General features: G+C 39.7%; 2 protein-coding genes across 7 annotated transcripts; one reads left to right on the top strand and one right to left on the bottom strand.

The window, feature by feature from the left end:
• The first annotated feature begins 7,442 nt into the window (after nucleotides 1-7,442).
• On the top strand, nucleotides 7,443-20,457 carry GPR143 (G protein-coupled receptor 143). Its single transcript, XM_050914191.1, has 8 exons — nucleotides 7,443-7,686; nucleotides 9,358-9,467; nucleotides 12,446-12,540; nucleotides 13,889-13,981; nucleotides 14,477-14,586; nucleotides 15,938-16,046; nucleotides 18,476-18,593; nucleotides 20,090-20,457. The coding sequence occupies exons 1-8, from the start codon at nucleotides 7,443-7,445 to the stop codon at nucleotides 20,387-20,389; spliced, it is 1,179 nt and encodes a 392-aa protein (XP_050770148.1). The 3' UTR covers nucleotides 20,390-20,457.
• A 14,747-nt stretch (nucleotides 20,458-35,204) lies between these two features.
• TBL1X (transducin beta like 1 X-linked) lies at nucleotides 35,205-237,519 on the bottom strand. 6 transcript variants are annotated; one of them, XM_050915578.1, is made up of 17 exons: nucleotides 237,208-237,519; nucleotides 179,263-179,335; nucleotides 128,895-129,002; nucleotides 92,606-92,713; nucleotides 74,988-75,133; nucleotides 71,965-72,214; nucleotides 65,054-65,186; nucleotides 56,255-56,396; nucleotides 53,327-53,390; nucleotides 53,126-53,223; nucleotides 51,508-51,568; nucleotides 47,147-47,268; nucleotides 45,597-45,671; nucleotides 43,035-43,162; nucleotides 41,679-41,844; nucleotides 40,788-40,889; nucleotides 35,205-39,652 (listed from the first exon to the last, which is right to left on the bottom strand). In XM_050915578.1, the coding sequence occupies exons 4-17, from the start codon at nucleotides 92,661-92,663 to the stop codon at nucleotides 39,626-39,628; spliced, it is 1,572 nt and encodes a 523-aa protein (XP_050771535.1). In that variant the 5' UTR covers nucleotides 92,664-92,713; nucleotides 128,895-129,002; nucleotides 179,263-179,335; nucleotides 237,208-237,519; the 3' UTR covers nucleotides 35,205-39,625. The 6 variants fall into 6 exon arrangements, with proteins under 6 accessions (XP_050771535.1, XP_050771546.1, XP_050771554.1 ...); XM_050915589.1 differs by having other exon boundaries at nucleotides 237,213-237,519; XM_050915597.1 differs by lacking the exon at nucleotides 237,208-237,519 and adding an exon at nucleotides 187,542-187,570.
• Nucleotides 237,520-248,989: the final 11,470 nt, after the last annotated feature.

Below are 248,989 nucleotides of genomic sequence, written 5' to 3'. Positions count from 1 at the left end.
TTTCAGTGAAGCATCATTTGTAATATTTACTCTTGCTGCTGCATTTCTGATCGTGGTACATTAGGGAGTGTTTTTCATTGTCCATCTTCTTTGATAACTCATGTTATGTGATAACATTCTCTATACAAACTGTGCTGTGCCACTTGCCCTTAAGTGCCAAAAAACAGGCACTGGCCCATTTTAGTTATATGAGGGACATAGCCTCAGAGGCTAACAAGCAGTCTTTAATGCATTTAAACTCTAATATCACAACATGTTACATCTAAATTCTGTACTTGATGAAGATGATCACTGGAGCAGGGATGATCAGGGAAAATACCAAAGGGAGGATTTCAAATGCTCTTTTTGCAGAGAATGCTGTGAAGGCTTTTAAAAGGGTAGATAAATAGCAAGAGGCCAGAGTATGCATGAGAGCAGACAAAAGCCTTGTAATCTGGTATTTTTCTCTTGGACTTTGTCTTCATTTGCTAGCTAACCCCAAACAGACCTTCCTTTTTCTGCCTATCAGGAATGTGTAAATAAATCTCTCAGTGCATTCTATAAATAGACACAATTCCTTCATTACAGATGACCTTTCTACTCTCAGCTTGGTTACACAGAACATGAACCATGTCCAGGTGGAGGTCACAGGATGTACCATCTTGTGAGAGTCCATCTAAGCATGCATGCAGCACGAAGTAAATCCTTTTTTTGCAGTGCTATAGCAGTTTGCCCTAAAGCATCAGGTATGCACAAGAGGCTATGGTCCAGCGGTGCCAGACCTGTGATATTACGTGAATTTGGTGATATTAGGGCTAATATAAGGCTGGTTTGAGCATGCCCAGGAGTCCAGGGGGGCAGAAGTTCTTTCTGTGCATGCCACCTCCCTGTAGACTGCTATGCCCCTTTATGCTAAAGGTATAGATGTGGTCTCTTCTCTCAGGAGACCAAGGCAGAACAGTTAGCAGTTGATGGGACGTTTGAGGGAATCCTAGCGAGTTATACAAATGAGAAAAAGTGCCAACATTCAGATTGTCTTTTCTTGGCTTGTGTTGGACTTAGAAAGGGTAAGGCTGTTGGAGGTACTGCTTCGTTAGCCTGAATTTTGTGTAAAGTGTACTCATGTCAGTGGGGCATTGTTAGTAACATCCTGAGGAAACAGCTTGGGGGGGGGAGGGGGGTTTATTGCCCATCTTCTGTGATAAAATAGATCCTATTACAACCCCAAAGGTTAATTTCTTTTGAAAGTCTGAATTATGGAGTATTAAAGGTACACAGAGGATTTCTTTCAGAACACTGCATTTTTCTGAAGCAGTTTTAGGACCAACCAATTTCTTGGAGTCGTGCTCCCAGGAAGTTGACTAGTAAGAGTAGCTGAGGTAGCCAAGCTATAATACAAAGGTATAGTGTAGCCGTATTGCTTGCCTGAAGGGTATATCCTGTAAACTACTTTGAATACTGAGGGGTTAGTCTCATTACTTTGTCCACCCTGGACTGCAAAGTCCACCTCTGACAATGAAGTCATGATCTTCAGTCCTGAAGAATGGAGAAGTCAAAAGAGTGAATCTTAAGTGCTTCCTGCACTATAACATTTCTGCTGTTATTACTGCATTTCCTCTTGATTCCCTGAGCCAGCTAAGCCATGCTTTTGAGCTTTCTGCTCATTTCAGAAACTACTAGACAACAATTTGTGGAGCAGAAAGTTGCAACTTTCCTTCACCCAGTCCCAAGATGCTGCAGGGCTGACTGCTGGCCATGCAGCCACTGGAGAGGAAAGAAACCCAGTGATGCTCATGGGATTTCAAAAGGGAGCATTGGCTGGTCTCTGTGGTCTGGACCTGCACTGCACACCTTGTCCGAATTCCCTTCGATACGTGGTTACAGCATTCAACAAGACCATCTAACTGGCCATGGTACACTGACATTTCTAGCAATTTAATTAACAGAGCCTTGGAGAGTTCTTGCATTGTAAGAGCTGTGAAAGTAGTGCTGTAATATATTTTGATTTGGTTACGTAGACTGGCCTGGGAATAGAGGTTTTATGAGATATTTTTCTAGTGCTAATGGGCTTTGAAAATATAACTTCTTGGTGCTGGGAGATATAATCTAACAAGATCCCACAGTCTAACAATTGTAACAAGGATATAAGAGTATCCCACCTAATTTCTCCTGGGGGAACCAACTAATGTAACCTCTAAAAGAGAATGCAGAAGTAGTGGGGCCTAGGATACCTTTGGAAGATACTGAGGACAGGATAGACGTTCAACATCTTGTAGACCAGGGTACCCTCTACATGCTTACAAACATTAGGATCCAATTTTCAATATCACTGTGTGTGAAGAGGATAATATTCTTTCTTTTCACAGTCTTTTTCATCAATCATTTCCTATGCAAACTGTGTCTCATGTAGTCTGCGTAGGTGTGGGACAAGGTCTCTTTATTACATGTATGCTGAAAGGGAGGTATCTTTTTGTTCTGTGAACTAATATAACGATGACAATGATTAATGGTGGAATTTGTCCAGAAATGTGGCCACAAAATCTGTCTTAATGCAGGTTCAAAGACTGTAATGTTCTTGGCATTGGCATAGAGAATCGGGGATTTTGTTCTTCCAATGCCTAAGCAAAAATTGTTTTCTCCAGTTTATGGATGCGTTTTTCTACTCAGTTATTTTGTACTTCATCCATATAAACCTTGTTTACTAATTTAAATGCATAATAGGCACAGTTTCAATAATTAATTTGTGTACATTTCTTCACAAAAGTCAGGTAGCGTAACATTTCCCTGGAGAAGGTATATAAGAAGTCAATAAAATATGTGTAACACAATTGCATCAGTCAAATACACCCAATTATTGAGCTGTTCAAACGCACTCTCATTTCATGTATTTATGATTTCATTCTTAAAGAAAACAAAAAGAACTCAAACATTATTATTTTTATGCAAAGGAGATACATTCATTCACATCCTTTTAAATTAATGTTCACCATCCTTAAATGTAAATTAATAATTTACAACTCTATAATTATATTCAAATCATTGAGGAAAGGGAAGCGATACCTCTGTTTTTCTTCCAGTTCTTTTTAATGGTGTCTGTAGCTGTTATAATCATGACAGATGTTACACTTTGAGTATCACTATTGTTCCAATATCCCTGCCTAAATTTACAGAAAACTTGAAATAGAAATAATGGGGCGTGAATTTCCCCATTCATTTCAGTTATGCATTAAGTGAAGTGCCAGTTTAAAATTAGCTTTAAAAATTAGTACTGATAATTAAGGGAAGGACATATCTTATAGTTTCTTCCAAAGTAAATCTAATTGCAGGAGGTCTGTGTGGATAAAATGAAGAACGATGCTAAGCATATAGAAGATTTGTATGTTAAGGCCTTTAAGAACATATTGCAGGATCTGTTGGGGAGATCATAACTGGTTTTATTGCATCCATTTAGCTTGAAGACAGACCCAGCTTTCATCAGTTTGGGAAATGTTATGTCAGGTAGTGTGTAAAAGACTATCAGATCATGAACCATTGACAAAATATAGTTTTTACATTTGTAAGGTAGCTAAGATCTTCATTGGGAGCTGTAAATTCAGGCAGTGATGGATTGAACTGTACACATAAACAAAAATATATTCTCCTCTGTCTCTATAGCTGTAAATTTCCTTCTCCTTTATAAACTCGTGCTGTAGTCCCAGATTTAACTAAAACAGTGATTAAAGTATCTGTAGTTGCACACTCAAGCATAAGCTATAGCACAGTCCTTAACAGCAGAAATGCATGCCTGTCATATTTTTGTAAACCTGTTGCTTTGCCTTAGAAGCAGGCAAGCCAGTGTTTCATCTTAATGATGAACATGGACTGGACTGAAACATTATGTCCCGGGTCCAAGGAGAGCATGAGGAGGTATTTCTAAAAGCTGCGCGTATGGAGTACGTGCCTGTTCTCCTTGCAAGTAGTACTTGCAAGTATTTTTCTCATTCTTGAGCACGCTGTTGCCAATGTACAAAACCAGGACTGGAATTTTCAGTGTTGTGCAATGTTGTACTTACGCTGTGAGTTTGATTGATTCGTATTTGTAATGCCAGGGGTTTTTTTTAATGTTTCTTGTATGTGTGCTAGTGGTTGTCTCCAAGCTACACCATTTGCTTAACTGAGATCCTGCCTTGGTGCAGAAATGAGACGTACCGTATTTGTGGGTCTGTTTCGTACCACTGGTGGCAGTGGGAACTGTGTCAATAATTTCAGAGGGAAGGGAATTAGGACCTGTAGAGCAATGTAAGTTTTATTGAATACTAAATAATGTTCCTTAACAAGGCAAAATAACTCTTCTCTCACTTTCTTTCATTACTTTTCTGTTTCCTTTGCCTTTGTCCCCAGCTTTTATCTTCTTATTTTCATAATCATGAGAAGCCAAATTAATCTCAGGTATAAGACTGCCAAACCAGCTTTGAATTTCTTTGACTGTTCTGACTCTTTGTACTTCGAGCCCAGCAACAAGGGCCAGAGACTAGCTAGATCTTACCAGCTGAGATATTGGGTGGCTCATTTGTTTGGCAGATCCTTCTCCCGTTCAGCATCAGATGTCCACATGTAAAGACACATCTACTTGTATCATGGCAGGTATCCATTCACTCATGAGTCACTTTATTTTCTTTTTGTATTTGGTAAGCTACAGGTCTTATGGTTTGCTTCCAATAAAAATCACTTACTCCCTCTGTAAGTGACTGTGTAATCAAATCCTGAGAGAGTAGGAGGGAAGGGACCCAGAGGAAGAGGTTGAAAAGCAATCCTCCACTCAGAGAAGTAAAGCAATAAAAATAGGGTGCACAGCTGGCAAAACTGTGGAGAGAAAAGGAGAGAAAGATAAAAAAATTAATCTCCAGAGTATAAGACTACAATTGAGGAATGAATGTAGTTTCAAAGTGGCTGAACAAAAGGGAGAGAGAAGTTAAAATTATGAAATGGTAAATCCACATGGGCAAACTAGAAGATCACAGTCAGGATCAACGAAAACAGATGATAAACAGAAAAAGCAAAACACACAAAACATTCCTATCTGTAAGCCAGAAAAAACGATCAGGATAACAACTTGACATGCTTTTCAATTTTTTGAAGGAAGGAAAATGGCAACAGAAATAGTGAGGGGAACAATTTTAGAAACTGATAGTGGAAATGAAAGGATTCAACAGTTTCTGTCTAATAACCTAAAATTTTTGCTGTTGTAAGTATAAACCAGGCAATATAAATTTACCTTCAAATGTCAGCAAACATCATTTATTTTAATTTATATGTATTTGCATTGTATATGTGGTATATGATGGCTTTATTTTAAATAATAATCTGTCTCTATGGAATTGCTGTAATTTTTGTTCTTTACTAGCCAGGTAGATTGCAATGCAGTATCTTGACAGAGAGGTGGCAACTCTGTGCACTGCTGCTCTAGTGGAGGTGGAATAAAGTCTGAGGAGTCCCAACCTTGTACTGACAACAGACCATTGTATTGACAACAAAGCATAGGTATTCTCCTTTACCTCAACAAGAGTTTGTTTTTTCTGGAGCAGGGCAATCTGGTTTGCAACCTTGCTGTCCCCAGTATATTTTTGTATACATGGTAGTAACAAAACATAGGATTGCAACATCCAGGTCACTCACCTGTCCTCATCCATGGAGCAGGAAAATCTCTTTATGCTGGAAAGCAGCAAAAACATCCAGTAAAAACATTCAGCTTCAAACTCAGCTGCCTGGATTTCAGAGTCTTTGATGTTGTGTGTGCCTAAGTTCCCATTACAGTCACTGGAGCCTACTCAGCTCACCATGTGCATTTATTTTAGGAAGAGCTGACTAGCTCTCTAGACTAAGTCTAGACTCTACACTTAGCTGCCTAAGATCTCGATTGACTATAACGGGAGTTGAGACACCTTGCTGATGTATGGACACCTGCATGTAGGAGTCTGAATCTGCAAGCTAACATCCTGCTCTTTGGGTGACGTAGCCCAGGCAGAGCACTGGGGAGTCCCCTGGGAGCAGGCTGGGTGGGCGCACGACATGCCTGGCAGCTTGGGCTCCAGCTGCCACCCAAGCCCTGCCGCCGCCATCCTGCACCGGGAGGCTGCACGGCCCCTGCCAGAGGTCAGCAGGCTGATGAGCTTGGTGGGGTTCATTCTTGTGCTGGGATCAAGTGTATAGGGTATCTTGCGTAATGAAGAACTCAGCAGGTACCATTTTACTCAGGACTGGCGGCTATTTTCTCTACTGAGGGCAAACATACCGGCTGAAGCCTCTGTTTTATAACCCCTGCATGCAAAACATCCCACTGTCATTCATCAGGCGTTCATAATTTCCGCTAAAAAAATAAGCCGGGCCACTGGAAAAAAAGAAATAAAAGGCTAGGTCATTTGTTCTTATAAGGACTATAAAATTATAAAATCCATGACTCTGTTATTTAACATCCAGTTCACTTTAAGTTTGTTGGCAATGCTCCCTCCTGTATTTCCTGAACGTGTTCCTACAAACAGGTTTTCTGGAGGGGTGAGGGCTGATGCAGGGCATTTGAAACTCAGCTGAGAGGGGAGAGTTACTTTTTGGTTTTGTGATTGTGAGTATTTGCTGCTGTGTCTAATAGGACCCCTGACTTAAAAGATATTGTCTAGTTTATAAAGTAAAAACAAACATTACAGGTCAAATTCATGTTTTCATATTAAACCCTTAACAAATTTAAAAAAAAAGAAAAATATTCTTGAGAAATCAAAAGTCCTGGAATTTTCCATGTCAAGCTGATTCGACGCAGACAGTACAGACTAAAGAGAACACTTTTTGTGCTTGCGGTTTAAATAGGATGAGGTTAATATTGTCTTCCTAAATGTAATCTCTTTCTACAGTGATAGGATATCGTGTTTCTAATTTTAATTACAGAGGTGGGTGGCTTGGATCACTAAAATTGAGATTTGCATTAGGGTGTGGATTTATAGCCCTGCTCCTCCCTGTAAAGGCCGGGACTGCTTGTGTCTGGACTCATCTTTTCAATTAATTTGCAGTAATTAGAGGGTGCTGTGTGGGAAAGAGAAACACAATTAAAATGTAATGCTTCTCCTTTGGTATCTGCATCCTTATTTATTTTAAACCATCTTCAATGCTCTGGTGAGTTTAAGTCTTCCTGTATCCCATACTGTGCAAGCAGAAATATGTGAGTGAACTGTTGCCAATGGCTCTGAGCAAGCATGGGGCATGTTTCAGATTACACTGTGTTTTCTTGTTTGGATCTGATCTCCTTGCTAGGAGAGGCTGAGAAAGGCAGCTCTAGGGGATTTACTTCTAGCAGCAGCAGCAGCACATGATCCATCAATCGCGTGATTCTCACCACCGAGGACTAATGGGGAGGGTGAAGAAAAAGTGAACGCTGCCTTGGGGAAGCAACAGCATTTTCTTCTGCTCGTGGGGCCCCTCCACCAGCTGGACGCTTTATGGCTTCTCCCAGGTTAGAAACCTACTGCTGCCCGAACCGGGATGCAGCTACACAGCTAGTAATGAACTTCCAGCCTGAAGTCTTCTGCGGAGTTTGCATTGGCAGCGCCTCCGTCGGTCTGCTACTGACCATCCTGCAGCTCCTGCCGAAGAAGGGACAGAGCCCGCGGAAGATGCCCAAAGCCTCCTCCTCTTCCACCATCCTTCTCCTTATCTCCATTTGTGACATCCTTGGTGGCTTAGGTAAGCGCCAGCTTGATGTCCCTCATCCTTGCCGTAGCAGGCTCTTGTTGCTCTGAGGTACCATAGCTGAATGAAGCTGGTGAGTGGACAACAGAGATTTCTGAGGGAAACATGCTGTATGTATTCACAGGAAGATTTGGGCTAAGTGAGATCAGAAAATGATGGGCCTTTGGGGGAGAAAGGTCTTGTTTAGTAGTTATGTTTTAGAAGTAAAAGCTCTTGGCAAATCTACACCAAAATCTCTGGTTTAAAACAAATTAAAATCCAGAGCAGTGGCTGGTTCTCAGAGTAAGGCATAAAAGTGGAGGTGAGGCAGCACATTTAAAACTAAAGCTGACATCAAACACTTAGCCGATCCTTAGGACTACATTTGAAAAACACTTCCTATATGTCTTTAAATCCTCTCAGACCAAGTTTGCTGTCTTGTTCGTGTGCCAGCCACTTCTCTGGGTACACCACATCGGCAGCAAACAAGTTTGAATTGCAGCTGTACACAGATCATGCTGGACACAGGCTTTTGAAATGCGAGCAAAGCTCCTTTATCAAGGACAACCTGCTGCCCGGCCCCTGGCTGATAGGCTGGAGGAATAAAACAACAGAGGATAAAACAAAACTCATCAGTCAAAATTAAACTAACGTGTCTAAACCTGTCCTGTCAGTCTGTGGCATTTACTGCCAACTTAGGTATAAATTACCATGGCACATGCTATGAAAATACAGGATGAGTTTGTTTCTACAATAACATTTTTTCCCTCACATTAGATAACAGAGGTAGTGCTGTTTTGTAAGTCTCTCTTGCTTCCTGGGGAGGGAGTGGGATTTCAGGTCTTTTCCCCTTTCATACCTAGCCAGGTTCTCTCACGGTACGTAAGAAGTACCAATATTAAAACAAACAATAGAGGGGGAAATAAAGAAAGAGAGATATGGAAAAAACATGTGTGCATTCACCTGGAAAAGGTCCTTTCAGTCAGATGAGGCCAGCAATAGACAAAGTTCTTTTTCTCCCTTTCTCTTTCACTGGCAAACTCAAAAGTATTTATCTGTCATTGTCTTTGAATTAGACTCACTTTGGTGGGTGGGAAACTGGTAGTTTTTGTTCTGCTGTATGTTGGTGCTTTAATGTCTAAGCAAACCCAGAAAATCTCAGTAACAAACTGTAAATTCATTTAAAAAAATGGGTATTGTTCTCACCTAATTCTGAAGCCTTGCTTTGTTCAGTCCTGTGACAGAGAGGAAAAGAGCTGCTTGTAAAAATGAAGACAGCGAAAAGTGGGAAATAACTTCTTTCTGCAATGAGGGATTATAGAGAAATTAATATTAGCATATGAATATATGCCGGTAAAATTGTAAATAGTTACTGTTTTATGTCAATCTGTTAAATGCTACCCAATTTATTTTAGGGAAGTGTGTGACAGTATCTGTAAGTAAGTGAGATTTTAATCTACATAACATTTCAAGTCCCAGCAGCTTCAGACTCTTGGGGCTACTTTCCCTGAGTGATTACACCGATGTTTAAATAGCGCAGTTGTTCCTACTGTGCTCCTCTGCAGCCATAGTCTTCCTGTGGATGCACAAAATCTGGCCTGCGATGTGAAATATGTGGCCGGGGAGAAGCATGTGACTCAAATCACGTCAGCAGATTCAAAGCATTAATACATTTTTTTTCTTTAGGTATGATCTTCAGGTCAAGTGTATGGCTAGGCTTCCCACGCTTCATAGCTAACATTTCTGTGGTGAACGGGACTGACGTGTGGCCTTCTGCTTTCTGCGTGGGCAGTGCGGTAGGTGCAGAGATCGTCTCCCCTTCCTCCTGCTCCCAGTTGACAGTCCTTCCACATGGGGAGGCTGAAAGGCAAACCACTGTGTCCAAAAGGAAATTTGGCTATGAGTCAGAGCCTGGATGTGGTGGTTTCAGCCTCTGACACACCCCTGCAAGTGCGTTCGTGCCTCCCTCCAAAAGCCTGGATCAGGGCGGGCAGGGTGCTAGATGCCACACGGTGCGCGTGAGAACGCAGGGCAGCGCGGGTCGGACTGGTCCCAAGCGTTTTGTAGTACTTGCTCGTCGCAGGAGCACTGGGATGGTGGAGGGCACACCTGTACCGAAGTCAGGGATACGGAGGCATAAAGGTATAGACATTCCCCGAATGGGCTGTGAAACCACCGTTTTGATTTGTGCTGGCACAGCATCGCTAATGCCCCGGCGGCTCCGTCGCACCCGTAGCATGAGGGTATCTGCTCACCTTCTCCAGCAGGAATTACAGCCTGCGCGGTGGCAGTGGGGACCGACTGAAACCAGCAACTCGGGTAGCTCAAATTAGCTTTTGCGGCGTTAAGAGTGTGTGTTTTAGACACAGAGGGACTGCAGGATAAATACACCCAAAGACACAAAGCTGCTGGCAGAAGGTCTGTCCCTGCCATGTAGGACTGCAGCTCAGATATTGCTGCTTATATGGGCGTTCAATGACTGCATCTGGCCAAATCTAATTAAGTATTGTCTGGATTAAAACGCAAGAATAAGAAAATATAAGTGCATTCCAAAAGTGCAGATTATAACTCAGTTTCAAATTTTACAATCACAGTACTGTCTGAGACATATAATTTGAGTTTACTGTACGAGAAAAAAGACCATGTTTTTTACCAAAACATGGAGAATAACAAATAAGACAGATCATCACTTTTTACCCAAATTCAATAGGAACGTAGGGTGCCCAATGAATTACTGCATGAGCAATAACAGTATTAGCTTTACAACTCAAAGTTTACAATATAGAAGAGGATATGCTGCATGTAAACAAAATTATTCAGCTCCAGTAGTTTTTAAATAAAACAATATGTGCCAAATTGAACTCACTGTGCCTTATATGCCTATATAATGACAATTTCAGACATGATAGTGTTGTGCCATAGAAGCAAGTATCAGTTGTACACATCTATCGATTCTCAATTCCATCATACATGTTTAAGTTTTGCTTATTAGATGCAAATGTTGATTTTTTTTTCTTTGAGGAAGAGGAAACCAGCAACATCAATATCTTGTAGCAAGAGCGTCCTATTCAAAACCCATGTTTCCCTATGTCTTACATTTCACTTTCTGGCCCTTAACACAAAAAATAGTATTTTTAAACAGTGACGAAGATACTGTATGCAGACTGTTTTTTATTTGGATCTCAGGTTAGATGGTGAGCAGCATAGTGGTCTACCACAATTTTTATTTTCCCTTTCTTGGGCTCCAGCAAAATGCTGTAATTTGAGTCACTTGCTAAATTTAGATTTAATTATATTGGAATGAAAAATAACCCTCCTTCCACTCACTTCCCCTGACATATTCTCATGTGAGTTAATGTTTCTGATTCTATTTTGTTTTTCTTTTAGTACTATTGTTTTATTTCACTTAACCACAAGCCAATACAAACTCCAAATAGTGAGGCCTTTAGGCATCTCCTTTGAATAACATCCTCTGGTTTGCAGAGGGGTACCCTCTCAGGCACCGTAGCAAGATGTGTCATTTTGCTAAAAAGTGAGATAGCATATGAAGATTTTGGTTTTAAGTGCATCTGATTTATATTATTTTTGGAGACAGTCTTGTCTATGTTGGATTTTCTGGGTGGAAAGACCCTGCAGTTTATTTTTGTATGTGTCTGTGTATGTATAGTAAATACTGCATTTTTCAACTGCAGCAAATATGTACAAGTGCAGATGAAGTGACATGCTGAGTGCTATGGGTAAAGTCCATTAGAAGGAAGACTGGAATTTTATTTTCTGGCTCCTGTGCACTAGGAAAATGTCATGGTGTTTGAACTGAATACTGAATAATTCATGCCACAGATGACTAGAGGTAGGGTCAACACCGCAGTGAAAGGAAATATTTCCCAGCTTGATTTGCCTTTTGGAGGAAGGAATGGTAGAACTCTCTTCACTGATGTTTGGCTCAGTAACAAGTATGTTGGTTTCCAGCTGTAAAAGGATGCTATTATGGAGCCGTGATAAAGGATATTCAGGTAAGACTGAAAGAGGGCTTGGAGGGAAGGTAATCTAATATTAAAATAGTTCCAGACTATTACAAAGAGCCAGCTCCTATGGGGAAGAAATTTGGAATTTATAAACAGCGGCAAAGACAGGTCACTTGTATAGGCTCCTGGGAAAAATGCGTAGGGTCATGAACGCTGTAGAATTTGACTTGACTTGAACCTGTTTCCTTTGGATTTTTATTGAAGAAATCGGCCAGGGAGTTCAGTATGGATAATTTTTCCAGAAGATGAGTGATATTTTTGTTAATGACCTTTTGTTCTTAATAACCGTTTCCTGAATCGGGTTCTTGTGCATGGAGAAAACGCCCGTCACATGCAGAACCGCCGATGCATAGGCACACTGTGGTGATGACTGACCTCTGTTATATTTGCATGCCTCAGCTACTGAGAAACTACTAAAATTTTAACCTGAGATTAAAACATCCTCACTATAAATTTCTTTGGGCTTCACACACGACATTGAGGGTTAGGACCGGAGAGGTAAATAACAGATTTTCTGAACAACAGAATAAGCTATGAAAGCAAATGCTGTTCAGTTTACCTACGACTTGACCCATTGGCTACAGCAATGCTGTTCCTGTGATTTTGAGTAAGATTTCATACTTCATAAGCTCAGCTGGAAAATGCACACATTTAAAGAACAAATCACCTGGCTAAAGGTTTGAGTCCCTCCCCTGTCCCCAGTGGTACTTGAGAAGCAGCTGTGACATTTGTTTTTTTTTTCCCTGCAGATGTGGATCCAGCTGTTATATAGCGCTGGCTTCTGGTGGTTGTTTTGCTATGCCGTTGATTCTTACTTGGTGGTAAGAAGATCAGCTGGACTGAGGTACCAGAGTTAAAGCTCTGAATTTGTTATTTTCCTTCCAACACTGTATGTTCATGTTTGTCTGCAGCTATCTAAGTGTGTAAGTGAAGCTTGTACAACCATCTGATGTTCATACAGTTGCCAGGTAATGATACGGATAAGTGGTGTGCTAAGTGCTTAAATTGCCAGGGCAATGCTCAGATATTGATTTGTTTATGTCCAACTGGAATTTAAATGTAACAGGATTCATTTAACCTTTGGAAAAATAGGGAGCAGATCGGGCTCTATAAACTTTATTGCAGTGAGATGACTATTTTTGTCCCTACTCCGTACCTGAAATTGATTCTTGAGGCAAAAAAAGTGTTATCCTGAAAATAAAAAAGTGGGAGGGGAAAGTGCTGGATTTCATGTAGTTCATTCTCCAGGTTTTTTTCTCAGATTTTCTATTTTATCCACTTCTCAATGTTGTCATTATTATGCTTCTGATCACATTTGTGAAGTTTTTAAGAAGAACGATATGTATTTACTATACATTTTTCTGCAATGCCTGTAACAGAAGAACCTAAACCCTTTGGAAAGTACCATGCCAGACAGAAAATACAAGGTGTTTCTAAATTGGTTGTTAGAAGGGCAAAATGACCTTCAGTTGCTACTGCTAAACATGGAATTATGTGACTCTGTTCCCAGATGATACTGAGCAATCAGGAACTGGAGACATGGTTCATGTGGCAGATGTTATCAAAATGGGGATTTTTTAGTTAACTTCAGCCTGTGGAGGATAAACATGATTTTGTGAAGTCCCATAGTTCTACTCTGAAACGACTGGGACCTACCTCCTTTCCCCCTCCTCGTTAACCAAAAAAATCATGTGTATTTGGGCTTGATTCTAAGATCAGAGTAAACAACGTAAGACTGTCTATACACACAGATCTGAATCTCCCTAAGATGGGAGCAGTATCCAACTCTGAAAGTTAAACATAATTATCTGCGAATTACAGAGGGGTGGTTTATTTGACTGTTCGTCTCCGTTCTTAAGTTTTAATCCCCTAATTTGCTCTCTGCAGGAGAAATGAAGGATGCAGGGGTTCCTTCTGGAGATTTGGAGATAAGGGAAAGACTTTCCACCCCACAGGTTGGAGGACACAGGACTTCTGTGTGCAAGCCTGAACAGCCGCGTTGGCTCATGCTTTTTCTGAAGGGGCCCCCATGCCCCACCTGCTTTCCTTGGTTTGATGTACTGCCAGTGTTGTTCTGCACCATTTCATATCTGTAAAGCTCTGTTTCAGTGAGGGTCCTATTTTTGTGTTGCAATGTGGAAAGTGTAAGGTTTGGTATCTTTAATTACGCTTGTCCTGTTTGATGCCCACAGTACGATTGTGCTGTACCACATGATGACGTGGGGCCTTGCGGTGATGCTCTGCGTGGAGGGAATTGCACTGCTTTACTACCCTTCTCTCTCCAGGTAAGCAGGACTCTGGGAACAGACTGTGAAATCATAGCACTCTCTGGTCATTTGAATATCTTTTGGTCAGCTTTAGAGACAGACGTCCTAATGTTGGCCTTTTTTGATGTTTGACAAGCGTGTCCCACTGAGTCAGTGAGTATTCTAGAAATACCTGCCTGGGTTTCAGCGGGCCCTGAAGAAATATGCCAGGCAATACAGTCACTTGAGCATGCTGCAGGGCTGTGATACAGCTTCTGCTATGAGCCACTGTTCTCCCACTCCCGGTTTTAGCTTTGTATTTATTCCTTTAAATTTGAGAAAAATGCACAGACAGTGCTGTTAAAAATGAACTTTGTGTCCCATGTGAACTGGTGGTGAAGGGCTGTCAATTAAAAGTTTAGCATCTGTTTGCTTTATTCCTTTTATTTTTTTAAGTTAAAAGTGACATAGAATAGCCAGAACTGTCAGCTGTGGCAAAAAAAAATGCATAAGCTGTTAATGATTTCTTCTCAGCTGTGAAAATGGCTTGGAGCATGCAATCCCACATTACATCACAACCTATGCCCCACTCCTGCTAGTGCTGGTGGTCAACCCAATCCTGTTTAGGAGAACAGTATCAGCAGGTATGTTCCTAATGGCCAGCATCAATCAGTATGTGTTACTTAGCAACATAACAATACTGTAAAAAGTCATGCCTGTGTATTCAGTGATGTGGGGTAGCTCCTCATTAAATCATAAAGATACAGCAAAGGATGGGAGGGAGTTGCCTATTGAAATGAAGATACCATCTTGATGGGAAATTTTCCCTAGAGAGACACTCTGATGATGTACTCAGGCTATGCTGTTACAAACCTCTACTGCAGATTGGCAAAGGTGTTTCTATGTTACTAAATTAGTCTTGCTTTAAAGTATTTGAGGCAGTGTATAGTGGATGCTTAACTCTACTGTAGTATTGGTACCAACCCGGACTTTGGAATGTAATTTATTCTGGTTTAAAGATAATGTTGGTGAGATCTGATAGTTGATTTCACTTCTTGGCAGCCCTGGAGCTAAAAAAATAATAAAATATGATCAGAATTTTGTCACTTCTGATTCTGAGATTATGAAACAAATGGGAATTGTACACAATTTAATTACTCCCATGTAATTTATTATCCAGTGCTTTGAAAAAATGAGAGTAAAAAAAAGCCACAGATTCAATGCATTCTTTGCATGTAATATGACCAGTGCTAGATGTTGGCAGTACCTGAATTCATACTTGTCATCTACACATTGAATATATAAAAACAGCAACAGAAGACCTTGTATTCTCAGTTCAGTCTTCATCCCATCTACCCTGCATCCCTCAGTAATACTCATTTTCAAAGGAACAGTTGTCCCTTTAAAAAGTTGTTCCTATAAAAAGTTGCTCTTTTTATGGGAAAATACACACCGAGTATATTTGTGTTTGTGCATATGTATATTCCTTGTGATATCTGAACAGCATGTGGCATAACTGTCTATTTTTGCTGACATTACACCTTTAAGTTTTAGAGGTGTAGCCAGTGCTGTATCAATTACACAATGAAATATAATGTGTATAATAGGATAGAATATATTCTATTTTAGTCTAAATATCACGTAATAAATATGTCATTATATCACACTTATAGAAGTTGTAAGCACTACCTGTTGTTATAAAAGAAAAGTATATTGACCATACTATTTTCTGTTTTCAGTGGGATTGAGAGAAGAAAAACCAGCTAGTGGGATATCAGTGATTTTAGGAATCCATCATGGGTATACTTCTTTTCCTTTAGTATTAGGCTATATGTGAGATTCCTTGATGATGGTCCTTCCAGCTTCTGAACTGCTGCTGGAGACAAATGCATCCACTCCTTTGTTCCCTCTTTACAGACATCTATCTTCTGGATCCTTGTGCCTATAACTAACAAGATATACGTACATTAATGAATATAATTGTATACTTTCCAGTTGCCTCCTTACTGAAAGGGAGACAAGGGATTTACACGGAGAATGAAAGACGTCTGGGGACAGAGATCCAGATCCGCTTCTTCAAAATTATGCTGGTATTCGTTATTTGGTAAGAGGTGCATTATTTTGTTTTAAACTGCCTTTTTCCCAGCTGGAGAGGGTTGGGGACAAGAATAGAGTCTGATGGGTTACTTCATTTGTTTGTCTTTATGCATGGAAGGGAAGGTGTCTAAGGAAGAAGTAGTTCTAAACTAGCTCACAAAGTAGCTGAATCACTCATGTAGCATCACAAGGCTGCGAGGAAATGATAAAAATGTTTAACCAACAGGAAGACAATAGCCCCAAGAAACAATAGCAAAAAAAAAAAAAAAGGGTTGGGCATAGACTAAAGCTGTCTGGGACAGCAGCTCCCCAGCACTGTGGGCTGATAGACGGCTTTCTGTACTCAAGATTTCTCAGAGCCTCTTGTCACCAAATACATCACTGAAAACCTACAATAAATATGCTTCTAAGACTGGCTTCATGGCCCTGACTATGATTATATAATGCAGCCACCTCTGTGGTCTGCAGATCCCAAGTGTGTGAAAAAAGCATGTGTATCAACTGGAAATACAGGGTTATATGCCAGAAAAGAAATCTCCATATGATTGTGTGTGAAATTTCTGATCATTTGCACACCTCATCCCCAAATCCCTGTGCCTCTGCTCCAGTGGCACTATCCGGTGTGAACGATTCTGGAGTGGTAACTGAAACTGGAGGTACTGGATGCATACAGCAGAACTGAGCTGAAATAGGGCCTGCTTTTGGAGGGAATGGTTTTTACTGCAGTCTCACAATCATCACACAGCAATAAAGGCACCAGAAGGAGCGGTGATGCACTCTACAAGGGTCTGTGCAGTGACCTAGCAAGAAGCAGTCACTGCTGTGAAGTGTTTACTGCCGACGTGGGTAACATAAGCAACAGGGGGAGGAAGGAGGTGGTCCTGGAGTAGTGAAATGACTTGGCCAAACTTAACAGTCTCTACAAGTACTTAACTTTTTTATACACAGGTACATTAATGCGTGTTACATTGCTTTAAAAGGCTGAGCAGGGAGAAAGACTGCCTTTTCATCTTCTCCTGGCTGCTGTATACTGGAGTGCTGTGGAGGGAAATGATTGTCTTTTCTTGGGGAGTAACAGAGACTGCTTGGCTTGGGAGAGAGGTTTCTAGTGCAAAGGGTGGGGTAGCCAGCAGGGGAGGGGGTGAGAGACAGCAGCAAAGGATCCTGCAGCATGGCTTCCTGGAAATTGCAGAAATAATGAGGAGCAGAGATTTAGCCAGGCTTCCAGGGCTGTGGAAAGAGCCCAGAGGCACCACAGAAGTGTGTTGCAACCTAAGGAATGGTGGCCAGCTTCTGGTCTGGGAGCAACCATGAAAGAAAGGACCAATTCCCCAAGGACACAGTGGGGACATTTGTTTATTTCCATTCTGTCTCATTCTGGGTTTTCCTATTTAAAAAAATAATCACAGCTTTAGTTTTGGATTTTGTTCTCCTAATAAAACATGAGCTTTAGAGTGTAAAAACTCTCTCAAAGGTTACTGTAGGGAAAGTCTGAGGCAGTCCCATCTCAGAAGCTTAGGGAAGATTCCCTTCCATCCCAGAAGTCAAATATGAGATGAGTTAGCCAAAGACAGCAGGTTGGGGCAACATGGGGTAGAAGAGATGCCTGCAGATTAGGGAGGGGAGAGCAGGAGGTTTTACACTGTGATAAAAATATAATTGCAAGAAGGACATGTATAAACCCCTTTAGAAAGTATGACATGGATGCTGATGGTTTCCTTTCTGAAGCTGCAGTAGAACTATAAAGAAACGCTGGTCTGACTGTTTAGAAGTCATAAGAAGCTCCAGCCATTTGCTATAATGTTTATTTAGTGTAGAATATCCTCAGTTTCTTTCACAGGATGAGGCTTGATTATGCTCATCCTTCTTTGGAAACAGAAAGTACCTTTATTCCAAAAATTTGATGGCATTTTGAAGGGTTTTAAAGTCAACTTCTGTTTTGTTTTGTAGTTTTTTTAAGGACATTTTGAAAGTCTGCTGTAATCTAACCCTGAAATTCTAACTCCAGCTGGAGTTTCTGCAGCCTTTTACAACATGTATGCATATATTTGGTTTCCTTATCTGTGAGCACTGTCCTTTTAAGACACAAGCGAAAGAAGTCAGTGTGCATGATGTTCCCATTATGGATCACAGTTGTTTATCATCTCAATTTTATCCTGCAATTGTTCTGCAGCAAGCCTAAATGATCAGGTTCATTTTTTTTTGTTATATTGATTTCCTTATCTAGACCTGGGCTAGTAGGTATCTGGTTTTTGATCATGATCTCAGAGATGTACTGGTCCCTTCAGATTGAGACTTAACATTAAAAAAAATCTCACTCTCCTTATTAGTGATCCTTATTTCTATAATTTGAAGGTAAAGCATATTTTACATATACATACATACATATATATATATATATATATATAACTGTCGTCTTCTTTACTCCTGCAATAGCTGGTCATCCAATATCATCAACGAGAGCCTTTTGTTTTATCTTGAAATGCAGCCAGATATCAATGAAATGCCCCTGAAAAACATCAGAAGTGCTGCACTGATCACATGGATTATAATGGTAGGTCAGCCATGATATTGCTTAGTCTTAGAAATCACTTTTATAAGACTAGTGGAACAGCACCAGTGTAGTGGGTGGTTTATGATTTTTGGGAATATGAACACTCTGAAAATCAAGGAAGAAGAGCAGAAAGTAAGAGAGAGGAAGGAGCAGTCACTGGGAGCGCTTTTCACATATAAACTTTGCCAAAAATGTACCAAAGGCCAACTTTTTCTCCCATTTACTGGAGTATGCATTCTCTCTGTGAGTGATTGCTACCCATTTTAAGATCCAGAACAGACCGCTACAATGATTTCTAGTCTAACCTTGCTGTTAATGCAAGGTTAATGCAATGTAAAGTCTAACCTGCCATAATGCAAGCTACAAAGTTTTAGCTCACGATTCCTGAAGTGTCCCCAGTAAAATGGGCATTTTCTGGTAATGCTCTGTTTGTAACTAGGGTTTTCTTTATTATAAAGAATAATTGCATCTTATGTCATGACATTTGGATAATTATTTGGGGACAAATACATGAAAAATCTTGAAAGCAATGCACCAAAAAATAGCTGTAAGATGCTGGCCTCTTACTGTACCCTACCCTCTTTTCTCCTATTGGAGTATTTGACAAGGGATTTTTCAGAGGTGATATTGCAGGTTCCTTTTCCAAGAGAGTTTATTCTGGAGCTGCTAAATACCTGTAAGGCCTGAGCATGCTTTGTGCAGTTAAGCCCTTGAGCAGTTTTGTATTGAAGGGTTAAGCGATGCAACTGATTTGATACAACCTCCTCCTCTGACAAGGAGTGAACACGTTCATGTGACAGGGACCTTGCTCTTACTCACTTGGAGAGCAAGAGGTCAGGTTTAGGCACTGAGCTATTTTTTAAATTGGCTGTAAAAATAATTTGCTCTTTTCTCATGAGAAAAATGGAAACAGCTAAAGCCATTTACTCGCCAAGCATCCCATGGCATTGGGAACAGTGACAATTTTTTTGGAAATCACTTAGGATTTTCTTTTTCAGTGTCTCTCCCCATTTTTCCATCCCACTTTGATGGACATTTTCACTGGCTCAGGAATCTGCAGCAGTTCCAGACAAATCAGTTCCTGCTATTTTAAAAAACTTGACTGTGTGTGCTAGTGTCTACTTTTCTATATTTGACTTGGCTTCTAGTGAAAAATATAATATTTGCTTTTGTGAATAAAAAGGTCTAGAGCTTGTGGGGAAAGTTAAAAACACTCCAGGGGATTGACCAGCTAAAATTCATGCTAGAAAACCATTTGGTGCTTACTGTTCACTGGGATGGCCTCAGCATACTGGAACAACAGGTCATGGTATTTCACTCTGATTTGTTTGTGTCTGCAATGGGAACAACGTACATTTTTATTTGCATGCAAATAGCATATTTTAGAGACAGCAATTGTTCAGTGAAAGGGAAGTTGTTAATGCATGCAAAGCGTTTTGCTGGAGTTGAAAATGGAGCCTTGCTGGTGTAACTCCCGTTGCACTTCTCTTTCCTAGGGGGTTCTTAATCCGATGCAAGGCTTCCTCTTCACATTAGCTTTCTATGGCTGGACGGGATGGAGAGTGGACCTGAAATGGCGAAAAAGAGAAATACCCTGGGAATCAATGTCCTCATCAACTGTGGATGAAAATGTCTATCCTTCACCAGTGAACTACCAAAGCAACATCCATGATTCAAAGAAGATATCGACAACTGACAGCCAGCAGACCGATGAGGCTATAAGTATGTTGTCTGAAGGTAACACTAGCGGTGATGACAGGTTAACCAGGAGCTCTCCCATCTACCAGGGCTGGTAGTTTATAGGTGCAGAGCTGGATCCCACTTCTCACGTTGTCAATAAAACCACATCACTGGGTGAACCGTTGCATACTCTGGAATTAGGTTTGTGCCCAATGGCTTGATGTCATTTCCTATAACTTGTGTGTGTGTGTGAGAAAGAGTGTGTGAGACGGAGAGATACTATGGTTTATGTCTTCATTTGCCTTATAGGAGATGTGTTAACAGGTATAAAGGCCTGATCCTTTTTCAGCAGGTGTATATCTCTGCAAGGATCTATGTTACTTATGATTAATTTTCATCCATTTTGTTTTAATCTCTCGTGTAACCTCCATATGGTAGAACAGTCTTTTGTTTAAATAAATGCGCTATTAATATGTTGGGTTTTTAAATGTGTTGCCTTGCTTGCCTTGCTCAGCATAAAATTCCTCACCCAGAATTACAGCTCTAGGATTTCTGAGACATCATTTCCAGCCTTGACACTCTGGTAAAACATTAGTGACAGCAAACTTTGACATAAGCACAAGTATTTCCTGTTTGTGTAGAATCTCATTGACATAGTCTTCTTTTAGCTTGTTTATGTGAATTTTCAGTTTGGTTTTATCTAGGGAGCTGAAAGGCTTTTTAAAAAAAAATCAAGCCCAGCCGAGGCTCCATAAACACTTCAGAACAATGGTTCCAGTTCACTCCTGGTTCAAGCAAAAATAACCCTTCAAACTATTTTTTAGTATGGATTCAGTTTGATCCTTATATGTACTTATATAAAACAGGATTATGACTGTTAGGGGCAGGTGCATTAAGAGGTAACATTTGCGAAAGCACCTAGATGCTCATCAAAAACCAGAACAAGTAGAATCAGTAGTCCTTTCTCTGAGGTGTGCTCTATTTTGTGTCTTCATCTGCTGAACGAAGAGATATTAAATCCATTCTCCTTATCTTCTCAGATACATACCTCTTTTGGTGCAGTGCCCTAAGTACCTATATCCAAACAGTTCCCCGATTGGTTGAAAGTTAAGAAAGAATGATGACCGTGTCTACCCTAGGCTTTTAACTTCATATCAAAAGTAGAAGTAGTATGATTTAAGTCTGGTTGTGCTGGAAGCTGTTTACAATACAGTTTGACCGATGGCATGGTGGAAGCCCCTTGAGCCCGGGTAACCTCCCTCCCTTCCTTCAGCATGTGGCCAGGGCCGGGCACAAAACAAAACCTATTTTTTAAACCCTGTTCACATCCACTTTGGCTGAACTTCACTGGCTGTCCAAACCTTTCTTTTCCAACCCGGTTCATATAAAAAAAATAAATATGTAGCTGGAAGGGCCGTGCAAAAATAACATGAAGCTTAAGCTGCTGTGTTACTTAGGGGAGTCCCAGGATGGTTAGACACACAGGATCAGCAGAAACCATACAGAAAAATATTGATTTGCTATTTTAAATAAATCACCTTCTTGAACTAATTGTTTGATACAAAGGTGTTAAACAATGATTGGATAATTATTTAGGCAGATGATTACAGAGCTGTGGTTGGTTTGTAGCAAATCTTTGTGGGTTTATGGCTTTATATTGCTGTTCTAGTTATCAGAAATACTGGCAGATCACCAGATCCTTTCTTTTCATCACAGTCATTTGTTTCCTAGCTAAGTATGAAGAGAAAGCACAGGGACTTGGGAGCAGATTATATTGATCCTTTTGAAACAGAGACCACATTTTTGGTGCAATACTCATCATGATTGGGTTCAAAAGAGCAGGGAAGAGGCGGAGGTGGAACTGTTGGTAAACCTTTTCAGATGCTAGGGTGTGGGCCAAGCTGCAAAACCCTAAAACCAAACAAACAGGCTCTGGCTTCACAGGAATAATCATGTGGCAGGAAAGCACTTGGGAGGTGACAGGCCATAGCAAGAGGCCCTGCGAGAGGACTGAACAACTAATCCCTCCTTCCTTTGGCTGCTCCAGGGCACACATGGGACAGGGACAGACATAGTGCCCCAGCCCCGGCCCCCCGAGGCCGTGAGCAGCCCCTGAGCAGTGCTGGGTGGCTGCTAGTGCTGGAGCACCCCTGCGCTGGGGCAGCCTCCTGCAAGGGCTGTGCTTTGCTCCCCTCCTTGTCTTGTTCTTTCAAAGCTGTCTTTGGGATGCGTGTGGTCTGTCTGTGTATTAGTAATCTATTGGGATGTCATCAGGAAAAATTAGGACTCATCTGAGAGCTTAAGAAAGACAACTAACCTAATTCTGACGCACTGAGAAAGTGATATGGGGCATTGCAGAGCAAACCGACAGTGATTTTTAAATTATAAAAGAAGTAGGTGTGAGGAGAGTTTCCTTACCTGCTGTTCCCAGCCTCTGTTGGATGCATGAGGCACTCCTCCACAGCTTAAAACGGGGTGATAATTGGTTCTGCTCATGTGTACCCATGAACACATTTGATTTCACCCCACACAGACCTTGTTCTTGCCTCACCGTTCAACAATTCAGGCAAAGCATTGCCTTCTCCAGGTGTTGCAGGGGGTGCCCATCTCTTCCCATCAGGACCGTGCTTTTGCGATGCATCTCCCGATTGCCCCCGCTGCCTGTGCTTGCTGCATGCACGTCACGCGGCAGCCTTGGGCTGCCACTGCCGGCTTCATTTTGGGGGAAACTAAGTGTGTGCTCCGAGGGTCAGTGAGGGCACGCTATAGACACCATGTCCTGGACACTATAGCTGTAACACCAGCCTGAACACTGCCTTCTTAAGTGTGCCATCCACTCTTCGCTGAGAGGAACCTTGTGCTTATCAGCACATAGGAAAACATCCTAGTTTTCATTTCAATGACGATTTGTATCTGCATGGTCATCATCAATAACGATTTGTATCTGCATGGTCAGCCGAGTGTATTAATTCCGGCATCTGGATTTCCAGCCTATGATCACTTCAAATACGCTTATTTTTAGGAGCGTGCTGGCAGGCTGCTCTGGTGAATGTGGGAAGTGCTTGTCTCTGGCCCGAATATTTGTTTTCTAAGGTGTGTTTCAAACATGGCTTGGGTTAACAGGGGAGAGATCTTGTCAATACTGAAGTCCATAGGTGGGGTCAGAGTCTATGGTCTTCATCTTACGCTGTCTGTGGGAGGGGCTCTCTTCCACAGTCACACAGCTCTTCAGTTTATGAGCAGGAATGCAGCTGTTTCTCTGGAACAGCAAGGTGTGACTCAGAGGAGAAGTAAATAGGGAATGAGATCAGATATTGTCTAATAAAATATATGTAGCTGTTTTGAGAGTACAGCAATTGTCAATTTTAGCTTCTTGTATTTTGGGCATATTAGAGCACAATAAAGCCTTTCTGAATTTATTGACGGGAGAAAAATGTAAATTTAAAAAAGTGGTTGAATCCATGAACTGAAATAATATTGCTGTAGTGCAATCTCATAAAAAGGATATGTATGCATACAGGGCAGTGCAGCAGAATTGCCTCTATTTAACACCCTCCTCGCGTCCCAGCCAGCTTATCAAATCCAACCATACACAGTAAGTGTTCTCTGTATTCACCAAAACTTATTTTTAAGCCCTCAAAGATAAAATGAAAACTTCCAGGCAAAGTGTCTTCTCATATCCCGTAATACTTCCTTAAATACTCCTAGCTGTTCTCTGTTGGTGGAAGAGGACGTATGGAACTGTATTTGACTTGCCAGTCTCATACATTTTATTACTACTTTATTTGGCCAGATGTTCAGGCTAATTGCAAAGCTGAAATATGAGCACTAGTAAAATAATAAACTACTTGAACAGGCAGACTTCTTGCATACCAAAGCTCTGCATTTATGAGGTCCACCATATGTCTGAATACCAAAATCCTAACTACGCTTCTCATTACGCCCTTCCTCTGGTCTTGTAGACCAAATACATGGAGAAAGCTAGAAAGTGAAATGCTACATGTGATTCCCCCCCCATCCCCTGTATAACAGGACTTGACTTGTAATTCAGAAGTTGTCCTTGTGTATCCATGATGAGAAGTTATCTGATCTTCTAAAATTTTCTTAATTTTCACAGATTCCTCAAGTTTGCAGTAATCCCAGATGGAAATCACTAAACCACATGGTAGCTAAGGTAATTTTAAGACAGGTCAGATGATGTCTGGGTCACTCATCCTTTAAGGAGCAGGCATGCATCTGTGTGGACATTGAAGTTGGCAGCTGAAGAAGATGCAGTCTTACTGAGAGAAAAATAGGGAGCACAGAAAAATCCAGGGATGCATTTGAATCTGTTTTTCCAGGTGGTTTGTATTCCCTAGGATACACTGTGAGCTGTATGGAAAGTTGGTTCTCCCACTGCACCTCTCTAAGCAAACTCTTAAACATTGAAAGATAAACTCATTAGGGGATTTGTAGGTAAAGTTTTCAAAAGGCTGAGAAAATTCACTGAGTGGTGGTAGCATTTGAGTTTACACCCAAAACAAAACCCCAAAGTGAACTAAAGCACTTTCTTCCACGCAGCTAACAAGCACAAGTGTCTTTCTAGCTCTCTCCAGCTTCTGTGTGCTCACAGTATACAAGATTGAGTCCTAGAAAAGAAATCAGACCATCATACCTAGAAAGAGAACCACTGTAGCCATCCCTAGACCTTTGCCAGCCCCATGGTTTAGAGTGCGTTCCCAGCTAGCCTACCCTTGCCCCTGCTCGGGACGTTTAAATGTGTGGTACGTGTGGTACAGCGAGGACCTGCTGGGCTGTGAACTTGCACGGCTCAATCTACAGAACGGACCAGCAGGCGCGGATATGTTTTTGTGTGTGCTGTGTAACTGGAAGCCCTGAGAGGACGTTTTGCTGTTGATGGTATCATTAGAGCGAGGGTTGAAAGGCCGAAGGGATGGGTGACCTCGCCGGAGCCCACCGCAGCCAACAGGGCTGTGTGAATTGGGTCAAACGCAATACAACGGAAATGTCGGTGAGACCCGAAGGTGGCATCCACATGTAGAAAAGCCCGTGTTTCTAATTAATATAGAAACGCTTATATCTCAGAGGTAGAAAGCTCAGCTCTAAATCTCAATTTGAATGTCTTCAGGATTGGGAAGTTTTTAGTGCCCTGGAAATTAGTTCAGGCATCTCTGCGTTTTGCAGGAGTGATTATTTTGTGAAGCGGTTAGCTGATAACAAAAAATAAATTTGATGGGCTCCTTCAATGCCTCATACATCATGTGTGTTTTAACAAGTTAGTATGGGATAAGGCAGGTTCAGGCCAATTGTATTTATTGGAGCATTAGTTATCGTGATCACTTATAATGACATAGGCTTGACTCTAGTACGTTGTTAGCTGTATTTGCTTCTACAGGACTGTGTGGCTGAGCCTACATTTATCTCATTTTTTTCTTTCGAGTACATTTTACAAACAGAATGAGAGGTGAAAATGCAATACTGTGTTAAAGAACTACTAGAAAAAGGTATCTGTGAGTTATCTATATTACAGTAGGTTCCTTTTATGCCCAAATGACTATCAAGCCCTCAGTTTTAGAAAAAACTGTAGTGTATCTGGGAAGTTGAACTAATACAAAACCAATCCATGGAGTCAGAGCTGGAGTTTGGCTGTGTACAAGCCAGAAACTGCATGGTGCAGTGAAAGTAACATAAATGTGTAGGACATGGGAATGCCAGCTTGTGTGGGTGTTCACATCGAGCATGCTAATTGATGATACTATGGACTGAGGATAACGAGGGAGAATTCCCAGCAGGGATTTACCTGTGTAGGGTGAGGAAACAAATACTTCAGAGTGGAAGTGTCCGAACTTTCCCTTTCCTCACTCCAAAAAGAATTAGCTTCTGATGAAGGTGAAATGAGCAATCCCGCTGAAATAAAAATATCCTGTGATGTTGAGTGAGGGATGTATTCTGGGCAACTTCCAGATAAGATTAGGATTTTGCAGACAGAAAGTCGTAGCCACAAGAAGCTGCGAGAGTCCCTTTAGTCAGAATGATCGCCAAAATTTATTTCAGTCCCTGTGAAGCATTATGTGATCTGCTTCTTGAGCGTTTGGCTGACTATATAGTATTTTGCAGTTACTTAGCAGAGATATAGAGAATTAGTCTAAGTGATTGCTTTTCTCCCCAGCAGACACTAGCTCTCCACCCAGCTTGGAGTTTCTCCTACTACTTTTTTATGGAAAACCTTCTGTGAGAAGAGTGCAGCTTTTACACAGGAAGCTGTACAGGGCTGGTTTAAGTTCACATTTCCATTTTGTTTGGTTAAACAGGTTAAAAACCTGATGGCTAGACCAGGGGAAGGCTCTGTTTTAAAAGGCAATGGAGGGTTAAGAAGAGCTTCAGTTTTCACAGCGCTGGTGTGAATCCAGTTCTACCTTAGTGGGGGACTGAAACCCGCTGTCATCCGGTGACACTGTGGTGGCTTCTCTGAAAACAGTTTGTGGTCTTAATTCGGCTCCCAAAACGCAGGCCTCCGTTTTGCGGGAGCTGCCCCAGGGTGCAAGCACTGGAAGCGCCTGGGCCTGATGTCTATTTCCCGTGTCACGGTCCTGGGCAGCCGGCTCCAGGTGGCCCTGCCGGAGCAGGGGGTTGGACCGGGTCACCTCCAGAGGTCCCTTCCCAACCTCAACCAGTCTGTGATTCAAAGCCTCCTGTGATCTGGGCTCTCACCCTCACCCCGTGAGGTCTTTTGGTCAGGTGTTGGGCACAGGCTAGCGGATGTTAAAGAAAGAAGCTCGTGTTATTGTTTCTGAGCTGGGAGCACGCGCCGAGCATTTTCTAGTCCGAGCCTTCTGAGGGATCTGGAGACTGAATTCAGTCAGGGAAACGAGGGAGCAGGTGGGTTTGCTGTGCGTCACACGATGGCTGTCGTCTCTGGAAAGGAAGGGAATTCCAGCTGGAGGTGTTAGTCTGCTGTGGTTAGAAACTTATTTCTAACAGCCGGGCATGTTAGTGTGTCTCTCTATAAGGCCTCTGAATGAAAATCATCCTGTCATTTATATTTACAAATATGAGTATGGTATGATCTCAATCTGAATAAAAACTTACAACAGGTAAATTTGCCCTGTGAAGCTCGAATAGAAGAAATTGGGTATTCTTTGCTTGCCCAAAGGTAAAAATAGTATAAAAAATTGTATAAAAATAACAGGGTCAATTTAAGAAATAATACCGGTCAGTTGAAACAAAAAGTCAGTATGCCAAAAAAGCCCACCGAGTAATTTGTGTTGCCTGAATGCAATAGCAAGACAGCTGTGAAATCCACCTAAGCATCCGTTGGAAAAGACAGACGATGTATAAAAGGACTCTTTATCATTCATTTATAAATGAGAAGATCTACAGTTAAAACAAGCCTGAGACAGCTTTCAAGACCCCACTTCTCTTTGTAACATCAGAAGGGGGGGTCTTATTGCACTTTTTTCATCAGGCCTCGTTACTTCGCCAGCGTTTAGGAGCAGCAGTACTGCATTCCCATCCCTGGCAGTAGGGAGGAGTGGGGAGCGAGCACGCTGACATCATGGAGACCATCCAGTGATGAAAGTGATGGGAAGACTTTGTGCTGCTCCTTCATCTCTTGGTCGCTGGGGCTCATCGCATTTTGGGGTGGCAAGAAGGCTTTTAAGCTTTCAGGCTTCTCCACAGGGGACATTTCTCTCTTTTTAAAGCCAGCGCCTTGAGCTGGGGAGGCTGGCGAGGTGGCAGCTTGCTATCACCTGTGGCTCTGTCCTGTCGTGAGTGGCAGCACCCGAGGGGACCGTGGGTCTCTTTTCGTGCCCCGGTGTTGTATTGGGATGAGATTCAGGCAGCCTCTGCCTTCACTTCTGTGGGAAGGAAACTGGGTCTTAAGGGGTGGAGAAGAGCCATGATGGATTGAGATGGGTTCCTCCCTCTGGAGAGCGGGACGACGGCGTGTCTGTTAATAGAGACAAGCTTTGTCGATGAAGCTTTGTCCTACACTAGTTTTTCACCAGCTTTCTTCTGCCTCCCGTGACCTACTGAACGCTTTCACACAGCATAGCCGAGAGGGACGCAGAGGGTAAACGGAGACCTTGGATCCTTGCTGTCCACCTGCCTCCACAGAGGTACCCACCCACTTAGGCATCTGTGAGCCTCCTGAAACGTCTTGAAAATGTGTAAAACGAAACGTGACCTCTTTTATCATGCTTATTAAAAAAGGTACTTTTTAAAGACGTGGGTTTAAAACAACGCAGTGGGGTTTTTTGCGCAATGTAAGGAACCAGCTGTGTTGGCTGGGTTGTCCTTGCAGCGTCCTCCTCCCTCAGGGGGCACCAAGGCTCAGGACAGCACGCAAACGCTGGCAGCCATTCATCGCAGCTGTAGCCACATGATAGCATCTGCTCCTGTTTTGCCTGCTACGGCAGATCTTGAGCGAATTTCCTTGAGGAAAAGAAAAAAAGAAAGCAAAAAAAAAAAGCAACACCACAACTCTCCTTCGGCTAAAGCACTGGTCCGAGCGCCGCATTTTATGTGGCTGTCCTCCCACCCTGCCCCTCGTCATGCGCCTCCATGTGACAGGGAGCACAGCATTCTTCTCACCAGCCCTTTCCTCAAGGCACCAGACACGGCTTGCCAAGGATCAGAGGCATTCCCCCAGCCATGCTAAGTGCTCTGGGTAACAACCCAACTCTGGTAACGCCCCGTGTCAGGCAGTCAGCCATCCCCTAGGAATGCAATTACGCCCAGAACAATACGGCGGAGGCTAGATAAGGAGGCTTTTTCCTCAGTTCCCAGGGATTTTGTAGCCTGAAAGCTGGTATACCCAGATTCCTTCAATATAATGTTTGAATTTAAAATGAAAAAAAATCACATCTACATTAACAAAATACTTTTGCTAAAGACGAAAGACTTTTTAACACATACCTTTAAATGTACTAGAGGCCTTTCTCCTTTCTTTGCTGGGCTCTGACGCCAGTGAACTCCATGACTTAAGTGGTAATGAGGCTGATGTTGAGTAACTGGGAACCCGTGAGAGGCACAAGCGGGTGAGCTGAAGACACAAAGGCAGCCACAGGGGTCTGAGAATTGTTCTTCTCTTCTAGATGCATTTATCCTCCCACAGGGAGCGGGGCGGTGGGACACGCAAGTGCCCCTGCTGCTGCTGCCGCCCCTGCCGCCACACCAGTCCTGCTCCTGCCTCTTGGAGCCCCTCCACCATGCTCATGAAATTAAGTCTTCACTGGGCCAAAAGGAGGGGAGAAACACAAGCGATGCTGACCTTCCAGCCCGGTGGTACGAGACCCCTTGCTCCAGTTTGGCAGTGTTTATTTTTACAGGGGGAGCCCAGGGAGCCGTGGCCCCGTACTCAGGGCTCCCGCCGGGGCTGCAAGGGATGGTGCGGGTGCTGCCTGCCCCCGGCATCGGCATCAGTCACCTGAGCTGCCTGAGCACCAGCCTGTTGGCTACGGGGCTGTAAAACCTTAAAAAAATCTTTTTTCTTTCATGGCACCAGTTTCAGGTATTAGTTTTATTGGTACATTACTGGGAGACAAAATTGGTATGTATTGTTTTAGTTTATTTTATGAAGATATCACACTGCAGATACCCAGTTAATGGATTCATTTTATGCCAAGTGAGATTCCGATCATACCTCTGAAACTGTGGGGTTGCCTCTTGTCCTGCTCCCGTAGACATTTGTGAAAGAAACTGGTAAATATTCAGGCACAATTACACAAACAGCCCATATGTCAGTGCACACGTACCTAGGAACACACACACACGTATAAGTACTCCTTAGGTTTTAGCATTATAACTTCATAGTTTCTGAGGATGGGTAAACCAGAAATTAATTTTTTTTGTTTTAGAACTTTTTTGGTGGTTCTCCCCCAAATTTTAATGCCTTTTATTAAAAACCAACAACACAAGCTCCCCAGAAGATACTACTGAAATGATAAACAAATACTCTGTTTACCAAAACTTAGATTTTCATTGAAATAAAATTTCAACATGCAATTCACTACTGCCCCCAAATATCCTTCAAAAACACCATCAAAGATTCCAGCAATATTTTCTCATTAAATTGCCATTGCTTTGTCTTCTCAGCAGGTTTTTTTTCAGGGCCATTTTCCAACGACAGTTGGGGTGTTTGGTTGGTTTTGTTTTATTTCAGCCAACTCAAGCAATAATCTGTTACATGGGCCTCCGAGAGGCTACTGTAGGATATTGGCTTGGGAGAAGCAAGTCCATAGAGGAAGTCCGTCTTAGAAAAAAGTCCAGATACACAGCTCTTGCTGGGCAAGAATATCTTCCCCAGCCCAAGACATCCAGGGCATAGCAAGGAGAAAGACAGTGTTAATGAATTAGGTGAAAATAGTAGAGCAGAAAGCAAGATGTTCTTCATTCTCTTAAATTAATTTCATTTTGGGAGCTGATCAGCTCGTCTTTCCACTGAAGGAGGAATGCGCACCAACCCTTTTGTGGTTCAGAAGGTGGAAAGGAGTGACCAAGTGGCAATATGTAATAAAATGAAATTTTTTCTTTTCTGCTAGAGGTGCTGCTGCGAGTTCAGTTCCTACTGGAACAGATTTGGCTCAAGAAATGGGTCAGGGTGTCGATGGGTTTTTTTAAAGTAAATTTTATGTAAGGTTCGGCGAGGAAAGCTGTGGGACACGTTCTCAGCTTAGAGCTGCGCATAGACTAGTCCCTCTCTCCCCACCTGAGCGCTGATAATTTCTCCTTGCTTCTCTGCACACTGCAGAGACGAGAAACACGGGCAGAAATGTGCTGGTTTGTATTGATAGGAATGGGCTTTTTTGTTGGTAAGGGGTCTTCAATAATGTATGCAGTTAATCTTCTGTTAGCTTCCCCAGTCTCAGGAGGGCTGGTGGAACTTCCGCAGTGATGAGAAATGCTGCTTTTTCCTATACCAACACCTTCAGTTTCCAAATTTGCATCTGGAGAAATACACCTGGATCCATTGATCTTTTGCAGACTCTGGCACAGAGTCCAGAGCATCTTTTTTGTACCAACACTTTTTTTTAACCACTCTATCTAGGAGATCTAGGATTTTCTGTTAAAAGCTGATGTTTCTTGTCTGTGAAAAGATTTTTATAGATCTTACTCCAGTCTTCAGTAATGTCTCTGTACTGAAGCAGGCCCAAGTAGGAATGCCATTCTAAAAGTCGGTAGATTAGAAAGGTTTGATGTTTTTTTAATTGCTTTGATCTGTATTCCTTGATCAAGTCATGAGACCTGGACCTTCAATGTGGATACGAAACAAATGAATGGGTGTCTGTGTGGGCTGACTGAACCACAGGCTCTCTGCCTGTGTCATCCTCCGCGGAGGAAGGTGAGTGGGTGGATGAATAGACATGGCCGTCTCATTGCGCTGGAATTTCCCACAATTGTGCCCAAACTAGCCTCTGGGAAAGAAACCGACAAGCAGCCGTTGTCCAGGACTTAAAAGATGGCAACACCACGCTGCGGACTTTTCCCGTCAGATTTCTGTTATTCTCAGGAGTCTGTGATCCCGTCGACCCTGAGTGTCCTCACTGACGGTCCTCTCTGCAGGTACTCGACATCTCTTTCAGTCCAGCTGGCAGGACACCGTGGCTGTAAGGATTGCAGAAAGTCTCAAAAACCCTTCTAAGGGTTTGACCTTTCTGCCTTTCCCTCGAAGAAAATGCTCGGAGTTTTTCAGGAACTGCAACACAGGGTGTAGGGACGTGATGCTCACTTGACACCGCTGATTTTGAGAAGCCTAGAGAGAGAATTCTCAGTTTTGGAACTGCAGAATGGCAGTGCTTCGCAACTAAATCCATTCTCGTTTGTTGTGCATTTCTTACGGTGCTGAATTACTCCAGCGAAGGACGAGGATGCCAACTTTGTCCCAGTATTTAATGGGAAGGATTTGGAAAGAGATGAGCAGAACCTTTTCTTGATCTTTTGTATTGAGATAGATGCTAATGATTTACACAGTGAAGCCAAGGCTTCTTCTGTGAAGGTAGAAGACATTAGACCTTGCAGCAGGAAAAGAGGATATAGCTGCTTTCCTGTGGTTGTTAGGTTTTGTATTCTTTTGGTTTTGTGAATATATTCAAAAGGAAATAGAAAAAAACTATCTCTAAGGAAGCAAAGATCTTCCTTCCTGTTGGGAAAGGAGTCAGCAAGGATGATAAATTCCTTGCCAAGTGAGTCATTTCTTCACTTAAGAGGCTTCAAAGCTTTAAAAATTACTTTTTGTGCCATGGAGCTTAGATATGAAATTGCATGCGCTCTTAATGGACGAAGCTGATCTGTCCCTTGACGGGAAATGATATATGGAAAGATGGCAGGGAAATAAGTGGTTTTGAGTGAGACGCTGCAATATTATATCTTCCCAGAATAGCTCTAACAAATACCCTTTTATTGTATTGCACGCTGACAGAAGCAAGAAGCAAGTGTTTAGGGCTGCTCAATGCTTCCAGTGTTAGTTGTCAAATAGTTTACAGGCTAAGTAAATATTTATAGGATAAATAAAGGAAAACTAAACTACAATTTTAGTTTGACAGTCACACATTTTCTTGAAACATGCCTGGAAATGCCGTGACTAAAAATAGGACCATCACATAGCGTTTATTTAAGAAGCAGGTAAAGTGAGAGCTTTTATAGAGCACGACCTATTAAAGCGCTAGCCCCACTGTGGCTGCCTCCTTAGCTCTCATGGTCTTTATTTGGAGAAACTGTTTAAGAAGACTGCTGGTGGTTCCTGGTCTTGTGAGAGCTGAACAAATGTATTTGGCCTACTGCTTTCAACTCATATGGTTACAGGGAATTAATTGTACATTAATGCTGCGCAAATGTCAGAGCACGAACTGAGACAAGTGGTGTGAAAGGCATTACTTTCTCTTTTTTCAGTATTTGATAATGTGGTAAGGTGCTCATCCTCAGCATACCAGTTTTTCTAGCACTTGAGTCTTCCCAAATGTTGTATATCAATCCTAACTTAATGCTCTAGGTCCTTAAACACCTAAAAACTAGATGATGTGACACATACGACTGTGTTTGATCTGAGCGCTAATTCCTTTCGAAGGCTTTTGACAATCTTTCAGCCTTAGCTTAGGTGAATGGTCAGCGTGTTACATGGTCATAAAGCAAAAATCCCACGTTTCATGTTGAATCCCCCACTAAGTACCGCGGGTACTGTTTTGTGGAATAAAACCCAGCTAAAAACCACACAACATTCAGCCTGCTAAAGCTAAAATACCCGCACCGTGCCCTTCGAGGTGTCAGTGCCACGAGCCCCAAGCAGAGAGAGGAGCTATGAGATGGTGCCCATGGGAGCTCCTGCCAGAGGGGACGACTGCGACCCCATCGCATGAGCTGGAATACTCTGGAGGTCTTCAAAAACCTCCAATTGCTCAAGCAAGGTTCAATTTAAGCCTTGCGAGCTTCAAGAAAAATTAACAATTCACTTTGATCAGAACTAGAGTCCAATTTATTTTATTCGGAGAAACTTCCTTTTGAGGGAACTTTTTTAAGGAAACTTTTTAAAAAGTACTTCAACCCCATCTCACTCAAATTGGTTCCTTACCAGCGGTATAGATTTCCAATAAACGCATCACGGGGGGGGAATAAAACTGAACAATAAACACGTGATGTGAGCATGTCACATAAAGGTGACCTGGTTAAAAGGGGAAAAGTACTGAGCAGAAGATGTCTGATGAAATACTGAGAGAGAAATTGTGTGCCAGCCTGGGAGCTGTGAGCCTGGGAACCAGAAGCATCCTTGAGCAGCACAGCCAGCATCTTTGAAGTGCAGCTGGGTACCTTCGAAACCGGAGACATGCCGAGATACCCTCAATAAGCACAAAATCAAGGAACTGTAATGGTAACTTTTCATCCGAAAAGCTGAAAAATAGTCTGGAAAAAGGGGAAAACATCCTGAGAAAGCAAGAATTGGTAACTGCCATTGGCTGTTCTAACTGCGAGAACAGAAAAAGTCCCGAAAAATAAAAATTGGTCTGAGAGAATAGCAATCATCATCTGTTGGCTGTCCCAGGTGAAAACCAGAAATCTACAGCGTCTATCGGCTGCTCGAAGTGGTGGTGTCCTACACCCGCTTATGTCTCTAGGATATAAAAATGACTTTCCAGCCAAAATGGAGCTTCCCTCTCTCTTCCCGTGCTGCACACACTTGTCCCTTTCCTAAGCAGGTCTGTGTGAACTTTCTACAAGACCCTGGACCTTTGCTGGGGACGCCTGGCCGACTCCAAACCCCGTGACGTGGATCATCTTTGAAGCGAGACTCTGCCTGTTGTTTTACTGTTCCCCCACGGAGCCCACGCCTGGGGCGGGCCCGGTTTGTCCTCCCACCTCTGGGACGGCTGGGCCCCTTCCGAGATCTGTCTCATGTGCTTGGTGCCACATATGTACGTGTAAGTAACCTATCGTATCTGCTGTTACATTATTGATAAGTTTGCTTCACTAGTAATAACTTCGTTGTAACCTGTATTTTATATATATATTTTATATATATATGTATACTTCATCGCTGCTATTATTGGGTGCTGCTATAATTGATTGTTGCTATAAGTAATTGCTGCTATTATTATTGATTGTTGCTATACTATTGCTTGCGGATAATACTTTGTAATAGCTTGATATACATATATATATTTGCTTTCTTAATCATAGGTATACTTGCTAATGGTGATTTGTGTGGTATTTGTGGTAATCCGTAATAAAGTAAAAAAAATTAGAGGATAAAGCCTCCATGCCCTTGTGTATTACAAAATCCTACGAACCCACGGTCACGATCTTTATACACCCGCGGGCCGGGTAACCCTTTAGGTCGTGACACTATATTACAACGTAAGTCACCCAACCCCAGCTCTTAAGTGCAGGAGGCAAAATAGCCAGAAAAGAATAAGGAACAACACGCACAGAATTCTCTAATATCAAAATATAGCAATTTATTCAAGACACTGAATATGATCTGTTGATTCTCTCCTTAAAACAAATGAGCTACAATACACAAGGTGAATTTGAAGAAGGTGTGGGTGGGGGAGAAACAAAATAAGGGTTGATGTTGTTTCAACAGAACCTGGGAAATGCTGAAATGAGAACCAAGTCTGGCTGCAAGTCTGACACAGACAATAAAAACTGCAGAAGCCAGAATTCAGGATTTCAGTGAGTGGCTGAAAGAACATTTCTGCAATTGACAAAGAACCACATCTTTTAAAAAGGCAAAAGGAGGAAAAAAAGGAGGAAAAATTAAAAAGGGAAAAAAGAAAAAGAAACCCAAAAACAAAGCAGACCCTTACATTTGACAAAGTGCACTTCACTTGGCTCTAAAATTAGCTATTTTTTTCTTTTTTTTTTTAAACAAATTAAAAGGAAATTTCTAAGATGTAGCATGGGGTTAATGTGTGTATAACCCTGTAAGTCAGGCCCTTTAGTGCCCCATAAGGGACCCAGTGTTTTCTACATAAAAGATTCAGTATCCTTCTAAGCCAGAGTCGAGTGGTTTTTCAGAAACTGGGTTTTTTCACTTCAAGGCCAGTTCCAGACAGCCAGCAATGATAAAAATCCAGTCAGTCTCTCCATGGTTTGACAATCCGGTTTGGTCACGTAGGTTTTTCAATTTCTCTTCCGTTACAAAGAACTATAAACAAAAATATCAAAAAATACCGTATGAAAAAAATGAAGCCCACCGGCCTGTTGCTTCATGCCGTTCTGTTGCAGGGGAGCGGCAGAAAGGCACCGCCAGCCGGGGGATGCCGCCACGGCACTGGAGGAAAGCGAGAGCTCCCACGAGGGCAGTTCTGCAGGTCTGGACTTAAGACGTCCACGTGGAACTGCAGCCTGGAAAAGCCCCTCTCTCCCCGTTGCTCACCTCCTAAAGAAGCCAGCTCCTTAGGCTAGGATTAACCTTCGCAACTACATCTTCTGCCTTCCTTAATAGCTGCCCTCATTTTAGCTGAAAACTATCTCCTACAGTATCTCTGAGGATTTTCCAGTCTTTAGGGTCTCGGGGAGGGGAAGAAAGGTGAATTTTCTTAGCTTCTCACATACGCTGCTTTCAAATCTGATGGTCTGTATAGAAAACTCTCTGGACCAGCAGCCTCTCTCACACGTAGGCTTTGCAAACCAACTGATTTTCAAATTCTGTTTCTCTTGGCTTCTTACCTCCATGGTAGGCGGGCAGAGGAAAGGTGGTGTTCCGACAATTTAAAAAAAGGAAAAAGGAAAAAGAAACAGGCATCACGGACCCTGCCGAGTTATCTACAGTAGCTGTCCCGGGAACAACCACGAAACACGGGCTACGTAGCCAGCCAGCCACGCGGCGTCACTGAACTCGGACTGAGCAACCTCATCTCTTTGAATCCTGAGGTCTGGCCTATTCAGGCACCACTCAAGGGACAGAGGCAAGGCCAGGGCCCCATCCGCGCTGCCTCCGCTGCCTGCAGAGCGGGAGCTTCTGCATGTTATTCTCAGAAACGCCACCCAAAAGCAGCTTAGGAAGTTAACCGTGTACATGCAATGATTGTAATCAAATCATCGACCCAACCGTGCTTTATAAAACCACATTAAACCTTTGTATTCAAATTCAAGTCTCTCTTCGAACAAGTACTCTTTTTTTTTTTTTTGAAGTAGTGACTTTAAATAAGTAGGTACACGTGGTTATTATAAAACAGTGCAAAAATGCCACGTGATCATCTACAGCCCATGCTCTTGGAGCAGAAAACTAAAACCAACACAGAAATGCATTTAACACTGAAAATAATCCTTGATACCTTCCGGTGTCCAGTTCTTTGATATAAATTACAAACAAGCCTAACTGTCATTAATAACCAAAATCCCACATAACTGTTTTCACCTCAGGACTGAGTAACCCTTTTAGCAGTTATTTCTTTTCTTTCTTTTCTCCTTTCCAAATGTGTATCTTTAAGGAACGCAGCTGAAGCTGGCAGTGGCTAGTTCCACTGGAAGAACTAAGATACTGTACAGAGGCAAGCATAAAGAGAGGAAAACACAGGAGAAAAAATGACGTACAGATTCCACGATGCTGCCATGACGCTTGGCAGGTCTTACACTACCAGTTCAGCACTAGGGCTCTGGTTTTGGTTTTGCTCAGGTCAAATCACCACTTCAGCAGCTGTGGTCAAATGAAAGGGAAGATCCTGTGTTGCAGAAATAGCAACTTTGGGCGGGAAGGTACTACGTGATGTTCTCTGCTTGTTTGTTTTTCTCTCCTACAAATCCTAGCCTAGCCTGCAGCTAGTCAAAACCTGTTTGACTCAGCCAGTTCTGAGGATTTGTCTGAATAACGGCTGCCACCACCCCAAGGTTGCCTTACAGTTTACAGCACTTCCAGTAAACGCTGCCTATGCATCCTTCTTCGCATCCATCATTTGCTCTTAGTGTAATGGAGTCTTCAGTAGGCATCCCTGCAGATGTCCTAGCTTGCAGTAAGGAAATCTTGTCCAAAGTGGATAGGTGGTGCTTTGGAAGTCTTTATTGTCATTCCGATCATTTCACCCACTATAACTTTATAGTGGTATATATGTTGCGATATAATTTATATATCCTTTATCATGTCCTCACCTAATGGAGAGTTCTGCGTAGTCTTCTGAGCACCGCACTGAGGACATCCTCAAGGCTAAACCTGTCTGGGCAGACAGGGAGCCTCCAAGTGCAGACCCAGAGCCTTCCTTGTAGCACGCAGCACACACACGGCTGAGGGTGACAGCAGCACCACGTACTGCCAGATGCAATGGAAGAGCCTGCTTCTAGGTGTGTGCTGACCATGGATGGACAGGAGCTTGGCAAGAGTCCGTTCCTCAACGTTGATAGGTGCAGTCCATGTATCTTGGTTCAACTGGTCTCATTAAGTCAGCGGTAAAATCCCACTGACTTACTGGAATAGAAACAGCTGAGTGGGATGAAGAGTGGAGGACAGCACCGCTCAGCAAGGCCACGGGCAGCCAAACCCATGCTCTGTATGAAATTTGAACTATCTCTAGAGGAAAGAAGATACACAAGTGTTTTTCCCTGGTTACCGAGGATAAACGAAAATATGGACTCAAGAAAATGAATGCTCTATTTATAGTCTCAAACTTATGAATCCCTTTTAATAAGTGTACATCATCAAACAGCCACAAAAATGAAATGAGACTATATAAATGGCTGGCTGCTGGAAGAGGACTCTTAGTAAATGACTAGCATTTATTGTATCAAATGGCATTTTTTCTTACAGCACTTTCTGAGAGAGAAGAGAAAAAGGATACTGCACCTTTCATGTTCCTTGGACTCTGTGTCATTCTTTTTGCTTGAATTACACAACCGGTCTACATTTGGTGGCCATTTTAGGCTTTTAAAACTGTTTAACATAAAAAATATTTTTTTTCCAAAAATACACTGGGTTCTTTCTGTTAAAAGTCATCTTTCTCCTGTAAAAATCTTCCCCAGCACTGCATTCTTATATAAAGCACTTATTACACAATTTGCTGAAAGTGCCCTTGAGACGCTAAGATCTGAAGCATGGAGGATTTTTTTTTCTTTTAAACGGAGAGAAAGAAAGGAAAAGGAAGAGAGAGAAGAGAGGAGAAGCAGTCTGTCAAAAATTTTCATTGTCATGTCCACCTGGCTGCATCTACTATGGGCATACAGGGAAAAAAGAAAAAAAAAAGGGCAAGAAGAAAGAGGAGGAAAAAAAGGAAGGAGAAGTTGGGAGTGGAAGGGAGAAATAAAAGGAAAACAAAAGTTTCATCCTAAGCCTGGCATCCTCCAGGCTGTAATATTCCAGCTGATAGAAAAACCACTGAACAAAAAAAGTAGTCTAGAAAATAGAAAGTGTTGTGATTACAAAGTTGAGCATTTCATCAGTACAAACTGGTCTTTGAACGTCCTTTGGGAGAGCAACTGTAGTGTCCAAATTGGAAGGAAAAAATACAACACCGCATGGAGGAGGATTTTTTTTCCCTTTTGGTTTATCACAGCATTTTTCTTTTTTTTTTTTTTTTATTAATTTTTTTTGGCACAGCTTTTTTTTCCCAGCCATCAGAGCAAGTTCTCAGATGCAAACCAAACAGTGCAATGCCTAGCTGGTGGCTTCATGCTTCCAAGGCTGAATGTTCCAGGTGGAAACCATTCCCTCCCCCTCTGAAGTGACTGCGTTTTTACTCCTTGATGAAGGTTACGGACAAAATACATCTGTGGCCACATCTGTGGCCAGGGAGAGTTGGTTTCACGGTACACTCTAACTTTGTTCAAGTTCGTACAGTTCTGGAGCTGTTAAGAATAGTTTTGAAGAGTGCTTCTCCCCACACATTCACTGCTGGTCCATTTGAAATTTCTTCTAAAACGTTTCACTTTTACTTCCGCAGATCTAGAACACAAACCTGGAGAGAAAAGACTCAGCATTAAGAACCATTCCTGAAGGTGACGTGGAAGTCCTATTTATATACAGCACCGTAGACAGGCTGATCAGCCAGCTCTGTGTTACACTCCCCAGCTTCAAATCAGCCTGTCTCAAGTCCCGGTTTACATGCACACAAGGGAACAAACCGACATGGGGAAAACCCAGGTGAAAACCATACATTTAACATTTAGCTGGGCTTTCATTGGCTTACAAACAAACAATTTGGTGGCCCATAATAAGCCCAGGTAAGACTATGGGGTCTACTTAGTTGCCTAAATACAGTGTCCACTTCCATTCCTGAAATATGTCCAAAATAGATGCAGGCCTGGCAGGCATGACACAGGACCTAGAGCAGACACGTGCCCATTTGGAGCAGCTGTTGGAAGCCAGGCATGGCACCATCTCCAATGGCACAACTAAGCTGAAGCAACTGAATCATGTCGTGGGTGTCCTGAAAAGTACTGCTCTAAAGTAGTTATGCCAGGCAGCCATGTAGAAGAATAATTTTAAAAAGCTGTAGAGTGTGTTAAAACATCTGTGCGTCCTTCACAAGCTGATCATGCTACAACTGAAATTTTTTAAAAGTAACATTAACAGCAAAAATAGTAATGAATAATCAGTGTCTCTATGGCAATATTTCTCCTTTACCACGCGATGAAATCTTTGGGCATCATGCTGAAAAATTCCTCGTTTAGGTACTATTCAAGGGTAAACTTCTGTGGGATAAAACTCAGAAAGCCCCAGGACAACTGTTTATTAGAGAGTTGACTGCGGTGATCTGACCTTCATTAAAAATTGACAGATGAGATAAATAACGATAGAAACAACAATATTGTTCTTATCAAATACGTATTGAAAAGTCATTCCCATCTTCAGCAATATTCACCTATTCCACAAGCATTCTTCATTTCCAATAGGAACACCACCTCCTAGTATTCAAAACCTTTCAAAGCAGGAGCATTTTTAATGTACTACACAGAGCTACTTATTTATGTCTTGAGCTGCCTACACCTTCAGCTCTGTCCACAGGAGGCGATACGGCATGTATGTTTTTTGTTGACACTCTCCAGAAGAGTAATCTCCACCCAACATTTACAACGTGTAAAGCTCCTTACCGATCCGTCTGATGCGCTTGCTCCCACTTTGTCTCCTCTAGCATTCCAGCAGACTTCAAAGATGCCCCCGGTGCCTCGGTAGCTATGTACTAGAGTTCCACTCTACAAAGCAAAACAGCATGCAAACATTTGATACAGAAGCTCCCCTTCTTTTTCTCTGTCGCGTGGCACTACATTAAAAAGAAGAGAGTGGTGGCGAGGGGGAACTATTCACATCACCCAGCTATGGTCATCTCCGTAAGGTGCTGAAGTTAGGAAACCAGTCTTTGATAATAAAGAGAAACAGGTTCCTCCAGAAAGCAATTTACAGTAGGACTCTTAGACATCTGTTTTTGTCAACTCTTTAACAGTAAAGGCCTGGGGAGTTAGGCTGAAGTGGTCTTCTCTAAAGTTTGTCATTAATTCAGGCTGTGAGGGATCAGTATCCAGAATTAAATCTGTGGAACTACGATGTCCCACTTTTCTCCAGAATATCCCCAGTCCCCAGCCTGTACACCCTTTGTATCTATCATCCCCTCATCACAAAGTATAAGCCAGGTGCATCCAACTCACAACTGAACTCAGCTTGTTACTAAATAAAAGTATCCCTTATTTCTAAGAATCAATCCACACCTTTGCTTCACAAAGCTGATGGCACAACGTAACGTACCTATTTCCATGTATGCTAGGTGTTTTAGCGTACAAAGAAGCCTGAGCAGAAATGTTCTGGACAGTCACCTCACTCCACCTGAGTGACTCAACTGTTATGCTGGGATTTGTATCAGCTAATACAATCAGGTTCACCTTGGCTGGCAGGTCATACGCTACAGAGGTACATATATTTTCCATTTAAGCTTTTGCTATTAATGTGTCATCTAAACCAGATGTGCTTCACATGAAGCAAAACAGTACCTGAGTATTCCATATATGGACACATTTGTCAAAGGACCCACTGGCTAGATATTTTCCATCAGGACTAAAAGCTACACTGTAGACAGGCTCTTGATGTTTTGTTAACGTATGGATGCAGACTCCTCGGTCAACGTCCCACAGCCGAACAGTGGAATCAAACGAAGCACTGCAAGAAGCATTCAAACACAAGCATGTCTTAATTCGGGTGTTAATCAATTTGTAGTTTGATACGGTAAACGCTTTTTTCCCTTGTTTTTTTTTTTTCCTTCCATAGGTTTTTTTCCTTGGCTAAGCAAGAAATAATGTTTCAAACAGAAAAGCTAATATGCACTACAGCCTTTACGTTTTTTATGACAAGAACTGTATCTACAGAACTGAATTCTTGTATAAGGACCCTTTGAGTTTATCTAGGTGTGCTGTATGTAGGATCAGACCGCTAGCCCTAAGAGGACCAAGCTCCCTCCTTTTGAGATTCTACCTGCTATTATTCAGGAAGGTCAAATATATCTTGTCATTAATAGGATAAATGGTTCCAGAAAGGTCGTATTCCTAATGGATTTGTATTATTTAATGAATTAGCATTCTGTAATTCTCTAGAACTGTGGTTCTTTTCACTTTGTTTCAGTGCTGTTTTTTGCTACACTCCATCTAAATCCCAAACTGTGGACTTAGACAAAGGCAAAGGAAATAATTGGTATTAAAAATAATATTAAAAGAACAACTCCAAGAAAGTGAAGTTCTTCCCTGTCCACTCCCAGACTAAGGAGTAAAATAAATAAAACCGCTTCAATACAACTCCTCCCCAAACTGAATACACCATGAACTGATTTGATAATCCCATGGTATTACCACCAATTGGCATTCTACAAGTAAACATACTTCCTAAACTCAAAGAAGAATTTTGAACAGATTTTCAAGTGGAATTTTAAAGATTATCCAAGCTTTTCTCTGTTTTAGTTAACAAGGCTATAAAAATTGTCAATATCTGCCCAGGTGAGCTGCATGACCCCAGTTAGAACACATTCCAACTGGCTGAATGGGCTGCCATCTGCCTCATTAAGTACTGCCATTCATAACAACCGGATGCCGGATGTGAAGGTGCAATGCCAAATTTACGATCCTATTATCAAGGCAGCTGAAAAGTTAAATATCACATGACTCAATTTTCCTTCTTTTTCTTCTTCCTTTTTCAAATATGATTCCTTTCCCTTTGCATCCATCCCCCCAATTTATGAACACAGGCACTTTTTACTGGAATTGTCTGCATGAAGACTGACGGCAAGGTGACAGTAGAGTTACATATCAGAAAGACGATCCTTCTTCTTTACAGGCAACAGAAAGAGGTATGTTTTTTACCTTGCTAACATGATGTTGGAGTTTGGGTTGCTGGTGCCTGGTCCTGTAGGACTCCATTTGATAGTATAAATCTCTTTGCTGTGAGCCTGAAGATCATGTACGCAGGTATCTTGCTTCATACTCCAAATCTAAGTCAGAGTAATTATGAAGGGGAAAAATGGCAACATTACTAACCTCTTCTCAGCTGAATTATTTCAGTTCTGTGTTACTCTTACCATTTGTTCATTTAAATCTTGACAGACACCCATACACATAAACATAATTTATTAATGCAGCAGTTTGGCACACACGTTAGTATAACCCTGTTAGGGGAAAGAGCTACACATTTAATAGTATTTATTCAATAGATAAGAAGAACTAAGTAGTTGCTGTACTGCCCACAGCCTGTAATTGTATTTTCATACAGAAACTTAAGTTACTCTATTTAGAGAAGTTCAACTTGAAGTTTAAGTCACACATTGCAACAGCAGTCATTTTAAAGAATGAAAAGAAGGTTTCAATAACTGCTTAGAACCTAGTAATTTTCTCTTATGCCAGTAGTAAAATTTTCCTTTTCCTCCTGAACTCCATTTGTTTTCCTCATGTTTTTAACAGCACAGATGGAAGATGATCAGCTATTTACGCAGTGTTACATGGCCAAATACTTCAGCGTGAGATGATAAAGAATATGCTCAACAGAGATGACAGGTAATTTAGTACATCTTTTCTTCAGCTAACTGAGAAAATAAGATGAAGCTAATTCACAGCAGGGAAATTAACTCAAATTTAGTCAGTCAGTTTCAGAGAGATACCAAAAAATGTAGTAGTGATTTAACTCACTTGTTGTAAGTCTGCACTATGAGGGAAATGTTGAGCTCTTATTCTGAATTTTCATCAGCATACCTGAGTCTGCTTTTGGAAATGTTACACAAAGCTTAGCCATGTTCTATGGCTAACAAGCAACATGTTCCATGTAGGAAAATACCAAGAACTCCAAAAATAAAGAAGAAGAAGCCAGAGAGGACTGATTTCCAAATGAAAAGGAAGAATAATAATAATTGCCTGAAGAGGATTTGCAGTCTCCATCACTGAAGGTTTTTCAAAACAGGCGAGGCCGGGGATAGCAAACCATTAGCTCTTGTGCCAAATTCAGTGGTCAGAAATTTGAACTGGTACCAACAAGACTGAGCCACAGTGGTTTTTAAAACACAGCACGCAACTGGGCACCAAAAAAATGTGCTACCACTGGGCCAGGATGTTTAAGAAGAGCAAGAATAGTTACTACAATACTGCTTTGTGGTAGCATAACAGACAGGGTGCTCTCTTTCAGTCTCTTCTAGCCCTATTTTCTGTAAATTTCCAGTTCTGTGAGTAGTCCGCAATAATACCTCTAGAATCCAGAGTGATGAAAACCCCAGTGGCTACATGGCAAAGACAGAGTAGAATTGAGCATGAGTCAGGCTACCTATGAAGAGGAACATTCATAACACTGACATTCACTTAGCTCTCATCTACAAGTTCTGCTGCTCTCTCAGTTTCAGTTCTTATACACAGGCTGTGTGCATGCTAGAAACGTCTCTTGCTTCAGCGGTGTCAATCGGGAGTGGAAAGAAGTATGAGCCTTAATTAACACAACTGTACTATGAGGAAACTGTATTACTGGTACGATTCTATCCACAAAACCAAATCTTCCCTAAGATGTTTGCTTTGCTCAAGGAACCAGCATAAATCAAGTCCAGCAGGAGGGCTTTGCTGTTACAACATACAGCTATTCCTACATAGACACAGCCTTCATTCAATGCGACTGGGAAAGGAGAACAAGAGCGAGAGGAGTTCGGGCTGGAAAAGCTCTATTGTGAAAAGTATTTCTCCAAGCCCAGACTCCCCCTGCATTAGCAATGCTGTGCTGGTACAGTGCAATGGCCCAGGTGTGCCGGTAAAGCAGCCTATGCAGCCTGCGAGCCAGGATCCAGATTCTTTCCACCTAACTTCAGGCACCTAACAGAGGCATGTACATCGGCAGCGTAGCTGCCTTAGGCTTCCCATACAGTGAATGGATAAACACAGGCATCTTCAGAGAGCAATTCAGATTTTTGGCGGGCTCTGAATGTTTGTGTCATGTCCCATTGCTTAGTCCAAGGCTATTTAAAAAAAAAACAATCAAACGGCTCCAATGGAATTATTTTCAGAAAAAAGACCCCGAAGGGAAAGAATATTCTTTATTTTCATATTCTTTTCAAGGTGTGACCAATAGACTGCTTCTTAGCATAGGGACTGTGCTTCTGTTGACAGGCAAGCAGGTGTATATATATATGTATAACTGTGTATATTTAAACTATGACTATTCTGTGAGAGTGACATATCAGTCATGTAACACTTATTTGGACAGGATGTCTCAGTTTTCCCAGTGGCTGCTTCTCTGTGTTCAGTCTTTCAGATTGGCTTTAAGAAATACGGGACAAAATGAAACGACTGTTCATGCAGAGTTCTACGTGATACAGTACCATCATTCTGGAGAAGATTAAAAAATAGACATAATTTTTGTCTGTATTTTTTGAACAGCAGGAATGGAAATTATATTACCTTTAATGTCATATCATCGGAGCAAGATGCTAGTAGCATGCCAGACGGGTCCCATTTGATTGCATTAACCTCGTTCTGAAATAAAGAGTGATTTTATTAAGTAAATATTCCAGTTACCTGCATTGTACTGGGCACCCAGCAGAGGGCACTCAAGGTTTATGCATGCAACAAGTTCAACCACAAATTACAGCCCTGGTTGCTTTATGGGTGAACAAAAGCAGTGCTGCTTCCGTAACACACTATTTAAGTGTCGTTTAGGAATGGTAACCATTTTGTGTTTGTGAACGATACACACAATCAGTCTTCTGATATGTGTTCTGGCACAAAGTCTCTCATACCCTTTCTTCATATGCTAGGATTTAAATAAACCCTCAAACCAGGCAGATTGATGATATAGCATTAACTTCTTTTTAAAATTGAGATACTTCTTTGGTTAATATTCTGTAGAACTCAGAGATAAAAATTTTCAACAGAAAATACTGATGGGGTGTAAAGTTTTCTACAGTTTACAATTCTCAGTATTGCAGCTCTACAACAATGCTGGTCTCTCTAAAGAGAGGTATATGTCTAAATGAAATCCAAGATGGAATATTGAATAGTTTACGATGCTTTCTCTATCAATCTTTCTAGCACTTTGTAATTAACTATGCCTAGTGTAGCCCCTTGGTAATCAATAAGTTCTCTGCGCTTTTTTGAGGGTCATACACATGGAGGAAAAAAGCATTTCATAAAAAGGGAAAGATTGTTTTTTAAAAACATAAATTGGCTCAGGGTCTCAGTGAAAATAATCCTGGAAAATATCTAAATTTTGCTTTATACATTTTACATGTTTCAGTCATAATTAAAAGGAACTGTACAGATATTTGAATTAAAAATTTGGATCATGTGTAAAATGGTGCATTTCATATAATCATAAAAAGCACCGGTCTGTTGGTAGGAATGTACAACCTGTCATGAAATATCAGTTTAATATCAGTGTAACCATAGACTAGACAAAGGTCTCCAAATGCACAATTTTTCCTCAGTGAGGAGATAGCAAGTTCTGGAAGTTAATATCTAAATTACAGGTCAGTATACGATAGCATTTTTCTCATGAATGAAAGCTAGAAAAACTAGCCTTTGATGGTCATTAAATACCACCAGGAAAAGAGGGGTGAAATACCTCTTAAATACATCTTATTAGATTAAATTGATTCTAAAACTGAACAATGGCTGGAGGTAAATTGTTCTCTCCTTATTCAGAGTTCTCATTTACTAAAGGAAATTAAGCCAGCGGAAAACAAAATCTTATTTATTAATGTGCCCTTAGTCTGCAGCTCATGCTACATATTAATAGTCTGTTTAAGCTGCAGGTTTTGCCTCTTATGGTGATTTAGAACAGTTTATCCCTTCTCACAGGCAGTGAATCACTCCCAAGGAATATGGTTTTAGGGAAGCAATGGGATGTAACACCTTTGGTGCTAGAACACACCCTGCAAACACATCATCTGCCATCATCGTAACATGCTGCTGTGACTTTATCACTAACATTTTGGACTTCTTAAACTTACTGTGTGTCCTTGAAAGGTTTTAACGGGACGATCACAGCCAAGTCTGCATACATGAATGCACATGTCAGTGCTGCAGGAGGCAAAAGTAGTGTTGTTCTGCCAGTCTACATCCAGAGCAGGAGCTACGAAGTACAAACAACAGAAGGAACATCAGGGAACACAGCAAAGAAACAGCTATCCCAAATCATTTTCCTCCTGTCACCTATCTGGATCAAACGGACTAAAAGCTTGTTCTTGGCCTGTCACCTACTACCAGTTACAGGGATGACAGGGACTGTCTGAAGGGCACAAATTATTTTTTCTCTTGCAGTGGATAATCTGGATGCTTTGCATGCCGTCTGTTTATGAGAAGCTTTTGGGTTAAGTTACATAAGAGGGGGCAAAATAATCTACCTCCACCCTCCCCGCTCCCAGCTACACACATCTCTTGGGCCATCTCTATCATTCATTCTTCTGTAAGCCGGTTCAGTGGAGAACCTGGAAGAAAACTAATCCAGAAAAAATGTGGATTTCAGCTGGGTTAGAAAAAATGTTCCTGTGAATGCCAGACACAATACATGGGAGGGAGAAGAAGCAGGTGGCCATCTTCCTTTGCACTAGCTTTATGCAACCACCGATACAAACCCATCGTTCTGCGCAGACACGTGGATTAATAATACCCATGTTCAGTTTAAGTTTGTTGGGGATTGATTTAAGATAGGTACATTGATCAAGCTGATCTGAAATGAGACAAAGAGTTTCTGTAGAGGGTTTAGCATTAACTAGGACTGAACTAATGAAACGTACACAGATAGCACGTGAACATGTAACTAGTGCCAGTGTGCAACACACACACTTCGCAAAAAGTGTGGAAAACCCAAACAAACGAAAAAACTTTTACAGCATGTCACTGCAGACTAAAAGCGTGCAGGAGTAGGAGGGAACTCCTGACATACAGCTTGCTTGTGTTTCTACAACTGCTGCTTGGTTTTTTGCTCAGGAAAGAGTTTAGCTGCCCTCCAGAGGATGACATAAGACTTGCTAAAATATAGGAATCTTCATTCTCAGCACACTCCTGTGAGAAGCAAGCGTGTCAGAACGAGACCAGCATATAGGAATCAAAGTTGAATCTCTTTCTGGCAACAATACAATGCAAGTTTATCATTAAAATGAAACCATGCCTTATTCAAATATGTTCAGAAAAATACTCTGGTAATACAGAGGTGAAAAGATCTCTCTTCTGCCAAGCCTATTGTATTTAAATATGTTTTTTCCTGTTATAATTTTTATGAACTGCAAAATGAGATTGATCCACGTCACCTTCCAAATCATCAGGTAGCTCTCTAAATGAGAATGGAGGGCTGAAATTGTTTCATATACAAGTATTTTTTAGAATATTAATGAAAAAGCTCAATAATTCTGTGTGACATTGTAGAAATATAAAGGAAATTTGTGTGAGGAAGGCAGGTTACTTCTGAGTTTTCCAATGAACATGAATGAGGATCAGGAAACAGTAAAGGATTTTGTTTCTTTAACTGCCTGTTTGTCTTTCTTTTTATGCTGCAAGCTTTGTATTACTGTTTCAGAGCAAACAAAAATCTATCTTCATTAATAGCAATATGCCTTCAGGGCTAATATCTAGTATGATATGTATGAGTTGAAAAGTAATTTTCTGAGAGCTATTGGCACCTAAAGCAATGGATTTGCATCGCAGCATAATTTGAATCATAGAGTGCTGATAATTAATACTGATTCATTTATTGGTGTATTTAATCATATGTTTACTGGATAAGTAACTACATAAAATGGTCTGGAAAAAACAATCAAACGTGGGTTTTGATGCAAGTAATCGAATCACCAAAGTGCCTCCAAAACCACAGGATACTAGCCAATTGCATAAAACCAATTAGAATGTCATCTAATAAAAGCAGCAACAAATCCTTAAGAAATGCAGCTAAAATAAATCCCAACAATAAAAGTGTTACAATAATTATCAGTTAATTTAAGCTTTTTCTGAACAAATTTAGGTGTGATTCAGAATTAGAAGCTTAGAAGAGGATAGAGTTAAGTGTCTGCAGGGATTGATTCAGAGCACTTAGGTGTCTAAAACTGGGTCATACAAATACCTCTTATGGTATCACTTAACCAATTTGTTCCTGCATGCATAGACATCAGTCCACATCTATCAGCAGATGTGAAAATTGGATTATTTCACTCCATTTTAAAGAAATAAGCTTTGTGAATACATATTTTGATCAAATGCCATATGATGACTCATAGTTTTGCAAAGAATAATGAAACCCTAGAAGCTACTTATCCACATACTTACATATTTTGACCATAAAACCTTAAAGTTACATGGGAACATCAATGATACAAAAGCCTTCAAGACCTAGACAAAGGAGTCTTCCTTATGTATTTGAAGATGACAGTTTTGTCCATATGGTTGTAAACTAAACAAGCTGTTGTAAAGCAGCCGACAGTAAAAAATTTATGTTACTCCCAGGCCAACCATCTCCAGACTTCAAAGAAGTATGCAAAGAAGTACGCCACACAAGTATGTGTTAAAGGAACTGTACTCTGTCTAGACTAGACTTTTAGTTGTTAAAATGCCACCTTTAATCCTTCTGTAGACAAGGTTTTCAGATTCCAGATATGGAAAGGAATTTGCTGTTAGTTTGTTCTGGTGAATAAGTGATGCAAAGAGGACAAGGTGAAGTCTTTGTGGCTTTAGACTTATATGAGGACAAAGACTCCAGCTGATTTTAAGGGGCTTTTTGTAGAAGATATGCTTTCGGCCTATCAACAATTTCCTTAATAACTAACTGCTTTACTTCCCTATGAAAACATATTTGAAATAATGAAAAAAAAAAAAAAAATTAGCCTCTCCACATTTCCACTTCAGTTGTGTCTTATGGTCCAAAGACAAACAGCATGTGTAATAAGAATTTTTTAAAAAATCTATTAATGCAGATGGACATCGGCCTATTGCGTTGGAAGATGTAGTTAAGTTTTCAACTTGCTAAAAGGGGAATGGAGTGATATGTCCTTGATGCACATCACTGCAAAGACAGCTACATGTCAATGAACATGATTCTGAAGGGGCAACCAAGTTCTGAATCTGCAGCTACTTAGATCAATAGTTAGGGATCAGAAGGCTTAAGAGTCTCACTAACTACATCACTATACAGTGCAAAGTTTGCTTTTATGGAACAGTTATGATAGATAAATAAATGCCACAGTGAGAAAATCTGTCAGCAGACACTGACTCCTCCAAACTGACAGTTGTATTAATAAGCGAGAACATGAGTGACAAAAATGCAAGAACCTGAGTGACAAAACTGCAGAGTATGGATCTGCTGTGTGCATGGACATACTTTTTGTCTTCTGTTGAACAACCATTTCAATTGTTACTGCATATTAATAACATCTGTGAAAATGTGAGAATGAGAACTAGAAATTGAGTTAAAAAACATGCGCAAATTAATGTTTTAAAATTAGTAGTAAAATATGTGTTTTTAAACACCATTAAGCACCTTGTGAAAGTCTGCTGTATTTAAAAATGGATTAGTTACAGTGAACACACAGGATGATGAACATTGCTAGCATCAGAATCTGGAATGTTTTGGTGGTTTTAAACTCAGTTCGACTATGCCCCTTAAAAAGTCTTCACTATGACAACTTATCCAGTTTGAAACATGAATTCAGTCATCATCGTACAATTCTGGTCTCAGGTGAATTTAAGATTACATCAATGATTGCCTGTTGCTCAAGATTACTTATTATCTGTGACATCTCCTGTCTTCTTGAAGCAGACCAGATCTACAAACGACCATCCAAGTAAGGTTTTGGTGCAGCAAGGTTTTGAAACTCAAGGTTGGCAATTGACTTCTGATAATCAGAGAAAGCAAATATTGAAGAACTTCAAGTCAAAATTAAAAGCTAAGAAATTCCTGAGGACCTTCATGCTTGCAGTGGTGAATGCAAGCTGCATGACAGATCCGCCTGCTTCTGTCTCAAGTCAGCTTCATTGCAACAAGACCAGAAAGAGATCCCAGACACCTCCACCAAAAAGTCTCTTCATAAATCACCACTTGGTACTATTCAAGCACGTAGATAATGACAGAATCATTCAGCTAGGTAGACTTGGCTGGTGTATAAATCCTCTCCTAGAATCAGTTTGACTTTCAAAGCTGATTCTCACAGAACCCCATCTTTCTGAATAAAGAACAAACCCACAAGCCATGATACTCAGGATAGTTAAAGCACAAAAAACTTGGTTCAAACTTCTCTTTCGCAGATAGGTTTTTACAGAAGGATAAATTACATTGACAAAATTAAAAACTGCGTTTCATTTTACTAACGAGTTATGCAGAAATTACCTGAATGGAAAGGAAACTGCTGTTTAGCTTCTCCTGTGTGAGCATCCCAAATTATTGTTGTCTGCATCCGAAGAAAGGGGGAAAAAAAAAGATTAGTGACTGTTCAGCTCAGAGAAAACAAACAGACAGCACCCTCACTGAGGAGCAATTCTGAAAGATGGACTGATAAAATTATTGACTGCAGAGAGCCTTGTGTGCTGAACAGCTGAAAAAACAGAAACCACTTCCAAATATTACAGAACAATAATCTAAGTGTAGATAAAGAAGTATCATGCCTACAGAGGAAGTAATATAGCTCCTAAGAATGGGCATATTCTCTCTGAATAATCCTAGAAGACAACACTACACATTTTTAATAAGCATTTTGTTACAGCTGTTTCACTTATCTTCTTCAAAGATGACTTCTTCTCCTTTTCAAAGATGCAAGTTGAATTCTATTCCAAAACTACGTGATACTACCTTTCTAACAATTAAACCACCAAGTGAAATGTTTATCTAGCAGCAGAGTACATATCACTTCTTGCCACTGTGGTGGGACAGACTAAAGTGTAATTTGCTTACTACAGGTTTAATCCATACTCACAGCACACGTAAGCAACTCCCCTGTAGAGCTCAGTACCACCTTCTGAGTGAACTGTTAATTTATTGGTTTCAGATGCTTCCAGAAAATAAACTAAGGATGCCTCATCTTGCTGATAATGGATCATCTAAAGAATCCCTGCTGTTATTGGGAACATAAGTTGGCCAGAATAATGGAACCACCATTGGGAGACAAGTGTAGCTGAATATAAGCCAGTATTAAAAGGAATGAAACTAAGTTTCCATTTTCACAAGTATGTGAAAAGATAGGGATTCATCTAGCCTACAAATCAGATGTACAAGCCTGAGCTAGTTTCCCTAGACTCCCTCTGTCATTTGCTGGAGAGAAGCACTGTCAGTGCATCTCCCTGTAACACAGGCCATGCAACCCATCACTTGGAAGTGCCATTTTTGTCTCCCGATTTTATAAAGGAAGCCAAGGATGATGTACACACCTAATTTTTAGACACTGAAAGTTAGGCAAGATGAATGCTGTGTACTTCCCAGTTTCAGTTTTAATGGATTTGTGCTCATCATCATCAGTCATCTGTTCATTTTAATCTCTAAGATGCACTCAGCTGTAACTACGTTTTGCTTGATTTTGAGTTCAGAACTACGATTTTTTTTGCATATTTGCATAGGAAGCCATATATATTTTATTCAAATAAAAGTGTTTCAATAATTAGATGAGCTAAAAGGTGCAGTATCTTTAAGATCACTTCCTTCTTGGAAATAGTTAGTTGATAAAGTACAAACGTAAGTACTGGAGGCAGTTCTTTCCTTAACTGAGACACATTTAAGATGCAATTTTACACAGGGGGCAAATGGAGTTGTTTTTTTTAAGTAAAATCTTTTACATAAAAATAGTACACATTTATGCAGTCTGAAAAATGTAATCAACACACACTAGAATATACTAAGGAAAAGTAAACTCTCCAGGATGCCTGGAGGAGAAGAAAATAATCTTATGGAATTCAGCAGCACAAGCTCACTGAGTCAGCACATTTATATGTTAGAATAATGTATTTTTGAAACTCACTTTATCAACACCAGCACTTAAAATATAATTCCCCTTTTTGTTCCATTTCAGGGCGAATATTGGACCTTTATGTTGACCTAAGGTGCTTGCAAGGTTACCTGGAATAAAGAAAAGGTTAATATTACAATTTGTTTACAAATTAGCCAAATTACAGTTCACTGCTGTTCGATGCTTAAGAACAATAAATGTTGTCTGACTTACCATCTTCTGTCCATATTCTTGCAAAACCATCATACGAGCCTGTAGCCAATAGTGTTCCATCACTCTGTTGGGATATATAAAAATGGCAAAGGTCGATACTAGATGAGATCTGTTTCAACCAACCTTTTTCTTTTCTTTCTTTTTTAAGGTTTGTGCATTGTGATTTATGGTAAATCTGAGTCCACACATTGAGACAGATTATACTATGATTTAAACTAAAGGTTATTACTGCAGACAGTAAAGAGGAAATAAAACCCTCTAACATACTGTGAAATACTGGGCTACGCTATCAGATAAGAGTCATTTAATCAAAAGGACTAGAAAAAGAAAACAAGATAGAACAAATTCTACGGGATTCTTCCAGATAACAAACGGATACTACTTCTTAGACATAAAGAGCCTACAAAACATCAACAGATCATCTAAATCCTGACTAAATCCCAGTTCAGTGAAATTCAGGCATCTATACTTGAAAGAAGGACCTAAACACCTAAGCCACCTACACTCACGGTTAACACCTCAAATGCTATCTATCTACCACCAAGAAGTTGCTTCCTATTTGTCTGAACACAGACTCCCACACGTGCTCAGAGGCACAGTACCATGATGGATACCCTGAGAAAAGCTGGATTCACGGGTCCCAATTAGGAGAAAAAAAGCCCAGGAATTATAATCAGCAAATTACATGTATTCTGCTGGAGGGAGCCCTTCACTGAAGGGTATCTCCTGTGCAGCCAATGACGCTAGAGTTATTGGGCCAGAACGAGAACGACTAAAAAGGAACTTGACTCTGCAGTCTGGTGAGACGGGTATTGTCGGAGCTGGGTGTTTAGTCTTCAAACATTTCAGCACCCAGATTAGGAGTGAGATTCACCTCATTTATCTCCAGACATCCAGAAGTTAGGAGTTAGTTTAAGAGAGTAACTTAGTCTCCCTCTATAACTAACAGCATCACCCACCTCTGGAGTGTAATTCATGATCCCGTTTGCTTTAGACTCTGCCCAGACCAGCACGAAGCCACATGTTTCTGTTTCTGCTGACTTAGAGGGAGTCTAGATGACTAGTTTAGATGATTAAATCTAAGGGAGATGAATCCTACCCTTGGTACCGAAGGACATGATCTGAATATGGCCTCTAGAAAGAACCTTTCTTATTATAACATAAAGCACATAAACCAGAGAAGAACCGATTTAGTATCACCACTGTGAAAATTTCACAGTGAAATACGATTAATATTGTGGTTCTAAATAAACAATAAAGGCAGATGGCATTTCTAGCATCATGAATAGAAAATTAGGAAAAAGCATAAAATAATCCTTTAAAACATATGCCCACTCCAACTCTCCAAAAACAGTGAGTCAGAGCAGTTGTAGATTTAACTCAAATGTATAATGATGTAGGGGGAAAAATATCAAAATCTAAGCTAACTCCACTGTGATACACACTGACCCGGACCACTGATGAGAACAAAGGTGATAAGAGCAAGAAGAGAAAAGGGAAGGAAAGCTCAGGGACTAGATGTACAGTTTATCCAAATTTGTTGGTGGTAATTCACATTCTTTGGAAAACTCAAAATAAGTTGGAAGCACTTCCAAGTGTTTAAATTAGGAAAATTTCCTTACATTAAGTACTAGCACAATGCAAGTGAAGCATCATTGATCAATGAAGTCTGGAAAGGTAAGGAACTACTACAGGAAATGGCAGAGGATGCCCCATATGTTTTGGACAACTTTTCTCATAACTGTTCTGCACCTTTGCATGTTTTCCTCTTTCAATTACTCTTTTCCTACTCAATTCAGTTTTTCCCAACTATTTTTCTTTACCGTGATATCCAAAGGAAACAAGTAATGAACATTCTTGGGTTTTATCTTTATTTCCTTTGTTAACCTGCCCCTGCTTTCTATACTATTCACCAACTTCTTTCATTGTGTCAAATATAAAACACATAGGGGAAGCTGATTTGTGCAGTGGCCTTATCTTTTGTGAAGCACTTAGCTCACCTGAAGGACAATAATATTGCCGTAAAGATTAATCGAATTTGGTCTCTGGCCAGCAACTGAGACTGTATGTAACTGCTGAGAATCCTTTCTGGTACTTAATTTTTAATCTGTTTTCCTATGAAAACAAGACTAATGCAATCACTCTGTCTGTACTAATATCAGCAAAACAGACAGAATGCAAGTGATCTCAAAATTAATTAAGGTTCCTGCAAGGTCTTGGAAGTTCTTTTTACAAGGCTTGATGGCAGAAAGGAGACATGAAGCAGCCTTAAAGCAGCCCAAAGACACTGAGGATTCTTAACAATACCTGTCCTCTCTGCTCACTTCAGTCTTCTCTGTGGAGGATCATATTATCTAAGATAGAAGGTTTTGCAGGATGAAAGTAAAAAGGGATCAGGCAAGACAGTTCCACACAGAAGGTGGGTAGGTAAAGAGAGAATGACTGCACATGCTCCTACCAAGATAAAGACAGTAATGTGAACATGTTTTGCTATGCACAGCATAATTCAATTGAGAGAAGGTCTTGATAGTCCAGCCTCAGAAAAAGCTGCGCTGGTGCTTATGTCTCCTTACATGCCAAAATAAAGTAACTATGAGATGCAAATACATTACTAATCAGGCTTCATTGCTACACAGATTGCTTGTTTAATCTTCATTCTTAAAGTTAGCTAAGTCTATTTTTACCCATGCTCCTAAAATAGAGATATAAATGCATCATTATTAAGCTTGAAGATGGCAAGAGTCCTGGAAAATTATAGCATATAGGGGAAAGTTCAGCCTATTATGAGTATTTGAAACAAGAGGTCAGTAGGTTAGGACAGAGCTTCTGGTCACCTCAGATATAAAAGATACGGAGTAGCAGCTGTAATTGCCTCTGAATTAAATTTAGGCAGTTAAAAACCATGCACAGTCTTAGAAGTTAGCTTACATTCCAGTCCAATGAAGTCACATCCTTATTGCTGGGGACATCGTGTCCTCCTTCTCTTATGCAGTGCCTCAAAACTAGTTGAGTGGAACCGCTGTTGCTGTTTTCATTGAGATTCCATATTCTGGCCGTTGAGTCTCCGGATCTATAAAAGCAATTGTGCAGAGATGAAAACTCCTCTTGGTGTCGACCCAGCAAACAATGTAAAAATCTCTATTTCTGTTTTCATTGAGAGAACATCACAGCCTTTAAAAAGTAATCTTTCTTTCCAACCCTTCCTGCACTCCGTATACTTTTTTAAAAATGCTAACACACATTTAAATTATACATATCATCTGCATCCACATCATCATTTGCTTTATTCAGAAAAGCTTTACCTGAACCACATTTGCTTGCTCTCTACATTTTGCACGTCATACCTAAAGCTGATATCACCATAACTGAGACAGTCTGGGGGAACTCAACATTACAAACATAACACTGTGGAGATCCCAATAAAGACAGGAACACAGAGGCTGTGCCCACGTGCCTCCCATAAAAAGTGCGCCCAGTCCCATCAGCTCCCAGTGGCTCGCCGAGTCCCTGGTGTTCCCCCGGAGCTGCAGTAGGCTCTGAACACAGCACGACAGGACCTGCAGGGTCACCGCCTGCAGAGGTGCAGAGTGTCACCTTGGCAGCAGCCTCGGGGAAGAGGACCTCTAGCAGTGTGACAAAGGTGCTGCGGTGCTGGCTCCCGGGTCCTGCCTGGGTTCCTCTGGCAGCTGCTGCAGGAGCACGAGGTGAACTTAAGGCTGTCTTTAATTTGGCCATGGCCCTTTCGTATGGTACTTCTGTTCAGGACAGACCAGAACATAGCCTCTAACAGAAGCTGTTTGCAAAACAGCCTCTCAGGATTAAATCAAGCTACAGAACCTAAAGATTAGGAAAGTAGAAAGGTAATTTAAATTAATTTTTAAAATTCATCTTAATTTCATTTTTTAAATTCATGTCTACAGGGTCCTTTGCTGTCTATAGATTGGCTGCTTAGCTCACGTTGTCCGAAGACGTGGCAAAATAAGTACTGACATAATAGAGCAAGACAGAGACAGCATCAGGATTTTAATCTATTTTATAGACTGAATATTTTCTAGGGAGATGTTTTTATTGCAGGCTGAAACCCTGATTTTGTCTAGAAAAAGTTGTGAGGAGGAAGTGAAGAGTTTATCATAATCTGCTCGTAAATAATATAGTTATTTTCACTTTGCATTAATCTTTCTTCTAATGAAAAACGTCTCTAAGGTCAGAAATCAATTTGCAACGGGGTGGAAGATATTACACTTTCTAGTTTATTGGGATTTGTCTCTCCCCCCCCCCGCCCTTTTTTAAACAATCAATAACAACAACAACCAAAACAATCAAAGTACCCTGGATTGCTTGTTTTGTCCAGAGGATAATTTTCATTTACATGCAGTAAGTAGAATCTTGAAGCAGAATTAGGATCTCTCTTATATTTCCAAGAATTCATACAGTCTAGATGAAATTTCATTGTTGATATACCTGATGTGTTAGCTTTTTCTTTTTTTTAAGTAATGACTAAAACTTCCTTTCCTATACACTAACAAGGAGAAAAAATCTTTATTCGAAGACTAAAAACCTGAGATCCATTTTTGCTTTGATAAGCCATGTTTTACTGAAAAGGAAATCCATTGCAAGAGAATATTAAATTTTCTTCTGGTCTACTAATAAAACATTTTAATTATTTATACTAAAAGTACCGGGTAAATTTTAAACACTTGACATGTCTTCGAGTGCAAATATTGACCAATCAAGTATCGAACTTGATTGATCTTTTTGTATTATTTTACCAATAATTTAGCCAAATTTTACATGAACAACAGTTCAACTGTAAAAGCAAAAACCTCTCTGCCTGTATCAGTGGCTCTGAGCTCTGCTGGGTCCTGGCACGCCTGGGGAATGTGCCCCCATTCCCTCTGAACCCTTTGTGTCAAGATGAGATGTGACAGCTGGCCAGGGCTTTGCCAGCCTAACCACAAGCTACTCCTGTACAGCCATTCTTTAATTTTTGGCACATATCTTTCATGTTAGTGATTAAGAAATAATTCGAATCAGGATAATTTCTGCCACCATACGGAGCTGTGACTGTAATATAACTCCTTATTTCTTCAGAGATCTGGAAAACCAAACAACAATTTTGCACATGTTGGCTAGAAAATTAACAAAAAGTTAATCATGAGGCTCAGAAGTTAAGGAACATTTTTAGTTGTGATAATTTACAATAATGGAACATAAGTCTTTCATAGGCTTGGGTTATTGGTTAACATGCTATGTAGGAAATTCCTTCAGCGCTAGCTTCTCTGCTATATAAAACTCCAGGCCAGTCCTGCCCTTATTGTAATAATCCAGTTTGTTATTGGACCCTGTGAATAAAGTACTCAGCCACTTGGCTATCAAACACAATATCCTATTTGCTAGTTCTAAAAGGGTTATGTTTTGTTTTTCAACAGTTTTATTTAGTCAGTTTTCTGGCAATGCTTGGGCAATCTTATTTTCCAGTATTTTCATTTTGTTTTTCCATTTTCTTCTTCCTAAGGCTACATAAGCTATTATGTGTCCCTGCAGAGAGGCTTTATAAGCCTACCAGTGTGTGGCAGGGGTATTTGTGTGTCTTCCCTTTTGTTGCTGGGGAAAAAAAAAAGAGTATTCTCTGCTCTGGAAAGTATTCTGATTTCTGTTGAATGATTCAGTGAACCCTGCCTTATTAGAGGACCATAGTTCAAGCACAATTCAGAAAGATATTTAATCTCCTTAGCCCACAGAAGCATTTCTATCTGCATGATAAAGCAGCTCATTCCAACATGCAAGTCATGAACACTTGAGTAATAGGTATACTGTTCTGCACTATGGTAGAGTACTGCCAAATTTTAGGAAGGCTAGCTCTGAAAGAATTTTATTTCATGCTCTCCAGCCCCGGTATAATCATGAACCAAGGTGGACAAATGTTTGCAGAATTTTATTTGTGACATATAAAATCTCCATTCCGTAACTGTCAGCACAGAGGTTAAAACAGCTGCAGTTGGGTAAAGAAATTTGCAAGACAGTTGTTGAACCTTGGTATTTCTAATCCTCAGCTGCAAGTCCTATAATCACTGTTATTTTGATATGCAATATTGCTAATGTCTATTTAATACTTCTGGCTCAAACAGGTTAGACTTTTTATTATTTTATTTTAAAAGAGATTATTAAAAGCATAAAGGGAAGGAAACTCCTCCTCATAATTTACACACCTAACTTTTCCTTAATAAAGCAAGTCTCTTAAAGTAAGCGCTTATGCCTCCTTGGCAGTCAGTAGAGGGGAAGTGCCTCGCAGGTATCCAGAGGGAGATCTCTGTCCCACTGATTCTACAACATTGCTCCCTGCAACAGGTTATTCAAGTAGACCTTACCTAATAGCTGACCACTTTGCATTAATGGATTTGATGCAATGAGGAAACTGGCCCCAATAAAGTCACCTGCTAATGCATAGGCACTTACAGTTAGCAGAATTAACACCTGGCAATGACTAGGGGGGTGGTGTGTGAAATCCACCCCCTCAACCTGGTAATTCAAAAGGATTATTCAGAAAGGTAATTCACAGTGGATCCTAAACCCCTGATAAGAGGAATGCAGTAACTCAAAGTATTATATAAAACCCAGAGATGATGACAGGAGATGGCTTAGAAACATCCTTTCTTGCTTCTGAGAGACACAGCCATAACTGAAATATCTTAGACAACAGCTTTTATGGCTAATTATCTTGCTGACTAGGGAGAGCGAAGGTGAACGGAGCACTCTGCAAGAGACAAAGTTCCCCTGTGTGAAAGAGGCTGGGATAGATCAGCAAAGATAAGCAAAGAAACCTACTGGTGGGTTTTGGGAATGAGGCCAGGTCCCTCTGCTTCACAGCTACGAGAATTACTTGAAGAGCATGGCTGGATGTAACAGAACAGAGCACGCTCTTGGAAGGAGCAGTTGAACATGCTGGCAGAAACATCCTAAATTCAACTGGAAAAGCTTTTGGAGTTCAAGGCTCTAGCAGCCTTGACATTCACAGTCCATCCACTTCCATACTGGGAAATTCAAGCACGTTCAGGAACACTCTAGGTAACTGGACCACGATGACCTATGCTAGCAAACTTGATAGGTTATGCCCTGGCCAGATTTTGGCCTGTTTTAATTAGCACTCTTGCTTGGGGCCCTGACGTTCTCTCTGAATAACTCCTGGGCATGGCTTGGTTGTTGCAATGTCCAGAGACAATTCCCAACGTGCAGTTTGTTTGGCAGCCAGGACAGTTTGTTAGCACAGACACCGGCCGTTCTGTGCCAGTTGGCCTCAGAGCCTAGAAATATTCCCAGGCATGGTTAGTTTACTAATGTGGATGTAGCTATAATGGGTTTCTGCACTACCCAGGGAACATAACCATCTGTAACAATTTACATGTGTCATAAAATTAAAACTTAGATATTGAAAGATATCTCATGGAAGCAATCAGTCTTTCAAGAGGAGGACAATTGGCTTTTAAGAGCAAAATTGGAATTATGGCTGGGAATGGCCAAATCTTGAGATTTAGCCCAGCACCTACTTTTTTTTTTACCTGTCCAAAACACTATATGCAATTATTTGTTTTGGAATGCTGATTTCCTTCATAAAGGGTAATTAATCCTCTTACATGGCTGTATGTATGCACTTTACTATACTATTATAATGCTTCCATTCATAACATCTAAGCATTCTTCTCATAGGGATCTGGTGACAGTCATGCCTTTGATAGCCTTTACTGGTATCTGTAGTCTCCTCCATCCTCCACTTCAAGGGTTATGGGTGTGGTGGAGGACGAAGAGCAGCTGCAGAATGTATTTTTTCTGGCTATTTGATCAGAGAAATTCCTGTCTCCACTGGTTTTTTTTCATAATAGCCCTTTGCAAAGTCCTGAGAGTATATATTCCTGTGCTAACTTTCACACCCTAAAAAATCATAGCAATTGAGTAGATGGGACATCAAATATCAAAATCCCTTTCTATCAGTGGGATACTCACTAAATCTGGAAACCAATGCTCTAGTTTTGGGTAATTCATTCTACAAACAAATCCCCTTACACAGCTTGCTTCAGATTAGGTTGTGAACCTGCATTATTCTTTTAGTGCTTTGAAGATTACATCAGGTTGCTGTCTAAACTGCTACTAACTGTTAGAAAAATTTACTGCTTGTATAACAAGGCTTGAAGAAAATACTTTGCCACGAATTGAGATTCGATTATGCTGGGCACTTTATAAACAGAACAAATGTGTTATTTCCTTTATTTAATAGTCAGGTTTTTATACGTATTTTTTAAGAAGACAACAGATGGGTACAATCAGGCAGATGGGAAACCAGAAGAAAACTACGGACTGGGCAGCACAATATGGCTATTCTAGAATCTAACAATTCGGTGTTCATGCATCAGACTAACTGTGGTTTTCTTTTTTGAAGCATTACGTCGCAAAGGACAAACAGAACTGCAGCATACTGTAGATCTTGGGGAGCTTCTTGCCCTCGTTTAATTGGTGCCGTAACATATAGTTTACCTGTAGATGATAGCTTGCACTATTATTATACCAGACATCTCAAATGCTTCTTTGTGCAGTGGCATAATCAGTCACTCGGCTCTCTTCCTTTGGTTTCATTTTCTTCTGTGTATTCTATGCCGTATTAGTCATGTAAGCTTCATCAGGCACTCACTGCTGCATTACCTGAAGGCTATCTGCATCACATACTTTGTTTCTTATGAGCAGGCTAAAATCTGATCAAGATGCACATGGATCTAAATTATTTGCATTTTCATTGCATTGCCATTAGTCTGCATGAGACAGAGCACTTGACTGTACTTTCTAACCATGCATGTACTTATGTGCGTCCAAAATCAGTAGCAAAGCTTATTAAGAAAGACCTATTACACTGAAGGATAAAGCTTAATTGAAGGGATAGTGAGAAGGTATTCCTCTATCTTAGACATCTGACTAATGGTTCTTGATTATCATCCTCCAGGTTTACCTGAAGCTGTGTAAGATATCACTGTCCTAGGGATCCATCGACCAATGCTTAGCACCCTGCAGCAAAGTTAAACACCCACTGGTTCCTCAGTCACTGCAGCACATACTCTGGTTTATTAAATGGTCCACCGTTTAAACTATGCACACTAGGACTGTGAACCACAGGTCCTAGGGAAGCAGTCCAGTATGGCAAGCACCGGCAGAGAAGTGAGTCAGATACTGGGAAGTAGTTACCAATGCTACAGCCAACAGATGAGGTCTGAGCACCTATACTTAGGAGTCTTAACTCCCTATGTAATGAGTTGAGAGATGTAGGTACCTGCAGAGGGACAGAGCGCTTGAGTAGATGCCTAATTTCAGCTGTGCAGATATTCTCCAGAATAAAGCAGCATCTTCACTTCATCTCAGGCGCCACCAGGTGTCCCTAAAGAATAATTCTGTATGGTATCTTTTCTCCCCACCAATTTTCCTTTAGATAATAATGTGGGTGTGCTAACTGATCACCTGCAGACTGTTCTCCATAGAATTCAAATAAATACCATAATGGATAAGTTTACTATTAGAAAGTATATTGTTTAGGATGACAGGGCTAAAGGAGATCTATTGTATCAACAATACAGTCCCTTCATTTGAATGATCCTAAATATGAGAGCTATTGATCTCAAGACAGCCCATGAAATTCTAATTAAGTTTGTCCCCACTACGGGAAAGCTCTTTCAGATTTTATGAAACCTTCTCTGGATTTTCATCTTTAATAAGAAACGACCATGAAAACAATTTAATGAGGTTAACTAAATTCTTCCTAGTTTTCGAGGTTTTCTTCACTATTAGACCATGATTTAACATCTATGGGTAGTGAAAGCATTTAGGCATACATTGAAAAGTTAGAGGAGCAGTACGGGAACATGTTCATTCAGGATCATTTGATGTTGAGTTACAAATCATTATGTAGGCAGTAACATTTCCTGTACATCACAGATTCTTTGCCTTCCCTTGATTCACTTATTTTTCCTTGAAAACATCCTCTCAGATTTGGGCCAGGATGATTAAGGAATATCATATGCTACACTTCTTCCATACTTGCTAATGCTAATTTTTATTTATTTATACATTAAATAAATCTCTTTTTATGGCTCACTCAACTGTATGCTGGGAAGAGGACAATCTGCGTGAAATAACTGTTTTATACTTGCCTATTTTAACTGGAGACTGACCTTAATGATCAGGACTTCCCTTCTTAATAATAATCATTTGCTAGGGATAAGTAATACTGCCAAGCAATATTGCCTGAGACACTAGAAAACTGAGTGGGCAGAGGAATACAGTTAGCAGAAAATACAGCAAATACATGGCATAGGAGCGTGGCTGCTATTACCGCTCTTGTCTGTATCATGGCATCACCCAGGGACCCTATCACAAACCAGAAGACCCACTGAGCCTATGAAAAAAAAGAGCTGAAAACCAAAGTTTTTCATCCAAAAACCCTACACAGTTTTTGCAAATTCTACCACTATACCCATTTTAAATTAATAAATGAAGATTCTTAGTGCTACAGATGCCAAAAGTACTATCAGGCCTGGACATTCCAGAAACGAAGCATATTCAGCAGGATTCTGTATTTCAAAAATCCAGTTTGTTGTCTGAAATTATTCTTTGGAAACTTCTGTCTTCAGTCTCTTAGAGATCTTGTGCTGTTTACCCAACCTGGTATTTATTTTTCCTATTTATTCTTTCCCATTTGCACTCTTAATTCCTTGTTTTCATGTATTAAGTCAACAGAGACAAGAAGATGATTCTGATGATCTTGCAAAAAGTTGGAAATAAAATAAGGACTCTCTTCTTCCTTGTAAGAAATGTGTTCTGATACTGCTAAGCAACTTTAAGTGAAGACCCATTTATCTCCTCTAACTTATATCAGCTCTCCTCCACATTCCCAGCTAGACTTTTTATAATTTAGCCTTCATTTTAAGGTTTAACTTTAAGCATGAACAAACACAGATTCTAACAGTGTCTGTATATAGCTCTCGGGGTATGTTTACATTAGCATTTTTGTTTGGATCAAAAGTGCTTTTTGTAAGTCAATCTCCTGATTGTCCCACTTACCATGCTTTCGTTGTCATTGCTGAGCAGTCCTGCAGAACACAAACTAGACTCCTTTCCAATGACACTAAAGCAAAATATGCCCTAAAACCACTCCTTAATGTTCAGCTCATTGGAAAAAACTAGGTCCAGCCTGAAGCCCCCCCATCCCATACAAACAGTGGTGACATAAGGTCCTCACACAATAGTTTTGCTCTACAGATCTACTCCTGTTTGTGCACCACGCTAATGCAGACATAGCCAAAGAGAACTCTGGTTTAGAGTCTCTATACTTTTAAAAAGAAAACACGGATGCCAAAGACTTTCTGAGACCCCAATGTGAACCATTAACTAAGAACAGTAGATTACATGAACTTCAAATACTCTGAGAATTATCCATAATTATTTTAAAAACCTTTAAAAAATTTATGTGTATTCAGGGCCACAGAGTGCACATCTTAAATGTGCAAATGCTTCACATTCTGCGTCACCTTATAATTACTTAACTGCTACACAGGTACAGTACTGCTGAAAAAATCAGTTGCAGGCTGAAAAAACAGTGAAGAGAATACTCATTCACCTCTAGTACACACTTGCAAGTTCTTGCATCTCTAAATACACTCTAATTGCAGCAGCTGGTTTCAGTCATGGTCTTACCCAGATGCTAGCAGGTCACTGACAGGGTTCCAGGCACAGATGAACACCTCTGATTCATGGCCTCGAAGGACTGTTGCTTTGTTAGGAGGAATTTCAACATCCCCGTCAATTTCCATTGGCTTTGAATGATTATCTGTAAGGAGATATATCAGAATAAGTAGTTTGCAAGATGCTGTTAGGTCTGCTTTAAAAACAAGCTGGCTACCCATGGCCTAAAGCTTACAGCAATGTATACACTATAAATAATATTCTGTGTTGTGTCACTGACCATATTACTCTATATTCTTCCCTATGATGATTTAAATTTATGATATTTCCTCAAAATGTAGCGCTTTCAAAAATATTTTGTATAAATGCACATAGCTTTTCTTCCAAAAAATAGTTAGCATTTATTTCAGTATAGTTTTTTTTTAAGCTGGCTTCATTAAAAATGACTCACGGATTTATTAAAATAGCAGATTGCCACATTTGAGAAAAGCTTTATGCTGTTCTTTTAAAAAAGTAACATACAGAACATACATTTTCTTACACAGTGTCCTGTAAGTAATACGTGTGCTACTCACAGATGAAGAATATACCGAGTAAGGGCCCCGTTCCCTGAGCATGGCAGGGAAATGGTGAGTGATCACCTTCTCAAGGATATCATAATATATGCAAAGGTACCAGCAGAGGCATAGATATACTTAACCTGCATGCTGTAATTCTGGGGTTCTTTAGACTGCAGTCTAAGTAACTTGGTTTTTATAAAGCTCTTTTATTTCCTTACAGAAAAAAAAGTGAATTTAAAATGATGAATTTCTCTTAGTGGCAGCAATTCATTCCTATTTGCATCATGAACAATGTTTCCACTCCAGATTTTCATTGCTTCAGTATAGATCTTCCTCATTCAGCTCAAACTACACTTCTTGGCAGCAACGCAAGATTATTATCCTCTGTGAACAAGACACCAACCAAGGACAGGTAACACACTGAAACAGCAGACAGCAGATGTTACACACAGAAGTGTGGCCCATTTCGCAGAAAGCACGTCCAAGGGCGGATAGCCGGCAGGCTGGGGGAAAGGCAGCCTTGTGTTATCTAATCAATGCCTTGGCCAGCTGATCTGCTCTGATTGATCAAAATGCAAGTTCTCTTTCTGGGTTAAGTCTTTTAGTTAGTCATTCTTTAATCACATATGGAGATCCATAGGTTTGCAAGAGGAATAATTATGCTCCTTTATTGCCACATGTTTATGGCATTTAAAATCAGCCATCTGTCCTGATATTCAAGCTCTGCTGAGCTATTTGCCCGTCGACTGGCAAAACAGACTGTGACGTTGCACAACTGCCATCGGAAGGAAGATCTTCAGATTTCTACCCTTACCCAGGCTTTCAAATACCCTGTTTTGCTCTGCCTAATTTATGCTGAGTCACACAAGTAGCACTTCTCATTGCATATTTGGTTAGGTACCCTATTAACTATGTCTGTGCCATATCTATGCCATAGATGGAATGGAACGGAATTCACGTGTAATTCAGTGAGTATCAGCGCATAGCACTGAGTATCAAAATAAATTAATAATAATAGAATAAAAATAGAAAACAACTAACAACAGTTTCACAGCTCACATTTCTAATTCAAAATATCTGTATTTTTAACTACACTTATTACCTATGGACTTGTTGCATAGAACTAAACATATTACAAATGCCTATTTGTAAAATCTACACCTATGCTGAGTCCCTATGTTAAGCATTGTCCTTGTTAATTCCCTATGTGTATAACTACTAAAATTAATACTGTCAAGATATACTAGTACTCGAGATTTAGCCTGACACTAGCAGCTGGGAACTCTGATATGATAGTCTGAGCAATCAGGGCAATGAAAAGCAAAGCACTATTAAACCCCCCCAGAAGACACACGAGTCTAGAACTCGCAATCCTCTATTTCTCAGCACAGCACAGAATCACCAGGTTTAAAGCATATTTTCATGAGAAAAGCAGCAGTGTGGTAATGGCTATGCATTCATCTGTGTCCTGTTCACAGTGTGAGTTGGAAGCTGGGGGTAAATCAAGATCTTTCAAGTGTTTTAATTTGAAAAATTTAAATGAGATGCTACTCTTACCACATACAATCCTACTGTTACGTGCCTGGCTCTGAAGGCAGAGCCACTTTTCACTCTCAAATAAAACCAAATGACAGCTTGGAAGCAGTATTACTCCAAGGTGCTATCAGAGCAAGGCCATCTGATACTCAGAAATATTTTTCATTTGTACATGGCCAGATGGAGGAACCTAGATACACACTCTGAATGTTATTAACTTCTGTGAAAAAAACCACAAATAGTCATGCTGTGAAAAAGAAACCTCGATCGGCTGATACCTGCATTAGTACATGCAACACTGACTGGCCTCTGGGAGCAATTAAATACCTGCAGGATTATTTTCTATTGTCTTCCAGTAATCATTTTGACACTATAGCTTTGGTGGTTCAGGAGAAAAGGGAGGGAAAGATGAGGAGTCTTTCAGAAATCATTCACAAATGTTCACATTGTATGTGTTTTCTTCCTTTTTTCATCAGTTGTCAGGAACATTCGTATTTAGAGTATTACTGTTAAGCATAAAACTTAAAATGCCCCATTGAACAAACAGGACAGTTCATGCTTCTGCGATACTGCTTCAGGCTCTTCTCAGATTCAGACAGACACTAGCAATATAAAATGGATACGATTATGATAACAACAAAAACTGCAGAACCCCCTGAGCACAAGACGGCACCCTCGTAAGAGTGCTGAGTTCCTTACACAGCACGAGCTCTTGTGAGCCCTGATCTCATCTGAAAATTTGGCTTTCCTATGGATGCAGCTAAAATGTGTGCATGGGGAACGAGAATAAATAGATAAGTAAGATGCAGTAACCATCAAGGATAGCCTTCTTTTTTTTAAAGTATCTTCAGAGCAGAAAGCTCTCGGTTAAGACCTCATTTGCACAAAGAATGCCTCTGAGGGGGTCTCTGAAAGAGAGAGCAGTTCTACCACGTGCAACAGACCCTCATAGGTGAAAAACTGAAGTCTGCAGGTCACGTAGTGGAGGACTCTGCCAAAATGTTAACACAAACCATCTTCTAAAGGCCAGAGGATCTTTGGTTAAGTCTACGCTATATTCTTCTAATTTTTTCCTGAAACGTATTAAACATCCCAAATCACTGGAAATTAAGAGTCATATTCCCCCAAACTATTATGATTAAGTTTTAAAAAAAAATATAATTCTAACATACCGGTGAGTAATATTAACTCTCTATCTCCTCCAAATTAAAAGAGATATATTTTTAAGATCTTACCAGTGCTAACCCTGTCTTTTCTCAGGAAATGTGTTTTTTTACTTAAATCTTTGACAGCCCTTTCACTGAAGTTGTTCTTTACAGCTGTAGTTATAATAAAGGCACTGGGCTCAGTCTTTTTTCCAGAGCTTTATTTTTCTTAAACCCAAGCCAATCCTTGCAAATATAATGAAATAAACGACACTAAAAATATTTGAGTTGGAAAACAATCCAACGTTTGGCTCCATTTCTACATGCCAATTTTTATTTTTTCTACTAATTTTTAAAGTGACTCAAAGCTGAAAACATTACTCAGGAAGCAGCAAGAGAAGGCAGCAATTTTATTTATTTAGTATTTGAATCTGCACTTAAAAGTTTTGTTATTGTTAGATTTTTCCCTGTCTCTTCCCTTTCTTAAATCAAATTACCCTGTCATATTATACTGATAACACCACATAAAAAAAAAATCATATTATATTAAATATATTAACACTTTTTTGGGAAGACTTATAGTGTCAGGGAGAACTCCATGTCAGAATAAATGCAAATTAGGTAACTTCCCAAAGACACCTCTTTCACCCGCTCCCCCTATCCTACTTTTTTATGACAGATTGATATACGGGTGACTTCCAGGTTATGACTAAGGACTAGCACACTATCCAAACCCATCCCAGTATATGCCAGTTCTGTGGAATTCAACAACAGTGAAAATGAAGGTTTGGGAAGTTTCTCACACCTTTTGTATCAGCAGTCTTTTCTAGCCAGTAGGTCTCCCAGCTTTCACCTTACCCATCTTACATCCTATCCTAAACTTTTGTCCTATCCACCCTAAACCTTTTGTCCTTATCTAACCCATTTTACATCCTATCCTAAACTTTTGTCCAATCCTACCCTAAACCTTTTGTCCTAAGCTAAGCTCTTGCCAGATCTTTCGTCTTAGTCTATCCTAGACTAAACAGACTCTCTGAACGTGGTGATAAGGGAAAAGGTAAGGCTGGATATACAGTTTGCCCTGCATAAGCAATGAAAAGGAAGAGTATGACCCTTTTGTTATTTTGTTAACATAACTATATTTTTCTAACTTTACCACAAGAGATAGAAATACAATTCTAAGAGTGTTAATCAGACCCATGCAGTACATTGCCAGCTAGATTTGTTAGTCTTTATTTCTAGTGGTTTCTGATAATTACAGAGGCAGATCTCTTCGAGTTTATTTAAACAGGTCTGTTCAAGGGTGAGAATGCCAGTTTTGCAGTTCTGTGTGCATCTCCCATGCATAATCCTCATCTGCAGCTGTGCTACACCACCTTGCTGATATCCTCTGAATGCCTGAGACAGAAAGGTCATAGTCCTCCCAAGGTGAGGGAGGCACACAGATCAGAGAGTGGGCTGTCCCTGGATTTCTCAGCAGCTTCTCTCCAAAGCCTCCTTCTCCTTAAATTGCCGAGCTCACCTCTTCACCCAGGATGACCAACTGGCGCAAGAGCAGCTGCCAACAACATATGCCAGCTGGCCAGCTACTCCTCGAGGACTTCCTGTCTTCCCATTGCCACTGCTCAGTTACCTTGTCTGCCTGGTAGGCTGCTCAGCCACAGTAATGCTTTGAAATTTGCTGTCTGGTAGAGTATCTCATTGGTTGACACATATCCTACCTCTGTGAAATTTTACTGGACAACACGGTGTCATGTTCTTGCATCCTGCTCCAGATAGAGCTATTGGATGATATTAGACTTCTCCTCAACACTCCAGGAAAGCTCTCCAACTGTTCGTGAAAATCCTTCTATTAAAAATTGCTGTGAGAATTATTATTTTTTAATAATAAAACGGCAGATCTGAGAAATCAAGGCTTAGAGTGTGGTCATACATCCGAACTGATCTGCAAGACTTTCCTTTTATTAATACAATAGTATGTGTGTTTCTTCAGATCAGAAGGAAGTAAGTCTGAATTGTTCTGTATTAGTGATGAACCCATAAGCAGTTTTCTACCTTAAGAATTTAGGGGTTTTGGTCCTGAGACAGGAAGACATTCCCCCAAAATTCTCACAAATGAGGTGAAGGAAAGTGTCAACAGACAGAATGTCAGTTTTTGATACATTTAAAAGTGCTTTCATTTCTGTTTGCACCCCTTCACATATGAACTAAGTTCAATTTCAAAACAAAGGGTCAGCTGGAAGTAAAACATAAGCAATCCATAGTCTAAAAACACATTAAGATTTTCAAAATTTTCAGAACTTTTCTACAATTGCTTTCTCAAATGAAGAATGTAATTTAAATCATTGCAGTTTTATTGGGGGAAACTATTCCGTCTAACTGGAATTCTCTGAAGAAAAACCTGGTTTGAAAGCATTTTTCTCACTGACCCACAGAGGAATCTATTCAGATCAAAGAGAAGATGGAGACTGATAAAGGTATCTACACCGCAGAACAAATAACATCTGTTACATGACTACAGTCCTGACTTGTTACTTGTCTAAGCCAAAGAGCTGTTGGGGCTTCCTACAAAACCTGCCACGCACGTTCCTCTAGAATTTCCTCGGAAGGCAGTCAGGCATTAAGGCCTCATTTCAGAAGTTAGCCAGTGCCCTAATATGGCTTGCACACAGAAACCAGAACCATTAATCATATCTGCCCTATAATGTTAGCACAGTCATCAAGATCTAGTTACACAAGCAGGTATGTCCACTGCTTGTTTTATATGTCTGACTTTAGATGTCTAAAATATGAGCGCAGTCTCCCACCGTCACCAATACACAAAGGTGAACTCAGAGCTCCTGAGAACTGACTGTTCCCACAGACTATGGAAATCTCAGGAAGGTAGGACCTTCAATTAGATATCTGCAGTGGACTGTATGACTAAGCATGTGCTATTAAATAAAAACTAGGAGGAACTCTCCTCTGTGCCTTCAAGACAGGTTGGCTGCATCCAAGCTGTCTGCTGAGAACGGTCCTTGGCACATGCGACTCCCTATCCCGTGCTTGGCAACGCTGTTCAAGAATGGATAGCTGGTATAGTCCAAACTGGGCCAAGGACCGTGCCAATAAGGCTATGGATGATCCTGTGCTTGGCCATGCTGTACAAGAATGGATAGCTGGTATAGGCCAAACTGTGCTAAGGACCATGCCAAGGCTATGGATGATCGTAGGATAGTTAGTGCTCAAGGCTGTGCTCTGGCCATGCTTCATTTACACAGATATGGCTTGTAGGTCCCAGCCTCTCAGCCCATCTCCCTCCTAGCCTGGCCAAAATGACCAACTGTGGCTACAGTCTGTCCCAACTTTTATCAAATACCTAAAAGCACCTATAAAGCTGATAATACTAATGAAGTCTGGGTAGCCTGCTCCAAGGAGAGAGCATACAGCTCCACTTCTTGATACCGTCTTCAACTTGCAATTCTGAAGATATCTGAAGTTTTTGGATTCCGAAAGGACACCAGTAAAACACAGCACTGTGACATGAAACATGACTTTTACTCAGCAGCCTTTCTAGAAATACCCCGCCCTCCTGAAATGATCCCCCTGGGTTCTACCGCCTCGCAGACACCAACTAAATACAAGAATATTATTGAAACTCAAATTGCCCAGTAGTGGCAAGCAGCTGCATGGGTTGGCTTACTTATTGCATGTGCCCCATTCTCCTCTCCATTCACAGTGGCTTCTCCGTTCTTTGGTGTGTTCTGCTGGGAAACAGCAGTCGTCGTTGCTCCCGCTGTTGCTGCCGTTGCCGCTGCTGCCGCCGCTGCGCTGGCTTGTTGCTGAGCTAGTTTCTCTCTGAATGCTTGCTGCCGGGTCTGAACAACATCAGGCATCACCGCGTCTATCAGAGACAGTGATTCTATTGGCCTGCCGTCAAATACTGTACCATCCTGCAGGGAAAACGAGCAGAAGTGAAACTGCAAGTTTAGGATCTTCACCATGGAGGTTGGCAAAGAGGTAATGATATAAAGAAACAAAACTAGGTTGTGTGAAGGTACTGCACTTTGACTTAACCAACAGTGCCACATTACTACGGACTGTCTCTCTCTCAGATCCGTGATGGTGGTACTCAAGTTCCACTTAGAAATCGGTTTGGTGAATAAGTCATTTACTGGAATTTTATAGAAAATTCAGGCATATAAACTCTTTACAGATGCAAAAAAATTATGCTGTGGAAAAAAAAAGTCTGACTGATGGCAGGAAGTTTCTCTTTCTTTTGTATTTGGAAAAAAGAGTCATGGCTAAAGCCATGATGAAGGCAAATAGACTTTGGTTGAATTGTTTGTCTTCCTGCACTTGCAGGGGCATAGGAATGGAAGCAGCTGATGAATAATGACCTTCAGCCAAAACAAGATGTATGCACAAATTCAGTGGTTTCTTACACAGCATTCATCAACCCAGCACCACCAGTTGTAGCTGATTGTACAGGACTGCTTTACCATTATTTTTGCTTTATTCCGCTAGTTTTATTCATAATAGTTATGGCTTTCATTTTGATTTCTGTAAATTAGGCTTCAGGTTTAACAACCAATTGAGTTAACCTTTAAGGGCTATTTTTTAAGACTTAACACAGACTAAGGTCAATAACTGCTATATCTACTTAGCGTTGCTTCACTTTCACTTTCCTATTATCTTAAATATAGGAAAAAGGTTTTAGTAGCCTCCGTAAAGTGCCGTTTTACTGATCTTCTGCAAACTCCCTTTAATTCTCTGAAATAATCAAGACCCAGCAGTGAAAGAATTGTGTTTGAGGAATAGCAGATAAGATTAGGATATGGATAGATGAAGTAGCTGGAAAACAATATAATTTTCAATATATAACAATAACTAATAAAGAAAAATAGCTGTTTGGCTGACTAGTATGCTTCTGTTGGACTAGTCATTGAATTACCTCTTACAATTACAATATTAAGATAATACATATTTGTTTCCTCATGGGGAAGAAAAAGGAGGAAAGAGTCATTAGAGAAGAAAAATATAAGCTCTCTTTCTCCTCAACATTTTTTATGTAAATGTCTCTACCGACATTTATTTGAATCCTGGCTCAAATCCTTGCTACACAATGAAAAAGATGTTTGCCAAGGGATCTTGGCATCTTACATTTTTAACTGTAAAACTGCTCACTGGACTATTTCCATGACTGCCCTTTAACAGATCACAAACAATACTTAAATTTTATACACATTAGTTCACAGACTCACTGATTACTCGCTGCTTTTAAGTAATATACATAGAGAAGTAACACATAGAGAAGCATATATGTAGCCCTTATTGGTGTTCAGACGTAGTAAGAATGGCCTTTGCTTTCCTGTAATGTACTTAACAGTACATATTTGAATAGAATCAAACCACGATGAGAGCACCATAAATCTTAATGGTGACGACACGCGTATTTTTAGATTATTCTCTCAGCTGAGGCCAATTCTGAAGCTGGATGCACAGGAGCAGACCCCTACAGCTGTCATATGACCTGAACCGATAGGTGCTGTTCATGGCTGAAAGTTTCTAACTGTGTAGCTCCAATTTCAGGCACAGGGCAAAATGTTAAGTGGCAGCAAATTGGGACAGATTCCTAACACTCGTTTGTTATTACAACTGCATCAAAGTGCAGCTTGGCATGAATGTCAAATGTCATTGCCCCAATTAAAAAATAACACATGCACAACTCTTAAACACGGTATTGAGTCATAAAAAGAAAAATGCACAGAATGTTAGTGATAAAAACAAATGAGTTTCCAAACTACACATTGCAAACAACACAACCTTTTATCTATTTTATATTCCTTTGTTCTCACCCATGCTGTTCACATGCTACATTCAGCTATAGAGGAAAAAGCAATAGCTTTTTATGTATTAATATTTATTACAGATCTCTGTCAATTATGAATATCTATGGTAAATATTTTGTAATGCAGTACTTGCTTATCTGTCTTGCTTCACTCCCTCTCGAAGCATCATGCCTTTAAGGTTGGCAGGGCAAAAATGCTGGCTTTTCCCACATCCCCTCTTTGTTCCCCCTGGCAGTTCAAGGAGAACACAGACACTTTGCGGCTGCTCATACAATCCCCACAGACATCCAGTGCCCCAGCTAGGGTCAGAATTTACACACAACCGTTTTGCCTTGTACATGAGAGGACGATGCCTGGTCTTGTATGATCTGAGCCAAAGCCACTGGAACCTGGCAGAATGTCTCCAGTGACCTCCATGGATTTTTGATCAGGCTTCTCATGGCTTGCAAGCAGTGCTGCCTGCTAGCAGGTGTCAGGGAGTGGAGTTTTAACCTACACTGCAGGCTCTTCCCGCCAAATTCTGCTGTGACCTCGAAAACGCAAGACTGTAAACACAGACGCATTTTCTTGTATGCTGCAAGAATCTGCACACCCCGGATTTGTTGACTGGGGTAGTGGAAACACCACAAAATCCACCTAAGCAGTGCAAAGAAGGCCTCAATGCCACAGCTAAAAATTGAAATACGTATCTATCTCAGAGCTTCTCAGCTCCGTGCTGGGGATGGGGCAAAGTATGAGGGGCAAAATTAAACCAGATCAAGAGAAACCGCGGAGCGATGGCTTGCATCTCTGGGCTGTTGGGATGTGTTGCTTCGTGAGCCCTGGCGTGCTGGCCAGCGGCGCAAATGGTGCCGGCGGTGGCGGGGGTACTTACTTCGTTGATGCTGATCTCAGCCTCCACATACTGGAGCCCCTTCTGGAGGATGGAGATGAGTGCGGCAGGTGGCACTAGTGTTCCGTTGATGTTGGACTGGCTGATGTGGCTCTCGATACCGAAGGTGAAGGCCGAGTGGGAGAAACCTGAGAGCAGGAAAAGGAAGCCATGACATGAAATCTAAATGCACCAGCCAGATACACCTTCACGGTCTAAAAATAATTCTGCTCCGAGATCTGAGAGATGCTGCCGCGTAAGCAGAAGGACACGGGCTGGCTGCATGCAGCCAGGGAGGTTAACCAGAGCCATCCTGACCACCCTGCCACTGCCACCGCCCATCCCCCTCCCCTGCACGCTGCACATATAGGGGAAGCCGTATAGAAATGGAAATGCACGCAGAGAAAAACAACCAGAGAACTGCACTAACTGAAAATAAAAACAAACACATAAAAAATAGGAATCGCCACAAGGGCAAGTCCGGCTAAAAAAAGTGTCTCAAATCTTCATTTCCTGTGCTGCATTTCACTGTTGGTGTTTGCTGAAGCTAAATACTTAAATCCCTATCAGGGCAGGAGTTGTATAAAATCAAGGCATAGATGCAGCTCACACAGGGGAGCCATTCCCTTATACCCGGGAAGAGATTTCAAATCCTCTGCTCATTTATTGCTGAGTACGATATGACGTGCAGAGCATTGCCATTAAAAGGTCAAACAACAGAAAGGCCACTCCTGTAAACCTATTTTCTAAAAGTGAACAGTAATAGCAGAAGTAATTAATTGGGATCTGCCAAGCAGCAGATGACAAGCCAGTGTGGCATCCCATCCTTTAACCAGAAGTCTTTCTCTTCCCTGTTTCATTTTTGTCGTTGTCTGAGAAATAAGGGGTAATGAAGGTGACGGCATTGAAAATTAAAGAATTTTGGTGGACAGATTTTAAAGAGCGGTGCCTTAAATGCTGGCTGAAGCTGCTCAAAACTGTTGCTGGGTATGAAGGCGAGCGCTGCAGAGCAACTGTACGTAGGGGCAGACGCGGGAGGGGGAAGGGGGAACAGGATGTAGATATAACTGTAGGAACCCATTTATCACCACACTGTCTCCAGAGCATTAATCTAACATTAAAAGCCTTGGGGAAACCACCCATGCACTGTCTCGAACAGGAAGAGCCCTCACAGTCTCTACCGACTAGACAAGAAAGGAAAAAAAAAAAAAAAGAGAAGAAAAAAAAGAAGAAAAAGAAAGCAGCTCTCAAATGAAAATACTTCCGTTAAATATAGCTGCGCCTCTTCCCCTTGTCAACAGTAGTTTCATTTATAGTTTTGTCCGTTACGGGATTTCCCCCATATCACTGCAATGTCCAATTGTGTGTGGGCTGGAGGACGGGATTTTGGGCTCGCTCCACAGTAATGCTTTCTCTCTCTCACTCAAATTGTTTTCAAGATCCTTTTTGCAGCTAGCTCAATTACGATCATAGATAGATAGCAAAACCAAACTGACAAACAGAATGCCTCCCACATTTGAAACCAAGGTATGTATTCCTCTGTGATTCTCTCCCCCTACACATTTTATTTTGCCACTGTTTTTCTCCTCTTCCTGGTAACAGCCTCTATCCTCTCCCTTCCCGACCCTGCCTTCCCTTCCTGGCACTCCCTCAGTTTTCAGGGATGCTTGGGATGCTTTGGACACTTTTTAGGAAGTGGTAGGTCCACCTATGAGCAGAATTACATAGGATTACAAGGCATAAAAATAAAGCACCGGAAAAAACACCTGAAAAACTGCAGTACCATTTATCTAATCTCTGGTCCAATTCTTACCCTGTATTGCTCTTTATGTCCTGGTCTAGTTTATGAGCTGCTGGACCTCCTGCTGCATCCAAAATAGACTGCAAGGTCTGCAGAACAGTGTTTTTCCCTTGTTATTAGTTTTGTAGGACATCTAAGCACATTACTGGGCACCACAATGAGGATAAAATCAAGCAGTGAGCATACACAGCCTGCGTCTGAGAGATCTAGGGCTTGATCACGGAACACTGAAATCTCTATGTGTATATAAATACATGGCATGCAACTAATCAGAATTAGAGAATCAGATCCCACTTAATTTATTATTTATGTGTATTTAAATTAATCAACAACAACAGTAACAAAACCTTCTTCAAAAGGAATGGACTTTAAAATGCATGATGGATAAATCAGCAAATCTACTTAAGAATGAAGAAGAACGGGAAAATTAAGCTGTTGTCCCGCAGCACTGAAGCTGACTGCTAAAAAAGCCAGCAGCTAGTTTGTGAGTCGGCAGCTCAGAAAATTGTAACATGGTCTCTGATTCAATTGAAAGGCAGATGGCATAAAAATGGCAACCAACAAACATCGACAGAAAATGTAAAAACGCAGAAAATCATTACTATAGATCTACAGTAGACTTAATTTTAACTATGACTTTGTCCCTCTCATTATTGCATTTGGTATCTTGCAGACTTTTTAGTTGGCTGCTGGCATATATCAAGCCCCATATTTGCCAGCAGACAGATGACTGTGGCACTCAGCTAACCTCTTTGTCCAGTACTGAGTTGCCACATCCCCAAAGAGCAACACATCTCATCTCACTGCACGTGAGAGAAGGAACTTCTCAGCACAAAGCCCAGTTGTGTTATTGCCATGAATCTTGTTATTCTACTGTTTCTCTCGATGCTAAGAAACTATTGCCAAAGCACCTGTTAGATGAGGAAACTCAAAACTCCTGGCTACACTGTCACTGAAAAGCAATCTCACTCGCACATCTTCAGCAGTTGTGACAAACTTTCCGAAAATCTTATCTGATAAGGTCCAGATACTGACAATCAACGGAGCAAAACTCCTTAAGTGGGTGCTGCTGGACACTGTGTTCCTCACCCCTCTTGGAAAAATCCTCCCATACAATTGTAATTAAAAGAAAAACACAACAGAAACAAGTCAGCCCACCGACCGACAGCTAATTACCTCCTAACTCCTTGTGCTACCGTAGCATTTATATAAGGCTCATATGAAAGTAGACTGGTTTTAAAAGTAAAACACACAGCTAACAAAATCCTGAATGAAGCTGTACCCACGTCAGGTTTCTGATAACGCTGAAGAATCACTTGAGCTTTGCTTTTATAGTTACCAGATGTCATCAGTTCTCTTCGGGGCTCTGTGTGTGAGTACACTGAATTATACAGCAATGGTGCAGCTCTATAGTTCAGTCTTACAAAACGGTGATTTCTTTTAAACAAAGGCAAGTTTTTTTAAATGTTAGCGTGTGTTACAAATGTTAACTTGGCCCTCCTTCTGAGTTCATGAAACAACACTGGGGAATGAAAAGCCAAGAGATGAGCCCCGCCCCCCCCTCCAGTGACTGTGCAGGCTGTCAAGGCAGTCGGGGAGCTAGAGCAGAGGCAGAAGGTGCTCTGCAAGTGGGGATCTGAAGAAAGGATGTGGTAGGGATGACATGAAATTACAATAGACCCAAACTCGAAATGCTGTAGTAGCAGTGAAATGAATGAAAGTTGCAAATCTGTGTCCGTATGCATTATTTCTCATAAATTCTGTCATTTCGGTGACTGTAATAATCACTCTATAAAACAAGAATTTCTATTCAAATAGCACTAATAAATGAATCTTAATGTAGTAAACCCTTCGAGGACACATGCAATGAGACTATGAGCTTTTAAGGTTAAAGACATGAACACAAAGGGTCGAAGGGGAGAGAGAATGGCCACACACTGAACCGGTTTTGTACCAGTGAACCAGACAGTCACTTGTGCCATGACATGACCAGAGCCCTAAACAGCATCTTGAGATGCTTCAGCAGACTTGAGAGAATGGCTTACAGGTTTTTTCTACCACAAAAAAGATGGGAAAACATACACCATCAAACTATGTATAATCTGTAGATACATTACCATGCATGAAAAAAAATATCCAAATGAATAGTGCAGACCTTGGTATGATCACCTTAAAGGGAGGCGACTTACCAACTGTGGAACAGTTGGTCTTGAAAGATTTTACAGAGCATAAAAGCACAGAGGAAATAACAAATGCAGAAAAAATTACTTAAATGCCCCCTCCCTCCCCGCACCCGGCCCAAAAATCATTATGCAAGTGTTTTTGACTTGAGAACTGAGTGAAACTCCTCATTGAGAGATCCCCTCACTTTTTTTGTACCGACAGTGGTAACAGGTCCTGGTTCTGTGCTCCCACACCGAGGTGTCTGTATATACTCTCAGTGGTACATACACAGCCATTTGGGAATTCTTGCCCTAGGCAGTGCCAAAAAATGCATATGCAGGGCTGTGTTTTGCAAAATTTCACTGATAGATTTTGCTGTAACTGCATAAACGGAGATGATCGAGATTTTTTTCCCTTGGCTGCTCCTTTTTCAGTTAAAAATGGCCTCCCCTTAAAACAAGACTTGTCATCGATCATAAAATGACTAGGTTTTATTTAATGAACATAATGCTGCTCTTTGTGGCTTGTTTGATCTGCAGGCTACGTAGTTTTAATTGTTTGTAATATGCCTGGCTCACAGCAGAAATGCCTGTCAAACGTAGGCGTAGGAAAGGGCATTGGGCAGCCACGCAGCCCGGGGAATGCCTTGTCTTCTCCAGAGATGTGTCTCGCCTCTCCTGGGAGTGAAGGATTCTTCCTTTTAGGCACGCAACTGGGGTGCTGCCGAGTACTCCCTGTGCTAGCTCATCTGGCAATCACAGATCCAGCTAACTGACATTCACTAAGTGCTCCTTTCATTTTCCGATCCCTTTAGCACTGTAAAAAGCAGCCTTGTTTAAATTGCAATCTTAAATTGTAACAGCTACAGCACCTACTGCTGCGTTTGTACAGGTGAGGGGAATGACAAAGAGGGGTCTGTGGAAGCAACGACTTCTGAAGTGTTTCAGTCTTCGACGGTTACTCAGGAGTTACCTCAGGGACGCCCTGATTAGCAATAGTTAAGCTATCTGTTGAATACTGCGAAAGTTTTCTGTTTGTGAACTAACTGGACTTAGTTTTCTCTGGTAAATCTAACTAGTATACTGTTCAAATAATTTTTAAAAAAACAGATGTGTCTAAGTTATTTGCAAATTACTCAGTTTAATTATTCATACTATAAGATTCTTCACTGAAGCATTTGTTACTGTAGAATGAAACAGAGAATAAAGAATTATGAACATCAAATTGCCTTTCACACACATCTCACGCATCTTTATGATGAACACTATTCCAACACTGAGTACAAGTAACAACCCATTCCTACAAATCTTTGTATAACTAACGCCCAGTGTGGCCCTCCGTCCTGGAAAACATTGAGATTTCATATGGAGGTCTGTGTCATTTCCTTTAATAAATTTTCCTATTTCTTTAACTTAAGCAGTTCAGATTGATGTTTTCAAATCCAGGGATCTTAGGTTCAATTTCCAGAAATCACTAAATTAGTGATGTAATTACCTCAATAGAAAGAGAGGAAAAAAAAAAAAAAATGAGGAGGCATAAACTATCTGACAACCCCTTCTTTTTCTGTAACAATTTAACCATCTCCAGGTGGAAATAATCAACACTTCTTATGTCACTGAGTTCTCTGACATTGTGTTGTCTTTCTTTTTGGAAATTCCCAATACCAGCTCTTCCAATCCTCATCTCTGAAGTAACACGCTGTTCTCTTCGAAAGTATTTGGCAGGTACAGGATACAAAAATGACCAAGGTTTTATAAATGATTAAAACTTCTGGCTCAGTAGAACCAACCTGCAACTGCTATAATGGGATCCATCGGCAATCTCAAGTTTTCTGGCTGTATGAGTGCCTGTTTTCTTAAGGTAGTCTTGGACCTGGCACTACTGCTAAGACTTCAACCGATGTAAAATTCATGCAAGAACGGAAGGCACGTAAGAGCTGGCTACAGCTGTACAGGCTGCAGGGAAAAAAAGATGGTTGTGAGGGGTAAGGGAAAGTCATCTTCATGACCATAAATGGGTATATGGGCAAAAATCCTGGGAGATTTAGACACATCAAGTAGAAACATTCCACAGCGTAATGAGTCAAAAGAAAATCACACGCAGGAGGAAAAGATGTCCTCACACAGTCCCATCAGCTGCTTTACCATGTTACCAAACCCAGGTAACTCCAAAGCTGCCCGCACAACTGCTTGCCAAAGAAACCAGATGCAACCAGTGGAAAAACATCTTCCCAAGTTTGACGTCTGGGTCTTGGGAGTGCCATCTAAGCAGGAAAACAAGAACGGAAGAGTGGTGCAATGTGGTGTTCTGAAATAAATTAGAGCCCCACCACTGCAGTTTAAAAAAATTCCACTAAAGAAGAGTGAAATACAACCATTAACAAAATCATTTGCTCCAAATACTAATGATGTACAAACAGCACAGTTAACACTAAATTAAGACTTCCGTAGGTCTAGATTTACCAGTGTAGAGAAGCAAGGGACACGCAGCACTAAAGGCATATTTGAATGGAATTTCTGGCTGCAAAACCAGAAGCAAACAGCTTAACTTAGTGCAACTGTATTTTTTTAATCCTGGGCCTAACACACGCTAATCTAGTTCCTGAGGTAAATGACATAATTTCTTGCCCATTGTCCAAGAGAATACAATGATGTTCTTCACTGTACTTGACTGCAGCTGCCATTTTAGAGTCTAGTATTTCCCCTTCTATATGATGCACTGAGTGAGAACTGAGAATGTAACATGGATCCCTATCCTTGCTTCTCCTTAGATTTCTGTCTAAATGTAATTATGTATCAATAAAAATAGGGTCATAAAACCCTAGTGTACATATGCAGAGGCTTCACAAAAAGGACATCAGTTTCTCCAAAACACGTTCGGTTGCAGTTAATATGTGTCTGGTGCCTCAAGCCACTGATAAGATTCTACAAACAGTTAAAAAAAAAAAGGTGGGCAAAAATCCTACACCACATCTTGTTTATTATTCACAGCAGACTGAGATTCTTCTCCTAGCTGAGCTTTTTCTTTCTCGGTAATACATCCTGGAGTGCCTCTCTGGTTTTGGCAGTGTCTGCTTATTTTTGAAGACTTACCTTCGCAATTACATAAAGGGCTTAACAAGGACACACATTAGCAATTTAAAATAGAGAACTGCAGTTGAAATATATTTTTAGAAAAATCAGCTGAACAATAGGGCTTGTACACTAGTTTCAAGATTAGGATTGCTGAACGATTAAAATTATTTCCAGAACCCTGGGAAATGTGTCCTGTATTACAAGCTCTTTCACAGTCCCTGGGAAATATAAAGAAAGGATCCCTAGCTGTAGCTTGTGTCAGTTGCCAAAATTATAGTATGTCTGGTTACCCAAAGTTTTGTAGAAGCGATTATTCACTAATATTAAACGTTACACCCTTTTTTCTTGGATATCTGACCTGTTCACCTTCTGCCAAGAATTCAGAGTAAATGTCTGCTACCCAAAATTATTTTATTGTGTGCCAAAGAATGTTTTTGGCAGGTTTTTTTTCTTTTTCATGCGGGAAAATATGTTGGAAAAGATTAATACAACTTGGAAATGATCTTTTGATGAGCAGTACTTGGCACTCACTGTTTAAGCCTTTCTGAGGGCTGCAAATTAACAAAAAGAGAAATACGATACAGACAGAAAACAGAACATGAGCAATGGAAAGAGGAACTAAAAAAAAATCTTTTGAAAACAAGGTCTGAAATAATCCCCTTTTTCACGAACTGTGTAAATTAGACTGACAATCGCGAATAAATGTCAACACAGATCTAGCAACTACAGGCAAGGTTTGAAATAACTTACAAAGGCCACAGCAAGGGAAAAAAAAAAATCTTTTCCTTCTAAATTATATGGGATGCTGTTACCTTTTAGCCCTGTTTGTGCAGCCAAACATCCAAAGAGACGTGCATTGTTTTAAGGATCACATTTAGAGAAGAGACTTTCACAGTCGTATATACTTCACAATTTATTTCCGTAAGCTATGTCCTTCTATCAGTTCTAATATGCACCTATAAGGGGTGGCAAGTAGGTCACCACAGCTGAAACTCAGTGGGCATTCAGGAACTTCAACACCAGGATGGCTTCTGCTGATGGTGACTACAAACGGAGTCCTAATACAGCTACGCTGGTTAGGTGTGAGGAGGGCTGATTTGTAACTGCCATAGCTGTGCAGGCAGAAAGTCCCCAGCGTGCAGGTTATCAGCAAAACTTGCAAAGCTGCAAGATACAGCTTCTTTCACTGGGCCTGGAGAATCGTAAGGAAAAGCAGTAAATTGACAAATGTGTAGCACTTCACTGGTTTTACCACCAAAGCCCTCTTGACCTAAAGATATCTGCCTTCCACCCAACATCCTATTTCCTTAATACCCCTATAATACTGCATTTATGCAAGCTTTAAAAAACAGGACATGAAGTGGTCAGAACCAAAATCCGTGCTATGGAATAAATTTGCAAAGGTGTAATTGTTTATGTTTGTGTAACTTAAAAATCACCATGTTTGCTCAATGCCTGAGATCCAACACTGTATGGCAACTTTCAGGCCAAAGAAAAATTAAAATAGCCAAGTCTAGAAAACTGTGAAAAGACCTAGAAGGAAATACAAAGTAAGCAAGGTTTTGCAAATGGCAAAAGAACAAGATACTCAGTGTATTTTTTCCCTTCACAGGAACTTAAAAAATTCTGCACCAAGTATTGCTTTTCTTACATGGCATTTATATTGCTGTTGTTATGCAACAGGGGTAAAAGACACAGAGAAAGAAGTTTTCAAAAGGACCGCTTGAACTGCACCACAAAACATTTGAAACTATCATTTATACGTATGTATATAAAGTAGATATCTGGTCACAAAACTCACACAAAAAGTCTGTGCCTATAAATGCACATAAAAATGGCTCTCATACAGCTTATTACATTCTTTTGAAAATATAACCAGAACAAAGTATGACAAACCCAATAACTTCTTTAGCTGTAAAAATATTTTTTCCTCTCTGTTGTGGAATTTGGATTTTGGGAAGCCGACCATCAAATACTGCTAGTACATATTCACTGCTCTACAAAAAAAGTACACAATGTGGTTTTGACTCACACAGGTGCTGTCAGCTTAGAAACCAATTTGCTTATCTTTAAAGGAAGCCGGGAAAAGTATTTACCTTTAACCTATCAGCTTAATCCTTCCCAAGATCTATAGCTTTGATAAGTTAAAAAAAAAATGTTTTTGGAACTGCAGCCCAATAAAGCTTGTTGTCTTCTAAAGCTGACCCTGATTTTCTTAAAATGTACTTATTATTTGCAAAGAGAATAAATGATTACTAGCAGAGACAGAAACATAATAATACTGTTCTTATTTGAGAAATGGATTTGTCTTTTCAGCAGTCATCCATTCTCTAACTATGAAGTATAATTTCAAATTCAGAGCCAGTCTCACTGTTTCTGGAATCATACAGTCACTTCCTCCCTAGTTTAGAAAAAATACAGAAAATAGGGGAGAGATTAAAAAAAAAAGGAGCAGCAGTTTATTAAACCCCCTTATATACCCTTTTGATAGTACACTATTTTTACTACATACATATCATGCTGGGGGGGATTATATATATTATGTTACATTATATGCAATATATACAGTTGCAGATGGTTTCTCATTAGATAGGAATGTTCATTCTGGGGTGACTTTTAGGAAACACTTTTATTTAAACCAAAACCGTTTTTTTGTCAAATTTCTCAAGTGTTCTTACCCAAGACTCATTTAACACATATTCCACTCCTAGAACAACATCTTGGCTTTATTTATCTCAAATAATTCATGAAAGGTCACAAATGTTGGTTCTATATCCAACTTCCAGCATATCAGAGATCTGGATCATAAGCTTAAGTAATTTTATTTTAATTGAGTAGGCTGGCCCTAAAGAGGATAACACATCATATAAATAGGGCTGCATGCCCACAAATCAGGTCTGTGCTAAACCATGAGAATTAAAAATGGAGTTTGTATTGCTCCAAAGCCTCGCCATTGTACAGCTGAAAAGGTGAAAGAATCCCTGCCTTCAGTCTTAACACCAGTTCTTGAATAATATAGTTAGCATCTTGTTCATACTGCATTTAGAGATATATATTCACCTATAAATTCATAAACAGTACTTTGAAATAACAGAAAAAGAATGTTAAATATTGTCCCAGCACACCTGTAATAGTCTTTCCTCAGAGGATTTCAATACATTTCAGGACTATAACCTTTTAACATCTGCTGTGAGGTACTGTACATAGTATTAACTTTGCTTTGAAACAGGAAAATTAAGGCACAAAAACTTTAAGGCCAGCTTTAAACACCCAGTTTTTATATATTTCCTTAAAAAATACATTATTTTATTTACTCAGTAATACCTGTTCAGCACCCAGTTACACTAGCACAAAAGTACCTGTGCAAAGAGAAGTCAAGCAAATACACAAGCGTCTTTATATCAGTGCAGCTGAGTTAGGTCTATGAACTACAGTTACTCTACTGCAGGCAGAATACATGCGGCCCAAGAGCCAGTGATAACATGCATGTAGACACAAATAATGCAGCCATAGATTGTTACTGAAACAACACTAAAATGTGTGTTTTACCTTTGGCTGGCAGGATGTCATTTCAAGGATGTATTTTTCCCTCAGCAAACAAAAGGTCTCCATCCTTACTATTAGAGCATAGCTATGTACAGAACTTCAAAAGCATTCCAGTGACCATTGTGTTTAACAGCACCTTTATGTATAGGTTCTTTAAAAGATCTTTGAGGCTCCCCCGCGTTGAGCAGGAGGCTGGACTAGCTGAACCTGAGCCAGCAATGTGCCCTTGCAGCAAGGAAAGCTAACAGCATCCTGAGCTGCACTACGAAAGGCACTGCCAGCAGGTCAATGGAGGGGATCCTTGCCCTCTACTCAGCCCTGGTGAGACATGCCTGGAATACTGTGTCCAGTTCTGGGCTCCCCAGCACAAGAGAGACAGGGACACACTGGAGAGAGTCCAGTGAAAAGACCATGAAGATGATCACTGGACTCGAGCATCTGGCATACAAGGAGAGGCTGGGAGAGTTGGGACTCCTCAGCCTGGAGAAGAGAAGGCTCACGGGAGACCTTATCCATGTGCATAAATACCTGAGTGGGGTGCAAAGAGGATGGAGCCAGGCTCTTGTCAGTGGCGCCCAGTGACAGGACAAGAGGCAATGGGCACAAACTGAAACACACATGAAATTCCATCGAACAAAATAAAACACTTTTTTACTGCGAGGGTGAGCGAGTATTGGAACAGTCTGCCCAGGGAGGTTGAGGACTCTCCGTCCTTGGAGATACTCAAAACCCAACTGGACACAGCCATGAGCAACCTGCTGCAGCTGACCCTGCTGTGAGCAGGAGAGTTGGACTAGATGATCTCCAAAGGTCCCTGCCAACCTGAACTATTCTCTGATTCTGTCATCTCCTGAGATACCATCCAGCCTGAGCTCTCCTATGATCCTAATGAGCCAAACTGGAAGAAAACATAAAAAAGGCAAAAGAAAAATCTTTATCCACTGACTCTACCATCAGTGCACACTATTGTTTTTACTGTCACACTGGGCAAGTGCCTTTATTGACCAAGTGATTCATTCTTCTAAGGAATTATTCTTCAAGGTGTAGATTTTAATAATTTAAGCAAAACCCATGCACTGTACACTCCCCTTCTACCTAGCAGCAGCCTTCCTACACAAAGGAAGCAGTTAGCTTTGAAGCAAATTTAGCTGACCTATATATGCCAGTATTTTATGCTATGCTTAATTTGAATTATTTTCAACATGCACTTCTGTCATCTGTGACTCAGGAACTCTGTGCCATACACAGTTGTTCAAAATCCTCTAAATGTACCTCACATGCAGAAAAAGTATGGACTTCAGAGAAAAATTACATAGGCTTATGTAAGTAAAGACTGTTGCATAAGGCACAAATTCAAAAGAACAGAATATTGATCTTCAGTCATTCCCTACTGCCTGAGAACTTACCCAAGCAAATTGCGATATTTACATTTTGTATAAAATTTCTTTGTTAAAACAAGAGAATGAGTCATAAAGAAGGTATTTTCCTTCAAATTTTGTTGCTTCCTTTTCAAAAAATTGTAAATGGCATTGGAAAAATTTTAATTTAGTACTATTCCAACTACCAGTATCTAGTTGGACAACATCACAATGATGAAATCCCAGAAGCTTCAGAATATCCCTATTTTGGATTCTCTCATAATTTCCAGAGGCAGAATGAGAGTAAGATGCCCTGGATGTGATTAACAGAAGAGGCCCATGTTTGCACATGCCTAACTCTACAAAGGATTTTGTGCTTTGATTCACAGAAACACTTTGTGCTCTATGTGCCCTTGAGCCTATGCTTAAAACCTGAGAGAAAATCTTATCTTTTAGGAAAACAAAGAAAATCTGTCAACCATGAACCAAACAGACCAACACGCTGCTACCATCCTGAATCTTCGGAAGGAAAACAACTATGTTATTAGCTGCCTTAATTTTTATGGTTGGGAAGAAAACAAATGACAATTCTCAAGTATAATGGTAAATTGTCCCAAGTCAGCAGCTAAAAATTTCATTGACATCTTTTCAGCAAAAGCATCCAGCTAGTGTTTTTATTGTCTTGGACATGGTACAGATTGTACACTGAGGAATAGTTTATCAAGTGTATGTCATAAAACATGGAAAAATTCAAATCGAACAGTAAAAGTATGACTGAAAATGGAAACTGTTATACAACCTTAACTCTAACAAGTCATTGCCAGACATCCACTACAATAAATGCCCTACTGGAGAGCAGTATAAGCCGCAGACAGCTGGGGAGCTGATTTTCAGATAAGGATTCTATACTGCAACATGCATGTAAGTGCTAGAAAAGGATTAAATTAAATCGCTCAATTAAATCGATTAAATTAAATTGATAAATTAAATAGATCAATTAAATCGATTAATGAATAAAAAATACCAAATTTGAAAAAGCTTTAATAACGGAATTGCCATGTTGGGCTGGGTAGGGAAGGTAATTTATTGTACCATTTGGACCTATGACAGGATTTGTCACTCACAACAGATGGCAGCACATTTTAGATTAAAAGGTATGTGAGAGATTTGATTTCCCTTGGTTTTGCCATCCCCCCCCCCCCCTTCAATTTTCCTCGGAATCCTTATTACTCCCATTGCATTGTACTGCTCTGACTTTCATCCCAAAAGACAAATAATTATCTGTTTCTCTTTTGGGCAGACAAAGCAGAACAGGAAAACTCTACATTCTGAATTCTATATGTTTTTTTAGAAACACAGCTCTTCACTCTGAAGAAAAAGAATAAAAGGACTATGTCAGCTGTGAAGGTGGCTGCTAGCAAAAATACGCTTCCCAGGAGTTTGAAGAGGTGCAAAGCTGAATCAACATAATTTGGATGCCAGAACTGTGGCTGCTTTGGTGTAGCTTGTTTTACTTTTGTCAATGCACCTGCTTTGTTGGTATAACTACATCCACCACAGGAGTATTTTGTGTGCTCCTATCTCCACACTGGTAGTACACTCATAGTGTAGACATAACCTAAGCCTGATTTTAGTAACTGAGGCCAATATTTTCACTTAAAGGTAGTCTTTGAATCAAGACACCTACAAATAAATATGACCTGACTTTTAAAAGTTTGACTCCTGAGATAAACAATGCTTGGAAGTACTCAGCACTTTTAAGAATTGAGCCACTTCAAATTGTGCACCAAAAAGCTCATATTCAAAAAGGAGCAACTGAACATTGCAGGACTTGACTTTTGGATAGGAAGTAACAATCTTAAACTGAAATTAAACACTCGACTTCTTTATACCTAAAAAGGGGGGCATTCATGGTCCTACAGTGGAAGTGACAACATCTAGCCACCTTAGTGGTGGAATTCCTATGCCATCAACCCATGGAGCCTAAATGGAAATTATGCCTGACTGCTTTGTTTTTCTGGGCATAGATAGCCCTGAGACAGCCACCTATGTGAAGAGGCAATTATTTACTTACTTATTTTAATACAGCTAAGCAATTAGACCCTTAACTTGTCCAAGTCCTGTCTTGTACTGGAGGGATTTGACTGCACTGCCCCTGGACCAGGCATCTTCTCCAGCCTGCTTCTCCAGCAGCAGGCAACTCAAAGCAGTCTCCCTGGCTGTATTTTTTTCTGTTAAACCACATGATCAGTCAGTATAACTCATCAAGTGCCACAACTTACCATTTCATTCCATCTGCAAATGTATTCGAGAATCATTTTACATTTCCTTCCAGGTAACCGATAAAGCTATTGAGCAGTATTACGCCAAGAACAGATTCCTGTGAGTTCCCACTAGAAGCAACCTTTGAGATGAATATTCCCCAACTCTAATCACTTTTCAAGACGTTTCTGTTAGCCCATTTTTAATCCATTTGGTAACCCTGGATTACACTGATTTTACACACTGTTATTTCATTTTGTTTTTAACCACAGTGTCAACAAGACTAAGTACATGTCATAAAGTAGTCTAAGTGTATTATTGTCAGCACAGCTATCTCTGTCAACTTCATTTGTGATCTTGGAAAAAGCAGTATCAAGTTTGTTTGACAAGATCTATTATCCATAAAAACTTGCTGGCTGGCATTAGGCATGATGTCATCTCTTCATTTTTTGTTGGAGGTATCTAGTTTCAACCTTCCAATGATTTTGCTTGACCTATAGTTACCTGGATCATCTTGTTTAACCTTTAAAAATTCTGGCACAACATTTTCTTTTTCCAGTTCACTGGAACTCCCGTTGGTATGCCAAGATTTGTTAAAAAGCAACAATAATGGTTTAGACAGTTCAACTCTATTAATACTCTCCTGTGCAAGTTTTCTAGTCTGACAGAGAATTAAGGAGGAAATATAATTACTGAATTTCACTTCTAACTTCAATTTTAGAAGAGCTGAACTTCTACTAGAATGACCTGCCAGCGTTTTCATAATGAAGTGTAAAGCACCCATCAGTATCTTTGCTATAATGTTTCAAATAATCTCAAGTGCTTCTGTGCCTTCCAGCCGCAAAATACTTGAAATATTATAGGGACAGTTTGCTTTTTATATAGTTGTTCTTCCATATGTATTTCCTTTTGTCGTTTCTCTCTTCCTCCCTCCATTTGCCTACATTTTATGGGAAAGCCTGGAAGTTTTACAAGATAAGATTAAAGAACAGATACCTGAAAAAAAAATTGAACTTCTGTACGGTCTTGAAAGCAACCTTTATGGCTGTGTGTGATATAATTCTTAGAAGCGTTGGGTTCAGCTAATGTTAATAAATAATCAACGTAATAACTTTGTTTTCAGCAAACTCCTTAAAATATAGGGGTTTGAACTTAAACTGTATCTAAACACTAGCCCTCTAAATTTGGCATGCATTATTTCTGAAGCTATTGATTAAACATCTTTCATCTGCTGTCACATCTTATGGCATTTATACAAGCAGGTGGAAAGGCAAGATGCTGTATAACAATTTCTGTCTTATTACCCTACTTTATCTGAAAATACAGATATAAAAATTTCTTTGGAAAAAACAATGACAGTATGAAAGAAGATTCAAACTAAATGTAAGAAGCTTTTAAAATGGATTAGTGGAGTCATTAGTTATAGCTCTTATTTGCTGAATGGAATTACTAGCAAACTGTCAGGTATATCTACTAAATCAATACTTAGCATCTAGACTTCAATATGCTCAGTTTGAGGCATATTTGAATATTTCTTCAAATATTTAACCTCAACTTCTACTCTCTTATATGGGTAAAATACAACAGAACAGTGGAAATACAATGTTTTTGTGAATGCCTTTAGTACGTGTGGATTAAGTAAGAAAAACATTTGACCCTTTACATAAGAAGATAAGAGCAGTATGACTTGCAATTGATGTGAAAATTTGTACGTGAAGTTCTCCCTAAAATGCCAAAAGTGATTGCTTGCTTGTGGGAGACGGGTTACCTAGAACTGTTTCCTGACATTTGGCTGATACCACCATTCTTGATTGACTTTTTAAAGCCTCCTTCTGAATCACTACACAACACTGACCCATCTAATGATCTATCAAGAGGAATAAAAAAGGCTGGTTTTCTTTTTTCACATCAGGAAAAGTTACCGGATTAATACACTGTTATGTAGAATCTCCTACAATACAAATATAACAACATAAAACAATTTCAGGATTCTTTAGGCTTCGATTATGTCCATCTGCGCACTGCTCTAATGTTCAAAAGCCCTTTCGAGTGTGGTACCCAATAGCTTATTTTTAAAAATAAACTTTGTCTGGAAGAAATTTTAGTTTTGTTAGTTCCTATCTTTCTTTCATGTGATTGCATGCCAGAACTAGACTATTTTTTTATAAGCTCTGTTATTAGAGAGAAGAATACAATGTGAGAAAACGGCTACTAACACAGGCCACAACTAGACTTTCAAGAACTGTTTTAAAAGACCAAATCCTGAAAAAGTATTACAAATCTTCTTCTCAATTTCAGTGGAGATTCCTTGCGTAGGGATTTGGGTTCCTGGGACTGAAACAGCCTTGGAAGTAGAAGAAACAAATCAAAACAACCTATCAAATGAATGCTAGTTATAATGATCAACAGAAGCAGGCTAACCCAGTATCTTCTACCTGCTGGGATTTTGGTCCCCTGTCCAAGACATCTCTCAAGTCTGGAGGGCTTATTCTAAAACTGGCTTCAAGTCTTCTGACAGGAAGACATTTATTTTTCACAGAAATATTTTTTTTTTGTTTCAGCATATGAAACATCAAATATTTTTAGTCAATTCTACTTTTACCAACCCAGAACATAGGGCCAGTACCAAGTAAACTGGGATCCTGGCTATAAATCCTTTGTCAATGTTTCTCACCTTCCCTATCATCTCTGCACTAACAGAACATTTTCCATTAGTGAAGAGAACTTCTACTTCTTGCAGCCAAAGAGTGGACTCAAGACTCTGAAAACAAAATGGACCCTAAATTTAAGTTTCAATTTCAATTTTGTTTTTTTTGAAGGAAAGATGAAGCTTTCCTTCTAAAAGGAAAAGCCCTGTAAAGACATTATTTTCCGGTATGAAAACAGACAGAGGTGGAAGTGATACTAAGACAGAGCCACGCTGACACTTGCGCAGCTCAGCTGACATACATAATTACCCTAATGAAATTCTAAAACATCAGGCGCTCGCACCCAAATTTCCATTTACAGCCAATATAAAAACAGTTTAGACAATCCCTCTTTGCTTAATAAGTATCTGACAGAACTATTTCAAGTAGCTAAGAAAAAAGATACAAAATCCATGTGCTTTGTGCCTGTGCTGCCAAAAATGACTTTGGCTGAGATGATACAACTCCACAAAAACATTTGTTAACATAATGTTATTTATTTCCTTGTTTTGCCTAACTGCAATGTTTACTTTGTACCTGCGTATGTTTGCACTTTTATTATGTTCAAGACCATGACTTCAAAGAAACATGGGTTTGTGCAAGAAATATTTAGTCTGAGTTTATCGGTCTGAAACACTCAATGCAACATTCCTAAAGCAACACCATGCAAAAAGCCAATTTTCCCATTTCATCTATGACCTGAAGTTGTGAGGAAATACAGGAAATTTACCCGATTCCTGGAGATAGCGATACACCAAGAAATTCACTTCGTCACTGGTTATGCTCATCTTAGCCCAACCTCAATATGATGAGGTTTACGAGAAGTGTGATCCACGCTCTGTTCAAAGGGAAAGAAAAGAACAGGTTTTGTTTTATCTTTATTATGAAATTTGTTACCAAAATACAGGTGTTTTGTTGGAGGACATTGTTAAGGTATTTAAAGATCTCATATAGTTATTAGAGGTGTTACGTCCCAATGTGAGGCACCCATTAAATACTGTGAATCAAGTACTCAAGCTGTACTGTACCTTTTATTATAATTAAAGAGCAGTATTTAACATGAGAGTCTCAGAGGGAGCATTTTAAATCTTGGAAGCCTTTGCAAATGTCAACTCTCTTACTTCTGTGGCTTTACTACAGGTTCTTCGGACACTCCTTTTTACTGTGTGAGCATTTTCTTTTCAGAACTGCTGGCAATGACAGTGTCATGATTTTGGAAATTAACTCTATCCCAGCCAAAACCAGGACATACAAATCATAACCTTTTTGCAGCCCCAAATTTGTAATCTAGTTTTCTGTCCAGTAGTTCATACACTGAAAAGACAGATTCTTTCCTTACAAAACCATGTTACGCAGTGAACTTAAAGTTCCCATAAAATGGAAACAAATGTAAATTTAAGATGAGATTACAAATTTTATTACGGGGAGGGAAGAGAGAGAGAAAAAAAAAAAGAGAGAGAACGCCATATACCTTGTGTCAATAACGAATACAAATATCCTAGCATTATATAAAGTTATAATGTTATAATGTCTCTGATTAATGGTGAGCAAGAATTAAACTTCAATTATTCACTTAAGTAATCGTAACCTTTAGGATGACAGTTTTGCATTACTATTTTGGGCATATACTCTGATAATAAAAACATTGGTTTTAGATGATAAATTTGTTTTGAACATTTTCCGTTAAATCTTGATGATTCATTTCTGTTTGGGAATCTGACTTAAGTAGTTTGGTTTTAAAAGCCGTAAGTACTTCTCAGACATAAACTTTGCAACTTTGTCAGCCACACCATACCTATAACTAATCATGTAAAGATTTGGACGCAGAAGCACACACTACGCTCTCGTCGCGTATTACAAATGAAAGACCGTAGGCGTGTGCTGTTTGTTTCAATTTCCCGTATGTCTCTTCTTGGCAAGCAGAAAGGTCTTTGTTCATCGAAAACCTCTTCAGTAATTCCTGTTGCCTAAAGTAGCACCTGCTACTGCAGGCAATGCTGATCGACTACAAGTTTCCCCTGCTGATGATTTAAACCAGCAGGTCACTCATGACTGTAACAGATGTCTCTGCATATTTATGTAAATGCAGGTCTTTCGAACCCTGGTAAGCCTTTTATTCTCCTGGGCTGCTATATTTCTTCAATGGCTCGGTTGCTGGTTTTCCATAAGAAACCATAGCTTGCTAATTTGGGAGACATCTTCCTCAAGTATTCCAGTCTTTATTATTACGGTTTGTACTTCACAGAGAACAAGAAGAAACAAAATAGTTAAAATCATACAGTCTCCGTGAGGAAAATTTCATCTACTTTGGAAAGGATGATCACTTTCTGCTAAGATTCTGGCTGAGGACAACATCAGCTGTATCCAACATCCAGTCCTGTCACACATGCCACGTATCACCCTGCGAAGCCGTTTGGTCTCTTTTCTCCTCAATCCCTCATCTGTAAAATGGGCTCAAATTTCTCTGCCTCAGGATCAGGAGACTGGAAGCACTGGTAGTTGTAAGGGCTTTAGTTACCAAGGTTGGTGACTGCAGGCAGTGAAAGTACCACTTTCAGTATAACTTTATACATACTTCTTCCAGATAAACAGATTTGGTTCTGAATAATTAATAAACCCCTGTGCCCCTTTTTGCATAATCATCACCATACAATGAAGAACAAGACAGACATTCACGGCAACAGTTAAGGCCATTTTCATCCCTGTCTGAGTACTTAAAATACATCCATATCACTGCTATGGCCATGACAACAATAAATCAAGAAACTTTGATAGCTGTGGGTTTAAAAAAAACACCCGGCACAACACTTCTAAAAGCTTTCTGAAAATAGCAGTTTCAGAATTTGGTGGCAGGAAAGTTGGTAAAGATGAAACCTCTTACAAAAATTCAGTTTCAGCAATGACGTACTTTGTGGTAAAATGAACTTTATTAAAAAAAAAAAATCAAGAAACTACAAATGCTGTTTCTGGATGTATCCTGCTAATTTAAGACATTAACATGGCATTTCCCATATACAGACGGTTGCTTTGGGAAAGGGAAGGGAAGGGAAAGGAGGAGTGTTGTTTTTTGTTTGTTTTTCTAAAGACGACTTTTCTTAAATGAATTAAAACCAGAGAAAATCAGCCTGACTGCAAAATAAATAGTCTGACAGCCCCAGAAAGACCTCCACAGCAGCTACCTTTATATCAGAATCCCAAGCACACCGAGCAGTTGGATTTACAATGCATTTTCCCTGAAGCCAGTCAACAGGAATTACTTTGACATATGTGTCGGACCATATCTTTATACACATTGTTACCATGCCATAAATAACCAGATGATCCCCACTCATACATTTAAGGTTTCTTCCCTCCCACAGATGCCAGTGCAGCAATCAGATACACAACTGTAAAGCTTTTACCCGTCCAATGCAATACACAGGTTTTGGCTTTGACCCAGAGAAATCTGTTCATTAGAAATGTAGCTGAGCTATGAAAGACCATACGTAATTTCATTAACGCTCTTTTTAATTTCCTTCTTTTCTGCAGATAAACACCCCAAATAAAAGAGGCTACAGAAGACATAGTGGGGAGGAGAGGAACATACTTATCTTTTCTGTATCTCCAAGTCTGATTCATAAGGAACAAACAACTAGCCGCCCCCTCAATACAATTTTTTTTAATGTAGAAATGCAAACTTCTGTAGAAAATCGCAGAAACCTTTAGTTATCATTGTGATAGATTTATTTCTGCTAATTGATGGTCTCCTTTTGTTACTGGAGATTAGTATTACCTAGATTAATAGGTTTTTTAAAAGAAATAAATTATAGCTTATAAACAATACCGATGTGCCTTTGGAGACGTTTCACATTTAAACCAGCAATAACATCTTAATTCTTCACAATGTCAAGAGGATTTACAAAAAGCATTCAAACACGTGTTTGAACTTTCTTTACTTGAAACACTTTTTCCTGCATCCAATTACATGTAACGGAAAGTTCTATTTACTTCAACCTTGCCTTAAAAATTTGGGTTGTGATCCTGCAGATATTTGAGAATGTCCAAACATGCGAGCTGAGCCCGCTAAGACTTCCCAAAGTATAATGGATCCCAAACATTCAAACCCCATCGGCGGACGGGTTGTCAAGATCGTGCAAAATTAAATTTAACACTTATTTTAAATAAACACTCAACTCTGAGTTCTGCTGGGATAGGTTTTCAGAAATGCTTCCCATATAGAGGTAAAAAGCTGGGTTATTAGCTCAGATATGCTACTATTGTGCTTCCAGGGCTGCCTGGCTTTTGCTGAACTACGTCGTTCAGCTGGAGTTGAGCTGGCTCCAGCGAAGCTAATGCTGCAGCACACTGCCCTGTGCTCTGGGCAACCAGGGCAGCTTATTTCCTGGAGTACACCACTGGACCTGATTTGGCTCTGTGCACTGACATACCACTGTTCCCAAATTAAACCTTCCTGGAGCACTGGGAATCTTGCTAATGGGCCATGCAAGTGGCTCTGGAGAAGGCAGCCTCGCGTATAGCTACGGTTCAGCACAGCGCTAGCCAGGTCGACTAACAATAGTTTATTTACATCCCATCCCCTTACTCAAGGATTGCTCTTCCTTTGTCCGGCATATTTTAGCACTGTTGCCATAAATAAGGGAAATCTGGCTGAAGAATCAAGGGAAAATAACTTTTTCAAGTTTGAAATAGCATCTAAAGACGCAACGGCTCTGCCTCTCTTCTAAATGATGCTCACAGGGTCCTCCAGGGCTGTGTCCTGCCCTCCAGGCTAACCCCGGGGCAGGGGACGGCCGAGGCTAGTGCAGGAAAGGAGTTTACATTTGCTACTTGAAGCAGCACTGCCATCCAGAGGGACTGGGAGTTACCAGTCAATCTTCCCCTCAGGAAGGCGGAAACAGGCCAGACATTTAGGGAAAACACCTAAACTAAAATGTAAACCTGAAACCTAAATAGGAAGCTGGGCACTTCCCATTTCTGCATCCAGCCCTGCCGACAGAAATTCATCACACGGCTAGTCTGGCCCTCATCTTACCCCCTGAAGAAATCTGCAAGCTCCAGTCTGCTTTAACTGAGTGCTGAGCAGTCGTCAGCTGCTTGGAGGATTTTTTTGGAGTCATTATTGTTAAATAAACACCCTCCCCTCAAAAAAAAAAAAACACCAACCAAAAACCAAACCCACAAATTTTCATTTATCTCCTGGAGGGGTTGCACTATTTACCTACTTATTTGACAAGGCTAGGCTGAAATGTCTTTTCCCAACCAAAGTTTTAATGACAACATTGTCATTAAAATGATGGGGGCGAAGAGAAATTGTATATTTGCTTTGGGGGAAAAAAAGGCAAAAATGAGAGGTTTCATAAAAATGAAAACATTCCAGAAAGTTCAAATATTTAACATCGTGAAATTGATGCCCTGCTGCATGGGAACCGGAGTTCATGTACTTGTGCTCCCACTTTCTTGTCCAAGATGGCTCCATGCATCAAGGCACGTTTCTCAGGACCCACTACAGTCTCCCCATCTCCTAGAAGAGAATGTGAACACAAGAACTGAAATAGACTCTAGGAAGGCACCGTGACAGCATAGCCAAATCAATGTGTTACTGTTTTGCATATGCTCTGCAGTTTAATGAAAAACAACATTTCCCAAAGCCAGAAGCCACTTCTCACAAAACGAGTCACTTAGGCAATCTCAGTATTTTCTGTTGAAAAATACTTTCATCAGAAACTTTCAATGAGCCCTATGCTTCTGTATTTCTAGGCTGTGTCTTACCATAGAGCCAGAACAGAGTCAGCAGCCAGCAGCTCTTCCCCAAAGGCTAACGAGCTCTGCTTGGCTCAAACCATTGCATTCTTCAGTCTTGGCTTTTATCGCGGCTGCCTCTTCTCGAGGAGGAACTCCAGTATGCTTCTTCCCCAAAATGCCAAAACCGAACTTCTGGAGAGGAAAAGAGCACACTCGGCCTCCTCTCCCCTCGCAGTCTCTCCTGCCACTTCATGAAGCTAAAGAGTAAAAAATCTTTTCTTTACAAGCATCCTGACACAGGAATGAGACCATTGCATTCCTGCTGATTACAAGGTACAGAGCATGCAGGATGGTTCTTTCCAAACTCCACCTATGCCAGTCACCAAAATAACAGTAAGCCCAGTTCAAAATGCAGCTTTGTGCATGCATGACTTCCAGACTCCTCCTTGTAAGGCTTGAACTTGACACCTTGCTTTAAAAAAACTAAACTTAAAATATAAACAGTTGCCCCTTCTAGAGATCACGCACTTCAGAAAGCAAATCAAGATGTGCTCACAGTAAGACCTGCACCATATCTCCCTGGCCTTTCTTAATGAGGAGGCAAATAGTTAACTATCCTCATTCTGTAAATGATCACCACAGGTCATCCGAACTATTTAATGACAAAAATGAGGCAACTGAAACCTCTCAGAGCTATTGTCCTAGGCTCTTTACAGACGCTCACACATGTCTTTGCATCACTCATATTGTTAATATTTTGAGGTTTTCTTCACAAGCACAGTAACAAATTTGTTGTTTTGGGGAAAACAAAAGCTGAGATTCTGCAGAACTGGGTAATCTTTGAGAATGGTTATTGCGCTGTACAGTATGCGCTGTCTCACTTAGAGATCTGTCACCAGCGTTTATAGCAGCTCAGTAAGGACAGGGACCTCAAAGAGAATAGGCAGTAGGCTTGTCAGAAAACCTGCATTGCCAAATGTTAAGGCGGACTCTTCTTTTGGTTTTGTTTTTATTTTTAAGTCCATTTATTTACACTGACCTTCTGCTGATTTTTAAAAGGCCACACTAAACCAAAACAAACCCAGGGAGTCCCAGCTCATCCCCATTCTCACTGCTGCCTGTAAGACCACACTCTGACAAAAAGAATTAACAACTGCATCTGTATCTGAGAGCTTCAGGAAAAATGGCACAGATAGAAAAAAGGTCTAGCTTGGATCCTGACATGTTAGGGTATCTCATACAATTAATCACTAAACTCAACCATACCAGCATTCAAAATCCGGTGCCAACTGAAGAAAGAGGAGGTAGAAGGAATGACAACTGTAGACATGTAGCAGTGATCAATGAAACTGCAATTCTGTCTTGAAGAGTTCACTCTTGATGAATCAAATGCTGTGTGCGCAAATCTGACAAAAATGGGGCTTTCACTTAAATAAAATAAAAACTTTGTTCAGGGAGAAGGTCGGTTTACTATGCAACACCTATAAAGACGTGCTTTTCAACAGATGAATCTCTCTTTTTTTAAAGCGTAACTGCCTACTGTATTCATCCTTTTAAAAATCTGCAATAAATTATCAAAATGGTTGTCCTGTCCTAGAAAAAATGTTAACAAAATAATACATCATCCAGTAAAATATTAAAACATTAAAAAAACCCAAACATAATACAAAAATATTAATAAAAATAACTTGGCCAATTAAACACTTTGGTGGACATCATTGCAGAATGTTTTACTTCCACATGAATACTGCTTTTCTTTAAATTATAAAAATCACATTTCAAACTGAAAAGCCATTTGGAACCAAACCCACATCTATTTATTTAAAAAAAAAGGGCAACAAGAGATATTCCAGCAATTTCTAAGTGCTATGCAAACATTTTTCAATTAATCAACTATTTCCAGTGCAAAATAACTAATTGTCAACAAAAGACAAGCCTTTCATCACCAAATTCCCAGAAAACTCTACTTCCTCTATCAAAAGATGCAGAACTGTGCATCAGCTCTTTCATACTTATAATCTCTTAGTTTTATCAGGTTATTTTTCAGTTCTCAGCTGGTTTACTTAATTACATCAGCCTCCAGCATTTCAGTTCTAAGAGTTCAAGTGGATCTTTTCCAACTCCCTTTGCTGCAGAGTGAAATGGGTTTTCCTGTATTGATCTTTCCTTTTTGGCACTTTGCTAAGGGAAAAAAAAGCAAACAAAACCAACTGCTCTTCTTAATTAGTGCAATTGTGTTATATTTCTTTTATAGCTTAGTTCTAAGAAGAGGCAACTTCAATCAGTTTTTTTTCTTTTTTTTAATAAACAAAAATAATGTTTGCATGAGTATATTGTATGGAAACCTCTGGGAAGCCAAAAATAAGATTGAGGGGAAAGTAAAGGTTGACGGCAGTTCTAGAGCTTGCAAATGAAATGAAATTAATTGTTTTAAAATAAAAAAAGGAAGGAATTACAGAGGCTTGAGAAATCAAAACACGTGATAGGATTTAGTTTGAGAATGAAGATACCTCATCACTCTTGGAACAACTGAAGTCAATTGGGAATGCTGCCACTAAACAGAACCAGAATTTTCTTCCTTACATGAGCACAAAATGGCAATTAGGACAAACTGGGGGACAATAGCAAGTGTCCGCTCATTTCAAACCAATTAGGCCAAAATACATGATCGTCTGATTGTGCAGTTACTTGTCTGTGTGCACATGCACTTCCATGTACGTAATGCAACAAGAAATGTGTTTTAAATCTTACAAGTAGTGCTACACGCTCAAAAAAGTTAAGGAAGATTGCAACTTTGAAAAGATGGCACAATTACTCTATCGATATTTGCTTTTCCTGATTTTTGGCAAGAGGAACAGTGTATTAATACTATCTCAAATTTAACTTTTCACTTAATTTACCTGGATTTTTACTAAAATGTCAACAAAACCAAAAGGAGCAAACATTAGCATTTATATTTTTCATCTGTGTTTCACATTCACAGAGTACTGAGGTGAAGGAATATGATGGGATGAGTTCCTACCAGAACTGGTTGTACCTGTTTCATTTTCTGTGACCGCAGACATGAGTAAAATAACGCAGCTGAACTTTTAGAATTAACATCCCTCAAATATTTAGAATAAAGCACAGTTTCTCTTTCAGCTGTTCACAATTTCTCTGACACCTAACCGTAAAGATCCACTAAAACTTCAATGTGAGGTATGTGAGTCCCAATCTTGCCCGTTAGAATGGACGTAGACAGACACCCAACTGTGATGAGACAGGCCAAGGTCCAGTACATAAAACATTTGCCTTTGAGGTAACACCATGCGGCTGGGACAGAAAACAAGCTTCCAGGAGCCTCCATAAGGCCCCAAGCCACCTGCTGGATGGGCAGCAGGGGTTAGCAGGCATGATGCCCATTTTAAATGAGGCAATGCCATAGCAAGGAATGCAAGAGTGATGGGCCTGGAAGGACAAGTGAGAGACAGCCTGAAGGCCTTGCCCGAAAGATGGATATCTGGATAAGGCTTTTTTGATTATTTCTGATTTTTATCCTGCAACTTTGCTGTTTAAAATGGTGCGACTCTGGTAGCAGAGGCCAAAATCCTGATTTTTCCCAATACATCTGAGCGCTTTAACTAGGCTGCAGAATCAGGTTGTGTCTTGCCTTATTTTTTGAAGAGCGAGATAAGGATAAAACATCCATGTGTGGCCTTTACCATGTTCCTTACGTAAACTACTTCCTATACCACCCTGAGAGTGAATCCTCATTTTAAAAACCACACTGCTATCACCTTACTGGTTGCAATGGTATCAGTGCCAGCTAGAGCGGTAGGTATCTCCACTACCCACCATGTTATGGACAGGCATGGCAGGCGTGCGGCATAAACACTGCGAGACCAGGGAGGTGACATGCAGTAAGCATAAAGGGGTTTGAGATCTTTTCACACCCGTAGTCTCATATTTAGTTCCTTTGCCCCAGAGCTGTGGGGCGCAGGAAATGCTTTCCAGGCAAGGGGCAGCAACACAGACACAGCAGTGACACCATGCAGAAGGGCCTGTTTGTCCACATACCTGTAGGTTTGTGTGTTACTCCTTCTCTCCCACGAGGCCCAGATATTCAGTAAAACCTGTGTTTCAATTCCATGTACATTTGAATTTCATGCTGTTTTAGTATCTTTTAGGACAGCTTGACACAGGTGCAGTTCGAGAAAGACTAAATGTGAAAGCCGTCCTGGTACTACTGTCTCATGACAACACCTATAACTTGCACGACAAAACCAACCCTTGGATTTAGCAAAGCTCAACGTATAAGATGATAAAAAACAACAGGAGCCTGCCCTAGGCTAAAAAACTACATTTTTTTCGCTGTGCAGGCTGGCCCCACATGGCTGCAGGGCCCTAGAAGTAGTAGACAGGAGAAGCACCAGCGTTGTACATCACACGTGGGAAGAGGACAGGCACATCCCTGACCCCTCACAAGTTGGGGCCGCATGGCTGCCCAGTGAGCGGGAGCCACGCTAAGGATCTGCAAAGGTCTAGAGATCAGCCAGGAGCCGCAGCAGCCCAGCTAGTTCACGTCTGGATGGCCTCAGGCAAAGGGAATGTGCAGCGACGTCATTAAGGGGGTGGGTTTTTATTAGTTTCTGCTAATAAACTTAGCAGATGTTGCTGGGAACGGTTTGATGTTATTTTTCCGTCATTTATAACTTTATTTTTAATTTTTCCCTCAGAGCAAGCAAAGGCAGTAGATCTTACCACATATTTCAACCTTAACTTGTTTTCCCTGTAGTATTGTTAAAAGTGTAGCTGAAGATTTTCTTTATTTTTATTATTATTATTATTGTACAAAGGGAAAAAGTATTTTTCCCATTTGCCTATAATTCCAAAATAGCTGAAAGGATTATACTTTGAGTTAAAGAGGAAAAAATACTTTTCAGACTCACAACACTGAAAATTTCACCCCCTAAAACAAGTATTTTGTAAATTTTAAAATATGTGAAAACAAAGAATTATAATGGAAATTATTTTAAACTTTTATTATGGCAGATCCTATTATAAACTATTTATAAAGATATTAACTATGGCTATAAATACTTAAGGTTTTCTCTTGAATAATCCTAAGAGAATGTCAATGTTAAATGCTGTAAGGACAAAGATTTTATAGGATAGCGCAACGGAACAACAGAAAAATAAATACACAAATTCAGGATATTTCCCTGCTGTGTATTTCTACTGCCAACATTTAGCTCTTAGTGGAAATCTGTTGGCTTTTTCTTTTTCTTTTCTTTTTTTTTTTTAACACAAGCTTCACTAGGTTTACTCCTGGTTTATATTGGTTTGAGCTCTGGAGAAGGCTCACTAAATGCTTCCATTTTTATGGAAGGTATAACACTACTTTCCTTGTTGGAAGGTGGAGGGGGAAGGAAGAAGGATGGAGAGACATAATTTGCTTTCAAAGGATGCCTGCAGAAACTTCTAAGAAACCACTGGAGTAAAAGCTTATTTCTAAGTTACTTTTCTGCATTCACATTGCTAAGTATTTCATAGAGAAGCTTCCCATAAAAATCAGTACAAAGAATTAAGACTGAGAAATCTCCGTCCTATGAAAACCACCTCAAGCGCCATCTTCAGATATTGTTTCTTTCTTTATTTCTTTTAACTTTTCCTCTGTATGCTCTATATCCAGACTGCAAATAGCAAAGAAAAATTCACATACAGCATATCCAGTAGTATACTCCAAGTTGTACAACACTACCACACATACTATCTTTTTCATCCATCCTCCTTCCTTTGCATGCAGTAACTGGCCAGCAGGGGTGAGCCAGTCTCTCTGCCATTTTAGGTTTTCCTGGCTTTCCGTCTTACTGGTAAGACCAGTGGAATAGTTTGTGCTTCTCCGCTTTAGCTGGAGGGCGTTTGACCATTTTTACAAACACGTCACTGGCCATGTATGGAGGTACCAAATGTACAAAGGTTTTTTCCCCCTCCCAATCTTCTATCAATTTTTGAGTACATTTCAATATGGCATTTTGCTGTTTCCTCCAGTCTAGGGATAGCAGGAAACTTAAGCAGCAGCACTTTGTAAGGTTTGTGTATTCAGATAGTATTTTAAGAGTGACATGCCAGTCCCTCACTAGGTATTTTTTTTTCCATTTGTAGATGGGTGAAGAATGTACAACACAGAAAGATAAAGAATCACATTTCTGCTGGCAGCATCATGAAGTCCTACACAGCCCTAATATAAATAGCAAAGTCTATAGATTAAAAGGCAACACTAAGAGGAAAGCTTTTAACCTACTTTTTTAAAAAGCGAAACAGCCTAGAAACTAAGATGAACTCAAAAATCCTTGGGGAGTCAGAGACAGACATGACATAATCTAATTTTTTCATAAAAAAAATTTCAGCCAAATACTTCTCAGGAAGGACTTTAATATATTATGACACAGTTATTAGTTAGCTCAGATTAAACAAAAATCACTCCCCTGCTTTAAAAAAATCAAGATATAGAGAACTGAAGCCTTAAGTCCACACATACAGGGTTTGAGAAGCTTTTAAAGGTTTTAATCCCTAGAGAAGAATTGTTTTGTCAGAGAACAAAAAGATTCTAAGTTTTTGGCCTTCCCTCCAACAAGGACTCTATGGAAACTAGAGGTGATGAGAAGGGTTGAAGTAGATGTCAATCATATGTTTGCTATTACAAAAATATTATAAAAGCCACTGAACATCAGTAGGATTTTGGATGCCTAAAGGCTTGAGGGGACCTCGGGAGGTCTCTAGTCCAACCCCCTGCTCTGAGGTCAGACCAGGCTGCTCAGGGCTTGGACCAGTTGGGGCTTGCAACCCTCCAAGGCCAGAGATGGCAGAGCCTCCCAGGCCAACCTGCTCCACTGCCTCACTCTCCATGGGAACACATAGGAAAAAGTTTCTCCTTATACCCAGCCTGAACCTGTTGCAACTTGTACCTCTTGTATCTCACCCTCCCACCCTGCACCACTGGGAGGAGCCCAACTCTGTCTCCTCAATGATCCCTTGTAGGTGCTGGGGGGCTGCTAGGTACTCCTGAAGCCATCCCTTCTCCAGGCTGTCCCGTCTTCCCCAGCCCCTCCTCACAGGGCAAGTGCTCCAGCCCCACTGCCTTGGGGTCCTTCCAAGCTCCCTCCAGTTTGTCCACATCTTTCCTGTTTCAGGTCCCAAAACTGGACGCAGTATCTAGATGTGGTCTGGCAAGTGCCATACAGAGGGGGACAATCCCTTCCCTTGATTGACTGGCTGCACTCCCACTCATACAGCCCAGATTATTTGTTTCTTCTAGTTCACACAAAGAGAAATCACACTAGTGTTATAAAGACGCAAAACCTCCATACAGCTTTAAAATGAACATCAGTATCAGTGTTAATTGAAAGGAAGTAATTTTTCCAAATTGGAACAGTATCACTCATTGTCCTCTTTACTAATTTTATTTGGAAAAAGAATTTTTATTTGGAAAAGACATGCGGGAAGGTAGATGGGGTAACACTCCATACTGTCATGCCTACTCAATCTTCTAAGGATACTGTAACCAAGGAAGTATTTTAGTCATCCAGCTCCTGGAACGTAATTCTCAAAGGCTAGTTAGCTATGAAATTCCCTCTACAAGGAATGGGGAAAGTTATGTGCCTGTTTCAGAGATTTATGTGTTTTCCTGTAGCCGTGGATTAGACACTTGTCTGAGACCAGGATTCATTGCTTCAAATTTCCCCTCCAAATCTAGGCTCCAATTTGTATCTTTGGCTGTAGAGAACTGACTCAGTATTTTTATTTGGGGGGGGGGGGGGAGGAAAAAAAAAAAGGAGAAAGGTGGCAGTGGAAGCGGTATAAGAGATTTAAGAGACTGAAGATTAAAGTATTCACTTAAGAACTAGCAGGTTCAAACTTGCATTTTCCAGCTCTCAGGAGAGCACACTTCACACCTGGTTACAGGTTGCTGAAATGAAAACTCTGTGGAGCAAAGAATGTGAGACTCACGAGCCAGAAGGACGGGGGAAAGAAACAGAGATCTGTAACACCTCTTAATGATCCCTTGCTTATTGCAGGTATCTTGCAGCTGACTCATGAACCATATACGTTTCAATTTTTTCAGCATCAATGAAAAATATGCATAGTAAGTATGAGCATTCATGTATTGTTTACTCAAAGATGAATTTTCATTAATTTTTTCACTCTTCACCACTACTTTTTACATATGTTTTACATTTCCTTATTAAGGGAAGATAATTTTGGTCTCTTTTTATTTCTACAGAAACTCAAGAGTCTTTGTAGTATTATGCAAGGAGCAGACATCAACACCTATATTTAAGTATGACACATTATAAGCTTATATTATCACTTATAATTTGACTCCATTTTAACTATTTGGACTGTAAAGCTCCATGGAGAGTGTTCGCCTCAGGCGAAATTTTTTCTGGAAGGCATAAGCAAAAACGGTTCAGTCGTTTCAGAGTGAAGGTGGGGAAAACCCAGTTTTGCTGATATTTATACAGCTGTTTCAATGAGAATCTCTAGCGCTTCCACACTTTGGAGCAGGGACTTGACATTTGGCAGAGAGGTTGCTCTCATGGCAAAGTGCCTTCTCTGTCACAGTGAAAATCCACAAAATTTGACTAAAATAACACCTCCTGAAAATACTACTTGTATGTGCTCTGCACAGGTTTGTTAGAGGCCTGTAACTGAATTATCAAAATATTTTCCTTGCATTAACTCTGCTTCCTACTCAGATGACAGGAGCTCAGAGTCTTTTTACACAAGGGAAAGCAGACACATGGTGATGCAGAAGAAAGGGTGAGGGATGGGACAGGGAAAGGTGAAGGGCATCACGGCTACAGGCTCATGGACCACTGAGCTGGTAGTCTCAGGTGTCTCATCTCTCTCCACATAGCAGAGAATACTCTTTCTTCCCAACAAGTATTTCAGAGGAAAAATTATTATAGCCAAAATATGACACTGATTTTGAAATTTCTCTGCTGTCCTTCATACTAATTTTTATCAGTAGTTTATTCCTGCACATTTAGACCGTGTGATCTTTAATGCCTTGTAGCTGTATTTATTAACATCTTTTATTATTTTTATCAGTTAAGGATTTTCCCCCCAGGCATTCAATTATGGGACTTAGCTAGTTTAGGGAATTATTAAAAAAAAAAAAAGAATTAAAAAAGTATAATTTTTTTTCAACAGAAAGTAGATGGGTTTTTTTCCTCTCCCATTTGTTTTTTTCTCAGTTAAGAACAGGCTTAAATAGCACAGCTGTTTGCTTAAAGGACCTGTATTTTACTTTCGTCAAATTTAGTTTGAAAATTGCAGAAATTTTTAGCTCTTAATAAACTGCTAATATTTAGTCAACTCCTTCAAACATCAGAAATGCACACAAACACACACTGTTCAATGCATGCTCATTCTCAGGGATTGGATTCAAAGACAGAAAAGCAACAACACTTTTTCTTGTCAATGCCACCTTTAAAATGCTGGGTTTTGAGGACGTACATTTTTAAGTCTTTTCAGCTGTCATTGAGCAATATTTTGGTACTATAAACTAGACAAGAGGCGATCAGATAAAATGCATCAGTGAAGAGCCATCATTTAAATTTTTATTCACTACCAACTTGTACAGAGCTGACCTGGAGCTTGAGAAAAGGGATATTCTAAACCCTACTGTCTGCAAAGGAAGCAAAGATTTACTCGTAAGATTTTCACAATGATGCAAAAAATGATTCCTTTCTCTCCTTTATTAATAGATGCCTTAAAATTTAACCTGATGTTTAAGAATGCTTACAACCCCCCAGCTCCAAAAGACATTTTTTCCCCACCACATACACTATTGCAGATGATCCTTCTTGCAATCAAATACCTTGTGAAAGAAAGCTTAAAGAGAGGAAAAGGTTTGACCAATTCTACATTTCATATTCATACATCACCGTTACCTGATATGGTAATAGCTTTTTGTTCTCTTTAAGAAAAGGAAAAAAAAATACTGCCAAAAATATTTTGTAAATAAATTTTACCTTTTAGCTGCTGATACTTTAAATCCAGCCCTATGTGCAAGTCTTCCACAATTATTAAAAATTGTAAAATACTCTGTAAGACATGTAGTCACTAAGATGCAATGGCTATTTATATTGAATGAACCCCTTAAAATTGTTTTACTTTATGTGAGCTAACCAGTAAGAGGATAATAGCATGTCTCTTCTTTTTTTAACTTACAACTCTCAGCTTCCTTCTTTTAAGACCTGACATGGGCACAACCATACAGCACTTATCATACACCCAGAATCAAGCAACTTTGACTTTTTTTTTTGGGGGGGGGAGGGTGGGGGGTGGTGATGGCGATAATTTAGGCATATCTCACTGACAAAGAAAGCCAGCTATTATCAGTAATAAAATTTGCATTCCTTTTGGAAGGATTACAACATAAAAAGTAGGAAAATAAATAAAACACAATATGGGGTGGTTTTATACAATCAATAATTATAACAATAGTCTAAGAAAAGCATAGTTTTATGCATACGCAAATGCCAATTCTCACATAAAGAGATGGATATCCTACCTCAGGAGTTAACAGTGTCACCATTAATGACTTTTTATTGCTCTGTATTTTCAAAGTGCTCTTAAAACATTAACTAATATATCTTAGATGTTTCTGTGTAGGTTTTGGTGTTACACAGAATTTCTCAGGCTGTCATTACATGTCAGCAATGGTTTAACCATTACAGTCATAAGCCACCACATCCATTCTCTTCCAAAGTGAAGGACGACAGTGCATCTGTGACGAACATATAATGTAAAGCACATGTTCTGCAAATTCACATCTCTAACCTCTCTGATCATTTCAGCTGTTAGTAACAAGCACAAAATCATTTCTGCTGTTTGTCAAAAAGCAAAGCTAACCACAGTCTTTCTAGTTCCACCTCAAGTTATACCATAACATAACCTGCCAATAATGTTACTATGTAAGAATGGCTCTTAAGAGACTTTGAGTAATCCTTCTGACACAACATATTAAAAAAAGATCAGAAACATTCACCCATGTGTCAGCTGTTCACTTGCCCCCCCAGTCCTGCTTTAATCTAGCTTTCAGCTCCTACTGATTCAGTCTGCCATTACAGCAGCAGCAACCAGCAGAGCTGCATCCATCCTCACCAGTGAACTTCCACAAAGCACCTCTTAATTAGTGCAGGGAGTGGCTGACATGCTCTGGGTGAAGGTTCAAGTGCTAGATCATCTCCAGATGACTGATCTCTCAAGTGAGTTGCATATTTTTGATTACAAAAATCAAGGAGAGGTGGGGGAAAGAGAAGCCTGGGGACAAGCAGTCAAATAAATTTCTACCAACTTCTCTCTTCTATGTGGAGGTAGAAGTACATAACAAATAAATCACTGACTTAAAAATAATTCTAATGAATCAAACAGCCCTGTGAATGCACGCACAGTGTTGTTACTTCATCACTAAATATGGTCCAGTTCCTTATATTATTAAATTTGTAAAATATTCTGTAAGACATACAGAGTCACTAAGACGCAATGGACATCTGTTAATATTAAATGAAACCCTTACAATTGTTTTACTTCATGTGAGCTAACCAGTGAGAGAATAACAGCATGTCTCAATACATCAACTCTTATAATCACCTTTCTAAATAAATACTCCACTGCAGTAGCTTTATTTTAAAATTGGGGCAATTGGTTTATCTAAAGTGAAATGCACAAATTCTATTTAATTTTTTTATAAGGATCCTTTTTGCTTATCAGGACACTTTTATTTAAATTTTGTGCTCATGTGAAGTCATTTAAAACCAAGTTGCTAGAATGCCTATGAGGTGAAGCTGAAGGGGTAAACCATTTACACTTGATGTCTACAATCACTAATCCATAGGACATAGAACCATATAACACACAAATTACCATAGAGACATAGCACCTCATCAAGTCACCTTACAAAGTTGCAAAGGCTACTAACTGATATGGCCTCTCTTGCCACCAGTTGCTGGAGCAGTCACCTTTTCTCCTGCAAAGGCAAACCCATTCCCCGATCTTCTCTCTGGAACCAGCCAGCTGAGCCAGAGAAGAGGCATCATGAACTTTTGCATATGGCAAGGTCTGAGCAGAGTTTGAACTGTGGAGATTAAATTCAGGGGACTGGTGGCAAACCACATGGTGAGAGAGCTGATGGGTAGGACCGCATACATGTATCTGGGGGCATGGAAGAAAAGCTTCAATGAAAGGGCAACGACGCATGCACAGTGAAGAAGGAGGAGGCTGCCAAGCTGCGGGAAGCAGCCTAGTGGGAGCCGTGATGGGCGAGAGTGCCAGCTGAAGTGAGGCTCCATTCTGAGAGCAAAGAAATGGTTTCCTATTTAATTCCTGCTGTTTAATTTCACCCTCTAATGGCATTTAGGAAACACCATTTACTTTGATTACAGGTGAGGCTATAAAACAGAACAGTTGTACAACTGCTTCTGCCTCAAGTCTGTATTCCAAAGATTTCACAACTCCTGAAACACCCACACCACACTCCCCCACTGAAACCACTCAATGGTGCTCAAAAAACCTGGGAAAAAACCCAACCTTAATTTTCCCCTTCCCCCAAGATCACACATGAAAAAAGACTTGTATTCAGCAAGTGGAATAAATGGGTCTCATACTAGCGGCACTGGTGCCTGTAACTATACCTCTAACATAAAATGACATTTTCATCATTTCAAGAAATCATCCATATTCTTTAGGTATAAGCAGGATATTCGCTCATGCCACTTTCAGAAGTAAGGGATTACACACAGAATAATGGAAAACTATATTGTAAGTAAATATTCCCAAGACAGAATCTGAAATATTACTAATATTAGATGTGAATACACTATTCTGAAGACTTTGTCTTCATTCAGATATAAGATCAAACTATTTGCACGAAGAAAGAACACAGTCTTGAACACTAAATCCTCTTGCACCTCTGGAAAAATAGGAAAAAAGTTCCTCATGGTACCGAGTATATATCCCCTATGTTCTTCTTCCACGTTTGAAAGAAGTGCATCATTCCTCTTTACACAATTATAATATAAAAAACCACACAGGAGACCAAAGAGCTGTGAGTACCTCTCTAATCTTGTGTTAAGTCAGAAAACAAACTCCCTCTAAAGTCTAAATTCCCCAGCTGTTCCTATTTCCCATACATCAGCTTAAATTTTGGCTGAATCTGGGGTAAGCTAACTGGCTGACCAACTCAGGTGGCGATGGTAGGGAACAGTTTACAGACAAAATTTGCTACTGCAGGCACTGTGGACACAATGGTGTTGACCTGTTGAATTTCTGATCTCAATCCAAGTTCAGCCGTAAGTGTGAGAGATAACACAGATGTAGTTAGTTTTTACTCAATTAACGTGGCACATCAGACTTTCTTACCAGTACACACCACTCGTCTGGTAGGTAATATAAATAAGAGACAGAACAAGCCTTTAGAGGACTCACAAACTATTTAACAGAATAGCATCCAGGTCCTTCACACTTATACTTTCTCTTCAGTATAAAATGGCAGTTTTGAAGTCACAAATGTATGGCGATAATTAGTTGCCCAGTGTTAAACCAGATCAGGGAGGTGGTTTACAACTGTTCTCTTAACAGCACCTCTTAGGCTTCCTGACAGCATCTAAAATAGTGCCTGGATGGCCTGACGTGGCTGGAGAACCTCAATAGCTTTACCTAGCATATCCATTAACAATAAAAACTGGGAGACAGACTTGTCACAGGTTACAGTGTTCAGATTAAGGACTTGGAACAGAAGTCATTTAGGTATGATACCTCATTAAAATTGTGCTCAAAAGCTGCTATTGTGTCACCTGTGACACAGAAATGCTTGTCAGAAAACCAGTCACTAATATCTCTACTTTTTCTCCTGCATGGAAAGGCTGCAATTGAGTTTCACTATTTATGGCTATTTCTTTTGGTTTACAATCATTCTTTCTAGACTGGGCTTTTTTAAAAAGTCCAGCCAGTGTTACCTAGTTTAAGTTGTATGTCCTGCACTCCTGTAGGTCAATTAAAAAATTTCAGTCTTGCTTTATAAACCATCTTCAAACGAGATCATAACATAAGTCATTTGCAAGATGGCTGAATAAAGCTGACTGGCATGTGGCAGTCTGTAGTAACTTGTATGACAAATTTGATATAACTTCATTTAAAAACGTAAAACAAAAAAACTTTTAAAAGTTTAAAAACTTTTAAAAAAATTCTTTAGATGTGAGTTAAGTTCTACTATCGCTCTCAATCTGTTTCAGAAATACCAAACCTGAAATCTTAAAATATTAAGAAGAATCTTAACATTTCCACTGCCTGCACTGAACCACTTCAGTTCACACAGAGTCCTTCGGGGTATTCAGAAACCGTGTGGTCCAAAGTCTCCTTGTGGATTTTGTTCCATGAGATACCAGGCCATTCCCAAGGATGAAAAAGAGCCTGGTTATTTCCCAACAAGCTTGACATTGTTTTGCCATTTCCTGAATGAGCATATCAGTCCTTGGCCACCACACAAATCATCTAGTCAGGACAGGCTATTTTTATAGTTCCCAGATGGTCTTTACGTACTTTCATGCATGACATGAGCTTCGCAGGATACAACCACTCTGGCGACCTTGGTACATGTGAAACTGTTCTCTCCAAGCAAAGAAAGGTAGGAGCTGTGTCGTGCACACGGGTACATCTATTCATAGTTATGTCATGCACTTTAGCTAGCACTGCATCATTTTATTTTCGCAACATACCTTGGCATTTGTCATTGGCAGGAGTTCAATTTGTGTCATAAAAAATATACTCTCTCCAGTTTCAGTTCATTCTAGTTATCTGCTGCTTCCAAAGGGAAATGTGACAAGCCATTTGCATTCAGGAGTCGACTGGTACTTTTGACCCCAGCTCCATATTTTGACAGCGAACACTCAGCAATATTACCCATTTCTGAAATTATATTGGAGATACTATTGATATTCAGCGTTGCTGAATAAACTCTTCCAAAAGATTCCCTTGAGGCTGTCTTCACATAGTCTTGGAACTAGTAAGAAAAAAAAGTCCAGACTCAAATGTTTTGACCTCACCATTATTAAAACTATATGATTGAAACGTAACAACCAGCTACCTCTAGGAAACCCAACAGAAACCATGCCACAAATTACATTCCTTTCTGAGGATAACCAGTTATTCATACAGATTGCTGCTTAACAAAATGGGTAATTTACCACCTGTACAGCAATTCACGTAAATGGACATAAATGGTGTTAGTCGATGCAATAAACCAACAATTTTGATGCGGTCAAGATGCTCACAGCCTCTGAAGGCTCCTTCCGCGCTACTGAGACCCTAAAGCATAGCAAAGCGCGACTGTATTTTGGGAGACCACAGAGAAGGTGGAGCCCGTTGTACAAAAGTAGAGATGACTGTTTATCTGCCCAAGAATATTAGTTACAGGGGAAGAATTTGAAAAGTGTCCCTGGTGCTTCAACTACCCTTTTTGGCTCATTACTGTGTAGCTCCAGGCCATAACTGAAACCAAACTACACATCAACGAGGGGTATTGACACATGACAGAAAAGGCTTGTGGACTTGGACTTGTAACGAAGACAGCAAATAACAGCTTCTGTATGACAGCTATTCCAGGCACTTGCTAGACTGGTTTTCATGTTCTGCTCCACTTCTGGGCACTACATCAACACACAACAACTTAAAGAAAAGTTGTTGATTATGATGATGAATGGCATGTTGGTTTCAAATAGGTTTATATATAGAAGATGAGAAACATTTTATAGAGCTGCAAATATAACAAAGAAGTGACAGTATGCATAAAGCCACAGGACACACAACAGAAAAGATGCAATGTGCCTTTTTTCTCTCACTTGGAACAAATTCATAATTTTAGTACAGTGTTATAATAAAATTCACTAAGGAACTTGGTTTTCTCTCTCCATTAGGGACTCAAGGGAAAACTCTGCTCTGGGTGTCTGAAGTTCAAATTACACCTTCCAGTATTAAACTCCTTGGTCTATACTTTGACAGAGAATTGACATTTTCCTTCCTCGTGTTCAAAATTCTCTACAGTTTTAAAAGCAAGTCTGGTACTCAATACACTCACACATTAATCTCTCTGACCTCAAAGCTAAGGAAAATAAATGCCCCTGAACAAGCTAAAAGAAGAAATGCCACTCTTGGATAGCTGAATTGCGCCCGTAAAGATGGCAATAGACTATTACTGGAACTGTAGACACATTTTTGTTTGGTTGGCTCAGCTACAGAAACCAGGGCTAAAGGCAAAATGAAGTGTGTGCCCCAGATATGCGCTCTAGGTGTACCCCAACTTGCAGCCTGGAAGGAGACATGGGTCTCGCTCCAGAGCTTCGCTCTTCCCCCTGAGCTCTCACATGCTTTGGACAGAAGTCTGCAGGGAAGGACCCCGGTGTGCAGCACCAGCAGGGCCCCCCCAACCCCGGCTCACTAACTGCGGGAGCAGGCTGCGCCAGAGCCGCACCTGCCCTGCGGTCAGGACAAGGCGCTGCGACAAGCCTCCAGGCCATATCGGCAGGGAATCAGCATCCCGGGGCCCCTGGTCTCACCCCTCAGTCGGTAAGTCTGAGTGCTGCATTGGATGCTACCTCAATATGAACAGTAGCAACTGATAAAAACAAATGGATAAAAAACAGGATGTCTGGCTCTGAAGTCTGGCTCCATCGCAGATTTGTTTTGTGACCTTGATTTGCACCTGAAAGGGCGTGTTTTATCAGCTTCAGTCAGCGAGCAGTAAGGTCGCTTTGGTAGGCGAATGATGAAATGGAGGCATCATCTGGCAGTAGAAAAGACTCCTGCCATGGCACTTTCCACTACAGCACCAGTCCTGCCACTGAAAATGTCTCTGCGCAAGTGTGAATGCGGTGCAGAGGCAGCAATGCAGGTGTAACTCATATCTTACAATTAAAGCAAAAAATTGCATGATATATTAAGAGACCTACGCACACACTGAATTATTTTTCTCTACTAAAGAGAAAAATCTCTTTTTAGAAAGAATTTCACTAGTATTTTACAATCTCTCTTTAGCTATCAGTTTAAGTACCGTAGTTTGACCACCCTTACCAGTGAGTCGGATGGTAAATGGAGTTCATGGTAAATCCAGCAATTAATTACAAATTGTTAAAGTCTGTTTATATTAGCTTAAAAACATGTGTTAAAAAGACACATATTTGTTTTCATATCCTACACAATCCCCCTTGCCTTAAAAGCTTGGAACTATCCCAAAATTTAGTAACAGCCACCTGCACCCATAGAGAAAAACAGTATTATCCAGAGATAAAATCCTTTGCTACGAAGTCTTATGTTTTGTCTTGTATAATCCCTAAGCCATTTTTGTGCCAGAGAAAGAAAAATGCCTGTAGTACTGAAAATTACTACATTTATTTGGAACCACAACATGTTTGTGAATAAAACCATCATTAGAACACTGAAATGACAAGAAAATATTTCAAGCTTGCTCCATATTGTCCTAATGAAGTATGTTTTGTAATTCAAAATAATGAGAGAAACTAAGCAGTTTAGGCTGAAGACTGATTCCCAAAGATTACATTTGATTCTCAATTCCAACTCCGCAACCTTGGGAAATACAACTTAATCTTTTTACTTACAGCTCATTGTAAAGTGCTTTATGATAGTTCACTTAGGATTCATCCACCTCACCAGTGTTTTCTGGTAATTAGCCGGACAAAATTTACAGAAACAAATGAAACAAAACCCAAGATGATAATGCAAACCTTACCAAAGGATATAAACCACCACATATCTTCACTTTAAAAATTCCCTTCAAGATACATCATCATCACAATAATAAAAAAACCAACCCTGACTTTGAATTCAAGGTTGATTGAATTTCGTCACACTCCCAACTTTCCAGCTTCCTGTTAATTCAAATTATTAATTGGCAGATATCCAGAAGAAGCAGGGGAGGGGAAATCTAATTTGTGCATGTACTTAAACAACTAAAAACTCCCTTTACAATCTCCATATTCCCTCTGTTCATTTTCCAGAAAAGCAACAGAATAAAAGCAGAAGCACTTTCTTAGTGGAAGATAATGAAGTGCTAAAAGTATAACCCATTTTTCAGCAACTGCAGAAACACACATCCTTGCCTTTTTTGCTCCCCTTCTTTTCATCACTGGTATTAGGAGCTATTTTTTAACCGCTGCACAATATGGCAAGTCCCTGTGACAGGAGGTGCAACGCAAAGCCTCTTTCCCAAAGAACTTGCAGTTAAAGCTCTGAAATAAACCCACTGGAGTTATTAAAGTAAAGGATGAGACTTTATGGCTCTCAAGTGAAGCAGGGGCATGACAGTCATCCTGTGGTACTTACAGAACCTCATCGCTTGCAATGTCCCTTGTCTAATGGAGGGACATTTATGAGGAAGAAGAAGAGGGATGCAGGAGGTCTACATGTAAGTGTACGAAAAAAAAGGATTTCTCCACTTTCTCAGCTTGCTCTTTCTTATGTCACCTCCCACGATTATTTTTGTCTTTTATCGTTTCTTTGTTATGCTTTTAGAATTTCCCTATTTCCCCTCAGGGTTTGGGGTATTCAGAACGAAGGTTATCTTTATGCTGGGGTGGCCGAAACTTCGCAGTTTTCTATTTCCAAGACACAGTTGACTAAACTTGGCAGCATTTACAGTATCTGCTGAAATCAACACCTGACTTCCTCTATACCAAGTAGCATTAGTTAGATAACTGACATTAAAAAGAAAGAAAGAAGGTGATCGCTGTCATCTGCCTTGTTTTGGTATCAGTCACTTTTTACTGCTACCATTAAAAGAGTGAATGGTTAAATCTGGAAATACTTGCAGCATAAAAAATACACAAAAATTCAAACTCAATCGTGCCAGGTTATGTAGGCAGCAGGAGGGCTGGAGCTAAAAGTAGTACATAATTTTATTCATATGCCCTGCAAATTTTCCTTAGTGAAACCCCTGTGAACGCCTGACGGCCGAAAGCAGAAAGCCTGGGGCGTTCCAGCTGCCACCGGCGGGTGACCCCAGGAGGCTGCAGGCCACTTACGCAGCGGGAGAACTCCACCGCAGGGAGCTCAGCCACGGTCGGACAGATTTAATACAGCACCGTGGCCCCGCTGGCGAGGTTTTGCACTTCTTGCTGTATGGCCTGCAAAGCCATGTGAACAAATGGCATTATGGACTTGGGATTTTATGTTGCTTCTCATGATACTATTCCCATAGTCAAGGGGAATAAAATTGACTTTGGGAAACCAAAAGTCAACCTGCAGAATTTTTTTTTCTTGCACATCACTGCTAATAAGAAGATGTCTCAAAGTGAAATTAGCTCAGATCTTTAGGGGCAATACCCGAATACCCCTTTTTGCAGTGTTGTTGCCATAGATAGATACGAACAGCTGTATCTGACCAAAACTTACTCAACCATTCGCCTGTTGCACAGGGAGGGCAAGTTACACCTGTCTGTCTTTCATCAGTATGGACTCTGGCTAATAGTCAAAATGCAGTAAACACTCACTTGTTACCATGTGCAACCGCACCAGTTCTCAGTATTTGGCGAAGATACTCATATATGAAAGATATCTGAGCTACAAGCTATGCTATTACTTTCCAGAATCTGCATGCAAATTAGAAGGCATAATTTAGCCTTTAACATAATCAAATACCCTTTAAACATGAGGGGAGTAACAGTTCATTTCAGCAGGTTCAACACTCAATTCGAGCATTTCAAAAGATGGTGCACCATTAAGTACAGCACACAGAAACTCATTTTTCAACTGCTCTCCCCTCCCAAATCTTTACGTATTCAGAAATACTTCAACTGTTCTGTCAGTTCCAAGAGGTAAATAATTTCAGTTGTTGTTTAAACTGACTTGGAAAAAAGATGCATGCTGTCATCCCTTCCCCAAGCCCTGGGGTTTTGCAAAATCCAGTCACATTTGCACTGCATACAGTAAGTAACCATACCTTGTTTTTAAGTCTTGACCACATCCTTTTACCTCCATTTCAGCTTGGCAGGCCTAATTTAAGTAGTGGTTTACTAATTAGATGAAAAAGCATTAAAAATGCCTGCAAAACCAATCAGGAATCAAGTCCCAGTGGCTATTTTGCCTTCAATGGGTTTATTTCCCTAGTTGCCAGATCAAAGGTATTGCAGATGGCACAGATGCAAACAGCAGAATTCAAACTTGAGGGTTATAGACAATCAAATGCCACCAATGAGCAAACCAAAACTAGTAACTATAGTTTTTATAAAATGCATAGGAAGTAAGAGGTTCATAAGAATTCTGCTGATAGCCCAGTTCCTTTTTGCTCCCAGGTCTGTTTACTTAACATTTACCATACCATACTGATCAGGTATAATACAAATGGGGATGGGGGGAGCATAACATCGACTGGTTTTATTCCAATACTGGACTGAAAAGCCTATTAGTTATGTGAGATTGCACACTATCCAGAAGGAAATCACTGTTGTTTTCAACTGTTAAACTGAAATTACTAGGGAAAAAAGTCACTGTGCTTTTAAAGCAATGACCAAATAATTTTTTACATATTGTCTATGATCCAGAAGAAAAGGAGGTAATTTCTAAGGGCAGATTGTTAATTTTTATGTACTATATCACTTAAAAACTCTACATGCTAATGAAAAGCTGTTCTGCATTGTTCAAAACAAAACTAAGAGTGGGTAAATTAATAGAACTATTCAGATGACAAAATACAGTATACAATAAATTGTCACTGGTTTTAGGTTTTTTTATGCCCAGTCTTCAGGCTCAGATAATACAAAATACAACAGTAGGAAAATGTGATCACAGATGCATGAATTTATCTGTTTTATCAGTTCAGTTCTAGTTTAAAGCAGTTTAAATGAGCTTTGATAATGAAAGGTGACGGGACAAGATCAAATGCTGCAAGTTATTTGATTAGCTCCATGCTAACCATCAGGGGTAGATTTAATTTACAATGGAGCGATCACATCTGACTGTGGTAAACAGCTCAGCATCTGCCTTCCAAGGTAACACTTTCATAGGAGAGAGATTGAGATCTGCTGTCTTTGCAAAGTTTTTAGCTAAATCCCCCATTTCAAGCTTCTGGTATCTTCTCAAGACAAACAACTACAATAAAGAGAATGATGCAAGTTTCTATAACACCAAGAAACCACTTGATGAATAAAATCTGCTGTGTAAACTCTCTCTAAATCTACTGAAAAGCATAATTAAAACTATGTAAACAAGCCCTGGGGCTGAGTTTAGTGGTCAACTAGAGCATCTGGGACAAAGCCACAGCAAAAACCATATACCTAAAGTATTTCATCAAGACATCAACTCCAGTAGTAACGAACATGCTGCAGTACCAGAAATTTTATTTCCTCCATCCCTGTAAAAACAAGGCCACTCCTATTCTGCTCTCTCTTTCAAAGGGACATGCATTTCTTCCACTGCATAGCAACAACAGCTTAGATCAATACAAATGCAATCTCATTTGTCTCCAATATATTTGTGTCAAAATTTTAGGAACGTGAAACATAATATAATGATGCAGACCATTACCTAGCAATGAGTTCTTAATATTCGCTCTCCTGTGAAATCCTAAACCAAAATCGACTTAAGAGTCAAGAGAAGAACATCTGCAAAGAGGCTAGACTTCAAAAAACCTCCAGCGAAGTTAAGATACTCTTTACTCACAGTGCTGTGTGCAAGGTGAGAGCAGACATCGATTACAGGATGGGTGACCACAGTAAGAAGAGAAAGCTCTGAGAGACATGGCACCATGAAAGCTTTGGGGAATAACTGAAATAAGCACCGCAAGAGAAATGGAAATTCTGTGTAAGGAGATTTGTAAATTCTCAAAACATTGACATTGATGGGAAAGTTAATATAAAGGCAAGAAAGATGGTTAGTTTATAGGGGAAAAAAAGGAAAACAGTTGGCAAATTTGTATTTATACCTACCACAAAACTGGTAATAGGCAATAACAACAGGCTTTGCATAATTTTAGACATCTACTTATGGAGAGAATTTTCACTCTTTGAGCTTGCAAAGACTGTATATATTAACAGACTTCCAAAACATTATCTAATTTGGATGAATTCAAAATATTTGGGCTTACCCTTAAGCAGATAATTTGCAAAGATCTATCAGCATCTAGAGAGAAATCGAATGCATACATAAGGGAAAACAGCTTCTCCAGTTTACTACTAAATAGAGATTTATCAACTCAAATTGTTTAAAACAGAATCATCCCATTATGATTAATAGTTTGACGTAAAGCTAGAGTTGTTTAAAAGAAGGAAATGAACAAAAATATTGGAATGATACTGTATAATCTGGAAAGGTTTGAAGCAATGTTTTGGAAAAACATGGCTGGAAAGACCTCCTGGCATATCAGATACCAAGTTTAGCCTTAGTCATATTTTATCACAGCTGAACTTCTGGCTCAAAAAATAAAGTCCTTGCAAAAAAATCATGAAACTGGCGGTGTAAAATGAGGTTATTGTGCTAAAACCTAAAGTAATGTATTTTTAAAACATGGGATTAATTTACATTTGAGGTCAAATTTTGAAGCAAATTATTAAGCCTCAAATGACCAAAGATATTTAATATCTGTATTCATGGAATGGAATCACATAAGTAACAGGGAGACACAGTTTCGTTTAATGCCAAATTACAATGTTTATTCAAAAAGGTGCACTACACCCTTCTTTTGTGCCAGTAAAAAGATTATTGTTTTTGCATGATGATGCTCAATTTTTAATATAGAGGAAAAGACTCATCTCAATGTCAAAACATATTAATGTCAAATCTTTTTTGGAACAAAGTTCATAACTTGAAAGCTCAAAGGAAAAATAAGCATATTTTCTGCATTTCATTTCCCTAAAGACAGAAGAAGATATTCTAATAGTAAGCAAGTCTTTAACATTGAACTTATTATTAATAAGGCAAGATGATTAACATGTTTAAAGTTTAGTTTGAGTTATATGGACCATATGATTCAATTCCTGTGTAAAAGCCAGCAGCTACACTTGAATTACACCAAGATTTCTCTGAACTAATTTTGTTTTGCTATCAGTGTTGAGCAGAAGAGGCAGAAACAGCAGCAGCATCCTTAAGCTAAAATGCCAGAAGCAGCATTTGACTGCTCAGGATGTACTTACATATAATTTTGAAGCAACTCCTTGCTATACCTTGATCTTGAACAGTATTTTTGAACTAGCAGTCCAGAAATTGCCATTAACTACTATGGCAGGGATACTTCTTAAAACAGATTGCTGTTTTTCTAATCTTGTCAACTACATTTATTGGGACACATTCTGAACACATGTTTTTACATAAACCAGCTAGAACTCAAGTTTGCCTTAATGCCTTTTGCAATTGCAAAAGGAAGAATTAGTTGGTAAAGGCAGAAGTACACCAAGAAGCTGTAAAATACTACTGTAAACAAATTGCAAGTTGATCTTTCACATATTATACATTTTTCATAATTGCCTATCTAGACAAAAGTTATTACATGTGTGATATGCTAGATATGTATATAGTTAAAAGCTCATAGAAAACTAATATAGTCTAAATAGTTCAGCATAAAAGTAAAAGTATTATTTCATTTGCAGGCCAGTTCCAGTTCCGTGTAGGAATAAGGTATGTGATGTAGCTAATCTATTAAGGAGGCTCTCAAACAGTAACCTAAAGGGAAGCTTTAATTGTTTTTTTTTTGGTTGTTTTTTTTTTTTATACTGTCTTCCATTAAGCTAACCTCAGGTTTTGCTTGGCACTTTATATTTCAACAAAGAGAGAAAATGCCCAGCCAGAGTCTTGGACTCACTGGAATCAGTAAGAAAGGCGCCAGTGGCCTCAGACCAGCTATTACTTATTAGGATGACTATAGATCACTACAGTACAAACTCTTCAAAACATGGTATCATTGCCTTTTTGTTTATGAAGAATTCTCTGAGTCAGACTGGCATCTTTTCCATGTTGTGGAAAATCAAAAATATCTTACACTTTTAAAATTAGTTTTACAATGTTGAATGTAATCATTCTTTAAATATACAAACTAAAAAAAAAAAAGAGGTTTTTTTTCTATTTTCTATCAAGGAATGTAAAAATGATCAAGATGAATCATTATATCCAGAGACCTTGATTATGGAGGGAACTGAGTAGGGGCCAGAGAGAAATTATTTTACATTTCCTTGATCAGAGATATACAATCATGCTATAGAAGAAGGCTCCTATGATTGATTATTCTGTTTATTAGGACTGGAAGCAGGCTAGATAAAAGGGAAATTAATTTGTGCATCTATCAGTTGAACTAAGCTTATTTAAACTGATTTAAGTTGATGATAATTCATGTTACAGAGATTTGGGATGCTTGCAAATTTATGCTGTAGCTCACAGAGTAACCAATAAAAAAAACGTTAACCATCTCAGATATAACAAAAATTACAAAACCACTTTGTTTTATTACAGAGGATGCATTGTTTGGAAGAGTGTCTTTCCTGTTCCCCATATATTTTCTGAGTAGGTAACAGCCATGTTAACCCAATCTCCTGAACCATTTATCAGGAGAAGATATAGCACTATACAACCCTGGGAAGCCATCTCATGTGTGAAGGCCTGAGCGCAATATAGATTATTCAAAGGGAATGGGCTTTGCCCAAGTCAATACAAATACTATTTTGAGACATACTGCACAAATGGCTGCACCGATGCAAAACTGGGTGCGCTGCCGCTGTTTGCCTCTACTCCTTAACTGGAGTTTACTGTCCCTCACAGCTGAACCAGAGCAAAAGACTGTCTGATCTCTCCTTGCATTCTTTAAAGTTAGAACATCCCGGTACGTTTTAAAAGACTTCAGGAAGAGCTGGCTGGCAACAGACTTTGCACTGAAACAGTCAAGGACACTCAAGTGCGCTGCTCTTTCGGTTCAGGTGCAGGCTCTGTAACAGCTTAAATCACCACAGCTTTTTCTGTGGTGATCATTCACTCTCCAGCTATACCACTAGAACAACTTTACTAAGTCAGTGTAATCACATTTACGAAAGAAAACCTTGGGCCAAGGTACTCCATGACAAAGCCAAGTGTGAACCTGTGACCTTGGTGTCTAAGTAAAAATGTAGTATCAGTGATGGCATGCTTGTAATTCCATTTTGATTAATTATACCTGAAATCTCACCAGTTCACACCGAAGAACTACATCTTAACTCTCGCTACTATAGATAAGTAAACTTTTGAGAAAAAATAATAATTTTATTTCTTTTCACTTACAGCATTCCGAATGAAGATTAGACAGTAAAATATCATGTGAAAATGCTCGCAGGCTACCTGAAGATGGAAATTCTTCTGAAATTAACTGATGTTAATCTGTATATTGGGCACAAATCTTTAGCATGTACTATCTATATAATAGTATCATTATGCATAAATTATATTCATGTTGCATTAAATCAAAGCAGTTCAGGTAGGAACAGCTCATACAAATACATAAACAGCAATATAGATCCTATACATCTCCAAGGCTTAATTTATAGAGAAACAACTTAGTGGAAGAACAATTATATTACATGTTCTGTTTCTGTGTGGGACGACTGCATGAGACGTTCAGATATTTAGGAGTATGTTTAACATTTCTACAGCATAATGCGATAAAAGAATTCAGTTTAAAACAAAAGCTTCAAGTGAACCAACCTTTAAAAAGCAGAAAATCCTATTCTTCAGAGGAAAACTGTCCTAATTCTGTTTAGGAAGCAGCAGGTTTACTGCACATACATAGTCCCTTGTTACAGGTAGTTTGCAGAAGACGTTATGTCTCTGGAATGTGCTACACACACAGTGTTTGCGCGGTAAGTGCACAAGGACATACCTGAGTTTTCCAAGGGTGCTGCAGCCTAAGCTGAATTCACTGACCTGGGCAAATTTCTGCAGTTCTGCCCAGACAGGTTAAGCAGACTTCAGGTCGATGAAGAAAAACCATTTGCCTGCAGGAAGTCTCTGCTGAGCAAACTCACAGGAGCACTTTTGGGCAATGTAGAGCTCTACTCTCATCCACCCTGTGGCAGGGTGGTATGCTCATGGAGGTATGCACCTTTCGCTTAATCTGGCACTCCAAGTAAGCTAAATATACACTTATTAACGATTACAACAAAAATTGTCTTTCTGTACTCTGCATATCTATTACTAGCACTTTCAAGTGACTGGCACAGTGAATGTGGTATCCTAATGTGCTCTACAAATCAAAGGACAGAGAGTACAGGATTGTCATAGCCCAGTCCTAAAAGGTCCGAATTATGCCTTAAATAGTCACCAGCTTAGTTTAAAAATCAAAGGATTTTACCATCTTATTTTGGAATGCTAGCATCCTCAAGCCTCTCTTCACTATCATCAAAAACCTTCCTTGGAACCTTAGCTGTGTTAAAGAAAAAGATTTAAAAAAAAGAAAAAAAAAGAGCAATAATCTTATTCCACTAGCAGCAGTTTAAAACACTACCGTATAAAAGGAAGGCTCAAAGCAAGTATCTCAGAAGTTGGCCATGACTGGAATAGTAGTTTCCTCATCTCTCCAGCACAATGTTAAGGCATAAAAATTGTTACCTAACAGACAAGTTCATGTTCTAGCTAGATATACTTCCTTCTGACTTGGCTGAAAGGTCAAAAAATACTGATTAAGTAATATTTCATGAATAAAACTAGAGTTTAGTTAACTATGATTCACCAAGTAGCAAGAGAAGTATCAGGGAACATATAAAATGAAACTCTGCTTTAGCCTTGAAACAGCTGCAAATTTAAAGAATGTTTATTTTTATATTATTTTAAAATATGCCTATTTTTAAAAATATTATGACAACAGTTCACTATTTTTCAGTGAACAGACACAATGCCATGTGATTTTTAAGAATAACCACACAATATGAATAATGAATGCTGAGTAGTCAAAGGGAACAGTTCATGCGTAGGCCCACAGGTGCCATACTATTTGTTAACAATACTTGAGAAACAATTTTAGTGACCAACACTTGCAAGCCAACTCTTTGATGATAGTTTCTTTTACTTTCTTGTATAAAGTGCAATGTTCTTCTTATGTAAAAAGAAGACACACATTTCGTCAAAATCAACCATCTTAATGCTGACCTATATATAATGAAACATTCTTCTCAATCACACCAAATGAATACTTCTGAAATGTTTCTGAAAAAATACTGTTCTGGAAATATTTTTAAAAAGAATACTGAACATTTTCTTATGTTAATCTGTGCCTCTACATTTCTACCAAAAATAGTCACAACTTGCACTATCACATTTCATTTGTGACACTCTCAAACTGCATCCATTCCAAGCTCCTTGAACAACAGAAACTTGTTCAGTGTATCAGCTGATATGTTTGAAATATCTTCCACTTACATCCTATCCATCTCATTCTTAAATTCAAAGTAACTAATTCATACAATAAACATCAGTCTAGTAAAGGGTGATCTGTTTCTTCCTAGGTATCATGTGCATAATCCTACTGTTTCTAACTGAACTCCCCCAATTCTTCATGTTTCCACATCTAATTTTGCCTCATCGCTCTGTTTCATCTTGCTTTTTACACTCTAAGGTTTTCTAGTCAAGATACTATAATTCCCTACGCATTCATACAACATATCACACATGATCTTGATATAGTCAGCCTCTTGTCATTGTCACCCCCATCATATCAATAATAAACAATGATAACAGTAAGAACGCATGGGACAAAATTAACATGACCATATTTTGTTAAAACATATTTTTATTAGTCTTGATAGTGATTTTGGCCTTGATTTTCAAAAGCCATTACTAACTTGGGGAAATAATTTTAGTGCCTACCTAGCAGAAAGCATGGAAGTGGTCTGACACTCATCATGTAAAAATTGTTGCCCTAGCTCGGGCAACTAAACTAGTAAAACAGGACTGAAAAATTTCTGTGGTCATTCCCAGTCACAAGGGAAGATCCACTAAAAATGATTACTAACTTTGTAAAATCCTAATGTTTTTGTCTGCCTTCGGGTTTCCTCTGACTGGTTCAGATAAGCTAGCGTTACAGAACCACCTGAGCAGATCTGCACTGCTGCTCCTAAAAACTCTCCAAAATTCAACAAGGAGTTTCTACAACATTTAATGCCAGGAAGTTACATGAGATTTTCCTAGAGCTTCTTTCTTAGAAACCTGACATTTTCTACCTGTATTGGCTCTGTCTTCACTCTAGCCTGGTTAGAGACATTCTCTTGTGGAGAGGAAAGTCCCAGTGTTACTACGAGACAGAAAAGTGCTACAGCATGTACCGTCACTCCCCATTACAAAATCTCTGGCTAGCTAAGACCAGCTGCATGTTTCAGAAGGAAAAAGTGAAAGAGATCCTGGAGATCTGCCTGATCTTCAGAGCTACAGAAAGTAAAAAGATTGATGATCAGTTATTGGCTATGTATCTGGTGAAAAGTTGAGAGGTTCTGGCCTTTGGAACAGCAACTCACATCCATAGTGAGAAGGAGCCCTATTTAGGGAACAAGCTTTATTTCACTGACATGTGGTTACTCTCTTGGATAAGGACAACCTAGGGCAGGCAAAAAGCTTCTCAAGTGAACTGGGAGGTGTTACAGAAACAGATGCAATACAAACTCAACTCTACATATGGACACCTGAGTGGAGAGAAGAATCAGAGGCCAAGGAAACAGGCAAGAGAGGCCGTAAAGTCTTGTTTAGGAGGAGGTGTTTTGTATAGTTGCTATCACTTTAAACTGTTGGGGAGATCTCCACTATTAAAACATTAAAATCAGTACTTCTAACTTTTCAGGAAAAGAGAGCCAAAGAAAAAGAAATAGAAGATGGTACTCTACATTATTGGCACCATTATCTCTCAGAATTACTGATGAGCCAGGGGGACAAGATCTTGAATTCATATAGATAATATGCTAGCAGATCCCAGGAGGATATACTGTTGGTAATATGAGATAAAGCAAACCACCAAACCGTATCAGAGAACTGGATGATCTGCCCTTTAAGTAGGTATTTGTAAAACATGAAAAGAACTACGAAGGACGTCCATCTGCAAGACGTAAGCTAGAAATGCCATGCAGTCACCAGTAACACATCAGGCACTCCCAAATTTTATTCCTAGAATACTTCTTCAAATACCAAAACGGTAGTTACGCTCTGGGCCTGCACATTCAATATGTAAAGTTTAGTTAATCACAAGCATTGAAGTTCATTGGCCCAGTAAACTAGAGGAATATTCTGCATTTGGGAGAAAGTACAGAGATTAAAATGTGGAAGGACTCTTCCTACCCCGCTGCCACCAGGGACCAAAGGCCACTATTAAATAGTCCAAGAAAGGCAACCTGTGGCAAAAAAAAATCACACTCGAATTCTAGGTTAAGGGCGTAATTAGACGGAAATACACATTACACATTAAAAAAACCCCAACTACGCTAGAAATTAATTCAAATAGGAAATTTTGGGCTAAAGAAAACAAGGAAGAAGAGGGCCTCCAACTTCTGATTCATGTTTTAAAAGAATACAAACACACTATGCAAAAAAACACAAACAACCAACATATATTTTCTTCTCTGTAAGTAGAAAAAAAGCATTTTTACAGATAAGAAGGTTATTAGTAACCAAAACGAATGTTAAAAGACTTTAAATAAGCACACCCAGATAATTTGTGCCTTAGAGTCCTGAAAGTGTTTGCAAGAGTATCATTTCAATGATGCTAACTTTCAATACATTTTGGAACACCCGAGAAATTTAGTAAGACTGCTAGCATTTTCCGCCAATATTTGAAGATGGTAAGCGGTATGATCTCAGTAATTCTAGAGCTCTAAGCCATTATTAATCTGAGGCAAAATAACCAGCAAACTGATAAAGGATAAATTCACTGGGAAATGACATGAATAAAACTGATGCCAGTCAACACCATTTTATAGAAACTTGGTCAGTAAAACAGAAAGTTTGATTTAATCATCTGATAAAGTTACGAACTCTGGTGAATGAAAGTTACTCCATAAATGAAACACGCAGACTTTTGAACAGCATTTAGCTTACAGCCACACAACATTCAGAGTAAGAAATTATTATCAGTATCATCAAATGTGATTAAGATATAGATATAAAATAGTAGCTGTTAACAGGAAATAATAATTGATGAAGAGTGCTCTACATTACTCCAATAAAATCACACAGTACTAGCTCAACATTATCTAAGAGTATCATCAACGATACAAAAGCAGTTATGGCACAAAAAATGTCAGATTGGTTAATAAAGGTAGCAGAGTGGTTATTCAGAGTAACATGGATTGCTTTGTAAGATGGGGATGGTGTATTACAGCCAAGTGGACTTATGCAGCAAGAAAGAAAGAATGCAGGTAATATGCACAAAACAGTGCATAGAAACCAAGGACTTACAAAATAAATACAATCTTCAAGGTACAGAAACAATTCAATACAAATGCCAGTGAAACTTTATGACAAAAAGGAGTAATAAAACCCCCACACATGTAAGTGCATAAGACCAGAGATACTACTTTCGTTCACAGCATTGGTGATACTGTAATAGTGAATACAGCTGCACAGCCCCTGCATTGTTTTCCCAAGATGGCAAAGATCTTCATTTTCCTTGATGTTTTCTCCATAATTCACAAAAAAAGGGAAGAATTCTGTACCTCCTTAAGATGTTAACCAGAATGCCCCACAGGCTGTTATTAGCACAGCGAGGGATTTAGAAAGTCGTGTGAAAAGAGCACAGCAGCAATTTGAAAAGGCTGCAGAGTACCAGTGAATGTTACATGAACACAGAAACAGTCTCTGGTCCATTCCAGGAGGGTACGAGAGCTCAGGCCTAATGTTAGTGACCGGGCAGTACTGACAGTGGTATAGGTACAGTGGTAAGACAGATCTTATCACTGATGTGTTTTGAGGTTACTTCCTACCACAGCAATTACTTAACACAGAAGCCACTTAAAGAATCATACAGTACTTCTTTGCTTTGCTACATTGTGGCTCTTCAATTTGTAGCTTAAAAACCAACCCTGAATAAATGTAGACTTTTTGTCAAACGTCTCTATTTGAGAGAGCTGGACTGGCGTAGCCTTAAATGACAGCACCGGTAGAAGTACATCATCACGTATATGCACAGGAACTAAGTACATGCATGGCTTCACCAGGAGAAAACCTGAAAGGCAGTTGGATAGGAAACTGCGTACCCGAGGTAAGCTCTTGTTCGGTGATTACTTTTGGCTTACCTGGTCGTGAGACCCTTGAGCTGCTGAATGCTGCTCCTCGCAGGCTGCTGTCAAGAGTCTGGGGGTTTGAGTTACCATGGAGATCACCACATCTGACAGCTGAGTGGGCTGCAATGAGAGACAGAGGTACCCATCAAGCCAGTTTCCATCATCCCATCAAAACACGAGCATTTGACTCCTTTTGCTCTTGGCGTTCGCCAAGATACTAGCTCCCAAGTTAGGAGCTTTGGCAGAACCGTAAGGGGAAAAAACCCAACACCCATCACAGAAAGAATTAGAGCGGCAAGGGCAAGCCCCAGCGACTCAGCATTTGAGCACTTTGCAAAGCCGTGCACTTTTTCAGGAACCTGGAAGAATCCTAATATACCCTGAGCTTGGCTCAACAATTTTCAGCCTCTTTGGTCAAGTGTAACATCAGCAACTAATTCATCCAGAACCGCTGCTGAGCACGAGACTGAAATGCCAGCGCACTGCCTCAGAACAGCGGGGGACACACACAAGTGTTCCCTGAGAAAGCTTCCAGTGGGAATTGATTGAGCACCACTTCTGTGCAAAAAGAAGTAGGCCAAAGAAATTACCTTCCTGTATGTTTTTGGGGGAAAGTCTAAAGGAAAGCATTTATGAAAATCAAACATGAAAGACAGCCTGGCATTCTTCTGCAATAATAAACCTATTTGCAGACTTTTCCATGCCTGCCATCAAGCATGATGAGTAAAGCCTTATTTCATATTTCCTCTGCCATTCGACTGCCATGTATCTTGACTAGTTTCCTACTCCTGCATTTCAAGCCTTAAGTGTTTTGCTCAGTTTTTGTCTATATAATCTAATAATTAAATGCTGTAAAGTGAAATGAGATATTCATTGGAGACTTCTTAAATTAATTATACTCTTCCACACAAATGTCTAATAGCTTTTAAAACTATACATTAAGGGTCATTTTATGATATAATCAATCTAATAAATAACATATTTAAACACATCATCAGGAAAAGCTTTCACAAATTCAGTTCTAATTCTCAGTCTGCAGTACTACATGTTCTCATTTACATCACTGTTAGACAAGTACACCATCTAACCAAATACAACTACTCACCTGAGAAAGAGTTATATCTATTCTAATCAGAGGTGAATGACTATACAAGGGACAAGAAATGACTATTTAAGCATCACAAAGTATTAACAATACATCAGCTAGAAGTCTGTAGTTTTTCTGTCTACTGAATGCATATGAACCTCCAGCTACCTGGCTACCTACATAATTACCTATCTAATTGTCAGATGGCATTCTGAGATGACTGTTGTCATCTCTCCATCTTATTTTCAAATTGTCTCCCATCTCATTTTTCTGTGGAGCATGCTATGTTTATGCACAATATAATATACTCAAGAAGCATAACTCTGTGTAAACATAAAATCTGAAAATCCAAGCAACAATTAGAGCATTTTCTGTTACAACTTCTCCACGTCTTACGAGAAAATCGTTAGGAGTATTATTATATTAAAATTATCTCTATTCAATACTCTGACATTATGCTATGCAACAATAACGAACACATACTGAGGCTGCTCTGATGACAAATACCAGGAAAATAACTGGCTCATCTGTGCTGAAGGCTTTGGCAAGATTCATGGAGTTTAAAGGACACTGTAGAATACCAGATACTCATACTGTAGCACTGTAGATGGAAGTATTGTTATTGAAGAAATTGTATTAATTCTTTGTGTCATAATTACACTCATAAATTGGTTGGGCCATGTTTTCATTTATTCTGTTTACAAAGCTTATATACTGGATCACTGGTAGCTTTTATCGGTGACGGGATCACTTAAAGGCCATTCATCTTCCCATGTTGCTACAGAGCAGGCAGAAGGTATCAGTACAGGCAGCACTGGTAACACAGGCTGGAAGAGCTAATCGAATCCTATAATAAGACCGGCTTTGGTTACCTTGCCAGACAACTTTTTGGTAAAAATGTTCATACTGGCTCTCTACTGCAAAGTTTTTTGTGTGAAGACTAGAGACAAGTAAATAAATGATTTTCAAGAATGAAGCAAAGGGAAAGAGACAAATTAGAGATTAAAAGATATGATTTCTTTATTATTATTTTATTACCCATAAGTGTCAGTGACACTTAAAAGTTACATAGATTTCCCTTACAATTAGGTGAGAGCATACATGTGGATGGTTGTAATAATTTTTCATGCTAGCAGATGCCCCTACCCATAAGGCTTTACTTAACAATAAAAGAGTTTCTTAAAATCTAGTCTCATACAGAAATAAGTGCTAACATAAGCTTTGAAATAAACAACATGCAAAGACAGAAAATGTTTTTTTAAACTTTCATTTTTAAACTTTCATTGGTAAGATTAACATTACAACCTATCACTACTTACAATAGGATTAAGGTCTCCACAATTTAGAAAGAAATTGAAAAAAACCCCCACCAGAGATCACAGAATACAGCTGCAAAAGTGATTAGAGCACTGTAGAAAATACTTCAATATGAAATACTTGGAGAGTTCAACTTGTATAGTTTATTAAAAAAAAAAAAGACAGATGACCTGATTACAGCACTTAAGTATTTTCATGGGGAGAAAATACTAAGTACCAACCGGCTTGTTAATCTAGCAAAGAAGGGTATACATAAATCAGCATCTGGAAGCTGATGCCAAATTCAAACGAGAAATAAAGCACATGCTTTTCATCACCTGTGACTAACCATTAGCGCAGCTATCAAAAGAAGAATGCAGAGATTCTCAATTTGCTGATATCAAGGTTTAGTGGGACTTTTCTAGAAGATGTATTTTTGTGAAAACGCAAGTTATCCTGTAGCCATATACAAGTTACTGCGGTTTCACACAGATAGGCGAAGTTTGCAATATGGAGAAAGGGAGACCAGGTGATGTAGTCGTACCTTCCTGGTCATTAAGTATATTATGATCCGAAACGATTGTCTAGCTTTGTAACTAAAGCACTGGATGGTGATGAGCACTGTGCATGCTAAGCTGCTGGTGTTAGCACATGCTTAGTGACACATATGCGCATATACACACACATATAGTGAGAGAGCGGGGGTGTGTTCAGGCCATATGTGGAGTCAGAGAATTACAACCATCCTTCCAGAGACAGGCGGACTAAATTCTGCTGCGAATAATATTCTGGCTTCTAATTTAGGAAGCCTGTTCTTTCCTCCATGAGCTGAAAGGACTCGGTCACAGGAGAGCGGTAGCGGGAGCTCTCTTCACAAGGGTCATTCGGGGCATCAGTAAGATGACCAAAGGCCGGCAATACGAATGCTGCTCTCTCAATCTGTGCCTCCACTCCACAGGCGTAGAGCAATGAGTAACAGTGCTTCGTGTTATTAACTACTTGCCAGTCCCGTCCCTGCGGGCAGTAAGCTTTCTGGGCAGAAAAAGCTTCCTACCAGGGTATTTCAGTGGGTCAGACAAGCAGTTCCCCACCTCAGCTAAAATCCAGGTGCTGCCATGGCCCCGCAGCACCACGCTTCCAGCTCTCTCCCTGCAATAGCAGCCTTACTCTGGGCACACAAGTAACACGGGCTTCTCACAAAAGGGGGAACGGGAGAAGAAAAGGAAATAAGAACAAGAAATGGCCTAAACGTTACACTGAACTGCTCTCATAGTTAGCAACCTTAAAAATTTCGTCCCTTAAGCAAAGATAAGGAAAGATATTGGAAGTGTCAGTTTAGCTAGCGTTAGTGCTGTTGCTACGCCTTGGGCTGCTAAGCTGCCAGGAAATTTAACCATGTTTAAATATCAACCAAAAATAAATAGTTAAAAAATTTCATTCATTTTCACGAATTGTAAATCTGGTACACACAGTCTGACTTTGGATGTTGCACTACTTTTGAAAACACAAAAGTCAGCCAAACAATGCAAATACATCCATCGATCTCCTTATCTCTCAGCTACTCCATCGGACACAACCTCCGTGAAGCAAAACCGTGGAAAACCCTGACACCAACTCACACACAGGCAGTCAATACAAAAACCCCTGCTAATATCAGAAGTGCGAATTTAACTGAAGAATACTAATGTTGCCTTTCACCCCTGTCCCCACAGCACCAGTCGGAGAGTAGCTGCCTGCTGGGACACAGCAGAGTACAAGTTTGGTGTCCGTGCCAAGCTGCACAGCACCATTTACACTGAGAAGTCAATAAAGTGACATTTGCTTAAAGGAGGCCTGAATTTGGTGCTGCCCCTAGTAGGCCATAGATGAAATACTGCATTTATCCACTGTTTCATACGTAGATTTCCTTTTGCAGGCACCTGCACGACTTTAGGAAACTGAAATTGGGGGCCAGATTCATAGGAGGCACTTGAAATTATCAGCTGTGCAGGTGGCTAGGGGTAAGAGCACCTAAATAGCAAATTTACTCTTGATTTAAACTCAGAGTAATTAGTCACATCATTTAGGAAGATGTTTTTGTAAATCCTACTAAATTCCTCTAAATAGATTTAGATACTTCAATATTTTTCCTATCTGATTTATGTTTAAATACTATTTCTGCATAGTTTCAACTAAATCGTTTTATTTGTTTTTACTAAACAACATAGATGAGGAGAAACCAAACCAGTGACATTACTGTTCTGTTTCATCACATTTCTCTTAACACTGTTCCATAATAAAAAAAACATTAATTGGGTGACTAATTTATTATCCCCCTCCTTTCTGGCTTTTAAAGGCACAGGAGAGTTTAAATGATAAATAGGCCATCTTCAACAGACACTGAACTACAAAAGCATTTTTGAGAGATTTCACTGTATCTCTGGGAAAAATTGCAGGATACCTAGTACACAATATGAATATTTTGCTTTCTTTCAAATTGATAAACAGCTTTAATATTTTTAAACAACCCCTGGGGGATTATACTCATAGTAAACCAGGACTATATGGAAGATTCCAATAGGACATCAATAATTATGCCACTCTTCTGCAAAAAAATAACCTAAAAGGTAATTTCTAAAGCAATTTCTAAAAAGTGTACGCATCAGAAGAGAATGTTCCAACATTTGCAAAACTTCTGCTGATGTGCTGGGTTTTTAGTTTCTTTATGGATTAACATTATAGATAAATATAATCACAGCAGTATAACCACAGCTGTGGCTACCCCTGGGGCATGACCAGCAATTAGTCTGTACAAGGATCACGGGTAACACTGCAGTTACGGGGATCCAAAACCAGGACCACCATTTTCAACACAACATAACATGCTGGGTTTCTCTATCGTGTTTCTACAGAGTACCTACGCACTGGACCTGCAACCTCTGTTCAGAAAAAAACACACAATGCCTGCATATTAATGTATTTGCCCTAAGGTCTTACAGAATAAATAAATACCATTTAATGGCTTGCTGTGATAAAAAATTTCCTAGACACTTATGTATCTATCTTCCCCCCATAGCTGCCTCCTCTAAAGGACGTTAGGAGAGGGTTTTTATTTTAAATCTACCATAGATGAATGCTCAGATTTGACGAAGGAAACGAAGTCATGAGTCAGAAATCAGAAAGTCAACTTTGAAATAAATATTCATTATAGTACTAGTGCAAAAAGTTTTCCCATGGTAAAATCTGAGCCAAAGCAACAAAAAAACCTCACAAATAACCCCTGTCTTCCCAGAAAAACTTAAAATACTTAGACTTGAGAGCCTCTCCCCAGAATATGGCAGTCTTTCAGGTGCAGCTCACAGACCCTGGGCTGCCACTTTGAAGCAAGTGTCTCGAGGGAACACAAAACTGCAAGTGGAAACTTTTTTCATGTTTCATCTTAACTAACTCTCTCAAAGCTAGTGGACATCATGAAATGAAGAATTTCAGAAGCACAGTCTCGTTACTTTGGCTAATTCTGCCACCCCTTTTATGCAGGCTCCTCCAGAAATAAATTAACTCTTAGCATCCTGAACACTAACTCAATACAACCAGTCTTAGAGCCAGACTGGAAGCCACAGTTACAGCATCGACTCTCAAAATCATTCACGACAGTCAATGCTTTGCCTGCACAGATGCCTCAACAGCTTTAGCTTTTTTCTGCTTCAGCTGTGCATTTCAGTGTAGTAGATATTCTCTCCATCATGCGTAATAGTTTCGGAGACAGGAGATACATGAGCTATCTACCATTATTTGATAGGCCAGTACTTTCAGCTCTAATAATGAATTTATGGAAAGCTTAGCTGTCAGTAACCAAGGCAGGTACCAATACTGAAAATGCTTAGCACTGTAAGAGGATTTTTTACAGTACACGGATTCATGCATGCTGTGGCCTACAACACAGCAATTCTGATAATTTTTTATCAGAAAGATATACACATATCAAATAGCACAACATTTATTTTACCAACCCTCAGGCAAATCAAATGCTATTTTTCTAATTAACAAGTCCAGATTTAAAAAAAATACTTCTCTCTTGACAGTAACTCATGAGATTTCTGCTGAACTTTATAAAACTTGAAACAAAAAGGACAGCATGTCTAGGACTGTTGTGATGGAAACATAAAGAAAAGCGCTTAATTATTACATCTGTGATACTGCAGGTAGGTGGGAAAGAATTATCCCCTTCAGAAGCATTGAAGTGTAATCATCTCGTTTGTCTATTTAGCTCTACTTCAGGCAAAAGCATAGAAGAAACAGAAAAGAAGAAACGTAGTCTCCTCTGCACTGCCCTAACAGTCACCATTAACTGATTTAAAAGTAAGTGCAAGCTTAAGAAGAAAACCACCTGACTTAGTTTAATTCATGTAACTTTTGCCCTGAGTAGGTCTGTCATTCTAACCTAAGAAACGAACTTTCAAGTCTTTGGCCCCCAGTTGTGCAAATATTGCATTGCTTTCAGCATGCACACCTTGGAGGTACCCAACTGCAGAGCAGTACGTGAAAGGATTTGTTGCTTCCCACATTTGGACAATGCAAAGCGTGTACAGTTTTCTCCAGGTGCATCAGTAATGTGAATTGCAGCCCGCAGCAAAGACAGAGCTAGTACAATTTTCTTAAACAAGGTTTAATATGTGTAGCCGATATCATCAGCTGTAGTTTCCAAGAAATTTTGAAGGTGGGATACAATGGGCACTGCGGTAATATAATCTTGATGTTGCAGAGGCATAAATAACTGTTGCAAGGTCAGGCTTCAGGAGAAATGACTGCAATCAACTTACTTGGAACAGAGATGGCAGGCACTTTGGTCATGCCACAGGGGATTTGGGGAGTGGCTTGTCCCCAAAGGACCTTTTCTAACTTCATCTTGCGTGGAACTTCAGCTACACATCACTGTACCAGATGCGTATATAAGGTAATTAATATATTTAAGTTGCATTTTCCCCTTACATTACAGCAATTGTATGAAACACTCTAGGCTAGAAGCTGCTGAATCAGGAAATGGATCAGAAGCTAACTAAAATGCCTTTCTAGTTATTGATTCCTGCTCTCTGTTTCATGTCAGCTTCCTAGAATCCATCCAACACAAGCATGAAAGGGTAATGAGTTTCTGAACACACACTCTAATAGTGCACACTGCATCAAAGCTTTCAGTAATTGCCTGGATGCTGCTTCCCAGCAGTACTAAACAACTTAAATATAATTAGCTGGAAGCCCTATGGGCTGCATTTCCCCACTGGAACACCTCTTACACTAATCCATTTATCAGGCTGACAGATGACTGAATCACTGGTACTATGGACCCATTCTACTAATAATATTTCTCAAGCCAACATTGTGGCTCCTTCCTTATCTGGTACATTTTTGCAAAGAAAAAACCTGCATTATTTAGAGTGGGGAGAGAACCAGACATACAACACATTCATCTCTTCCCAGTACTGAACAATGTTATTTGTTTGATTAGACCACTAAGCATAAAATGCTGGGGCTATCAGGCAGAAAATGGAAATGAAATGTATGCATTATGGAACTGTACGATGCCAAAAATAATAGGGAAACACACAAACAGTGAAAGGGCTTTTGGAAGTTTTCCAGCCATTCAAAAGTTTTCGGAAGTCTGGATAAGAGGATAGTTTTCAGGGTATCCTTCCTGAAGATGGCCTGACTATAGCTGTCAAGCAAAAATTTCTCCATACCATTTACTTCTTGAACACCCTTCTGACAATAAGTGACAAAAGACATTTTAAAGCTGTTTGAATTATATGCAAATAGACATGAATTGAACATCATGCTGCCACAGAACTATGCACTTTGTAACCTGCTAGAGAATTCTCATAAAAGTACAAAAAAAAAAATTAATTTCTTGGGCAGAATTTTCTAATGTTGTAACGAAAACTATTTTATCGTTGTATCCCTCTGGCTTTTATTTCCAGACAGGTTCCAATACGTGGACCTCTGCAGGGGCTGAAACTTTGGGGACTGCAGGCAAGGCCTTCCCAAATGTGCCACGCTCTTGAAATGAAGTCATTGTAGAAATGCTAAATTCTCATCAAATTCTTTTAAACGATGAAAAAAATTACTCTAGGATGTTATACTCTTATGCTTCCTTTCTAACAAGTTGTGGGACAGGAAATAAAGAGGGACAAAGCTGGTAATGGCCAGTAAGAAGATCTAGAAAAAGAGGGGTTTTAAAAGGTGCCCTTCTTCTAGACCCATTATACTGTGGTCAATAATCCATATTCTGGCTTGGAATCACCAGAACCCAGCTACAGTGGTAGCGTTGTTTCACCTGGTTATTTCCCCTAGATGTTCTCATCATGGCCACAGAAAATCTTGATGTCGCAAAACAATAAAACAAGAAGAAATGACTCCTTGTACTACTTCTACGTGAGCCTAACCAATAGGCTTGTTGTGAAGCTGCCAGTCAACATTCATGAATTCTCTTAAAAATATTACTGCAAGTTAAATGGCCTCATCCTTTTACCTGGAACCACCATCAGCATGGATTAAATTCCAAAGAGGGACTACAAAAGCTACACTTAAATATTTAACAATGAAAGAGATCATTAAAATATACCCAGTGACCAGAAACTGATTTAGCTTGTGAATCAAGCAGCAGCAATACAAGGTACAGCCAGCACTTCCCTGGATCAAGACCAACCATCCATCTCAGAACAGGGCCAAGGAACAGCAGCTACTTGGACATTACCAGACTTGATTTTTGAAAATGCAATCACAAGTGTTTACACTGCCTGGTAAAGTACCTAGCAGGTTATTAAATACTGAGCTATTTGAGATTTCTTCATGTGAACCCAGGAGCAGAAATCTCAGTTTCACATGCATTCTCCACCCACTCCTTCCCTCCGGCCTGAAACTGGAAAACTCATCCCAGAGACACTGACATTTGCACATCAGCCAGCCAACTTCCCTGTCATTCAAAGCCAGCCCCTTCCTTCCCAGCTTCATCTCCTCTGTTTAGTGTATTTTCTACTTCTACAAAAGAGCACACAGTATCCTGAGCAAGGGCTGCCCTGAACCATACGAACCTCAACACTTGTCAGTCATACTTTCACATGAAATGCAGAATTTCACACTCCTGTTTCCACAGACTCCTTTGAAAGGCAGTGGTATTGAGCAGAACAAACATCAGATCTAATCAAAAGAACATTCTGAAGTAAAAAATGTTGAAAAATCTTCTACTTCTAGCCATTTTTAATAAAACAGATCGTGGTCATGAATTTCCTAAGTAAGAAACTGTCTTTGCCAGGCAGGGAATGTAACATTACCTTCATTTGTATGCTTTACAAAAAAGCTTGCTGTATTATCAGTGAAGCTGAATTGCTTGGATATTATTTCTCATTTGAGACAATTCTTTAATTCTTGAGGTAAATAATATCTCTTTAAAGCACTTCCAAAATTATTACATAAACAGATTCTTCCCTTTATTTTAAGCCGGGGGCAAATATACAGCAGCTTTATAGTTAAATAGTTGCACTAAATTCTTGGGGTTTTTTAATAGAAGCAGAAAAGAGTTTGAGGAGAAGAGAGGAATCATCTAAGAATCAAACTTACAGCTGGAGTCATACTCCACTAACTACCATACTTCGTATGGTAGGTAGTATACACTTGGAAAGACGTGGCGTGCTAAGCAGTTAGATACTGCAAAAATGCAGACGGTTTTATGAATGCAAATAAACGGCTGCTCTAAAAAGCATGGCAGAAGCGACCTAATACATTGATCTGCAAACAGAACACTTATTTGTAAAATCTATTTGAAAGTTAGACTTTTATATTCAGTAACTACTATCTTCAGCATTAGAAAGATACTGAATTTTCTTGCAAGACAACTTCTGTGCAGTCTCCATCTTTGGACTCCTGACTGGACCAAACCCAGAACAGCCAGGTCTAACCCCAGAGCTGGCCCTGCTTTGAGTCAGGTGTTGGACTAGAGACCTCCTGAAGTCCCTTCCAACCTGAATTATCTTACGATCCTACAATAATAATCTCTCCATATTAAAATTACATACTGTTATTGTGCTATTTACATAGAAAATAAGGAGTTAATAAGAAACGTAAGGGCACAAACTTGCATATTGAATCCAGACGGATCCAAGGTCTTAAAGGTATCAAACATGAGATATTCTTTCTGATCATACAAAGTTTATGCTGGTTAAGCAACTATAACAAAGCTGAAGACTGATGACTAAAGACACAGAATGTTTTTGTTATACTGCAGATTACCTTCCAACATTACCTTTTCCTTTTACCTAAATCACTTGTAGAGCTATAGGAGTAAAAACTATTTATATTAAATTAAATTACAGTTTAACTATGTGAAGCGTAATCTTCCCCCAATTAAAATGCATGATATACAGTAATAGGTTATACTGTCTGGATATGAAAAATGCAGTTGAGAATACTGGCTAGAGAAATACACTAGATGAAAAAAAGAGCACGAACATGAATTTATCTGCAGTAAACAAGACTGTGAAAAACCTGAGCATTTCAAAACATGTAGACAAAAAAACCCTCCAACAAACGACACACAGACTCTGTGGTAAAGAGCACTGGTCTGGCACCTTCTTGGTCTGAGGAACCCAATCCTTTGAGCTGGCCAGTAATCTAGGTAATTCACCACATTTGAGCTTTTTAATAAAATATTGTAAGAGTCAGCAGTAGAAGTGAAATTTCAGAAAAAAAAATTCAAAATTATCATCTGCATGTTACAGGAAATAACTTCTCTGAATTTTGGTCCAGTTGATTGGTTAATCGGATTAACCTGATGGTTGATACTAGCTGTCGCATCACCACTGCCTTATAGGAGTAAATGGGTATCTATACCTCTACACTGAGACCAAATTCACCTCTTTTGACTAGCATATATGAGAATTTTGACTAGTATATATGAGAAAAGTTTGTTTGTATAACAAGATTGAGATAAATTCCTTTAATGAATTTCAACAAAGTATTCTCTCTCAATATATGAATTTCAATAAAGTATTCTCTCTCAATACATGTGATGTTCTATGCTTTAATGCAATTCTGATACCATAAATAGTACGATCTAACCATCTTTGGTTTATTTCATTTTTCCGTCTACTTTAAGAGGTATTTTAGCTAATAAAGCTCACAGACTTTTAATGACTCTCTAGTCTGTACTTTATTGAAGGAACACACAGAAAGAGTAGTCAAGATCTTAGTATTAGTAAATGGTTATCTAAATGATTTAGCCAATACATGGTTTATATTCTCTATCTCATGGTATGTTCAGACATAGTGAAGTTCATAAAGTATGTTCCAAAGCCATTAAGAAAAATCTTAATCAAGTGTCAAAACTTCACTTAAAAAAACCCAACAAACCAAACTCAAAACCACACCAAAGCTTGAAAATTCAACTAATTAGTTAAACTTGTTGAGGAAGGAGAATGACTTTTGAATTGCGGAAAACTGCAAAGTTAAGTTGCTTTCCTTTTTCCTGAAGCTGCCTCGGCCTTGCTACTCCAGCATGAAAGCCCAAAGGTCCTGATTCTGTTCCTCCAAACATCATTTCTTGAAAGCTTGCAAGGACCAAAGAGCTTAAGAGTGGAAAGGGGAAAATGCTTCTATTACTTCCAGCACCGTGAAGTGTCTCGCAGTGTTTAATGCTTACCTGAGCATCCATTTTATTTAATAAATTCTTCTAGCTCTGTTCAATAAATAGTAGGTCTGTTTTTTCAAATGCTAAAGTAAGAAATTAAGAACATCTGAAAGCCATACAGATCAGGACAATAATCCGAATTACAATGCAGACTGCTTAAATTCGTATATATATGTGTATGTCCTAACATAACACTGCACTTTCATGTACATTTTATAGCACTGAATTTTATGCAGCCAGTATGTGATGTTACTTTTAGTCAGCATTAAAAGGTGAATTTTCCCAGGGTCTCAGAAGTGCAATTACCATTGACTTCAAAACAAAAGGGAAGTGGCCTGCAGTTCTGGAAACCATGTCAGTCTTTTCATCTTGGAAACTAAACTCTCATTCTGCAAATTGAGAAAACTATGAAAAGTGAGAGCAAGTATTTGCACAGAAAGATATCTGCTTTTATTGTGCTGTATTAAATGAAACAGAACCTTTTTATTTCATGACAGAACATGTCAGGGATGTTCACGCCACTTACCTTTGATTCCAATTTAAGTATATGTATATGGATGCTGATGCCTAAAGCTGGGTTGTATGAATATTCAGTCTTCATTATAATGAGTGGTTTTCTTGTATTGCATTAGCAGGAAAAGAAAGACCTAATAGCAAAAGATTCACTGACGTCAAAGAAGAATTACAGCAAAGATAGTAGCAATAAAAAAAGGATCATTAAGAGTCTTTTTGCATCTCAGTTTACAGATTTTGTTTACTTTACATCTAAGTGTTTTAGTGAGATGCAAGGTGTTACAGTCATTTTTTACCCTAGCCTTTGAAATTATTTAGGAAAATTCTGAGGCATAGGCTAAGAGGCTTAGAAACTCTGCTTAGAAATTTTGAAGGACAGGTATTAAAAAGTTCAATTTCACCAGGGTAGCAGTAAGTCTAGCCATATCCCCCATTCTATCCACTGTAGTGTGCAATTTCAGGCTGCGGTCATGTGTCTTGTTCTCAGTGAAGCTTCACTGGTGTAGCCTTATTCCCTTGCTTCTCATAATCACTATTCCCTTACATTCCTGCCGCACATTGCTGCCCCTCAGTATCTGTGGAATAACTGCTTATGTCAAAATGATTCTGATTAAAAGAGTTCCGAGAGTTGGTGTTAAAAAGTGTTTAAACTAACCTAGATTATAGTGAACAAATCAGGTTAGGGAGTGACTACATGATCAACTAGATCTCGTGGGAGCAATACTGAACAGTTGTGAACAGTAGGGGACAGGAGCCTATTCAGCCAATTCAGCTGCTGCCAGAATAAAATGTGGGAGACATAGAGAACTGCCCTCGTTCTTAGGTTTTGCGCCTTTCTTTTCTTCTCTTTTCCCAATATCTAAAATCCTAAAATTCTTATTCCTGATTCAGGCTGCCAAGTTTCCTCAAAACAATTACTTCTCCAGCAGTACCCGTGTTCAGACTTCTAAGGCACATTGACAGGGTAGCTAAGAAAACCCATCCAAACTAAACGCCCCCCCTCCCCCCCAAAGCCACCTCAGTAAACCAGCAATGAGTTTAAACATAGTCATCTTGGCGTCCTCAATTCACCTTGTTATTGCACCTCCAGTTGCTGCAGCACAGATGGGATGCAACATCTCCCACTGTTTGGGGACTGCCCCTAAAGGTGAGCCATATGTTTTGCAATACCTAGAAACAGCAGGATAAGATAAGGAAATCTCTGCAGCCTTAAGGCAGAGTTGCTTTGATTTCACTGCTTTGTGTCCTGCCCTTTTTTTTTTTTTTTTATCGAGAGCTTTTGCAATTTAATTTATCTGGGTTAAGCCTACAGAAAAAAAATACAAATACTGTGTTTGCGTATGTGTGTGTGTGTGTGTAATGCCTAGGAAATCTCCTGTGTTATCTGTCTGTGTAACATTTTACCTTCCACTAGACAAATATATTTTTAAACAGTCTGGAATCAAAACAACATTCTCAGCATTCAAGACATTCTGTCACCACTGCCCATTTGTTGCCCTCTAGGTTTCTCTCAGCTGGCAAATTTCCCATTTAAGGAATTATTAGATTCATCTGCTTAGACAAGGATGCAAAATAAAATGAAATGCTGGATTATTCTAGAGAACTCGTATTTTTCTTTCAGGGCAGAAAATCCAGTGCATGAGAGCTGAATGTTAACAGCAAATGGAACCAATCTCTCAGACTTCACAATTCTACCTCACTATACTCTGCAAAATCTAATTTTGACTAAGATGCCACAACATTTATTTTACATTCATCCTTTACTTCTTTAAATATGTTTATTGCCACTTATTATGTTAACCTGTTTTGGAGCCCTAAATATTATGCTCACAGGTGATGGGTTTTTTTTTACTGTAGTTCTAGTAAGCATGCTGCTTGTGCATACTGCTGCTTCTACGCAATTTTTCATAAAGAATTACCAATTGCTTTGCTACCATTTTCCCTACATCATATTTTTTGCAGAGAGAAAGTGTAAGAATAAAAGGAAGAAAACATGTAAAAATGAATAAATTACCAATTTTCCACAGCAAGATGGCTCAGGATTTACTTGAGTTATGGAGTAGCTTTCATGTCAGAAGCTGTACTGCAAAACCACGCTTGTGTTTCTGGGCCCACTGGCTGCAGCACCAAGATTTCTGGAGGCATATGCCATGGTTCTTAGTACTGTAATACACTAGAACCGTACACAACCCTTTTGTATTAATATGTGGGAACACTTACTTTCTCCCTGTACGTAGAAAGAAAACTGTGACAAAGTCTGGAGAAATGTCTCAACATCAATTTTTCTTACTAAACAGCTAAAGCAGGTTTCATTTTCTTGCCACAGATGAGTGAGCTAACAAAAACACTATCAAATTCAGGGTAGGGTTTCAGGCGCTGAGTGCATATGCACATGCACGTGTACCAAGTTAAGCAGAAGATGAACATAAGAGAAATCCTAAGTGATCCTAAAGTGATTAACGTAACAGTAAACCCGTTACTGAGCCAGAACTGCTTTATGGAGACTACTGCCTCCCAGTATTGATACTAAACCACTATCTTATACTGTTCACCCAAGTAAAAGTCTACTTCAAGGTGTTATATTGTTATAACACAGTGATTAATCAATTTCTTTTTAGAGCCTCCTCTGAGAGCTTAAAAATTCATGATTCACTTTACTAGTATTCTGTACAGCTTTCCACATTTTTTGAGTGGTATGATTAAATTTATCTGTGGTTGCTAATGGTCACAATATGGAAAATGCTTCACATGAAAGTCACCGTTCCACATACACCCAATGGTTCTCCTTAAAACACACCACGAATCCCAAACAAAAAGGACTGCAAGTGACAAATCCTTTTCATTTATTCTCAAACAGGCTAACCTGAATAAGCTGTTTATGCAAAAGGCAGACAGGACAGACTTGTGAAGAAATACTGCAAATGGAAAAAATAAAGTAGTGCATTATATTTGCCATATTTTAAGGTTGGAAATTAGTCCACAAACTCATTTGGGTTCACGCCCTACCGACTCACATTTTTTTAAGATAAAAACTCATCCAAGATTTGATGCTATGAAATTAGGACTACCAAAAAGCATGCTGAATTTGGAAATTTGATATGTTCATCACTAAATTTAAAGATTTTCTACTAGGTTTCAAGGGTCTTCATACTGTCTTATTTATTTAGACTGCACGTTATAGTAGTCCAGGCTTGGGCACAAAAATACATGGGTACTACATTTTGCCATTCTGGGCATAAAGCATTAAAAATTTGTTAAAAAAATCAAACCAACTGTTTAATAAGATTGAATCCATCATCCATAGGAATTGCCAGAGATACAGACCTACAAATACATTTTGGTTTTATTGAATGTAGCAAGATATAACAGCATACAATCTCATTAAAGAGCCAACCAATAAATAATTTTGTGCCATCCGAAATGATAGTTCATTCTAAAACCTGAAGTCAGGCACCAAAGAATAGTAAGATATGCTGTAACATAATAAAAAACAATGTAAGAACAATGTATAAAGATATCTATCATTAAGTAATACTATTATGAGGTTCTAGAAACATAAACCATGTTTGATTATCTGAGTGATTTCTCTGTTGTGTGCATTGCAATGTATACTCTGGAAGAACAAAGTTCGTTATGCAGAAGTTAAATGATCTTGTTGTTTCTCCTTTATTTCTTCTTGAGCTGCTGAGCTATTCAAAATTATGTAACTGAAGGGTGTTTTCAGATGGAAAAAGTACCTTGGTTCCAAAAGAGGCACTGGCGTGACTCTTCAAAAATATCACGTTAAAAATAAACCATCATAAAAATTGCATTGTATTGACTCTGTGACTCTAAAAATGCATTCTAGACTGTCATTACCATTAAAGGTGATGAATATGTTCTAATTCACTGGTGATTTTTTGGGTACAGCCATCCCTCCACCAAGGCACTTCACTTCTTCCTCCCTGGGAAAAGGGGGCTCAAATATTATCATCAGATGGCAATGCAGACCCACCGCAGGGCTAGTGAAGGGGCACTTCATTAGCAGTCTGCTGACAGATGCAAACATTCTGCAAAATTCTTTAAAGCAGAAGCATGCCATTAATTTTGGTATTTATTGCTTTCTATGAAAGATAAGTGACTCAACGTTGGGAAGGGCTTTACAAGGCTAATATTTCGTCCCTGTCTAATGCTTTTTTGCTTCGTGATGTGCCTGCCTATTATGAGGCTAAACTTATTCCAAAGAATAAATTAAGCAATAAGACATGACAAGCAGCGCATTTTTAGGCAATTTATACTTACCACCTGAGGCATGCTACAGCAGCTCAAGGCCAAAGGCTGAGTAACTTTAACCATTCAATAGATGCAATAATAATTGAACTGAAATGCACAGCATTGGGAGACTTATTTCTATCATGATAATGGAATTTATACATAGAACCAAGTGTTTCTGTGCATTTAGTGACTGTTATTAAATAAATGATATTGTTGAGAAACTTTTTTAACCATTGTTCTGAAAATGCTATCCAACACAAATTAAATGTGGAGGTTTATGTACATTGTTCTATGACCAGACATTGCTTGTGAAATGACAGAACTACCCCCTGGACTGTAGGTCCAGTATCAGTTTAAAAAAATCCATGCAGACATATATAAATTTTAAAGGACTGGGCAGCACAGGACAGGACAGACATCAGCCACTCTAGAGATTTAGCAACTGGCCTGCGCTATCCTGATCACATATCAATTAATTAAGGTCTACTTGTGGAAGTAACAAAGAATTAATTTAAAATAATTTTTTTTTTCTAACAGCACTACCTCATCTCATTCTGAAGAGACCGTGCACAGACATGCAGCTGTGCTACTGGAACACTGTTTACTTCATTGCTCCAGCTTTAATGAGTAAAACAATGACATTATTTAGGTTCGTGATCTATTCGCCAGTCACAGTAAAGTTCACCTCTTAAATAAATAGTGCGACAAGCTGGCTTTAATTTGTACTCGGCATACCAAGAATTGATTTTTCCCATAAACTCACTCTCTTTCTGCTCTGCTTTGTAACTACACGGTCTGACATGGTTTAACCCTGTTGTGGAGAGCTGCCTTCCATCCACATTCCTAAAAACTCTGAAAAATTAACATGACTGAGAATTTAAAAGATGCGAAGATCTACTCGTGAGGTGGAAAGACTGGGCAGTAAACTGTTTTACAAAAAAGTGCAGCACCTGTTCATTCTGTAATCTTCATTCTGCTCTGATGAGTCTTAATCTGTAAAGAGGGCTATTTTTAAAGACAAAGACAAGAATAATTATTTCAAAACCTGAGAATTCGCTACTGGATTCTCTTTTCCCGTCTCTTCTACCCCACTCCCCCCAAACAAGGGAAGAAAAATCCATCCATAGTTGAATACTGAATATGAACACACGTAAATAAAACCAAAACCCTTTAAACATCAGCAGGCTAGTGTTTTCTATGTTCATTAGTAAATGAATGATATCACGTCCAAACTCTTGGATGTTAAAGACAGAAACACACAGCTCTGGGACAGGCTGCCACTGCTCCCAATGCTGAACTAGAACATGCTAGCAAAAATCCAAACAAAACTATTGTTATTTTCTGATTTAAGAAATCATATTCTATAAAGATATTTCTTACACTTTAGTCCAGACAAAATGTAACTTACAGTCTCTTACTAAAAGAAGCGCATTTGTGTTCCAATTTACGTCATTCTTTTCAAGCATTTTAAATTTTAATGTATTGTCCACAAAACACAATTCTGCATAATATACACAATATATAAAATTCTTTTCAATACAAATTTAAAATTAAAAGACCATAAAAACAGACTTACTACATCAAGTCAAACATCCACTTTAGCCAGTACCTCTTCTTTAACCATGGCAAAAGTAGATAGCTAATGAAGAATATATGAACAAAGCAAGGACACAGTGGTACTCTCCCAGCCCCCAACAGCCCACAGCTCTGGGACCTCCTGATGGTTCCAGTATCGAGACACACCAGGACGTGTTTTAGTGGAACATTAATGCATACTCCTTGCAATTTATGACCACAGAAAAAAATCCTGCTGTAGATTTGTGGCAGGTATCATTGTAATGTTATGGGACAAAATATCTAACGGTGATTTTAGCTACCTTAACTGTATTAGTTGAATGCAACCTTGTCCTTAATTTTTATATTTCATGTTCTAATTATGAAAAAGACTCTAGCATTCAACTCCTTCTTTTGAACCCAGCCCAAATCCAAAGCCAGACAAACACGCGAATAGTTCTACAATAAATTTGCACATTGAAGCTGTGCATGAGAACTGGGGATTTTCACAAACATTTATTCAACAAATGCAAAATCGTCACGTACATGTACAAAAGTACAATTTGTAGAGGTGATAGATCTATCACAAAATTAACCAGAGAAATGCTCTTGCACATATCTTCCTTTTTGAAAATCTGACTTTAGCAATACTGTGCTTCTGGTAAAATGGTGTTCTTTTCATGCAAGTGTAATCACTTGGCATTGTGCCTAAGAACATACCCAAAGTATGCAGTGATCTTGAGGACAAGCCCATTGCTCACTTACATTCTCCAGTCAGTCAGTCCTCAGACTTCCATGAATTTCCTTCAAACTAGAGGGACAGAATCCTTGCATTTTGGAGATGAAGTGCCAATGTCTTATGTTACAGCTACTGCTGCACTGTCTTCTACTTTATTCTAGCTGAATAATTAAATACCCTTTAGTCCTTCTGACAGTCCTAGACTCAGCATGGCCGTTAATCAATATCACATAAAAGGGAATTAGGCTTAGGCAACTGTTGCACATGGCAGAATGGATAAGGCAAGAGGGAAAGAGGTCTCCTCTTCTGAGTAGAAGACTAATTTTCTAATTTATTTTACAACACACCCTACCAAATGTGCACACAGACTCGTGCATACACAATACACACACAGATGTGCAGGGGAATCCAAATAAACCTCAGAGATTTGTTACACCGTAACAGCAACCAACAGTCACTTCTCCTTCCATTCTTTCCTAAATTCCCCATCTTCACATGTTTCAGGGATCGAAGAAAACTCTCAGCACCAACATATTTAAAGTATTCAGTTTACAGGGAAAATTTGACTGCATTAAACCATTTCTGAAACTTTCACCATGTGATTGCAAAAGGGAACGATAAACAAAAGAAGACATTTAATAAATACTATCTGAATTCTGCTCAGTGCAAAACATTTAGGAAGACTTATGTTTCCAATAATTTGAGGAATTTTTCTAGAATCTCTAAACTGGCCACAAGTTATGGGGTTTTTTTCATTCTTTTCTTGTCCTGCAATGAATCAATAGGGCATTCAGAGCAATCCTAGGCTGAGAGTCCCAACAAATGAAAGATTCACATGAAGGGGTGTAAATTTTCCCCACGCTGCCCTGCCACCATACTTATGCTCAGATCTACCCAGAGAAAAGGAGACGCAGTTCCCAAGTCTCTTCAACAACTCTTCCTTTCTGATGAAATACTCCAGTATCGAATTTAGAAACACTTCAAACTTCCTACCAGGCCAAGAAATGAACTCGCAAGTCAAACAGCAGCAATTTCAGGTGGTTAAATAAATAAATAAACAGTGATGGTGACACCATCAAGCCACTGAGGTAGAGCGGGAAGACACCATGTACTGTTTTCACTCCTCTGTTCTGAGTGGCCTCTTATACCTCATGTTTAAAGACCTGGTATTTATAAAAAACACTAATTCAACTTTAACCCATGCACACTGTAAAAGTAACAACTCTGAGTAATGAGGAATAGACAACATTTCAAATGGAAAACACTTACTAAGTAACCAATTATTCTTGATATTATACTTTCTGAAGCATTTAGCTGAAATTCAATTTTGCAAGAAGCCAGAACAGTATTTTCGTGCCAATCCTACTGGTAACGTGAACGGAACCTGCATGTTCTATATCTAATTTATAACTTATTGCAATTTTTTTTTGTCTCACCAAGACTTGCTTCAAGCTCTAGGAAGCATGCTTCAGCTGGCACCTCCCTCAAAACAATCCAGAAAACGCACTCCATACAGCACACAGTCCACACTCATTCTTATGAATCACAGAAAGAACAGCACAATAACTTCAAACAAACCTGGGCTTTTTCAGTTTCTTCAGTCCCTTCCCTGGAACTGCTTAGACTCAAGGAAGGCTGGCCAACTTCTGGCTCCCAAGCTGGAGAAGCGATGGTGCTGTGCCAGAGCTACGCTGCTGAATCGGCTGGGGAAGGCACTAGCAGGAGGGATAGGGCACCTCTGGGTATGAAACGCAGAAGGGGCGGCCACGGCCAGAACGGCCATGGTCTTCGCTACGTGCCCCGAGCTTTAGCTGTAATGCCCAGTCTAACCTCCTCCTGAAGGGGTGCAAACGGTGCCTTGCTGCTGTTATCTCCCCCTCCCAGAGCTCGCCCGCTTCACTTGAGCCAACACCCTATGTGTTTTGTGGATCTTGGCCAAAAAGATTCTGGTGCTGCACAACCATTTACAGCAGTGATATTTTTTTTTTTTTCCAGAATTTCTCATTACACACTGATTAATATATAATGAAATACAATCTTTACACCAACTTGATACCACAGTTTGCTTACTATGAAGCTGTGTTATATACATACCTAAGGAATAATGTGTGCTAAGCCACATTTACTATTTTTGCACACTATCTAGCTAGAAAGTAATCAATAACCCTTTCAGATACAGGGTCATCAATTTTTTTAAATGGAAATAAAACTTCAATTAAAATGTTAAAAAAAGTTCCAACTTTTAAAAACAATAAGAGCTTTTGAAACAATGTTTTACCAGTTAATAAAAGTTTATGTAAAACATGCATGTCATTTAATAAACAGTTCTGCATTTTGAACCAATTCAATACATACAAGAGGAATTATCTATAACTAGTGAAATTAACTGAGTATTTCTGGTCCCTATGTCCTCCAAGATTTTAAAACCAACAGATCTCAGCCTCTCTTTCTTAGTCTTTCTATGTAATTTACATTCTAATGTAAATTCTAATGAACTTACTAACTGGCAGAAAGTAGGGGCTTTCCTGCCTAGTAATCTCCCAAGCAGTTTCTCATCTTTAAGCTATTCGCTAAATTGATAAGCAGAAATGAAGAAAAGTCCTTCACCTGCTGGAAAGGCTACCGTTGCCACATGTGGGTTTACTACCTTGCCCAGGTCCAGGTGCATAGTTGGAGTCTTCTCACAGTTGAGTTGATGACTTTCTCTAAAACTCCAGCAGCAAATACTGTCTGAATATTATTTTCATCAGATCAATGAAAATAACAAATTCAGGACTTACTAGGTCCCGATTTTGCTTAGGACTTAATAGGACTTGTAGGTCATGATTTTGTATTTCATACTAAATTGCAAAGAAAATCCGTTCCATTTCTAGTAAAAATTAAAATATTTTAAGAGATTCATATTGACTTGTGATTCAGCAGAATCTCCTCATGATGCAGCAATCGTCTGGAGTGGATCCAGTGTGTCAGGCAATACTGCTAGGCTTGCACAACGCTGATTAAAAAGCATGTCTTAAAAAATGGAAGTGGTAAGTACAACTATAATGAAAGCATCCAGAGAAATCCAAGCAAGAGACTAAAGACAAAGATACATAAATAAAGGCACAGCTCAGTTCCCAAAATAGTTTACATTACCAAACTAATCTCTCCTTCTGCAGGGTCACAGCCAAGTGTCATTGTATTTGTAATCTAAACTGAAGCCAGAAATAAATATACACAGAAATAATATTTAAAGAGCACAAGTATTCCACCTTCAAAACTCGATTTTCTGTGAATAGTTTAGGAGATGTCTAAATGCAAAGTAATTTTAAAAAACTATGTTTGACAGAAATACTAATTCTTGCTTAAAATTGGATCTCCCCTAAACGCCTTTATTTAACCCAACTGACCATAACGTCTAACAATTTAGTTCAGCGTACAAAGACCTTATTTCTCCCTTCCATCAAAATGGACTGTCACACAGACCAGTCTGTTAAATGGGCATCTTTGCCCCTCCTCCAGACAGTTTTCCTCTGACACCTTCCTCTTTTCTTTATTACAGAGGCTCTGGCTGGGATAGGAAACTGCATGAGACAAACCTTCCTTTAATTAGTGTAGATTGCTATGCCATGAATCAACAAATACACACCACCAGTGCTACCACTATAGTTGTCTTTGTCTCAAAGGCCTATTTGTTTGCCTCCAGTTTCCACTAGAACTCAGCTGCCTTAATCCCCCATATGCCACTCACCTTCTTATTTCGCTGTGTGCCAATTCTTCACGCTAAAAGGCAGTCTGTACATGTATGGAATTTTTTTTTAATTATGTCTCCAACCTACCAGCTGTCAAACTCTACTTGACATTTACAATAGTGTCTGCAGAGTAATCTGTATCTATTCCAGTTTTTTCCACTGTGAACTACTCTTGCTCTTACTTTATGAATTCACTTTCATTGTATACTCCTCATATAAAGCTTATCCTTTTCTGTATACGTGTATATTATTGTTGAATACAAAATTTGAAATAAAGAAACAGTACATTCTTTATGTTAAGGATGAATTGCATAATATGTATTGAACAACTCCTCTTCACTTTGGCAGGCAGAACGCATATTCTTCTCTCTCTGTTCAGGCATTCAACCATCACTTTGGACTTTGGGGAAAAAAGCTAAATTAAGTTTTCAGTGAAGCGTTGCTATAGACCTCTGCTATAAAGTAAAAGCTATATCAAGCAACCAACAGTCAGCTTAAATCCCAAATGTTTTCATGTTTTGCATTTAAGGTTGGATGATAACTTTGCTCTTTTCTTTTACTGCAGCTCTCAACAACAATGAGCAGTCTCCAGAGATGAAAATAGTTTCTTAGTCTGAAAATCATATGGAAAAAATCAACTGCCCTTTAAAAAAAGTCATAAATGTCTGGACAAACTTTTCCCAGATTTTCCTTCTTCAGTTATTTAATGAACATATGGTTATTTATAATGTGAGCTACACTTGTAGTATTTCAAAAATTAGTTATAAACATGCCTAGAGCTACTCAGCTCCTCCCAGTACTATACTGACCTCACTCAATACCCTTCCAGTATTGTTTGCTTTGGGATCTCTTTGACAGTGAACCCAAGTTCTTACTTCAGTGTCTTCTCTCTGCCTTAAAATCTACCTTAGTTTTCTTCTCTTAGCAAGTACCTTATAGCAGGTTACTTTAATTTCAGAAAGATCATAACATCAGATATTAATTATGACAAATAAAAACCTTGGCCAGCAGGCATAGCTTATTAAAAATACATATAAAATGAATGTAACCTCAGCTATATTTTAAACTAAGTATTTAAGGGACAATAAGGAGTCAATCATTTAGGTTAGTGAAATGTAGCAGAAGCTAATAGGTTGGGTTGATGTCTTTTTGACAGGTACAATATAGACCTATGTCCGAGCGAGGCTCCTCTCAAAGTCAGGAGACAGGCACTTCTGGAGCGTGATATACCTGATGGGTGAGACTCTGCCCCAGGAGGAGAGAGGTAGTGTGCTGGGAGCACCCAAGCCTGCCTCAGGGACGGCTGGGAGGCAGACAGACACCTCTGTTACCTGTGTAACCTGAGAAGTTAGGTGAGATGATCCCACCCAAAAGACCCTATGTTAGTAAGTAACAGGGATACAGCTAAGAGACTAGAAATATAGTCTTCTACTTTTCTTTCTCATGTATGTATGTAAATATGTGTGGATTTATATTCTTTTCTGAACATAAAGAGTTAGGCAGCATCACCCTGAAAATCCAAATGAATCTGCTTCCATGTTTATACAGTTTATTTTACTCACTGTTAGTATCTATGGGGTTTAATGGAACTTCCCATGTAAATATACTAGTTTGCTCAAAATTCCTTCCTGTTTAATGGAGATTTAATTCAATTCAGTGTATCATTTAACTCAATAAATGGTAAAACGACAGTTTTTTCCTTTGCAATCAACATAAACCACAGATATAAAATGTGTATCAGAAGATGGCAGGGTTTTTTACTCCAACTTCTAGCATTTCCTCAAGTACTCTAGTATACTGTTTTTTCTACTTTTGAAATTCGATCCCACAGAAAAATAAACAAAACCAAAACAAAACATAGACTGAAACATGAATGTTGCATATAACCATGACTTCAATTGAAAAAGAAACTGCTTATTTCTTAAATTTCTTCTTAAAGTATATGGAATTACTCTTTGTTTTAAATGTTCTTATTCACATTTAATTGTATTTTATATTTCATTTGGGGATTCCACAGAGCTCTATCCTTGACTCCCTTATTCTCCACTCACAAGGGCATCTCATTCAAAAGTGATTTTAATTATCACTTATTAATAGATACTCTGTGCTCCAGACTTGCCTCTTCTCCACTGAAAACTAGAATCCTCATCCATTTCTGATGTGATCAGGACTTCTGACTGTCAACTCCAGAATAATTGTGAACACTCAATACTCTTTCTCCCCTTGCTCTGCAGCCCTTCTTGCTACACTACTACTTTTGCTAAGTACTGTCAACATCACAGTCATCTTGTTTGTCACACAGACTTGTAACCCTTGATAACATTATCTCTAACCTGTACATTATTCCAGATCTCCATCTGGAAAAATCTCCAAATTTAAGTAAGTAACTTTGTGTTTCTATAGAATCATAGAATCACAGAATGGTTTGGGTTGGAAGAGGCCTTCAAAGATCATCTAGTCCCACATCCCTGCCATGGGGAGAGACGTCTTTCACTAGATCAGGTTGCTCAAAGCCCTGTCCAACCTGCCGCTTCCAGGGATGGGGCAACCACAACTTCTCTGGGCAACCTGGTACCAGTGTCTATAACGCAACTCTTATTAATCACAAAGTTTATGCATAACATTTCTAAGTAACTTACCACTAAATCACACTATCACCTCAAATGCACGCTTTTTTTTTTTTCATTTTGAAGGCCGTTCATAGTCCTTCTCTAACCTCCGTTATCTTATTTGCCTGTTAGTGCCCTTGTCTACTTACTACATTTTCAAACAGTAATCTTCATGTTTCTTTTCATGCTGACTCTTTCTATTGGGAAAATGTTTCCTATAAACATCCGTCAAGCTACTTCACTAAGGTCCTTCATATTCTTCTTCAGGACTTTAGAAAAGATGAACATTTTCTATGAAAAATGTTGCTTTGGTAAGAAAACAAAAAAGTGCTGTTCTAATGAGAAAAAAATCACTTCCTAAATTCAAATAGAACTTTAAGCCATTTTATTCCTTCAGATATGCCTTAAAAAATCAATGGGAAGAATGGCTACAGTTAAGGGACTCCAGTCACTTTTCACCGAATCTGTTCAGCTTACCAGTGTTATTCCAGATTCACATCCTGCAAATTCATTCTGGACTTGAAAGTCAAACAGACTTTCTCTGTTATGACTAACCAAAGTAATCAAGATTTTCCAAGTAAAAATTTTTGCCACCACACCTGTTGTAATTCCATTAACATTACAGAGGCAGCCAGGATAAGGTTTGGCTCTACACTTGGAATTTAGTTAACGATCTAGTTGACGTCTGAGCCAGAAAATAATTTAATTTACAATTCCATAAGCATTTTTGCATGAATAAAAAAGCAGTACACAGGAACTCCGCACATTAAAATACAAAGAACGTGAGGATCTGATCCACAGAACACAAGATGAACAAATTAATCTAGACTACGGGCTTTCAGTTTTGTAAAATAAAATTTTAAGTGTTAAACTTTTTGTACTGTATGCTCTCCTGAACACAACATGATTCCTTCCTTGTTCATGTTCTTACTGTGTCTGATTTTACTGTATGTTGTTAAAAAAAGCAAAAACTGTAATTTCACAAAAACTGTGTACTCAGACGATGTTTTATGGCACAATGAAACCCTTTGAAAGCCAGGTCTCTCAAACACCTTCCCATCCCCCTCAGATGCTGAACCCAGGAGACACCACTCCTGGTTATTTCATGTTTACCGCACAAACCCACCACCACCACGGAAGGAAATTCCAAGGTGTGCTTCAAGAAGCTTTCCAAACAAAGAGCTCTTCTGACAGATGTTTTATGTTTTAACATGTTTTCCTAAGAAAAGCTACACAGTCTTGAAAGCTTTCTAACTCGGGCAGCTATGAGCCCTGAGTGGAATTTCTGCGAACCCATGCATAGCTTTGTGAGAAAGGCTTTTGATCACGGACATTGGGAATCCCAGGGCAAAGACAATAGCCTGCTAACTTTTTATTCTCTGCTGTTCCACAATAGCTAACAAAATCAAGATTAGTTAACCTCTCCTCAAAAAAAAAAAAAAAAAAAAAAAAAAAGTGAGTTGGAAGAGTTTTATTTAGGTAAACCTCTGCAATGCTTTTATTAGGTTACAACAAAAACATCAAAGCAAGGTTTTAACATATGCACCACGCTTCTAAAAACTCTTCTGCCTCACTCTCAAATTTACAGCTTATCTGAAAGAAACTGGAGAAAAGGCATAGGAGCAAGATTGGAACAACACATTAGACTGATAAAACACTTAAAATAAATATGAAATATCCCAAGAAATCACAATTGATTAGGCAAACTTTCCCAATGTGGTTACTTACCTTCTTCTTTCCTCACATAAGTTAGGGGCTTTCCCCCCACCCCCTTTGGGTACTTCTCCAAATTCAGGCAGAACTGATTAAGCACTACAAAGGTGCATTGTTTCTTCTACTCTTTCCTCTCCATACATACTGATTTATTTGTAAGGAAAGTGTATTACTTAGCTGGCTTATGTCCTCCTAAAATACAGTGGCCAAGATGGAGAAATAAATCCTTTGAGAAAATTGACAATAAATTGAATAAGTGTTGTGGACATTATTAAATACAGGAGCATATGATGAGATTATCATATTCTCGTAATTGTAACCCAGACACTTGGTTTGCCACAGGTTATCAGAAGATGTGCATGTGGGCAGGAGCCGTTGGACTGGGAGCAGATTTTGTTTTACAGGGAGTCAGTTACGGAGACTACACAGAGAGGAGAAGCATTGGGATGAAAACTTTCCCTACAATTACCCCCCCCACACACCCTCCACCCCAGCCCCCCCCGCCTCCAGGGACGGTTGTTTTGGGTTTTAAACAGATCGCTCAGAACTTATATATATGAAGACACAATAATTTGATGTGGGAAGTTCTGCTTTAATTTAAATTAGCTCTTTGTTAATTTAGAGAAGATTATTTCTAATGTGAGTTTAAACTTAAAAGCATTTTTCTTTCTCCTTCTAAAAAAGCGTGTGACATTTTCAGTTCATGTATAAGACTTTGGTTAACTGAATTGTAACAGTTTTCAGCGTATGAAAATAAAAGCTTTTTATGCACTGCAGTGTATTTCATGATATGATATATGACATACATGGACAAAATAGAACAAAAATTAACAATTTATACCCTATATTGCCAACTAATGGTTTCTTAATGGCACTAGAGGAAAGAGAAAAGAGAAAAGGAAAAGAAAGTGAAGGTCTTAATGTTAAACTATGCATCAGAACCACCAAACAGCAATCGCTGTGGCCGTAGTGGAAACAGGGAACACCAGGAGCTGATGACATTCCTTTTTTTCCTGCTCTGCCTCCAGCCCCCAGTGAGATCTGCACATGTATGTCAGATTCCTTTATTCTGGAAAGATAAGAGCAGAAATGACGTGGTATCTCCTATACACGTGCTAAGAATTCACTAAAGAAAGACTCTCAGGTTCTTTCTGAAAAACATGGGGGAAAAATGTTTTTCCAGAACAGAAACGTGTTCTAGATACAAATTTTCCCTGGCTCAAACGGGGCTGGCACCTTGTCCTGCTAATTCCTCACGGGCTGCTAACATTTTCTCCAACTGAAGATGAACACAGTCTAGGAACAGTGTCCGAAACAATGTCATTTAATCCCGGTACTAACAGACTACAACAGCAGCACTGGTCAACACTTCACAGAAGTTCGGGGCCACATTGTTTTGTTTATTTTGATACACACAAGAACAGGCACACAGAGCTTCCCCAGCACCACTTCAAAACAACAACAACAACAACAAAACCAAGAAAAAACAAAGACTACAAAAAGTCAAACATTGTAACATAGTACCAATCACTCTTCTCCTTAGACAAAACAAAACCTTAATCAAATAAGTAACCTAATATCTCCTTCTGCCTGAAATCCTTCCCCATTCCTTGCCAACCCCCACTTCCCTTGAAAACCAGATGGCCCCAGCAATATGCTCTGAAGGTCAACAGATGCACCATGTCTTTGCGTGAAGAAAAGGTATATAATATCTTTAATAATACTTCCAGATGATAAAACTGGAAAACACACAGTGAAAAAAAGCACAAAAACATCTACAGCAAGGAAACAAACCAAGCACAGTTACGGTGTTAAAATATCGAAGTCACCAATGAAAATAAAAGCCAAGTAGTGAACTCTTATTAATGCTATGAACAATAAGTAACAAGTGAAAAGAAGACTGATTTTAAAAAAAAATTACTGTAAGAAATTACATAAAGAAAGGATACTAGATAATTCTGGGGACCGGTAGTGGATATGGCTGCTTATTTGTCATGGCTGTCAAAAATTATGAATTTCAAGATTTCCATGTTTTTATAAAATGTGCCCGTCTTTTGGCTTCATAGGAAATTGTGTCAGTTGGTGAGTAGATGAACGCATGCACAGGTGAATAAACAGGTGAACAGTTTAGCCTGGAGTGGGTTGGCTGAGGCTGCACTCAGTCCCAGCAAAGTATGTCTGGAGAGAATCAAACAAATTACAGATTAAGCTATTCCAGATTTTCACTGGTGAATTTGAGGTCCAAATCCAGGTCTGTGAATCTTAATGTGAAAACTGATTCTAGTGACAACATTATTGTGCTCCACGCTTTCTGTATTCCGCTACTTCCAGATCAAATTTGTCCAATTTACTGATAAAAACAACTTTTTAACTGCTGACTCTATCAGAAAGTCAGGTAGATACCTTTCCTCAGAACATCCATGATAAAATATTTTATTCTGCTCCCTGTCATAACTGGGAAATTGTATATTCTTTACCTTTTGTGCATGGGTACAGTTGTGATTATATCTGACTGCAGTATGACTCCCTAAGTTGGATCTGAAGACAGAACTACATTTTAAGGCTTAGGTAACTGAGGTTCTGTAGACATCCTATAACTTACTACTTGTAGGAATAGAGAGGTGTATCTATGCAGATATTCTAAGCTCATGGCACATAAAAAGTAGTGCAAATTAACATAGCACTCTTTCCTCAACATGAAATAACTTGTTAGCCCACAGTAACTTGCTCGTGTGTCCTTAGTTTAAAACTCTATGCTCCAGAAAAAATACAATTCAGTTTTATTTCCTCATAGGTTCAGGGGTAACAGAAGTACCAACAAACAAACAAAACCTCTCCCAAGTGTATGCATCAATAAAGTACCCTGAGTAGCCTCTTTTTGCTTGAGTAGATTTATGCCGCCTTTTGAAATAAAACTTTTTGTACTTGTACACAAACAATATAATAAAGCCTAATCCTGTCTGAAACCACAACCATACGAATCAAAAAGCCTTCAGCTACCTGCTGCTCATAGCACAATGCTAATGTGGATATGCCGCTGGGGCCAAAAGGTGTTAATAACCTTTAGACTTGAACTGATATGAGCAGCACAAAGTAGCTTCCACCAAAGCAAATTATGAAAGCCAGACGGTACTTCACTGGCAAAATGGACAGGCAAGGAGGAATAACATATCCACTTTAGCTTAAACTCTGGTGGCCAGACTTTCTAAAGTAGGTCTGACCTTCAGATCTGAGGACCTGTCTCCATTAGAAAGCCTCCTTCTGACCTAGCGGAGATGCCATGCATACCAGTAGAAAGTGTCTCTTTGCCATCAAGGACCCACCATCTTCCCAAATGACACTAGGTACAATGATAGAAGCACCCACAGTTTGGCAGATAGGCCATTTTTTCTGGCCCTGAGGAGGGCCCTTTCCCCTTTTTCCTGTCCACTCCTCGTCAGCAGAGCCCTATGGTGTAGACCAAGCCAGAAAGGGCAGCCACGCTTTCAGGGGACAGTGAACTGAACTGCAAAACAAGGCAGCAACACAACATCGGGGATGTGCTCTCAGTCGCAAAAGCCAGACTGAAGAATGCAACACACAGGCATACAAAATGAAGAGCAACTGAAAACCCATAACCAAAAAAGAGAGAAAAACAAAATAAAACAAAACAAACCACACATGTGCTTTATAACTTTATTGGGGATTTCTGCCATCAGTTTAAAGAGAGTAGAGTTCAAACTTGAAAGCAAGCTCTGTCTCTGGGGTTCTCAATCTAGAACTGCTATTTGAAATAAAAGAAAATCCATTTGCAGACTGCTTAGGCCTCACGTAGCCCTGTGAACACATGAGCATCGCTATGGAATTTACTTGGTAATGTTAGTGAGAAAATTCATTTGTGCGAGAATATTATTTAAGACAAGTTCTGTTGTACATTGGAGCTGTCAACATCCTTGTGACTTTTGGTCCTCTGAGTATACTTTAGACTCCCTCATTTAAACACTCCAGAAGTGGTGCCAAATGCAGGAGAGAGGACAGTGAAATTTCCTTCCCTATGAGGGGCTTCAGCATTGTGCTCAGAAGCACATTTTTCAACAATTACTTGTAATTTAAATGTGTTTGTTTTGTAGTCAGGTGGGCATGCAAAGGTATTACTGAAGATAAAGTAATATTATACTCTTGAAGAGGGTTTAAAAGTCCTGAAGAGAGTTTTATTTTTCTCTTTCCCCTCTCTATGGAAACCAGAACATGCACCGTATACTATCACATCAAAGCCCAGCTAACACAGAAGCCAGAGGGGGTATATATCAGACAGGGAGATTCAATACATCCTAAGCAGTATTGTAAATGTATATTCTATTTCAAGAAAAACTAGAATGAAGTGCTGAGAAATTAAAGCTATTAATCTGAATCATTTTATTAATTTCCATAATCCTACTGTAAAGACTGTGGAATCTGTAGAGAGACTTCACTAGATTTTTGGTATAAGGAGTAACATCATTATGTCAATGGAGCACCATTACAATCTGGGAAAAGCCTATTACTGATGAAATTGAAAAATAAAGCAGCGTGCATGTCAGCCCAGCAAAGCAAGCAGCTGATTTCTAGGTTTGATTGTGTGGAAAGGGAGAAGTTATACAAGAATAAAAGACTGTGAAAGCTGCTCCATTTTTAGAACACAGAGAATGCAAAATTGTAAACATTTTACAGTAGGTCAGGTTCGGGGCCTAACATCGGCAGCCTAGCATTCACATCGTGTTACAAAAATGCCAGCAGACATCTCTCCAAAGCAGCTCCACATTATTAGCCCATTGAAATATTTATTTGGCAAGACAGAACATCAATAACATCTCGTAAGTTTTCTATTTTTTAAATATTTGGAATTGCATTAGATGGGCCTAATGCTCAAACCACTTTGTTGCAACATTTTTTTAAAAGATAAACAAAAATTCTGAGCCTCATCTGAATTGTTTATTCTTCTCTTCAGAATTACAAGCTGGTGAATATTAGTATAAAGAAGCTCAGAAGCATCCAATCCAGCCAGCTGTTTTCAAGATATAACAGGAGACAGGAAGCCTTGATCAATAATAATGTATCATTATTTGTATTAAGCTGCTGCCTAGGAATCCTAACCATGAGTCTTATATGCGAGATGATATTAAAATCTAGAAAAATCCAGATGAGAAAAGAGACAAGATAATCCTTGTCCCCAGAAGTTATAATTTAAGAATAAAATCAGAGATATGAAATGGATGTATTCTGGTAGATGAAAAGTATAACAAAACAATGTGTATGTCTCCAGGCCACACTGCAAAGGAGGTACTCATGCTAGCTTGAGTACTGCAAGACACGCTACGTTCCATGTTATTTAATTTTTCCTGTAGTAAAGTATAACTGGCCCAGGTAAAGCATTGCCCTAAAGACGCTGCACTGTTCTGCTAACCATGCTAAGTTGGGCTTCTGTACAAAACCCCACACTGTGCAGTGCTGTTACAGCCAATAAACAAACATTGCTCAGCATTTTCAATGCAATAATTTGTTCTTCTTTGTTTTAAAGTGGATACCTCTTAGAGTCACCTGATCAGACTGTCACACTCTGCCTGAATTCATGTTATCACAGACCTTGTGGGACCCATCCAAAACAAGGGACATAATGAAAGCAGGCAGTCGGGTAACAAGCCTGCTCCAAAAAGCACTGCAGTGGAGCCTTGCTCAGAGGGAAGGAGCAGCTCTGCCAGCTTCCATGCTGGCACAACAGTATGAAACAGGTATTCTTTCCAAAGGGCTTTTCAAAACAAAACCTGCGGTTTTCTTTCCAGTTCCATTTTCAGACTCCTCTGCTCCAGTTGTTAAAAAAGAAATGACAGTGGCAGAAGAATAGATGTGAAGCAAACTGTAATATCTCCTACAAATAGTACCCCTCCTATTGGTTTGATACACACACAATTTGAATGCGTAGTTCCTTGAAAAAGCCTTTTTTTTGCCTCAATACAAAAAAAGGTTATCTGGACAGCTCTAGAAAATACAAAGGAAACACAGTGAGGGTTTGATTCACAAGAACACATCTTCTGTTTGATATTGGTACAGCTGCAGTGATCTCTGTGAAGCGTTTTCCCTGGGCTTGCAGCGACACTGAAGCAGCACAGCCAACCTCTGGAAGAGGGAATCAGCTACATGGGCACTCTCGTGTTTCCAACCAATGTGCAGCGTAGCATCCACAGAATCGGAGGTGCTGTAGCATAGGTTTCACAGTGCTATGTTTAACTGAGAAAAAGGGAGCCAAAACATCTCTCTCTCTCCACAGCTCTTCATTACAAAATGGAGTACACTACCTTTTGCCTTAAACTGATTTGGACTGCATAGGTTGTGATTATGCTCAAAAGTAACATCGGTCCTGCAGAAGAGGCTTGTTGCACTATTGTGTTAAAGAGATGACAGGGAAGAAGAGCAAAAGCCCATTCAAGGGAAGAAATGAGCCCTCAGAAACCAATGTACATCAGTGCTACAATATTGGTACTGCTAGTAGCTATCTGAAAAGAACACTTTTGAAACACCGCTTGGAAGCTGGTAGGGAAACCCACAGTTAAAGGCAACATGCCTGGCTCTGGGTTTTTGTTTGGGTTTTTTTTTCCTACTCTTTTCTTTTTTCCTCTCCCTTATTACTAAAAAAAGATGCAGATGATTATGAGCCTGGCTGTTAAGAGCTCTGGTAGTTTCAGACCAGAGAGCCCCCGTGCACGACCTACCAGGCAGCAGGGGTTACATAAGCCCAGGGCCACAGTGCTTCCACAGGAGCTCAGAGGCTAGCTTGCATTTGCTTGAGCAGTCGATGAAGGATTAAGCCCAGCAGATGAGTACAAAAGATAATTGTCACATCTTAAACCATCACAGCTAAATCTACCAGAGTTTATGAGACAGTCGTTTACGTTAAAGGTCCAAATGCCAAAGGAGCTAATCACTCTTTTAAAAAGACTTCCCATGATATTTCAAATAAGTTAGTTTCTTGCTCTCCTAGAGTTTAGAATTCCTTATACAATTTCTGCCTTTTTGAACAGAATACTGAGAGAATTAATTCATTAAAGCATCAAGATCATTTGAAGAATGGAAGGAAACAAACTGCTGCAAACAGCTAGCACAATTTGCTAAAAATTGTTTTTATTATCCCACTTAATAACGGGATAATGCACTTGAACAGCAGAGAATTTTGTAGTGGGTTATTCAGAGGGAATTGTTTTGTGCACATCATTTCTGCATTAATATTAAAACCTTCTTGGCCTAGAGATACTTCAATGTAACGGTTATATGCATTTCTATTTCACGTCACATAATGTCTGCTTACTATGCAATGCTATGTCACTCAAAAGGTGAGAAAATGAAGCAAGTCATTTTTAGAAGCACTAAATACTTTAGCAAACAACACTTCATTAATATAATCACTAAAAAGCGAGTGATTACAGTACCAGCACCTTAGAAGACAAATTTCAAGCCTAAAATCTCACCTTGTATATATATGCGTATACATAGAGAGACACACACGCGCACACCCCTATCTCGGCAGGGTTCCCGAGGAGCATTGATGAGGGTTTGGAATGGCTCCTTCCCGCCCCTCCTCAGAAGGAGCCACCCTTGAAGCAGACCAGCCAGAATGACAGTGCTGAATGGCAAATCTGCAAGGACTAAAGTCAGGCAGCTACCTGGAAAGAAAAAGGATCCTTCATAGTGTATTTATAAATGCTAAATGGCCCGTGAAACTGCTGAGAGATTTCTCATGCTCAGATCCTCATTTTCTCTTGCGTGGTCATCCCTGGGACAGCTCTGGAAAACAAGGCAGCCATTTTCTCATAAGCTGTTACACTCAGCAAACCAGATTGAAGTGCTTGATAAGCTGCTGTTCTCTTCCGTGCCTGCAGCGATCAGAGGGGAAAAACAACCCATCACCCACAAACAGGTACAACGACAGCCATTTCTGTACTTGCCTGGTATGAGTCAGGGCGCAGCGGCGCAGATGGGGCCGGGGGAGGGGAGCGATGGGGAGGCCTGGATGCAAACACATCAATATGCATGGCGAGTGCCTGCCCTGCCCCAGCTGCTGATCCCACGGTTCGTCCCTGCAAAACCTTACGGACCCACCAAATAATGCTGCTTCCTCATGGTTCTGCGTTTCCAAAAGTTAACTGCCACTGGTAGAAAATAGTTTGCTTTTGGAGAACCTGTGGGTCTAAGATACTGCTTTGTGCACGGTGTGAAAAATGCCTCCAAACCTTGGGGTCAGTACGGGAAGAAAGTGATTTCAATGTGCAATTGGCAGACACACACACGTGTATGTGCACCTGTATGCACACACATACATGACGTAATTTTTGTAAGCACCATGGCTGTAAGTAACTTCTTTCACATGTAAGTCACCTCTCTCAAATAATTTGTTAGGGGACCAGACCTTCAAAACCACTAAGCAACCCAACTCTTAACAGTGTACAAATATGGATATTCAAAATCGCTAATCGCTTGAGAATATAAAGGTCTGTCCCCATATGTAAAGCAAGAAGCCATGACACCTATACTTACATTTACTTCTGTTTTCTATTATAATCCTCTTTGTCATTTTCATAAACCTCCTTATTTTGCAGCAGTGTTTTGAAATTTGCAGCAAGAAGCCCTGGGTGCAGGGAGATGCCTTTTCAGTTCCATGCAAAATGTGTTCAGACTTAGCTATGCTCAAAGCTGCTGGGGAAAATAATTCCCACTTAAGTTTCGTCAGCAGAGACTACTAAAAACTGGCTGCTGAAGTCTCCCACTACCCCACGCATGCTCCCCGCCCAGCCCTGGCTCTTCGTTTCAACATGAAGTCGGGCTCCAGCCAGCCCCCAGCCGGCAGGCAGCTCTGCTGGCTCACCCAGCCAGGCCTGAAGAAAGCCCAACTGGTGCGGGACACATGCCCCCATTTGGCCGCTTCTGATGGCTTCTGCTTGGCTGGCGTGAGCATACTGCGCCGGGCTCCTTCTCTACCCGGAGGCTGCACAAACAGAAGGTGATTCCCTGAAGCCACCAAAGTCCCCGTGCTTCAGGCTCAGTTCGACCCATGGAGGGTCTGGCAGACCCGCCTGGCTTGGCTCTGCTGGTGCAAAGGCATGTTTAATTCATTACATCCAACTTGGACATCTCTTTCCAGTGGCTGGTCCACAAGAGATAGCAGTACAATCCTGCTACCTAAGGTACTCGTTTAGGTCAGCTTTAAGAGATTTTGTCACGCAGTGCCAATGGCCAGGAATCCCAAAACTAGGACTGCTGTCAATACTATGTGTTTTGAGCACTACACCTAGTAAGTTTCCTTTCTCTACAGAAAACAGTAAAACAGCCAAGGAGATGACACATAAACGAAAATGCTATTAAGACTGTGGAGACCCTAAATATGAGAAAAGCGCACCTGAGCTGTCAAAACCTAAGGCACCTCCTTTCCCCTGCTTCCTCCGGCCAGAGGCACAATCTTGCTCTGACCTCTCCCTCCCTCCCGCCTCCCCGGGCTCTGGGCAGCTCCCAGCACCACCGGTCGCCGCTCCCACGCTGGGCAAACAGCAGCAGCTGAACTCAGGCAACACTAACAAGGACATTTCTTGCCCCAGTGCCTGCTCCAGCTCTTGAGCGCAAGCATGAAGTTTGCCCCTGCGACCTTCGCATTTGCCCTTTCACACATGCTTGCTAAGGCCATTGTTAAATCAAGATGGTACCCAACCCATCATTCCTAACGCTGCAGACTCTGTAACTGTTTCCCAAAGTTACTACATTACTTTACATTATGCTTTGCAATGGAGCTACTGTAAAGGATGACAGTACACCAGAGGTGACTCTCGCTAGCTTTGCAGAACCCCAGTAAGACAGAAAGTCTGAATAAACACAAGTAGAGCACCCATACTTCAAACACATGATGCCCTCATCAGTCACCAAAACTACTGACACGTAGCCATGTTCTACATGATTAGCTGGTGAAGAACACTTTCGTTCGGTGACCATTGATTTTTACTGGGTAAAGTAGTAAGTCTTGTTTTTCTGCCAAGTATACATGCACCAAGGCATTTTTTTAATATCTTTTATTTTGGAATGCAGGATAGTATAAGTTTAAGAGTAGAAAGTCTCCTCACTCCACTAAAATTCAAAGTATGTAAAACCACAGCTCTATCAATCATGCCATCTGTGCTAGAAATGCCATTCTTTTTTTTTTTTTTTTTTTGCCACGGGACTATTATATCATGTGCAGGTGGTAACGTCTAAAAATATATCACAGAAGATATATGTAAAACCAGACTACTCCTTTTCTTGATCAAAACAGTAAGTAGAAATGAACCCATGCTGATCTAGCTCATACCTCTTGGTACTGGAGGTTTTCTCACTAGACCTGCGACCCTCGTGCTGAAACGCAGTTTCCAGAAGGGAAGCGCACAGTTCCTCACACTTGTTTGATACCATCAAACCAGATAAAATGGCTTGATCTCTTCCAGGAAGGAAGGAGTTCAGCGGTGGAGCGAGGAGTCAGACAAGCACCATATGGCCAGAAGGGAGGAAATACAAAAGCGAGGGCCGAACCACCTCTCTCAGCAGCAGCAAGAGTTACGTTGGCTCAGCTGTGTTGTCTAATCAAGTATTCTAAATCAATTAAGACTGAAGCCAATTTGTACACATGAATCTTTGTATTTATAAATGAACCTAAATATTCCACAGTAATATTCCATACGGTTTAATTCCTGTAGTACATGGACAGAAACCAAGGACTGGCTGAGCTCATTAGCCATGAAAACATGCAGTTTTATCAGGCAAGCTTTTGTCCCGCAATACAAGAAATGAGCAGTGAATGAATGAACCCCTTCCTGCCCTATAGAACAGCGGTCCCCAATGCAGAAATGTCAGTTAATGTCAGTTAACAGTAAAGATGCTCTCTCAGTTGTTTCAAACCGTCACCAGGTCTGAGCTCCAGCCTCCTGAGGTATTTCTATAACAACATCATGAGAGAGTTTATTGACATCAGTCATCTGGTGATAAGACCGCCACTGTTTGTAAATAATTCTTCCCAGAATACTACATATCTCACAGGTTTTAAAGAAAACAGAAAGCCACTTTCTTTGCCTGGTGAGCATTTCCCTAGGTTTTTATTTGGGTGGTGATACTCGAGCAGAGGCAGGGTGGCTGCAGACACCCGCTGAGGTAATTCTCCACACATGCCTACCTCGCCTCTCCGCACAAACGGCTGAGCCGCTCGTCATTCAATGGCCCAGGACGGCAATTTATAGCCCATTCTAGGCAGACGGGCTCAGGCAACAGTTTGCTTTAAAAAGGTGCACAGCAAAGTAAAGCATTTCAGCAGTGACTCAGCATTGTGTATTAATAGCCAGCCTAAGCTTATTTAAGACCCTACTGTTGCCATGTGTCGGGAACGGGCTGGATCAGGCTGTTGATTGAACTGGAAGCTCACCTCGCAAATGAAACCATTTTTCAGCACTGCGTGGTGGCACAACGACAGGGCCAACAGCGCCCAGGGAGCGGGAGCACAGGTCAAGCAGAAGGGGAGGGAGGGCAGGACGGGCCCTTCTGGAGCCGCTGCATTTGAATCGGCTCAGGTCAACTGCAAAGAGTTGGATTCCCTTGGCCCACAGAAGAAAGCGGAGGCCGAGAGGCTGCTGAAGCTGTGGAGAATTGGGCCCCACGTAAGTTTTTATACCCACCATGCAAAGTGAATGGAACAGAAAACAGTGTTGAGAAGAATCTTGTATATTCATCCTGCACGCACATAAATACCTGTGTGCAGAAATGGAGAGGATCAGCTCCTGGTATATGCTTGTGGTCAAACTGGAAAGCACAGGGAGATGAGAAATAGAAAAAGTCACCATAATCTGATTAGCTGTGTAATTAAGACTAAACTGGGAGATCAATAAGGGAAACTATAAGGAGGGTTTTTTCAGCACAGTGTGCTGGAGAGAAAATGGGAAATCTGGTGGAAATCTAATGGGATAAAGTAACAGATGGTAGGTAGACACCCAGGGGGCATGGAATATGTTTAAAGATGATACTGGCTAACAGTATGATTAAGAGTATATGCAGTATCACAATGCACTGAGTTGAACTAGAATGTAAGTAGTAAGGCCATAAAAACCTTAATATTCTAGGTTAGACTTACATACTTTTATAGACACCTACTTTTATAAGACAAATAGGAAGAACACTTACAAAAAGGCTCTACATAACACAAGTATCTGGGCTACTTAAGGGAATGGCTCTTGATCTTGTCTTGAGAAATGTGGCAAACAACTGTCTACAAATATGACACAGTATACCACAAAGAGGACAAGCAATTAAAATAATCAGCAAAGATACAACAACAAATAATGGAGTCAATGTACAGAAAAGAAAACTTGAGTTACTTTTCTGGAAACATCTTAGAGAGCAGAACAAGCTACCAGTGGAGCTGTGCAAACCACCATCATCTGGGTGACCTGAAGCCTACCTGACAGTACATCATTCTGCCAGGCCTGTAAGGACTCTGGGGAAAAAAACTAGATCAATCTCAATCCATTTTTTCAAACACAAATACATCAGTAACTTCCAGCAAAATCTTCCACATAACCCACTGTTCTTCCAGTTGGTGCATATGCAGGAGTACGGATTGCAGTCTATAAGCTGAACACACAAGCAGGTCAACTCAAGGTGGCCTCTCATGCTCAGGCAACACTTTACATTTTCTCTTGGGTACAATCAAGTTTGCTATACCAGTCTCATGAAATTATGGTGGTCCTGTGCCTTCCAAATATTTGCCAACAATTAAATAATACCTATAAACAATGCAGTCCAGCTGTAGAACTGCTTATGTCTCCATAAAATAAATAAACATTATATATATAAACTCCAGATATATACAGATAGATGGATACATACATACATACAATAGAGAGTTAAATGGAGTAGATGTAAACAAATAATATAAAAAGATATAAACCAATGCTGCATTATTACAAGCCAGTTATTTATGTAGATTTATTTTAAAATATGTCTGATTGCATTCATAGCACTGATGAAGAGAACAGTAATGCACTAAACATCATTAAACACTTAAACTAAAATTCCTCCTTGATCATCCCTTCACAACCACTTTGATTCCACTTTGCCACCCAGGACAAGAATAACCGCATGACCTGAAGGTCAGAAAATTCTTACTCCATTATGAGAGCATACTAAATAATTTCCAAAAGCAGAGCCCTCTCCCATGCACAGTCCCGCTTTCGGCTCTCCCATCTCCGACTGGCACTAATTTAAATTAGGGAACTGGTAGCTTTAGCACTTCAGCTGATATCAATTACCATTATATCATGCAAAACACTCCCTGAAGTAATCAGGAACCAAGCTGCTTATGGAAATAGTGTAAAAATCGCACCAGAAATGAAATAGAAGCCAGTACACAGCAGAGACATAACCAGCCCCTCTGTAAGAAAAAGAGATTTAAATGGGCAGCTGCATTCTGCATCAGCAGAATTACAACCATTTCTGTGAATGGTTTTAAGGTGCATAGAGAGGTCACTGTCTTCCACAGATTGGATTACTGCAAAGCCAATGGATAATAACTATAGCAAGGAAGCAACTGGGTACTGGACTGCCTTAAAACAGCTGAGGAGAAACAGAATAAGCCAGAATGATGCTGACTCTGACGCAGCTTCAGTGCAGGCATCGTCCTCCAATTTACTCACAGCTAGCTCATGAAAACTTCGCAGTGTTTTTACAACCATAAAATCCAATAAACCAACCCCCAAAACACAGATTTTTTTATCCTAGTCCAGGAAAATGGTGAGAGATAATGAGCTTGGGCCCAATTAAACGTCACGTAAGGAACCAACAAGAAACACACACTTAGGAAGCCTAACTTGTAACAGCCATCTTGCATTGCTGTGCTTGTGTCTGTTCTTGGTATCCCACCTAAATGGCTTTTCCCAGGTACAAAGTATTTTGTTTTAAGGATGCTTAAACCAGTACTTGTCATATACGGCAAGCTTGCTCAACTGAGGAGCCAGCTAAGTCATTCAGGGCCCACCTTACGCGTACTGAAAGGGCAGATATAGATAGGCTTCCTGGCACCCTTCCATCCTACAATTTCCTACCTCTATTACACTGATGATTCAAATCTAATTTTAACAAGCAAGCAAGCCTTCTGCTGTCAGCAACCATTGTTCCAAGACAGAACGAAAATACTTTAAACACATTTTCGTGCCTTTCAACATCTGCATTTTTGTATTGCTTTTGTTCCTGGACAGGGGCATGGAAAAAGAAAATAAGGGAAGCACTTCCCAAGGTAGGGAGCTAAGATATCAGTGCTGTCACTTATAATTTCCTAAACAAGCCTAATCTTCCCAAACAATACATGGGTAGGAAAAGAGTATTATTAATTTCAGAACTAATGCTTTGAAAGTCTAAAAAACTTGCTACAGTAACAAAGCAGATTTCAAAAACACATTCCCCTAAGATCACATAAAAATAACTGGTTTTGTTTCAAAAATACAAAAACATTTTCCACATCCTTTGGTAAAATTGAGTCCTATACAGCCATGATATTTTTTTTTTAAAGTAACTAACTATATGGATCTCTTTACAGCTAAGTTTGTGTGTAAATGAAACTCCACCAGTTTAGAAAGAATCTAAAAATTTCCTTGATTGTATACTATCTCACAAGAGGAGACCACTCACCATGTTTCTAAGTGTTGGCATAAGAGATCAGAAAAAGCAAAAGAATTTGAATATTCTTTTACCTATTTTCAGATGGCCTTCAAAAGCAAAGTCAACACAGAATAATGAAGAGCTGAGTTCATTACTTGTACAGCAAAAGAAGTCATCCCATATAATGTGCACTGGCAGTGAAAAGTTGCAAGGGGTGAGATACTCACTGAACATAATTAGTTGTGAAGATTATTGTAGAAGAAGGACATAAACATGGTTCCAGTAACCAAGGATAAGACAACAACAAGCACAGAAGAGTCTTCCTGACAAGGAAGAAACAGCCCAGTTTGTTCTGAGTTACAGCACAATCAAGTTAGCTATGTGGCACATCCTGCTGTTTATATCATATGATTTTAATAACTTAAAATAGAAGATTAAAGCCATCTGCATGTCTCCGAAACAAAACAAATACTGTAGTGTGGTGCTGAAATATGTAAGGTGCTTCCATTACCTAGAATTCATATCATAGAAGGTTATTTATACATTGGAATGGGAAATATTTAATAGCGTTTAACAGTCTTAAGAGGTACAGAAAATATTACCTGTGTAACACACTGCCTTGTTTTTACAGCCTGTGTAAAATACACTGCTATACTGTTGACTGAATGGCAGTAGTCAAAACATGGGGGATCCAGTGTTGCAGTCCTCTTAGACAGACATTATGGAACCTGTGCAAGGTATTTAATTTGATCTCTTTGTTCAAGTCAGTGGCATTTGCATTCATTCACATTCAGCAAGTTATTAATCTAAAAAAGCTAAGATGGTTTCATTTCTTCTTTTCTCCCAAACTCCATTTGTTCTTCTATAAAATTACGGCCATAAATAAAATGTTGCATTTAGACTGGCTGTGATACTGCCAGCCAATTTCACTGCCAATAAAGGTCAAGGAAAAAATTATTAAAAAACAAAATAACATTTTTTTCCAAATTCTCTACATAAAACATCAGTGCCAAGCATTCAAGTAAACTTCAAACATCGGTCTGTCCTTACTGGGCTCCTAAGTGGGCTGTCTGTTTTATCTGCCATAACAGCAGCACTGGGCAGAAGGCATCATAGGGGTAACTTTTGGAGCAGGACAAACTACTGAACTATTTTTTCAGTTTCTTGCACAGTAACTACTGTGTTGCAACTGTCCTCCAGAAACATATGACCATCATCTCAGCTAAATAATCTGCATGTATGAAAGTCCTAACCTTAACTGAAGACCTTCATAAGCATGAAGACAAAAAGAGACCAGTACATTATATAACTGGGTTTCCTCAATAACACAAGTTTTGAAACTCAAACATGCAATTCTTGCATTACACATAACCTTGAAACATTGAAAGAAATCTGTATTTTAGAAATTAATCTGAATAGGATGTAAAAATTTCAGCTAATGGACAATTCCTTATCTCAATTGCAACAATTTTCCAGCTTTCAAATAGCTATGAATATTGGGGGAATAACAAAATCTGTTTCCTGTTTGAATTCTTCTACCTTTAGCTTATTTCCAATGCATCTTTTTATTTCCATAACTTCCAAACAAAAGACCCTTCTCATATCATAAATCTTCACACACTCATTACCAGATGATGACCAAATCACAATTCCAGTCTCTACTTGACAAAACGGATTGGATTTTATCAGTTTCCTACCAGAAAGATGAGCTCCTCCAGAACTCCCAAACTCTCTCCCCAATAGGTCCAAACACTTTGAGCTTCAGGTATGAGTAGTGCTGCTTCATATTGCACCTCCACTGCACCTCCATACTAGTAAATATCATCCATTCCATATGGATAGTAAATACACTTTTTATTTGTTAGTCTTCTAATTCTACATCAAAACATCGTATCACTGAATGGTAGACTTATGTGCAAGCTGTACAGTATGGCCGCAGTGCACCTCAAGATACACAAATGACAACTTCTGAAGGAGCTTTAGATATTATGGGCTTGCACAGATCAAAACAAAAAGACATCACTTTGCTATTCCTCATCACTATCTTTACCATTGAGTAGTGTAACGTGAAATAATGAACTGAAGAGCACAATAAGAAAACTAACATCTAAAATAGCCTGGAGATCTGGAGTAGGGAAACAGGATAAAAATGCTGGTATTTAGTTCAGAACGAGGATGTTCAGAAAGAGTTCAACATAGCTTCTTCCAGTGACTGCAACTGGAGCCAATAACTGCTGGATTTGCTTAGAAATTCAGCCAGTGTTTTAGGGACAGGACGCAGGACAGGCTTCTGCAAAAGTAGGCAAATACTTAAGCATGTGTTACTATCATATAGTATTAGCAGAGACACAGCCCTGTACATCTGGCTTCAAAGCACAGGAGATACTGCATCCACTGCTTTCCTCATCACAGATGTGCACACAAACCACTAGGCTATTTTGGACAGATGCTTAACATTGACTAGATAGATTAGAAGTTGCAGAGACAAGAAGGACTTGGGATTTAATGCAATGAAAAGGAAACACAGAAATACAAATGGAAAGTAACAAAGAGAGATTACTTGGGAAAATGCAAGATATAACAAGTTTGGTACAAAAAAAAAAAAATTAGTAATAAAGAAGGAAGGGAAGGAAGGGGAAAAGTGCAGTGAGCCATAAATGAAGTAGGAGATATTATGGGCAGGCAAGCTACATACTAGAATTTAAAAAAAGAAAAGCATCGGAAATCGTGCTAACAGAAAAAACATAGATCCTCTATCAATTTAGGAGGACCTAGACTCCTGAATCTCCTGGTTAAATGAAGGGGGTCTCTAAAAAGCAAAAACTTGAAGAACTGACTTTTGAGTAAAGACTGAGAGATAAATTTGCACAGGTGAAAAATGGCAAAGTAGGGCAAAGAGAAAATGGGGTAATAGTTTACAAATATCTAAAGGAGGAATCTGCATAGCAGAAAAAGGAAGACATTTTCTATCAGATATGGAAACTCAAGAAGGAGTAAATGGAAAGATGGGGGTTTTTTAAAATGGAAAATATTGAGTGACTAGCAGGAAAGGCTTTTTGGAGGGGAACAACTGTTGGCCTGCGAAAAAAACTGCCAGAGGGAATACTGCAAAGCTACTGCTGGACAACATAACAGAAAATGCACTGATGGGAACAGTCCTGTATCAGCAAGGAGGAATGCCTTGGATGATGTAACGGACCACTTAGCAGCCTGCCTATCTGTACACTATGCATACTGTAACTAAGACATATTACCTGAAAATTTGTGCTCCCTTTTTAATGTAACACTAATGTACTTTATTACTGATTTTAACAGGCTTTAATAGGAGGAAGCATATATTCAATTATTTTATTACATGTTTTGAATATAAATGGCGAGCATCTGCACTCTAGTTTACTCCTTCTGTCCTCGCCCTCTCATAAAAAAAGCGCCGGCACATTTTAGAATTCAGAGCGGCCCTCCCCAGCCCAGCCGCTTTCTTGGCTGGTTTGCTGGGATCTATATATCCAATCTAATTATTTTGATTCCCATTTCCAACCCTATCAGTGGTGCAGTGGTGCAAGAAATCAAAATGCCAGTCTCCTGAATGTGTTAGAACCTAAAAGCTAACAGCTACTCATTTGCAGAGGCATCACTGTGTGGCCCAAAGCCCCTGTCATCATGCAATTTATGTTCAGCATTCTGGATGTGACTCGAGAGGGGTTTCCCAGTATACCAATACTGAGCATTTCATACATTTCAGATATGCTACAGGTTGTTGCATCATCTTATTCTGTCACAGCATAGCTGACTAACAAAACCCCGCAATGCTTCAGTTTAGATTTTGTCTCTTTTTAAAGACTTCCTTAAGTCCTTCTTTGTTATTTTTCCCTTTGTTTTCTTAAAAGGGAAAAAATAGGATCATACAAGCTTATCTTCCCTTAAGTGATCAGAAGAGAGAGTCAGCAATACTCCTGCCAAAACACCTACTATCCTCTCAAGTCAGGGGGATCATATGTTGCTCACTAGCTGAATTCCCTTGGGGGTCTTTTCCCTGACTATACGCTTTCCCCCGCTTAAATTACAGTCTTACTTAGATTACTAATGCCTCAGCGCCACCAAAAATATTGCCATTCATTTCCACAACTTTTACAAATATGATAACATGATTTGTGTTTAAATATAAGCATCACCGTTTTACTTTTCATTAGGAATATCATATGTTTGGCAAGCTGTCTGACCTTCCTTATGATGATGAATGCTGCAGCAAACAATTTGCTGTATCTTTAAAGAAATGGCCAATTCAATTACATTATGCCAGAAGCTTTCAAATCCCTCTCTGCCAAACGTCTTTGCTATATCCTGCCACAGACAGCCCATTTGTATTCCAGCACAGTAGGACACTTGTTTTATTGAAGCATACAGTTCTAGTTAGGTACTATCAACAGAGCACTATTTCAGTTCTCCAGCTCTGTGTTCCTTCCCACCCCCTCTAGCCTCGGTTATTAGGATTTTCAGTTTTACTGACCAAACATGTATGCATTACTAATTACATGCACGAAATCCAGTAGTTATCGACTGCTACAACAAAATACATTAGTGACCAATTACAGGAGTTCTTGGCAGCAATGGTTATCATTTTAGTGGATTTAATCATTGCACTTAAAGTGAAGCTTGAGATTCCCTTTGAGATTACACCACTAATTGCTTCTGTTTTGCCAGTTACTGCATGAGCTGGTTTGCAAAAAGGATCACTAAAGATGCTTTCTAAATATCAAAGAGCAGCAAACAGATGAAGCCTCCTGTAATGAGTCGTCATTCCCCCCCCCAATAAAACCACAGTGTCAATTCATTCATACCACAATGCCAATCTCCAATACATATCCCCCTTGTCATCCTCTCTTTCCTTCTCATTTCTTGTTATTTGGGCAGACAACAGCAATACAGCTGCATCGCTGTTCACATGAATTGCGTGACACACTGTCATTTATTTATATAGATAGTGAGAATATTACACTTTTAAAAAAAAAAAAATGTTTTCCCCCTTCTGTGTTTGCAGAGAGGTTACTACTTGTTATTCTTATCATAATAGAATGTTTGAATGGTCTTAGACCTTTAAGAAGAAAAAAAACCCAACAACCTAGGCAAAGTACATGATTTATTACACGGACAATACCACCATAATAGGCTTCCACTCTCCAGGAATCCCTAAAAACAAACACTCCCCCTCCAAAGGAATTTGTAATATAACATATTGTTCTTTAAAAGCCCACGTCTACCTCCAGATCCACACTAGTGATGAATTATCTGGTTTACAGCCTCATAAAGCAGAAGTGTCTATATATTTTAATGGTGAGGCCAACCACAGGACTTTGGTACCTTTCAAATTTAGTGATATACAACTTTCCAAACACCAATGAAAGGCTGTGACACTTGGCTTCAGGCAAAACAGGGAGATATAATTTCATCAACATTTTAGGTCTGATCAAAATAAGTTGTCTTTCAAAGACAGAAAGCGTGGGGGAGGGTTGCAACTACAGTTCTGTTAGCTGTCTGAGAACAAACTATTTTAATAAATAAAATTGTTTAAATAAATTTGTTTTGGTTTTTTTTATTAAAATTTCAGCTACTGGAGCTTTCCATTACTTAAACACCACTTTCTGAACAACAAAGAACCCCTTTCAAAAATATAAAAACCCAAAAAACCTCAACCAAAAATTTCTCATAGGATTAAAAAAACTTCTAAAATTGTCTCATCAAACATCAACTTTTTTAGGATTTCAGTAGATGCTAAGTTGATACAACTCTAATTAGAAATTTAATTGATCTCTGTGAGAGAGGTCCTGTAAAGAGTTTTAAATCCCCAGAGACTTCTAGGCTACGAAGAGCAGAGCGTAAGATATCTTTAAAAACTGTCAGAAACCATACACTATGATTTACAAAAATAATAACAATCTCCCTGAAATTAACTGCTAAAAGAAGTTGAAGAGCTTCATCCTACAGTATCAACTGGCTGTAGCAACAGTACCAGTTGGCTTCACTTCAGCCTCTAAATACGGTACAGACTATTACCTACCGATCCCTGAAAAAGAACATAATGCAGTACACAGAGGGTCGTGTTACGGATACGTTTTATCTTGCTTCAAACCCAGATGTAGATTTGCACAAACCCGTTGATCTTTCCAGAACACCAAGCACAAGAACTGCTACACGCAGGACACTCTCAAAAACAAGGCCAGTTCATTTCCATGCTTAACTGAGAAAATCTTGCCCCAGGGCACTCAATTTCAAGTCTGAATGAGAAAATCTGTAGGTGATGCAGTAACTACAATAACTGGCAAATAATAAACTGGATAAAACACCTAAATTAGAGTACGGATCAATCCTATATTCATAAAGGAATAGACTATACAATTTAATTGGATTATCCCCGTCTCTTAGTTCAATAGTTCTTGACTCCTGCCTTCCTCAAAGAACAATTAGGACAATTTTCAAGTAAAAAGTAACACAACACTGACATGATATCTTTGTCAAGGCAGAAGTCACTACACCTACAAATCCTCAAGCCCAGCAGAATGACCACCTTCCTTTTGTATGGGCAAGCTCCTGTCTCATGTACACAAGCACAAAATTTAAACTGTAATTCCAAAAAGATTGCCATTGCACCTGGAATTTCTAGTGCTGCCTTCCCAATGAGGAAACGGGAACAAGACAGGACAAGAAAATATTCCCGAAATGAACAGCTGAGCTTATGTAGCACCCAAAATACAAATGGTCAGGAAATACCTGTCTTTCGTCACTGTCAAAAGCAATAGACTAAAATATGCAGAGTAGGACTGATAACACAGGAAATAAATGAAAACATTTGCTGCGTGTTAGTATAGAAGTTAAAAGAAACAAGGCAAAAACCTCTCTCAAAGGTCCCTCCTGAATTTAAAACAGAGCTGTTGAGCCAATTTTGATTTTAAAACATGCCATGATCATTTAAGAATACTGAACTTCTCTCCTTTAATAAACCTTACACCTGTTCACTAGTGCACAGAACTAATTCCTAAAACCATGCACAAAGAGTGCAAGTATGACAAGGCATGATATTTGCAGGAACCAGAACTTCAATGAGAACTACAAATGCACAGGAAAGCAACCAGTTACTTATAATACAGTCTCAGGCATTATTTGTGATTCACTACCTAACTTACAAATCAAAGAATGATAATGCTAAATGCTGCCACAATGCATTTCTGAATGAATTAAAAGTCTTATGTGTGTATAACTCACAAAGCCTGGCATATTTTTAAGTTACATATTTAATTCTCTTTAATATCAAAAGCAATGAGATACTTTTTTGTCTACTACTCTATCGCAAAGAGATAAACACAGTAAATACTATGGCAAAATGAAATATACTTTTTTACGCAGTGACATGACAGATATCAATTTATAAGTTCATGCATTCAGTACAAGAATATGATTAAACCACAGCACAGATCTGGAATAAAATGCACCGATAACAAGTTTAGACCAGATTAAATCGAGAGACTCTCAGCTGATAAGTAGAGTTTCTAAAATTTAATGTAGATACCAGTAAGGATATTCAACTTACTGAAGCCTTCCAAAACTAAACATAATTATTTTAGCATGATGAATGCCAGCAGGAAGAAAGGCTCCAGCTCTGGCAATTGTTTCAGAAAACTCAATTAACTTGCCCATTATTAAAAATATGTTACCCGTAGAAAGAAGTTTCGTGCTATACTATACTTATCTGCTCATTAATATTACATGCATTTCATATATGAACATGTATGAATAAATATGTTCAATAATACAACAAAGTACCTTTTTGACATGTAAAATTATTTGTTGTAACCAGAATAATGCTTGGATTGCCAGGAAAGAAAGCTAGGTAGATAACTGAAAAATATTCTTCCCGCCTTTTCAGAAACCTGTGTAGGCTGGGTTTGGGACTGGGGACCTTCAGATGCCTAGGAATGTCTGCCACATGCCCCGTCAAAGCTGATGAAGAAAAGCTGTCCCTGTCCTATTTTAATGGAAGCAAATCCAACTGAGACAATAGCTTTTGTCTCCAACAATGTGAAATGAGCGTTCACCCTTTCCAAGACAACCGTATTAAGCCACGACGAGGTTGTCTTCTCAGCCTTCATCCTGTTGACCTCATACTTAACCTGGCCTCTTCTTAGGACTTCTTGCTGAATGTCAGTGCCTTCTTATGATCACAAACCAGCAAGATCGAGTTTAAGAAACAAAGAGGTCATTCAAACTCAGAAATTAAGTCTCAAGAAAATAACTGAAAAGGCAAAACACCAAAACACCAAGAAATCCTGCATATAATCTACGTTTAATTTTATTGAGGCTTTAAGGGTGGCAATAAAAAGCAAACCTACTGCAAAGCACTGAAGGCTCTATACAACATTCCCTTTAGCTATCCTTAGTACTTCTAGTCTTTTTCAATTCAAAAGCCAAGGTATTGTCTCAAGTTACAGACTGCAATTCGGCATGGAGATGCTGAAAAATATTTAACAGTTTTAACATTTTGTAACGCTTATTTCCAGCTAAGCATTCACTTACTCAGGTGCAAGAACAGTCAAGCTCCCCAGTTTCCCCCAGATTTTCCCTTCAGGCCAGTTTTATCCTTAGGTACCTGTGTACAATAAAAAACAAAGAAAAAACCAATTTACATAACTCCTTGTAAGTTCATCTCTTGACTATATCAACTCTTACGGCCCCAAATTGTCAGCAATTTAAAAATTCAGATCTCCAGCTTCTCTAACAGAATTATTTCCCATCAATTTGCTTAACCAGAAGCAAACTCTAAGCTTTTTTCCCCTGCAAAAAGACTTGGGTTTTATTTGACCAGATTTACATATATATTTTTTTTTAGACTCAGCACAACCATAAATGAAAGAGTTTTCTGTGAGAAACCTCATGTAAATTCAACCTAGTAGAAGGTGGGATTGCATGATTTAGGTATATTTCATCACTTGTTTTTAGGAGTACAAACAGACAGCAACACAGTTAAGGCTTTGTTAGCTGCAGATTTAAGCTACCTTAAAACTGTAAACATGTGACAAGAAAATACTACATATTCAATTACCACTTTAAAAATTGAAAGAAGGTTTGTGTACAGGTGCACTGTCACTTAGTTAAGGAGGAGCTCAAAAAATAAAGTTATTCTACTTTCTCCTGGCACTAGTATGAATTAAAGAAACATTTTCAAAATGTGCTATTCAACCATATGGAATCAATTTTTGCAGACATATGGAGCTCCAATTAAATAAGTGTGGCTTTGCTGACACAAAAGTCCACCTGCACATATTCAAATTTTCCAGAAATAGACCATCTAATTTAGAGCAGCCCATCTAACAATAACAGAGTAGAAAAGCAATGCATATGATATGACACGACGACTGAAACTAGTCTCTTTAAATAGTAATCGCAGCCTTACTTTTGACCATGGTCAGAATATAACCAGGTAAGATGGAATTAGTTCCCCTAAAATACAATTACATCAGATCAAAAGAAAATTACTTTTCATCTTCTCCATCATGCAAGTAAATATATAATTGGAAAAGTAAGCAAGGTACAGTTTTTCAAAGAAGATTTTACCAGAAGTCAATGGAAATTAAAAAACTGACTGTAACTATGCTTCCTAGTTTTTAAGTTTTCTTTGCACATCATATCTAGTCTGACTGGCTTTTTATTAGGTGATGATGTGCCATTTTTTTCCACAGGACCCCAACCTCATTCAGTGAATACACTAGCTAGAAGAAAAGAGAGTACTGAAAATCTACGCATTAACTGAATTACATAGGGTCACAGCACAGTTCTACACTTTATCTACGGCAGGTTATTCTGTGCCATTTCAGAACAGCACTCTGAGGACAGAAATGCTAGTTCTCACACAGAGATCCTCTTTGGTGCTGTCAGGATAACAACAGATTGTATTACAGTCCCCTGTGAGGTACGTCATATGATCCCCATAGTCTGTGAACTTAAAGAATCAAACTTTTGAATTAGGAGCATTACAAACTTCGGTGCTTAACCAGAGATTCCTAAGAGTAATTTATCAGAGTACCTAGCCTTATATAGTACTTTAAATTAATTTTCTGGGGAAGTTGTATTCATCTGCCTTAACTAGGCGACGCATCTTTCCTTTCTTGTAACATGTTGCCCCATTCACTACCTTTCTTAAAGTTTCTACAACAAATGAAACCAAGTTTTCAAAGACCTGTCTCCTTTCCTGCACAGTCTTTGTACACTTCTGGTCCAGTTGAAAAGACCATACAAATCTGAGATCATATAATTTAAAACTATATCATAATGAGTATGTCCAAGGGAGCTCCGTTAACATATTCTAGACGACCTTAATTCTTCACCTTCCCAGCTTTGCAGCGCTTATTCTTTGTAACTCTAACATTATTCAAGACAGCTTTCTGAGCTTGGTTTAATTTCCAGCTCTTTTGAAGAGAGTAACCATTGAAAAGGAGAAGCTCCATCTTGCTCAATACAGACACCCAGAGTCTCCCTCAAAACCTGGCCACCTCTCCTTCTCATCCAAGCTGTACCATTGCCAATCCTGGGGACATGTGCCACCACCCCCATCACACTCTTTGTCATCAGGCTCAGTCTCCTATTTCTGATCTCAGTCCTGCCTCCCTGCCTCTTTACAGTAAGTGCTTCATTCTCATCAACTTCATTATACGATATATCGCTCCCTCCCTGCAACCAGAATCCCATTTCCCATTAGCTTCCAGCTCTCATATACTAGCTTTCCTTTTAATGTCAGCATTGTCTCCCAGCTTTCTGTCCCCTTCACAGATCTGTTAGATCTTCCGCACAGCTTTTCACCTTCCAATGTTTTTCCCACTGCTTTACTCTCCCACTCGGCCTCCTGCGCTTGCCTCTTGCGCTGGCAATTTTCAGATTTATTCTCAACAATCAAATCCCTATGTTTTCCACATTTCCTTTCCTGGTTCCTACACAGTCTTTGTGATTAGCGTGCTATAGCTGTGGCTGCTATGCTTTGTGCTGAACTCCCTTCCAATGATGGGCGTTAAAGAGACCTGTACAACGACTAATGAGCAGGAACACTTAATTTCAGGGTCCCAGAAGGACTTGGGCAGGAGACAAGCCAAACCAACAGTGCTGTCTGAGCAGAAGTAGAATTTTAGGCACTTAAATCCCTCGCTACTGAAAAACACAGACACCTATATATTTAGATGTCAAGGCAGCTGTATGAAGGCTTTGTGGACTGCAGGTACTTCAGTCTTGATGTTAGATTAACATCATCTACTCTTTTAATTTTTTTTTTTAAATCGTTCTACAAAGAACCCAAATAAAGTTAGATAGCGTCTAAATATCAATCTAAACTCATTCTACATTTCAGTTAATACAGAGTTACTAGTACTTCTTTAAGCCATTCCTTCTGAAGACAAAACAGCCCTTGATTCAGACAAATATATTAGGTATTGAGGGGTAGGAGGGAGGAATTGTTTTTAATTAAGAACAGGGTTTTCTTGGTGCTGTCTACCAAGGTTAAGTGTGTTTATCTTTATTCCACTGGAAGGAAGCAGATGATAGCATACCTTCACCTATTTTTCCCAGAAAGTATGAACCAACCAAAGACATCTTCCTGTCTTCTCTCAAACATCCCCTCTTTTTGTGGGGAAGGGGCTTAAGGGGGTTAAGGCTGAATTTAAGATGATTTTATACAATCATAGAATCATAGAATACCAGGTTGGAAGGGACCTCAAGGATCATCTGGTCCAACCTTTCTCGGCAAAAGCACAGTCTAGACAAGATGGCCCAGCACCCTGTCCAGCTGAATCTTAAAAGCGTCCAATGTTGGGGAATCCACCACTTCCCTGGGGAGATCATTCCAATGGCTGATTGTTCTCATTGTGAAAAATTGTCCTCTTGTGTCCAATCGGAATCTCCCCAGGAGTAACTCGTACCCATTACCCCTCGTCTTCTCCATGTGACTCCTTGTAAAAAGGGAGTCTCTGCCTTCTTTGTAGCCACCCTTTAAATACCAGAACACGGTGATAAGGTCTCCTCTAAGCCTTCTTTTCTCAAGGCTGAACAAGCCCAGTTCTCTCGGCCTTTCCTCATATGGCAGGCTTCCCAGTCCTTTGGTCATCTTCGTGGCCCTTCTCTGCACCCTCTCCAGCCTGTCCACATCTTTTTTGTATAGCGGGGACCAAAACTGAACACAGTATTCCAGGTGTGGCCTGACAAGCACTGAGTAGAGTGAGATAATGACTTCTTTATCTCTGCTGGTGATGCCCTTGTTGATGCAACCCAGCATCCTGTTGGCTTGCTTTGCCGCAGCAGCACACTGTTCGCTCATATTGAGCTTGTTGTCCACCAGGACCCCCAGGTCCCTTTCCACAGAGCTGCTCCCCAGCCAGGTAGATCCCAGCCTGTGCTGCGCTCCTGGATTATGTTTTCCCAGGTGAAAGACCTTACATTTGTCTTTGTTGAACTTCACAAGGTTCTTGTTAGCCCACTCTTCCAGCCTATCCAGGTCTTCCTGCAGGGAAGTGTCCAAAGTGTCCACTTACCCACTCAGTTTGGTATCATCAGCAAACAAGTTGGGAGAGGCCGATTCCCCCAAGATGTGAAATAATAAAGTAAATTAAAAGACATTTGATTTATTGCGTAAGTCCTATTTTCAGAATAGTTTCAATATTTGGGTTGGTAACAATAGGGTTTGTATCAACAGAATATGAACTAAATCAACACAAACAGAAGTCAGAAGTATATAATAAATTAAAATATGATGAGAATTTCATTAAGAACATTCTTCCCACCTTTGAATATACAAAAGTAGTTCTTTGGATTACCTCATGACTTACTCTTATTTGTAACAGGCAGCTTTTGAAAAGAAGAGGTAACACAAACCTTAACATAGATCAGTATAGGTTAGGTGATCTCAGCTTCTTGGTATCAATGAAAACTAACAGCTAGCCGTAGGATTGTTCCTAACACAGATTTCCATATCAGTATCCTAAACCTGTCATCTCTCCCACTAATCTGCCCTTCTATTTTTTCTTTTCCCTTATTTTATACATGCTCCTATCTCACACAACTCCTCCTCTTCCATTCATCTCCCTGTGTTTGTTTGTTCCTCTTCCCCATAATTTCCTCACTGAAATACAACCCAAGTTTCAAATGATGAAGAATGCAGTCGCCTTTCTGCACAGTATAATCAGTACTTTGGTGGCACAACCCACATGTGCTGCAAATGCTGCAGGAGCTTTTCCTTAGCTTTAATACAGTTCAGGACTGGTGTATCAGAGAGGTGAATGTAAAGCAAAATACTAAATTGGTGTAAGTGAAAACTTTAGATTAATCTTTCACATTATCTTTGCAATTAGCTTCCTAAGATTTATAATCTTGTTTGATGTAACCTGTATGTTGATTGCCCAGAAGACAATAGTTCTGGAAAAATAAAAATCTAGAAGGGTCACACTGGATTTAAAACCAGACCCGTTGTTAATTGTCATCCTGAGCTTATTCTCAGTATTATTCCCTCTTCTTCCAGCCCCACCTCATTCAAATATACAGTGTCACATTTTCATGGCACACTTCACATGCCATTTTGTTTCATGTGCTGATAAACTTCCCTGTGCTTAAGCCTTGTGTTTCTTCCCATTTGCACTATTTCTAAATAGTGCAAAAAGTCACATAGCTTTTCTTAATCTTTTCTTCTGAGCCACTATACTTCCCCTTCTCATGATGATAATACAGTCGTCGGTCACATCGCTCCTTTTCTCTAACAGAGCAGCAGATCCAGGCTTCTCTTCCACCAAATGCAACCCCATCCCTTCAGGGTGAGAACAGCAGTCTCTGTTCTCTCTTGTCTACCTTTGTGCTCTGCTGCCATCCAAAATCCTACTCCTCCCAAACAACTAATGGGGTCTGTTCCTGAATCCTCCAAAGTGCCACATGCTGAAATACTCAGGAGGCTGACCAGTGCATGCGTGCGTGCATTTGCAAGCGCACGTGAGAGAGCAGGAGCGAGTGCTCACTCAGGAGGGGAAGAGAGGCAGCCTCTCCTCAGGGTGAAATATTCACATACAGCCTGGGGTTTAAGCTCTAGGATCCTCACGGCCTGTAAATAAAATCTGTGCAACTGAATCTTCTTGATTTACAAATCTCAACCTCTGCTGAAATGATGTCGATTCAGCGAAGAAAGTGCATATCCCTCCTATGCTGCTACTGTATTACTGAGTGGCCATTTAATAACAGCATACTTAATGAGTAAAGATGAATGACTCAGTGCTAGAAGGTGTCTGCTAAAGAGGAATTTCTATTACATCTTGATTCTTGCAATATTGAAACTAAAAAGAAAAAATAACTCTCTGATTTATCTGGAATACTGTAGACTGAAGTTACTTTTTATATTTAAATAACAAATGATGGATAATATTTATGTACACTACAACAAGACAACCTTTCAACAACCTTTTTGTGTGTTTGATATATAAAAATTAAGTATAAATGCAGTATCATCAATGAACGCAGTATTTACAAATAAATCACTCACTCCTCTGTTGAGCCACACTGCGTTAAGTACACTTTAATGCTGAAAGTGGTACCTAATTATCTTTATTTGACCCCAAATGCAACAGGGAAATAAAAATGTTCAAAATACTTGGATCTTGCTGATAAGCACTCAACATTGAAAGGTACGTGTCAGGATAATGTAAGATGGTATTTATTCTTATTTCTTCTGAAGAGGTCTCAAACAGTCACACAAATATATTTAATGTTGTACTATCTTTTGTTCTTCAATTTCGTATACCGCCTGCTGGTGTTGAAGGTAGAACAAGATTCAGTTATCCTGGCTCCCACCACCAGTACGGCCTGATCCTGCAAATCCACCACTGTCACATCCCATGGAGGAAGCAGGACTGTCAATATCAATCATGCCCTTGGAACTAGGCTTCAAAACCTAAATAATCCAATGGCTGTAACTCATACAGAAGTCAGTTATCACTGGTGATCCTAGGCATTTCTCAAAAGTTGGCACTCTGAGTCTCTCCTATTCATCAGCATGTTTGCATTTGTTTGCTAGTTAGGATAACAGTAACGTAAATATCTGTAACTATCAGTAGTAGACAGATGCTGATTTAAAAAACAAAAAAACCACTGGTAAACTGACCAAAAAGCCGTAAAACAAATTCCAGTATTTGCCGCCACTCACTTTAGGAAACCCTTCTCCTCTGTTTATTTTCTCTTCCTGCTCACAAGCTCCTGGCATCCCTTGTACCGTGGTGTTTACATTCTAGTTTCCATCACCAGTAACATGAAAAAGACACTTCGTTCACCCACACATACCTCCTTGCCAGAAAGGTCAAGAGAACCATTTACAAACAAAGATCCGTCATTTTCCCCCACAAATTACCCATATGAAGCCAAGAATCGCCCCATCCACACCTCATCACATTAACAAGTGCCTATGCCTCCCCAAAGCCCACAAGACTGCAGGAAAATAACGATTCTTACCATCTAATGGTTTCCCCGCACGGAAAATTTACCAGTATAATGGTGACAGAATCATACACTGCACTAGTTTAAATCTTCCATGAAGGGGTCTGGGGGGTTTTTTTTGGTAATAAATAGGGTTTTGGCTTAACAACCTTCATCCAAAAGAAGCCCAGCTCACCTCGAAACGTCTTTCTTACTAGCGTAAGAGGATTTTAGCGTGATCGCTATAGCTATTATAGTCTGGCTGATGCTAGTTAACTTGCTCACACAGACAAGTCCTAGAACTTTTCAGCAAACAAGTGATCTGGGTTTATACTTTGTACAGCCTAAAGCCAATATAGTTAGCATTTCTTTGATCCTTGAGCTTCACACTTCAGAGAGCTGCGGGAGAGAGGAAGTGCTAGAGGCCTGGTAGTTTCAGGAACCATTAATTATAGGAATTCGTCATGAAGGGCATTGCTAGAAGTTCGCTTCAGACCATCTGAAAGTATTAGAGACAATCCAATGGTTTAAATATAAACAGCACAGTTGCTGTCACGCAGTTGTTCATGAAAGACATGGTCTCAGTGCATTTTCTTCCCCCAGACTGACGATCTGTAAGGTGCTGAACAGGAAAGAAATTTACCACAGTATAAGCCCCTTCCATTAAAATGTATTCCCTAGCATGTTTCTTGTGTTTGATCTCAAAGTAAATTATAAATCACATCCATTTTTTAAACTGTCTACTATACTATAAATATTATGGCTAAAATTTTCAAAGATTGGCTATTAAATTTAGTCAGCAAAGTACACTGTTCTGAACTCAACTCATTTTTGAAACAGAATTCATCCTAAATGGGAGTTACAGCCTTTTTATGGGAAAAATCAAAAGTGACATTCAACTGGCCCCAATTATAAAATTGATGAGCTATTCAAAATTATTTGTCTCCTTTTCAAATAATATGTGTAAAACCACACAGCAAGTCATTGGTAGAAGCAGGAATAGCATCTTACTTAACTAGTTCACTTTTTCTTAAGAGTTCTCCACTGCCTAACAACGTATTTTATAAATATTCAGGTTTATATTATAGCGGTTCTCTATAAGAATCACTTTTTTATTATGACAATAGTCAGCTAAAGCATAGAGCCATTCACAGTCAACTGAATGTTTGGTGGCACGATATGGCCTAAGCCTAAAAAACCCAGTAAATTAGATTTTACTTTTTAATCTGACCCTCCAATGAAATGCTGAAAAGAAACTTTCTCTTTAAATCCTCTCCAGAATAAAATCTAGAAAGCTGTAGCCCGTCCTTTACCAGCTGCTTTTTCACTTACTAATTTAAGAACAACACTTCTTCCTGTTGCACACTTACCAGGAAGCAGCTATGCCATGAATGTGTTATAAACACTATGCGTCTCTCAGGCTGCACGGCTTTCTGAAAAACAAGACAACCTAATGGAAGCGCTGCTCTTTATCATCCTCTACTTCCTGCCCACATTCTGGTTACTTAATTCAATACCAAAGTTAGAGCCTGTGAAAGAATTTCACATCTCATTTTCCTTCTGTATTTCCCCTTTCAATCTGAGGTCTTTGATGATACGCTGCTTTCCCTGGAAGTCCACTTTCTCACAGAAAAGCTGCAAATGCAAAGGCAGAGGGATAACCAAACTGCAAGACATCACTTACTGAGAACAATCCTTCCGGGGTACAGAAGGAGGCAAATACATATATTCTTCAGACAACATGACAGAAAAACTTCTCCACACCAAACAGCAAAGTCTGAGCAGCAGAAAGAACACAACACCTCACCTGGATCACCAACACAGTATTTCAATGTATGCCTCAGCATAGTTCAGAGACACAGCATGGTCCCTTCCGGATGGATGTGCAGGCAACCATGCGATAAATGTTCAGTTCTGAAGTTTCCATAGTATATCTGCCCCATGTGCCCTAAACACTACAAAATGCTTCTCAATACCCTACAAAAGGCAAAATAGCTATAGGAAAGGCTATAATTATAGAATACCATAGCGGGAGAGATGGAGCTTGAGGGCACTGTCTATATCCTATGTCATTGCAATAGCTGCGTATTTTTTTAATAATTGCCAAGTAACAACTTCCCCTAAACGATCACAGGAAGCGGACCATGCATCACACAACAAGAAGAGACAAAAATACCTATTTTATCCTCTGTTTCCCAAGGGGGAGCCATTCATTCCTGATCCCAGATCTTGCAATCGGTTCCACGGTGAATGTGAGAAGATGGGGGGTAGAACAGGGGACAAGTAAAATAAGTTGTTATTAAAGGGTTTGGGAGAAGAGCAGAAAAAACATACTTCTTATCCACAAGCAACCACTGGAAATGCTGAAGCACGTTGTTAGTGCCAAATAAATATAATGAAAATAAGCAGTTTCAGTTTCCCTTCAGACCCCTTGGAGACCTCAATACTTCAAATCCAAAGACTCATCTCATAACTTAACTTTCTATAGTCATTCCAGAATAAAATCTCCTGTGCAGCTTACTAAACTCACGCTTAAAACTATTCAGGTTCTTTGCCCCACTGTCCTGTTCAGAAGAAATGGTGAGGAAAGTTCTTATAATTTCTTGTCTAAATTCATTCAGGACCAATTTAAAATATCAGTATCAGAAAAATTGGTTATACTTTAGCTGAAACAGTTCTTCGTTGCTGATGTTTACCCATAAATTTATTTATGAAGAATAACTTTATCCCTTCTCAACCTTCATTTGACTAAGCTAAATGACAAAAGCTTTCTAATTTGCTCTTTGAAACATAAATACTCTGTAACTCTGATCAGCCTAGTAGTCTGTCTTTGCACCTGCTCCAATTTAAGTCCATCTTTCTGTTCACTGCAAGGGAAGAGCGTCGGACACAATATTATTCCAAATGAGGTCTCAGGAAGGCTTTGTGAAATGCTATTAGCATTTCTCCCTCTCTCTACAAAAATATCACGTCTAATGCATTGTAGAAGCACATTAGCCTTTTTCACAGCTGCATCATACTGGTGGCTTAGAGCCATCTTAGTGGCATTATCACAGCACTTTACCTAATTCAGACCGCTACAACCATTAAATCATCTACACAACATTCTATGATGCTAACAGATGTTCTTCTCATTTTAAATATTTGCATATCGAGATAAAGACTAGCATGACCTGTCTGAGACCAGACACTGGGGGCTTGCAGAGTTGAATTAGCAACTGAGACTTTCTGATTCTTAATCCTAAATATAAACCTCCAAACACTAGCAGCAAAGAGATGAACCACACAGCGCACAGTAACAAGGGTAATCCTGTAACTCCACGCCAAATGCCTGTGCCTGCACTCAAAAGCCATTTCTAAATGGATGGTTATAGATGGCCACTTCTCTCCTCTACCATGTAATTGCATTAGCCTGCTGAGGAGCCACACAGAAGATACCCAGAAAGGCCAAACCTCCACCCACCTTGACATGGGGGTGGCCTCCCCACTGCTTGCTCTCATCTTCATGACCTCAGCTGGCAATGAAAGTGCATTTGTGGTGATCCCATCTAGACAAGCCTCTAGGTGTTAGGCCACCTCCTCCCACACATACTTGCTCTTAGTTGCCAGAGCAAAAGCCGCTCAGTTATAACCACTTCTACCAAAGCTTGTGTTTACACTGATATATTCTCCTGAAAAATGTTTTCAGGATTCTGAATTTATAATTTGAATGCTCTTCTTGTTCTAAAATTCAGTTCATACTGAAAGTGGCAGCTCACAATAAAAAGAAAAAAAAAATCTAAAAATGCAGGAGCACAAATTCAAAGAATAGTGATGGACAAAGGAGCTGACTGGTACGAAGCAAACAGCTTGGCGGTTCCTACACAAGGTAGTGTGTTGTAGCTACTCACATCATAGTGTTAATTTCACAATCACAATCTAATACTCCTAATGCTACTAATAAAAACCTATCTTTGTGAAAAGTTTGCCCGGAACATGAACATTACTAGAACTAGACAGAACATGAATTACTTTCCCTTAAAGCTCAGGATCTCTTAATTGCCTCAGAAATGCCATGCATGTTTTGCAGTCGCATTCCAAAAATTACTTTTTCTTCCAAGCAACTAGCAGAGCCAGCACTGTCCTCTGAGCTAAGACATGGGAGTCTTTTTCTGTAAATAAAGCAAGCATTCTAGTTAAGCAACACACTACCACTTCTTCTCAGAAAACAAATATACTAGTTATACTTGAACCTAGTTTCTCTTTTTCACCCATTATCACATGTATACCTTAACCATTTCCCGTTTAGATCTGTAGTATGAGCTGTCCTCCACAGATGAACATATTACTAGTAAGGGAAAAAGCTCACAAATATCGAAGGCAGATGGGACGACTTCTGCTAGTACCTTGTGGTGTGTAAGTCAATGTTAATAAGAGTGCTGCACTAAAATGAAAGAGCATAGCTGTGCAAAGCCTCCAGCATTACCTCATAGAAACTGTAGACTAATACAACTCACTACATCACTTCTACAGATGAAATATATATACCTTCTAGATATTTATGTTTTCAGAGCACTTTCATGCATCACTGAAGGAAGGTATGGACCAGAAACAACTGAACTGACAGGACCTAGCATGTTACTGCTGGTCAGCTGAGCTGAGTCAGTTACAACGAGGGGGAGATATTCTTCACAGTTAGCTAACTGCCCAGCAGTGGGGAAAATATAACTCCAAGGTGGCTTAAGCGCATGTCTTTTACTTTACAACTGAAGGGATGAAAAAGCCATCATACAGCCAGTTATGCCAAGCCTGATGATGACCCATCTCATACGAAGCTGCAGTAACACCCAGCGTTTTATTAATCCGCAGTAGCACAATCTGCCCCAGGCTGTAAAGATGGTTTTCTGTCCTCTGTGCCATGTGCGCTCATTAGCTAGATGTGAATGTATCAGTTTGGCCCTTTTGTTTTTGATAATGGAAAAGGTTATGCTTCACTGAAATTGCAGATAAATATCAGGCACAATTCTGGTTAGGTTCTTGGTCTATGACACATGGAATATAAAATACACACACTTTTGACTGAGCACACGCTTGACTTATTCTGACAAAAAGTAAGTAATTTGAGAACCAGGACATTCATCTCCTGATGTTTGCAGTTGGGATCTATGTAAATAATATTTACATATTAAAATTTCAGAATCCATAAATCTGGTAAAACAGAAAAGTATTTTTTATTTCTAATATGGAATCTCCATGCAGAAAACCAGCATGACTTCAAGAAGATTTCAAAAATTACTTTTATTTGAATACAAATGCATGTACCTCTTGTAAAGTCCTACCAGCAAAATCCACTCACATTCCTAGTTGGAAAATACATATGCCAAGATACATCTGCAAATAAGGCATACAGTTTGCATGTATACAAATACATACTGAAATCTTTGTATGCATATATGGTAAAAGAAACATTGCAGTTTGCAAGCAAAAATGAGCAGGCAATGTTTCAAATTGACAATGTGGTACGGTATTATCAGGAAGGACAAGAATTAAAGTGATTTACAGTAAATTACCGTACCGTACCGGCCAGGGATGATACACAGTTACGAGACTAAATTAAGGAAGTTTGCATTGCTGCCTTATGGTGCTTGATCTTTCAATTAATGTCTCAAGCATACTGAATTATCTATATCTGAGCACTGTTTGTTTTTGATGTTAGCATGAAAGAAAGTTTTTTTAAATCACAACACACTTGAACAGATTCAATTATCGTCAATACTTCCATTTCTAGTCACTAAGTCCCACTCATCCCTTCTGACTGACCTCACCACTTTACCTTTTAATCTTTAGAATCTTATATATCAAAACTATCAGAGTAAGAAAAAAATAAAGCATAGGCCCAACACAGACCTGTGCCTAAGCTAAAGAGCCTAACTCCCTTCAAATTCAGGGAATCTAAAGCTCCTAAATCTATGTTTATCTACAGCACACTCCTTTCTAACGGACAGTGAAGAACATCTTGCGAGGAATGTATTTTGTGAATGTCGCATGCATGTGTTTGTATGATGTGAGAGAAAGCATAAGTATGACACAGGAGAAGGACTCAGCATATGCAAACATCAGGTGGGATAATAACCTGCAAACCAGAAACAATACAGTGTAGTTAATGGCCATAAAAAGGAAGCAAGAAACTACAGGAGGAGCACTCAAAAATTTTACAAGCGGTATTTTACCAGGCTTGCCAGGGGCATCGCTTCAGTGATACTTTTGGCTTGAGCTTCCTAACTTTGATCAATTTACAGTAAATTTAAATTTGTTCAGAAGATCAACAGCAAAACACACAAGACCAGAATTACTTCCTTCAGTTTATTGTCTTGCATTTTGCATCAAAGCAACAGCATGGGCAATTAAGATCTCCTAAAACTACTCATGTCACACATACCCATTGAAGTTCTCCTTCGCCATACAGAGTAACCAGCTGGCCACTCAGACACTGAGCAGTAGACTATAAACCAGGTCTCCCATATTTTTTAGGACATTCGTGACATCCCAGCAAAAACATTCAGTATTACCGATTAAATTAATATCACAGATGACGTTTGGCAAGGTTGCCCACATTCAGAGTTTGAAACCAAACCATGCTGAACCTCTACATCATGTAGATCTAGCCTCTTAGGAACACATTACAGCTGAGTATAGGGAAATTTATTGAAAGTACAGGGAAGTTTCCACAGAATAGAGTACCTGATACTTAACACACAAAGTTGGATGTTGAGATACAAAGTTACAGCTTTGTTGAAAGATCAGTAGAAATATTTGCATTACTTAGAAACTGAGTGACTCCTAATATGAATTGGCTGGACCTAAATACCTGCTGATATAGTTCCAGACAAAGGGTGCAGTATTTTTTGTTAGTGCATGAGAGCCAGAGTATTAAACTAGGCTAATCTAATGAAAAGCAGAAAGTATCAGTGTGGAAGAATAAACATTTTTAAAATACAATTTTATATTATTCATGTAGGACCTACTGATGAAGAAATAAAATTTTAAAAAAAGGTAATTTCATAGGAATTTTAATCTATGTATATTTTATTTAATAGACTCCTGTGGTGCATGTCAGACTAAACAGCCTAGTCAAGACCTCTGAAAATTAGTCTAGACATGAGAAGAGGCATACTCTGCATAGTAAGACTTCTGAAAGGCTTTGAAAAGAAACACTTTGGAGAATTCTTATTGTTTCTGATAAGGCACATAGGAGTGCTTTCTCCTGAAGTAATTCTTTATATAAAGATAAAACATATTTTAAAGCATAATTGTCGGACACCTTCACACTTCTGAGAGCCAACGATTCTGCTCACGGATTTCTTACTGCATGCAAATGAGTCACTATTCACCTCAGCAATCTCTATGTCAGTAAAAATGCTTATCTGAGCAAGTTTCATGCATGCTTTGGTGTTTGCAGAATTAGGTTTTTGGTCTGCGGTTACCTGACATATGGGTCAAACATCTATTCAAAAAAATATTGGCCAGAAAAGGTTATGTTATCTAGTTAGAGCAACAGAAAAAGGATGCAAGGCACTAATTATTTACTTCAGGACCTCTATATCTTCCTGACGACCAAGCATGCTAATGGCAGTCTACATCACAATTATCCTAAACATCAATATAACAATAAAACAACCCATGTCATCTGAAAGAGCTACGATTCAGTGCAATTAACACCAAAGCATCTCTTACACGTATTAAGTTCACTGAAAACATTGGTAAATAACTTAAAATACTTAGATACAGAAGAGCTTTAAAAAGAGAGATTTCCACTTTCCCTGAAACATCACCTTCACTAGTGACTACTGGCTAGACGCTGCTCTGAGTGAATTCCACCCAATCTCACATACTAAGTCAATGTTAGAATACTAACGTAGTAGCAAAAGATAGTAAAAAAAACAAATCAATGTATTGTTTTCGGGTAAATCCTGTTAAGATCGGGAAAGGCAAATGTGAAAAAAAGAGAGCAGAAAGACTCTACTCCAAATTACTTCACTGCAGGACACCCACACTCACTTCAACATACAGAGAACACTGATATTTTTCAAGGGAAACTTATTGAAGTAAAAGCAATTACCAATGATATGATGTTTTTTCCATTAAAATTACTTCTTTTAAAACCTTTGAATATTTTTAGTGCATTATTTTTCATAGATTTTTTCAACTTTGGATTCCCATCTTCTAAGTCTCCTCCTCTCAAAGACACAGAGAAAAGAGGAAGTAAGCAAAACACTTAAAACAGAGTAAGATAGAAATTTTAATCAAGGGCTTAAAATTTCTATCCTATTAAGTCCCAAGGAAATTAGATTTTTTTTTCTATCTTCAGCTGTTTCATCCTTTGCAGGAAGTTATTTTTGCATGTTGTCAAAACAGTCCTTATCAAAGTATTTGCAGTCTAACAGTCATGTTGACCCTGTCCAGTTTGAAGGAAAGAACGGGTGAGTTGACTTGTGTGCAACACACAAGCAGAGACCCTAACTATGCCTGCAAAAAGCAAACCAAAGAAAGAAACTCCCTTATTAAAGTGATGGTATTACCATGTGACATTATAGTTGCAACTATAATCAGTTTCAAAATAACAAGGGGATCTTCTTCACCTCAAAGAGTGCATGTATTGTGGTTAAGACCTTACTGGGCAAGTAGAAACGGAGAATTCCCCGTGATCTCTGATGCTCAGCTTTCCACACATTTTCATCAGTATTGCATCAAGTCTATGTCAGCTAAATCCCGCTCCAGAGCTGCTGCAGAACTCCACTGACTTCAGGTTTCACCTTTCCTACTGTGGCCCCCATTTATAGAGCACATTCTCGCAAAGAGCCAGAGTTTCTCCAGTGACCTACTCTGACAGCAGGTGGTTGAGCCCTGCAAGACATTGTTTGCCGTTCATTACTTATTAGCTCTTCAGAACAACAGAAGTACAGCCGGGGAGAGTATGTGGAGAGAAAATGCAGATTCAGTCAGTGGTCATGAATTAAGAATCAATAGTTTACTAAGAAAGGCAACCTCACAGAAAAAGGAGTGAGATTTTGAACATTATGTATGAAATGAGCACTGCTTTACATTTCAGCACCGTTGTTTATCAAGACACAGTATGTGTTTACATGGGATCAGTTTAATCCCAAATGGAAAGGGAAATATGAGGTACTTGTAAGCATCATTAATACTAGGGGCTGCAGCATAATGATTATAGACTTTAAAAAAGCAATAGTGATTCTGACCAAAAGAGTTATCCTGACACAAAAGCTTGTATTTTCAGATCAGGCCGAGTTAAGAGCGTATCTTTGTCTCACAGCAACATAAATATTGCATGTGCATTCCTATATTTAGCTATCCCATGCACTATAGATTAAAAGAAGCAGCTAGATACTGTCTGTAAGAGAGTAATTTTCTTGACCTTAACATAAAAATAAACCAAAACAAGCCATGGTGGAGAAACGGAGGAGATAAGTTTTCTTCTTCCAGTCATTTAATCCTTTTTTTCCTCTTTTCCTAGTACAAGCCTTCACAAAGGCAGTATATTATCCCATCATTTTGAGTGCAGGCTCTCAATTGTTTTGGTAATGAATTATATGCCAAGGGTTCAGGGAATCTTGGAAATTGAAACACACACACACACATGAGGTTTTTCCACCGATCTTCTCCAATTAGCAACTCTTGATGGACCAACAGCACACAATTTCAGAACGGTGAGAGCCTATAATATATACACGTGAAACACTGAAGTGGAGCAGAGATACCAAAGTTGCTAGCCCTCCAGGGCAGAAACTAAAATATGACCTGATCCCGACATGGAGTTCAAATAACAGATAATGGACACATTTCTAAGGCAAGTAGGCAGCTGAAAACTCTTCTATATGCAAGACGACCATGCTAAAGCCTGGGAACACTCACTTTGAACAAAACTGACAAGGCAGCCTTCTCCTACCCCCACCATTCCCCGGCAGTGGAGATGGGAATGTGTGGAAGCCAGGGCAGAGATCCCCCAGGCCACCAATCTTTCACTACGTTGTGCTATCTAAGAAACATATCCTAGGGGTATAAATTAGAGTAAACCTTAGGCCGCCATGAGTTATGATTACTAAAGAAACTGCACAAGAGGAGTTTGCTACCCGGTGTCCTGACTCTCCACATGGTACATCTGCTGCTCCAGCTAGGTGTGCCTCAGCGGCAGAAAAGCGCCTTACGTCAGTTACGCTCATTTTAAAGGGGAGATCAGAGACAAAAAAACCCCAATGATGCTCATTACGAACTACTATTAATTTGAAAATCAGAATCCAAACTACTGAAATTTACATTAAAAAATATAGGTAATAAAGCCACATTTCTTTTTAGGAAGCTCAAGTAGTGAAGAAATAGCATGTCTCCCAACTTTAATCTCCAGTTTCACTACATGACACTGGGAAGTTCTCATTTAATTGTAAAAAATGCTGCTGTCAAATCTGTTTCCAGTAATGGCTGGAAGCTTGCTTGTGTACAGAGGGCAACCTATCTTAGATCCCTCAGTGGAGCAAAAATAACTCTTCCCTTTACTTGCTTCTTTGTACTTCTCCGATTTTCACTTTGCTAGTGCTGGCCCAGCATGGGGATGTTTTGTTTATTCTGGGGTGACAGCACTGTTCATACATCACAAGTAACTCCCCTTTGGGCCGACAACCCATAGCAGCGACCGCAGGCAGCTAAACAGCAATTGCTGTGCCAAAGCATACCCTACCTCACACTCTCTCTACAGCTCCAGAGGGAGACGTTAGGTTAAGTATTCCCATACCTCCGTCAGCGAGCAGCAGAAGGTGCTTGTCCATATGTCATCGATGCTGGGGGCCAGCCGCGCTCACAAAAGCTCCCGCACTTTCACCAGGGTTTCCTTGCTGTGGAAATGAAGGTGAAAGAGCTGGTGCCTGTTTAGTTCCCATCTAATACAGGTCAGGAGGTAGCTGGTATATAAAGCCGGCTACCACCTCATGGCTTGGAAATACTCCATTGTCTTATTGCAGGAATTTCTTTCCTTTATAGTCCATGCTTGTGTGCTCTGTTTCCTCATATTTTCACTGCTGTTTCCTCCCTAAATACACATCTTTTTTGGGGTCTAACTTTTTAATCGTCTCTTTTAGTTCATCACCTTGATTTCCTGTTCCTTGCCAACAGGAATGATTATTCCTGCCCAGTGTTTTTAGCTTCCATCAAAAGTGTAAATTTCAAGTAAGCATCACTGAAGTACATTTGATTTGCTGAAGAAATGGTCCTCTTTGGTCACTGAATTCAATCTCTCCTGTCAGAGGCAACCACATCATATATTTACTTTCCTAAACTGATTAGTTGCATCATTATCGAAGATAAGAAGCCAAAATCTGAAAGGGGGGGGAGGGAGATTTTTTTAAAAAAAACCAACACTTCTATTTTCAGGGTTTTCATCTAGCGATGACTGAAAATGCATTGTGTCCAAAGGCATCTGGTATTAGGTCAATGAGCTCTCTGCACTGTCTCCATTTCAGTGTCTCATTGTCAGTAGCAACAAGAGCTTCACTGGAGAAAAATATTGAGAAATGTCAAGAAACATCTCAGAGTGGAGACTGTCAAAAGAATTCTTTATTAATGAAGGCTGCTCACATGAGTAAAGCTGTAAGGTATTCAGAAGCCAGGACAGAAGGAGAAACCACACATACATATTCTGAACACTTCCCAGTCAGAAATACCAATTAAAATTATTTCATAAATGTAAATGGATCTATACCATAAACTCTTAGAAGCAAGTATTACTGGCAAAACTCTAATCCAATTATCAGCAGTAACAAAATATATGTATATGCTGCACATTTTCAATGCATCAGACACAAAAGTGAATTTTATAGCCCATCAAATAACAAAAACCAGGTGTCAGCCATGTAGTTGCAAACGGAAGATAAACAGAGGCTTCATAGACATGGATTTGAATTTGTCTAGAAAAGTATTTCCCTTGCTTTTTCACAACTGTTTGTTTTGAGAAGCAATAAATATTTAAATGTCATTAATAAAAAGCCATTATTTAACTGACAGTTATAAAGTCATACTCTGAATGTAAAGTCTTTGAGACAAAATAATTCTGTCCTAGCATGGCAAACGCTTAGTTACTAGTGAACACATAGAGCAACAGCAGAACACTTCACACTCAGCAAAGTTTGGAATAATATCATTCTGCTTCAGTAAGAATCTAGAAGTAAAAAATGGGATATTTAACAAGCTATGCAGGATTTATTACCTTTGAGATGTTACTCTAATTTGCAAGATATAATCGGGTTTCCAAGGAACAATGCTAAAATGTAATAAAGGAACCAGATCTGATTCCTTAGCAACTCCTTCCATTTAATCATAAAAACAAGATAAATCCATTTTACCAAAAATGAAAAGATGGACTAGGCAGATAGGAAACAAATCAGCTAAGTACAGACATCAGAAACTAAAGTATGAGATGGCATACAAATCCTGTGGTTGACAGAGATATATCTGTCAGATAAATTCAGAAGAATTAGAACTGACACTAAAACTAAGGCTTGAGCAGAAGCTAGCACCAGTGCACAACAGGAAGACTGAAGGAGAGATGTTACAGACTTGTCTCCGCTTTGAAAATCCCCTAGCTTTATTGATTTGTGTCACCACTTCAACATCATTTTTAAAATAGCGTATTTCATAAAATACTATGTTCCTATAAACTGGGATTTTGAGAACTGATATTATTTGCATTGCCTGACAGTGCATTCTGAAAAATAACAATATTCCAGCGCTCCTGTGAAATATCATACACATCAAGTTCAAAGGAGACCTTACATAACATACAATAAGCAAATGCAGTACTTGCTGTGAACACAAACTTACTTTCTAGCAAGGCATGACAGTATAGTTTTCCTGTAGCTCAAAATAAGGTACTCCTGCCTTATCAAATAAGGGTAATATTTTCTGTGTCAGAAATGCTAAGCAAACCAGGAGTAATACACAATCAATTGTTAGTGAAATGATTTGAGCCTGTTGCACTTACTTTCTTCTTGGGAGAGCAACAAGGTCAGAGAGTCTTGGACAGCTGCTGCTGCTAGTGGTTGCTAAAGAGGTGTTTTTCCATTGTCTGAAGACCACTGAAATGAACCATCCTCCAGCCACCCCTTTCCCACTGAGCCTTCTCAGACAGTAGTGCACACATCAGCCAGTCCTCATTCCCTCTCACACATGAAGTATAATTAACTATTCCTCTATGACTCAGAGAGCAAGAGGGCAAAAAATTAACAAAGCAAGGAAGTTACCAACAAATTACACAAATCCAAAAAGGTCTGTCTTGTAGTATGCTTAACCATCACAAGGAATAGAATACAGTGGCTACCATGTTTACTATCTCACTTTGCCATTGAATAATGCCCTATAATGCCTAAGGACAAAGACGTGAAAGACTAAACATTTAAAAGAGTTTCTCTAAATACAGTCTGATGATCAAGGGAGATGAAGGGAAGGGAATTTAAGAAAGGCCCATTGACAATTATTCGGCAAAAGGGGAAAACCATCAATGCATGCTAAAAAAGAGTGAAAAACTAGATGTTTATGTTGATATACCTAATGTGATTAAAAATGAAGTTTATACATTCAGCATTTTCTACCTCCTCCTAAACACCACAATTTTGTCACAAGCAATGAAGTATTACAAGCTCAGCATTTCAGTGTACTAGAGGGACTAATTAAGACAGCACTATGTAATCTGTGCGATTTGCCAGACCAAAACAGGTACCTCTATACTGGACAGTTTCTTCAACTACCCTTCAGGTGGAGGACCCATTTATGAGTTTCTTTGCACACAGCTGGCTGCAGTACGATCAGGTGATGTAAAGCAGCACTGAACATAAGTATTATTAATCAAATATTTAAAAGGCCAAAAACCATGCAACAGCATTAGCAGATATACTGAAACACGAATGTGTCACATAAAGAGTTAATGCACTCCTCCCCAACTACCTCAACTTATTATTTGAAGCAGTAGCCTTCTGATTATTACAATATTTAATTCAGTCTCAGAAGAAAAAAAAAAACCCACCACATGCTAAGATTTTTGTGTGGTGAAATTCCTCCCTGTACCAGAGATAATCTTTAATTCAGTTTGACATACTGCTTTCATTACAACAAGCTGCAAATTACTTCCAGCATAATCATAACAGGTAAGGATCATGTTAAACCATATTCTCAGCTGACAGCCTAGCCTTTCTTTAAGCGATGTCGTGACTTTCTCCAAATAAACTAACCCGTCCAGTATACATGTTGACATTTTATATCAAAAGAGAGAACCATACTGTAAATAAAGTGTTCTAGAAACATGGGTCAGCAGTGACTTGGCAAAGGTTTAAGATTGATGCAAATATTTCTGGTATGAAAAATAGAAGAATGCCGTAGGTGTGAAAAACGCTTCTGTGAAGAGGAAACAGGGCAGGCTGACACCTTAACACTTAGGCAAATATTGTATTTGATGACAATGTAGAAAATGGGTTAAAACCTTTGAGGCTGCCACTTTTTAGAAAGCAAAGCAGGAATAGAATACAGAAAACCAATTTCTTAAAGAGTTTGGTCTAGGGTGCTTATATGTGTTTGTTTGAATGTGTGTATGTGCATGCATGTACATGTGTCTGCACATACACGTATATGTGTGCGTTTGTGTGTGTGTACAGAAAACACCGACGGCTAATCATTTAAAATAGCTTGCAGAAAAAATAAAGTACCTCCCATTCTCTCAGATGAATACTTCAAAGAACAAGAAAAAGAAACAAAAGCTGCTCAAAAACATTATATAGAAGTATGAGCTTGTGTCTTCCCACTATCCCTAACACACTAAAAATGCAGAAGGAAAAAACAAAGTTTAAGTATTCACAGCACACTCGGCAAAAATACAGAACTTCCATATTAGACCAAATTCAGGCTAACACAGTATACCAAATACTCACACTAGACTTTACTTAAAAGATTCTAGAAAAATAAATAATAGATCTGAAGCATCATTATTAGTGAGAAGTATTAGACACATAGCCTAGTCTTTTGTCTTGGGAGCTCGGGGGGAGACTGACTGGGCCTTTCCATCGTTCCCTCTCATGGCTTTCTGCAGGAGAAGAGGATCCACCGAGGGAGCCGAGGAGCTGCCTGCGAGGTCACCCAGAGAGCTGCGGGCAGACACCTACTCCACCACCCTACAATTCCAAGGGAAAGTCCACAGTGTAGGATGGAGATGAAGGCTGAGGAGCAGAAGAGGAAGGCCACCTAACCTAAAATGACTCACTCAGGTCAAAACATTGGGAAATACACTGGAAAGTACATTTCCAGCTAGCACGCCAAACCCAAACTATTACAAAATCCCAAGGCTGAAGCTGAACAAATGCTCTGAAATCCAAACTATTCTGGGTACCTCAAGGCTATTTCAGCTAAGTTAACTGACCACCTCAAACACAAAGGGAAATACAGAGCACATACAGAAAAGATGCAGCTATGGGGTTTAAGAACTGAAAAGCAAGAGATTTTCACTCTGCATCTAATTCAGTTAACTGGAGATTGCCACCACTAAGACAGCCCCAGTTGCTCTCCTGGTTGCTTGGCTCTTCCTCACTTGCCTCAGAGCCTGTGATCCCATGGCTGCAGCGCAGGGGAGTGGGGAGGCAGAGAAGTGCCAGGCAGATCAATCAGTCTAAGACAAAACTACTCCCTCCCACACCCACCCCAAGTAACTTTCTGTTGTAACAACTCTTCTAATTGGACTCTCCATCGTGCTGTGTGATCACCAGGGCTTGTGCTTTGAAGTCATCAAGAAGATAGCTACAAGGATGTCCCTTTTGGTGCCAGCCTACAGTGACAGCAGACAACGTGAAATCACAAATCGAGAACGCACCACCTCTCGTCCCTCTCCTATAGCCAAGCGAAGTTGCTAAGGTCTGTAGAGCTAACTGAGAATTAGCAACTGCAGAACGGACTCCAGTTATTCTCCTTCTGACCTGGAAAGGCTGGCAATTCCCTCACAGTCCCAGTCAAAGGAGGGAGGCACTCGCACACAACTTCCCAGCCTTTTAGAGTAACCAGTCATGTTTCCAAAATCTGCTAGCACTTCAAAGCCTACAAGCCTCCAGTGATGCACAAAAAAGGGCAGGGTTGGAGGGAGGAAGGCACAGTAATCACTATCTGCGTTTCCTCCATTCGCTACCTCAGTCCTAGGTTAGCTGAGGTTAGGCTTCCTTCTCTCCTTAAACGCACAGGAGAAGACCCACAGTGGCATGTAAAATAGGATCAGACTGGATCATAGCTACCCAGCCCTCAACCCCAGGAAAGCAATCTGGATTACCCAAAGTTCAACTAAAATCTCAGGCATGTCTTCCTCTTCAGTCCACAAACTCTGCCTGTACTTCCAAGGCATGCCTAAACTTGCACTGATAGGGCTGGGGAGGCTAGTGCACCTTCCATCCAAGACCAGAGACTAAACCTTCTGTGGTTCAGTGATTCCCATTGCCTGGTCCTAGGTGGCTTCTTCCACAGTAGGTGAGCTTTTCGTGGATCACACTTTGGAGACATTTAATGCTTCTCCACAACAGCAAAAATAGCCTTGCCATGTACATGAGGTATGTTGAGCAAATTTGTGAGGGACAAGCAACTAAATCTTTAGACGATGTAACATCTACAAGTGAAGGGAGCTGACTATATTATCTGGATAGAAGGAAATGCTCTAATTAACCTTCTAATTGGAATAAAAAAGTACAAGTGACTAAATTACACTCTGAACTTTATCTCTGAAAAACAGGGGGGCTACTAATTTAATTTTAAAAAGTCACTTGCACATCTTTGATCACTGATTTGATATCCCTTGACAACATAATTATATCAAAATTTAATTAATCCTTTACATTAGGTGTAGATCAATTAATTGCCAAGTTTGGTCAGGGAGCTTCTGCTATGGGAGGTCTCTGGGATTTATTTATCATTGGTCAATAAAAGTATTATTCCCAAATTCTTCTAAAACATCTATTATTAGTGACTTGTATCAGAAAGTTTTTTGGATTCACTTCAAAGCAGAGAATTGCAATTGGGCTTATTTCTATTTTATCTTCTGGGAAGCTGATAGGGCATTTTTTTCCTGGATAAAAAGTTCTTAACTGTGGAAGTGAAAGACATTAAATTTTAGAGTAGCAAGGGCAAAAAATTATACTGTCCATATATTGCTCCACACCTGCAAATCTGTTCTATTAACAGCATGAGGAAAACCTTACAGAATGACTAGAGCTCTGAAACAAAACTGCATTACCAGTTGAGAGACAGTGCCTGGTCTCATAGAACACTTCCTCTTCAAGGAGAGTGGTAAAAAAAGCCCTTTGTAGCCTTAACAATAGTCAAGACCATTGTAATATTTGGGAAGTGTCTTCATTCCTGTTTTCACCGAGAATTTTTTTGTTCTATTTTCACTGAGATATCTTGTTGCTAAATTATCCACCAAAAAAAAGGAAAATGGAGTTAAACGGGTGACATAACTGGCACATAACTAGAGCTTAGCATTGGTAAACGGCCTCCCAAGGATGTAGGAAAATAGTTTACGTGAATCATCCTGCTATTTTTTTATTAAAAAGTGATCCATATCTTTTCTAGAGATAGGAGGAAGGTGTGTTGCCTCCAATTTTACTGGAGCTGGGAAGCTCAATATTGCCTCCCTAGTGAAACACAGCTCCAGATTCGGTAGAGACTGTTGAAAGTTTTAGCTATAGAAAGAATTTGAACCTAGTGTGGGTTTCCAGAGCCCCAGTCTTCACAGTGGCAATGATGTTTCTTTTTTTTTTTTTTTTTTAAAGATAGTTATTTATCATTTAGTTGTGATAACATTGTGCCATACAACTTTGTAGACTCACTTCTGTAGACGTTTAAATAGGCTTTACAAAACACACTGCAGAATATTCTAACGAAGTCTGTAACTTCCAAGGTCACCGACATGGTTCCTGCCATTCCAGATACACACGTGCAAGTTTCCCGACGGCCACCTCACAGCCTGTGGGAAAGTTACGGCACATGTTGCACCAGCCTGGTCTCTAGCAACACACCTCTCCGCACACCGCTATTTCAGGCAGTACAAAGGCATGCATTACAAATCCACAGGGCTAGGGCCGTGGACGGTAGTGTGCTCATAAGCATGACTGATTAAGTGTAAGTCTTGCTGATTTTACTTGGGAAAAAAAAAAATCCGTGGTATTTTTTGGTTTTGTCTTTCACACATGTATTTGCATAACTGTTAAGATTACAGAACAGCACACAGTTGCAAAACTTACTCTCATACAAACATTTTTTAAGTGGTTTAATTGTGAACATTATCTTGACATGTATGAAGATATTACCGCTGCTGCATTGTCACTGCTGTGAAAATCCTTTCCATCACTATACAGGCTTTCATTGCTATCGTATGGACCCTAAATATTTCCTTTTTCTGTTGAGTTTCGCATATGTGGCCTCTCACAAAATGGTATTTGTTTATCTTTCATAATGAAGTACTAACTGGGAGAAGCTGGGGGGCCTCAGAATTTTGTAAGATCAGGTTGGACTAGAAACAAGAGATTTGTTGTATCAAATGATCTTCGTTTTGCTCCAATGGGTAAGATAAACGAGGGGTTTCTATTAGACTGACAGATTTTATAACTCTCAGCAGCTTGTATAAATTTAAATGTATTTGGCTAAAACAGTCAACACAGATTCAAATGCCTAGAAATTTTAGGTAGCACTGTTATAGAGTGCTAATTTCAGAAAATGTGTATAACATTTCCAATAAAAGTTCTGAGTATCCTGCTTCTGAAAGGCTTTTCTTCTTTTAAAACAAAACAAAACAAAACAAAAACCAACAACCCACAAAAGATAACTGGACTTTCAAAGATCAAGGCACAAATATTATTAGCTGTTTTTTCCAGGTTTTAAGTCATATCTGTTTCCATCTTGATTTGTCTAGAGCTGAAAACCCCACTGTAACTGTGAAGCATACCCATCTTAATCAAAAAAGTAACTGACTGATCATTCTAAATGTAGAAGGAGCAGATCGTAACAGCATGATGTTACCTAAACAGATCAGGTATCTTTTCTACCTTAACCAAAGTGAAATGCAATTCTCATCAGCAGTGAACAAACCAACCACATGTAAAAAAATCAGGTTTGTTAAAACACTAAAAGACGTGCTTACCATTAAGTACGTGCACAAGTCTTTCCCTTGTAGTGCTATCTATTAAAAAATCAGAAATATTTGACTTAAAAATTAGCCTCTTTTTTGTATGAATACACTTCAGTTTTCTTCTAACTCTCTGATTTTTGAACTCTTCCTGTGTGTCTACGATACACGCAGCAGTTACAGGGCTGCCATTTTACAGAGTATAGTAACCTTGCTTCCTGCTGCAGCTGTACTCTCTGGCTACGCAGCAGTGCAGCAGAGCTCCCCGTTACTCCCCGAATTTCTCACTAGGTATCTGTTTTGCCAACCTTACTTTGCCTGTAACTCAGATCAGCAGATAAGTGCAACCACATGCATCTCTTGCCTCTCAAACCATTTCTGTTCCTCCTGCTATGGCAAAGTCTACCCAGGCCCCTTTTTTTCAGATCAAGGACAGATGAAGTAAGGTCAACTTCTCCTCCTTTCTAGACTTCAAAGATGGAAGTGAGGCATAACACAGGTCCGAGGCTTGTTTATCTACCCTCCTATGCCTGCAATCAGGCCTGAGGAGGTAAGAATCAGATGGGGAGAGGAGAATGGAGCAGAAATGAAGAAACTTATTTTTCATAAGAGAGAAAGAGTAAGAACTCCATTTTCCCAAGTAGCTTAGACCGGCTGTTCTCCCTCTAGTCAGTGAATAAATGGGACATAAGAGCTAAATCAGAGAGGCACCTTCACCCTTCTTGCTCCATCTGTAGGGATGGCTGAAATTCACAGGAAGCCTGGAGCATCTTGTATCATGGCAATACTGCCGGCTTCTGCAAAGAAGCAACATCGGATAACTTGCCAAGAGGGTAAGACTGATTTCCATGCATGACATTTTAGTGTGCTTAGCATTTTACTCAACTCATTTCGGCGTTCATAGATTGAAAACACCTTGATATAAGCGTACTTCTTTTTTTGTGTGGTAGTATACCTTCATTCAAAAACCCGTTTGTGAAAAGATTGCAAAAAGATCGCAAACAGATCTCCCAGATAGCTGCACACGACCACCTACAGTAGCCTTTTTACAGGTAAGTGGAAAGATTGGAAAGATCAAGTTCTTGATGAGCACTTAAACCTGTTCTGCCAGTGACACTTCTCTTCAGCGCTCAGAGGATCCCACAGTGCTGAAAGCGCAGTCCTTCAGTTCAGCCTTTATTACTATTACTATGCAAGGATGAATGTACAGCATGTTATTCTCCATTTTGGGATGAACGGATCTAGAGTACAGGAAGCTTTAGGCTTCTGTAATAGCCAGGCTCTGATGGCCCGTGTTATATAACATTTAATAATACTTTCAAATTTAGAAATGAGCTTTGCATGTCATAACTATGGACATTTTACACATTGCTATGATCATATAGATTTTTATGATATTAAGTCAAATTACTTTCTAAGGAACCAGTCAGTACATTACAGGATAAGACTATATATTCAGTTGTACATCACAGATGTATTCTGGAGTAAGGACACGTTTGAGAGACTTTATTTTGGACTAAGGAGACAGACAAAACTGTAGCAAGCGAAGTTTACAATGCTTTGCCTTGCCACACTATGTTATTTTTTAGTAAGTTCTCTTGTTATATTAGATCTCTGTGCTTTAACAGGACCACCTGCTAGAAGGAGCTGACAAATTTGTGAACAAGCAGGAATAATTTTCCTAGTGATTCCTCATAACTGAACTGCACCTATACAACCAGCAAGGATGAATGGCCTAAAGCCACTTCCAGAATTAATATGGTTCACTGTTCAACCCACTGGGCACAGATAATAGTGTGCATGAGACTAGACAAACAAAATTAGAAGTCACATTTTTTTTAAAGTGCTGCCTACAGCAATAACATCCACAGCTGTGTGAAAGCTAAGCATATTTTTCTCTGTAATGCGTTTTAACATGCGGGACACATGGAAATCACAGGACAGCTTTATTTCCTTGTGAACGCTTATCTATAGCACTCATAAAGATACCAAGAGGCTCCATGGTATCTCAGTCCATAATGGAAGCAGATAGGTTTTAGGAAAAGGTATAAAGATGGATGGGGTGTGGTACCTTTTGCTGCCAGGAATATTTTTTTTAATTATTATTTCTGGTATAAATGCAAAGTAGTTATTCAATGCCCATAAAATGAAAAATCATTTTGCTAGTGAAATAATTGTAAGTATATCTGGTTAGAAATTTTCACAGAAGAACATTTTCCATCAATACATAAGAAAATAAATGTTTTTGGAACATATCCTGCAGAAATTTGATGGAAGAAATGCAAAAATCATTACAAAGAGGTACGACGCAAATTAAGTTGAAATACATATATTACAAAACATATTGTATTTTTAATAATTTACTTTAGTATCATACATGCTTAATACTGTAGAAATGGTCCAAGCAAAGTAATCAACATGATAATTGAGACTAACTTGAATGAAAATGAAGCATTTTGGTTGTCTCATTTTTAGTGTTGAATTTTAATACACCGGCTTTACATTTCAATTCATAATAATGTAAGAAAAAAACAAAATAAAATGTTAGCATTCCCCGTGGTCAGTGTCTGACTGAATTTGGTTTAAAAAAAAAAAACCACTTGAATTTTAAAATAAAGGCTGCGGGGAGGGCATTACTGTCCCTGGCCCCATCCCTGCTCCTCCAAAAAAGGAAGGACAGGAAGGAAGTCACTGGATAACATTCTGTATAATAAGTTATGATTTAATCTCTAAGCAACTTGAAATTTAGGATAGACGTCTTTAAGAAAGTAACGTGGTTAAAAATGGGATTCATTTCATCTGTGAGTATAGCCAGCTGACAGGGGCAAAATTAGAGTAACACCTAAATTTTGACCCAGAACACCAAGAGGAAAAAAATGGAAGAAAAAGTATACCAAGAGGAAAGACGACAAAAATTATATATGATGCAGTATCATTGGGTCCTGCCATTTTCTTCACATACTGCTGTAAATCACAGGAGAGTTGAGAAGGTACGTTGCCCTCCCTTCCCTCATGCACACATCTCACAGAAGGATGCAGACTGAAAGAGACAGGCTAGCACTGAACAGAAGTAGGATAGAAGCATAACTGTCAACATTAAAATATAACTGTATGTGAGAAGTTTTGTTTCAAAATACATACATCATCAAATTAATTATTTACATCTGAAACTCTGCTGTGGTCTGAGAACATAAAAAGGGGGGAGAAAAGACAGATTGCCTTTTTCCCCCTTCCCTTTAAATACTGATACAGACTCTATGGAACCTCCCTGGTATCACTCAATTTAAAAATCTGTGGGTTTTTGCTTATATTTTCAGGTGTAAAAAAATACTCGGGGGGGGAAGCCATATTAGTTCAGAAGTATTATGCAACTGAATATGGCATTTTAGAACAGACTTGTGCAACCACAGCCATAAATGTATTTACACGTTCCACCTCTATTACCTGTAATACTAATGAACACTGACTGTTGTAACAAGCACACAACGTACACAACATTTAGAGCAAAATTCAGTCAAGTTCTAAAGAACTTCTACACACCCATTTATCCACCATCTATACGAGTACACGAGTGAGAAAATTTTCCCTGTTGATCACATCAGACAACAACATTACTGTACAGTTCATATTTTGGGTTTGTTTTTTAAAGAAACAACAGCTAGAAAAGAAAAAGGGAGCCTTGTTTCACCTGGAATGAGTTAGAAATGCTCTGAGCAATGACATAATTTTGACACAGTAGCTAAGTCAGTTCAGGTTTAATCAGCCACAACTTCTATGTCAGGCTGCAGGGCTGAACCCACAAACTTCAGCACTGAATTGGATCATCTGCTGAATACTTTTTATAAACATGTGATCTCAATATGCTTATAATTGGAAAGACTATTACCATTCGTAATTTGCTTGGAACTTTTTTGCTCAGTTGTTAAGAGTTCAGAAGAGGCTGAAGGCAGGACCTGGTGTTATTTGTTTGTTGGTATCATAAACAATTCTGGTTTTACAGCTCTCACAACACTGAAGTTCCAAGAGTTCACGTATACGCACACAGCATTGGGATTAGTGGGTTTAATTTCTTGTCATGGATCTGTTGGGACAGTGGAAGGCTTGAGGGTTTTGACATTAAAAGACTGACCTAATTAAAGTTGATTCACTCTTCCCAGGTATAGAGTAGCCAAGTTTTGAAGGACCACACCCAATCATATCATGAGGGTGGAAGCAGACTGGATCCTTGGAACATCTGCTGACAAGTTTATACCTGAAAAATAATTCATTTGACATAGGATAGCAAGTACTCAGAGATCCTTGAGAAAATTCAAATTGAGAAGGATTAGTCAAACTCTGTTTAGATAAATATATATATTTATGTACTACTATGAAAATTGCTTACATTTGAACTTTCAGATCTTATTTCCATGCCTTGTTCCTTTGGTTCCAGTCATTTCTCCCCCCCCCCCCCCCCCCCCCCCCCCCCCCCCCCCCCCCCCATTTTTGGGTTTCACTTATATTTTTCCTGCCTTATATAACCATAAGCATTTTGCCTGAAAACACTATATTGTGTACTGCATTAATTATTTAGTTTATTATTTGCCTCCTGCTACTTATATAGGAAAAGACACTGCATAATGAACATTTATGCAAAATCTACAATAATAATTTACAGCTTGTATTACTTCTTCTTTAATATATATTTTAATGATAAGAAACGGCAATAAAACTTTTCTCCAACATCAGCATATGGCACTTCTTAAGACAGAAAAAAAAAAATTCTTTTCATTTCCACAGAAATAACATATATATTTATATATACATATATATATATACTGGGTGATATACTGATTCCATTATAAATAAGAGGATGCATTTTTAAAAGTAAAGAGCAGAACTACTTGTTCTTCCTTGAGTATATTTCTAATATGTTTCACCCTATCACATATTTCTTGACTTCGCAGTCTTTCTCTATAATCTGCTATAGTCCATACCAGTCTCGCCTGTTTGATTTTTCCGAGTAATCCATATATGGGTATGTATGTGTGTTATTGGATTATTAAAGAAAGTATTTTAATATATTTTTCATTATGCATGCTACTGTTCACTTTTTGCAGTTATCAGATAATTATCAAACCCCCTAGCTCTCACTTTCATCTTAGTTTCCACTGAATTTCAGTTTTAGGATCGCAGGTACTAATACAATTCCTCAAGATCAGAGCTCATATAACAAATGTAAATTCTCTTAAAAAAAAAAAAAAACAACAAAAAAACAACTTAATTACCCAGAATTTGGAAAGTTCACAGAACCATTTCAATGGACAACATAATTAGAAAATACCCCTACCCTGAGATTTCTGTAAATGTACTCCATAAAAAATCCAGAGGTAGAACTAAAGCATGTGACTTTATCCCAGTTTCTCCACCTACAAAATCAGGTAATTATATTTAACTACTTCGCTGAATACTTCTTAAGCCCTTATTATATATAAAATTTGTGAAGCTTTTAAAACTGTCAAGACATGACAGAACTGGAATCAGAATAGAGGGGCTCCATTATTCTCCCAGTTAGAATTAAACACCAGAAGTTCAGAGATTTATACATTATGAAGGCTCAAAGAGAATACCTTTTAGCTATTTGTTAAGCTCAATACCTTAACTCAAAGAACCTTTTTACTTAAGGCTTGTTTCCATCCTTTAATCATTCTTGTGACTCTTCTTTGAACCTTCATCTATTGTCGTCTTTACTTATGGACACTAGAACTAGAGAAAACAATCCTGCCTTAGTCCTCTCAGTGCCAGACAGAGTATCATCTTCCTTCCCATTCCCAAACCTTCTAGCTTATGTACCCAGAGATCATGTCAGCCCTTTCAGCCGCAGATGTTTTATGCAGGATGGAGTCTATTGCTCTAAAAAGAAGTCCTACGTCTTTGTCTCTTGGTGCACAATGTTACATTTGCTATATTAAAGCAACAATCTTGTTTTGCCCAGTTTGACAAGCACAGCCACTCAGCGATTTGCTTCATTCATTATTATTTTCTCAATCTTTGAATCATCTATAAACTTTATAAGTGATTATTTTTACAAGGGCGCAGATAAAAAAAAAGTTCAAGTGTGGAGGACTGGCAACCCACTGGTACGCACAGATACTCAAGGACCTCAAATGTAACCGTATTCATCTTCCTTTAGGTCTCATTCAGCCACTGTGTCCTTCTCACCGTGCATCATTCTTGTTTCTTCATCAAAATGCCAAATAGCACCAAGGGAGTGACCTTACAGAAGTCTAAATGTGTATTTTCACACTACTACTTTGTCAACAGCCCAATGTATAAGCACCTCGAAAACATGGCAAGGGTAGTAGTGTAACAGGATCTATTTTTAACAAACTCATGCTGACAAGCATTAGCGATATCCTGTGATTCTCCTCTGTCCTTTATTAAGCAAGTCCTACACCAGTTATTCCATCTTTTTACCTGGATCAGTATCTGGGCATATAACTACCTCAGTTACCTGGTCTACAACACTGGTGCTCATCCAGGTTTCTACTATCTTCCTGGTATGCCAAGACTTTTGTAAATCAACAGTGAGAGTCCAACATTAACTCCTTTGTCAGCTCTTTTTGGATTAAACTACCTTCAGACTTTAAAACAGCCATGCTGAAAACTGGACTTCCATCTACCTACCCGTTGCCCCGGGGCTATATGCCTCTGGGAAGCACCAACATTCTTATTTCCCATTATTCTACATTTTAAACAAAACATACCCTTCCTATACCAACCATCAAGCTGCTCTCAAGTAGGAAAATCAAACACAACCAACCATATGTGCTTTTCCTTCTCACCCAAACATTTTAGTCTATATAAGCAAGGGTACCGCAACAGAAAGGCCTACCAGTGCATGAAAGAAAGTAACTGCAACACCAATATTCTTCCCACTGCAGGCTTGGTTTATTCCTTTTATGTACGTGTGATTGCAACACAGGCGAATAAAAATGTTAACTGGACAAACAGAAGGAGGAGGTGCTTTAATTCATTTGTAAAACTATGAAAAACTAGAAGTGTTTCTGATTGGGGAATATGTATGCCAAAATTCAGATAGAAGACTTTGTTTAAAATATGTATAAGAAAATGTAAGAAAGGAGTAGGCTGTTACTTTTCCATCTGAATTACTGGAGGTACCATAAATAACCAGGCAGAAAATTCATCTCCCCTTCTCCGTGATGTTCAGCTTATCTGAGAAACAAAGGTTCAAATGGATCAGCTTTGGTATCCAAAGTAGCCAATCTTTTGTGCCAGCAAGCATCAACATTTTAAAAATGAGGAAAAAAAAAAATCTCAGAACAAATACTGATCGATCACTCCATCAAGCTGATGCTGAACCAATTATCTACTTGGTCTCAGAAACATGTACGCCAAAATGCTCTGCTTCTGAGGGTCTCTTGGATATTTATTTTGCAGATAATCAGGAGTTTTGTTTTATTAGAGAGTGGGTTTAGTTGCTGGGGACTGGGACGGAGGGCGAGGGAAGAGAGGGGAGAAGGAGGGAGATTTCATGCCTATAAAAGAGCAATTGAAGATCAGACTAAAGCTCATTTAAAGACTTCCAGTAAGAAACTGTGACCAAGGCTTAAAACACACTAAAGAAGCAGCTTCATCTTGAACTTTGGGAGCAGCTGTGCTCTCATTCCCCTTCCCCCAACACAGGAAACAGACCTAGAAACAAAAATAAGACAGGAATGCTCCTGTGCAAGCTAATGTTGTTGGCTTCTTAAACATCCACTACTCTTGTGCCAAAAAAAATGAAACTAGGAGGATTTAACACTTCAAAGGATAGTGGGAGACTGCTTTAAACATAGAATTTTCTACCAGAGACAGATATTCTTTCATTTTGTAAACAAGCTGGAAAAATGTTATCATGAGTGCATGTCAAGACAGATTTCATTTATATTCCTGTACTACTTATGCACAAATACACTATTGCATATTACACTTTTACCTATTTTGGACTACAATTAATGCTGTAGCAATGTTATCTCCCATCAGGAAAAAAATTGCAGCAATTGAATCTTCTGATACCTTCCAAAACATTCTATTACAATATGCAGTTTGAAAGCTTAACACTACAGAGAAATGTTTGACAAAGAAGTTCTCTCCTTATTAAGCAATGATACATAATTACATGTTCAAGGAGAATGTGAATAACATCTTGCCAAAGGAATGTACGGCCACATATGCTACTCACAGTATTCCCAACTACAAATTATAGTTATGGTTTCACTTGTGTTATTAAGAACTTGGCCTTTGTTCAGTGTATTTCATTTTCTGAACAAAGGTAAAGAGAAGGAAGGAAAGTGAGTGGTAGGCTAAGTTCTCTGTCTAACGTAAAATAAAAAAACTTTATCTAATTTTGACGAGTACAAATCATCTCTATGGCTTGCTCTGCTTCACTCACCAAAAACAACTCATGTTTTCAACACTTAATTTAATATTTTGCAGGCTAATGGAAACTTTACATAATGCATTCTCCCTCATAAAGCTAAAATGTCAACACAGATGGGATTGAGATCTTGATATGGAAAGAAAGCAAATGTTATCTTTTCAAAATCTTCAGCCTAACAAACATGATGTGGAGGATGGGATGAGCACTGATATGAAGAAAAAAGGACGGGAAAATAATCTTACTTATTTTAGAAGAGTGTCTGTATCTCTTTCTGAGCGCAGCACACCCAGCCATACCTCTCTCAACAGTGCTTAACGTTTGATTAAAATAGTTTCTTGATCCCTCCTCATTCTGCTAGTGTCCTCCCTGTGGTAGGACATGAAAAACAGATTGAAAAACAACAGTTGATGCGATTGTTAACAGTTATATTTCACTCTCACTTAAAATCTACCACGTATTGTCAGATTAGTCCTCAGTCACAATGAATTCCAACTCCAGTGGTTTCCTTTTAAAAAAAAAAAAAAAAGTATGTTTGATCTTTTCTTTGTGCATTGAGAGTTCAGGGCCATGCAGCACTTGTGCCTTCAGCACCTGTTAATAATTCCTCAGAGAAATGGATAGAGAGCAACAGCAGGTGAAGGGAGGCTTTCAAGTTTTAACCATTCGATCCATGGATCACATCCCATCCAACCACACAGTGCGGTCACTTAAAGCACCATTTCTTCACTGCTATACCCAGCAAGAGGCAAATAACTTGCTGTGAATGCAGCATTTCAAAAAGAGTACAAAGTAATGTAAATGATTTTTCAGTTTTAAGGGATTTCATTCTAAATACAGGTAATTAAATTTGAGTATGATAAGAAAACAAAAGTAAGCACTGGACACACCCTGGATGTGTCAGTCCAGGAAAGACCATCAGCACAGATGGTGAGCTTAATCCTGGATGACCAATTTTTCTCTTGAGCTCTCTTCCAGTTACCAATATAATCTCTCGTCTCCAGAATAAAAGTTTGGCAAATTTTTTGCAGGATGATCTGCATGCTTTCAGAATGCACTGCTTATTATACTTGAAATGGAACAAAAATAGTTGCTCAATCATCCACTATGTTGTCATTTCACAAACCCTTTTTCCCCGTTCTGTGCAAAGTCATATATTTATGTCTATTACATTTTCCGTAATCACTGCTAAGTATAAGCACCTCATTACTGGAGAAGTGTTTTATAATCCAGTATAACGCGGTTCAAACCACTTGATACTTGCTGGCTTACAGCAAGGGGACAGGTAAATGGACCAAGCTTTAAACAGATTACAACTGAATTTAAAAAAACAAAACAAAACAAAACAAACACCACAGCCCCTCTAGCAGAATAGCCCCATCTACACAGGCGGTACTAGGCTATCACACTGTTTTTTATACTGTCATCATTACTGGAGCATAAAGCTTCTTGTGCCTGGAAAACAATATCGAGAACAGACTGTAACAAACTCTTTGACTTGACTGCCAAGAGTGGATGTTCCAAAATGCCTGAACTGTCACGTCCCCACACTCAAAGCAGACTTTCTATCAAGTCCCAGTCTAAAGGAATGCCTCAGTATTTTTTTATTTTCTTCTATGTTTTGTGTGGTTATAGAATGTATGTTCCGCCTGATCTATGAGATACTAAGCTCTACAGGTCTAGTAACAACAGGAGTTCCACAGCTAGAGAATGCTAAAGAATAGAACAGACTAGACTATTTCAGTTGGAAGCGATCTACAACGATCATCTAGTCCAACTGCCTGACCACTTCAGGGCTGACCAAAAGTTAAAGCATGTCGTTAAGGGCATTGTCCAAATGCCTCTTAAACACTGACAGGCTTGGGGCATCGACCACCTCTCTAGGAAGCCTGTTCCAGTGTTTGACCACCCTCTCAGTAAAGAAATGCTTCTTAATGTCCAGTCTGAACCTCCCCTGGTGCAGCTTTGAACCATTCCCACATGTCCTGTCACTGGATCCCAGGGAGAAGAGATCAGCACCTCCCTCTCCACTTCCCCTCCTCAGGAAGCTGGAGAGAGCAATGAGGTTGCCCCTCAGCCTCCTTCTCTCCAAACTAGACAAACCCAAAGTCCTTAGCCACTCCTCACAGGACATGCCTTCCAGCCCTTTCACCAGCTTTGTTGCCCTCCTCTGGACACATTCAAGGACCTTCACATCCTTCTTAAATTGTGGGGCCCAGAACTGCACACAGTGTTCAAGGTGAGGCCACACCAACGCTGGATACAGTGGGATAATCACCTCTTTTGGCCGGCTGGTTATGCTGTGTTTGATGCACCTCAGGATGTGGTTTTCCCTCTTAGGACCAACCTGGATAAGAACCATACCACAATTTCAAAAAATGTCCACACTGATGGAAGTAGGCATTTTGTTATATACAAGCTATATTTTGAAATGCCAGTTGGGCCATAATAGACAACAAACAAAATAAAAATGTAAAGAAAATCCACATTCCTGTTGCAGGTTAGGGTGAAAATGGGGTCTAAAAACCAAGAAGTCTTTATGTATTGCACATCACACACCAATATCTCAAAGGAATTTATACATGTTTTTGTACATAGCTTAGTAACAAAAAGTCCTTGTGCAAGTGTTACGGAAATTAACTACATAAGAAGTCTTAATTATCATTATAAATTTTCTGGTTGCTTGGTAAACAATAAATTTATCTCATGATTCTTCACTTCAGCATAGCATTTCTGCAGACATTTAGAACTGTGTTACATTTCTATCATGATATACTACATGACAAATACTGTACACCATTACATTTCAAAACATCATAGAAGTAAACAGAAGGCTTTAAACTTACAACTTATAAAGCTGCTTCATACCTCCAGCATGTGGTATATGCTCATTTCATCCATCTAAAAATATCTCATTTGTAAAAATCTAATCTCTGGAAACATGACTAGATGGGCTTAAAATACTCAGTTCACTGATGGATTTATAACTTTATCTGCATTTCACAATTACAGTCAAAAGCATATTTTAAAAAGAGTAAGTTCATACCCCTTCTGCAAATAGGCGTTTGCAACAGCCTTTGAATTAAGTTCATAGCAGACTGCAGCCCACATAACGAATAAACATGTTGTTCTATAAGCAGCAGAACTAAAGGAATCTGCTTTTTTACACTTTCATATCCCATGTCTGCTGAACAGCCTCACAAACTTCTGCTATAACCCAGACGATTACGCCACGTACTGCCTGGCCAGTCAGTACGCACATACTTGACTGCTAATTTGGTTGCTGTCCCATGGAATGAACTAAGAGCTGTGCTGTTCCCGTCTTGGGAGGGAGTGGCATGACTTCGATCTCCTGCATCTCCTCGGCCACTAATTCTCACAACACCCATAGGAATCCCCTATCTTTGAGCGCATTAACACTCTTGTCGAACGTGGCTGATGTTGTTTAACAGAGCCAAGTGTTCTGTTATGGGAGGGATGGACAGACAGAAACAATGCCAGATTGGATATTAGGAAAAAGTTCTTCGCTGAGAGGGTAGTCAGTCACTGGAACAGGCTCCCCAGGAAGTGGTCACAGCACCAAGCCTGTCAGAGTTCAAGGAGCATCTGGACGACACTCTTAGTCCTATGGTTTAGTTTTAGGTAGTCCTGAGAGGAGCAGGGAGTTGGACTTGATGATCCTTATGGGTCCCTTCCAACTTGACATATTCTATGATTCTATGAATGCAAACCACACAAATTTTGTTTCTTAGGAAAACCTCAGTAACTCTTAGACAGGTGATGCATACCAACTCAAGATCCCCAAGCTTATTAGTACTACCCAAGGAAAGTTTCTGGACTGATCTACCATTTAGTTTTCACTGTACAAACTCTGGCTTCTGCTGGTAAGTGCTGAAATCAGGCAGAAATCACTCTAGCCGTACCCGTCAATGTGCCCAGGACACACAGACTGATGATTTCAGTTTCTTTTTCCTGTCAACCTTTTCATACTCTTACATTCAGGCAGTCCAAGTTAAGAACCAGTGAAATGGCTACACTTAGCTCAGCAAAACACCTAAATACTGTAACATTTCACACCACCATAGCCAGTCAGGCCATTTCACGAGGGAAAAGCACAGTGCTTTATATGTACTTCCTCACTGAGGGGTAAGAAATGGTCATTGTCCTCTAGACTTCATCTTCGGCTATTCAGTTTCTACCACTGGTTAACTGGGTACTGGTTGTGCAGAAATAGTACATTCAAACCAATGGGCAAGAAACAAGTTTCAGAGAAGTCCGTACTAGTATTCCACTCTAAACAGCTCTATTTTTAAACGACAATTGGATTTTTAATTTTAAAGGCAGTAATACTGAGATTTTAATCAATGCTTAAATAGGATGAATCCATAAAAATATGAGTTATTTGAACTGAATACCACATTGTGCTGGTGACCCTAATACGCCTGTTCCTTGATCTATTGTAATTTTGAAGTTACAAAAATATACAGTAAATTAAGCTCTGGACAATGATATTTAGCTGTCTTGAAATTTCCTTTATGTTCTGCCAACTTCAAGTCTGATTTGGACTAGAATGGTAACTGGTAAACAATAATCTGGCATGCACTCATTAGCAGAAAAACAAACAATGTATTTTTAAAATTACAATAAAGCAGATAAATTTTCATCTCACACCAGAAGAGTTTAGCTTCTAGTCCAATGTACTGTCTTTATTCTTTTGTTGCTGATTGCACAAATGGCAGAAAAATATTCTATTACACATTAAGCTTTTAGCTATAAGGTCTTTCATTTAGCTATTGCTATTTCTTCTCTCTCCCTTTTCCCCCATTTTAAACACACCATCAGTGTGAAATCTGCTCAGTTTCAAACAAGTGGGGTAGAATAGTTTGAGAGGGTAAATCAGTCCTAATTCTTATGTTTGCTTTTATGCATCTGAAAACCATTTCATGTTATTCTTACTATTTAAAAAATATCCTCACTATTGGGTAAAACATCCAACAGACTGGACGGGAAAAACAGTGACCTTGGAGGACTGCAATGAAACTGACTGTGACAACACTGTCTCAAATATGCAAAATAAACAAAAAGGGAAGGAAAAAAAAAAGAGAATTACATAAATTTCTTTTTTATAGTAACCTCAGCTATCACTTGTCAAAACATTTTAGCTGTTGTACGACTCCAAGCTTGAAGGTATAGTTTTAAATACATACATGTATTAAAAGATGAGCAAGGAAAAGAAAGTATTGTTTTAAAGCTTACGTTCCTTTTAGTGTCTAATTAATAGTATCTTTGTTATTTTAGGAGCCTCCTGGGTATTTAGAGGGCTACACTGCAATAAAACCAAGGTACATAAATGAAACCTATTAAGGTCGTCTCAGTCAATAAAAACTAATTGCATCAAACAATAGCCATGGCTGACGGACAGCCCTTGCTGGTGAGCAGGAGAGCAGGAGGGCGCCTCGTGCAGTCCTTACCACATAGAGAAGGGTGCCCCCCCCCGAATCATGACACCTCCAACCCTGCCCTCCCGCAGGGCGCACCCCAGCCCTCTTCACCCACCAACAGGAAGCGATTTGACAGTAATATTTCAACAGCCATATGGCTGTGCCATGCAAATCTGGCCTTGCTGCCTCATCTTGTTGCTGTTAACCTCCTCCCTGGCTTCCCAAAACATCTCCTGACAGATGCGTTTTGCCACAGTAAACACCCATGGTAAAGTTTTCTTCCTCACGCTCTTCGGGGAGAGGCCCAGAGGCTCCATCAAATGCGTTACACTGTCCCACAAGATGCTTTAGCCGAGTCAGAGGAGATTTGTGTGCACCAACACACGTGAGCAGCAAGGAGCCAGCCGTCACACTGAGAGGCGGCCTGCAACACCCAGCAGCTTGTGAACGTGGCTTCTGTCAGGGCAGGCCTGCTGGACCACAGTACAGGGACACTTGACAGAGCCCAGCAGACTGACCTCACAGCAATTTTGGAAAATACGGTAAACAATGTATCTTAACAATATGAAAAACATCTACATTGTTTCTCAAAAAGGCTTGGTAAATGAAGTCTAGAGCCTACCTTAGACAGAAAGCCTTTGAAAAATCCTGTGTTCAATGCAAGAAGGAAAAAGTACCCCAAACATTTATAAACCACTCAAACTCTACCTATATACTGCCTGGGAACTACATGAGTTCCCTTTTTCCTACATTATGAACTAGACTGCATATTTACAACTGTTTCCTTCATCTGACTAAAGTTTCATCTGTGATCTCCACACCTGTCTTTTCATTTTATCTTTTGCATACCACTATAATTTATTTCATTCCTTTGGTGACAGGCCTCCTTCATCTCAGAAGGGGAGCCTTACCTTCTCTGAGGACTATAACAGGAGGAACTAACTGTGACTAGACAATGTTTGGAATATGCATTTTTTGCTTTTAGCTGCAGAATGAGTCGGCATTGCTAGTGGATAAAAAATTCAGACTAGAGATACGGAGATTACTTGAAAGAAACTTTCAAAGCACAATTCTACATAGGGATGTCTCATGAGCAATTAGCAGAGTTGCTAACTTTCTCATTACTACATGCCATGTTATTTACATGGAAGCCTCACAGACTCATTCTTCCTTAAGAGCATTGCGGGCGGCAGTCAAACATCCCTTCACCCAGTCTTCGCTGAGAGGGGACTGGAGGTATGCGAACAAAGATAAAACATGAACCACAAAGACGAACCAGAAGGCCCACCAACTAGTTGTTCACTGCCTATTGAAAGCTTTTAGTTACTGGGTATTGTATTTAAAATCTACAAAGTAGAAGTAAGATGGATTTTAAAACATTTCTACTCCAGACAGGAAATTCTTAGAGATTATAAACTAGCAACTAAGGCCAAGTCCTAAACGTACACACACACAAAACTTTCTGCACAGGAGTACAGCTGTTACTTCTGTGAAACTGTTGTGTATGCAATTAAGCACAGGCATAAATATTGAATACCTATGGCCATATTCTATATGAAGGAAATGTCTGGCCTACAATAGAGAGACATATTTCACAAAAATATTCTTTAAGTATATAAATACATTTGGAAGGGAAGTCTTTCTTTTTTCCCCTCTTTTTTTAAGTCAAACTCTAAGATTCAACTTAAACATTCATCAAAATGCAGCCAAAAGCACTTTGGTTTTAATGTTTAAGAACTGGAAGGCTAGGTATTAGGGGGGAAATGGCTTTATTAAGTTTACTTCTACACTGAGGTAAGTTCAAGGAGGAAAGAGACATATTTGTAACTGGCAAAAAGATCAGTTCTTGGCTCTAACACAGCTCCTTTTTAGATCAGTGTCAACCTGAACAGTACTGACAATCATACAACACCTGAAATGGTCTTCCAACTGTTACAGAAACAACTGGAAAAAAGGCGTACACATCTATGTAAGGAAGCATGATGGAGAACATCAAGATTTTGGCCTAATTTTGATCTTGTATCATCAGGCATAATCAGCTCCTTTATATAAATACTTTTTATCATCAACATTTTAATTAAAATGCTTGCAATTATAATGACAAAAATACAATTTTGTAAAATAAGAAAACTGTATTTGCTGGAAAAATAAGTCTATCTTTCCAACAGCCAAACAACTGGATATGATCTAAAGATGTGTTGCTTCAAAAAAGTGAGGCAATTCTTTGATTTAGAAGACTTGAAAACACTAATATGTCATTTCCCTTCTCCCCAAACATACACGTAAGTGTACCAGAAGAACCATGAATAGCAACTGTTCTTATGAGAATGTTTTTCATGAAAAGTTCACTTTACCTCCCACACACATCAAGCTGACAATTGAGAATCAATTCAAAATGTAAGCACCTACGTCCTAAGAGAACCCTCAGTGCTCAGTTAACAAGTCTGTCATCTGCTTAATTTTGGTTTGGTAAGGGATGTTGAGGGTTTTTTTTTTCTTCTTCGGTTTACTTTCATTTGTTTGGTTTTTTTAAAGATTCATCAACACGACCATTTGTAGCAATTTATTAACACTTGCAGAACCAATTTCCTCTTTCAGAAAGGCCACTTCTCAATTAAAGGTTGAAAACTGGTGCTGTGTAAATGCTTACCTTCCAATAGACCACAGCCTCTTTAAGCTACTGTTTTGCTACCAGTCTCAACCAGACCTACCACTGATAAGAACGCCCGAGAAGATCAAACCTGTGGGAAAGCTGGCATGCGTGCCTCTCTCCCCAGTAAAACCGCGCCGTATCAGCACTATTGTTTGCTTCTCTCTCTCTTGCTCCCTCTCCGCCCCCCCCAAAGGAACATAAAATCTAATAGGTGAAGCAAGATCAGCAGGATCAAAACACAATTTATTTCTCACCAGCGTGATATGGCATACACGAACACCTCACTAAACATCACTCTTCACAGGAAGCAGACTAGCCTAGAATAGGCTTTGAAACTATCAGGTTCAAAAACTGTGAAACCAATCGTGAGAGAAACCTTTTCGAAACAGCAATTGCAAAAGACCCACAAAAATCTGTCAGTTGGGTCAGGTGCTCCTCCTGCAAGGACCACATCATACTCCTTTTCTTTAGCTTATTATTATTTAACTATGAAAGGTCTCTTGAAACACTAGCTTGCTGATATACTACAAACTGTCTTTATGTTTTCACATATTCTGGGGAAGGTGGGGTTCCTCCCTAATTTGAGCAGAGACCCATAAAGATACAAAGTTAGATGCTGGTACAACTATGTAAATGCAGGTATTACTCATTGATTGGCTGGGGTTGAAGAAATAAATGAAGTACTAAAATGGCCTCTTTCCACCACAAGCTGCATGACCCTGTGACAGGGCCCCACTGTTCACTTTTATTTTTTTACTGCATCAGCCAGATTCATAATTAAGATTTCTAGAAAATTTTGTGAAACAAAAAAATAAAAAGTTCTAATTAACAATTCTAAAGAAAGTCATTAAGTAATATCTGTAGTGTTGAACAATTAACCCCAGACTGTTTTGCTAGGTCAACAATGCAAACATATTATACTGCGATCGGCTGTCAAAGACTGTTGTTACTAGCAAGAAAGATGATAATCAAAACTTTAAATGTACGTCTAAAATTTCACTTCATAGTTTCTGTGGCTTGAAATTAATTTTCGATATTCAAACAGCCTACAGTATGCTTCATACAGGCCCATATTCTCAACCTAAACAAAAAGAGAAAGAAATGAGAAGGAAGTCTAAGCTACTATTTTACAGGTTCTAAACTCTGTGGACAGGAACAGTTCATCACATTTTGTTCTTCACATCAAATTTCTTTTAATAAATATCTTCCACGAAACTCTCCTCAATAAACCTCCAAGCCTGTGCAATTTGCATATAATTCTTACATAGTAAAGTTCATCATTTGATACTACTCATTTCTAGATATTCATACACATAATTAATATGTAGATCTGTTTCATTTTGAGAAGCACTTGGGGTTTTTTTGCATTAGGTCACTATACCTCATATTCTTGTTTCTTTAGGGTTTTTGTTTGTTTAAAAAAGAACAAGGTTCCCAGTTCCTACTATTTCAACCACAAAACATCTTCTCATGTTTTTTAAGGTAGGAAATATTTGTAATAAATACTGAATCAAACCACCACTACAATAATAGTACATCTTCCCACTACATCAAATGTTACATTAAATACAACACAGATGGGAAAAAAACTTGTTACCAATTTACAGTAAAGACCCCCTAACTTCAATACAAACCATACACCACCTTGACAGAGTCACCCATGTTTTAAATGTGAGGAGCTGCCTCTGAGGATGAGGACCAAATTTTGCCCTTTCAAGAAACATATGAAGATGGAAAAAAAACCCATCTATATATAGACTGGCAGTAGTCACTTGGTAGGATCTTTTTCTTTAAAATACTTTTTAAAATACTACTTTATTTAACTTAGGGGAAAAAGAGGGAGGTGATCTTCTGTTGTCAGAATGTTATGATGCACCCCTGTATTCAGACTAATTAGTTATCCAAGCGCTAAGCAGCCACTAATTCCTCTGATTTCAATTGGAGCTGTACCTACCCAAAGCTTCTGAAAACCAAGCCACTTATTTAGATATCTATATTCAAAAATGTTGGCCTCTTAAAGCACTCAGCTAGTACACATGCTAGAGACACAAATTATTAGCAACATAATCAGCAAGAGCCATAGCCAGTATACAAACAGTCTTGAGTGTCTGTCATAAAAGCACAGAAATAATGAGGTGCAGGTAACCTTAGTGTTTACTTCCATTTAGGTTAAACTCAACAGTCTGATCTTGCCTGACAGCAACCCCAAACAACCTATGGCTTTAGAGCCAGGTCGCTACATGACAAGAGCAGTACTTTGTTCCTAAAAATGTAGTCAAGAGAGAGATACCACCATGTGTTTATCCAGGTTGCTGGTGGTCTAGCTGAAGTAGCCTACAGCTTTTCCAAAAGCAGTTTAATGCCTCTCAACGCCGATTAGATGACAGTCACAGCTATGCAAGAAAGTTTTAAGCAATTAACTGCCTTTGGAAAAAAAACTGTACAGTCTGAATTACCTTTTGCACTGCATGTGCTAGGATGGTCTTAAGACTGAAGGTAACAGCTGTTATCTCAGTGGGACTGTCTTGTCTTTTGTGTCATAATTATACGGTAATATTTCTGGAGAGCTACAAATTTTGTTTAGAAAGCAGAAACAATAAGAAGTTGAGCCACGTCAAGTCCCAGTGACAAAGCAAGTTGCTGGAGTGACAAAGTAGCATTACCACACCACTTGGGAAAAACCAATAATGGCACACATAGCATACAGCTTTAAGAAACCCAAGAAAGCAAGCTTCAGGGAAGGAAATCACATGTATACAAACATTGATAATAAATAATAATAAACAGAAGGTCTGTTCATTACATTATGCAGAACCCGGAAGAAATCATTATTCATCTGCCTGCCTGCTCAGTCTGTATTTTAGTGCAGGCTGCAGAAAATAATTTCCAATATTAAAAAAAAAAAAAAAAATAAAAAGACGTGCAGGTGGATGGCTTTGTGTATCTGATTTCATCAGAACCCTGAAACATAAGTGCTGGAAACCAGAATAATCAAATGAAAGACTACAAAGCAGACTAAACCCACCTCAAAATAAATGAAAAAAATGCATGTACATACACGCATTACATGGAAATCAGAAGGAGGGACTCGTCGCCAGCTCCTTGAGACAAAGGTTATGATGCTGAAAATAGAAAATCTAGTTAGCAAAAATATTTTGATTACGCGACTTTCCCTTTGGAATAAACTAGCAAGAAGGAAGGAGTCAAATTTACTTTGTCCTTTTATAGGCAATTCTTGAAGAAAGTATAGTAATAGTCATAATTTTCAGTATTTCTAAAAATGTCATATTCTAATTACAAAGTGCTGTTAATCTTTATTCTTATGCACATACACAAAAAAGTAAAATACGGTTTATTACATTTCAATCTAAGAGATTAACACATTACTATTTATTTTTATTGGCAGTGCGCCCAAATACCCCAGATCTGCAAGACTGATAGTGAAAAGGAAAATATTTCAGGCCTCAAAGAGAACAGATCGATGGTTGACTGGAATGTGTAAACAGCCAGAGCCTGTTTTACTTCCCACCCCCACTCTCACCATACACACCTCCTCTACGTAACCCCTCCCAACATTAGCAAGGAGTGCTGCTCTCAAGCAGAGGAGAGAACAGAAATGTAGTAACATCAAATAACAAGATTCCTGACATTTTAAGATGCAAGAATTTGGATTTACTGAAATACCATGGTACCATGTAAATGTCTGGAGTCTAAAACAAAACCAGTACTGCATAAGACCCAAAAAAAAGAAAAGAAAAGATAAACAGAAACTAAGGGAATCCAAATGCTCCTCTCTAGATTATTCTTCGTGCAACTAAAGATCAGCCAGATCTGTGTTCTATCAGAGAATACTGATCACAGCCCTACAAAAGAGAAGGGATATTTTCATAAAAATATACACAATATAACAAAGCTGATGTCAAAATTTAATGTTGGTATAAATTACCTTCTGTGAAAACAAAGATTATTACTTGCATAATGATATATACACCCACAAAGCAGTAAGTCATAAAAATAGATATCATCACATCCTTAAGAAGTTTACAATATAATTAGATCAGTGGTTTTTAATCTCTTTAAATTTGTGGACCTATAAAGATACCTTATACAGTGAATTTGAACAGAATGGCAATAGACTTCCTTTTTTTTTCCCCTCCACAGGTCTCTCAAAAACCAGTCCATGTGTCCTCTAGCAGCTTGCAAGCCATGGTTTGAAACTACAGAACTAGAGAACTGGTAAATATTACTGCTGTGATTTACCTAGTAGCTTTAGTCTCCAAAAACAAACCAAACAAGAAAGTACCAAAAAAACCCCACAAAAAACCCAGAAATGGCAATTAAAACATCTGAGCAAATGGTCGTGTATGATGGGAAGCTCAGAAAACCTGAGAGAATAAAAAGGGAAAACTTGGGGGGGGGGGGAGGGGAATATATAGTATGGTATAGAGTCAAACACTGAAAGGCAGTTTCATAATCTTGTTGACATATAATAGGTCACACAGCTCTCGTACTTTTTCTTTCTTTTAATTTTACCGTTTTTATGAATGCATTTGGCTAACATTCAAAAGAACACATCCATAGACTAATGAGGGTAAAATGCTGGCTCAAAGGAGACACAAGCAAACGGTCTGTCAGTAAAATATTTGCAAACAGTTGAAATCAATAATAAATTCAACCTAACGAAATGCAATGCATACAAACAGAAATTAAAAGACTGAGGCAATTGGCAAATAGATAAATGATGTTTCAGGCCACAGGGCATGCTTTCTCACATACGTTAGCACGTTAAGTAGGCTGGCAAGACTTTCGCTCCACTTGAGACACCAGAGAAATAAACATATGTATTTCCAAAGACAAAAATAACAATTAAGACAATGCTAACAGCATAAATAATTATATATTTATGTAAAGCAACTATTTGTAGAATGTTTGAGTCATCAAATGAAAAAAGTTTGAGTCAGAAAATTTATTTTTAAGGTTAGAAAAATAAACTTAATGCTCCTTCTGCGTAGTTTTCCTTATCCACTGTTGACAAACACAGAGCAACCACCCCAGAGAAAAACAGTAAATTAAAATAAAACACATACACCACATCCTCAGTACACAGATATACCCATTCTAGGGTTTTTCCGCATTTAGGAGGAGCGAAACCTTCCTATTTATTCCTATGGCCAGCATCTAATATGAAGGATGAAGCATTGCACTACGTACTGTCAGGCTTCTGCCTGCCAACTGAGCCTCCCTGGTGTCAACCAAGCCAGCTGCAGGACTCGGACCTCCAGAAGGCTTTGCTTAGCTGGCACTAACCAGTCGGCTGTGGTAGGCTTGGTGCTGCGGTCTGTACAAAGTAATGAGAGCCAGACTGCTGAGATTCATCACAGAACGGATTAGAGAAAGTATAGCTCCAGCCTCTGGCCAATGTAAAACGCGTGTATACCTATCGCTGCCTGGGAAGGCTGGCACGTGGTCTCGACAGAGGGTATGGCATTCGTAACCCTCACGCAAAAGACAAGCATCAGGTGCCAGACCCGACGTGTTGGACTTCTTATATGATAGGTCACAGCTGGCAGAATAGTTTTGAGACTATACACAATCTAGACAGGCAACGACGAGAGCGTCCTGCCACTGCTTGCCAGTTGCTTTATGGGTGGCTGCTGCTAGAGTTTCTTAGACCTTTTGATGTGGGCTGGCCTGAAAAACTAAGGGCACTTGACTGAAAAAAGTCATAGGTTCCAACCATCCGTCCAAGCTGGTCACTTTTCAATGTATGTGTTTGCAACCTCAAATTGCTACGTCTTACACTTTATACTGCAAAATATTAAGCCTAAGTAAATTTCAACATAGCCAACATAGCTCCTGCACATTTTAAAGAAACTGGGCTTTAAATCTCGACTTCATGTTTATCAGCTACAGAAACTTCAAAGAATATTGTGAGGATTCAGATAAGAATGGTATTCAAAATAGATCGTGGAAGTTATGCCATACAAAAAAGACTACTAATGTGGGCTACAGGAAAGGAGAGGGACACCACAATCTCTGTTTCATTACAAGAACACTGACTGTCAGGACTAAAGCTAAAATCACGCACACCATCAGTCGCGTTAAAAAAGGCTCAGAAATGTTTAATCGGTCAAGAATCTGTGCTGCCATCATATAAGGCCTGATCCTAGAAGTCTCCTGCACACGCCAAATATGTTTTTGCAATATCAGGCAATAGCTATAACAGGATTTGTTGAAAGTTCAGAACACAAATGTATAATCAACTCTGTCCTTGCTGGCGTTACCTGTGTATCGTGGAGCTGACAGAAAGAAAAAATATGAAACACAGAAAATATCCATTAAAATGAAACCTCTTAAACTTCACTGGAAACTCCAACAGTTTTCATTGAGGGGGGTTAACAAAAAAGTTTAAAAGGAATCACAAAAAGGTTGGAAAAACTCAATAGAGGCTAGTTCGGAGGCAATCTAATACCCTAAACCCAACTCTGTTCGCCAAGAAACTAACTTACAGATTAACAGAAGATTAACAAATTAAAGCAATCATTATTTCTAACTCTAAACTGACTACCGAAAGGGAGATAAAACTTTTTTTTAATAATTTTCTTTTGATACTTTGCTATCCTAATTTATAATTTGACGGAAAACAGGATTGTACTTTAGTAAGTAGAATTTCACATCACACTTTTTAATAAACTAGCAACAAAATAAATTGATAATGTGTTTTGATCTTTAAAATTCTTTAAAAGCAGTCATTAATAAAATCTTCATAGTAGTTCTGTAGATGGTAGGCACTAAGTGGAATGTAAATGATTTATCCAGCTGTGGAAAGGAGTGCCCTATCAATTGCCTTGTAAAGATGTTAAGGAACAGATTTTTTTTTTTAAACGGAATATATATTCAAATTTACTTTAAAAAAAGGAAAAATGTTGTACTTCAAAATAATCTCATGGCAATATGAATATAGGAGCAAACAACTATAAAAGTATTCACTGTAATTATCTGAACACTTTTTAAATATGTACAGGATACAGGTCACTATATATTTTTAGTAAGAGGAAATTAAATTTCTTTCTTTCACACTGGACTCCATGTACATAAACACCTGCTATGCACAACAAACGTTATCTACAAAGCCACCATTCACTGAGTATGATCAAATTGACAATGTATAATCGCATTTAACATGTTGCCATTAGAGAACACAGAACCCTTCCATGTTTCAAGTTATTTTTTTAACCCAAAATATATGCTGTTGGTAATGTAATAGACACCATGCAGAATATATGGTTTACCCTAAGCAAAATTTAAAATAAAAAATTTAATCCAGCAGTGAGCACATATGCATACAAACATGCAAAACATTAGAATAACCAGACACACACAAAAAGCCATTGCTGTAACCACAAAGTAACACTAAAATATTAGAAAATACCCACATACCATATATGCTACCACCATAACACTGAAGAAATGCACAGGAATAAGTGTTTTGAAGGCATGTCATCTTAGCAAAAAAAAAAAAAAAAAATACAGTTCAGAAAATTCCTAAAAAATTTTCCTTGGCTACTCAACAGTCAGCAGGTTAAAATCAGTGGAGCCTAGCTTTTGAGGTAACCTACTCCCACTCTTCTTCCTCCTTCTTGTAAACTGCCCATCAGGGCCTAAGCTACATTCTATTTTTTACCTAACCTCTACCCAGCATAACGAGACTAGGTAGTAAAGACATGATAGTAGTCTCCCAGAAAAGTTGATTTCATTCATCAGCAGTGAGAGTAACCATTATGTTAATGTTTTAGTAAATTTGAGCTGTATGTAATAAATAGATTCTTTCCTTCCATTCTAATATTGTATTTAGGGCCATCCTTTCAGCTTGCCTGATGTTTTTTTCCAAGCACATAAAATCCTGTGAGAATGAAGCTGGATGAATTTTTACGATACACTGTCATGCACTACTTTTAAACTAATTGGCTCATTTAAATTAACTGGTTATGTAAGATACTTATTGATACAAGCAGAAGTATCAGAGCTGAGCATGTCTGGGTTTCTTAATATAAAAACAGATTCCTACAAATACAAATGAGCATTGTTAGTGAGTTATAATACCGTCAATCCAAAAAAACAGAGTAATAGTCAAAATGGAAATAAAGAAACCTTGAATACCTTTCACAGAATGACACAAAATCTGTGTCTTGTCAACACCATGCAGTGTTATTAAAAATGTACCTCCTTCTGTTCTTTACTTTCATTTTTGAGAACTGGGGTAAGAAGATGTGTTCCTCATTAGAATTCCTCAGGCCTGCCTTTTATCTGTGCCTTCCAGATTACATTATTTTAGTTTAAAAGTCAACAAATAAAAAAGTAAACTATATTAACTATATAAAACTACAGAAGCTCTTATATTAAAAAAGGACAAAACTCAATCCAAAAAGTAAAAAACAACAACAACAACAACAACAACAAAAAACAGCAGTCAAAGTTAAGCTACAATGAAAGAGAGTTGAATGCATATAATTGGCTGCATTACCAGTACCTTCCGAAAACATTAGAAAAGATTTGGTGTGTTTCAATGAATTCCATAACCAAATTCCTGGAAGTCTAATTCATGTGTGCACGTAAATGGGCATGAGGAGTTAAGTTTGTTTCGTGACTGTAGAAAGCACCAGATAGATATCCTTGGAAACTAATCCCCACAATATGAACAGGCACTGTCTTTGCCTGGATTCTCTGTTCCACCCTGTCAGCAAAGCTCGACCCTATCTGTGGAGAACGCTCAGGAAGAGGGTAATTTTGCTTCGATCTCTCTGTTGAGATCAGGGTTTAAATTTTACTTCTAAGAGCAACCAAAAACTAAACAGAATAAAAATCTTAAAAAAAGGAGGAAAAAATGAAGATATTATAATTTTGAAGTTTGAATGCATCCCCCAGCCACATATGGTACCCGAGTTGTCATCTCCTGGTCTCACCATGCTCAGTCAGATGTACAAGCACAGTATCCATCCACTCCTGACTTTGCCACATTTCAGCAAGCACATCATTAAAGGGTGCTGCACCTCTGTCTTCTCCCAAAACCAGACATCCACCTGGCCCAGTCCTACACCCATTTCACTGGCTCTGCACCACCTCAGGTGCTGCTGACTGGAGCCTGAAACCTGAGCATATCCTAGTTCAGGGCTTGAAAGCCCACCCATCGCATTCCAGCATCACTCTCCAACCTCAGGGTGACTCCTTTTTTCTCCAAAGTTACTTTTCAGACTACCTTAACGCTATCTACACACGTATATACATACCTACGTGCCTGCACACACACTCAGAGGCATGACAATTAGTGTAGTTCACTTCAAACAATATTTGTGAAACTGATTACTGGTTAACAATCCCAACTGAGACTATGTGCTAACAGAAGTCTTAATACTAATGGGTCTCTGGATGCACACATATCCTCTGCCAGTAGCAACTAGACTAAACTCACTGGCATAGACAACAACCAACTTGTAGCCACTGAATGACACTGAAACCATCACACGGTTATAACAATTCCTAATTGTAAGTTGCCAACATATAGGGATTCGTAAAAAGTCTGTATTTTTACTTCACTTTATAAAAATCTCATGTATGTATTAACTGTGTACACTGTGAAGGTCAATTCTTTTCGAAGAACGTCTTTTCAATGATTTTGCTGTAGGCTACTGGGTTGTGTTCAAATTGGTGCAAACTCATCAGTGGACACTTCTAAGCATGGAATGTAAGAACGGCAGTATACATGTTAATCATAACAATGCAACAGCATCCTTTCAGCAGAGCTATTATAACATGATTATTTTGTTCAAAAATATAAATCGTAAATAGTTGGCTTCACTCTTGAACTGCGGAGAATATTCTGCAGAGTTTCCGTTCAATGGTATGGCATTAATGAAGAGCTGATAGTGCTACACAGTAAAATATAGCAGAAGCCAAAGTTGTACACCCAGTGCAGTTTGCTGCCTTCAAAAAGGAGCACAACAAATGTATTATTCTGCAAAATGACAAAGGGAATCTATCCACCAAAAGAAAATCCTCCTTCTTTTCTTGAAGATAATGTCAAAGGATATTTTCCAAGTATTTTTAATGCCTAAGGGAAAAACGTTGCTTCTTTGCTCTATCAATAATTTATTGCAGGTATGGGAAAGTTGTGTTTCAATAGGGGGGGAAAAAAAAAAAAAATCACATTTCATGTTACCACATCTCTCCACCTAACAAAATTATGATTTTATGTTACAAAACACATTCTAAACCCACTACATAATAGTAAGAGGTTAAACTGTAACTAAGAATTAGGAGCTTAAATGAAATTTAGGTTGGTAAATGCTATCATGTTTTGAATGGCAGTGGACTGAGGTATAGAGTAACCGTTACATATTAATGGAGAACACTGCTTTTTCAAAAGCCTTGTTTCACCCTCCAATGGCAGAGAGTCAATAAAACTTAGCACTTAATTAGACAAAAGTATTTTGATGAGTATATATACACACACAATTATTACACATCATTAGTGCTACTCGTCTGTTCATAAATAGGCCACAAGTCGTGTCATCTAAGCATCAAGAGGCACTGTTTTGTCCACGTGTTTAGTGTACAGTGTAACTTCTCATAGCAAATGAGTAAGATTCAACACCCAAGCCAAGCTGTATTTATGCAATGCGCTCAGCTAAAATATTAAAATAATTGCTTCTTCATACTACAGTACTATTCTCATGATTTTGTATTGTATGGATACTATAGAGTTCTTGGCATAAAATTCCGTTGTAACTTCACATAAAATTATGAATCTTTACATGCACTCCAATTCAAATAGGATAAGCAGACATATATTGATTGTCCATACTACAAATAGAGAAGGTCAAGAAATGGGGTTAAACGCTGTGATGCCCCTTTTATTGCATAAAGTCAACAAGATTATAAAAATGGAAGCCAAATCATCAGATGCACCTAACCCCAAGCCTCTTTTTGTACTGCAGTCATACTACTAACCCAGAGCAAAGAAAGGGAACCAGTGGCTGGTACCTGGACACAGGCAACATACAGACTGCATGTACACCAACATAATCTTCTCTCCTCAAATAACAAATGAAGAAATCCAATACCTGCTGCTAGAGTCCAATATTTTTAAGGCATCAATATCACTTAAACTAAATACAAATATGTGCAAGAAAAGCGATGCAAGATGTCTGTGCTCCTTAACCTTCAAAAACAGTCATGTATCCATAGTTAAACATGGTTTCAGTTAAGGCAGCAGAAGCAATTTTATATTTCTATGGAATTACTAAACCTTAGTAACTATAATTTATAAATCTTCGTCTAGGATTAAGATCTCCACACAAGAAGAAAACTGGTAAGCAACGATGACCTTTTCTTACGAGACTGAACATCCTTCTTTGATTCCCCCTCACTTTTACACAGTCCTAACTTCAGAGGGCTTCTTGTGTTTGTAAAACAAAATACTGTCAGTCATTCTTAAATGAAATTCCATTATATTAATGACCAGACTGCCACAAAAAAAAAGCCTTTAAAATATTCTCTTGTCTACCAAAGAAAAGAAAAATAACCTAAACCTTCATTTTTCACCTTTGGACGTTTGTTTCAGTATCATTAAAATGACAGATTTTGTATTGACAGGAGGGCTGCTATTCCTATGTAGAGCCATAGTTCCAATGTTTTTGTTTAATTTCGACCAACTTGTCCAAGTAGGCCATTTGGTAGAAACCTATAAATGGCACCCAGGGGGTCTGGGTTCTTGCTGTAAAGAGGTCAGCTATTTCCTCCTAACTAAAAATAGGCAAGAGGAGGGAGGGGAAGAGGGAATGGAGTTTAATTTAGCAGCTGAAAAAGAGTTTACAAAATTACTTCCATCTTGCCTCATAATGAAGATTATGAAAAAAAGAATCTGCCCTCAAGAGTTACAAAACCTTGATCGTTTTATAGGCAGGCTGGTGTACATAATCTAAAATAATACTAGGGATTAAAAGAGTAATAGTAAAGAGGATCCAGGGTACGGATCACACGTCACGAAGGCAAAGGGACGCCCGCACCCTTTTTGCACAGAGCAGCCAGATTTATCGGCAGCAGTGCTGCCAGGTGTTAACAACTCTCCTCTCTCCTACCAGCTGAGGTCACACCGTTGTCCTGCAGATAAGGCACTACAATCAGCTGCTGTTCCCCTGAGTCAGTTTTTTCCACCATTTACCCTCCTGGCTTTTTGTCTCCCTCGCTTACTCACATTACAACCTTTTCAGGGCAAGAATCGTCATCTACGATATTCCCAAAATGGCCCTGATTTGAATGGGGGCCCCTTGGCACTACTAAAATATAAACAACATTAGTTCAATACCAACTACAGCATGAATTCTAACACTGGACTCTAACAGTAACCAACAGAAAACAGCAAGAGCTAATGGCACCAAAGCACGCACCCACCCGCTACCTACAGCAATCACCAGGCTAAAGCCCTGGGATGGGTTTCCAGCCTCATCTCCATGACGAACCGAATTCAGCATATCGCTAAATCCTAGGCATATCGCACTGCTGACTTAGCTACCGAGAAACAACATCCCATCCGCACTGAAGGACATTCTCCTCTACTCCTTCCAAGCTCAGGGATGTCGGCCTTTAACAACTGCCACTGCCGGAGGAGTCTCCGTTCAGGAAGCTCTTCCAGAAGGCACGCCACGTTAGACATACCAAGTGGACAACAGGTTTACTTCTGGCCCCGTCGTCACGGAAATGGAAAAAGCCCGTCTGTAAATCAATGACAGGACCAAAACTGGGCAAACTGGTGGAGCAGAAGCCTGACAATTCCAAGCCTGACACGTCCCCCTTCCCTATCAAGGATTTAATTTATTTTTGCTCTTTCGATAGTCTTATTGTGGAGGATACTTGCCACCCGCTGAAAAGAAGAACAAGTAGCATAACTCTCAGCGGTGGCATGGCAGAGGACATTGGAGTTACTTTACTTAATGGGATGGGGGAAGGGCAGAGGACGTACTCAGATGACAACTTATCTGCAGAGGGGGGGTTTTTTGTCCTATGAGACTCAGACAGTTGTGTAGTTGCCTGTGTTTACATGTGTAATTTTTCATCCTCTTTGCTTCTGAAACACTTTTTCATCTTAGGGGGAGAAAAAACAACCTTGGTTGTTGCTCAGCTCACCGAAGGTGTTAAATTGAGACGACTACAGCAGCTCTGCTCAAATCTCCACTGGTTTTACCATTATTGCGTGTAGCCCAAGAAAGGTTTAACGTATTTTTAATGTGATAGCATCCTCCCCCTCTCGTTTTCCTTTTTCCACCCACCCCCTCTACAAACCTTCTGTGGGAAAGCTTCCCTTTTTTACTATCACTGTCGTTGAGATGTTGCAATTATTATCTGTAATTGTTTAAAAAAAAAAAAAAAAACAACAAAAACCCCAAACTAACGCTGAAACACACTAGGACAATCCTGCTCTCTTGCCAACAACATCTGCTATCACAGAATGAATGTATTTACTTCAAAACCTGCCTAGTGTCTCTGTATATGACAGTACACTAACTGTAGGACAGGAAGAGGCCTAAATCCAGCATGTGCAGCCACATGGTAAGCAAGGTATATTATGTTAAATCTTGTACATGCCACACGAGCAGTCTCTGTTAAAAGATTGCTAATGAATGGGCTAAAGAAGAAAGACATGACATTATATTTGTCACGAGTAAAGATGTTGTATTTATTACCTACAATCAGATTTCCCTCTGGCACAATATATTTATTTTCATACTATTAGCCTAAAACACCGGTTTTGAAATTTTAATTTTACACTCCATTTTATCCAAATCATCACTTGAGGAGCGCTCCTTTCAATGGAGTATTTCAGTTTTCTGCAACATTATGCTGCAGTATTTTCTTTTTTGGTGAAACACTCAATGAGCTCCACCGAACAGACCACTTCCCCTCCCCCACCAACACACACGCATCTACACTTTAAGACTTGCGCGTCAAGGAAGGAAAAACGCCGTACAAATCCTCGTGGAGAACAGCAAGAGACATGTTAAGACAACATAAAGGAAAGCCTTTATTCAGTCTTAACACCGACTTCGAGAAATTAACATGCAAGCCTAACTTTTAGGGTGTGGCTTTGTGTTTTTTCCCCTTTTTGTGCTGTGCAGGATGTCTACTCGAGAACCCAACATGTAATTAAATAGGTCAAGGGTCATTCGCTTTACATCACACCACACCAATATGTAGCCGCGCACCGCACCGAACCGAAATATCAGACCAACCGCTGAGATTAAACCAGCACCACAAAATGGGGAAGAGGCTCAGCGAGATGACAGCAGTTGAGGGAAAGGTGTCCACCAGCTTCCCGCCCCGCGGCTGGCTGCACCCAGCGCCCCGCCGCCTGGCCGTTCCCCTGCAGAAACCGCACCGACGCCGGGCACGCTGGCCTGGAACAAACTGGTGTGCAACAGGTCTGCAAACCCCGTAGTGCCCTGCCTCCAGCGCCCAGGCCCCCCAAGGGGCTCCCCCGGCACCACCGCCGCCCCTCCATCAGCCTGCAGCGCCGGTAACGGGGTTGGCAGCAGCGTACATCGCCGGGGCGGGGGGGGCGGGGGGGATCGGGGGCGAGGTGGGGGGGATCAACTTGTTTACCTACTTGGAAGTAAACTTCGATGTACGGGAGCGATCGGCCCCTCCGCCCGCTGCTGATTCAAGCCCTGGCGATGAATGGGATCCCCTCCCCCACCCGGGCTCTGCAAACTCCACACTTGAGCGTGAATACCTCGCATTTTTCCCCCCCTGAGCATTTCTCCTTTTTTTTTTTTTTTTAAAGAAAAAAATACATTAAAAGACTATCTCAGAAGTAGGGAGCCGCTCCAGAAACTGCCCCCTCCCACCCCCGGCCCCGGGGTCGGTCTGCTCGGGGGCAAATGAAAGCACACCCGCCACCGAAACGGCAGCCCCACACACATCGCCTCGGCCCAGCGCTCCCGCAAAAAAAAAAAAAAAAAAAAAAAAAAAACAACCAAAAAAACCCAAACAGACCCCAAAACGCCCGGGTTCAAAAAACTTCGTCATAACAGGCAACGGCTGAGCGACCCCCCCCTCCCCCCCCGCCTCGGGCGGGTCAGCCCGCCGGGCCAAGGCAGGCTGCAGAGGGGACGCCGGGGGGCAGCGGGGCGGCGGGCCCCGGCCCCAGGCTCGGGGGGCTGCACCGGGGAAGGACGTTTGTCACCTCGGCGCGCGTAAAAGGGAAAAAAAAAAAAAAAAAGAAGGAGGGGGGAAAGGGGGTCCCCAGGATGAACAGGATGAATAATCCGCCTCGGAAACTCACCTCACCTCGCTCAGCGGGCGTTAAAGGCACAGCTCCCGCTCCCGCGGGCGGCGGGGGAAAGCCTCAACTTCTGCGGGCGGCGCTGGCGGAGACTTTCCCTCACTTGCCGCGCATGGTGCAACTCCTCTTCCCCCGGGGTCCCGGCCAGCCTGCGAGGAGACTGTAAATCCCCCCTCGCCGCCGCCGCCGCCGCCGCACACGCCTCCTCCTCCCCCTCCGCGCGCACAGGCGGCACAAGGAAGTCCCGGAGAGTGGGAAGGGGAAAACGGAAAGTTTTGGGGCGGAATGGCGGTCAGGAGGTGCCGCCGCTCGGCGCGGCTCCGCCGGCGGGGGGCGGTTGGCGGGGCCGGTGCGGGCGCGCGGCGGCGGCGGGAGCGGCGCTGAGGGGAGCCGGCCGCGCCCGGGGCCCGCCGCCGCCGCCGCCACCGCCGGGCGGGAGGGAGGGGAGGGCGGGCGGGCGGCGGGGGAGGGGGGGATGGGGGTGGGGGGGTGCACCGGGGGGCGAGCGGCGGAGCCCGGCGGGGTGAGGAGGGCCTGGGTGGGGGGCGAACCTGCCGCGCCGCGCCCTCCCCCACCTGGGTCCCGCGCAGCCCCACGCACACGCACACAGAGACACGCAACTTCAGGCACCGCGGGTGTCCCCAGCGCCGCCAACGCCCCTCGGGGTGCCCTCAGGTAACTCCTGCCACTCGCTTCCACGCGGTATTTTCGGTATCGCTGTGCTTTAGCACCCCGCGCCCCCCCCCCCCCGTAACAGAAACCCAGTGACAAACCCAGCACACACACGCCACCCCCACCCCCCCACGCACACGGAGGACAACCTCCCCCACCCCGCCGAGGAGCGCGGCGTTAACCTTGTGCGAGCCCGGCAGCGAGGAGCAGAGCCGCCCCGCGCGGCCGGGGACACGCGTTGCCCACGGCTGCCCTCCCCCACGCACGTACAGCGCCCGCAGGCACCCGGGCCCCTCTCACACGCTCCCGCCGGCCCGGCCGCCGGCGGCGGTTATCACCATTATGATTATTTATTATTGTTGTTATTATTAAAGTTTGAGGCCGGTGGAGGTGCACGGAGAGGTGCATCAAGCCCGGCTCTGCAGAGGCCGGCCGACATCGAGGCGCATTGTCTGAGCCCTCACAGAGATACACAAGAGGGACGCATTATTATTATTATTATTATTATTATGTTTTGCACACCGAAGTGGGCAGGGTGCAACGATCCACGCGGGGCACGCTCCCCGGGGCCCTTCCCCCCCCCCGCCCCAGCGCTGGGGGACAGCCGGGGCAGCACAATGGGTGCTCTCCGCGCCCCCCCCCCGCCGCCGCTGCGCGCCATCGGGAGCGCGGCTGCCCGCTCCTCTCCCCGGGCCGCCGGTGATGCAAAGCCGGGCCGCGGGCAGCACCCCGGAGCGCGGGGGGGAAGGCGGGCTGACGCGGCCTCCATAGTTGTGAATCAGCAGAAACGGGCTTTATTGCTTATGGGTGGAAATGCAACACCCGGGGGCAGAAACGCCGCTGCTCTTCAGCCTCCACCGTGCCCGTCCCGTCCCCGTCCCGCGTCCCCCCCGTCGTCGTCCCCCCCGGGGCGGCGGGAGCGGCGCGCAGCCCCGCGCCGGGCGGATGATGCAACGCGGCCCGGCTCCATGTGCTTCCCCTCCCCCGCCCCGGCCGCGGCGGGCGCCGGGCTCCTGTTTTTTTCCGCCTGGAGGGTCACCCGGCGGCTGATTGATTCTCCTTTCGCCCTGCTCAGTCATTCGGGGTTGGAAAGTAAATAACAAGTTGACATCATTACCGCGCTCCGCAGTGCCCCGCCGCGCCGCGCCGCTACCGCGCGGCGACGAGTAGCTGCGCACGCAAAATCCCCGCCGCACCGGGCCCAGCCCCCGGGCCCGTTCCCGCCCGCCGCCCCCCAGCACGGCGGGGCCCGGTGGCGTCCCCCGTCACCCCACGCCGCCCCCGCTCGGCTCGTAGCTCCGCAACGCTGGAGTGGGCTCCGGCCGGTCGCAGGGGGCCGCCGCGCTTTTTTTGGTGGTCGCAGCCCCACGACCCCCCCCTTCCCCCACCCCACCCCCCACCCCCGCCCGGCCTCATGGCTAATGTCATGCAAATAATAAGATTATCTGGATGTTGCCTGGGTGTCTGCCTCGGTGGGCTGATCCTGGTGACAGCGAGACTCACTCGGCACCGAAAGTGGTATTTATTACTGTTTTTTTCCAAATGACCTTTCCACTTTTTTTGGTGTGTGTGTGTGTCTTATTTTGACATTAAAGGGAATTTCATGCTCGTTTTACATTTAGCCCAAAGCCTACGTATTTGCTGTCACTAAGAGTTCTTACGGAAAAATATGTCATCCAAGGCAGCACAACAAAGATCATTGCTACATACATTCACGTATGTGTTGAAACGAGAACTCTCGAAACACTGGGAAATGTTATTGCGGGCTAATATGTGATTCATTTTCATATTCGGAGGCTAGAGATTGCAGCGCAAGGCCATCAGCGCATAGACAGACATGTAAGCAAATGTCTCCTGTTCTAAATAAGATCCCATTCCACTTACTTTTTTCCAAAAGCAAAACCTACATTAGGTTTTTCTTACTTAACAATGTAAACAAACAAAACCCTCACCAGATTTATAGTGAGATGGCAATGAATTTTTAGTTCTTGTGCTTTTCCTTTGTTTGCTTTTTTTTTAAAGTCCTACGGGCTTACAAGTGAGGTAAACTTGTCAGAAGATGGTCCCAAGTCAAGACTTGCATAGCTTCCGAGGGTTGGTCGCCCAGCAAGGAGGCTGGGACCGTTCCCACTCCTTCTGTCTTCTGCAGAGAGCGATTAAGCTCTCACCCCCTTCATTAGGCCTGGTCCTTGCCGCTCAGCCTGGCTGGGCTAGCTCAGCACCGGGAGCTGTGTGGCAGCACCAGGGCAGGAGGGCTGCGTGGCAGGGATGGGGCAGGGGAGACACCCTGAGCGGCAGGCTCCGGTGAGGGGTAGCATCACAGGTCTATCCCAGCGCAGCCTTCCAAGCCGTGTGTTTGATTTTTTCACTGCTGAGGAGCGGCACATGCTCATCCTACACTGCCTGGATGCTCTGGCCGTATACCTACCACAGCGTTTGAACCTCCGGCTCAGAAAGCCACCGGGTCCCAGCTGGGCACCCAGACAGCTTGTCCCAGGCTGGCCACAGCCCGGCCACGTGCGCTCGTCTGCTGAGCGGGCAGGGAGACAGAGGTAGGCAAGGAAAGACCCAGGGCGGTGGGGAACTGAAGGTGCTGTGATGGCAGGGAAATTAAATTGCAGCCTCATACGGATACAATGAAGTGACTTTTACTCTTTTTTAACTGGGCACAACCGCTGCCTGTTACCAGCGCAGCGTAAGTCAGCCCTGCAGGAATCAGGACAAGCAGAAGAGGGCAAGTCTGAAGGGCTATGGCTGCCTACCTCTCCTCGCTTTCTGAACCAGTTCCTACGGCCCGTCCAAATTGTCTGTATATAGCTGTGTCTGAGCAGCAGCAATGGCAGGCATGGTCTTAGCTACGCCGGGAAGCCAGGCAGGCTGCAGCTAGCCCCTAGGGAGACGAGGTTAAATATTGATGTAATGCTTGCCGAGAACTTAAAACGAAGTCTATCAAGGAAGGTGTTTTTTTCAAGCTATGCTTGGCTAAGGGGAGCAGCACAGTACCCATGAGAAAGACTTGGGTTTTTTTCAATTAAAACAAAAAAAACCCCGCTACTATAAAGTGATGGTAGAGTAAAAGATAGAATCGCTACTCTGGCCATTACAATAATTTTGGCCTTTGTGTAACAGAAGACCCCAAAGCGACCATGTATAAAAGAAATCACCAGGTTTTTAAAAGTCTTGTGTTTTCAGTTTCATAACTCATGACGCAGCGACGGTGATCGGCTGCGGCCCTGCAGCTCCAAACGAAGGAAGCCAGAGCTGTGGTTTCTTACCCTCATTAAAATGGAAACCCAAACCTGAAACAATCAAAGTCAAGGGCTAGCAGGGTTGGCCTACTGTGGAGATAATGGGATCATAAGACAAAATATTTTGCATTTTAAAAGATGAAAGCCATTGTTATTTTTCTAGTGCTTCATCGTCATGTATTGTGTTGGTAACTGTTTCTAACTATGTTTTCCCCCCCCACCATGTTTTTCTGTTCTCTGACTAGGCAGATGAAAGTAAGTTCCCTTGAATAAGAAGTGAATCATTAAAAAATAAATAATTGGTTCTACTTTAGCTATAGTTAAATAATTCTCCTCACAGAAAAAGTCTGAAATATGGATTAATTATTTACTCCTGTTATGAACTGTAAAAAATGTGGATCTGCTAATCTGCTAATTAAGTTTTTAAGAGAATTAATATACAAACTTTTGATATGATAGTGAAAACTGAACTCGTGTTTTAACTTGAATAGATGCCTCAAGACTATTTGGATACAGGTGCAGTATGCAATTCTTATGTTGTGATACCTAGATATTCTATAAACTGAAACGTGACATGGAAGGCACTAGTTCTGCAACACTTAGAAATATGTTAAACATAAATGCCTTGCTGTCCTATTATGAGTTGCCCCACCAGACAATTCATGGTGGGAAAGTAAAGACTTTTAGCACATTATTATTATTATTATTATTATTATTATTATTATTATTTAGCACATCTGTGGCGGCAAGCTTTGATTTCTATTTTGTGAGCATCTTTACAGTATTTTATATTTTTCAGATAAATGTTCTCATAGAGTCACTCATGTGAGCAACTGCTCTGCAGCATCAAAAAACGGTTTCTCATTTAGCCACTTGTTAATACCAAGAGTTTCATTTTTAAAAGGAAATTCTGATTGACTAAGATATTTTCAGGAATTGAGACAATCACTGGTGTTTTTTTTCTTCACATATTACTTCATTGATATCTCTGGCCTAGACTGAAAGCTTTTGCTTAATTCATGAACACTTGTGAAAGCAGCAGACCTCTTGAGTAAAACAACATTATCGAAAATCAAAAAGCAAAGTGGGAGACCTTGTTTCAAAGTTTTTGGAAGGCAAAACTGTCAAAAATGTTTTGATTTTGCAAAGCAAGCATGGTGTGATCCTTTTTCTATCCTTTCTACCCTTTTTCTCTCCATAGTTTGCTTCATGTGGCTTGTAATACCTGCACTTTCTAGTGATATTTTTTCATCTACCTTTTCAAGATGTGAAGATCTAGATTCCTTGGGCTCTAACAGGAATTCGATCTAATCTAATAGGAATCTAATCATTTCTGATAAGGATTTTTGATGCTATTACACTGTTGCAGAGGTTGCAAACCAGGATGCGCTATTCATAGTTTCTTCCCTGTGCCATTATACAATCAATGCACATCTTCCGCTGCTCAGGGACACTGCGTATTAAGTAAGCGTTAGGCCGAGTGTATTTTTGCTTCTTTATATAAGATGATAAGAATGTATTCTGTGATTCTTCCAAAGTGCAGTTGCAAAAATCTACATAAGTTAGGGCAACACTCCTATTTACTATATGGAAGATATTGTTCAGTATGTGGAACATGTGTAATTGTTATTACTTAAGGTAAAATAAATCAGAAACTTTGATGTATGTAATCTACACTCCTCTGATCTATTTAGTGGGCTGACATGAAGGGCTGAGCTAGCTATATGGGTCCCTTAGGATCCTCAGATGGAACAGAGATTTTTTTATGTTGCTCTAATTTACTCTTAGAGACAGTTTGGCCTCCTGCCAGTCTGGGATAGAAAGAAGAGGGAGGTGATCATCTCTTTCCTTGTCTTCCCTCATCCATGCAGTGTTGCATGGCCCCAGCTGTGCTGAATTAATGCCTGGGACAGCTTATGATTTCAAGCCTTTTTTCCTCCCATGAAAGATTTTAGAAGAGAAAGTAGTTCTACCTAGGAGCTGGCTGCAGAGAGTGAAACACCTAGAGAATTAACAGGATCAGATCTCCTGCGGGGAAGCCAGGCTTACGCAGAGGTTGTGCTGTGGATGTAAGAGATGTTAGCTATGTATCATCTCCCTTAGTTGCTCAGGTATTCTGGAGGTATACGAGTCCCGAGCATTGTGATGGTGCTGTCAGATGTCTCCCCTTGTGCTGTGAGGATAATCTTACCCTCTGAGGCCAGCAGCAGGAGCAGCTCTGCTAGCATACTTCTCAAAGTGGCTAAAGCGAGGTGCAAACTGGGAGCCTACCCCTGGAGAAGACCTAATCTTCCTGAAGAGTTCTTGTTAATACAGATTCTAGAAAGAACCCCGTGGGGACTTTGTCAGGAAAGCTTCAAGGAGAGCCCAGTCCCTGTCACGAGGAGTGCGCGTGCAGAAGAGCAAGCAAACCAGAGTTTCATGGAGCAAGACATGTCTATGTCTAGATAAGCAAGTAGCTCGGCGCAGGTGGGTAGGATGAAACAGTGGTTGTAAGGACCAAACATCTGCATTGCACAGATGTCAGCCTCCAGATGCCTCTCGGGGCTGGGGTTGTCTAGCCCCAGGCTGGTGCCACAGACTGCCTGACAGTAGTCGGCTGGAGCACCTCGGACACGCTCCTGAGGTGCACCGGTTGAGGTAGTTTCACCCAAAGGAAAACGAGTTCTCATGCTCAGAAACGGCTCTGCTCTGCGTACCAAAGAACAGCATGGAGGGAGAGTCAGGAGATTAATTTCAGCAGTGCACTCCTGATTTAGACCAAGAGTGGTGTAGATGCAGTCTGTGATAGTTCCCTGCTTCTACTGACATTGCATTGTATAATATTTTACACTTTAAAAGGTTCCCCTTAATTCAGTGGGATTACTCAGGATTTAAAGCATGATTCACTGTTGTAAAATGTAAGACATATGGATTGCTTCCCTTGCCAAATGCAAAATTTTTGGCTCAAGAATTCTAAAGTGGCTTTTCTTTACACAATCTCTATGGCTACTGAAGCGCACAAGGTACGCTGTATCATTTCTAGATGCGAGCTGCCATTTTTGGGAACAATGAATAGAGGGGTGAAGGATTCTGAAGAAACTCATATACATGATGCTAATGCCGGCAGAAATCTGACCTGACTGGGAGCGCCTCGTGTGGTGCCACGGCCAAAAGAGCTGCTGTGATTACTGGGTACACAGAAAGGGACATGTAAGGAAGGAGAACAGAGCTTATACTATCTCTCTGCTTGGCACTGGTGGTGTGACTACTACTAAAGTAGTCCCATTCAATTATCTGCACTTCAAGAAGGATGATGATAAATTGGAGGAACTACAGAGTACTGATCATGACGAAAGGATTGGAAAATGGCTTATTTTTAAAGGTAGCAATCTGTTTAACATATCAATGAAGTAACTCAACCCTCTGGAAGAACCAATGTGTGGGAAAAGAGCTAGCAGAGGACTCTTCAATCTATCACACAAACGCAGGGAGAGCTATAGCTCGAAGTTACAAAGTAGCAGGTTTTTAAGGACAGAGAAAATGAACCAGTGAAACAGCTGGTGTGGATATTTTCTAACTGGAATCTTAAATCAAGCACGGCTACTCAGTCTCAAAAGACACCAAGAAGTCCTATGGCCCACATTATGACATTATATGCTTAGAGCAAACTATCGCAATGGTGCTTTCTAGCCTTAAAATCTTCAAACGCAGACCTCCGAGAAGTGGTGTTTTTGAGAAGCCAAAGTGTGGTTGGCTAACTATTTACCTATCGGTCTATTTAATACAAATTTCCATTAAAACTGTTGTTGATATCCTGACAACAGAGAAGTTTTACTTTGCCTTCCCAATTTGCATACACGTTCTTTCTACAGGCATGTGCAAAGTGATTGTCTTTCTATTTTTAACAGGAATAGCTTTGTATAAAACAAACATTTTCCCTGAAGTTTTGGGATTTTTTTTTTTCATATGCCAAAAGTTTTCTCTAGGACCTTATCCAAGAAAGAGAAGAAACAAAGCAAAGTGTAATATCCAAACCCTTCGCTCTAGCAGTAAACCAAACTATTGCAAGGGTAATGAGTCAGACCTGCTTTTCAGTCTTAATTTCCATGTGGCTGTAGTTGACCTCATACAGTTTACAGCCTCTATTCACAGGGTCTAGTGCTCTACATGGACATGAATAAAAATGCATGAAAGGGAGAAGAAACTCAGCTCATTTTCTATGATTAAATTTAAAATACAGTACTAGTAAATGTTTAAAAGACAGTATTATGGTATTCAAAATGCAGTAAAAATGAATATTTAAAAATTCAAAATATACTTCCTAATTCCACGCTTTGGCCAGCTGTATTTAAAAACTAGGTATTTAAATTAAGACATTCAGGTACCAAATCTATTTTTAGTCTCTGTCTTGTTCCCCTTGAAATCAACAGTGGTTTTGCCGCTAGTTCAATGGAAGTATAATAAGGCCCTTCATTTTCAATACATTGTAACTACTGGAAGAGCAGTGGATACAATAGGGAAGAATGCACCTCTAATAAGTAATCTTTTTTTGTACTATTGCAGTTCCTAAATAACACAGAAAGTCATTTGAAAGACTGAGCAGCAATGGAGAAACAGGTTCAATAAATCAGTACAAATCTCCATTACAACCAAAACGATTCCTTAATTCTTTACTGTCCTTACTTTCAAATCAAGTATTCCTACTTCATCTGTCAGTGCTGCTAAGTGAGAAGTTCGCTTGTTCGTTCCTTCCTTCCTTCCTTCCTCCCTCTCTCCCTCCCTCCCTCCCTCCAAGCCACAGCATAAACCCCTTTGCATGAGCCCCCCAGGTAGCCCATGTTTGCTGCAGCCCCACACTGCACAGATGCGACGGTTCCTCCTTTCCATTGAATCCTACAGTGCTGATTTTTTCTCATTAATTTCAGCATTTCCTTTAATGTTGGTATTAGAAACACAAGTTAGTTAGGAAAGATAATAGGAATGAGGTAGTTCCTGTATGCCCCTTAGCCATCTCCCTTGAATACCTTCCTAATGTGGCTAAGTTTAACTACACATTTTGAGACTTCCAAAATCAGACTTGACAGCTTGGGCTTCAAACTATAGCTTCCTCTGCATTGTGTTATGGTAAGTTTGTGACTGGCAATATTTTCACAAGCTGCAGTTGCTTATGATTCCTCTGTGTAATTGGCTTTGTGTAGGCTGCTGGCTTTTTTCTTTTTTTCTTAATAAAGAGGGGAAATATTAAGAGGACATAACAGATTACATTGTTTTGTATTTTCTGTACTAAGTTCTTCTTTTATTTTCAAGACTTGAAACATTTAATTGAAATTAAATTAAAATTTTGTAATGAAGGATGCAAATCTGTGAGTCAACTTGAAATACTTTGAATCATTTACATAAAATTCCTTGTTATAAAATTATTTCTTTATTTACCCTTAGAATAGAATTAGCTTGTTAGCCCTAAGCTTTTTTTTTAAAGGATGCTAACCATCTAATGCTAACTAACTTATCTAAGTTACATCTCTAACTCTGTCAACCATGAAAGACTGGAGAAAACATAACTGAGATATGTGAGGTAAGCCCAGAATTTTCATAAATATACCAAAAGTGGAACTAAAAGTACCCTTGGGTATATAGTGATTAAACTTACTATGTTTCTTCTTTTTTTTTTTTAAGAAAAACTTTGAATTGAAAATAACCAGTGTCTACACTATCAAAAATTAAATGCTTTTGAAAGAAAGGTTAGATGGAAAATCAACATTTTTATACGAGTTCTAGTGTAACACTAATTGCAATGTTTTCCATTTTTGTATGTTAACAAATTTAGATCGAGCCCTCTGTGATAATAAAGGCAGTGTCTTTACATACTTATCGTGGCATATTTGTACGTTTATTCACTTGCTTCCCTATTAGAACTTGAAGGGGCCTGATACTGAAATTACCCTGAGGCAAAACCACTTAAACCAATATGCAATATACAAAGGATTTTTGCAACACAGGGATACTATCAGGTTAAAAAGACATCAACTAAAATGGCGTCTAATTTCAGCACTGAGTGTTCACAGAATCAGCTTCAAGATTAGGGTGAGACCGTGTTATCGTTCAAGCTGATTGCTCTGTAACTTTCCAGATAGAGAAAAGACTGGTTTTGGGTTTTTTTAAGTCTTATGGACTCTCGGTTCTACAAATCCCAGTCCCTCCAGATGAGCTTGGACTTAATTGGGAGTAAGAGCAGCTGCAAGATTTTCAGATATCACATGATTTCCATAACAGTCTACATTTGCATTCATCAATGTTTATATTTACTATTGTAAGAGTAACGAGTAGCCCAGCTAGAAAGACTTATCTGCAAGCTAGAGCCATGTGAGCGTTTGCAACTGGAGTGTGGTCACTAAAGAGAATATAATTACTTTTTATCTCTTTCCTTTGCCCAGTGCCAGGAGAAGCTAACCAGCTTGTCTTCCATAAGGGTATGCTTCTGTGGAAGCTTCCCGATTGCTTGCAAAGGCACAGATTGCCCGAATCTTTCTGGTAGGGTATATGTTAACTTTGGTTGTTATCTTCTTTTACTAAGTCTACAAATTGCTGTAAAACAGCAAAGCAATCATCAGATTTATCAACCAAAACAAAGCTATGAAATTACTTATTTTTCAGTATTATTTGAGGGCTCACAACCATAAATGTATATTTATGTATATGTATTTGCGCACATCAAGAAACACACAGACACAATATGCAAACATGCTTCATATAAAAACCCACACTTTGGACCTAACACATGAGCCTTTACCCTCACAGAGTCCAGCTGAAATCAATGGGACCAACGTGCCAACAGTCCTTTTACTGCATCCTATTCAGATGCATGTTCAAAGAGAAAGGCTGTGTTGTTCCAGTTGCATTGCAAGATTTCTGTCGTTTAGTGATATACTAGGACCCTTTTTAACATCTATCCAATTATGGCCACGTACTCTTTACTTCTCAGCAGTAATCAGAGCTTGAAGCTTGGAATTAATCTGTGTTCAGTCCCCGATTTACCCAAACCCAGGAACAGAGCAACAATCATTTCTTTATGCTTTTCCTTCTTTTTGAGGGTAGCAAATAAATTTTATCTTGAAGTTTCTTTTTTCTCAGAAGATGCTGTAGTGACAGAATTGTAGAGAAGCAATTTCCCCTTTTTATTTCTAAAACTAAAAAAAAAAAAAGTTCACGTTGTCATCAGCTTACTTTACTTAAAAAACCCCACATTGTCATCAGCTTACTTTATTCTAAAAAAAAACCAAAACAAAACTTGAAATGTAGCTACACACTCCAACCTGTATTTTAGCATTGCTGATCATACCATTTCGTTGCTGAACCCGGAGAAGACCGGCGAGGGGTGGTGTGCATGTGTGTGCAGAGATGTACGTACACATTTGCCTGAGAGAAAGATGTTTTTCCAGAAGGATCCTCTCACGGAGGATCAAATAGTAGAGCGAACCCTCCAGCTTGGTAGACGTGCTGGAGTGAGTAAGACAGGGCAAGTTCCCTGAAGGCCCGGGTCGCTGGTGTGGAAAGCTGTGCCACCACGCCGCACCCGTGCCCCGCTCTGTCGGTCGGCGTAAGGTCCCCGGCGGGTACTTGTGAGCAGCACTTGCAGACCTGAGTTCATGCGACGATACAACATCCCTCTCAGATGAAACGCTATCCTGCTCATCCCTCAAAGGTGTGCTGAAGCAAAGATAAACAAGGGGCTTGCCCATACTAGAATGGTTACGTTTTTATTATTAAATATCGTTTTAAGTGGAACTTCCACTGTGTAGAGCTAGTTGCAGCAGTATGCCTTCCCTTCAACAAGAGAGCAAAATAGACTGTATTTGGGTAAGGAACAAGAATTTATGATG

Source organism: Gymnogyps californianus, chromosome 1, assembly GCF_018139145.2.
Source record: "Gymnogyps californianus isolate 813 chromosome 1, ASM1813914v2, whole genome shotgun sequence".
Classification (NCBI taxonomy): Eukaryota; Metazoa; Chordata; class Aves; order Accipitriformes; family Cathartidae; genus Gymnogyps; species Gymnogyps californianus.
Note: the sequence above shows the minus strand (reverse complement) of the source record. Positions and strands in the feature narration are given on the sequence as shown.

Bases quoted from the DNA above. Each gene is read 5' to 3' on its own strand.
- GPR143 (XM_050914191.1), top strand. From the start codon at position 7,443: ATGGCTTCTCCCAGGTTAGAAACCTACTGCTGCCCGAACCGGGATGCA. The intron at 12,541-13,888 runs GTACCAGAGTTA...TGATGCCCACAG, and splicing joins AGAAGATCAGCTGGACTGAG to TACGATTGTGCTGTACCACA. The intron at 13,982-14,476 runs GTAAGCAGGACT...ATTTCTTCTCAG, and splicing joins TACTACCCTTCTCTCTCCAG to CTGTGAAAATGGCTTGGAGC.
- TBL1X (XM_050915578.1), bottom strand. From the start codon at position 92,663: ATGAGCATAACCAGTGACGAAGTGAATTTCTTGGTGTATCGCTATCTC. The intron at 53,391-56,254 runs GTAAGCTAACTT...ATATCCCAACAG, and splicing joins TGACTTCATTGGACTGGAAT to AGTGATGGAACACTATTGGC. The intron at 41,845-43,034 runs GTAAAAAACATA...TGCTTCTTGCAG, and splicing joins TCCAACATCATGTTAGCAAG to TGCTTCGTTTGATTCCACTG.